A 243,793-nucleotide genomic window follows, 5' to 3' on the forward strand; every position below is an offset into this window, starting at 1 on the left:
CAGCGTACACAGTCACTTTGAGATATTCTTTGCCGTGTAACTGGGTCTGTATCTCCCTGCATTTTTCAGCGGAAGTGCCACGGCGAGGAGGAGATGCAAGCTGCACCTTGCAATAATGTCCGCCCCTCAGTCATCGTCGTCACTTTAATTGTTTGCACAGCAGCCGAGTTTCGAAGGGATCTGGTTTTTATCTGGCCCGACACACATTTACCGTTCTGGTGCCCGGCCATTGTTCGTCCACAAGGACCCCGGCATCGTGAGAATTTCTTAGGATCCCGGGAAGAGGGTTCTGCACTTATATGCAGTTTTTTGCATTCTGCCGGGAGTTCAGGATGTTTGCACCTTTTCACAGTTAGGATAAACGAATGGATTCGTATGGGTGTATCTCTGTGAGAGTGTATCTGGTGTAGGGTAGAAGGTATCTGGTTGCTTAATGACAGGTTGACAGACGCGACCTGCCCCTGGATTCATTAATGCGCCATACGAAAGCAATTTAATATATGCACTTCGCCCCGGATGAACAACAACAACCCCTAATGGAAGGGCAGCGCAACCGAGGGAAACCCTTTAGAAAATTGCTCACAGTCGAGTGTCTCCAAAATGTAAATGCAAATACAACGGGTACAAAAGTATCTCAAGTACTAAGCATTTCACGACTTGAGTACGAGTTGAATTTTATTGCGGCCTTCTCAAGAGCCGCACACAGAAATAAAATGAAAAAGAAGAAAAGAAGCTCAAGTGCCCAAGGAATCGGATTCGGAATCTGAATTGAAAAATGCTGAACAACAAGCAATACAAAAAGGAATTGCTATAAATCAAATAAATCATGGGAAGCTTAGCCATAGAGTGGAGCGTATTTGCACATGCTGGGAATGACTTCGAGACTACTCGAGACCAAGATCCCAGGGAACTCCACTCAGCCAGGTCTCATATCAACTGGCTTTTGAACCCGTTCGAAAGCCGAGCTATAACGCACTCCAATCGAATGCAGCCCACAGCGGATCGCATAAATTCAGAGATCACATCAATATAATTAAATGGAATATTGCGCCACTCAAACGGGGGGATTAACAAACATGTTTCGTTCTTATTTATCTCCAGCCTCGACCACTCAGATTTATGGTCCGCATTTGCGATACCTGCATACTAATTAGTTCGATTACAAATTGTCGTAAAACGTTCGAAAGCATCTCGCAAAATGTTAATTTCGACGTGCGCCTGCTGTTGTTGCCGCTGATACCGCTGCCGAACAGAAAACAACTATACTAACTAACAACACCAGTGTTATCATAACTAAAATGAAATAAGAGAGTTTATCCACATCGAGATTAAACTGTCATATGAAGTTTTATAAGATTGGCCCAATTCAAGAATTGATCATTTTAGTTCAGACGTTTGCCTTTAAAAAACGTTTTTCTTAGCCCTTCCCTCAAAAAACGACACCTAATCGGATTTCCTGCAAAAACATTTGTATGTATTGCAATTCATTTAACATGCTGAACTTCAATCGGACCCAATTTAATTAAAATTTGCTTCATGCGCAAAGCCATTTGTGACTTTCCGCCGAGGATGAAAATCGATAAACATAATTTGAATATTCAAATGAAAGCACACACACTGGTGTCCGTGAGCAACCGCCTTTTATAACCATGAATGAGAGCAATTGTTGAAATTCCCCAGAAGTATTTAGAATACTAGGAAGCCTCGCTCCCATTTGATTCAAAAGAAATGCAAATTTCGCTTTGTGCGTTATTCAATTTGAAGAGAAAAAGGAGGCAGCCAAGAAGCAGCTCTGCATTTAATGAATTATCCAGAAAATGCAAATGCCAAATGGACCGCCGCCGTCTGAGGCTGAAATGGAAGATGACTGCGAGGATTTGCAGGCTGATTCTGGATGCCTGCCAGGCGATACGGGGCTATTGCTGGAGTTGAATGCTGAATACCGAATGTTAAATGTTGAGCGTTGAATACTGGTGCCGACGCTGCCTGCAATTGTTTGTGTTTACCTAAGCGCTGCGCTCCTTTGTGCCCTTTCAGTGTTGCACGTTCAGGTCTGACGGGGCCTTGGCCCGGGATCCAAGCCGACTGGGCCAGCTCTGGGTTTTTGATTTTTCTGGTTCTGGCTGTGGTCCCTGCCTAGACGAGTTCGGGTTCGAGGCCTGCGACTCCAGTCGAATGCTGAGGGGCGAGGGCAGCGCAGCGCACTTAATCATATTCGATACAGATAAGCTTCACTGCCGGTACGTGCATAGAATTTAAGCATACATAATAATCATCGACATGCTCAAGGAGAGGACGTCGGGTTGCGTGGCCGGGGGCAAGGAACTACCCGTCTGAGTTACACTGGGAGAAAGATCGGGGATTCAGATGGGAAGTGCCGTAGACTGCATTGGGTAAATTAAATTAGGTATACAAGTTAATCAGTTTTTTCCACATTGCAGTTGCTGGAATTAATTTTAAATCATTTAATCCGATTCCGTTTGGGAAATTTGGCATAGAGATTAAATGCTAATGGTAAATTAAGAGCCATATTAATATATAAAACATCCTTTTGCGCTCCTTCGAGGCTTCTCCCGCAATACCTCGTACCCCTAACATTTTTCCCAGTGCAAGCTTGGTAAAAACACGAACGCGTAGCTAGAAAAGCCGCATCATCAAGCAAACAATGAGAAGAAAGAAGCCAGAGAGACAGAGACCCGGCAAGTAACTAGGGACAGTTTCGAGAACATGCCCAAAAGACTGGGGATCAGAAACCCCGACCCAGAGCAAACCATTTATAATTTCATACTATTATTATTCTTTACGAAAGACAACCCCTGGCGTCCCCCTCCCGGTCCATCCCTCTAACCAGTTGTTAGGCAGCTTTTAAGTTCAAATTATGTGCCGTATACCGTTGCCATAGTGCGGATAAAAATTTGAACTTGGCTGCCTGAAACGCTGGTCCGACCCCTCGCTGCGGTTAGTTACCCGGCACAAACCATTCGACCATCGAGCTTCCCATCCAGCTGAAGCCGAATCCGAGGCCCAGCCCAATCCGCAAAACCGCAGTCGAAAAGTATCTTTGTATCTGCAAGATTTGCGCCATTTGATCTTTGGCTGGCGGCATGGCATCTCTTGTTTTTACCTCATTTTTGCCTTTGCACAATTTTTTATTTTCATATTTTTTCATGCGCCTGCTGACTTGACTGCGCTGTTGTCTCGGGTTTCCAGCATATGCTGTCCAGTTGCGGCAGATGCCAGGGCAACGCACGGGAGTTTAATCACTGAATGGATGCACCAGGGGAGCGAGATTAAGTGGGGGAATTAAGTAGCAGAGGCTCCAGACTGCGATTAATTCTGGGCCCAGATCAATTAGCCGAACGCTGAGTTTCGTGCGATCCTGATCCTGTGCTTAGGTAGCAGGGAGGCTGCAGTTATCAGTTCCCAAGGTACTTAAATGTTGATTGGATGAGAAAATTCTTTGTTCTCTTTAATAATTATATCAAACCACTCCTTCATAATACACACACTTATTATGACCAACTCGATCTGAGCAAGGATATTTTAATTACTTGTGTTCCAGAAGAGAGTATGGAATATAAGCCCGTAAGAGTAGTTAATAGGCTCTTTTTACTTGTATTTTCATTTATTTAGAGAACAACAACCACCTCTTTATAATAAATGTAATACTGCGACGTCATGACAAAAGTCTCCCATGCGTTTTATGCCTCATTATCGAATTTCAATTACTTGCATATTTTGTCAAAATAAATTGGATACCTAGAAAACGATCACCAAGGCAACAAATCCCTCGTCAAACGAAACAAGTAAGTGTTTAAACGCTGTAGTACCGCCCTCCATTCATTAAAAAAGTGTCAAACAAATAAAAACCTTATGAGTGTGTTGTTCTTAACAAATAATGTTAGAGTTTGCGAGGAAGGCCACTTTAAAAGACGGGTAAACTCTCTTAATCAATAATTTATACATTCCTTGTGCTTAAAGACAGGAGCCAGCCCATTTCCATGAACACAACATACCCCCTTGCTTCACAAGTCCAGGGTATAAAAATTCCGCCGACTTAAACGACGTCCGAAATCCAATTAACTAGAACTATTCATATGGACAACGTAAGTGCAGTCGCTGGAAGATGGACTCAGGGTTCAGATTATGGGACAGCGGACGAGATGCGCAAACAGTAATCCAGCAAGAATCAAAAATATTAAAAACAAAATCAATGAAAGGCGAAATATCAAAAGCGGAATGTAAGGAGCGGAGGGTGACATTGACGAATGGGTCGTGCTGGGGAAGGGGAGGGCGAAGGGTGTTGGGCAAACGCTTAATTGGCATTAAGCACGTTAAGGCGAGCGGGGAATCCCCCACCCTGTGGGGTGGTAAGTGCTGTCAGGGCCAGCCAAGCGTTGGCAATTGTAATTAGGACAACGCCGAACGGGAATTTAAATCCTTGTGACTGAGGCTGAGCTGCTATTCTTTCGGGCGGCCCTGCTGTATCCTGGCTATTTATTTAGGCACGTTGTGTGAGCCCTGGCCCTGAGCCTTGAGCCGTGCGGCAGGAAAGCCTTTAATGCCCTCGGTAAACAACGGAGCGATTTACGCACACAAATGCTGCCCGGAACTCGGCAGTACCACTGCACTGGGCGAAAACCAATCGGTTTTATGTGTGAAAAATATTTTTGTAATCCATTAACACTCTTAAGTAATTTAAGTATAATATTATTTGTTCTATTAGAGCTAGACGTTTTATTTAATAAAACAATTCATTTACATCCTGTGTCCTAAGACCAAACTACTTTTGCTTGCTTTGCTGCCTTTTGCCTTGCACTTTTCCCAGTGCACTGGTCCTTTTTCAAGGAACTGCCCCCGTCACGTTGCATGACAACAAAGTTGCCTGGAGTCTGCCGTTCTTATTATTGCAATTATAATAATTGCGCACACAGCATCGACAGTTGGACAGGGTCCTGCCAGAGTCCTGCCCACACACACTCGCTGTCGCACGTAAATTGCACGCAGGAGCGGGAAAAAGGAAAGGGACTCTGAAAATAAAAACTAATTCACTTCTTGTGCTTCACAGTGCGCTCGTTTCCTGTCCTGTCGTCAGCAGATTTGCATAACTTTTTCCAATTTCAAAGCTCAAGCTGTGGCCAAGGCATGCTATATATTCGTACGTATATCTATATGCAAAGCCGCACCACGGTCCTCATCCTCCGGCCATCTCCGGTTACAGGCGTCGTCATCGTGGCGCTGACGTTGCCCGGCTGCTTCTTATTTACGTCAATTGCTTGCGCATTCGCTTAGCCCTTATTCGGATACACTTAGCCGATTAAGGACACGGTCGTTACGTCCAGAAGGATAAATAATGGTATTCCATCATAATCTGAGCACCATATTGATTCTGATATAGTGCCAGATTAAGTGTCTATTTTATACTATGAAAACAATTGATAACATTGGCTTTAAAGAAGTATCTCTGACTTCAAGTAAGTTGATTAATTAAGGATGCATATATATACTGCTCAATTATGTTTGAATTTATAGAAATACCTTAGTTTTAACGTTTACAGCAAGCCGCTGTGTTTTTCTTAGTGCATGAGGCTACGTGGGTAAAGGATAAGGGGACTGGGGGTGGCAGTTGAAGCCCATCAAGAGGATGGGCCACTGAATGCGAGAGTTTTCCTCCTGCGTGGGCATTAGGTGTCAATTTTCAGCGTGGCAGCGAAGTGCTCGGGAAATCGCTGAAATTTGCCTGGCAGCCAACTCAATGGAAGGAATGAAAAGCGGGGGCTGGGAAGACAGGTTGGCCAAGGAGAAACCACTGAATCCCACTGGGGTCTACTTGGATTACCAATTTGATGGTAACACTTGAAGTTCGGCAGCACGTGAAAATGAAAGTGTACAAGTTAATGGCATTTCTCGCAGCAAATTAGTGTGAGGAAATTTAAGATAGACCTTCTGTTTTATAAAATATTGTGTTTCCAAGTTGATTACATCCAGATGTTATTACTATCTTAATGAGCACTTACAGAAAGATTTCAAAAGAAAATTACTTAGACGTGGATGAGTTTTCCAGATTTTAATTAAATTAAATACTTCTTTTGCTTTGTTTATAGTTTATCATAGTTACAGTTTAACAGGATCACTATACAATCCCCTTATTTTTAATATCCTAAGTACATTATCCCCTACTTTACAAAATACATGAACTGTTTTATCACAAGATTCACAATCAGCTGATTCGATATGAATCGAAGTAAATTTAATTTCGACATCAAAGACTTTTATATCTGCGTCCCAGACTTGAATGCCCTTTGGTGAAGTGTAATTTAAAGTGCGGCCGTCATTACCTAATTTTCCTTCCTATCTCCTTCCAAGGATCATCCCCAGCAACGAGCACTATCCAGACCCCCGGGCCAATCTCCCATTCGTGACCAATCAATAGTTCAATCCCACTCATGAAGAGCCAGCAGAAACTTCATCAGGCAAGTCATAAAATTTAATTAGAAAAGCATTTCTCCAGCGAGAGTGACTCGGAGCAGGAATACAAATACAAAAATCTCCTTTATTGTTTTATGGCTGTGCAAAGAGGAACACAATAAAATGAACGACGGCTGGACCTACGGAGGGATATCCTATAAGTGGGCAGGGTCCTGGAGTTCCAGGGATGTTCGGGGGTCGGGCCGACCCGTCGGGGAACAATTTAGGCGGCAGCAGGTGCGAATGAAAGGGACTGCTGAGGATAAGACGTCGGCGATGTCTTGGAGCGGGAAAATCAATCGTGCAGCGAATCAAAGAAATGTACATGGCCGCCCACCTACATATAGATGTGCACTGCTCAACAAATTGGGAGGGTTTAAAAAATATATTACTACATTACAAAGTGGAGCACAGTATAGTATACTAATTTTAAGATTTAGGTATTTTTACTGACATACTTCCGAAAATAAGTACAACTACTACTAATATTGTAATGCTCTTTGAAATTTTGGCGGCAGCCTTTAATTAGGATTCCAGTAGAGACTCTTTTCCAGCGATTTCTTTTATTTCATATTTCCATAAGAGTCGATAAAAATTCGTTTATATTTTCCTTTCATATCAGGTATTTTGTATTTAGCAGCAAATTCGCGCAACGCTCTGAGATGTGGGCGTGTGCCACCCCCTGCAGAAACGCGTTTATCAAAGTCAGTTCCCGGGGGTGGATTCGCAGCCGAGGATATGGGCGGGTGCCGGGGGCGGGGGCGTGGCAGGTCCTGGCTTCGTTACCGTTAGACTGCGGCTCCTGCTGTCGCTCCTAATGTGATACGCATCAATTTATGAAATTTGAAATATTATGACTGATTTTGCGCGTCTCAAATGCGGCTTTATGTGGGTTCGCATTCGGGTAGGGGTTCGGCCTGGGTCCTAATCTGGCCAACAGGTCAGGATGTGCGGTACACAGGGGTTGCTGCAGACCACTCAGCTTAGGTGGAAATACTCGCAGCATCCTCGGAACATCACTCACATGACTCGCTAAGTAAATTGAAGTAGCTGCGACAATCACAAAGGACCGGCAATGAAGCGAGATTTCTATTTTTATGACAACGCCAAACAAAAGCGGCGATTTAAAGCGAATGTCGGAGATCCGGACGGGAGGGTTGATTGGTTCCATCTCCGAAGCACTAGCCAGGAAAACCAGAACTGTCAGTTTGGCAAACAAAAGATTCCGAACAGAGTTCACAAAAAAGAATGGGTGAGCTGTTTTTTTAATTCGTCTATGTACCAATCATAAATTATTCGCAGGACTCTAAAACAAAATTGAATGAACTACATTTTAAACCCTTATCGGCGCAGGTTTTTGTATATTTCTATGTTATATATTTACGTTATTTAATGGGCTGGTAAGCGAAACAATCATGTTTGGTATTACCTATTTAACATTAAATAAAAAAGAAAAAAAGTTTTAATCAACTTTTGGTACGTCGATAGATTTTGAAAAAGAACGTCAAATAAAATGTACCTTAAAAAATCCCCAATCATTTGCGATTTTTGGGCGTTTAAGTCACCTGACAGACACATATTAAACTGCTCAGAACTTTTTATAAAATGCTCCAATTCTCTAACTGTTTTCCATGATGATGGGTATTGATACACAAAGCAAAATCTCATTTACACTTTTAGGAAGTCTTTAATGGTGGGGATCGACAGGCTTTAGCATTGGGTTCGTTAGAGAGATATTCACACATGCGGATAATAAACTTGTCCTGAACCACAAGCTAAGGAATTTGAATCAAAAATCCTAGCTCGTTTGCTCTTATAGAATCTGAGATGACAGGGTTCACAAGGACAGACAGAAGAAGAAACAGAACATAAAACATATAATCATTTTTTTATTATTTCTCTGATTTTTCCTTTGACATCTTTTCCTTTTCCCACCAAATTTCCGTTCGTTCCCATGGCATATATCACTGTGCGCGGCAGTCCTTGCAGTTAAGAAGCGCACCAGGGGGGTATGCGAAGGAGACTACTAAATATACAATAAACAATCGATTGTTTCGAGTGACACATCTATCGAAAGGTATTGCAAAAACTAAAAGAATTGCATTCCAAGATGAAAATGGTGGTGAAAGTGTAAAAGTCAAAAGTAAAAGTAATTTTTGTCAGTTTGTCAGTTTGTTCCAAAACGTTATTTTAGAGTCCTAAAATTAGTTAGTAATACCACTCCTCGAAAAACTAACTAGTTTGGCGAGACCCATAACCCATAACTTGTTAGCTACTAAAGGTACAGTGTTGGGCTATACGGCGTTAGAAAGGTATTTCAAAATGCTATGTACGCCTTTTAAACACGACCGTTTAAGAATATGATCCAAAGTTCTGAGTGCTTAAAAACGGCTATTACGATATTAAATAAAACGTTAACGTGTATAGCCTTTGATATTCCCTAACTTTTGGCGTACGACACATTCTTGTCAAAATAGCTGTTTCGAAATTATTTACTAACAAAAATGGCCACATTTACCAGTTTAGAGCATCTTATACTGCCTGTGCATTCGCTTTTTTTTTTGTGCGAATCCAAAACTCTATTCGAAGGTTCAGAAAAGAAGACAGCTTAATAGAAGAATCTTTGATTCTACCACTTTTGGAAAAACTAGCTACTTTGTGAACTAGTGAACTACTGCAGATACAGGCTTGTACTAAATGTCGTAAGAAAGGTATACTTTTTTGCGTATGCATACGGTTCCACATAAAATTTTACTAATATTTATTTAAGAAAGTTGAACAAAAACACCGTTGAACGAGCTAAAAATGTATGTATTATTTGTTAAGAAAATTTTTTTTCCGATTTTTCCTATGTTCGATCCGTTTTGTTCCGACTTATATACTACCTGCAAAAGAAAGAAGACTTTTGAAAAAAGCCAGCCCCATAGACTGAGAAACGGACATGGATACATCGACTCGTCGAGTGATGCTGATCAAGAATACACGTACCTTATGGGGTCGGTACCGTCTCCCTCACTGCAACCTTAAAAATAAATAGAACTGTAGAAATGGTATAAATTATTTTGAAAATGCGCGCTTTGCTTAGTGCCCTTGGAATCCAATAGGTGGAGCCTTTTTAATTAGCAAGTACATCCGACGGGCAGCCGATACACACTCCCAGCACTTATCGAATATTTTTGGTATATTTTTTAGCGTGACCGTTCTTCAGCATGACAGTTCGGTATTTTCGTGTACATAATTTACCTTGCTGACTAAGAATTTCGTTATCTAAACAAATTTAATTTAAATTAAGGACCATGCACGGGCGTGTCAAAGTGAGGACCACGGAGGAGGAGCGCGAGCGCAAGAAGAAGGAGCAGGCTCTGAAAGTGCGGGCGTATCGGGCGGCCATGGGGAGGATTCAAAAGAAACGTGAGGCGGGGGAGCTGGACAATGAAATGCTCACCCTGACGGTTCAGATCCTGCAGCGCAATCCGGACGTGAGCACTCTGTGGAACATTCGCCGGGAGTGCGTCCTGGAGAAGCTCTCCAAGCTGAAGGAGGAGGCGGAGATTGAGGCGAAGCAGCCCACACAAGCAGAGCCCCTGGGGGATAAGCCCCCGGAGAAGGATGACAAGGCCCATTCCATATTCACCTGCGAACTGGACCTTACCGAACAGTGCCTGATGGTCAACCCCAAGTCCTACAACGCCTGGCACCACCGCTGCTGGACCCTGGAGCAGGATCCCCGGGCGGACTGGCAGAGGGAGTTGCAATTGTGCAACAAATACCTCAAGTACGACGAGCGCAACTTCCACACCTGGGACTACAGACGCTATGTGACCGCCAAGGCGGCGGTGCCCGCCGCACAGGAACTCGACTTTTGCACCGAGAAAATCAAGGTCAACTTCTCCAACTACTCGAGCTGGCACCATCGAAGCCTGCTGCTCCCGGAGCTCTATCCCAACGAGCAGAGGGATCGGCCCATGAGCGAGGAAAAGCTGCAGCAGGAACTGGAGATGGTGCTGACGGCCGCCTTCACGGATCCCAACGACAGCAGTGCCTGGTTCTACCAGCGTTGGCTGCTGGGCAGTGGTGCTCAACTGGATCAGGTGCCCAGGATAGCTGCTTTTCGGCTGGAGTCTCACGGGGCAGTCCTCGCCATAGATAATCCCTACCCAGATCTGGAACAACTGAAGGCCGAGTTGGTTGGCGGAGGACAGACAGTTAAATTGCAATCTTGGCTGCCAGTAGACCGCACCGGCACCTGCTGGAAGTGTCAGCAGACCTTTGATTACCAAAGAAACTCAACCTACTCCCTTAAGCTTTCCGACCAGGAGGTCAATCTCTCACCCCTGCCTGGCTCCGGAGATGGAGCTTTTTACTTTACGCCACCGCATGCCGCCGCCAGTTGCAGCATGGAACTCTTAAAGGAGCTGCAAACGCAGCTCCAATCCTGCCTAGATCTTTTGGAATATGAACCGGACAGCAAGTGGACTTTACTTACAAGTGCCCTCCTAATGCGTGCCATTGACGTGTCAGCCAACCACGAAAAGAGTTTGGCCCACTTGGCTAAGCTGGAGAAAGTAGACGCAATGCGGGAGGGATACTACAAGGACCTTGCTGCCAGGTGGACCTTGGAGTATGAGCTAGCGAAGTGGCCACAAACTGAAGGATTCCCGAGGAACTTCACGTTGGCGGAGGATGTATTGCTGGCCTCGCTGCCTTATGGACAATACTTTGTCATTGCCGACGAGTTGAATTTGTCCACCAAGCTCAGGGAGCAACTGGGAGACTCGGTGCCCATAACCTTTGTTGACTTAAAGGTGAAAACCGATTTGTAGAGTAGACTAAGTGGGAACTTTTGTTTCCTTTGAACTGGTTTCGATAAACTATTTTCCATTCGGTGCTTTATAGATTGGCTACCCTGGTAGAATTTGTTAGGAACAATTTAATTTAGCATTTATTCATATATATAAAAAAAAAATTTTCTATAACACAGTTTTGTATGTATATAATATCAAATAGTACGATTTATAAATAAAAAGAAGTGTATTATTGAAGCTCATTACGAAATTCTTTAATTCGATTTTAATTCAACTCAAACATGACAAATTTGTTTCTTTAATTTTAATTTAACATTCCTTTTGCCTACAAGAATATGATTTTACGCAACAGCGTTTTAAAAAGCTTTCTGCCGAACTACTCATATGTAGCCTTGCATCTGTTGAAAGCGAGGCTGTCTACCAAAATTGCTGACATCTCGCAGCCATCCATTATCAAATGTTTCGGGTTATAAATGGGAAAACCATCAACACGTCGACATGCAACCACTGGCTACTTTAAGCGCTCCCCGAAGCTGCCACATTGCTGAGGCATTCCTTGACGTTGCAGCCTCGCTGCGATGTTGATGTTGCTGTTGCTGCTGCTGCTGCTGCCACCGCCACCGATGTCGCCATGTTTGTGCAACGAGGCGCTGCGAGATTTGCGGTTTTTTGGCGGCTCTCGTGGTTATATAAATTATGCAAGACCCTCGAGATGGAGATGCTCTGCGACGGGATGGCGAGGAGCTCAATGCGCGTCCACAACATTGGCAGCCACATGTCATTACGTGCCGCAGCTGCACAAAAGCGACTCACTAAAAGAAAATGTTTCGGGAACTGCGCATTGGGAATCATTCATATTCTGTATGCGGAAGGCCAAAATAATGCTCTTCTAGAGCAATGCCATTTTTAGGGAGCATTTTCATTAGATTGAAAGCACATAAACTAGAAGATTATTGAATCACAAATAAATTAAAATATTTCAAACTTCTTAATTCCCCCCTGACTGTAGATTTTTATACCATAATATAATATTATAATACTAACTTAGAAGGATGATGGTAGTTCCTGGTGGATCACAAGAAGAAAGTGGAAAAAAAATGTAAGGATCCGTTTTTTAAGACGACAACATTTTTTGTTTACTAGTGAAATCGGAAGCAACGATCTTAGTTTGATGTGAGTTTTGTTGTATTTTTGTCAGGTGCATTGGGCAGCAGAGGCGGCGGAGTGGGAGGCTTAAGGATATCCAAGACGAGGAGCGTTTGACAGGCGTGTGAAAGGTCGCCAGACGTGCCTGGAGCGGAGCTCCTCGGTGATGTCGTTCCCACTTGGGTGTTAATACACGCCCGCAGGTCCTCGACAGGGGGCGGGACAGGAGGCGCACCTGTCACGTGGCAGGCCACACTGGCACACATGTCGTATGCGCAATGTTTGTGCATGGGAATTTAATGGAGCCCAGTCGGGTGGATATATCCTGCTGCATATCATATTAACATTAGCAGACGCCTTGGCATTCAAATTTCCGCTTCACTCAGCCGACACCACTTCCGATGCCCCGGCCTGCCCCTTGCAGCCCCTGCACCAACACAATCTTAATTATGCCAATGCCATTTCTTGCAAATATTTTGCGTTGACTCTCCGGCTCCGTTCCGGAAAACGTGACGCTGACAAGATGCCGCTCATTAAAATGTTTGGGGCCAATTATTAAGTCAATTGCACGACCCTTGGGCCAGGGGAGTGGCACGTGGGAGGGGCAGCTGCAACTGCATCTTATCTGAACGCACAGCGGCGCAAACTTAATTAATGGGACAAGTCGATGAGAAAGGTCAGGAAGCAAGGCGGCGGAAAAGGAGCGAGCGGATAGATGCACATCAAGATGCAATCTGGGGCTGGCCTAATTTATGGTTTGCGGGTGATTACCGGGTGGATTTTCGGCAGGCATTGCCGCCCTTTTTTGGGGATTCAATCTTTTTAAAGTTTTAACTGCAAAACAAACAAGATAATGTTTTATTTGATACGTAATAAAGCTAATAAAACTATTAAAATGGTCAGGCATTGGTTTTTGCCTTGCTAAAGACCACATTAACGAAGTCGTAAGCTAGATAAGACACTCTCTAAGGGAAAACTACCACACATAGCTGATTTTAATTTTCGAACCCCTGGTCGAAATTTCATTCTAATGGGTTGCAGATTTCACTACACTTCGTGTCCCTTTCTTTTTAGAAAACCTTTTGTTATTTATTGTGTATTTTTTTTATTTAACCAAGCATATGTTTGGTTACCTGTGGGAAAGGTGGATGCAAATTGCAAATTGGTGGATGCAAATTGCTTATGAAGCATTTTTCAAATTCCATTTACCTAGCCCTGGAAATTGCTGCACAGGGACGCAGATATTACTACACTTTAAATAAACCCAAACAACAGAAGATTCCGATCTAAACTGGCAAAAAATAAATAACATATTGATGAGAGAACGAAATCCCTTTAGTTTCAGCCAAAACTGGCGATTTGAGGTCACAGATAGCAAATCAAAATCAGGTTCTAACCAGCATTTGTTACGTATATTACTTTTGCATCTACCAGGGCATACGGGCTTCACGCTCTCGCCCTGAAAGTGACTCGAAACTTGTATTTGTTTACCAAATTTCATTCCTTGCCGTCCGTAACCAGATTTGGCAACTTTGCCACGTATCTTAGAGCGAGTCATGTGAGTCGCCCCAGCACTCATAATTTATGTGCTTTTCCATGGCAACTAGTGGGGTTTCCTCTCCCTGCTTCGCTCCTAAATTATGCTTATATATTGCCTGAATTTCCTGCGCTTTTCCCCGCCGCTCCTGCGACTAGACACACTGAAAATGCCCTTTAGTCCAGACAATGCACACAATACACATGTTTCAATGGTAGACAGTTTTTAGACGTGATAATGCAAGTGGAAAATCAGAAAAATGTATTGTGGCTGCCTCGCAGTCAGGAGCAGCAGACGTCGCAGCGGGGAAAACAAAGCAGCCCGACGTGAGGAAGAGGGTGCCACGAACCCTATAAACACATGTGAAACAATTTGGGTAGAGGAACCGACACAAAATAATCCTTGTTAATATGAAATAATCAAGAAATGTGCAATAAAAACGACCCCTTATCATACAATCGATTTCCCCTAAGATGGGATAAAATATATCAATCCTTGAAAGCAAAGTTTAAAGTTGGCCTAGTGTAGACCCGGGTCCCTGGCCAGGCCATAACCATATGCGAGATGATAACTTTCGTGCTGGCCGCTCTCCTCATCGGGCCGGGTAGGACACCATATAGAAGAGGGCTCGGAATGATTTCTGTCTGCAGCTGTCACACGATGTTGCCTTGAAGGATCTGTCTCGGCCGCCTGCATGCATGAAAAACTCATTACGAGCAGCGGCAGCTGCGGTCACACGAGTTTTCCATCCAATTTTCCCGCCAGCGCTCCCGCCGAGCTCTTGATCCTTAAATAAGTTGCGCAAATTGCCTGCCGTCGCCCAATTGAATACCCGCATCGATTGGGCTTAGACGCCTCCGCCTGCACTTTTATTGCATAACACATAGTTTCACGCTCCTTGCTTACACTTCACTTCACCGCCGAGCAACTTGGCAGGCCAAAGTTCGCTTTAACAAGTGAACAACTTTCAATGGGCAATTAAAAGGGCACACAAACCGGGGACAACAACGGTCGGCTGGAGGCGGTGCTGGGGTGGGCGAAGGCGAGGGGTCGCTCCAGGACGTCACCAGCGAGAAGTCTCCGGAAATGTTAACAAAATGCATAGCAGCACAGATTCTGCTAAAGTTTTGGGTCCGAAAGGCAATTAAAGTTTTGGCACCGACACAACAGAACAACAAGCTGTGCACGGACCAAAATATTTTTGTTTTCCCATTATAGGTAGAGTTAATAGGATTTGGTTGATGGACAATATTTTTGTTAAAAATACGTACCTTCTTCTACCCCAAAATCTAAGAGCTGCTATTTGCTGATGTCAAATGCGTCCATCTGTTCGGTACGAGTATTTGCTACTCATTTATGTACGCATGTTATAGCTTTTAAGTCGAGGCTGGATGGAAATGTTCCCTAAGTTCAAAGTATTATTAATGTAGGACACTTTTTTTCCTGTGTCGAGCACAAGGAGAGGGCCATCGGAGGATGGTAACTCTAAGATCTTTGACTTCTGTTCCGCCGGCTGACGCAGCTCCGGCCATAAACGCTAGCGCGAAAATATGCCAAGATCTGGCGATAGAGGATCGCAATTAAATTTTATTAATGCTCTGGAAACGGCAGCCAACGAAATGCGTGAAACTTCACTAAGCAGGCCTGCGCCCCTAACTCAAATAACTTATTAAAATTTACGCTCCATGCAGCCCGAGCATGGCGTCATCAAAGTCTGAAAGCAGTGTCGTCACCACACAAGCCCACCCAGAAGGGTTTTGCTTCTGTAAATTGCATGTTTATGCACTATAAACATTAATTTACTTGCCATTTAGCTGGACGCGCAGTTAATTGAAAACAACAATATCGGAGGCAGTGCAGCAGAAGCGGCGACAGCACAATGCCCGCCTACCCTTGGCCATAGCAGCGGCAGCAGCCAAAGCAAACAACTTTAAATTATGCAAGGAATAGGAAAATGCAGCGTGCAAAAATTGCAGCCATCATTAAATTTGCGCGGGCGGCGGGGGCTGGAGAAACAGCAAAAAACGAAATGCAAAGGGTTTAAGCAGGGAAGTAATGCCAAATTTAATTGCAATTAATGTGCAGTCGAGCGGAAGTGCCATAGAAACGGGGCAACGCGTCCATTGCTGAACGGGCTGGCACTTCCGGTTGGCGCCATGTTGGGGCGAGCTCCATGTCGGGCGGGAGGGTTAAGGGCCGAGTGGGCTAACCCGATATTCGGGCCACTCGGAAGTGTAAGCTAGAACGCTCTCCTCGTTGCAGCCCCCGGGATTAAAATAATTGGGTTTGACGTGGGGTTCTCGGCACGTGTGTTTATAATCCTTCTTGATATTGACGCTTTTTCAGCTCAACCATGGTACCTATTTAAAAAATAGACTACCCAGATCAGAAGAAGGCGAGTGGATGGGACACTATAGTGCAACAAAGGCTTCATTCTAGCTGCATCTTCGGATAACCAACCACGATTATCGAACAAAGGGGTATGCAAAGTTAACTAGTTGACCGAGAATTTGTACATAGTAATAATTTATTGATTCATTTTTTAGCTTGCTTTATGAGCTACTGGAGTGGAGCTGTTTCAGAGGGATCAGTCATTCGGGGATTGAGCCATTATTCCGTAGAAATAAACAAAAAATGAATTGCTAATGAAGAAGGTCTCACTTTTCTTTTTTCTGTTGCATAATTATTGTCAACAAAGGAGTACTATAACAGCGTTGAAAAAAAATATTAAAAAAGTTCGAAGCACCAGGTGTTTGTGTTTTATTTATGCTTTGTTAAGTTATTAACTCGCTGTTTATGTTATTAAATAGTGTTGCAAAAAACTATGTCTTAATTTAAGCCATCGGCAGTTCTTAAAATATTCAAATATTAAAATTACCAGCCTTCGGTTAGGGAACTCACGGTTCCGGAATACCCAAAAACCGGAATATTCAAATGGGCCTGGGCGGAAACGGATGCCCAAAGTAAGAAATCAAGTTTAAAGCGACCCGCTCCCGTTTCGCAACACCGCTCTGACCGCGCAACATCCAAATGCGGAGGGATCGGCAGTCCATGTAACATGCTACCTGGTTGCGTTTACCTGGCGCCGTACCGAAATTCAATTACTCGTGCGCCATAAACCGATTAACTTATATAAATATTTATATCGCTGAAATGCAGTCGGTCGCCAATGGCTTTATGGGTCGCAGCCCGTCCGTCGAGCGGCGCTGCCGGTGGGCGGGGCGGGGGTGGCCTATCTGTGGGTGTGTCCCTGCATATGCAAACAGTTTTCCGGCGGGGGGCCGGGTCGTTGGTCATTCAGAGAAATGGAGCTGCGGCGGCAATAATTTCATTTGCATTTGCATTTGTTGCCGTTTATGGTCCACTCAAGTGATGTCAGCGACCCCTTGTGCTCCGCCCTGCGGGTCACTCTTCAAGTGTTTAATGATAACACGCTAGGTGTCATCCCCAGGCGAGAGCTCTCGAGGCCAGGACATAACTGAGCGGAGCAGAAGCAGCAGTCGACACAGCTTGGAGGGCATTTCATTACAATGCCGGCTTGTGCGGCTGCAGCCGCAGTTTAGTTCCCCTTGGGAGAACACCATAGAAAGAGAACATAGATAGTATACTCCAAGATCCCTTGAAAATCTAATTCGATATGGAGGTTTTCCGACTACATAAATAAATACAAATATTGTAATTAAATGGAACGGCCAATTTGACCAATAACAATTTTTACTTATAAATGGGAAGCAAAACAAGAAAACGCGTCATTATTTGTTATGGTTCCTAGCCTTTTTGGTAAGTAACCTTACTTCCATGCCGGTAGATTGAACTATTTTTTTGTGAGCAGTTAGAGAGCCAGGTTTTTCACTGTGCAGTTGGAAGGTTGTAGGTGGCAACTGCACCTACTTGTCTGCATAAATAGTTGCTAAACAGCAATGAGCCCGTGTAAGTGGCTGATGACAGGCCCCGAAGCACGCTCATCCCAGGCGCAGCTCACCGATTGGATGGGAGGAATGAGGACAGGGCCAGTCAAGGGTTAATCTCGAGTTAAGTGACGTACTCGACCTCCACTGGTGTCTGATTAATTGAGTTACGCAGAACGGCGAACTGGGCTGACCAAGGGTCTTTGGTTTACTTGGGAGCGGGTCAGAGGTCCAAGACGTAGGATGTGCGCTGTGTGGTGTTAATTAATAGCATGACTTATGGACGCACTTAGGCATTCACTGCATGTCTAGTGGGCATTTGGTTTACACAAGTCTGTTCAACAATTATGACCACTAATCCGTCCAAGGAGGTTTGACTGAGATTGTCATTAAAGTACTGATATTTATAAGGGATTTCTTCGACTGCAGTTCTTCAGTATAACAAGACTCCGTTGTTTGGAAACTTAATACAAATTACAAAAAAATAGTCGTATTAAGATTTTTAGTGGCAACGCTCTTGAGCAGCAATCTTCCTTGACATGAGAAAAGTACTTGCATTTTTTTGCGTTGAAAGGGAATGCCGAAATTTGAATCTCTTAATGCCACATTTTAAAAATTCAATTACATCCTGCAAGTATTCATCGATAAATTATTCAGCGCAAGTCAGGCTGTGCCAGGATAACTCAACCGAGCTTCAGAGCGTCATGAAAATTTCAATTCATCAGCTTTGTGTATTTAACTTCTCCCCACATGCTAAAATTGTGAAAGCATTCAGTTTGGGACCGTTCGTCACATCCACTCATGCCTCGAAGCGGTGGCACCCGAATTCGAAGCTCCAACTTGCGAACTTCGCCTACAGGCCCCAGTCGCGTCCGTATCTCCCCTGCAAGTTCCGCAGGAGCCGCTGCAGCCGCTCCCTGCCCTCGTAAAAGCGTCTCTGCCTGTCCAACTGGAGGGTCACCAGGCGGCGCTGGAGGTGCGCCACCTGCTGCCGGATCCACACGTGACTCGCCTGCAGACGCCGCACCAGCGCCCGCACATCCTCGCCCTGACCCACTTCTTCCGAAGCAGCGCTTCTGTGACCGTGCTCATCCTCATCGAAATCCAGTTCCATATCTATGATGGCGACGGCTGTTGAGTGCGCGTCCATTGTGCAAGGGCAGCAACTTGGGGTAGTGCACAAGGAAGATTAAAAACAGTTCACTAGCAAAAGCATTCTTATAGTACTATCTACCTGTATATGGTTTTGGATAGTTGAAACACATCAAAGATTAGTTAGCGTTTTTGAGTTGAGAGAGGATACTCGCTTATGTCTTTAAGAAGTAAAAACCTAGTTCAAAATGACAGTGTATATGAAATACAATAAAAAAAAGCTTACTAGATCAAAAAAATGATATAAAATAATATCGATAATTATATAGCTGAATCAACTCGTACTTCATCGCATGCTCTCGTATCTTTCGGTGTGCAATATGCTGGTGACAGAAGCAGAAACTCGGAATAATTTATGCGTGTGAGCTGGGAGGCAAACTTCCCCCTAATCGCTTAATTCCGTGCTGTAAAAACTTTGGGCCCAGCTTCCGAAATTCCCGCCCGGAAACCTATATGCGAACGATTTGTTCGGCGAGTGAGTGCAACTTTTTCTAGCTGATTGACTAAAAAATGGAACATTTTCTACGTATTTGCTTAAGACGTTCCATACTTTTTTCCCAGCTAATGCCCTCGATTGGTTGTGAGCAATACCCAGTGATGCGTTGGTAAAATTTGCAAATCGTTTGGCCTAGTGGTAAAGCGGGAAAGGGGAAAGGCGTGCTGCCCCAGCTACTTGAGGTGGCACAGAGCGAAATTGCTTTTCCGCTCTCTGGGTCAGCCGAGCAGAAAAATGTCTGCCCTGCTGGGGCTGCCCGAGCGAAGTTCGATTTGGCACTATCGATTGATTTGGTATTCATTGGCTGCGCTCGCCTGCCACAACTTTAAACGCTACATGTCGCCGCAACTTAGTGCCTCTGTTCCTTTGTTCAAATTGCACAGCACCCGGTCGACCCAGTTGTATTTGGGTTCTTTCTCGGCACAAACGCAGCTGCGGCTGATTCCTGAATTGGAAGCTCACTGCACACGGCGAAAATTGTCGGACTTTAAGGCATGCGGCTTAGAAAAGGGCGTGTTTGAGTCTCTAAAGGTGTCTTCACATGTCTACACAAATATTGATAAGGATTCTGTTAGCTGGGAGGCTCTGTAAAAATTAGCAAACAAAACAAGGGTTCAATAATAATAATATTCTAGCTTAACATAAAAACATGTTTGTATACCAAAAGACGCAAATCTAAAGAAGCTTTCGCAATTGTTTCAATACAAAATGTATATTAAATGTATGTATATTAAATTACCACCACCCCTTCAACCACCAGGGCTATGAAATCGACGGTTTTGGACAGTGTGCTCTGCACGGCAAGGCAATTTGCTGCAACTCCGCCACGACTGCGATGCTAATGATCGAGGCATCTCATCTCGAGACAAGGCCAAAGGCCTTTGTCAAAAGAATGTCAACTGGCGGGCATTCTGGTGGAAGCTGCAGCAGCTTTCACTTTCCCCGCTCGGCTCCCCAGCCGACAAGACAGGCCAACCGAGGCGACATCTAATGCAAGAAAAGGCCTCAGTTGCGGTGTTGTGGCTGCCAGCCGTGCGTATGCGTAATATTCGAGAAATGTCTCGCATTTCCTCCCAACCGAAATGTTCGACAAGCTGTCTATTTGCTCGGCGTGTGTGTGTGTGTGGGGGGGGGGGGGGGGGGGGGGGGGTCCATGTTTGCTTCCTATGTGTGGCTCAGGCACTTGAGGCTATTCCTGGATATTACGCAAGCGACATGTTGCCAGGGCGAGGAAAGCCCAATTTTTAAGTCTTTTAAGTCTGGCTTAGCGGGGATAGCGCAGATGATGATGGCAGAAAAAAATGCGGAGTGGAGCTGCTTTTAATGCTTACCTTCGATCTGTGAGATGGAAGGAAGAGGAGTTTCCCAACAAGTTGACACAAAACGGGGAGTAAAAACAGCGCCTGCTCCGCATCCTGACAGGCTAATTGAAAAACTATGCCACTAAGTGTAAGCCACCACTCCCATTTCCAGCTCTACCTCCCCCAGTATCTCTATCTCTGGCAGTTGATATCTGCTGGCCGGAATTGGCACCTTAATTATTTCAGCGGCACGTCGCCAGCGACTGGCGCTTAAGCAAAGCCTGCCGACAGCTGCAAAGGCGCAGGGCGGACGGGAAAGCTGAAAACGAGTAGAAAGCTGCGATATAAACAACGCTGGCAGCGTGCAACGTCAGTGCAGCAGCAAAAAACTAATGAACAGCAGCTGCCATTGAGAATCTGTGCTGGAGATAAAGTTGCCTAGCAAAGGATTTAGCTGCACAACTGGCGAAAGAAGCGCTTCGAGAAAGACCCGGGACCCCATTAGCACCAGCCGGCTCCTACCACGCCCACTTACTTTCCGCCCCTCCGCGTGGTGTTATCCCAGTGCCACCGAAAGTCAAAAAAAAGAGACTCACTTGCGGCTTTATTCATGGACTCGATTAGTATACATCCACATGCGAGCATTCCCGTTTCCTGGCCGTGGAGGCGCCTTGCCAGTACTTTTGAAAATGCATTGCATCAGGCTGGAACGAATTAAGGTTCTTCATTTTGCCTTTTTGATAAGTTTTATTTCCTCAAAGCGTTTCTGCCGAAAGCGTCAGCTTTGTTGTGGTAATTAAAGCAAGGGACATAAGGGTTTAAAAAGTGCGTATGTATTTATTTTTTAAAAGGGCAATTGATTTTCAGGAACAATATTCGAAAAAAGCTCTGTTGAGTGACCGAAAATAGTGTGTATATGTATACGCATCTAGGTATAACACCTAAGGTTGTGCCAAAGGACTTCACCTTTCAGCGCCTCCTCTTTTACGTATATAAAGTCTAATTCTAATTGCGGCCGGGTGTATTTGGTGTTTTATTTTACTAATGACGTAAATTCAGCAAAAAATATTACTACCTATTTTAAAAATATTAATTAAGTTATTTTCTTATATCCTAACGCTATAAGAGAATAGTTTTAATAATTCAGTTAGTCAAATCAAATCCAGAAAATGTACACTCTAAAGTTTCAACTGTCTTTAAGTTATCTACAGTCATAGATAATACCATTTTTAGTTCTAAGCGATTGAGTGACCTTAAACACATACAGCGGTCGCTAAAAAATCTATTTTAAGAGCGAAATTTCTTGATTACAAGCAGTTTATTTTAGGATGTCTTGCCCGAATATCTCCACGAAAGTACTTCAGTTGATTAAATGAATTGTGTACATTGGGCTTCGTGAAAGTTGAAGGAAACATCGCAAATCCTCTTCCTAATTTGAGTGGGCCCAGCTTGTTGGGCGAATCTTATTTCCAGAACGCACCTGCTTTTGCTTGTCGAGCATTTCACTTTGCTCAAGCAATACACGCTCACTCTTTTCCAATGACTTTGGCAACTTTGACAGGGCAAGAGTAATTAATTTTCGGTAGCCAACTCAAAACGGCAAAGGAAGCTAGAAAAAGTGCGAGCAGGCGACAGAGGCGGCACAATTAACGCCTGCAACTTTAATTGCGTTTTAATGTGCATCAGGCCGCAGAGCGGCTGCCAGTTTGGATGTTGCTCGAGGGGAGGTGGGTGGTTGGGTGGCGGTTGGCTTAGTACGCGGCTCCAATCCGCACGGGGTGGGTGGTTCAACGTGCTCTGTCAACTGCAGGCGGTGGCTCAAAAGCGAAACAGGCATGTAGCCGCGCCTCGGCAGCAAGGCCGTAGTCCTGGCACTGCCACACGCTCAGGCTCACGCTCACAAAGGAGCGGAGACAAACGCACACGTGGATCTGTCCTGCGACTATGGGCTGCGGACTTGGGACTACGGGTGCTCCTGTGTGCGGTTGGGCCGGCGCTGTTCCTGTGCCTGTGCCTGAGTGCCTGCCTCAAAAGCGGCTTAACAAACACACACGGACCCACATGTAGCCACAAAGCAGCGTGCACTCGGAGAATCGCCAGCTGAGAAGCTGATTGCGATCTAAATTATGAAATATGAAAAACTAAAATTACATTTAAAACAGGTAGTTTCCTGTATCTTTGAATGCTTTGAAGAATTAACAAAGTACTACCTGTCATCTCAAAAAGTATAAAATATCCACAGATATGATATATGGTATGATATCGCACACTCTTAAATAACTGGCAAGAGAACAGAAAACCCCTTTTCTGAGTGCAGTGTCAGTGCCTGGAATCCGAGTCCGGACATGGCAGCGGACCCGGTCCCAAAACCGTGCGCCTCCGTCTGGGCCAACTATTTACATGGCACCCATTATGTCCGGACTTGTAGCTGCGTCTTTTGTGTTGTCGCCGGCTTCGCTTCCCTTCCGAACGCTGGCCCTAAGTGACGTGATTTAAATTTGTATGCCCTTTGAAATTTGCGTCGCTCCGCTTATCGCCCGTGGAAGCTAGTATCTCTGCCCCATCTGACTCTCCGTCTCTGCTCCGCTTCTGCGGATCTGCTTCCGGCGTGCTCGGGACAAATCACGTAATGTGGCCTTTGTGGGTCAAGCAGCAGAAGCGTAATGTAGCAGCCCGCTCCGAGAGATACTAGATACTAGATACTTGGACGCGGGGAAGTGTGGAAGTAGTAAATAGACATAAAGATACACGACATGAAAACCACTGTCAGCATGGAGTCAGACGCTGGCGACGTCAAGTGTGGTGCGACTTGCCGACGAGCACAATTCCGGAGCAGATCAAATAAGTCAAGAGCCCCGACCTAAAAATACTGTGCTGTAAGTCGGCTTTGAAAAGGCAAACTATATTTCTCGGTATCCTGCTTTACGATACAATGATTACTTTGTTTGAAAAACAGTCTAAAAACTATTTGTTTGTTGCCAATTGAATGAGTATTTCATAACGATACCATCCGGAGAGCTCAAACCACTGATTTTAAGAAACTGATGAATTCCATGCCAACCAATTTCCTCAATAGTGTACAATATGACTCTACAGGGAACATCACATTACTTATTTTATTTCCCATTATACCGGGTCATAGCTTACATTCGCAGAGAAGACACTGTTCAATAGAAATAATTGCCTGGGTTGTCATTCATTCACCTGGTTATGTTTCTGTGGAAAGCCAGTCACAAAAGCGAGTGATTTTTCTGTGGGGTTGTAACATGTCATGTTGTTAGTTGTGGCTTTTCACAAACTTTGATGTGCATAGCTGCGGTTTGCTTTGCCAACAACCAAGACTGTCAAATACCCCATGAATAACATGTCATTTAGGGTAAATTATGTTATGACGAGCGTAAATTGAACCAAACATCAAAGCACATTTGCTTTAAAACTATAGGATAGGAGCCCCTTCTAAATGTTTAAGAAAATGCCCACCTGTCACTGCGGAAGTTCATATGCTTATAGCTCCTTACCACGGTCAAGGTCTGTTCCCCAAGGAATCCATTAAACGCGCAGTTACTTAAATCGAGTTCCTGTTAAATGATTAATCCCTTCGGTTTCCGGCAGAGCAAACATCGTCATCGCCCTCAAGCAACAGTCGTCACGTCCGCCCGAGGCCCGAGCAAACCAAGCCAACCAGGCAAACCGACCAGACCAACAAACCAGGTGAGGGCAAACACGGACGAGGGCCGCTCGATCTCGAGGGCACTGAGTGGGGCAGCCAGGTGCAAAGTGCAAGGGACGGCTGATTGAGCTGCGAGGACGTCGGGGACGGCGGCCCTTCGCTCGCCCCTTCAAGGACGCGTCTTCGCCGGCGACTCCGAGCTGCAGCGTTTAAAATTGTTCGCCATTATCGGCGGCTGTCAATAAGCGCATTAAAACATTTTTGCAATTCGCGAGCTCGTCGCCGGCTGATGGCGATGACGTGCGGCTGTCAGGCAGCCGGGAAAGCGGAAAACTGCAGGCGCAGAGCTGCTGCACTAACGAGTCCCATTGATTTTCCCGCCGGAAGAGCAGCGGCACGCAAAGAATACGAGGACCTCGCACGGGGCGATGTGCGCACGATGCGTATGAGTAATGGGAAAATTCTTAATGGGCGAAGAAAATTGGTTGGGCATAAACAATGAGATTCCTGCGACCGGAGAGAATGATAATGAGTTCGTTGAGTCCGGACCGGCGGGAGGTGGAGGGAGCGCTGTCGTAGCTGTGCCACACACCAAATATTCTATTACAAATTTTTGAATCCTATCCAATATGCAACGCACACGGCAGAATTTTAAATTCTATAAAGGGAGTTATTAAGAAGCTGAGGAAATTAGAGTCAAACAATTTGAGGGATCTGACGTAAAAGAATTCCAGCGATTACTATAAATTTGATTTGGTCGTCATAATCTTCCTGACAGATCTACAATTGACCGTCTAGTGGAAAATTGTAACTCCTCAGGCCCAGTACATATTTCCACTTTCACAGGGATCTGTTTAGCTAAGATGGTATGGATTAAAACATTACTTCAATAATTTTAGATGGTTTAAAGAATGAAGCTGTCAATCATAATTCATAAATAGGTAACAAAAATTGTCAACAACAATATTTGTTTTTTTTTAATTTTTAATGGAAGCCATAACTCTTTTAGGGCGGTACGAGTTTATAAATGTTTCTTATTTTATCAGTTGTGACAGTAGTTCTGAAAACCCTTTGATTTCGAGCTTTAGTCGCTATAATAGAGTTCTGTCTTGCTATCTCATTCTATTCATGAATCGCAACTTCAAAAAGTTCCTTTCTTGTTAGCATAAATTGGCAGTAAAACTTCAATTTTTTTCTGTACGCTATTTATGATAAGCAGCATTTAATACATTTTTAACACATTCAATATGATATTAATTAACCACGAGACTCCTCCGCCATGCTTTATATTCTCTTTTGTCAGCTGCTTGCTTTTTGGCGTCTCGCCGGAGTCTCATTAATGCGATACTTTCATTACGCAATCAATAAATTATGATTCACATTAATGCCATATCGGAGCACTTATGGCAGCTCCTTGCATTCTCCGCGTCGCTCTCTCCCCTTAATCCTGTTTCCATGCAGTATTTAATCAGTGTTTTCCAGCGAACTCAGCCATTCGGTATGCAATTATAATGATTTCTCTGCCTCCCTTATTTAATTGTTTAATTTTCCTTTAATTTCCGTACATTTCTCTCGTTTTATCGTGCCCCTTGTTGACCCAAAATCACGGATATCGAAGCTATACAGAGGGAAAATTGGGCGTAATTCGAATGAGTCCAGCAGTGGGTCGTCAGGACTCGTTCTCCATAAAAAATAAAAGATAACAGCGCGACTTGCGAACGACCTATCAGGCAAAGTGGACGCCCCTATTAACCCAGGGCCTTTTTCAGTAATTAAGTGAACTGCTAATTGTACACGAAATTGAGAGGTGCCGACCCTCAGTCGCCGACTGGCTTAAAGGCAGGCAGGTGGGCGGGTCAACCGGTTTCCAGGCAAATGTATAGATTTTAAATTTGCGTAATAAGCAGTGGGCAACTTATTAAACAAATACTTTATTTTCGTAAAAAAATTTAAATTTTGAAGACAGACAAAAAGTATTCAACTAAAAGTGGTAGATGGTGCAGATGCAAATGGATCGACACATACACAAATTTAACGCAACAAATAAAATTAATAGAAAATGACATTTCTTTTACCGGCTAATTTAAATTATCCTGTCAAATGCTCGATATTCGCAGTAAGCAGGAGTAGCAGCCTTAAAGTGGACAAAGCAAAACACATCAACACCTGGAAACAAGGTTCGGTTGGAAAAACCGATTTACATTCAAATGAGCTGGAAACTCGTTGGCAACTTTAGTACGCCCCGCGAATAAATAATTTTAAAAAGAGAAAGCTGATTAGGATGCTTTAAAATATGTATAAACACACTAGGCGGACATTTGGCACATATTTAGATAAAACATGGGGGGGGGGGGGGGGGGAAAACAAACATTCTGTTTCAGTTATGCGGCCACAAAGCTGCAATTCAAACAGAAGTACTCTCCCGAATAGTTTTATGTCAGCTACTGGCTCGCAGCTTTTATGCTGCACAGTGTAATATTTTATTTTAAATGCGCTGCTGGTTGTGCCGCCTATTTGTCCCTTACGCCAATATATCATTGGGCCGCCGAAAAAAGACACTGACATAACGACAAATTTGCTCGCTATTTATGCGACTGGCAAATAGCAGGAGCATCGGGCACCGGGTGCCGCGAACCCAGCGGATCCAAAGTAGGTAAACATATTTAACACAGGCGGCCCGTGTTTATAAAAACATATATGCAAATTGTCACGGCTCGCCTTTGGCCCTCTGCGCACTCGCTCGGACAATTCGCGTTATTTATAATGGACAATTCTCGTGTTGTTGTTTATAATTTATTTATGCAAATTTTCAGCTGGACAAGCCACCGCAGTGCAGCTGGAAACCGAGGGGGTGCCGCTGTGTAAATAGTTGTTGCCGGCGAAATCAAAACTAAAGCAATTTTCAAATATAATTAATTGCGATTGACCCGATTTGTAATTTATTTATTTAATCCACGCATATTCAAGGCGAATAAGAAATAAATTAATATTAATTTACACGTGCGCAAACCGCGGCATTAAAATGCCATTTTCGGCGCTTCACTCGCTCTCTAATTGCAGCCTAGAGCCTAGAGCTGGGCAATTAAGCATTGGCTCGACAGGGAGGGATTCCTCCGCAGACTCCAATGGCGTGGATGTAATTAGTTCAAACTATTCGAGTGGGACATTCAAAGAGGAGCATTGGAAGCCCTTTGAACGCCGCCGGCCCATTCGAACAGATTTCCATGAATTCGGGGATTTCATACGCATGCCAACGCCCGAAGTCCTCGGCCACCGGGGCAGTGGAGCGGAGGGGGTTGCCAAAGATAATCAGCTCATTAATATTAAAGCCCTGTAAACCGGGCCATGCAGTGCTTTAAACACGACCAAGCCCCTCGACTTAGTACATATTATACGTTATGGTTTCACCTACTTGCCACACATGTTACATGTAACTGACTGTTCGTTCATCTGCGGTGTGTATGATTTAGCAGCTCGACACTCGCCACTTGGCCACAACTCACTTAGTGCCTGGCCCTGCCACAAATGGCCATAATATTCAAGCTTCGCCAGGCCGGGGCTGGCGGGATGGGCTGCCAGAGGTGGCTCAGGCGAATTTATTGCAGCCCCATCCCGAAGTCGGGCCAGGAAGCTCGGTGTCTGGACTCCAAGGGCTTTTGTGTTGAAACAAACCTGACACAGACCGACCCAATCAGCAGACTTTAAGAGTTGGCCACAATTTCCGCAACATTTGATTGGCACTTGCACTCACAAAAAAAGTCGGGGTTCTACTTTCTGCTCTAAGTCTACAGATAAAGATATGTCTGAGGTTTCCGAATAAGCTGGCATGACATTACACTACAGCATAAGTTCCCTGAAATCAAGACCTATTCTTTTGTTTTAAGGAGCAAGTTAAGAAATAACTTATAACCAATGAATACAAATCATATAGTGGTAATATCTAAACTATTACCAAACTAATAACTAACTATACCAGTGCCGTATGTAAGCCAGTAGAGAAAGGGGTAGGCTGTTTTAAATTCCGCATCGAGCAGCTCACCTTAAATCTGTTTTCCGACCCGTCCTGTGCGGCTGCTGAAAGCAAAGCACCCTCGAAATCAGATACAATCGGCAGCAGACGCAGAAACACAGTCAGAAACAGGAGACCGGCCGAAAAGGGAACGGGTATCGGAAATCTGGCCACCCGCAACACTCTGGAGTGTGTCATAAAATGCCAAAACAAATATAAATTTTCACACAATTCAATTTATATGCCCGCAGCATGGCTCAAGCACCGAGAAAGGATGCCGGATTCGGGATACGGTTTCAAGAGCCGGCTGTATCGACAGCTCCCAAGTAGTCCCGAGCCGTTGGGGGCTCCGCCGCCGCCCTGCTCCTGGCAGCTCCTCCTCCTCTCCAGCCATTGTCTACTCATTTTACCACTTGATTGTGTTTGCACAACATTTCAGCAAGCGCCGCGGCATCGGCATTTTGCACTGCAGCCAGCAAACCCAAAATAAAGCAAAATGGCTTGGAAATTTGAAATGCAAAGGCGTTGCTCGGAGCAAACATTTCACGGCGTCTGCTTGGCATAAAGATCGTTACGAAATGGGTTTAACTTAATGGAAACTTAGTGAAACAAATGGGGACTTTACAGTCACCAAACAAGAATACCTTCCTAGTCTCCAGTAATGGGATTTAAAAATAAATGTCTTTTACAAAGGTCTTTTATATGCTACATATTTAAAGACACTGATATATTTAAATAGGAAAATACCAATATACAATTTTAGGATTTAATAATATTTTGGTACGCACTGTCACCACCATCTCCATTTAAACATATATCTTCGTATATATATCGACGCATGCCTGTCTGGCGAAAAATAAAAACAAAGTTTAATCAGAGCTCGTGCCTGCCACCAAATCAAATAAAATGCACATCAAAACAAAGGCAGCAACAAAATCATAGACCAAAAAGTTTTATCAACTGCCAGGCGACGAGAAGAATCAAAATAAATCGCAGATACTGCTTCAGACTCTCGAGACTTGTTTGCTGGCTGGAAGCCAGTCAGAAAAGATAAATAAATGCAACAGTCACGAAGTCCTATACTTTGAGCTAGCACCGATCAAGGAATAAAAAGCCCCAATTAGCCCAAACTTCGGGCTAGCCGGAGGCACACTTTCTGCCCTTTATGAGAGGTATTTGCGGACCTTTTCACAGAAACGAACTTCGTATAATTGTTTTGGCAAGAATCCTTTGGGGTCAAGAACAGCAGTCGGAATGCGCATCCTTTGTTGTGTCAAGCAATCATCGATACGCATTTTTAAGTAAATACGGAATTTACGCAACTTCCTGTGGGCCCCGGCCTTGCTGCTGATGGTAAACTACGAGCAAAGCCAGGAGTTTTAATTAAATTTGCATACAAAATTTCTGCAGCAGTCTCATCAAAAGTTATGGCAATCGCACGGCTCCAATTGTTTAAATTAAATGGGAACGTACTGCCATTTGGGCGGCTTAACCGTCCAGGTGCGCCAGACGGCTCATACGGCTCGTCATAAAAGGCAATGGCTCAGAACATTGCGTATACGCAGCGTGCAGCGCGTCCTATTTAAACTGCGCTTAATGACGGCCGGTCGTTGAGAAGTGAGTCACTGACTGCGAGTAAGCAGCCGACAATCAAACAGAACATGATCCAGACATACAGTGCATGTATCTTCCGCGGTGAGTGGGGATGCAATTGTAGCTGAGTTCTCCCCTCGATTTACCTCCTCTTGGGGGATTTATTTTTAATGGCTTCTGCTAGTGCCTGGGTTAAGCATCCATTGAGTCATTGTATCTACCTTGTAATATGAAAATCGTTTTGGCAAAACTCCTTGATTGTTGCTGGCATTTGATGCCCTTCCCGCTTCCAGAGAGTCACTACAATGGGGCTTAGCTTTCGGATAGGTCATTAAATTAAAAAACATTTTGCTTAAGAATTTAGAACTGATATTATTCTCTAGAACAATAAATATTTTTTTAAGAATGAGTAATTTAGAAAGCATTTCAATATTTTTAAAATTGATATAACTTAATCAATGGTTCTATTTTGTGCGACGTTTTCATTGAAAAACGTTTGTTTTGGGATCATTACTATTATTTTATAACTTTTTTTTTATAATTTTATAATTATGGTTCATTTACTAATAATAAACTAAATAAATAAAGTAAGATTATTTTCTAATACGGCGAGTAATATTTGTAAGCGAAAGAAACAAAAGATGGGATTTATGTTATGCTGAGGGGGTACAAAATAAAATTAATTAGCTGCAAATGCAAATTATAATATTTGTTTACGTAAGAAATAAACGGTGCTTTATTGACTTTAAGAGACACTTGATTGGCGATACCCCCTGCGAGGGTGCGCGAAATCTCCTTTTGGCTTGATTTCGCCCGCTATTTCCGCTTTTGTTTTGTGATGCCAATAAAACATGCATTTCACTTTCAGCCCAACCGTGGGCAAACAATGGCGGAAGGTGGGAGCCGAGGGGCAGGCAGCCGCATCACAAAAACGTCCTTGCCATCGCAGCGCGAGGATCCTTTGTGCAGCATGCACTCAATTATTTGGTCGTTACTTGTTTCTTATTACCTTTTGCCTGCCGACACTACGAAACATAACAACTGCTGCATGCTGCACGCTGCATCTGGGGAATGAGCGCAGAAGGCTTTGTTTGTTCGGGCCGGCCATACAATTGAGTTGCGGAATGGAGGAATAAATGCGAATTTAATATGCAAAGGAATCGGATGGAGCCAGGCCAAGATTGCTCAAAGGATGTCAGTTGAAGATTACTTGGCAAAACGATTGCGCAATAAATAAAACGAGTATATGGAGCGAAAGGAAGAGATAGGTAATTTTAAAGCCACATAGAGTTAGAAAATCGGAAAAAGCACCCCAAGAAAATCATTTGTCTCTTGCTGCTAATCAAAGTTTATTTGTTTTTTTGCTTTTTTATCACATAGATTTCATAAACACGAGTTACCCGTATGAAGGAAGGATTCAATGCATGTATCAATAAATGCTTACATTTATCTAAAAACCCTTATCTGAGAACTTTTGCACACATGGACTGCAACAATCGTTTCCTTGGTAAATTGCCTTTAGACCTGCATACTTTGAGCCTGTAGAAAACAAACAGGTTTTGTTCAACGGAATGCCAATTTAAATTGAGTTCTGAATAAATTCAACAATATTCGTAATACACACTGAAAGGTACTTTATTCTCCACACAGGCAGTCGCCTAAGCAAAGATTTCTTTTTTAAAAAAACGTACTCTAAAAACGTAGATATTCGTATTATCCTTAATTCCTAGAAAACCTTCCCCAAATATAAAGGGAGGGAAGGAGTATTGACTTTATTCTAATCTAACGTCCCATCACGGAGTTATGATAAAGTCATTTAACGCAAATTACGCAAGGATTATACTTATACTTATGTTAAGTTATGCTTATTTTAACATTTCCAAGAGGAAAGCAATACTTTTTAAACTTAATATTTATATTGCCCTTTTTTTAAGAACCATTCTGTAATTTTATCCAAACCTAAAGACCTTTGTTTTTCCAGAGCCACTTGTATTTTTACTGGTGCTTTGCAAAAACTCACACGTTGATAATAAGAAGTCAGCAAATACTGGTTTTAACTGCCTGTTGAAGCGAAACGGTTAACAGAGTCCCTTAACAGCAAGCTGAGAACAGTGAGGACAACAGGATACTCCCCTGTTCCAGTTTTCACTGTGTCCTTCGTGTCCTTTTTAAGGACAATGGGTGCGCAGGGGAAGTTGGAAGCCCACGGAATCGGAACATCGAGGGATGAAACGGGCGAATCGCGAAGGACATCGCGGAACAGTAGGCGCAACATCGGTAGCATGAAGCGAATTGAAAGGGACCGTCTGGCATAGGCACACTGCTATTCGCGAAGTGCTCCGGATTCAGTTTCAAATTTGCATGGCACAGTGGCGGACGTCGAGCGGTAAAGGGGCGCGCAGTTTGAAATCCCAGAGAGAAAGCATGAGTTTGAATTGCTTCGCGCTGAAGTCGCTGCGAAAGTGAATGCACTTGGCGTCTTCAGACTCAGTTTCGGGTTCCAGCTCTGATTCTGATTCATCGGCGACCGGTCTTTGTTCGCGCGAATGTGTGCCAGCCCGGCTGTGGGCGTGTCCGCCCCCTACTCAGCCCCCTACTCAGCCGCCTTTCCCGCCGCCCGGTGAAGTGAAGTGCCGAAGAGTGGAGTGCAAGAACGCCCCCCGTTTCGCGAAAGTGTTCTGCGAAATCCAGTGAGAGACGGCTGTGAGTGCAATGTGTCCTTTATAAATCAGGGAAAATCACATTTTAAATTGCTGCGCATTAGGACGGATACAGATACAAAGGCAGGGCCGCAAGAAGGCAGCCAGGCAAGATCGAAAGTCAAACGCCGTCAAACGTTGATTGCGTCGTCGTCTATCCACGAAACGTGAAAAATGAAAAGGAACGAAGGCGAACGTGAAGGATTTGACTGATGTGAATGGAGGGAAGGATGTGACCTGGCCGGAGCCTCCGAAAGGTGGCACGTGCTATTGTCTGGCCCCATCTATTTCAATTCGATTATATTGACGAGTATATGATGTAATATATGGAAGAGTAATCTGATTAGAGGCAGGCTTATCCCTGCACTCAGAAGCCGTGCTCCCCCATAGACTTTAAAACTCATTAATGTGCAAAGACGCCAATCCCCTGGTCTTGGTATCATTAGACGGCATAAGGCGGAAAACAAGCAGGGGAAGGCGGGGCTGGTGCTAACAACGACGCTGTCGAATCAGTAGAAGTGTTGAAACAGGTGCCAGACTTGGCCAAGATACTGGATAGCAGTTCTAAAAAAACAAAGAAAACAATGAAAACGAAAAGGATTTCACGCTTGGCAACGCACAGCATTCAGCAGAAGTATCACATATCCCGACAGGGGCAACGTTTATTAATTGAGTGGAATTCGGCAAAAGTAAAGTATCAACAACTGTCAAGTATTTTCTAGGAATTTAGTTATCGCGTGGGCAACGAAAGAGGACACTGAGCTGGCGGGATAAAAACAGATTTACTCCAGATTAAAGAACAACACTGAAGAAGATGGGCCAGTCATAGAGCGCTTGTTCTATTTTTCAATCGAACCTTTACCCAGTGAGGAATCGCACATATTTCTAGACCAATATAAATAGATTGAGTAGTTAAGCTACAGTTGAATAAAGTGTTGGAGTAGTTGGGGTACATCTCATAGCACTTTATTTGTATGGGATGTCTGCATTTATTTATTTGTTTTACAACCAAATTATACATATTTATGGTATATCTTTTTTCAGTTCCAAAAATATTTTTCTTGACTGTATGGTTCAATAGGAGACAGCTTACTCACAGCTACTTAGAAAACCGCTTTATTGAACAGGGTGAAAGAGTTGTGCTAGTGAAAGTCAGGAGGAAATTTAGATAACGAAGCTTATATGAAGCTTATACGAAGAACACACCTTCGGGCAGTCAAATATACATAAATAATTCGGTAAATAAAGGTTCGAGGGGAGGTTAGTTCCATTTGGTTTCAAGACCACCCGTGGCTCACAGTAAGCCCCGTCTGTCCATAAGTGAATTAGGAAAATCTCGGAGGCCACTGGACCGCATTCCTCGCCCGAAAAATAAATATCAATTTGTTGCTTAGCTACCCTAATTACACGTTGGTCCGCATCGGCAGACATCCTTCTAGTCGCCCCATATTATGGAGTGCAATAATGCATTAGGAGCTCCCATTTTTTGCTATTTGGGGACTTCGATTTGCCGGCTCTGCGAGCTCTGAGCCGGATAAATGGGGTTCTGGCATTCATTTGGGAAGCCGACGCAGTTTTGCGGCAAAACGACTATTTGGCCAACAAAAAATAACGAGCCAGCCATTAAAAATTTGCCAGGCTCTGCAGAAGTGGAGGAAGTAGAACTAATGGCGAGTGGCAGGGGAGGGGCGATGGGGCCATGCAATTCATTAATTTATTGACTTATAATCAAGCCAGCCCGAAACTTATGCCCGGAGGCAGAGCCGGATAAATATCCATTTATCACATAAACAGAATGCTAGCAGCAGTGAATCCTTGGTGGTTTTCCGTTCTCCTTTTTCCTCGGACCGAACTTATATTTTCGCCTTTCTAGCCTGGCTGCTGCGGTTGGCTTTGCCAAATAAAGCAAGGAGCAAGTTAAAACATACGTTCTCTGCGGCTGACTCGGTGAAATAGAAACAAAAATCCTGCCCAGGGCGGAAAAAGACAGTCACGTCCGTACTACTACGGCCCCTCCTGCGGGGAAATGTGGTATGCAAATTCAACCGAGAAGACTTCATAAAAGCAATGCAAATAATTAAATAACAGAGAGAGCAAACAGCACGGAGCAGCAGCCTGACATGCTACTTGAGCTGGCGAAACTTGGATTAACCAGCTGCGAGGAAATAAATACGAGATACGAAACGCCAAATCCGAGATCCGCAATCCGAAAGCAAATCCCAAAGCAATCCAAGTTCCGCCCAGGTGCGAACGCCGACAGACGCCCTCGCCCAATAAAATGTCCTGGCGGGAGAAGGAGAAGCAGTGCTGCGCAGGACGAGGGGCCTTCCTGGCCGGGAGCAGTCCGGGCACTGCCGGCATACTGTTGGCGTTTCTGGCAGCTGTCAGCTTTCGTGGCATGCGAGCGCGTAAGTGTAAACTTCTTTTACTTGGCTGATACGGGAATGGGCACCCGCCGTACCCTTCTGCGCGCGGATTTCGCCGCTAATTCGCATGGTGCCGGGCGAAATGCGCTGTGAAGTAGTTAAGCACTAGCTATTTCTTACGTTTATACTAGGTTTCAGTTCTTTTAACACGTTTTTGTTCTTAACAATTTAGAGAATAGAGTACTAGAATTGGCTAAAGATGTGCCTTCTATGTATATATTTAGGGACTAGTATACTAGACAAATAATGTAAGCTATAAAATAATATGTATGGGAGGCACATTTTGAGGTCATTTAGCCAATTTTAGTCCATTTGATTCGGGTGTAACTTAAACTTTACTTAATCAATTACAATTACAATACAACTATAAGCTTACTTTATTTTCCCTACCTATTCAAGTTATGGTCACTTTTTTGCATATTTTACGATAATAATATGTACAAAAGATATACCCACTGTCGAAATATATCTCTGGAAAATAATATAAAAATTCAGTTTCGAATGTCAAATCAATCCGAACTTTGTAATCCGCGCTAGCATGTTTTCCCGATCTGCCCAGCAATCCCGTGATCCCTCGGCATACGAGTCCCGGAAAATCGGTTCCAAGAACGCCCCAGAGACCCTGTGCTTACCATGCGAGTCTGTCCCCTGTCCCCAGTACCCCGTCCGGAGTGCCGAGTCCCGAATTCCGAATCCCTGCACCCCTGTCCAACTTTTGGCTACGTGCTTGCTCCCTCCGTACGGCTTTGTTCGGGGGGTTGAGTTCCATGTTTGGAGCTAAGCTTTGTTTTTGCATGCATAGTTAATTCAATTTCGCACATTTTTGTGCAAGTGTCGAGTGAAGCGTTTGCCAAATTTAATTTACATGATGAGATTTGCTTGGCTGCATTGTCGTTGGCAACTCGTTGGCACGATTTTTATAAGCTTGTCGAGTTAATTTAATCGTGCAGTGCAAATTTTCATTTAGTCGAGAGCACACACGTGCCTCCCTCCACGGCTGTCAGACACCTGTCACCCGAAAGGAAATCCCCTGCTCGCTGCCAGAAACTCATTACGCATACGCAGCGTGTGAAGATTCGACTCCACGGCTGATGTTTGCCTTCGCTTTTCGAGTAGTTTATGAAAATGCCTGGCATATTTTCTAGCCCAGCCTAATTGGAACGCCCGGCCTGATAGCCGTCCTCTGAACCTCGAGTTGATTAAATTTCGTGCGTGCAGGGGTGGGTTCAGGTGGGTGGTGTCTGCTCAACAGGTCGGATGCGTGACGTGATTGTGCCCCTGCGAAATTACCTCCGGTCCGAGCTGTCTGTGCACCTGCTTTCATCGAATTGTCTAATTCATAGTTTGGTGTAAATGCAGGTTTTTCTCAATTTCCGTGCCATTTTCCGAAGGTCGGGGTGGGCAAATTATGAGGGCTTTCCACTTCAAATGAGTGGGCGGCCTCAGACTGATTTCAATATATGGTAAGCCTTTAACGTGCTGGGCACACTTGTTTGGCACAGTGCGTGAGGGCCAGACTGTATTTGGCCCATATTTGCTGCCAAAACTGTGTCTTTTTAAAGGCGCTCAGAGCCCTTGCGGCTGAATAATTGCCAAATAATATTTATCATCTAGTTCTTGCGCTTGTCCCCCTGCTGCCGCCGCATCCAATCAATCTCAGCCGAACTGCTGGCGGTGCCAAGGCAATATCATTAACAACACACGACCCCGTCCGCATCCGCTCTCGTATGTGATATAATTAAATTGGGGAGCAGTCGGAAGAACAATGCCACTGAGCGGGACCAGGACTGAGCAGACACTCAAATAACACTTAAGCCATCAATCAGCGCACTGGCCAAGGTCAAAGAAGGCGCCACGCCCATGTCCATCTGCGTTAATTATGCCCCGGCCATGGACCGCATACCAAGCAGCGGGCCAACTATGTTTTGTATAGGAGATACAAGTATTTACCATAGAAGGCTCCCAAGACAAATGGCGGTCAAATGTCACGTTTAATTTATTTATGGCCGAAACACATAACGCGGAGTGGGCCACGGGAAAAAAGGCACTGGGCGATGGGCGTGGCCGGCACAAGAAGCGGGCTTTAATTAAATAACTGCGCTAAGTGGAGCCAAAGAGTTGGCGTCGCTAATACAGCCATTAGCCGAATTCGCTGAGAGCCCATAAATTTCAGGCACCAACTCAGGAATCACAAAATAATTCCCGAGCTCTGACTCCCCGAATAAGTTCCACTTGCCCAATTCGGAGGCAAGGCGATACTTCAGACTAATAAATAGCTGGCGGCGACAATTAATTAACTGCGGATTGTCCTTCTGTCTAAGTTTTCATATGCAAGCAATATGCTGTGCACAAAAGTTGTCTTTACTGTCGTTTACTGCTTGCTAGAGCAGTAAAAAGATTCGACACATAAAAGTAAAAATAAATTTCGCTTTTTAATTTTCTATTTTTTACTAGTTACTTTTTATAACGCCATTGATAGGCATCAGATATATTAAAGTCAACCCCCTGAATTTGAGGAGTATACCAATAGTACCTTTTCATATTGTGCCTCATTAACAGACTCTAAAGCTGTAATAAAATTACTGCTCGAACCGTTACCCAATTACCATCGTCCTGTAAGACCTCCTGGAGCCCGCTGTGATAGTCGTATACCTTTTCACACCCCCACTTAATTCGCATATTTACCGAGACAATAAACTCGGCTTTGGACAAGTGGTAGCCTACTATATTTGCCCCTAATGGACGCACACGAGGATGTTCTGGCCACGTTTTCGCATTAAGCCGTAATGAGCCCCTGACATCAATAGTAAGCCCGACGTAACCGGCGCGCTTTGAACGCTTTTGTGTATTTGTTTATTCATGTGTGTGAATTATGAGCAATAACAACGGCAGTCCCATCAATGCGAAAGACAACAATCGTCAATCAGGAGGCACGAAGGCACAAGCTGTGAAAAACGCGGAGGAAACGCTTTAAAGCAATCGAAGCCAGTCGAGTGCTAAATGGGCGGGTCCCCTGCCACGCCCGCGCCCACCGTCCATCTGCCACTCCCCACGCACCTCCCGCACTTAAGCCGTGTAATTGCTGTGCGGGGGCAGGCTGCCACAAAAAGTCGAAGGCGGCCCCTGTCGTCAAAGTGAGCGATACGACGCGTCGCCAGTTGGCCCAAACAAAAAGGCAGAAGCACGCTTGTGGCATGTCGGACAAATAGATATAGATATGCGACAATGAAATTCCCTGAGGACGCAGTTCATTAGGCTCCGACGGACTCAAGAACCAAGTTAGCTCAAAATCTGCTTATTTATGGAAAGTAATTTATTTACCAGACAAAAACAAGGTCAACTTGATTAACAAACGTGTATTTACTTTCCTTAAATAACTTGCAGCTTATGACTTTTATTAACAACATAAAAATCCTAATAGTCATGGAAAAATCCACGTGAATCCCGCTTTTAGCATAAATAATATAAATATTTTTGTTGCTGAAAGTTATGGAAAAGCAAAGAAAACATTAGATTTTTAATAATTTTATATTATACATATATATACTTTTTAATATGTTATTTATACGTAATTTACACACGAAACTGCGATATTTGGTAACATTATTTATTCCATCGCGTTGAAAGGATTACCGAAGCCACTGAGCGGAGCCATTTTCCGTGGCATATTTGCGCAATCAGAACGCCGTCATCAATCCATCACAGGCTACCCTCGTCAGAAATCGGCTGCTATTGGGACTTGATGGACCAAGATCGCAGGAGAGTCCATGGGACCGGCCGGAGCTAAAGGGTAACCACAACAAAACGTGCAGCCATTGATAAAATGTGCGACGGCTGCTGATGTAGGTCGGATCCGGAAGGGGCTTCTGGGCTGTAGGTGGGAATGGGAGTGGCAACGGGAGTGGGGAATGCAGGAGCTGGAATTTATGATTCCATTTTTACTTCTCTGCTCGTTCTTGCAAACAGCCCCCGGCCATGGAAGACTCTCATCGGGGAATGCGGGCGGGGAAACTGTGTGGGGAAATGCAAATGGTTGTGGCTTGTGAATTTCTCTCGCAACAATGGGAAACGCTTCACCGTGGCCGGAACCCCTGGGCGGCGTCATTGGCCTGGACCCCCGCTGTCCCACTGCCAACAGTACCTACATGGATCAAAATCAGATGGTAACCTTTTAGGTTATAACATTCCAAACTTAAAAAAATAGTTATTTATTAACAAGACTTAATTTGACACTGAGTGACAAAAAATCCTTTTTTTCTCGCAGTGGACCTCCCTGAGTGCTTGTGACAACCATTTGAACGCTTCGATTATGCATGTTGTGAGCTCGGGGCGGCTTAAGGGTACCGGCTTCTGATATTTGCTGAATGCTGCGAACCAATAAATGACAAGTTATGCCCTCTAATTAATGCGCTTCAGCATGCGACAAGCGTGTGCGGCTTCTGGCCGAATGATTTCGGGCTGGTCTAATGGGCGCTATTTCAGGGTCTTGACCAGCCCCGCCACCCCTGCTTTCGGCTTAATTTCGGCACATAAATGCCCACGGTCCGCACCCCGGAGGCGCCATCGCCGGGGAGGGAGACCTCATATGAATCCAGTTTTTGTGGCCGCATCATGACCGGTCCGGCGTTTCATTTTTCAACTGTCAGACTACCGCAAAGCCAGTGACACTTCGCTCCCCGCCGGAAGATGGTGCAAAAGGGGTTATCTGGCGGCGCCTCGGGCTTAAATACGTACATGGAAATTAAAATGACATTAGGTCAGGCGAGCGTAAAAGCCAGAGGTTCCATTATTTTTTGAGATTTAAGTTTTTGAAAGAAATCGTGACATTTTATCTTAAACGCACACAGACTTCGGGGCTCTAAGGGAACCTTTAAATTGTATAATAAATCAAAGGCGATTAACATCGGAACAAATGAACATAACGTCAGCTTAATGATACCTTCCTAACCTGTAACAAACATTTAGTTAATACACACTAGGTCATGCGACACGAATTGTCGGGAAGGATATAATTTTGGTATCCTGCTTGAAGAGCTTACATTTTCCTCACTTATTTTTTACCGCCACATCTCTGTCATGAATTAATTTTTTCAAAGTCGAAAGACTCCTGTCGCATCGGGTATTTGTTTTTACACAGTGGTGAATTGGCGCAGAGAGGCCACAATAAAAAGTTACACAAAAGATAGTTTATTTAAGGGGTAGTGAGAATTTTGTTCATACCCTTTTAGAGGGTATAATGATTTCAGTCAGAAGATTGCAACGCAGTGAAGGAGACGTTTCCGACCCTATAAAGTATATATATTCTTGATCAGCGTTACAAGACGAGTCGATCTAGCCGTGTCCCTCTGTCCGTCTGTCCGTCCGTTTCTACGCAAACTAGTCTCTCAGTTTTAAAGCTATCGGGCTGAAACTTTCCCAAAAGTCGGACACTATATCTTATAGCTCCCATAGGAACTATCGGGTAAAAAAATTTAAAAAAATTTCCTTTTTTTTTTTTGGACACTTTATACTCTTAGAATTAATTTAGAAACCTGATCTTAGCGCATACGGTTTCGGAAGTTGCCGAAAAATGAAATCGGTCACAAAGAGCGCGAGCGCTCGGAGCACATTATTTAAGAATATAATATAACAACAATTATTTAACAACAGGGGAAAAAATTACAAAAATATAGAAACCGGCGCTTTTTGTTTATTTATGAATATTTTTATGATGGTGATGGGGCGTAGACGTTCAAACGTTCTTCAATAAAAAATTTGGCTTGTGTTTCGGACAATGCCAACTGGAGAACTCGTGGCGTTTTTAATGTCATTTTGAATAAACCCTATTTCTGCACGTAGTCAATCGGTATTAATAAGTAAAATATTCTTTTCAACGTATATATAATAAACCTGTACAAAATATTAAACGTGAAATTACCTGACTATCCCCTTAATTCTTGTCAATACTTAACAACAATTAACAATTAACAATTTATTATGAATCAGAAAAAGTTTGCTTACTATTTGTCCTATCCAATTGAAAACCAATTAGAGTTTTCGGGGAATACCCTAAACATCAAATAAAAAGAACAGTTGTTTTGAACTAGTTCTTTCTCATAAGTTTTGCAACCCTTAAGGGATGCAAAACTAAATCAGGAGCTTATCAAGCGTCTCGTTTTGGATATTGATGTTCGTTCAAGAATTAGATACTGTTTATACATTTGAAAACACATTTTGCTTTTAAGGTAGGCCGTGTATTATCTGCTATAGAAACTGCTATCCAGGAGTTAAATCATTGTTGCTTGGGATACATTTATTAGGTCTTATTGCTTTGAAAAAGTTCGAGAGCCCTGCGCCTCAGGATGAGCGACAAAGCCATTGTGCAGGAGAATCGCCAGAAGGGTGAGGTCAAAACCCAGTTGCACGTACTTCTTTCAAAGCAAGTACTGAGTCAACTGTTCCCCAACACACATGACATGAAAAATCTGCGCTCCCTCACCATCGGGAACATATCCCAAGAAGTTCTGGAGAAGATCTTCACGAACTGTGGGCAGCTGGAGAGTTTAATTCTGTGGGATAGGCTGGGTCCCGGGATCCTTTACGATATACGGAATATAGGACTTTGCAGGATGCTGAAAGTGCTTATGCTGCCACTGGAAATTGCGTCACCTCTGGCCGCCTGCCGCATGGTGAACCTGACCCATCTCACGCTGCAGCGCCAGAATGTCTGTCCGGGAATCGACTGGCTGTGCACTGTGATAGCCATCATCCAGGCCAAGAGGTTCGACCTTCAAGAACTCAGCTTTGACGGGTCATGGCTGGTGGCTCCTCTGGACCTCTTTCGGTTGGATCTCGCCAGTTGTACTGCTCTTACGTACCTTAAACTGAGCAACTGCAATCTGAGCGAGTTGAGTGGTCCGCCACTGCCCTTGACCTGCCAGAAGTTGGGCTTTCGGCGATGCTCTGTGGTCAAGCTGCAGAGCTACATAAGAACCCATGCGCTTTTGCAGAATCTCGAGGTGTTCGACTGCCAGGTGCTATCGGGAGCTCCTCTGCTGCGGCGCATTCTGAGCATGAGGAAGCGCCTGACCGACCACGAACCTCTGCTACTGACCTTTAGCCAGTCCCACAAGCTGCGATCGGAGTACACAAAGTGGACCCAGGAAGATGTGAATGCAATTAGCAGGTGGCTGAAAGTGAAGGAACTGGAGCCCCATCAGGCGGATACTTGGAGCCAGCCACTCGGCACGGTGTCCATGAACTTTTCCCGCTCCATCAACTTTTTTCCCAACCTCTCACTCCCGGAGGATAGTATACTGAACGCGGCTGATATTGTCCAAAGGTTGGATCCCTTGTAAGGATATTGAATGGGAACGGCAGGCTTTGCATGCATTTTTAATCATTAAAGTCAAAAGTTTACCACACTTATTGAAATATGAAATGAATGTAATACAATTTGACTGATTTCATTTTGTTAGCTGTTGAACGGTTATGAAAGCTTTTGATGCCGCTAGCCAAATATATTTTGAGTACCGGCTACATGTAGACTGTACACTTTGTGTTACGTATTGGTATTCGGGTCCGAAAGAGATAGCTCTGGATACGCCAGTCCTATGGAATCTTTAGGTTGTAAGAGAACTTTGTGTCCAAGTATAATATACAAAATATATTACATTTTTACAACCTTGCAGAGGGTATAATGATTTCAGTCAGAAGTTTGCAACGCAGTGTCACTAGACGAGTCGATCTAGCCATGTCCGTCTGTCTGTCCGTTTCTACGCAAACTAGTCTCTCAGTTTTAAAGCTATCGGGCTTGCAGGTAGTATATAAGTCGGAACCAGCCGGAGCGGACAACTATATCTTATAGCTCCCATAGGAACAGTCGTGGAAAAATTAAAAAAAATTATATCTTCGGTGTTTTTTAACATATAACCTTCTCAGCTTGGAGATAGCATTTTTTAATTAGTTCTAAATTTCGAATTAAATATTTTCAAAATCATATAGCTGCCATAGAAACGATCGGAAAATTAGTGGTAAAATAATATGACGAAATTATATCTTCGGTGATTTTTAACATACGAGTATAACCTTGTACGCTTGGAAATAACATTTTTTAATTGGTTTTGAATTTCAAATTAAGTTTTATCAAAATCGGACGACTATAGCTGTCTAGGAACAATCGGAAAATTAGTCGAAAATGTTGAAAAAATTTAATTTTTGGTGTTTTTCAACATATAGCCTTCTAAGCTTGAAAATAACATTTTATAGTTAGTTCTATACTTTTATTAAAATCGGAGGACTTTATCATTTAGCTGTCATAGGAACAATCGGAAAAATGGTGGGAAAATAATATGAAACAAATTATAGCTTTGGGGCTATTTGACATATTACCTTGTAATATTGGGAATATAATTTCTTATATTTTTAAGAATTTCGAACTCAATTTAATAAAAGTCGAACCACTCTGACATACAGATGTAAAAAAATGGTCTTAAAAAAAAATGACATCATTTTTTTTATATATTTTATATTGGAATTTTATTATTTAGTTGTGAATTCTTGCGGAAACACTCCCATAATTTAATGAATACGAATCCAACGTAGGTAACTCCAGTAGACAGATGCCCCCATTCACTTCAAGTGGCAACCACCATATAAACCATATCAAATCTAACTTCGAAGGGCTTTCGCCATAAGAGCCCCATATTTGCTTTAGGATCACCATTTTTCCAGTTGGCTGACTTTTTGTTTATCAGAGGGCACATAAATAACAAAAAGTTGCCAAAAACGGGGAGTAAAGTGAAATTTATGTGTACCGCATGTAATTAATAATAAAAAAATCGCGCAAACGAATTAAATGGTTCTGTGTGTGTTTAACTTGCTTGTTAGCCTGTCCAGAACGGCGCCTAATTAGACCAACTTCCCCGAGCACACATCCCCGCACCCCAGCCCGCCCGTTTTCCCGAACTTTATGCTCGAGCCAACTTAATGGGGTCCGAGCAGTGCTCCGGCTAATCGGGTTAACCAATCCCAAAAGCAATGTTAACCAGTTGTAATTGGGTGTTACCTGGGCGAGGTGGAGGATTGGACGGCTTGGCAGGAGGACAGGTGGAGCACAAAGCAAAGATCGTAAATGGTATTAGCAGAGCTGGGAACGCGACCACAATCTCGTTCAGTGCCGGAGAGGTGCAGGAGAGGTGCCACTCTTCCCCAGGTCCAGTCCTCGTGCTAGCCAATAAGTTTTAATTGGAGTAACTCTTGCAAAATACCAGACTGTTTCAAATGTTTTGCCTCTTGCTCTTTTACGAGTAGGACACTTTTTTGTACCTTCATTATATTTTTTCCTTACGCTTATTGCATTTTATCCTGTTGTATAGTAAAGGTTCTTAGAAATATAATCCAAATTTAAAATAATTAATAAACATGCGAAAGAACGCATACACATATTTATAATTAAATTTGAGAATGGCCATACACTTGGCTGATGGTAAAGTTCAACTTTCGGCGAAATCGTGTTAAACGCCAGACGTAATCCCTGAAACGTTGAGCCCCGCAACATTTGGTTTTAATTCCTGCAGTGTCGCAATGGTTGTTCAGTTTCCAAACGATATAATCCATGCATCATCTCATGGCGGCAGTCCGATTAGACACGAACCCCTGACTGGGCTTGGCCTTTTTCAACTTTGCACTCCAATGAATACGAAATTCGCGCGAAATTCCCTGACAGAACCCACGACAAAGATAAAGTTTCCACCGCCGCCCCACGCCGAAGGTCCCCCACTTGAATTATTATGTTATGGCTGTGCCCTGGGCTGGGCGTTCTACATTCCCAGCTCTGTGCTCTGCGTCCCGAGCCCAAACCCGAATCCGAACCCCAAAAGTTTGCGCCAATCATTGCTCAACCATTTGAGTAGAAATTTTAAATTTATTGCTCTGACAATGCGACAGCAAACAATAACATTAACAAAGTAATAATTCAGGGCCCTAAATGATTTCAATTATTTGCCCAAAATGCGTGACGAGCGCCGCAGCATGGGCTATGGCAGGGCTACGGCAAGAACCCGAAACCGAAATCAGTTTATGTGGTTTACTGGGCAGTTACACTAATTACCGCACAACAAAACGCTGTAGCTCTCATTTACCGGTGTTGTTCTTGCACTTGTTGTACTCTAGTTGTTGTCGGTTTCTGTTTTTATAAACTTTTGTGTGCAAATAGTTTTTAATTACGTAGATATGCTGGCAGCAAGAAAAACAATTGAAAATCTAACGGGGGAATAAAGTTTAAAGCTGTGGGATGCCCAACGTTCGCTCAGTGTGGAACGCACTGGGTAGTGAGCGACTGTCCTTTAAAGGCCAGAATTTTGTTGCAAATAGAGGTCCTTCTTGGCCAGATGTAAGCTCAGAACTTAATACCAAAAAGTTTTGAGGTCAACTTCAAATGTGGATCAGTCTCCGCCACTAAACGCGCTGGCGTGCTGTTCATTTATACGGCGTTTAACTAACTTGACACCATCGTAGGATGTACTCAACTCATAATAAACTTTATTTTTATCACAGAACTTTTTAAAGAATGGATGAATCTCCAAGAATGAAACAATAAGTTTAAAAGCATTTAATGTGAAGAGTGGAAAGCCCAATGGGCGGGCGTATCGACTTGAAAATGCCCTCTAAGCTGTCCTGTATAAAACAAAATAGATATACTACGAAGAATAAAACATATTTCCTGTTCAAATTTAAAAATGTTAAACAATTGTGATAATTTAGGTATCCTAGAGTTCCTCGAACACCTTCCAGGGGTACCCCACTTTAACTGCCCGCAACCGAGTTGGAACCTACGTCGAATCTTATTTATGCGGTGGTCCGTGGCTCGCAACTTTGCAGCAAAATTAAGTTATTTAAAGCCAACAACCTCGGCTACTTAGGCGATGCAACTGCCTGCAGTTGTGCAACTCTGGATGGAAAGTGGAAAACTATTTCAGCGAATTGTTCTCGAGAAGAGCATTTAATAAAATTGTAAACTTGAGTGGAAACGCCGCTGCAGTGCCGTCCTCCGCCCCACAGACTCGCTCACTTTATGGTGGCTCTGCGCGAGCATTTGGCATAATATTATTTACATAATAAATACTTAGTTGTTATTTGTTGTGCTGCGCGTAAATTCGCCGCCCGAGGCGAGACAGCGGAACGGGAAGGCGGCGCCGAAAGTAGGCAATAGGCGGTGGTGGGTGGGTGGTTGAGTGGGGAAGAGGGTCTGGGTGGATGTCCCTGGTCCTGGTCCTCACCGAATGTATAATGTGGGCGGCGTGACTCGGTAATTCCAGGCCCATCTGCGGGGTTTTATGCTCTAATAAAGTTGCAATGTGGCCGCGAGCTCAAAGCTTGATTGGATCGGAATAAGGACGAGAACAGTGTCCAGTTCGCCAGCCCACCCTTAGTTTCACTTGAATTTCCAGTTAGTCTAGCGCGTCAATCACTTAAAAGGGCGGTCCACGAAAATACATAACCAAAAAAATGCCTTCTTCGGTGTATCATATTCTTATCAGATCAGATTAAATTTTTCACACAATTATGCAACATATATTTTAAAGGTTACTTTGCTGCCTTTAGGGATTCCTTTCAATTACCTCTGCTGAGCTGCTGTTTTTTATATTGCTCAAGAGATACTTTCCCAGGTCCAAGAAGAACAACCATCAGTAGACCTCCCACAACCGACAGGGTGTGAAAGAAGTCGTACTTAAGCATGTCCCTAGAGTCTCCATCGTCGAACCACCAGGCGTTTGTCGTCGCATTCCACACGGTGAGAACAAGCGCAAGGCACGATGCAGCCAGTCGGGTGCGAAAACCCATTACAATGCACGCCATCAAGATCAGGCCAAAACAGTTCAAGATAATGGCTGGAATGGCGAAGTACTGCTCGAAGAGGGTAAGGTACATAAGGGCCAGCAGGATTCTTCCGGTGAGCTGCATCAAGTGCTGGGATCGCCGGTTCACAAGGAAAGGCAGACCGGCGCCTGCTCCGTAGATGCGGAAGACCAGCGCCTCCTTGTTTTCCACATGCAGAAGCAGTAAGCCTCCAAGAAGCGAGAAATTGCGGAGCAGCAGTTTCAGCTGCAGAGGCACTTCATATATGTGAACCTTAGGAAAATGGAAAATTACTATATAAATCAGCATCACTGGGAGTCGAGATTAAAAATAAAAATGGTGTACTTGCTTTGTCATGACTGTATTCATAACTATTTGGATATGGGAATCTAGAATACTTATTATTAAAAATCTATGCTCCAATTCAAAACTACCATCCATTGGATCTATTGCCTGAAGTTCGCTTTGACGAATTTAGCCGATTCAAAACTTACCTGGAGCAGCACTAGGCCGGCCAGAAGGGTAACCGCAAAATTAGTGAACAGCTGCATGATGACCAGAGCTGAGCCCACCAGCTGACCCACCAGGCTGAGCAGGACTATCGCCGCCGCAAGGGCGGCTGAGCACTGGTGGTGGTCCTGGAGGAAAGCCAGCTGCTCCACCCACTGGAACCACATGCGCAGGGCGTCCTCGAGGAAGGTGGCCACCAGGCAGAAGCGGGCCACCGAGGGCAGAAGAGGGCGGCAACGCCGGGCGACCTCCTCCCCCAGATCTTCCGCCCTGTGCAGCCATCGGGTCCCCGTCTGGGTCACCAGCATCTCCCGGGGTGCCTGCTCCAAGCCGCAAACTCCACTTACAAGCAAAGTGATTTCTCTCGGCGTCCCAGGCTGACAGTCGTGGCAGTGATAACAAACGGCCAGTGCCACTCTGAGTTATCGTTCCGGTCTGTGTTGAGTCTGTGGCACATCTTGAAAAGATTGCTCTGTTACGAGGCGTCCAAAGTGGTCCTCTTCCGGGATCAGCTGCCGCTCTGGGAATTTCTCATTATAATGCTTGCTCACCTTATTAAGTTACATATTTTCTCAATATTGTAAAACAAAAAGGTTTCCTTATACATCTGTCAAGGTTCTGTAAGGGGCTCACAGCACTGTAGTAAGAAGTTTTAATATGAGACTCCTATAAAAAGCCAGTTCTTACAGTTCTAAAAATAACGTAATTCAGTAATCCTCAAGTTAGTTATCCGTGTTTATCGGAAAAATATCGCTTCTTTGTTAATCGACATAGACAGCCCCAAACAAACATTGTTGGTTTAAGCAACGTTTGTTTTTAAAACGCAGCAAGCCGTTTGAGATTGAAAAACAACTTATTAAACCCTCTTAATATTATATTACAAATACTTGAATTCATTCTATATCATCTTATGTCTTCACAGTAATATCGAAAAAGTCAATCTAACTTATTTTAACTCACTTATGTATGTGTGCCCTTCTTTCAAATAGTTGGTTGGCATTACTGCTATCCGCCTTTTCTGTAAATATCCTCAGCAAATTAGTTTCTAAACTGTACAGAGTTTTTTATAATATTCCCTCATACAATTACCGTCTGATCACCATACCCCAGAGCCCTGGGAATTGCAGCTGGTGTGACAAAATAGAAATTCTCACGAAATTATCCCCACCAATATCAAGATTGTTTGGCGCCCAGAAAAACGCAAATCCAATATTCATAAAACCACCCGAACACTTGACCTGAAATGCGTTGCAAATGCCCTAAGCAAATAAATTTGCATTTTGCATGATGGATTGCAATACGCTGCTGCAAAATGTATAAATTTTCTAAAATATTTCGCAATTTGTCAATTAATGCGCAAAGGCTTTGGCTACTGCGCTTTGTTTTATGGAAGGAGATAAACAAACAGTTTTTAGTTCGTTTAAATGCAAAATGTGTTACCCTTTTTGGTAGTTTCCGATTTATTCTTTTGCAGTGCGTACTTGTTAAACAGACAAATATTTGCAAAAAAATGATTTCAAATTATAAAATAACTAGTTTCGGTTAAAGCTCTTCTACTTTTAAAAGTAGGTAACAAAATCACTTTAATGGTAATCACACATTTAAAAAGCACATCCAAAGCGGACAGGGCATTCCACCCGTCGCATTTCCTCAAAAACTTCTCCAACCCTCAACTGACAGCTGCGCTTCGATTGTTTGTCAGTTTGGCATAAGCCTGAAATAATTATTTGTGCAGCAGAACTTCGATAGGGTCCGCCATCTGATGTGCTGCTCATCATTCTTGACCTATTTTGCAGCGCTGGCAGCCACGGCCACTCCGATGGAGAACGCATCGCTAATTGCCCCGCCGGCGACGGGGTCAACCACAATGGCGGTGGGCTCGGGCCCAGGGTCCTCGGAATCCCCTGTGCTGATGCTGGGCGACGCCCGACTGGAGAGGGAGGAGGACACCACGGCGATGGATTCTTGGAGCGACAGGCCTGACACTGCCACGCTGACAAGGGGGTTTTCGATTCCCACGTATTTGCCGCCCTTTCCGGAGTTCATCCCCGCCGACCTGCCGCACCTGCAGCGGAATGCCTCGTCCCGAGCTGCACATCCCGCGGAGAACGGTCCATCCGGCAGTCCGGCGCCCCCTAACGAGCAATCCCGTCTGCACGCCTACGACAGCGAACAAAAGGCCCAGCAGCTGCGGCGCGAGAAGGAGCTGGCCAAGGAGCGGGAGCTCCTGCCCCGCCGCCTGCTCAGCCTGCCCCCGCTGAACGCGACCGTCCAAGCTGGCCAGCACGCCTATCTTCCCTGCAAGGTGAGTGGAGGGGGCTGATGTGGTCTATGGGCTGATAGGCCAACTGGGGACAATGGGAGCCATCCAGCTGAGTGGCGTAATTGAGAGCGCCGAGTGACGGGCTACATTGGGAAACAGTCCTTCGTCCTTTGAGAAAATGTTTCAAAATAGAAATGGTTGTAACTTCTAAGGGAATGCTATTGGAAACACATTTTCTTATTGGAAATGGTGAGAGAAAAATTAAAAAAATTAATACATCCATATATGTGTTATCTAAAATATTATTTACATGTGTTTGAACTTTACTTTTAGCAGTGATTTTGACTTATCAACATCTATCTTTATTTTTACACTGTAAAAATCAATCTTAGTCACCAATTCTGAAGCAATAAATATAGTAAGCCGGCATCGATTAATTTTAATAAGTACAAATTTAGTTTATTGAATCGAAAGATAAAATAATAAAAACGTTACCTTACCTAATTAAGATATATCACTTAGGATTCTCATACTTTCTCCCGTGTAGCTCAACCAGCACTCCGGTAAACCGCTCTCCTGGATTCGTTTGCGGGATGAACATATCATTGCGGTGGATCACACAACCTTCATCAACGATGCCCGCTTCGCATCGCTGCTCCAGTCGTCCACCTCGACGACAATTGTATCAGGGGCTGCTCCCGCGTCCTCGGTGACCGCCTCGGTTGCCCTGGGCAACAGCTCCGCCCAGGCTGGTGTGGGAGGTCATGAGAGGGCCAACGGCAGCAGCCTTAGCTGGACGCTGCAAATCAAATACGTGAAGCTCGAGGACGCCGGTTGGTACGAGTGCCAGCTGGCAACGGAGCCAAAAATGAGCGCCAAGGTGCAGCTGTTTGTGATAAGTAAGTGAAACTACTGCTAACTGACAAATAGCCCATACTGAAAAAAGGGTTACGGCTCAAAAATATTTTTAGTTTCCTCCAGAAAGTGGACCAAGACATAACGTACTGTTTTTATGGTTTTTGCTTGATATTAGTAGTTGGATTTCCAACTTAGTAACATTATTTCTTTTTAATAATTTGATACGTTTTAATATACGTGTACACTTATGAGTAATAAATACATATGCGCAATGCTATTTGAATGTTGAACTTATAAAAATACGCTTTACTTGGCCTTAGGACAAATTTAAATATTTTTAAAATCAATTAAATGAATCCCTATTCCAGATTTTTATCTTTTCCCTGTTCCAATTTGTTTTACATTTCAGTCCTATAAAACTAACGCAAGAAACGAATCTAAAAAAATCATATTTGTTTTCGGTTCTGAATTATTGAAAAAAAAACACTTTAATATTTGTTTAGGCGCCTAACATTTAGATAAGTCTGCATTTAGACAAGTCTACGCTTCAGTTAAGTAAATTTAGATTTATGTAAAGTGAACTTTCCTAGAGAACACATATAGGCGGGCGTCAAAGTCACATCGTTAAAAGAGATTACTGGGACCGCCGAAGAACCTTTTAAAGGGAAATGATTTCCCAACCGTCGTGTGCTAACACTTTATCCCCACCCACAGCACCCCGAACCGAGCTAATCGGCGATCGGCAGCGCTTTGTGAAGGCCGGCAGCAAGGTGGAGCTGCACTGCATCGTACGAGGCACCCTGGAGGCCCCCAAATACATATTCTGGTACCGTGGCGACCAACAAGTAACTGCCGAAAACGAGGCCAGCGGTGCCCAGAGCGGGTGGTACACGCAGATAGACAGGAATATCTTCGGCAGCACCGAGCACAATCGAAACACCGTGAGCGGATTTGGGCAGCACTAGAGTTCTAAAGAGGATTTCTAATAAATATCGATTTTACAGATTGGCTCGCTGGTCATCCCGCTGGTGCGCAAGGTTCACTCCGGCAACTACACGTGTGAACCGGAGAACAGTGCGGCTGTTTCCATGCAATTGCACGTCCTGAGCGGTAGGTGACTCCACTTTGATACCAGGCTTATTCTAAATATTTTAAAATTTCAAAATTAATTCGGCTTGCAGTAGTGATGTACTAAATGATCAAATTCCATTTCAGGGGAATACTCCGCCTCTGCCATAAAGTCGACAGCTAGCAACCTCCATAGACTGGGCCACGGATACAGTTTGCACCAGTGGCTAATCTTTCTTCTGGTGGCCCTGAACAAAACATGAGTGTTTCTGGGGGAAATCATGGAGATCGCTGGAATTATTATCCGATCGAGAAGTTTCGTCTAAGACATTAGTTTAATTTCTAGGTAAATTGCACTTACACTCAAACGATGACATTGTTTATTCTGCTGACACTTCTTAAAGTCTAAGCCAAACTTTCCGAATATAAATACATTTTTATACAAATTGTAGACTTAACAATGTTTTCCTTTACTCTAGTTAATAGATCTAGTGCTATAAGAAATATCATAAGCATCTAAATCCGAGTAACGGCTATTTATTTGTTATTTGCGTAAATAAAGCCTGAGGCGTCTTATGTAAGATGTAAAAGATTATGTTTGTTTTGAGACTTAAGTGTCTATTCGGGTAATATTTATATTATATATTTATTATTTTATATATATATATTTTCAACGAATATTTATATTCATTCCAATAATATACCCATCCCTACAAATCTTCTATTGTCCAACCTCGGCCTTTGATTAACATTTGATGTGGTTCTCCTAACGCATAGCTACCGAATTAAATATACCGCCTAATGCTCTTACTCTTCCGCAGCCCAGGCTTAGCATCTTAGCCCCAATCCTCACTTATTTAAATAGGATTTGCCCCCGACAATCCCAGCCCTCTGTTAATTTCTTGCCGGAAAATTATCTGTATATTTTAAAATGCAAATACAAGAACCTGTCATAACTCATGAAAAGGTGTGGGAAGAGAAAAGCAGCCACTAAGCCGGCTCGCAAATACTCAAAACCAAAGAAAGAGAATCGAGAAAAACTACCATTGCCTTGGCCATTGTTACGCCTGGGCCATTGTTTTATGGCTTGGCCAACTATAATTTTGTGCGATTTTTCTGATTGCCCGCGCACTTTACGCTGCTCATTTATCAAACCGCCACTGACCGGCGAAGAGCGCCTTAGCAACCGTGGCCAAGATGTGGCGAAAGTTTTATGGCCAAGTTTGAATTCCCCCCAGAAGTTGGCCCACATTTCCATCTTCCATCTCGGCACACCTTGCTCCCTTGCTCCTTGGCCTGCCGCTCGGCCACTCAACAGACAATTTACAGCTGGACAGATGGCGTGCGAAAGGAAGGACCCTGGGTAGGGGAAGGAAGGGCTGCGGAGACTGGGCTAATCACTTTTTGATTTATTCGCCATAGCCGCCGCATCCGGAAACTTTGCTTTGCCCACAGTTCATATTTTTCTTTTCGCTCTGCGGCTGGCCCGCAGTTTTCCTTCAGCTCTCTATTTCCCTGTTGCTTCTGCGGCGTGGCGACCGCCAGCTGGAGGATATTGACAGCCGCAGATCGGGATCTGGATTAGCTTACGCGAGTATTGAAAATTCCGCGACTGGCAATCCGAATGCCCGCAGCCAACTGTCAACAACTCCTTAAAGTTCATTCCGCTCAGTCAACTGATTATGGCCCTATCCCCCGGCAGTGGTGGCTGTATCAAAGAGATTGGCGCATTTTAATAATTCACATGGCAAACTGTTGAAAAATAAATTTGGTCCGCGCACGCGACGCCCGAAGACATTTCCCTCGGAGGCGCTTTAAGAACACCCACGCCCCTATATCGGCAATTCACCTTGCCGGCAGCCGAAGGCCCCTGATTTCGCGCCCTGTCCCGGTGATTCCGCTTAGCAAGCGGTTAAAGTTTGCCGGTTGACTTTTAAATTATATTGTGGGCGGCCGCGGTCGGAATACACCGAAACTTGGCCTGCATCTCGACGTCCTTAAGTAAAATAGTGCTTAGCCTGCACTGGAAGAATTACTTTCAACAAGTAATGATGCTTTTCTAAAGCCGTGGCATTAGCATTTTTACTAAAATAAAATTATCTACACACATACCCAAAGAAAATTTTAATTCATTTTATCTACTTAGGAATGGGATTTCAGGACATCTTTTGTTGCATGCCTTTTGAATATCAAATTTCTATATGTGTAGTCTTCGTCGACGGTCCAATGAAAGTTGTTATAAGCAAAAAGCTTATGGATTAAAAAAAATGGTTTTGATTTGGCTTGGTCTTTTTTTCTGGATATAGAACTTTTTTCATATTTTTGTTTTCTGATTTCATTTAGTTTATGTTGTTTATCATTTATTTTTTGTAAGTGCAGCCCCTGGCAATTGTTGGGATTTTTCATTCAAAGCAGCCGTTGATGTAGTGTAACAAGTTTTCCTTGGATGTTTTCCTAAAGTGGCATATAATTTGCACAAATATTTCAGCAATCAAACGAAAAGCTTAGCTCGAGCCCAGGCCAAACCAACTCGTATGCACTCAGTCTGAGCATAAATCACTAAAGGCATTCTTCTACTTGTTCCGCAATTATGTGCACTGCACAAACTTTGATTTAAATTTTAAAGCCTCTCTCCCTGGCCAAAACTTGCCTTTTGCCAGCCTCATGAAAAATGTATTTAGGTAGGTCAATTCCCGAACCTGTTGATGCCCGGGAACAGCTTTTGAGCAGCCGACTTCTGCGCAGGACCGTTCCCGGCACTCAAAATTTCCCTAGGCGCGACATTTAAAACTGGTCCCAAAAACAGCTGATTTCTGTAAATGGTAAGCAACAACTCTGCCGGAGAAAATTTAACTGGATCAATGATGTTTATTTAACAATTTAAATTTACTTTGAAAAGCCACTTTAGACCACACTGAGTAAACTTCAATTAAAATTAAATTGGTACTCCCAAGTAATTAAAAAGACTCGCCTAGTTTAAATCGAAACACTTTATTTTCATTTTTATATAATTAACTTTTTATTTTTCATAAATATGCACAATTGCGTTGCTGAATTTGTTTGCATTTTGATATAATATATATAATTTTAATAAGTAAACCTAATCGCGCTTAAAGTGAAACTAAACGACAATTGTTGCATCTCTTTTTACAGAAGTTATTCCTACATCGATTGCATATTCTTGTTTCAGTATTTTTCAATATTTATTTTAAAAATATATTCAGTTATTAAAAATAAATCGTGTCTTATAAATAGAATTTAGTTTCGATTTGAAATACTTGGAATGCACAAAAATAATTTGTCGCCTCTGTGGTCGGTTTTTGAATAAATTTTAAGCTATGTATAATAAAGAGCTCATATACATGGCTGTGCATGTACGTTATACCCTTGCAGACGGTATTATATTTAAAGTAAGAGTTTGCTTGGCAGAAACACAATCAAAACGTGCCCCAACCTACATACATCCTCCCTAGTCAGTTTGCATGGTATCAATAATGCTTATTAAACATCATTTAAATCGGACGACTATGTAAAACTGACATGGTTTTAAGTGCAAGGATATATAAACATCGGCATGCCGATCTCATCACTCTTGTTTTTATTTTAAAGCCATTAAGTTCTCGGGAAGTGAAATCCTATTTGATTTAAATTGGTACTTTCTCTATGCATATTCGAATAACAAATTTTATATGCTCTAGGAGATGCCTTTGTTGCATTCAAAACGTGTTTAAAAAGGTTGCGTCGATTAAAAATATATAAGTGAAGTTTTAAATATTTCATTACTCGTTCGTTCGTAGATTGTAAATATACCTTTAATAATTGAATAATTGGACCATTTGTTTTAACGTTGTTGTGGCTTAGAATTCTCTAATGGATACAGTATATATATAAACGTTTTTTGTTCCGCACGGTTCCCAGGTAATTATATCTATGTATATCTAATCTAACTCTGCTCATGTACACTGCTGTTTAACCATACATTTATGTTGTAATCTGACGTAACAAATTGTTTATCGAAGGGATAAGTTAATTTTAAATGTTTACAACGCTTTACAAATGTGGCTCACCTTGCTTTCGTTGCCCTGTCTGGGCTCGTTATAGTTTTGTATATATAAACATAAGTATATATAGACTATAATGATATACACTGACAATTCTCACTAATTTAATTCAGTTGACATTTTGTGTAATTAACTCTGTAACGCGATAACTATGGATTGTTATTGCCTTGCTTAGCAAATTCGTTAGGTTTGTTTGTTTCTATCTTTATCTGGTATATATAACTTGGTCTATATATCTGTGTTTTGTTATGTAGAGCTAACGTAACAACTTGGCCCCAAAATATTGAAGTTTAAGCTTTGTGGTTTCCGGTGTGTATGTACATGGCGTTTAGCAAAGATATCCCCTCCTTAGTGCACCGCATCTATATCTCGCTGGGCCCGCGATATCTTAAGCTTGTCCTTGGGCGTGTTATCCTCCCCCGACTCCAGGGCAAACATCTTCATCTTCTCCTTGAACGAAAGCTTCTCGGGCACCGCATCTCCAGCGCGCTGTTGCTGTTGCTGCTGCTGCTTCTCCGCCAGGCGACGCGTGCGAGGATCTCTGTGTAGAGAAATTGTATTATTTAGTCTATAGTTTGTGGCAAGTGTCTGAGTTGTCATACCTGTAGACCTCTTGCGCTCCAATAACTCCGGGAGTGGATTGCACAGAGGTATTCCAGAGCGCAGCATCGGAGGTGGCAGGCATGGACGGCAGCATGGAGGCATCCAAATTGTGTTGCAGATACTATAAAATTATTTTAATAATTACTTATATTTAGTTCCCACAACAATAAAATATTAAAGTGAATAAACTTATAAAAAAATAAAACAATGAAATATTAAAGTGAATAAACTTACACTCGTATCTTCTCTGATGGTGTCCAAATCCTGATGCTCCATTCCGTAGTTGTCCATGATGTATTGCTGCTGCAGCTGTTGTTGCTGGCTGTTTGCGCCTACAAAGTTGTTCTCCTCGTCATGGAAGCTTACTCGCTTGTTATCCCTCTGCATCAATGGCGGTGGCGGAGGTGGTGCGCCCAATCCTCCCACCATTCCACTTCCAGTAGCCGAAACATAGGCGGCATTTAGTTCCATGGCGCTCAAAGGGGATCCCTGCATGGTGTTGTTGTTTAAGCTGCCACTCAGATTGTTGTTGTTATTGGTTTGGGTGTTCAGGAGAGAAGCCTTCTTAATCTCCACGGCAGCTGCTGCCTGGTTACTAGTCGCAGTTTTAAGTAGACCCATGGAGGAGTTGCCAGTGCTGCTCCGAAGTTTTTGCTGAGACATGATCAAGTAAGAACTATTCCTCTCTGGTGGCGGAGGTGGAGGAACTACGGCATCAAAGGTCTCGTTGTTATTATCCTTGTCAAGCATTGTAAGCTGATTAAGCTCTTTGGCCAAATTTGATATCGGATGCTCCGTGTGCAGATGCCGCTCGTCCGCGAAACTGGCTGACTTTTGAGATTTCGAGGGCGACGAGGGAGCTCCAGTGGGACCCGCACCTCCCTCGGAATACCGATTGTGCTTGAGTATGCTCTTCGGTTGCTGGGTGTTGCTGCTCGGAGGTTGGGTAGTCGGTGCTGGCGGCTGTGGGGCTGGCACTGAGTCCACCGGACTGCCGCTGTCCGTAATCTCTGCCAGCTTGATTTCCGTCTGCCGGTAACTCGTAATGGGTGTCTGTATGGCATTGACCTGGCCGCTGCCAGCCAGTCGGAACAGCTCTTGCACGTTTTCCTTGTCGTACGGCTGCTCCTGATCCTGATCCTCCTGTTCCTGCAGCTCCTGTGCTCTTCGCTCGAAATCTCGCTCCAGAATCAAGGTTTTCAGTTGCTCCTCCTGCATGGGGGATCGGGAGATGATTTGGGAGAGATCTGAGATCTGCTGCTCCCGCCATTGGCGAATGTGTTCGCGTCGCATTTCCAGGTCCTTTTCACGCTCCTCCCTTTCCCAGGGATTGCTCCCGCTGTGAAGACTACGGTTGTTTGCTTGGTTTGACGCCACATAGCTTCCCTTTGGTGGATCCAAAGTGCTGGCAACGTAATTCATCCCCGGAGCAATCTGCTGCGTGGCTTTGAATAGTGGATGTGTAGCGGTAGGCGGCAATGGGGGCTTGTCCTCCGCCAGAAGCTGTTGTCCAAGGTATCGCTGCTGATGCTGCTGTGGTTTGGGTGCCGTACTTGGTGGAGCGTTTTGTTTGTTGGGAGAATGTAAGCTGGCTGAAGGTTTCGGGGGCAGGGCTATAAAGTTGGGAGATTGTTGCTGTTGGTGCTGTTGGTGCTGTTGCAACTGTTGCTGTTGGAGTTCGTAGAGAGTGGCTGGATCATGAAGCTGACTGCGCCTGTACTCCAGGCTGCCGTTCTGATAGCCACCTGCGAATTCGTTGACATTCTGCATGCTTTGGCTGCTGCTCATCAAAGGTGGCTGCTGTTGCTGCTGTTGCTGCTGCTGCAGGGGCAGTTGCTGCTGGGGCTGCTGGTGGTGGTACATGTTGCTGATGTTGGGCATCGACGGAGCCATCATCTGCTGCATGCGCAGAGGGTGCTGGAAGTTCTGCTGGCTCTTGGTGCGATTGTTCAAGGTGAGCTGGTGCTGCTGCTGCTGGCCATTGAGATTGCTACTGCTGAGTGCGAACTGTTGCTGCTGCAGGGAGTGTTGTTGCTGCTGTTGTTGCTGCTGCTGTTGCTGGAGTTGCTGCTGCGCCGTCTGCTGGCTGTGGTAGTAGGCAGAGACGGGCCGAGTTGGCGGCAGGCTAGCGTTGGCCTGCAGATGTGGCTGCTGCTGGTAGGGAGATGGCTGTGGCTGTTGTTGTTGTTGCTGTGGTGGCTGCGGTGCAAGCGGGGAACTGCCATTGTAGGCACTCATGGCGGCATGTGCGGCAATCGGCGGTCTAAAATGAAAGCAATTAATATTACTAGGAGCCAGCGAATCAAGGCTTCGGTTGTTGCTTTTGGTGGGTAACAAGAACTTCATATTTATACCAAATAACTATAACGTTTTCAGTGCTCTAAAAACATTGGTTTACTTTCGTTTCTCCTTTGAAACAAGTGGGGTGTGCTTATTGCAAAGGTGCGTGCCTGTGTACAGCAGCAACATTTAAAACGGAAAGACAGCAGCTAATTACTCACGTACTTGGGACATTTCTACAAGTTCATATTCTTTCTTAATGGGTATAAAGCCATAAAGTAGTTTCTTTAAACGCAATGTCACCCTAAAATTACACACATGAGAGTTAGAAAAAATTTAAGTTTACATACACCTTTCTGTGGTTACACCCACACACTATGCCTGACCTCGACAACACCCTTGGTTTTGTTGTTCATTATTAATGTCACTCGTGGTTCCTTTGAAGTGTGAGATTCCGATGATCAGGATTCTCAATAAGTTTAAACTTAAACATTACTGCGTTTCTGGTTTATTCAAAGCTGGCTCTGGGATTGACAAAAAATTATGAAAAAATTAAAAACATCTCCGATAAATTTTTTTATTTTATTACAATTTGGTGAAATTAATTAGAACGAAGTCTGTTAAAAATTCTTTTGCTCCTTCCTTTTATACATCTCACATCTATTAATTTTAAATCTTTATCGTACCCCAATTCAGAATAAACATTCTAATTTCGGTTATTTTTCGCCGCGTAATGATTTTTCGGACCTAACATATACAGAACAAACCAATCAAAAACACATTAACAACCAAAGTAATTCAAACAATTCCAGCGAGAATGGTTTTAGTGGTAAGCTGAACACAACTGAATTTCAAATGACATTTTAAAGTGGGTATATGTGCAAAATAAATAACAGCACCGGTCGGAGCTCTAGCAGAAGACATTAAAATGGTTTGCAAAACACATTTAAATTATATTATACTACTTTTACCTACCCACATTTTGATATTACGATCAAATACTCCTTTAAAAGACAAAAATTCCCGTAACCCGCATATACGAGTATGTGATCAATAAATTACCTCTCGTTCAGAATCGGCTGGCTTTGATTTTGTGCCCGATAAACGCTGAGATTCTGATAGAAACCCTGCTCGTTGCCGTTGCCGTTTCCATTTGCATTGTTGTGGCTGCCGTTTGGCTGACCCAGCATTCCGGCTCCGGCCCCTCCGACCCCTCCGACTCCTGCCGCTCCCACGATTCCTCCCATGGCCGACGTATTGTTATGCAAACTGTGCGTGCTGCGTGACTTGGAATTGGCCAGGGCTGTGTTGAAAACGACATGCATTCGGGGAAGAGAAAAATGAATTAGTCTCTGGCTTACAAGTCGATTGGATTGTGCTCCGATTCCGGTGGTTGGGGGAGGGATAAGGGATGAGGGGTGTGCTGTTCACTTACATATGGTACCCGATCCCGTGTGGTGATGCAGAGCCGGCACCGACTTGCTGTTGGGCAGGTGTGCGGCTAGGGGATTGATGATGCTACTACTGTTGCTATTGCCTATGGTGTTGTTGTGGCTGTTGTTCAGGTTTTGGCTAAGACTGAGGCTGTGATTCGGATGACCGTTGGCTATCAGTGGACCCAGGGATTTGGTCGACTCGGCGCCGCCCATCCGCGTCAGATCGCGTTCGGACATACGTCGATTACCTGTGGTTTTCCAGTTCCCAGCAACATCATCATCATCAACGTCAGCGATTTGAGTGCATGGTTTGGGATTTAAGAGTTGGTGGTGTAAGTGAGGTTGATTGGTGCGCATGGAGGGGGAGAAAAAAAGACGGATAGACAGTTTGACATTTTAGTAATTTCCTTTCAGTGTGAGAATGCAAAATGTGATTAGTATAATATTAATATATGCAAACAACGTCTAATTACACATCTACAACAAACGAAAAAATTCAAATGGGGAATGAAACTATAAACTTTACACACATGAATAATAGACATGGAGCCATCAAAAAACATTTGCCAATACTCGTTCCATATACACAAATATACATTTAATTCAAAGAAAAACGTGTAAGGTTCAATAATTGAAAAGGTCAACGCCGCTGCAATAAATTAATTATGTAGCATCAAAGTGCATTAAAATCACCCGAAAATTAAATAGTACAAAAGTTCAATAGCACAGGCCTACGAACATTTTGAGCACACCTAACATCCTTTTATTTCGCATTAAGCAAATTCGCCAACAGTACTGGTACTTGAAGTGTTTTTAATAAAATATTACCAAATCACCTCTTTGCGTATATCTTCAATGATGGTCACAAATAAATAATCGCATAAGTCTTCTATATGGTCATTTTTGATATGCTATCTTAACTTAGACCGTAAATAACATTTTTTTACACTTTAATATTTATCATTTTTTTCACAAACAAATGCCATCGCGTCTACTCAACCAAGGAATAAAATTATGTCGGTTCGTGAACCCTATAAAATTTATTAAAATATGTTGAAATGTACTAATATGCGATTACATTAAAAAAATTCAAAGATCAGTTCAAACGCTAAGAAACCTATAATTTGTTCAACAAACTTCTTAAGAAAGAAATGAGGATGCAAAGAAAAAATTTTAAATCTTAAAATCCGGCAGGGAAATACTATACTAAAAAGCCTAATCGACTATAATAACAACCAAGAAAGGAAGATCAACCAACAGCTCAAGTGATGAACTAAACAAATAAGCAAATCTATTTATAACAGGCAAAACCAAAGGCTAATAAGTAAAACAACGAGGAAAACAACATGAACCTCGGTGCAGCTTGGTGGGGTTGTCATCTGTGTGTCGGACACACTGTTGTCGATGCCGGTCTTGTTGAGCTGGGCAATGGCGTTTCCACCACGCCGCCTCCAACAGCACTTGCACCACCCTCATCGTCATCATTATCACCCCCAGTGGAATGGACACGAATTTCGAGCACTTCGCAGTGAGCAGCACAGCAGCTGGTGGAGGATTCGCCGGCCGAAGAGCAGGACTCGACTTCGCTGCAGCTGCAGCTGCAGGAGTGGCAATCATCAGTGGCATCTCCGCAATTCGCACAGCTCTTTGAATTTCGCATATGGCTGGTGCAGCTGCTGCTCCTCCGCTTGGTGTTGCTGCTACTACTAGTGGCCAGGGAGAGCAGCAATTTGGCCGTGGAGGGCGGTGAGGACGGCGCCCGAGGGCGTGGGCGTGTCTGCTTGCGACAGTGATGATGATGATGGTGATGGCGAGGATGTGGGCCTGGCCTAGCCTTAAGTTGCACATGCTTTTGCTGTTTGTTGCGCTTCACTTGCCGCACACTGTGGGCCTGCCGATTGCTGCACATGACACTTTGCCGGCAGCTGGCATATCGGGATAATTCCGCCTTATCGTCCTGGCAACTGTCGTAGCATTTGAAGGTGGCAACTACCTGCTGCTGATGTGGCCGCTGCTTCCCTTGATGTTGCTCTTGCTCGGTGTTCTTGCTGCGACAATGACCGCAGCAGGGCCAATCGCAGCTTGCATTATCGCCGAGCTTTTCCGCTTCATCGTAATCCTTGCCCGCACTGCCGTACAGACTCCACTCCTTCAGCTGCTTGAGGATGAGGCCCTGCTCAGCCTGGGAGAGTTTGGAACATGGCTTGCTGCCGGGATCATCCAGTGCAGAGGTGGAACGGGACTTATTAATGCTGGGCGGGAAGTTCTTATTGGCATTGAAGTAGTCGGCCATCTCGCGGACTTTGCCCTGACCCAGGGGCAACAAAAAGCGGGGACTGAGGTTCACCTGGCTACTTGCTCTTCGGCTGTTTGCTTGCAAGGTGCTGGGAGTGGTTTTGGATTTTAAGGGGGTGCTGGCACAATATCGATTGCTTGTATTTACAGTAGGAGAACGGGTGGAGGAACTTTCGATTTCACACACACTAGGAACTTGGATGCTGACAATTGGGGCACCCGTAGCGACTCCTGACCTTTTGTGCGAGCGCTGGGTGTTGAGTTGCCGGTGACAAGGTGACTGATTCTGCCGGAGCAGCGGCATGCGCTCGATGGATTCGCTGGATGAACGCTGGCTGTTGGACCCGGAACCGCCGGAACTGAAGCCATCCGCGGAGCAATTAGTTGCCCTCTTGCTATTCAACTCCCTGCGAATCTTCTGTATTAGCGGAATCCTTTCCGATTGCTCTGCCATCAGGGATTCCGTGGAGGAGGCACTGGCTGCAAAGTGACTGATCGCATCGTGGGTATGGTACTTTCTGTCGATTCCAGTGGCTCCTGGCTCAGTTTCTACTGTTTGCTCTAGATCAAAACTGACGGTTTTTCGATATCCCGCTACAGGGTTCCTTTTTACGATGGACGAGCAACCGGAAGTGGACATGCATGGTCGATGGGATTGCTGTTTCTCCTCCTCTTCGTCATCTATAAAGGGAATCTCATCTGAGTGGGCCACGGACGCAATCCCCTCTTCGTTCAGCGGCTGGTGAGCATCGCTGTAGGCGGCAAAGTTCCCAAACGATTCCTGCGAGTCCTTGGCCGGCTCATCCTGGTACTCCTCGATAAAGATAGAAGGCGGTGGAGTTCTTCTTAGTGGCCTCATGGGACTAAAGTGGGTAACAGAGGGAGCCATCGGCGGCGGGTGATAGTAGGCACCCTGATCGTTTCCTAAATACAAGCTGCTGGCAGATCGCGCAATGGGTCTCGTGTCCCGGTACCTCGGATCAATGTGCAACTGGTGGCCCAGGGCACACAGTTCTTCCTGCAGACAGGAGGCACTTAGACGTCTCACCGGCGGGGAGGAAGTGCGCATGCAGGCAAAGGATTCACGACGACTGCGATTGAGACTGTCGTCCGAGATCGAATTGCTGTAGTAACGAGCTTGCTGTTGAAACGAGGAGTGGCGACGCTGCTGGCCAGGATTCAGATGATGGAGAAAGTTGCTGGGGGAAGCTTCTAGCGTTTCGAGTGGAGCAGCATGGGGGATGGGTTGGTTACTTGGTTAGCTTACACAACGTGAGTACGGTAGAGTAGAGTAGTGGGTAAGTATCTTGGATGACTGAGTGAGTTGAGTGTTCTTAGCGTCCTACCCAGCACCTGGAGTCGCTCTAATGTGTGTGTTTTGTTTTGAATTGTGTGTCTAATAATGCACTCCCTTGGGAGCTACTCACCACGCTGGATGACCGGGCTGGGCTGCTGCAGTAGCGTGGCCAGCCCATGGTAGATGGCTCCCTGCTTGGCCACCTCCAAACTGACCACCGGACCCGTCCGCACCAGGTAGTCCGCAGCCCTGAGAAGACATTTGGAAATAACCGAAGGTATTCTAGGAAATTTGCTCAATATTCGTACCTCTCTTGGGTGATACCAATCAGACTCTGGCCATCTACGCGAAGCAGCTGATCGCCAGCTTGCAGGCGTCCGTCTGCATCTGCCGCACCGCCAGGAACGACACTCTTGATGTAGATACCCAGCTTCTCCTGGCCAGCTCCCTTGGCTGCCACGATGGACAAGCCCATGCCGTTGCTATTCTTGTGCAGCTTGATCAGCTGCAACTCAGGTTGTGGCAGCTTGTTCGACATGGCACTAGAGCTACGGGCCTGCAATGGATATAAACGATGATTTACAAGGGTCCCAAAACACCAAGTAGTGACCAAGTGACTCACGTTAAATTGGTGCATATAGACGGTCCAAAGGCCAATCGAGGTGGGCTGTGCCGCCAGACGACACATTCCTTGCTGCTGGAGAGGGTTGAGAAAGTCGACCAGACCTGTTGGTATGCCTCGCACAACGTCGCAGCTGAATCCGTCGTCGGGGAGCAGCAGTGCCAAGTGCAGCTCAGGTGACTCTTCCAAGCGCACCTCTCGTCCATCGGCACGGGTCAGCTCGTCGGCCACGGACTCAGCCATCCTAATGGCCGTATCTACCAGGTTGCGCGGCAGCTTCTCCTGCTGCAGCAACGCAGCCATCTGCAGGGAGTTCAAACGGAAGCAGGAGCAAGCCAACTGTTGAATCTCCTCTACGGAAGATTTGGGTGCTTGCAAGAACTGCGCGCACTGGTTAATCTTGGCCAGGTGGCAGTCAGCCGCCAGTTCCAACCCTTGCCGTTCTGCCCACAGCTCCAGTAGCTGCAGTCGTTCCGTCATCACCTTGCCCCAGTCAGCTGTGCACATGTGAGAGTTTGCTACAATCTGGTAAAGGTGAAACAACGAAATTAGTGGATGTGGAAGAATAAATAAACCAGAGGTGCCAACTATATTTCATAAATTTTTTATAATGTTTAGTGGGTATTCAAACGTAGAAAAAAAAACGATTTCCCAATAACAAAATCTTAATTGAACAAGTAAGAGAGTTTAAAGTATAATTATCTAATTTAATTTAATTTTTTAAATTGTTCTTGTGTGTAATCCTTTCTTTTGAACTTCAGTTTTCAGGTCTTGATTGAAGTTAAGACAACATAAATCATAATATTTCATCAACACTAATCAGTTAAAGTTTAATAGCTGGAACGTGTAAGTCGACTTAGGAAACACCGCCACAATGATTTTAATTACTATTTCAATATTTTAGAATAGTGAGAAAGTTATTTTTATGAAGAATATAGGCTGCAAATCGAGAACTAAATAATCCCTCTTATACACAAAACAAAAAGACATTAATTGGCATCTCTGAGTGTTTAAGACCTGGCCGTTTTAGGCCGCTCACCGTATTGAAACATATGACATTGATGTAGTGGAACAGCTGGGAGAACAACTGGATTGTAAGTGCTGCATTAACGCGACATCTCCTAAGCAGAGCCATCGCCGATCCCAAGACGGTCAGCACGAGACCTGCCGCAGAATCGTGGTCGATGTTCTCCGAGAGAAACTGGTTGAGGGTTTGGGAGAGTTCCAGACGGAAGCAGTTGACCAGGTTGCGGAAAGCGGTCTGCACTGCCTCGGCCAAAACCTCTTGAGCCTGAACGCTGAAGGCGCTGATGTGACGGTCGGATTTCAGGAAGTGCAGGAACTCCGAGCTGTTGGCCATCCAAAAAGCAAGGATTCGCGGATCCGTGTACTGCTCCTGGACTACGCTGTAGACCAGATTGGCCACGTGGTGCAGGAACATGGTCAGCTTGTGGGCGCGCTCCGTGGGCTGCAACTCTGGGCGGTAGTGGGTGGACGCTCGATACCTACGGATAAGTTTATTTCACTTTTATCAGTCTGTGTTAAATAGACCTGTAACACCAGTCGCATCTATTGATTTTCACGCTCGTCAAATGTCCCTTTTCCCCCAATTGGATGACCGGTTTCGTGCTCCTGCTGTTTCAGCCTGGCCATTTCCCTTTTGCCATTTCCCCAACATCCCGCTGTCAGAACACATTAATATTAATAGCTCACAAATTGGGTCAGCAGCCAAGATAAATCATCATAATTGATAATGAATTGTTGATACTGGCTGGTGCTTGGGTCGCTCCTGTTGAAGGGGCAAGAGGATGAGGATCTACTGCCCTCTGGAGCATGTCGCTCCACTCTATGTGTGGACATGTGTCAGATGGTATTAGCTGGCCTCGGTCCAGCTGTAATTTGTTCATGTCCGTGGGGTCTTGCTAAGTGAAGCTCTGATTTTGGAATTGAAATATAAATGGATTCATCGAAGGACAGATTGCCTTTGAAATTTGACCCACATGCTGTAAGCCAATGGCGGCGGGGGTCAAGGAGGTAAGGTTATCTTTCACATCTAACTTATGGTTAGATGCTTAAATATATTTAGATTAATTGAAGTAGTCAGTCAACTTTTAATTGATAGATAAGTAAAACAGTATTTAACCGCATCAAATTGATTTACAAACGGATTAATAATGTTATTCAAAGCAATTATCTTGTTATTCTTAGGTTCTGTACGGGTGTTTTAATTAAATAAGGATTTGTAAGATCTAATTCGTAGGGTCAATTTCGGTGGTTAGAAAATTCTATTAAGGGGTTTTTATGTCTTTTAATTGATTGGTTATCATTGTGTTTATCATTGATCGATATTCTTTCCTAATTGGAAAATGTTTGGTTTCCCAACTGCCATGTTGTATTCGGAAGGCTTTCCAGGCGATGTTATTCTAATTAAGTAAGGGGACAACGATACATCCAAACAACAATTAAAGCCAAACAAGCGCAGTCCCAGCCTTTTATCATGCTCCCCCCAATCACATTGGTGCCCCGTAATGAATTACACACCTGGCACACAGATAAAGCGAGTAGACAGGTGCCAGCTTAAAGTGCGGAACGTTCACGTCCAGCTCACTGATAATGTGACGCAGAAAGAGTTCCTGGTGAGTTTCGGGGAACTCCAGGACAGCCGGCAGGATGGGTTCCTGTCCTTGAGCGTCGCCGGAACCACTGCCACCTCCGGCCAAAATGCCAGATCCGGCCATTTTGGGTGACCTACATATCGAAGAGGGTTAATCGATTAGTACACGGTACAACAAAAACAATTCAATTTATAAATACGATAAGCAGCTGTGACATTGCAAATGGAAAGGAAAACAGTTGCATAAGTTTAAAGCGCACACAAAATATTGAACAAAATTAAAAGTTAATCAGACGGTGGATGAATACAATAATGCATTATTTGATTGCTTTATGGTTGTGTATGGAAATTGTGTTGGCTTTCCTGTTTATTCCGAAGGAAGAATTTTGAATAATCTGTAAGTACATGGCATCGAATTCGAGTCTTACCGATCCTGGCTGTTGGAACCACCTGACTTCATGCTGGAAATCGACTTGGTCTCGTTCTCCAGATTACCTTCAAGGCTTTGGCCATCGTAGTTCCCGGGAGTGGCCGCCTGATCCTGCCCAGCCTTGCTGTCCACCACATCCCTTAGCGTGCTGCTCAGGGGGTGATCACTGGAGTTATTGTTGTTGTGATAGGCACTGGATTGGTTCGATTGCTGGTGGTGTTCGTAGTCACTTTTGTGCGTCTACGATGTGTTGATAAAAATTCGCAAAAATAGTAGAAGAGTATAGCATAGCGTTTCGTTTAAATACCCACCGAACTCAGAGCTCCGTCCTCATCGTTCCAGGATCCGGGGGACGTGGGGGACCTGCTGCCAAAGTCCATGAAGTATTTGCATCGTTGGGTCGATTGTTGGTGGGGATTCAGGTGAGAGTGTGTGTTTGTGCAAATTGTTTTGCATTTTTGTTGGTAATTTTTTCGGTTTGGTGAGTGCATGAGATTAATGTTTTACACAAACAATAAAAACAAACAACACGTAACGAAACATAAACGAACAGTACAATAAGGCGTGTAAATAAAACAAAAAACACATGAATATAAGTATATGCGCAGCATACGACTAGAAAAACCCTCGAATAAATTTCCAACATTGCAAATGTCTCACCTAGCGCAAATTAAATTGGCTTAAATATACAACTGCTGGCAGCTAAAGATGGAAATTTTTAGCTCGTGCATTGGCTAGGCCATTCATAAAGAGAATACGTAAGTCTGACCTTCAGTCAGGAAAGTGGGTTCGGCCGTTCAGAATGGCAAATAGAAAAATGTTATTTCTGCTATATTTCGCTGGAATACAACTTCTTTATGTTTTAATTGCCTTCTGTTAATTGCAAACGGAATTTTGTACAAATCGATATAAAACATTTGATTATTAATACATTTTTGACAAAGACTTTGCACAAAAAATATAAGTAAGTATTAAATTAAATCTGTAGAATAGCCTATGACTTAATATACGGCAATGTGTATGCCTATGCTTAATCTATCAGCAAATGAAAAATATTTCTGCAAAATAATCTCTTCAATTAAATTAATTTACTATGACTTATCAAACTCAATCAGTATTAATTGGAAGAAATTGCAAAATAAAAAACTGCACATCACTAGCTGACAAAGCATTTGGCAGATTAAGCGCAGCGTAGCATAAAAGTTGGCGCTAGAATCAGGACCCACTTCAATCTCCCGGATTACTCACCTTTCGTAGAGACACGCCGAGTCCAGTTGGGACTGCGACAGAGCCAGATTGTAGCGTCCGTCCGTGGGAGAGTCCAGGAAGCGGTAAGAGGCCACCCGTCCGAACATCACAACCGATCCGTTCTGGGGAGGGCAATGCGAGCACATATGAGTTAATTAAATTTGCAGGCCGATGTGACGAGGGTTAATGTGCTAGCAGCCATCCAAGTGATGTAATAATTGTAATTAAGTCGGCTATTACTGGAATATTTACAGCGCGAAGGAAGAGTGAAGCACACCGACTGACAGATTCCGGGGCACTGAGTCAGCGATTGGAAAATTTTCGGGGCGTTTTGAAATCGAGGCTGGCAAACAGAGACGCCCCTCTTTGGGGGGAAATTCGAATGGACCTGTGTTAATTTTTTATGTTTTTGTAGCTGCTATCGCTTTCTGCTTGTTTGTGTCCCCCTAATGCTGATTAGCTTGGCGAACTAATCTTCGACACAGACGGCCCAAAGAGAGAACTCGATTTGCATTACTTTTTGTTCAGGTTCATCGAACCGCAGCTAACCCCAATTTGCCAAATTAATTCCAGGGCATAACAAAGCGGAGCTAACAAAGCCAATCAAAGAAAATAAAAAAGAAATATGTTTTCCTTGAGTTAAAAAATTCACGTTCCTCCTTCTGTTTTCCTGGAGCATTCCCAAAAGACTGTTTGAGGTTATTTCCGAGCTGGGAGCTTATCTCCGCTTCGGTATTTGGCAAAAGATAGGGGAAAGCCGAAGTTTTCTCTGTTTATTTGGTTCCAAATTTATCAAGCGGAAAGTCAACAACAACGAAAAGAACGCACTTGCTGTTTTTTTAGGTATTCCCTTTGACTTTTCCGCTAATGCGTGAGAACGCCGAAAGCCAATTTGATTCATTTCCCAGTTGTCGCTCTCGTTTTGTTTCGTTTCCGTTGTATGTCGAAAAGTTGTCAAAACAAAAGATAAATCAGCGGCGACTCTAAGCTTGTGGGATGTGTACACTGTGCACTGTTCACCCTGGCACACTGGTATCTGCGGTTTTATTGCCTTTCCAACTCAAACTCAGACCAGATAGTGAACTTGAAGTGCAAATGACTGGGAATTGAAAAGTCCCATTCGATGCGGCTTGAGTTCGGCAATGTGTGTTTCGAAGTTCTGGCAATCACAGTACAAAGTGTAGATTTCATTTAAAAAAATTTAATTTTATAACTAAGGCTTCTTCATACCTCGCATTTAAAATGATTTCGAATTATTAGTAATTAGTAATGCAAAGCCCTTGTGAAATTCAAGTGTTTTGCCCCTTCCACACTAAAGCATTTGACGCATTTTAAACTTTAAGGAAGGAAGAAATCAATGCCAATGCTCATTTATCTTCAGCTGGTTCCATTCGAAAGTTGTCCCCTAAACGCTCGACTAAGCCGGCACGATTATTGGCTTGAACCTTCTCAGACAGTCGGAGCCCCGAAAGTGCACAAGTGTAAGAAAGCAGTAACAGCCGAATGGAACTCGGCGGCTTTTAAAGCCTTTAAACTTCAAGCGGGTCAAGGTTGGCAAAACTTTTCCTCGCAGCATTGCCTGCTGCCGTCAAATTAAGCATACGCCTCGGGTGACGAGCACGAAAATTCAACTAATTAAAACGAATTACGCGCAATTAGTTAATGGATGGGATATGTAAGAGGTCACCCCTAAAACGGCACAGATCTACTTAGGTTATACAGCTGGTAATAAGGATATTGTGCATTAAAGAAATGTAATTTACAAAAGTTTAAAATCGTTTAAATGTCTGTAATGTATAGACAAAAAACTCTTTAACCCGATCTGGACGTGAAAACTCATATTTAAATTTTAGCCTTTAGCACATTGTCTTGAAATTAAAATATTTAACATTCCTTTACTTATCTAGGATGGGAACTTTTCTAGTCTGTACTCTTGGGCAGACTAACTAATGTTTTGTCCCTTTCATGACTTACATGCAGAATGGTCGGCTGACTGATGTGATGGCCGTTGACGAAGGTCAGGGCATCGGTGTGCAGCGGGGTCACCGTGCACACTCCCTCCAACAGCGAGATGAGGCAGTGCCTCGCCTGGATCGAGGGTCCGAAGAGCTGCAGGCAGTTCGTGTTCGCCGATCCCACCTCCACGGGATCGCTGCCCAACTTGATCCGTCTCCCGCCATCGCCGCTGTGGGTCACCTCCACCAGCACGGGACCCTCGCGGTCGCCGGATATGTGGTTGGCCCCGTTGGACGCCCCCAGGGGCTTTTTCTTTCGTCTCCGGGGCTGTGAGTCCGCTGGTCGTCTCCGCACATGGAACATGATGGAGCCTGCAAGGCACACAAAAAAATAGATCAGTTCGAGCTCGAGCTTAGTCATTGATAAATTTACTTGTGATGTTCATGATTATAAATTGAATGTAAATATTGAATGTAAGTAAATAAACTGAAAAAGATAGGCAAAATGCAACCGCAGCCTTTTAAGCCGCCTTTTGTCTTTTGTGTCTCGCTGGGAAGTGCAGTTTGGGCTGAGTGAGGCAAATTTTTAAATCTCTGCCACTCAAATGGATGATGACGGGCATGACAGTCGTGGCCACATTTATTGGGATACCCAGACTAAGACTGCAGTTTAAAGATAAGTATTAGCCAGTTTAATGTTTGGTTCAAATATACTTCCCAACTAAAAAAGATACTCATATAGGAACAGGTGATGATGATGATAATTACGCTATAATTTTATAACTCCACCTAAGCTCGAGATTCGATCAGAGATTTAATTTTTCAGCTTACTGTAAAAGATCCCTGAGTCAAATGTAGTGCGCAGCTATCCTATGTCCAATATAGCCCCCGTTAGTGTTAAAACCTCCAAACGCTCACTGCAATCTCATCGCATCAGTTCACGTCGGAAATAACAAAGGCAAAACTGAATTTCCGAAAATGAAACCCAATTCGGGCTGCATCATCAATTTCAGACTCGATATTAGATGTTCGCTTTGCGAGCCAGCGAAAAACAATCGCGAGGGAAAATATATATCCAGAGACTTTGACTGTGGCCAGACTGAACCGACTGACTGACTGGCAGACCGGCGGACAGTTCAGTGGCAAGTTCTCGCTGGCTGGTTCTCGATATGAAAATGTATATACTACATTCCGAAACTTTTCATGGACGACAACTGCAACAACCAATGGACGGCATTCACTCCCATGCATTCCGGAATTTAGTACAGTCATGTAGCTGCGTATGTTTGTGAGCTAACGAAGATCTAGTGAGTTATCTGGTTAAAGAACAAAAGAGAATAATTCAAACTACCTTTGGAATAAATGAATCCAGCATAATAAATAGCTAAGAAATATTATTGTCTCACAAAATTCTCTTCATTTCCTCACCTATAATATTTCGTTTATTATTGTGGTCATCTTTTTTAAGAATGCTGTTCAAAAAGCGAAACGGTAATGTTATTTTAGGATCAAGCATTGCCAAGTATCAATTGGTTTACCATCATATGCTTTCCAGGTCTCTCAGCGTACCCCCATCTTTGGGGAAGCTGCTGCTGCCGTTGTTTATTGTACAGAATGCTTAACGAAGCATGCAAAATGTGATGGCAGTTACAGCAGCAGCACCATCCTGCCCCGACTGCGACCTCCCCACTTCTGCCCCTGGTTTTGGGGCAAATTGCAGCAGTTGATGGCAAGATGCAACCCAGACGTGGCATGTGCCAAAGGCATTTGGGCAATGCAGGCTAAATAAGGCATGACATGGGCGTGGCTTGTGCGACTTATTAGGAAGGAAGGGGAGTGGCACAGGCAATGTGGCAACGGGGCGGAAACTCCGGGGAAATCTAGCCATGCTTTCAATTTAAAACTTTTACAACAAGCAAGAGCAAAAAAGGAATTCAAACAACGACTACAAGAACGACAATTGGTAAGGAACGTAAAACCAAATGAATTGTATTGCTTTTGTATAATACCTTCTTTGCGAAACCAAAAGAACCACATCTGTATTTCTGTGTACTTTCCGGCGTTGTTGGTACGGACCTATTATTAATATGTGGCTTACACACATGGCTTAAAGGTCCGGAGCTCGTTTTCGCCTCTTCTGGAGCCGTCTAATAAAACTTTTCCGACAACTTTCTGGGCGCTCACAAAATAATCAACTCAAAAATGTGGGGTGCCACCAAACAGAAGGCAAACAAAAAGGCAGCCGGAGCTTAAGGAAACGAAGCCAAAAACACGAACACGCTTCATATACTTGATCTCGAGAGGCCTTGAATGGGATGACTGAATAATCCCCTTGTTTGGATTGCAACTTGTTTAGAGTTGAGCCGTAGGATAGTTGGGGGCAAAGTCAGCCGATGAACTTGATCGGAGATTATGAAGGGGTTGACTAACACAAACTCAAGATGTCATTTCGCCCTGGAATTCGCCGTTAAGCTGACTTGCCTCGGGGAATTTCTGTCTTCAAAATGTACTTTCCTTATTTTAAACATATTAATAAAATTCACAGTTCATGAAAATTACTCATTTTGTCCAATTAATAATGAATCTCGAAGAATAAAGCTCCTAATAATACTTGTATACTTTTATAAATTCAAGTGTAGCTTACAATGCTAAAACCACATTGTAAGAGGCAACTTTCTTTCCTAACTGCCAACGACAGCTCCCAATAATGGTGTTCACCAGACCAGGTAATTTATGACTAAACCCTGCACGCGCGAAGGTACAATTGTAAATCAATCAGTAAATGGACAAGTTCGACACTGGTAGACAGGTTGCACGACTGGCAGTCGGAGTAGTGCCTCTCATTTGGCATGCATATAGAAAAAGGACTTATAGCCAGCTCTTTTCAGCACACACACAAAAAAGGTGCAGCTTTGAACACGGATTCGTTTCCAAGGTCTATTTTGAGTGAAAAATAAAAATATGCGTTTGTTCTTAAAATCCTAATCTTAACTAAAGTTAACATATTCCTATTCCCATCTCTTTTCCACGAGGGTAAATTAATTAAAATTAAGATATGCCTAGTCCTATCTCTTTCCAATGAATGTAAATTAAGCGAAATGTAAATACTCCTAATCCTATCTCTTTTCAATGCATTCATTTTGTGAAAAATTGAAATAAAATGTAATTACTACTGGCTTAAGTAAACTATTTTCACAAGTGCACTTGCGCCTTTAATACCAGCAAGTGCGGGCAAACAACAATTCGTCCTTGGCAGTTGACATTTGGAAAGCAGCAAAGGGGGCACACTGATAAAGTGCAGTGCCAAACGGATGCCAGAAAAATCATTTTAATTGTTCCTACTTGGTCAACAGCTTGGCCGGAGCAAAGGTAGCAGCCCCACCTCCACCCGGCACCCAGCGCTCAGCACTCACCGCCGCCACCATTGTTGACACAAGAAAACGAGCAAATTGCAAAAGCCATCAAAAAGGGGGGAGGGGGACTGGCCAGTGGGTGGTGGGTGGACGGGTGAATGGTGAGATGGGGAGAGGGGTGGGGGCTGGGGCTGGACCTAGACGAACGAGCCATGAAATTGATTCGGCCAACAACGTGCCGGGATCATGTGTGAAGCCTCCAACTGTCCTTGTGTGAGGCTGTATGGACGTGCATAAGTGCGAATAAATTGTCAACAGAGCACAAAGGATGGAAAGTGTGCTTCCCACATTTTACAGGGCGAAAAACAATGCATGGAAATTGCATAACTAGTCGAGTGACTGGGCCAGGATCCGCACCAGGTGCCCGCCCATTGCCCGTTAGGCAATCCACAAAGCTGTGTATTCCTATGTGCCAGGAAAGGAGGAAACTGGGGCCACGGGCACTGGGCGCATTAATTTTTATTAGCGCAGCTTGTGCTCTAATGGCCAAAGCGATTAGAAGAGAGGAAAGTGGGCTGCGGCCCGTTCGGGTTGGTTAGCATAAATCAGAAAGAAGGTCCTCCCTGGGCTGTATCATACCCTAATCGTATCAAGTGGGGAAAACCTGTTCGACGTGTATAATAGAAATTAAAATTAAATTAAAATATTTGCTGGAAAAGTCTTGGGACTGATAGAGATCTAAGCCCCGTGGTACCTTTCGTAGAGTATTTAATGTGCAGTCCATCCCATTACCCTGCTTTTAATTAGTCGAACAAGCGGCGGAGAACGAAACTTTCGCTTCAAACTTGGCAGCAGAGCATGCCGGAGAGCGAACAGGACACTCCTAAGAATTTAATTAAAAGTGTAATATGGGGAAATATACTTTTTAGAAAAATTAACTTTTGTGCAGAGATGCAGAGGGGAAAACAGTCCCTTGGCTTGGCCTAATTGACTGAGATTGATTTTACCAGCAGCAGCAGCCTGAGCTCTCAAATTAGCAAAATTAGTCTTAAAACGTGGCGGCTTTGACTCTGCAAACCGAAGAAACCGATGGGCCACATCTCCGCCCAGGCCCGTCCTCATAGGGAACTCGGGCCACCGAACCGCACCCCAACCACACCCCCTTTCGCACGAAAGGGTGCGGGAGAAGCTTTTCACGTTGTGCAAATTAAAACAATGAAAATTTAATGAGCCAAGTTTTCCTCTCATGCAAGAAGTTTTCTTGCTCTGACCAGAAACGGACGCACTGAATGGGTGGGCGACAGGGAGCGGTTTAATCCCCGTGTAAGCCTCAACAACTATTACATAAACTCCACTTAACCAACGGTCATTTTGCGACAGATACATAGGAAAACGACGATTCTGTACAGGTTAGTAGAGGATGTTCCTCGCTAAAACAAGGTCGAAATGAGCATTTAAGATCATTTTATTATATTTCAAAAAGGGCCAAACATAGCTTGTCAAGTTATTTCTGTAAGTCACAAAGAATTTGCGAAAGTTCCTATTTCAGTCCTCTAAATATCATTTAAAACATTTATTTATCAAAGGTTTCAATCCCTGTCGGTGGTCAAAGCAAGCTATTTATTTTTCAAGGGGCCCTGAAAAAGCAAATGTAATCGATGCTTAAATTCGAATTATCTGGTGGCTTCTCCTCCCGCATGTCAAGCCACAAGTCTCCTGAAACAATCTCCTTTGGCGTTGGACGCAGTCGCCATTCAAGTCAAGTGGGGCCCAAGGCGGCTATCATTTTTGCTAGACAATTTGGCAACAGAAACAATAAAAATATAATTGCTGCACTCGAGCTGAAGCGCGTGGTCTTTCCAAAGGAAAACCCGTCTCTAAGCGAGGAAAATGAAATACGAGGGGAAAAGTACGAGAATGAAATCACATCGCGCGGGGGGCGGGGGAGCTGGGACCGTGAAAAGCCGGGGGATGGAAATGGAGGTGGAAAGTGAGAGGAGCTGATAGCTTGATTGGATTTTGCAGTTGTGCGTGACAGCGAGAGAGAGTTGTTCTTTAACTCGTTGTAAGCGGTATTCTTTGAAAACTACTACAAGAATTGACAGTTGTTTTAACCCTTTTAAATTAAATTTAAAGTTTTGGTTATGTCATTATGTCATACGAAATATATTCGAAGTCCTTTGTTGAATAGAATGGCGTTCTGTGAACGAATTTGCATTGTATATCCCTTAATTTATTGTCAGTCCTCGGTGTTTCAACAAGGGTACCCCAGAATCGAGTTTTACTTTCATAAGGTTGGAAATGCTTTTTCGGGTTGATTCGTTACGCTGTGTCGGTCGTCGTGTGCAGCCATTGATGACGACAGACAAGCCAGGACACTGTGTCCTTTTGCGCCGTGCAGCGCGTCCTTGTCCTGACCATTGAAATTAGGGCCCACAATGGCCAACACACATCGGACCGCGGGGAGAGAGCGCCCAGCCTTTGTAAATAACTCCTGAAATTTATTGATTTTTGTCTGTTTGTTTTGGCCGGGCTGCTACCTTTGCTCGGGAACTGAGCAACCGCCAGTGGGACCGACATTTCTGCTTTTTCCTTCAGGAATGCATACGCTTTACACTGATGTGAAGGTTTTCTAAAAAATTACATTGTCTTGGCTGGTGAATTAATGGCCGTGCTGGATGCCTCTTAGCCCCTAAAAAGCGCAAAACAAAACGGAAAAGCCAGCTACGTGTGAAAATTCAATTTGCGCGCTTGGAAATGCGGCAACAAAGTATAAATTGAAATCAAAGTGCGACAGACTGCGTAAAAGCGAAATTAAACGAATTGCCATCAAATTGAAAGGACACAACTCGCAGGCACTCGCACACATGGCACAACACGACACTTCGGATTAACCGCAACGAGTCGCGCGGAGGAAAATCGCCCGAAAAAGGCACAGATTAAATTAATTTTCCCCAATAATATTTTTTTAACCAACTAACCGTATGGGCACGGCGGAAGTCAGGACTGGGCAGCAGCTGCCAGGCGCCGGGCGCCACAACAAAGCGTTGACAGCGCGCAAGGATAACTGAGAGCACACTGAGCGAATGAGCAATGCCACCAAGGCGAGTCCTTCGCTGACTAGCGCACTGTCGGACTGGGTGCGTGAATGAATGAATAAGACACGAAAAAATCCAATAGGAACGCAGAGCTTAAGTTGGTCGGCTTTGGGATACCCTGGGTCTTCAGGAAATTCAATTGCACACAAAAACATTCAACACTGAATACGCGCTGATTGGCTGACTCTCTCTTTAAGTACAAAAGTGGTACTACCGATTTTGTTGTTCAGTGTAAGTTCAAGTGCTCTGATCGGGACCTTTCCAGGGGTGATCAGTCAGAAGATAAACCGTATCTTTCGGAACTACTGCTAGTTCCTCGGGGTCGAATACAACCTTGTTCTGCTGGGTACAACTACAAACACACACCCTAAAACGCCCATAAAGCAAGCAGAGTAAATTATGACTGTGTGGGTGAGTGAGTGGTGTGTAAAACAACATTTAGTTTACAATGTTTTCAACGGGTGTGTGCTGTGTGTGTGGGCTTGCGAATGGGTGTGCGAGTGCTTGAGCTCGCTGCACGTTGGTGCTGTGGCTGGTGTGTCTAAGTGCGTTTGCTCTTTGGTCCTTTGCATGACACACCAACAACGGGGCAGTGGCAGCTTTGCACACAGGATACAGCATGAGGAAGGAACTGGCACACACATCCTTCGGATGGCCATGCAGCAGCGGCATGCGGCCAGCCAACCCAACGGATGCTCTGATGCCGCGCTGCTCTGCTGGAGAGCCGGACTGAAAAACCGGACAAGGTCGTGGCTCGCGGTCCGATTCAGTTGGGTGCGATAAGCTGATTTGAATGGCGAGCTCAAGAGCTTTGTGCGGATGCACTGAGTCATCGAAAATGTATTTAAACTTAATTACAATTCAAGAAGAATCCGCTTACCCGGTCAGCACAGACACTGCGTGGAATTTAGTGAGTGGTACGATTGGTCAAAGTACTCGAAACAAAACCCACCTTTCTTAAATAAATTTTATAAAATAAAAGTAACACCAAAACAAAAAACTCTATAGATATGTACTCTAAAAATTAATTGTTTCACCTCTGTTTTACTTACTTATGATTTTTAATGAAAGTTTCTGATATACCATGCTAGAATCCTCAACTAGTCAACGACATTCCACTTTCGAAATACCTATCGAGTTACGAGAGCAGAACAGAAATAATGGGCTTTTAGCGAGTAAACCTCAAACGCCTGTCAATCATTTCCCTCCCATTTCCACTCTTATTTCCATACGCATTACCACACAAAAACCACTCCATCAATCGGGCCCAAACACCATCTCCCTCCCCGCCCTGTCTTATTGAGGCAATCAATATGCCCAACCGACTCACACCGGGAAAACACAAGAGTAAGACAAAGGATATATATGTGCCTGAGAGCACATAAAAACATGAGATATACTTGAAGCTACTTTTCGGCTAACGATTGCTGCACAGTCAACGTCTTTATTGTTGGCCAACTGGCGCTGTCTTGCCTCCACTTTCCCTGCCTGGGTTGGTTTTTGCCTAAATGGATGCTTGGCTGGGAAATGGGTGAACTCCAACTCAGGAGCCGTAAAACCGACGCGGAACTTTAAGCTTGCATTTCAACCAGCGCATTATTTTAATAGTACACAGATCACGAATATTCACCAAACGTTACTTTTACGTATGTCTAGGATTTTAATGGGAAATCTTATTCAAGCCCTAGCATGTTTGCTGTGTTTTCAACAATGCTTTAAAATAAAACACAAAGTTAATAAATAATGCAATGCTCCATGCAGCAAGTTATTAGTCTGCTATATTTAGCTCAAATTCATTTACGAGGCGGCTCCCTATAAAGTAAGGGGGCCTGGTCCAAAAATTCCGAACTCCAGTCGCGAGCGACCGGCGAGCGGGGGTATATCATTGGTGTCAGCAGCAATGTCCTCACTAGACGTTCATCGAACATTTCTGCTCCCCAAGACAAGGAAGGCCGAGTGACGGAATGTCCGCCCAGCCTATGCAGAGTTGGCCAGTACTAGTTGGGAATTATTGGCACACCCAGTGCGCGAAGTCCGCAATGTCACGATCAAACGATCGCGAAAGCGAGTTGCAAGGGTAATCCGGCCAAGTAACAGGTTTTCCTGAGCTTCCTGTTTTTCGCAGATGTGGGTTTAATGGGGTGCAACCCCTATCTCTGCCAGATTTATGGCAGCAATTAGTTGAGGAATTCACGTGCTTCCCATTCAGTTATGACGCTCGGCTGGCGACTATCAAGCTCCGCAGCCGGGCACACTCAAATCATTAATTTCCGTTCTGGCATCGTTTCGGGACCCTAATCCGCTTCGACTCATAAATAAGTAGGCAATTTCCTTTTAGTGGGAGCCTCAGGACCACTGGGGAGGGCCTAAAGTAAAATCACGAGACTGAATAATTCAATTGAGGAACGATATTCCGAATACACATTTATCCTGGCAAGGAGCCAGCGTTCCTCTGTTAAAGTGCTGTGACATGTGTCTCTGGTCCTGACTGCTGCCTTTGTCTCTGGCGCTCGAGAGCCCCGAGAGCTCACTAGCATTTCAGGTCCGCATTGTGACAATTTCGTTTAGTTATCTTTGGGTCTGCCTGGCTGACTAACTGCCAACTTCTGGGGCAGATGGCAGGACAAAAGTAAAAAGTCGGCGGGGCAATTGAGAGGCGGCATCATGTAAATGATGATGATTACTTCTCCGTGCTGTGGATGCCTGTTGGTGATTGATTCTGTTGGGCTGTGTCGAACTATGAGCGAAATTGGAAAAGCCAACAGACTATTCCACATGGAAAAATCTTATAAATTTAAGTTTTCAAACAAGCCAATAACGTATTCTTAAGATATCTGATCTATGTTTATTAGGAAGAGTAATGGTCTACCACCTCCTGCGATCTTTACGAATTGAATTGGTGCACACACAACCAAACATACAATCTATATATGACATAGTTTTTCGCAATTTATTTATTTATTTTTCGATCGTTCCCATGACAGCTATATGATATAGTCGCCCGATTTTGATAAAATTAAATTCGTAATTCAAAACAAATAAAAAAAGTTGTTTCCCAGCTTAAAAGGTTATATGTTACAATATAAGTTTTTTAAAATTTGTTGTTCCGAGAGGAATCCTTGGGAGCTATAATAGATATTTGCCCGATCCGGCTGGATCCAACTGAGAGACTAGTCTGCGTAGAAAAGGACGGACGGACGGACAGACGGACATTCTGATCCAGAATATATATACTTTATGGGGTCGGAAATGTCACCTTTAATTCGTTGCAAACTTCTGACTGAAATAATAATACCCTATGCAAGGGTATAAAAATAACTTTAGATAGAAATTGAGTCTCCACTTTAAAAAGCTCACGAAAAGGGTAGGGAGGCAATAAAACAAAAAGTGAACAAATTGTTAACCCAATTTCGAGTGACGTTTCCCCAATGTCTAAGCGCATTTCAGGCCACCCACTCTTGTGGAAGGGAAAGGACAATACCCAGGGCCGAGATGACCTTCAGGCTTCCAGAATCTGGCGGCGGCGTCCGCCTCTAAAATAAACTGCACTTCGCGGGCTTCGGTCGCAGGGTGCGTGGCGAGAAGTAAAGTCGACAGCTCCCAAGTTCCCAGAAATATTCAGGCAGCAAATTATGCTCTGCATCTTGCAAACTTTATGAGGCAGCTGGAGGGAGGGATCGGACAAAGGGGGAGTGCAGTGGGTGTTCGTGTCAGCGGGCGGGGTACCATTATTTATGAGCAGTCATGGACCAAAGTCTACGAAGGAGCTTTTTGAGCTTCATTAGGTTTGACCTTTTCTAACCGAGATTGCTTTACTACGTCCTTTTCGAAATGATTATTGTTGCTGTCGACATTTTCCTCCTTTTTATTGGAAAAACAAATGTAGCGTTAATTTTGTGCCGCACGAAAAGGAAATGTCATCAAGGCAATCGTCAGAGTGTGGTCGATGCCCTGGTCTGTTCTCCTGAATAATGTATGCATTCGCACGAAAATTTCGACCCATTTGGCTCTAATCGAGCCATTAGATATTCCCAAAATTAATAATCGGTTGGTGGGTATCTCGAACTTGTCATTAGGAAAACGCATTTGGCCTCGCTGTTCCCATTTTCGACTTCCCCTAACTACGTCATTTAACAATCTAGCCCTACAATAATATTCATATACTTTTTGCCAGTCACGACTACAATTCCGAATATAGTTTTTAATATATCATACAGTTAAAGTTATAATAAACAATCACTTTTAATTTTGTGCAAATTTTACGCTAAAACACAAAAAAGGAAGTTTGTGTTCCCTTGAAGAAATAATCAACTTTACGAACCCCATGTGAAATTTTTAAGGATTGTTGCTGACTTCAGTGATATTAAAAAAAAACAATTTTTTCATTTTTTTCAAACCATTTTTTACATCTATATGTATGTTAGAGTAGTCAGATTGAATTGAATTCGAAATTCTTCAAAATATAAAAAATTATATAATAAGATAATATGTCAAAAAGCCCCAAAGCTATAATTTGTTTCATATTATTTTCCCACCAATTTTCCGATCGTTCCTATGACAGCTATATTACATAGTCGTCCGATATTGATTAAATTAAATTCGAAATTCAAAAAAAAATTAAAAAGTTTTATTTCCAAGCGTATTAGGTTATATGTTAGAAAAACACCAAAGCATTATTTTTTTCAAATTCTTTCCCCGATAGTTCCTATGGGAGCTATAAGATATAGTTTTCCGATCCGGCTGGTTCCGTCTTATATACTACCTGCAATAGAAAGCAGACTTTTGGGAAAGTTTCAGCCCGATAGCTTTAAATCTGAGAGACTAGTTTGCGTAGAAACAGACGGACAGACGAACAGACGGACATGGCTAGATCGACTTGTACAGTGATGCTGATCAAGCAAACTTCTGACTGAAAGCACTATAGCCTCTGCAAGGGTAAACAAGCGAGTAATATTTGATTTTACATTTATTTATATTTAAAAAAAATAGAGGCAAGCATAATTCATTCAAGCCAGCAAATTATTTTAAAGTGAATCAGTTTTCTAGATTAGATTATTAATTTTCTTTTTCTAATGTTTAATTTGGGGTGTAATGTTACCTAATGTCAGGGAAAAATCGAAATTCATGTCTAATATATATGTATGTTTTTTTGCTGAGTATTATCCAGTAATTATACATTGATTTGATTCGTTATCCACAGAATAGCCCACCGTCGCTTAAGGTCATACTTAAGTTAGAATAAGATAATGTTGAAAGGGAAAGGGACAAAAAAAACTTGTTAATTTTGTACGGCTCTGAAGCTTTTCAACTATCAAACAGTTTTAAAATTCATTCGGAGTCCTTTAAAGTCTAAGTCATACATGCAGCACAGACTACTTCCCTTTAAGTGTTCATAAAACACTTCAAACGACACTCACCCCATTAGAACATCAGTGTTGTAGCACTCAAGCTTTTAATGCCAAACACAATCAATCTGACAATCAAGTTGAATGCTTCCTGAGAGCCGGAAAATTGCCAGCTCAATTTACACGAAAAAATCCAGAGACCGCAACCGCTTAATAACTCACAAAGACCAAACACGAAAATCGAAAAAGTTGCGACAAAATTTGTACAAAAAAGTTCAAGGATAAACTTTCGGTGACGGACTCCGTAGCATACTTTCCAGGGCACTCTGGGCTACTTGGCTGGCTCACCGCTCATTAACGGCGGGGTAAAATATAAATAAATAGGTGGATCCCCGTGGGAAAATAACTCACGTCTTATGCCCCAATCCATCATTTTGCAGACGGCGCTCTCTCAGCTTATGGTTCTACTATTAATTGGACCGCATATGCACCTCCCTTATCCACAGCAGTTGAAAGTTATTGGGCAAAAATCACTTTGCTACTACACAGCAAATTCAATTGAACGGCTTCTAATTTTGACAATTTTCTGTATGCATGGTGGGCGGTGGGATGAGGGGCGCGACAGCACCCCACGATGGGCGCCCAGCCATCATCCTTCCATCGCTTTATCTTCAGGAAAAACTGTTGCCGCCGCCGCTTTTTGCCGGTGAACTTTTCTCGCCTCGAATTCAACTGCGATGTGTCGCGGGTCTCCCGAAAGCGCCGCGTCGTGCTTTCCCGGACAGCATTACTTCATGACTGAACCTGACACTGGATGTGAACCTAATGCCTCCGCTGTTGCCCCAAACACAATGCGGAAAATACAGAATTCGGGTCTTCGTCGGAAAACTCTGTCGGCCATCGGCATCGGCAGCACGGTTTGAGTGAGTCCAGAACTAGGAACTGAAATACCTCCTTTTCACCAGTATCATGGCAACCATTACAATTGTACCCAAAAATATTGACCTTTTTTTATAAAGCCTACGCATATATATTTCTATCAGTAAGGAAGGGAAATTGGAAAATCGTCTTCTTCAAATTAGCTTTTTTAATATAATTTGAAATTATTGCGTTTTTTTTAAGTGTATGTGCACATGTGTTAGTCCTCGGGAGAAGTGTGACTGTGAAGTGCACGGCGTAGATAATGGACAATGGGATATGTGTTGGTGGGGAATCCCGCCACCGCCTCACCATCCTCCCCCGCCCCACCGCCATTGTCTCCTGTGCCAGCGGTACATCGACATTGCTAAGGACGCTGACAAAGCTCGGAAAAACAAGAATAACATGAATCAACAGCCGAAACGAACCACAACCTAAAACAGTCAAACTTATCTAGGCATAAACTATTTGACTTTAATTATGAGTGCCTCTAGGAGAAGCGTAACTATCGGGAAAAAATACTTCCCATTACATAACTTGAGAGATAATATTTTTCGAGTTCTGACTAATTTTGCAGGTTTTAAACAGATTCCTTATTGGTTTATGTTGTTCGTGAAAATTAGATTCAAAGTTTTCAAGTTTTAACTTCTACAAGTTTAAATTTTATTGCTTTAATTTTTTTTTTTCAATATTACCATTTCATTAAAATTAAAGTGTTGCCTTAATGTACGATTCTCGATGTTTTACTGTGCATTAAGTTTATAAAGAAAGCACATTCGCTCTTCTTATTGGCAAACGTTCAAGTGACCAAGAGTGGAGAATTCGAGGTGGTCGGTTCGTTATTCCTGTTGCTGACCCACCAGGTGGTGGCTGGAAGTGCCGACGATGCGGCCGCAGTGGTATTCCCATTATCCTTGACAGGACGAACGCACGGAAGAGAAATTGACGCTCGCCGGAGACACCAAGGCAAATCGAAATGGGTGGAATGGGTTAAGTCACTCCGCGGGGAACTCCCATCAGACACGCAACGGAACAGTTTGAAGTTTATGTCCTACAACCTCAAAGTGAGCCATAAAACTTGATAAACACCAACACAAAAGGCGCTTGAAAGCCTCTCGAATCATTTCAACTGCTAGGGTTGAATGTTTTGTAATATTGACCATGAATAATGTAATAAAATGAATGCGATGCATAGAGGAAAATAAGTTCAAAGCTCGCATAATTCCAACACACAATAAATTAGTAATTTTTTAATGAACTTAAAACACATTCTTCTTATTTTTAATTATTTATCAAGTTTATGGTAATATAACTTATTTGTATTAGTTCTTACTTGTCACCCACTGTGCAATTGAGATCCAGACAAATAAAACGGAAATTATATCGAAAGCGAAACCCAAAACGACCAAGCCGAAGTATGGTACTAGGGGAAAAGAGAGAGAGAATAAATAAAAACGCTAAGAGAAGTTTGCCCAAGGCGAGCAAACATTCTCTTTCTCTCGCGCTTTTTAAGGGAGAAAACAAACCAATGAAAACGTCTCTGAAATACAGTAAGTTGTTTGTGGAACCTAACCAATAGCTATCACGAGAAGAAAATGTTTGAAGATACAAAATCCACCCCTTTCTTTTGAGAACACTGTCCTTGCTAACGCGGTTGATGGATACGCTAAGGGTTCTGGTCTAGGACGGCGGGCTTACGGTAAAAAAACATTCAAACTTTGAACCTTCTTTTTGTTTTAAATTTCAAATTCACACATTTAGGAAGAAAAAAAATGACAGTGTAACTTTTGCACAGATGAATGCTTATGATGATAAAATCAACTGCTCCTTAATCTGTGTGAAACAAAACTAAAAGTCTTCATAAAGGTTGTTACATATAATTGATGCGCGCCCTACATTCTGCCTGTGAGACTATATAATAATAACATAAACCATCTTTTAACTCCTTATTGGAAAATGGCAACTTACGTAGCTTATCACAAAAATCGTCTTTCATTTTTCCTTATTTTTCTTTTCACTTCAGTTAAATATATATGTATGTATTTATTTAAATTACAAACTATGTGTGGTTTAATACAAACAGCTTCCACTAATAACATGGATTTGGGTTACATTTATTTTAATTTTATGAATTGTAACATTGTAAAATAAATTCATATACAAACAACACCGCCAGTTTAAAAAATTCCGTAGCGACGATAAGAAATGCCAGTCGACACTGAGCCATACTACAGCGCCTTTGAAAATATGAACTAAATAGTAACAGTCAAGTTTTTATTGTAGTTGTTCCTGTCAACCAGTCTGTTTTATGAGTGAGTGAGGGAGCATAGTTATTGATAAAACAAGGCTTGCATTATGTCAAGACCGTTGCGTGAATATTTATGAATGAAGTGGTATCCCCCCACAAGAGTAAATTGATTTTAAATGGTCGAAAATCAGGCAATATAGGAAGCACTTACCTCGCGACGTGGGATGGTTCATGAGTATCGATAGCGGGCATTCGTCGTCATCGAGTATGTATTCTGTTCCGTCGCTGTTGACCTGCATTGGAAAAAAGCAATGTCAGAACAAATTCAAAATAGGGCTTATTAAAGGATAATGATGTAGAACCGTTTAGATATATTCATATAAAGACGCCCAAATAAACATAATTAAGTATAGTTTACGCTAGGTGGCACAGTGTGCTTTAGCAGCCGACTAGGCTGAATTACAAATACACAAATAAACGATTTCGGCATGGGTATTAAGTAGGGCAATCAGTTGATTCGTTCACCTGAACCAGGCAGTAGTGCAGCGGATCGGCCTTCTCCAGTCCGTACTTTGTGAGCATTTCCCGAACGACAGCCTGGGCACAGTCCCGGATAGAAAGCAGCAGCGTCTTGTAGGGCACGTCCTGGCACAGACTCTCGCCGTATATCTTCAAGGTGCCACCGGTATCCGGACCACCATCCCTGGAACGGAACTGTTGCAGCTTCTTCTCGAGCTTCTGCTGCCTTCGCCGACGCATCACGGCCTCCGGGTTTGAGATCGACCGTGTGAACGAGGTTTCTGGCAGTTCCGTGTACAGTTTCCCGGCCACGGCATCGCTGCCATCGCCGCCGCCTCCTCCGGCGTTGCCGTTCAAGAGGGCTGATCCCGAAGACCCGCCGACCCCGTTGCCCAAGCCCAAATGACTGCCGTTGGAGGCGGGCGGGTCGGAGCTCAGCTTCGCCATCTTCTCCTTCTTCTTTTGTTCCTTTTTCTCACGTTTCGAGAGTTTCCTCTTGAAGTTTAGATCGGTCTGCTCGATGGGCTACGCACAGAGGTCATAGAGTTAGAGTTGCATGATTTAGAGTGCAATGAATATGTAAGTACTTACAGTGGTCTTCTGGTCTATGTTCTTGAGCAGGAAGCGACCCTCGCGGTCGTCTATGTGCCAATTGAGCTGCACGAGCAGTGGCTTCTCATCGGCATTCAGTCGACGCTCCTCGCCATTGGCATGCACTTCGTAAAGGGCGTAGTTGGGCACGGATAGCATCCGCATATCGGGACGGAATTTCTCAATGAGTGTGTCTAAGAAAAGTTAAAGAAAATAATTAATATCTAAAAAGCTACGCAGGGTACTTCGATATAGCATGCATTTATTATAGAAAATAATAATAATATATCTACAGTCATATTATACAAACTTTATTCAAAGAACCAGTCAAACGTTACTTATGGAAATAAACAAATGTTTGATACATAATAAAATATCCTCTAGTCCAATCAAAGAATATTGATAATGGCTGATAATATTTTAAATCTCGATTTTTAAGAATTCTAAAAGTTCTTTCAATCTGATTCATGGCTTACCTATGACATCTGTGACGGTGGCATCAGAAGCCACCCGTATACATTTGGTGGCCACTTTCTGGCCAGCATCTTGGAAGTAGAAGCGCATAACGCCATGGAAGAGCAGGTTCTGCGGTTAAAGTTATTAGAATGCAATGTACCTTAAAGATATTGGCAGCAGACTCACCTCGTCTGGCTCGGAGAGCGCAAACAGATCCAAGCGATTGGCATTCCATTGCTGAATCACTGAACGAACTGCCTCGCGATCCAACATCTTCTTATCGTGTGACATACTGTACAGGTTGTATTCGGGGTGGGGGAAGGTCTCGTCTCAGTTCTGGGAATGTTGATCGTGTTGTGACTCCAGTGTGACGTAGTTTGTGTTTCGCCTTGTTGGGCACTGACTATCTGTAAACAATAAAGCATACATTTTTGATAAAATTAGATTCTGGGTTTACAACTTCCATGAAAAGCATCGTAAACGAAGGCAGAATCAGAAGCGAAAAGTAAAAAGTTGGCGCAGATGTGGCAAACATTAAATTTTTGATGCCAAATGTAAACACTCGTTGGTCAGGAGGGGCAGAAAAACTACATACAGGAAGAAATTGTAAATATACCTACAAATCTGATGAGGAAATCGAAATAAAACACGTTGACTGGATGAGCTATAGTGCTTACAAAATAAGTTTTTAGTGCTTATTCTCTACACGTGGAGTATTGTAATATAAAACCAATCAGATTTTTAGGCATATCCATAGGAAAAAGTATATTACTGAAATAATTATTGGTATTTGTTATAAGGAAAAGATATTCACTACTTGAGAAATAAAGAAAAGGTTGTGGGACTTCTTAAAACTTGTTTTTTTTAAAGTCAATTGGTTTTAAAAATATGCTGGGTTAAATTGGTAATAGTAATAAAAATGTTAAGGGGAGTTAACTTGAAATTGGCAAAGGTGTTTGTAAATAAACCTATCTTTCGCATACCTTGATAGTTCAAAGTTAGTACTTTCAGGAGTAAATGATGGAGGCCGGTTGGTGTAACATAGCCGGAGAGTGGGAAACGGAGGGCGCCCTGCCACATGTCATCTGCCACATAAGTATATGAAAATCACCCGGTTCCACTACAAGCCAATTAAAAGTTCCATTACATGATCATATCTAGCCAGACTTTCCCACACCAGCTTTCTGCGCTCAGCGACCCTAAACAAATAACTTCATCAAAGCAGAAAATTTCAGGGCATTTGTACAAATAACTCCAAGACGTTATTTAGGGCGTGTTTTTCTGTTGGTTTGTGACAGGAGGAAGGAAACCCTCAGAGTTCAGCAGCGCTATTTCGAAGAGAAGTGATGTCAAAGAGCGGAACTATGACTGAACTAAACTATTCCAACCCTCCTTTCCTCAGTCAGTTCTTTTAACTCTTTGCTGCTATCTGCTGGCCTTATTTTCCCCGGGTTCTTTTGGTCTGTTCCCTTTTTGTTTTTGTTTTGTCTTATGTAGGCAGTTTAATAACCGTCAGAGGTTCCGCTTGGGGAAACACGTCGTTTGTGCACTGAAACTTGTCGATTTACAGACCATCGCTTTGTAGAGTTTCGAGGTGGAGGGGACTTGGAATGGTAGCCGTTTATGTAAAGCTATTTTCACAATTTCCGCGAGGGCGTGCGTCGTTTCTGGAAGTTGCATATCGAAATGTGTCTTTCTGCAGCTAACCCTAGCTTCTAGAGTTTTCATCGAAGGTGTGGAAGTAGAGAGTCCTCCCTGCATTCAAGCATGACCAGCAAAAGGGTTAAAGTGCTCGGGTATTTTCGTTGTCCGTTTCCAAAATTGCATTTCAATGGTTGCCAAGGCAATATAAGCTTTCATGGTTGATCAGTCAAGTCAGCAAGGGGTGGAAATGCTTTTATAAAGGAGGAGGGGTTTGACGATTCCTTCGAACTAATTATTTATACAGCGAATATAACTATTAATTTGCTCGTCTATTGTGATTTATAAATAATATTGTGTACCTGCACCTCGAAATGCATTGAAAAATGGTTGAGTATCGCATTTCTCTATTAACTGATTTTTTTTAAAGTGCTTACCAACAGCAGATTCAGTTTTTTCATGTGTCTTATCCATCATCCACTTATCCATCTAATTTTTGTTTAACCAAACAAAATAGTAAAAAATACGATTTTTGGATTTTATAATGCTCTGTGCGAGCTCCCACTTGATTACACTTATCTGACTTCTTGATCGTTAAACAACTAAACAATAAACGCATTATCTTGTCACAGGCATGTCAAAGTTCTCAGTAAGATATACGAAACCGTGGACACACGGAACAAACAAATCATTCCTAATGAGAATCTTACCATACGGCTTAGATTTTCCGACCAAAATTGGAGTGGCGATTTCAAACAGGGAAAAGAGACAAACTCTGCGATTTCCAAACAACATTATTAAAAAGACAAAAAGGTGACATTTGATGGTATTTCGTATTTCTTGCTGCTGTTTTCGGAGGGAAAATGCCGCCGAACAGATCGCGAGAAACAAGATAATAAAGCGAATTAAAATAGAGTCGGAAAACGGCAGCAAAATAAAAGTGTCACTGGATGGTTAAAAGACAGACCAACATAGGGAAGGCCAAAAGAGAAGTACCGCAATACTTGGCAAAAAGCAAAACAAAGCCCATCAACAGAAGAGGTGAATGTACGAAGACAACCAAATACAACACCCAGATACATTTACCTTTACAGATGCAGACACAGTAGAGGCAAAAGCATTAGCACTGGCTGTGTCTACAACTTTTCTTAAATATACATTTGAATTTTTTGTTTTTTTTCTGACTAAATTATTAGAAACAAAGCACCAATCAAATCAATTTGAATTTCAACCTTTAATGGTAATTATGTTATACAGAACATTAAATTTATTTATCTTATGAGCCCTGTCTCATTATATGACACAGAGATACCATCAGTTTAGACGCATCTGTGAGTTTTCAGTCCCAGATGCAAAGTTTCTGAGAAGCTCTAGACCTCACGAAGTGGGTCTGGGACATGTACAATTGCTGCTGGCCTAGGCATAACTAAAAGTTTTCCTCTCTGGCTGTTTTTCGTTTTTTATGCAGCTGTCACTCTGGCACCTGCAGCGCGGCAATAGACCCACCTCACACGATCTGCGCCCCCTGCGACACCCCCTCCTGCATCTGGGGTTCATGTTTGCAAAACTTGTTGCCGGTGCAATTTTTGTGCGGCCTGTGTGTGCCTGTGTTTCTTTTTATTTCAATTAATTTCGGGGTCAGTGGGTTTGTAAAACAAGCGGAAACGGCAAGAGGCTGGAAAACACTTTAAATACAGACGTTGTGGGGAAATGGCTAATCCGTAGTTCCCCCAAAGGAAACACCTGAACCGGAATGTGTACGGAGAAAATAAATCAACTGTAAACTGAAATCTCCATCATGCTAGTTTTTCAACAAAAAAATGGTTGGTAAAAATTTAAATAAACTAATATCTTCTGGGATAATTGAAAGTAAAACAATTTGGATTATAATATATTTAAAAGTTTCATAAGTCCCTAAAACCTTTTTTATGTTTTGAACGACGCCAAAAATCAAATTTAAACTATACTTAAGCTTTCCTTCCCGTTCTTTTCTCCGCTTGCTTAACGCCTTAATTGTTGTCAATTACTCAGTCAGTAGGTCTAGTACTACATCGGCAATCAAGAAAAGGAGCCATAACCCTTTAAAAACTAAATATTCAATACATTCATGGGCTAAATAAGTACCTATATAGCATACCAAATCTCACTTTTCTCTGTACATAAACCAATTGCAGTTTGGCTTATACAAGTATAAATTTAAGCCTAAGATATTTGTTTAATAAGTAGTGGTTTTCTTCGAATACTGTTAGTCAGACTATATGACTCATTCTTGTCTTGTTTGTCTTTCGGTCGATTGCGTTTTACTAGCCCTTTTTCGCCGGTCCCTTTGATCTGCCCTTCTGGGGCTTCTTTCTTTTCTGTTTATGGCTTGGTTCGCCTTGTTGCGACTGCGACATTTTTGCCAGACACAAAATAGCAAAACATCAGTACAAGAAGAAGCGCTGTAATCGAGTGCGCGACTATCAGATACCCATTACGTATTCCAATTTTCTAATTGATGTCAGACAACGGGATACGCATTCTTAAATAAGCATCAAAGAACGATAGCTAAAGCTCAGTATTGGAGCAAATGACTTTCATGTTCAGGAATATTTTATGCGCCAATAATCCGGAAAAACTGATTAACATACAAAAACACATTTAATTTAAAATCGACCAAAAATTAAAATTAAATACATTTTTCGCCTCAGTTTTAGTGCTAGAAAACAAATTTGAAATTATATATATTAGTTTTGTCAATATATATATGGCTCAATACACCTCCACAAACGACCATAACGCCTAAATTGTCTGACCCCACATTGTCATATCTCGGGAAGGTGGCGGTTTACAATCTCGCTTTGCTGCTGGTATTTCTGCATATCCTTTCTCTCCGGACAGCTGAGTAACGGGTATCTGATAGCCGAGGCGTTCCTTCTTGTTCGTTTAAAACCACAACCTTAAAGTTTTTGTAGAACTTTTGTTTACATTTACAAACTATTGAAACAAATACATATTTTTGATCACCTAAATATCAATTAGTTAACAGTATTTCGTGAGAAACACTACTCTGGCTTCTGATTTAAAGTTTTTGGAATTCATTAAACTTAACTGTGGCTGGCACTTTGTTTTCAACAAAGATTTTACGGTGACTCCACTAGTGAAAAATATATAAAAACAATTTCCTGAGAGCAAAAGGGAAAACAATAAACCGGCAAACGGCTTCAAAAGCATACCAACGTGGTTATTGACTTTTCCCTTTGTTGCTGTTTCTGTTATTGTTATTATTTGCTTAACGCCTTTTTGCGTTCGGTGCTTGGCTTGTTGACCACCGAACTGAGCAGGAAGCGAGTGATGAGCCCGGAGAAGTTGAGCATATGTGTGGAGCATAAATCGCAATCACATAGGTTGTCATTGTTGTAGCTGAATTTCTCTGCTGCTGGGCCACGCTTAATTGGTTGATGGAATTGGGTTGAACGCAATTTTTAATGAGCTCTGAATTGTTGCTAGACGACATGTGAGCGACCGACCGGCTGACTCAGCGTAGGTGTAACAAAAGACGAAGAAATAGGTCTTGAAGTCGCATGCCAACAGCGGAAGTTCCTAACGAAATTACTGGAACCGATTACTTAATAACGATGAAACATAAGGTTTACCTAAAAACTCATATTATACAAGATTTTTAACTAGACTTTAAAATAAACCAAAAAACCAGTCGGGATTATTAATCGAATCAAAATACATGGTTCACAGACTTGTAACGTGATCGAAATCTTCCGACTTTAGGCAGTACAGGTTTTCCTTTCTTCGATGCTTTCACTTGCTATCAAGTTCCCAAGAACATTTATATTTAAAATCGAACTATTACCATTTGAAAATGCTTAACTAGCTTCTATAAAGGGCCGAGGCAATCAAGATAGACACAGCGATAAGGCAGATCATGATAAGACTCCAAATATTTACAATCAGTCAATAACCTGTTGCCCGATAAGCGAAGTGGGTAACGAGAAAAACCCGTGGGTCGACACAAAACAAACATTTGGACCAATATGGGCAAACTTCATTAATTAACACACAAGAAGAGCGGCGGCCTCAAAAACGCTCTGGCATAAAGGTAAAACGACGACATAATTATCAAACCCAACGGCTAGACCAACAACATCGATATAGGGGAAGGAGGCGACAAATAAGCCAAAACAAGTGAAAGTTGATTAATAGTTTCCGTTTATGGCAAAGCGTTTTCTTTTCCACAATTTTCAGTGATTTTTGTCTCACTTTCCTGCCTTACACATATTGCAAATATTTATTTCTCGTAATTAGCACAATAAGCACGCAATTCAGACTCGAAAAACGAATGAGTAATGCATGCAAATATACAGCTTTTGGAGGGGTAAGGGAGCGTTCTGCTCCGTACTTGTGCATTTTTGCATGTGCGCATAATTAAGCTATTCATTGTTAAATATTCATGAATGCTTGTGTTTATATTTTCTGCGAGGCGTCCCGAGGGTATCGGGAGTATTTTTAGCTCGGCAACATGTAGGTCATGGCTATGCACACCACATACTAGTTTATATAACAGTTTAAAAATTAAATGACTTATCAAAATATATTTTTTTATAAATGACTCACTTCAAAATTCTTTGGACCCAAAAAAAGGAAGGTTATTAAGGTGTCAGAACCAAACCTACTGCTTATCCTTTGTTCAAGAGGGAATTATGAGAATTGAGAATTATAAGTAACATCTAGCCGTGAGAAGTCAACTCAAAATACCCATTCGTGGCCCACTGCATATTTTCACAGACGATTCGGGCACACCCTCCTGCACACAAATTTATGGAAAATTAACTAATTAAGTATGCATGGATCATCGTGTGGGGTGCGGCGCACAGGTAGACTATAGATGATCTGGCATATATATTTATGATATGGTTCATGCCAGTGATTGCAGTTGAAGGAGTTACCATGTATGGAGGATAATTATTAATTATGAGCACGATAATCAATACACTTTATTTCATCAAAACGATTTCAGCAGTAAAATGGGCAAACCATCGGAACTCTTTCAGCTTATAAGAGCCTGAGCACTTATTCGTTCTGTAGTTAGTGGAAAAACAAAGTTTCCATAACTTTTATGTTTTTTTGACCGCAATGGTATTTAAAGATTTCTCCCCATAAACTGCTTACGCAAGTTCCAGCTGAAATGTGCAGTAATATAGATTTTATGATTATTCAAAAAGGTTTGCTCAGGTGAAAACAAAAGCAAACAAAGGAAAAGAGAAATCATCTCCTCCCCGCGTAATTAAAAAGTGTGAAATGTTGCCGAATGGGAGAAAAGTTTTCCGCCGTTGGTCAGGTGTGGCTCGAAGCCATCCGGTTGGCCCGCAATTGGCCACTCTAAGCCACCGCTCATGTAATGGCCATAAGAAACCCCAATGTAAGTGCAACAGCCAGCAAAAACAGTTAAGATGACGCACTCGGGCTGTAAACTGGCCCGAGTGGGGTATATCTGATGTTGCCATTTTGCATGCTGCCGAGTTTGTTGTGACTGCCGGTGCCTAATTAGGCCAGGAAGCAATTAACCGGTTAATGGACCTGACTGCCTGCGCTTTGTTTAATGCATCTGCTGCACACAGTCGCATACAGTGCGCTCCGAAAGTGTAGGTCAGGTATTTCGTATGAATCCACAGTAAATGCTAGGAGCATACATATGAAAGGCAGTTGATTACATACTACTTCTTTTTTATTTATTAAACTAAGGTACCCCCAATCGCCTAAGTTGTAACCTAGCACAGTCAGGGCTTTTCGAAACGCACTGTACAGACCCCTTCCCTTCATAAAATAAGTCAGCTTCGGGTGCATATTTAATGTGGGAAAATTATGCCGGGGCGGAACTTGTTGCTTGCTTTGAAGTGGTTGATGGCCAGCATCTGAGAAGCAACTTAAGTAGCAGAAATTGCGGGCATTTAGTGTGTCTTGTACTTACTTCTAACGGCCAAACTGTTGCTGAGCTATTCACGGACGTATCTCAGGGCGTACTTCTTAGAAATTTGAAACTTTCACTCGACCGAACAACGCCCATAAAAGATAAACACAATGTAGGGGAGAGACAGTCGCAAACTCCAAAAGACAAGGCGTAAGGAGGGGACGATAAAGGCGCGGACAACGGCGACAATCGCCAATTGGCAATATGATTTCAATTAACTTGGAAAACGTCAAGTGTCGTGGAAGGGAAATAAAACGTACAAGCGTCGAAAGTGAAATTGTTTTAAATCTTTCGCAGACTTTCTTGAAAAGTATGCGATATTGGTCTTTGCTGTTGCCATCCACATAAACCGATAAACCATCTTTCGCAAGTTACGCATGTGTTGAATACCGTCTGAGTTTCAATCATCAATCCGGTCCTGTATCTTATTTCCTCCATAAACAACTTCTTATCGATGCAGTTTTAGCTATGAATGTTCAGTTTCAACCAAGTTGCTTGGGAATATTAATTAAATGCCGCGAGTAATTTGCTTGCCATTCGCATGGCAAATGACCAACAGACGCACGACGTCATGTCACTCATAAATGCAGATACATTACGGAAGAAATCGGGAAATGCGGGGTAGGGAAAGATATTCCTAATCACAACCGGTTTAGAGCGTGGAATGCGCATGGACTCGCCCGAAAGGCATGTTGATTCATTAATCGTGCGGCGTTGTCCATTTGTCCATTGCGCAGGCGCAACTGTCAACTGCCAGCGATTGCAACTCACTTATCTGAATTTGGGCAATTAAGGTACAGGCCATTGGAGTTTCTCTCCATCCAAACACTCCCCTTTCTAACTTGTACTCCAACTATTTCTGACCACTTTGACCTTCGATTTGTTAAGTAAAAATTATGTAGCACTCCATTTACCACTCATTTCACTTTTAAAAGCTTTCACTTTCAATTGACCTCTCTGAAATGATTTGTAAACTATTTCTATTTTTGCTATAAGTGTGGAGATCAAAAAGCAGCAGTATAAAGATTTTAACTGTTCGATTGCAAGTACCCACGATTTTGGGGACGCTGAGATTATGCTCCTTTTAAATTTATAAGTATTGCGCTTATGATGATCGCTCCGACCATGATTGCACTGGAGATGTCTAGGTACTGCGATGTTCCACCGGAATGCCCCCACAAAACATCAAAATGAACGTCAACTCTCGACCATTACACAAAATGATGCAAGTCGAGAAAACAACTAGACTGTGCATAAATTGAACATCTGCCAATGGCGTGCCATAAGCCCCCGACAAGATCTAACATACTCGTAATTACGGGCTAGTACACCCGAATTGGCAGTAACAGAGGTAGTAAGGTGTTAAATTTGCAGCTGTTAAAACAGGGCAAAGACAAGGCCGAGAGACGCCGCTGGGTGAAACCCCAAAACAAATAGCTGGCAGTCAGCCGTCTCGACTCAGAGGCTCAAAGAAAATAATTAGTTTCAATGAGGCGGTACTTGAAAAAATCATAGAGAAAGGGACATTTTCGGGCTACTGCAAGATGTTCAGACAGACCTATGTAGACAGTCGGAGACACATTAAGACTCCATTATGCATTCATTTGAGCCGAATGAGACAGTCGGAGAAGTCTGAGTGCCTGAGAAGTCTTCCTCCTCGAGCGCTGAAAGGAATTCGACCATCGGCCAAACAAAAGGCGCTGACAAAAGTGAAACATTACCGAATTCCGCATAATCTCGGGGCTATTACTTTGTCTCGACTTCAGAATACCGCAGAATTTGTAATATGGTATTTTCGAAGATGTGTAGATATCACTGCATACCGCATAATGTTCAATTTCATTGTATAAACGGCACTTTTAATTAGTCTTTGACTGGTTATAAAATATGAGTAAAATGTACGAGTAGAGGACATTGCCAAGTTTTCTATATCTCCCATTAATACTCTTTAACATTTCTTACCCCCTAAAAATGATCCCTAGACCCGAATACTCTGCCGAACTTGTTGCCAAGCGCATTCTGCTGGTATTTCTCGGTGTGTTTACGTCAGGGGTGGAATTGTATTGCATCAACACTCCACATACATACAGCTCACGGCGGTTTGGAGAGCATTCCCATAGAGACAAAGGGGCTAACAGTCCAGACCAGGTAACAAAATCAAGATCATGCAAAGCAGGTAGCTAGCTAAAGGCAACACACGCACACGCTCGGAATTATTAAGCCTCAAAATAAAACACAGAAAAGGATCGAAAGGTACACAGTGAAAAACTTTAGCCAATAAAATATTATGTAAGGATGAAATAATTATTAACTGATTATAATATGGAATTAGGCGAAGCACTATATAAAACCTACTCAACTACTGATACTTTTTCAAATAGGTCAACGGTTTTGAAAAACAAACACTGGCTAAAGGCAATTTAGGTTACAATATGGGATATATCTTTCCTGGTGCTGCTTCCAATGTTTAAACATTGTTTAAATTCTTCTGGTTTTTCTCTGTGTATGCAGCAGGGGAGAGCGTTGTGCACTAGCGCAGAACGTGGTTGGAAAAACAGTTTTCCCTTTTGAGTTATCCCAATTGACAATTCCAGGGCAAGCTCCTGGGTCGGGGTTCATTGAAGCCGCAAGGGAAAGGTAGAAAAGTACAGTCGCCTCGCGGAGGACTGTCCCTTTGTTGAACCTCCATGTACCTACTTCTGGTTGTCGCACTTCTGTCCATCAATTGCAAGGGTCGCCTGTCAATCAGCAGGAGAATGAAACTCCTTGGGCTGGAGAGGAAAAGTCAACGAGTTCTGGGGTGTAGGCAAAATGCGTCTCCTTTGTTTTCCACCCGTGTTCCCATGCCGGGCTATTATGCGATCGGAATGCTTAAGTTGTCGGCTTGTTGGGTTGACGTTCCCCGAGATCCTATTTGCCTCCGATCGGGCCAGAAAAAGCAGACTATCATGGCGTAGACGTCTCCATTAGGCCAACTGTCAGCTGACGAGAAATAGGGAATGTCTGAGGTGGAGATTCAGACAGGAGAACCGCCCGATGAAAGAAATATTTCAGTGACCGCGATTAGAAGAGAGGTGACATCGGAGTGTTCCAATATAGTCTGCCCTTAAAAGAAGTACATCATAAAATATCAAGTGGCACTGAGAAGGTGGCTTCGAAGCTAAAAACATTGAATCAACTAATTATAGATCAGAATATACAAATTTAGTATCTGGTACATCGCAGACATAAACCCAACTAAATCCAAATGGGAAAGATGTTGCCCCCGCATGTCCCGAAGTGCAGTAAACTTTCAGCTCTGTGTTTTCTGGTTGGTTGAGTGGAGTGATGGTCTTGTGTAATTCGAACCGGGTGTAAAATGTGCGGGAAGGCGACCGAGACCCGCAGCTACTGATGGGAAACTTCCACAGGCAATTGCCGGGGCGTTGGTCAGCGGGATATGCGAACTCCCAACTGATCTACAAACTTTCTCACATCAAATGCATTCGAAGTGGGACAGTACTCGTGCTGGCACACACATTAGCAGCCAAGTTTGATCGGCTTACGACATCAACTCACTCGCAAAAACACCCAGAACCCAACAGAAAAAGAGCATGCAGAAACGGCAGCAAAAGCACACAAAACAAAACAAAATCACGGTCAGGCAGCGAAGAAAACCAGTTTCTCGGCTGAAGCCCACTATAAGGCGATACCGAGTGACTGGCGCATTATTCGATTTGCGAAACGGGTTTGCGCACGTTTGAGCTTCAAGGGGCGGAAATTGGCCCACGGCCCAACCGATGGGCGTGGCAGTGACCCGCGCTCGGCCGATCTGCGGACAGTCCCGTCAAATCCCAGTCCTATGCGGATCCGTCCTGACTTTTCCTAGATTTCATATATGAAATATAGTTCGTAGCTTACTCAGACTCACAGACTCTTCTTCGCCATACTGATCTACCCGCAAACTTGAAGCCCATTCTGTTATTAGGGCTAATAGTTATGGTTTCCTATGAACTGTTGGCAGCAAATGCCCACGAGCTTTGTTTATGCATTCCACCCGAAAATAGCCCGAAACAGCTGCGCGGGCAAAAGCTCGGATTTCCAGCTAAAACTCCCCCAAAAAGCAGCGTATAACAAACCACAGTTCGCGCAAATCGAATCCGGCGGGCAGAGCCGCAAAAGTATCGCTGGGGCGCCGAAAGCAAAAGTAAACAAAAGGCGGAGGAGGGCGTGGACCTGGCAAACACAGAGCCAAAGTCCAAAATAAACACTCTGCATTTGAGAACCGAGGAACGCAAAAGAGTCCAATTACGCGCCAAGCTGCGAGTGAGGAATTGCCCAATAGACGCAAATAAAAGATTGGAGGAGCCAACTGCGAGCGCGGATAATGTGGGGACCATGGGGCTGTGGAGGCCTTAGATGCAGCTGTGCCAGAACACCTAGAATGCAGATTAGCCGGGACAGCAACCCGCCTGATGCGGACTTCGAGTGCGCACTTCCCACACGGAGGAAAATCTCTTAGCCACAAAAATTGAGTTTGAACCTTTTGAAGACATATTGCTGATCACCGATTGCTCAATCTTCAATACTTCTGCGTTTCCTTACATCTCTTTGGGCTTTACCTGTCTAAAAACTGTTAGTTAAAATTTCAAATTACCTACAATACTTATTTTTCCTCTACTTTTTCAGGGTTGTCATACCGAATTTTCTACTGAGCAGTCTGGTACCAGGTGGTACAAGTCGTTCGAAAAAAAAACATTTAAACTAATTCTAACTTTTTGAGTGCTGCTAAATAATTTTCACATATGAAATTAGATAAGCGACTTTTTAAGAAGTAATGCATTTTCTTCTCTACACTTGAAGGCCGTACTAAACACTAAGGGTACCAAAAAGTAAAAAACAAAATTCAGCTTTGCTCAACGAATACTGTGTTTTATTTAATGACATTTATTGGTTAACTTTTTGATCCTTTTATACAATACTACAATTAAGATAGTTCCCAGGAAGTTACATATACGAGTATGAAGCTTTTCTTTTGCAAATACTTGTTTATAGCAAATATGCCTCATATTAACGTAGTAAACACAGGATGAGACCATTTAGAGTACAAACAGAATACATTGTACCACGTAAATTTTACATAAATAAAAAAAAGCTGAAAAAAAATGTCAATTATGAGATACTACTTTTTTTCAAAAATTCTTCCCATTTTAGGTGATAATGAGAAATTCAAACATTTTTAGAAAAGACTTTCGGTGGGGAACTATAACCTTAAAAGGTAACAGCTTATAGCTTATCAAGTTAGAGCTTATCTAGTGGTCTAGCTTTTAGCTATTACGTAGTTGTGATAACGTCCTGTTCCCCTATACGGGTCAATTTCATGGTTCCAAAGAATAACTGATACACGCTATCAAGTTTAAAATTATGTCACAATAAATATGTAGAGAACTGTACGCGTTGAAGAACTTTTTTATTTTTTAATTGTAATCACGCTGTTACTGGATTCAAAGAGGTAGAAGTTTCGAGACTGTTACTGGATTCAAAGAGGTATAAGTTTCGAGAGTGAAGAACTAACATTCAATCTTATAAAGCAACAAATGCTAAAAAATATTTTAAACAAGGAATAAAACAATCCGACTATCTATACTTTGCAGGTCGTTCTTGTGGAAGCATTGTATGTCAAAGGCTTTACGATTTTTAGAATAATTTTTCAAAATTTTTAAATAATAAAAGAATGATATTCCCAAGGGTATAAGTTAATATTTAAAAAAACACCGAAGCTATAATTAGTTTCTTATTATCTTCCCACCAATTTTACGATCGTTTCTATTGCAGCTTTATAATATAGTCGTCCGATTTTAATCAAATTAGCCTGGAAATTCAGAACTAATTAAAAAATGTTATTTCCAAGCGTAGGAAGTTATATGTTTAAGATATGACTTAAGAAAAGGTCGGATAGGCGGACATGGCTAGATCGACTCGACTAGTAAAGCTGATCAAAAATATAAATACTTTATGGGTTCGGAAGCGTCTCCTGCGTTGCAAACTACTGACTGAAACCCTCTGCAAAGATATAAAAATTACAAAAGACCGATGGAGATTACCTGAGAGTTGAAGGTCCCATTTTTATTTCGATCAATTAAAGTGTATAGCTATTATTCTTGCAGCCAATAGTGACGAGTGCTCTTTCAAAGTATGAACTTTTAATACAACCAATGGGTTTTCTTCTTAGTTATTGACTGAACAACCAGTAACAGAATTTCCACAGCTTGTAGGGCATTCGGCGGGTCTTTTCCCTGATCTACACCAACCTCAGAAATGCTTTTATTGACGCCCCAATATTTTATTGGCTTCGGTCCGCTGTTTGCATTGAGGCCCATATGCCGGCCCGTAATTAGATTACCTTGCACCTGTTTCGTGGGCCAGTTTCTCTTTCTTTTCACGCAGCATGGGCGATTGTGGATCGCCGTCCTACATTTGATTTCCCCGCACTTGCTTTCGGCGTTGGTGTTTGTTTACCTTATTTGTTCGGCTTTCCGTACTGGCTTGGTGCACTTTCGAGAAGTGGTGTGTTGTTTCGTGGCTTCTTTGCCTTTCTTATCAGAGGATGCCAATGCAATTGCACGGTGTCACTGCTGTGGGGCAATGTTGCTTTGGTTTATCTCCCTTCGGCCCTTTTTGGGCCACAAAAGAGCGATAAGGCGACTGGAATGTGGAGCGTGCCCATTGATAACACTGCAGGTAAGCCTGGTTGCCCGCCAAACCCCACTCATTCGAGCCACGATGGGGAAACAGTCACACTAAGCAGACTCGTGACTCATGCGAAACCGAGAGGTGTGCGGAAAAGGCGAAAATGGAGCTGGGCGAGAACGAAAAACAGAGGAGCGGGCTGGAGCTACAGTGAACCTCGAAAGCGAAGGCACCACTCATAGGAAGCAATGTTAACTTAAAAAAGTAACGATTCCTTTATAGTAGGTAGGATCAAATTATACCAGGTAGGAACCCCCATGATTCTTGTATATATCCTCTCTTTTTACATTCATGGCTAACGGAAAATTCCAATTTCAGATATAACTAGTTCTGGTTCGACCTGCTCCACTGTGCCCAGCTAGCAGGCTTCCCCAATTGTTGTTGCTCTCCGGCGGTGGGCAAGACAACAACAGTACAATGACCGAAAGTTTGCCATGCAAAAACGAGAGAGGGAGTGGGAAAACAGAACTGCGAGCCACAACGAAAAATACGTAGTAGAAAAGCAAGCATGTAAGCTACCACTACTAAAACCTGTTAGTCGCAGCGGAGCACTAAAAATTCCGATCTTCCAGCGGCTCTCTCCAGTGGAGATTTCGCGGCTCGGTTTATCCGCAGGTCGCCTCTCGCTCTCTCCCGTGGAAACAGGTATAACTGTTTGGCGTGAGGGAGCACGAAACTCCAGTGGAGACTTCTCGCCAGCGTTGACGAAGCAAACGATCAAAATGAACACTCTGATAACGTATGAAGGTGAGCAACAAAATAAAAAACCGTCACGGAAAACAACAACAATAGAAATGTCGACGCACCCTTTTCTTTTTCTTGCAGAGAACAAGGGAATGGAGAAGAAGCGCAAAACCACATCCCGCTGGAAGCGTCTCTCCCCGCTGGAAACAGAGGCAGCTTAAAGAGGAGCGGGTGGCGTTCCACCGAGCGCGCGAGTGTGAGTGCGGGAAAACAAAGCAGACGCCGTTGGAATGCGATGTTATTCCTTTTGTTGCTAAGCCGGACATGGCAATTGTTGCTTTTGTACTCAGGGGGTGGCGAAATTCATAAATACAGGGGCTTCGATTTCTATACCTCCTTGTCGCCGGTCTAATCCAATTTATCCAGCTTCGCTTTCCAGGTGGGAAGTGGGAAGCAGAAACAGCTTTCCTCGCCGCTCGCGTATTTCGCACTGCACTGCGGCTGCTAATTTAATTAAGGCAGCAATTAAACATTGGCTAACTTTGTCGATGTGTTGGAGTGTAGTTGCTGTTTAACTTGTTGTTGCACATTTCGCGGCGCGGCGGCTGCGCAGTCGACGTCGGCGCCGAAGAGAGCCAAGTGCGCAGGGAGGCGAGTGCGAATATTGGCTGCGGAGATATCACGGAGTTGGCGAATCAAATAACAAAAGCAGCGATTTCACAGGCTGCGACTTCGGGCGATCGCACAGGAACACGGCACAGCGATCTCCGCACTTGTTGCAATTCGGTTTTCTTGGGAAACGAAACTCGGCGATCGGGAGCTCAAGAAACGCGAGCGACGCGCGCCTTCGACATTTTTCCGCAGTGTGACCAACGGCTGGCCTGCGCAGAATCCAGCCGGTGGGGCCGCCGCACTAGCCTCGGAAAAACCCTAAAAATGCGGCGCGAATGAAATAGCGTGTTCAGCAACCCTGGTGGAGAGCTAGGCTTAAACGTGTGGGGTATTCCCTCTGCTCAAAGCCGTTAGAAATGGCAGTTGCAATTTAAAGCAAACAAAAACTAAATGCAATTGTAAATGCAAGAGATTCTTTTCTTCACTGCTGAGGGAATTGATCAAGATTGAGAGTTCCAATATGTAAGCGTGGTGAAATCCGACTACGGAGTATTCTGGGCCAACCGGTGTCCCTATTAAATTTCAATGGGCCTCGAGTAGCCTAAGCATTTGAGTTCAACTAACAATTTTAGGCGGAGAGTCAAGAAGATTTAGATATATTTTTTACCTTCAATGCAAAGCAGTTTTCACAATGTTAAATGGCATACCAACGATGATGAGATATGCCGCCCGATCTCCGTATCAGTGCGGTTCCAGCGGATTCAGCTTCGACAATTGTTTGAGGTGAACCAAACTGTGGCCTATTGCCTTGATTTCCCCTTGAATTTTCCTATACAACTTGAAATTAGTTCTTCCCTTACACAGGAATAAGAGCCTGACCGAAAAGGGTTTCGTGGAGCCGAGTCGTATCAGCACTGGCACCACCGTAGTGGGCATCATTTTCGACGGGGGCGTGATCATAGGCGCGGATTCCAGGGCCACCAACGCCAACATAATACCCTCGAATAACAGCCGCAAGATTTATGAGCTGCAGCACAACATTTTGTAAGTAAATCAGACTACTACAGTGGCGTTCCTTCAGTGCGATCGTCGAGATTGCGAAACCAGTAACTCCGCAAAATCCTCTTCAGCGCCGGAGGTGCCGGAGTCGCACAGGACACAAGCGCTCTGATGGAGGTGACGCGGGCGCAGCTGGAGCTCCACCGCATGAGCACCGGGTTCCGGAAGGTGCCGGTGCGCTGTGCCAACCAGATGGTGAGGCAGCTGCTCTACCGCTTCAGTGGGAACATGGAGGCCAACGTCATCATCGGGGGCGTGGACCGAACCGGGACCCATCTCTTCTGCACCCGGTTTGATGGCACCACGGACACAGTGCCGTTCACGTCCCTGGGCTCCGGCAATCTGGCGGCTATGTCTATGCTGGAGTCGCGGTGGACGGAGGGCCTGGACGAGCAGTCCGCCCGCGATCTCGCCTGCGATGCCGTGTTTGTCGGCATGGAGAACGACCTGAACTCCGGCGGCAGGGCCTGCCTCTGCATCATTCGGTCCGACTTCTCGGTGCACTGGAACGTGCAGAGCCCCTACCCCAACAAGGTCAGTCCGATGCGAAGCCTCCTTCTGGCGATCAGGCGCGGCTGCACCACCATTCTGTCCACCACCGAGCACCAGGTGGTGCCGTGGGGAGAAACTCCAGCTGGGTGTAAAGCTCCCGCCTCGAGACCAGGAGGTCGCATGGCTCCAGGTCCAGGAGCAACAGGAATGCGCCGTCGTGGGGTCGAAACCCAAGGCCCACTCAAGGCCAAAAGGAGGAAGACGGAGTAGTTATAGTTGTCGAATAAAAGGTCCCTTCAAGCTATACTCGTACTGCGTTTTATCAGGATCCTATGCGAGCCAATCCAGCCAAGTTGATTAAAGTTCGATAACAAGTCGATAAAATATTGATAATGTCGGTTAAAAGTTCATGAATTTGTCATGAATACCGTTCTCGACTATCAGATACCCGATACTCAGTTGTATAAAAGGTGATACCTCGGGAACTTTAAAAGTTACAAAGTTCGTTTAAGAATGTATTAAACAACTTAAAGAGGTGACGATCGCAGATACAATAGTGACGATTTAACCTTTAACAAACAACAGTTCTGATATTAACTTTTGTGATGAAAATGTAATATAGCATTGTTTAATATCAAAGGTTTTTAAAAGGTCAGTGAATTTCAGTGTTAGTTTTTAAATGCGTTGAGGAATGCAGAGTAAGGCAATAACTAGTCAAACCCTGCAAAATTTTTGTTTGATTTCTCATAACATGCGAGCAATGTACTTACAATTTGCTCGTGAGGTATTTATACCCGATATTCTTAGATGAAAGTGTATTATAGAATCGTCTAAAAGTATGTATGTAACAAAATGAGGCGTATCAAACCCTATAAAGTATATATGTATATTCTAGACCTGGATCACAAGCTGAGTCGTTGTGGCCATGTTCGTCTCTCTGTCCGTATGAACACTCAGATCTCGAAAACTATGAAAGCTTTGAGGAGTTCCTGGGGAACCCGTAGAAATTCCTCTTGGCGAACGTTGCAACCGGGTCACAGCACAAGGACTGGAAAGTCATGATCGTGGCCATCATGAACATCCCCGGAACTGTCTTCCGAGTGGTGTACGTACACTTTTTTGGGGGACGTCGAGTGCCTGGACCGTCTGTTCGTCGGCGCACTGGCGGACAAAAAAATTAGTCCCGCAGTGCACGTAGTGTAGTGGAACCATGCGCACTCAAAATGTGAACAGAAGTGGCAATGGAAAAAGCCTATAATTGGACTAAAAAAAACATCGATACTGCCATACATCGATGTTGCCGATGTTTTGACCATCGGTGTCTTTGGTGTCAGCACTTCCACCTCTAATGTAAAATGTTCCCATTGGAAAACGTAAATAAATGATTGAAATAAAGGCCAAACTGGTGCGGGCGGACTCGGCCATCTACGCCACGGGCGAGAGAGTAGAGTGCCTAATCGAGTTCACCCACAAAACATTCGCGGATGAGCACCCCACATCCCAAAACAGAAATGCCAACGAAGCAAGGTGAGCTCGAAAGTTGTTTACTTCTTTAATTGAGCTCGGTTATTTGCTCAGCAGTCAGGAAAACCTGGCCTGGGCTTCAGCGCAGCTGCACTGTTACCGGAAAACCAGCTACTCCACATCCACCAGTGACAAGGCCACGGAACTCACGGAGATGATCGGGCGAACAGCCCTGGATGCGGTGACCCAGGCACCGGGCGAAGTGATTGTGGCCACCAAGCCCAAGATCCTCTTCTGCGACCTCCGCCTCCAACCTGGAGAGACCAAGATGTGTAAGTAAACTATTCCAGATGCTCAAGAATGTGACTGAAGGCCAGCCCATGTATTTGAATGTTGGTCCCTCATACGACCTATTTTATTTTGGCCAAACTCAAGGTTTTGTTGGCTTTAACTTCAAGAAGTCTGAATCTCGACGCTATGCCAACACACAAAAGGAAACATATACCACCTTATTTCCGCAAACCACAAGTCAATATTAACTTAACCGATACCTTTCCGTCTCCTTAGTATTTAAGAGAGCCATGCGAACGTAACAAAACCCGATATTAATCTTTGACAGAGGACTGTCACAACTATCTGAATTAAGGAATTAATTAATTAAGTCATAAATTTATTTGTTTGACTATCGCTCAATTCGAAGTTGTATCAAGGATATTTGTATAAACAAACGTTATTTTTCAGATTTTTTTAATGAGTTCATTCCGCGCGATGGTCCACCAACCTACAGAGGGCACAACATTCGGTACTTCTACAAGATCACCATTGCTACGCAGCGGGTCAAGTCCAAGGTTCAGACTCTGACCGTCCCCATACGGGTGTTGCCCATTCCCATAATTTCCCGTCCGGATGAGCTGCCTGTAACTGTGGAGACCAACGAGGAGCTGGCACCCACTAATCCGTTCCTGGAGAAGCGTGAGATTAGTGAACTGGAAATATCGTGGCACCATCTTAAGGTTGGTTACAACCAAACATGTTATAGTCCCTTTCTTTAGACAAGAACTCTGTTTCTTAATGATACATTGCAATGCAGACCACATATAATTTATTTTAATGGCGACTAATTTGTGTCTTTTAGAACGTGACAGCTCGTCGAGCACCCAAGTTCTATCGCATTTCGAACAAACGTGGATTCGTTGGTCGTTTTTGTTTATTCAAACCAGCCTACAAACTTGGCGAGGACATCGTGGGCAGCCTAGACTTTGGTCCCGGTGTTAGCCCCCGCAAGGTTAGTGAATTAGAGAAGACCTTAGAATGTATAAAAGTCTGAAATTGTAGGGAACAAGAACAATGTAGCTCTAGTTCTTGAATGTCGAAATCATGTCTAAAATACATCGAACTTTATCGCACCCCTCCAGGTACGCTGCGTCCAGTTCTCGGTGAAGCTGCAGCAGCAGGAGCTTTCTATCCGACCGCAGACTGTGCAGAATCATCAGCTCCAATCCCAATTGTCCACGGGGGATGATATATCGTCGATTAAATCCTTTGATATGGCCAGCATAGCTAGCGGAGTAGTTGCTGATAGCCTCCACAAATCGGCCACATCGGGAAGTTCACGGGACAAGGATGTCCCTGAACCAACTGGCAAACTGACTACCATTTCCACCTCTCACCAGGTGTGCTACGCTACACTGCAGACCCAGGTGGTAGTGCCGATTCCGCTGCACGTGACACCCACATTCCGCACCGATCTTGTCGACGTCCGTTGGCGATTGCATTTTGAGTTTGTAACCACCACGTTGATGGACTTTGGCATCCCAAACCCTGAGTTTGGCGAGTTGAAGGCACCATCCGAGTTGCCCGTGGAGACAATGGTGTGGAACCTACCGGTGACCATCTACGCCGCAAACCCTCTCCAGATATATGCTCCCAACCAGACCTTTAACCTACTTATCAAGTGATGCAAAGCATTTTACAGTTGCAATATAAAGTTTGTTTGCCAAAATTTAAGTTCTTCCCGGACGGAAACAGTGGAGTCCATAATAGATGAAATGATTAGTTTTTTAGCGGATGTTAGTAAAATGCACTTTTTAAACTTCATAATTTACTATTAAAACATTTAAACCACTATTTGAAGACCTAATTATCATTTGCTAAACAACTTTCACTAACACAATTTATCCTCCTAAAATATTATAATCGCATAACACTTGATCGCTACCTTTTCAACTGAGCTAATAATTAGCTTGGACCTGCCTATATGCGACTCGCAATCAGTGATTCTAACTCAGATTGTACTTATTTCTAGCGGTCAGAGATCTCCTCTCCCCTCTCTCCCAGTTTTGCAAAAAATACAATTTTCTAAGCAAAATTACCATAACCTGTTTCGCCCTTCCGAAGCTCGATGTATTGATAGTTCTTGAACTTTGAAATCAGCAAATATTGTAAAGGTACACATTAACAACGAGTTTATCGACTGCGTTAGTGAATTTAATAAGTGCTTATATAAGTAATGTTTAAACAGTGCAAAAAACGCAGGCGGCGGTTAAAAGAGAGCCGTTGGTTTCGGTTCGGCCTGAAGTTCACTTATTGGCCAGAATCTCGAACTTAATGCCATGATCGTGTTTCTCCAACTCGCTTATGAGGCTGGTTTTGGAAAAAGCGGCAGCTGGAGCCAGAACTCCGCCGTTGTTGGGCATCTTTTCGGGCTCGCGAAGAATGGTCAACGCCGTGGACAGCAAGGCCACGCAAGTGGCTCCATATCCAGGATTCATACCCGACACACGCACCATTAACGTCTTGGTCGGAGGATCGGTGTACTGGTCTGAACTTTCGGCCAGGCGATCGCCTTTGGGCCAGCCGGTGGCCTTGAAAGTCATCCTGAAATAGGTGCGTTCCATTGACTCCTCACTTGGTCCGGATCGCGATGCCAATCCTCCAGAAAATATGCCAGGGTACTTAAGGAGCAGCGTTCGGCCCAACTGGAACTTGGAAAGCAGACCGAAGATGCTGGCGAATAGGATCACAGCACCAGCAGCTAGCCAGGATGGGAATCCTACGTAGGCCTGCATTTGCACAGGTCTTTTCTTGTCCTGCTCGTAGAGAAAGCGCTGGGACCTCATCACCACCGAGCGATCGGAGCCGGGGAAGGGCAGGCACACTTTATCCACCTCTTTGGCGCGGAAGACCAAGGGCCTTGGTCGGAGGACGGGAAAAAACTTGGGAAGTCTCTGGGGGAAGAGCTGCTGCCGGATGCCGCGAAGCTCGTCCGAGTGGGCTAGCCCATAGACGGCACTTTCCCAGGTTCCGTAGTTTAGGCCAGCACTGCCTCCGCCGCTTCCGCCCTCTTTGATCCCGCTCTCCAGGAAAGTCTCCACGGAGTTCACGACCCCGTCAAAGTTCTTTTCCACAAAGATGACTCCCATGTCGGCAGGAATCGAGTCGAAGCCACAGGCGCTGACCACGTACACGCCCTTCTCCTTGGCGCGCTGGTCGTACTTCAGCTGCATGGTCTCCATGTACTGTGGCTCTCCGCTAACGTCCACATGGTTAGTGCCCGATTCGATACAGGCCTTCACGACCTTCTCGCCGTGGAACCGATAGGGACCCGCTGTGTTCACCACAATCCGGCACTTCTTGGCCATCTCCAGCAGGGAAGCCTCGTTGTTGACGTCCGCGATGAAAATGGGAATCTGCGAGAGGTCCTTTTTGGCTTTAGCGCCCATCTCCTTCAGCACGGCCTCCAGTTTCTCGCGGTTCCTGCCCGCGATTCCCCACCGCAGGCCGCTGAGCACGGTGACTGCCTCGAAAACCGTGTACTTGCCGGTGAAGCCACTGGCCCCAAAGATAATCACATCCAGTCGGTCCGCGGACATTTCACCGGATGTCGTTTCCAAAGACTCGTTATCAGGTAGTATTGCCTTCCGGGGTTAGAAGGGTTTTATGTGCTGTGAACTGTGTAGCGAAAAGCTTGGTCGTCTGTATCGCTGGCTATTAATTCCGTCTGCTGAGCTGTGAGCCGACGTATTTGTTCTATATATATGGAAAACGCAACCGGCCAAAGTCGAAGCTTAAATTAGAGGTGGGAAACACGACGCATCGATATTTAAGCAGTGGAAAACATCGATGTACCACGGCGACCATCAATTGCAACTATTAAATTCAAATGGTGTTATCGCCTAAAGGCTATCATCATCAGGTAACTGAAGATTATTCCTAAAACTGTTAAATTGCTAAAATATTAAAAACTAAAAAAAATGTCCAATAATTGCGCGGTCGAAATGGTTATAGCTTAATTTTCGACCAGCTCTGATTGGTTGTCAAATGTCAATTTTTTGTTATACAGGTGAATGTGAAAAATTCGTAATAAGGTAGTGAACTAAAAATTTATTTTTCTATTTCCCCCAGACATTGCCCGCCTAAAACAATAACTTCGATGTCCGAATACCTGAGGTTTTTATACCTTTAGCTCAAATGGAAGAGTAAAGTAAAGTAAAGAGGACATTTGAAACGTCAGTTTTCGAACACACCTCTTATAGTTTTCGAGATCTCAGCGTTCATACGGACGAACAGGCAGAAATGACTAGATGGACTCGGCTATTGTTCCTGATCTAGAATATGTATATGTATATAGTTTATAGGGTCGGAAACGTTTCCTTATACCTGTAAAATTTTTCGGCAATACTCTATAATAAGGGACTTTCACCCGAAACTTGCAAAAAATATATCTTCGATGGACCGCAGTTTCTTATATGTTTCCATGCAAACAGAACAAACATGGTTCTCTTGTAATTAAATATTAAAGTTTCCAGTTTTCCTATAAAAAGCAAGGGGTGTTTTACTCAAATTTTCAATCAAGATATTTACTTTTTAATGAATTCCTATAAAATGAGTTCCAATAAAACTATTTAAGGTTTTAAATGAATTCCTGTAAGAATAATGGATTTCTTTATTAACTAAAAAAAATTTTTTAAATGTAATTAATATTATTCGAAATTCTTAAAAATACAAAAAAAAAAAGAACATTCCCAATAGTATAATTGGTAGGTAACTAATTAAAAAAAATGTTATTTCCAAGCGTAGGAGGTTATCTGTTAAAAAACACTAAAGATATAATCTTAAAAGTGGTTGTTTTGAATGTTTACCGAAAAACACAAGGTAGTTTCGTCGATTACTATTCCTACGTACTACTAAATTACTATGATATCAGCCAGCTAATAAACAGCTAATTAAAATTCAAAAACTTATTTACAAATTCACTGTATGTTTTTTCAACATTATATAAAATTGAAATGTCTAAATGTGAGCGAGTTCACCATAATAACAAATCCAGTTGCTTGAAATATTAATGTTGCGGGACTGGTTGAATAAAGCTGAGCTTTCGCGGTGAAGCAATTGGAGTTCGTTCTCTGAGGCAGATCAGTAACCCCGGCTTTTAGACTTCCTGTATTACCTGGATAAGTATAAAATGTTGGGATACAAGACGTTCGCAAGTATTCAGCTGCATCAACTGAACTGAATTATGAAGCTGCACTTGCCGATACTGTTTGGACTCCTGGGACTGACCATGGTTCATTGCCAAATTCTCCTCCCGGGGCTTCGACATCGTCAGATTCCCGTGCTTGATAGAGGCCAAATTAGAGTGGTGCAGTATCTGGACGCCGCCTCCACAGTTACACCCGAGGTGGTGAGGGATCAATTCAGTAGACGATTTACTACGCTGGCCAAACCTCTAATAAATGGAGCTGCCCCCCAAACCAGTCTCCCAAACTTGTAATCAACAGTCTATCACTGAAAGTCATCTTGTTATAGCTTTAATAAAAAATAAAGCTTTTAAGATTCATGCGTACCTTTAAACCCGCTTTCACAAATAGGTTTCATTTATTCTACACTGAGGAATAAAACATGGTCAGCTTAAAAATATTTCTTAGCCTAAGAACGAAAAAAAAAAATAAAATAGGTGTTCTTAACTTTAAATAAATGTCGATATGCAACGTGGCCTAGCGCTATTTAAACATATTTTTAGTCAGGTAAAATGTTCTTAAATTACAACAAAAACAATATTTATATATTAAGAAAGTGTATCTTAATTATCGAATTTTTTTGTGTTTCTGGGTTAAAAGCTTTTTTTGGCGAATCCAATTTAAGTTTAAGCTATAACAATACGAGTATAAAAGCTTAACTAAAAATTATGTTTTCTGTTCATAATGCTTAGGAACTCATTAATACTGTCTTACAGTAAATAACTATGGTTTTCATGCTTACATTTACCTTTTATCTGCGGTATAACAGTTATCAAAATACATTTATTTATCGTTGATCAGCCAACTTAATGGTTATAAAACGCATGGAAACAACAAAGGAAAAAATTACATGAAACTTAACAGAAATAAGAAAGTTAACAAATTTTTAACAGACACAGTGCTACATTATTGTCTCAAGGCTCGGGTTCCCCGTACCCAAGATCGCCTAGGTGCCGACGCTTCAGTCTGCTTCTCGTATTTGGGTTTTCCAGGACCCAGCTAGGTGGTTGGTGTGGGCTACTAGACGGTCATTGCAACGGCTAGAGTGCATGCTGACCTGCTCTCGCACCGCGGGGATGTCAAGATCGCAAGCTAGGACCTCGTTCCTTACACACCAAGGCACTCTTTGGGTCTGCATGCATCTGATAGATGATCTTTCGCCTCTCACATCTACCATAAAATTTCGGTCTAAGAGATACGATTTCAGGAGAAGATATTGGGTTGGAGAGTCTTCAGATTAAACAGCAAGCCATCGAGCCAAACGCGGTTAAAAGCTTCTTTGACGTCAAGGAAGACTGCTGAACTGTGCTGCTTGTTTTCTAAAGCTCCAAGGATGTGCTGCGTTGCCAATGTGCTTGCTCTGGGGCTCCGTGGTTCCATGGCTCTACTCCCATCATTCTACTAAGGAATATTTTAGAGAAGGTGGGCAGGAACTTTTTGGGTGGGTAGGATGCAACGAGGTTTTCCGGTTTTCCTGGCTTGTGTATCATCGATATCACATCACACAGTGGTGTGGAAAAATAGAGGATAGGTAACATGGAGTTGAAAGGAGAACTTGAAATAGTATACCTTTCCTAGGTAACGCCCTGGCAATTCTGCTGTCGATCCGGTCGAAACCCGGAGCCTTACTGCGTTGCAGCTTGCGAATTGAAGACAGACTTCTTCCGGACTCATCCTGTGGGATAGGTTCGATTGCCGAGAAGGGGCCATATACGAATGCTATGGTATTATCCACGTCTTCAGGCCTAGCAAGATTTGATGGCTGGAAACACCCTTCCGATTCCATTCCGATTATTGGAATTCGGCGAGAGGGCTGTCGTTTAATATCCCTTCTTGCCCTCCAGAGATTGAAATTGCGGAGCATATCAGCAAAGTATTAGCTCTTGGTTCTAAGCTAAAGTTTGCTCAGATCGTCGTCAGCGTGACGATATTCTCTTTTGTCAGCACGGTCTCTAGAACGCTTATCTGCGACGTAATGTCCTTTTAAGCCTCACCAAATCCAGGACCTCAGGTTTTGAAAGGACATGAGGTGCAGTATATGGGCTATTTGGTCTTTGGCCGCAGGTTAATGATTCAGCAGCATACTTCGCACAAACACTTCAGTTGCATCGTCTACTTCACCAGCCATTAATCGCTTCCTAAGATTGTGGGATATCTGCGTTCTGGGGCAGGAGGCACGTCTAGCGGGAAAGCTTACTAGCTAAAACACTGCACTTGATTATTAATGGGATGTGGTCCGAGCTTAGTTTAACAATTGGCTGTACGGGTAATGTGTAAGCCCTCCGGTAGCGAGAACCTGTGTATGAGATGTGAGTGTAACATCCCCAGAGACGATGATGCGCATTCCAGTCCCCTGCAATTATAAAACTCAGCCCAAGCTCACAAAGAAGCTATTCATAGTGTTCAGCTGTGAGAGGTGCATTTGGAGAACAATATATAGACGCAATGACTATTTCCCCTTGGTCAGTTTGCTTTACAAAAAGCTCATTCTCGACTGACTTGTTGGGCGTCGGCGTTCCACACACCGATGTTGAGTCCAATTTGACCCATGGTTGGGCTGTAAGGGCAGAGCGGAGACCAGCGGCTGCTTGTGCAGATCCTGGCGCTACTTGGGGTAAGAGGTTGGCTATAAGGGACATCATTGACATCATCATCTGAATTATTTTGTCAGACAGTTGTTCTTCAGATCGCAGATACATTTGTTGTCATTTCCATTGCTGATTGTTTTGGAAGGGAGGTTTGTAGAGGTTGTTGGGGAAGAGCGTTACCCTGGGATGGAAGATTTCCTCGACGTCTTACTGTCTGCTGGTAGACACACCACAATTAACACATTTAAGAGGATGAATATCTCGTTCGCAGGTCTCTATGGCCTCTTTCTGACCCCATCTCACACAGATAGGTGTGACCACAGAAAATAGCTGGGTTTGTATGGTTGAAATTCTGGCAATGATGGCTTCGTACGACTTTTATTTGGGTTTATAGAAGTTATCCTTCTCTCAATCCCTCCTTTCCGATTAACTTTCCATTGACCGAAGCGAGGTGTATTATTTGACTACGAACTCCGGTTATAGGCTATTCCGGATGCCACAAGGGTAGACATGTTCGTTATCGGTCAAAGAAAATAACGCCTAGAAAAGTTTTGGTTTTTTCTTTGGAAGCTTCGCCGATGCTGCAGTACATCCTCTGTCTGAACAGACTATTTTAGCGCTAGCGCTACTATCGGGACCCCGAGTGTTTGCAAGTGTAATACTCGATATATCGATACCACCGCGAGTGCTTAGCCCAGCTCTACTAAGTAATAGTCATTGAAATTAAAGTCGCAAAATTAAAACGGTGGGAAGTCGACAAGGGCACGGAGAAGATGTACCAGGAATACCTTAACCAACTGCAGGCCTCCATCGCGCCGATGGGCTCGGAGGAGCTGAAGGAGCTGCTGAACAACGACGACAAGCTGGACGAGAAGGTCGACGAAGTTCTTCAGGTGCTGCGAACTCAGAAGACTAGCGTTTTTGAGGACAACCGGAGTCGAGCGGAACGCAACATCGAGCGAGAGCCTCAAATCATCGAGCTGCGCGGTCGTCTGGCGGAGCTCTCAGAGGAGGGACGCACCCGGTGCTCATCTGTCCAGGAGAAGCTGGCCGAGCTCAAGGAGAAGTCGGGTGGCGTGGGCCCAGAAACGGCGCTGGCTCTGCTGCAGACGGCCGCCTCCGAAAGCGAGGAGCAGACCGAGGAGATGGTCAAGAAATTCAACGACAGCGATCTCGGGGTGGAGCCCTTCCTAGAGGAGTTCCTCGCTTGCAGGCGGACCATGCACCTACGTCGCCTCAAGGCCGAGAAGATGCAGGACCTTATGCGGAAACAACGCCAAGGCCCGCCAACCGCCTCTCACCCAGCCTACGGAAACGTGACCTCCGGTGCATTCTATCCCTCGGCCGGTGGCTCAGCTCCTTACCCCATTATGGGCCCCATGATGCCCATGCCACCGCCGTCAAGACCCTACTGAGATCTCGGCCGTTGTTCAAGCGCACTTACTGCCATGGCGCATCAAGCTGCAGCAGGCGAGTTTCATATATATGTTTAGTGCGATAAGCAAAAGGGTGCTTTCAACAAAGAAATGTGCTTGCATTTTTCAGGCTCGCCTAAGTTTTACTCCTTATACATAAATTCATTTAACTGTCGTTATTTGGTCATTGACATAAAGGACACTTGTTCTGATCAGTTGACCTGTGAAATACATTTACTGAGATCTTTAACTATTTATTTAACGTAAATTCCATACAACGGAAATACCCATGTGTACGGGAAGTGCGTGATTCATCCATCGGTCAGCAACATCAGCAAGGTCTTGCAATCATTTCTTACATTTTATAACGACGCATCTATCAATGGAATATAAGAGTACCTTAAGCTTGCGTAATTTTATTGTACACTCTTTGCGGAAGGCACCCAAATAATTCACAAAACGTATCTTATAGTTAAAAACTGTGTTTATTGTTTAAAATTTCAGAATCCTCACTTTAAGTACATATTGCTTCAGTTTCTTCTTCTGATTACAGTGGGTTAATTGCAAATCAGAGGGAACGTTCTGCCTGTTTTAAAATTAACATTTGAGGTGCTCTACATCTCTGCCTGCACTAAACTATGATATATGTTTATGTATAAATTAAGCGAAAATTAACATTAATATTAGACAGTGAACATTTCTTGTTAAAAATAAACTTTTGGATAAAAATAAAACGGCTTGGAGTGTGCATATTATGGGAGTATGGGGCCAAGGCTAGGCGGCGATTAAAGCGGTTTCTTACTGCATATAGATTGTGATTGTGGGATAACGATTAGTTGGAAGGATTGTGCTTCATGGAGTGTGTGGGAGTTTGTTATGTATATCTATTAACATATTGCCTATATCTCGATTTCGATTCAATTTCAGTGTTGCATTTGTGTTTCCTCTTTGAGAACGGTTAGTCTTTTATAATTCCAACGGCCTCCGGTCCAATGTATATATGTAAATATATACGTTGTATTGTTATATGCAAAATGTTATATATAAAATATGTTCAACTCTTCCGTTTGGCTTGGATCGGTTCGGTTTTCACTTTAAAAGCTTAATGACGTAAGCGCGTATTTAAGGCTACTCAAAAATATATTCCTACAATTGCTAGCCATTCTTGTGGGCAACGCCATCATGACGATCCGAACTCCTTCATCCACTTCTCGTACTTGTCCAGGTCCGCGCGGGACACGCTCTTGTTGCAGCGACCCATGGCCTCTTTGAAGTCATTGTTCGACACGGGCAAGTCCACTTCCTCAGTAGCCAACTGTCGAATTTGCTCTGGTGTAAGGCCGGCGATCTTCCGTCGCATCGACATCATACTGGCTTCCCTGGAAATCCCAAGAAAGTATTTTAGGTAAGAATAGTGTAATATAAAAATATTAATCAGCCCACCTGCACACGTTTGTGATGTCGGCTCCGGAGTATCCCTTTAGCTCGTTGGCTACATAGGTCAGATCGACACTATCATCCACCTTGACCTCGCGCAGGTTGATTTTCAGCAGCGCCTCACGACCTTCGTCCGATGGCAGTGGGATGTAAATGCGCTTCTCCAACCGGCGCCGCAACGCCTCATCGATATCCCAGGGAAAGTTTGTAGCGGCCAGCACCATCACAACCTTGGCCTGTTCCTCCCCTCCACCCACGCCGTCCATTTGGACCAGCAGCTCTGACTTGACGCGTCGCGAGGCCTCGTGCTCCGATTCCGACCCTCTACGCGAGCACAGGGAGTCAATCTCGTCGATGAAGATTGTACTGGGCGCATAGAACCGCGCCATCTCAAACAGCAGTCGCACCATCTTTTCCGACTCTCCGCGGTACTTGGATGTGAGCGTAGCCGAGCTCACGTTGAAGAATGTCGTTCCGCATTCGGTTGCCACCGCCTTGGCGAGCATTGTCTTGCCTGTGCCGGGAGGACCTACCATTAGCACACCCTTCCATGGTCGCCGGATACCCTGGTTATGGAAAAGAGATACAACTTTGATTAATATTTCATTTTAATTTTGTTTGATAACAAAATCTTGATTTGAGACAAAATCTTGTTCTGGACTGTCTTCTTTTAAGCAATAGGGATACAGCTTTCTTGCCTGTGAAATATAAATATACATTCATTTCATGAGCTGCGAACTAATTGAAGGTATTTTGTTATAAGATGATTAACAGAAAATTCACCGATTCTTTTGACTTCAAAGATGACCAACTAGATAACTTTGTTTGTTCGGCCTCGTCACCTTTCGCCCCCGCAAAACGCGGAACCTTTCTGCTGGTAAATAAATGGTCCCGAGCTGGTTTTCGTAAGCAGAACAAATTCGTAGACTCTAAGGAATGAATTTATTAAATTAAACCTGGTCATTTTGGAGAGGTAATAAAAAATATCGAATGTTTTAAAATAATTAAATAAATTAATTTAAAAAAAACCATTTGGATTGCAATTTAACATGAATGCATACAATTTGCACTATTCTTAAGTTTTCTCTCTACTCCATCCATTTAAAGGCGAAAACATTTTAGCTACGTGTTTCTGATCCCAGGAAAGTATTATTTTGTATTTTTATATTTAAAAACTATATAATCTCGGCAGTGATAATACAAACAAGTTTGTGTGACAGTCCCATTATGGATTGATACAAATTTTACCGCGCACATTTGCGGATAAGATAACAAACATAAAAATTAATTCATAATCAACTTAATTTTAACAATGGAAACTTTTTAGGCCCTGCATCCTGTTTAGACAGTGAATTAAAATTAGCACACTTAAAAGTGATAGAGCTATATTTGCATTTTATAGAAGCTCAACAGTTGATCAAATGTACAGGGCCCTGGGCCCAACAAACGCAGCACTGAAACACAGCGCGTTTGTTGACCCAACACCCAACGTAGATAAGCCTTCGGCAAAATGTGATTCAGAGCAAACAAACAGCGGGAGTGACGCACCTTGAAATAGTCCGGCATGAGCATGGGCAGCACGACGGCCTCCTCCAGCAGCCGCTTAGCGTCGTGTAGGTCGGCAATGTCGCTCCAGCGCACTTTAGGGTCCTTTTGAAGAATATCACGTTCTGGCAAGAGACAGAGAGGGGTTTTTATTATCGAGTTAGATCGGTCAAGTTTAACGTGAAACGTTTTACCAGCTGTATTTCTCAAATTCTGTAATAACACAAACTATAACAGCACTTCCGGGCGCTACGTTATCCACAAAAAACGTTTAAATGCTAACAATTTTCATTCATATACAACTTATCTAACCAATTTTAAAATAATTTGAAAGAAAGCACAAGTTTACATATATTACTTTGCAGATATGCCTCTATGCTGCACACATTTTTTTGAAACCATGTCAACCAAGCACGATAAACCTTTAGGCACACACATGCCACTTACCAAGAATGTCGACTAGCTCTGCTTCTATGTGATTGTTTGGCTGGAACTTGCGCTCCTCCTCCTGGGCGGCCTGCTGGTCGCCACTCTCTCCTTCGCCACCGGCTCCCCCACCATTGCTGCCTGCAGTGTTGGAGTCGTCTTCCCTAGCCTCGTTGTTGTTCGACGTGGACAGCTTCCGTCCGCCAGCCCGGCCGTTGGTCATGCGTGCTCCACTGTTCGGTGCTGCGGCGGACGTCGAGTTTCTGGAGTTGCGTGTCGAGGCAGGACCGTTCCGGGCAGTGCTCTGTGGGATTGTGCTGCTGGGGCGGCTGTTCTGAGAGGCCGGAGCAGTGCGGCGGTTGTTCGGTGCGGCGCGTCGGCCCACGGCCTGTGTGGTGGGTGGAGGTTTCGGAGGACCCCACACATCGGGATCCTTCGGCGGGGGCGTCCAAATGTCGGGGTCCGGCTTAAACCACGCGGATGGGTCTTTGCTGCTGGTGCTCTCCGCGCCGAGCTGGTGACGAAGCTTGTGGGCGAATTTGGTGCTCTGCAGGTCCAGCGAGATGTCTTGCAGGGTTCGCTGGATGGCCTTGATCTTGGCGTGCTCCTGGCTTATCTGCTGGTTGATCTGTGAGTTGATAACAAGTTAGTTAAATTTGGGAGTGATAATATAATTTAAGATTATCAACATTTGTGAACTGACTATTGACCATTAACTATCAGATGCCCGATACGCAGCTAAGGGCGTTTCAGGGCGGTAGAGTGGGCGTGGCACCCTGCTGAAACAAACGTGCGCTGGACAAGAAGCTCAAGAATCTTCATGCCAAATCTCAATTTATAGATCTCTGAGATCTCTGTGTTCATACGGATGGACAGATGGACACGGCTAGTGATCCTGATCCGTTATAGGGTCAGAATCGCCGAATTCCAGCTGTTACATACTCAACGACAAATCTAGTGTACATTTTTACTAGGGTATTGGGTATAAAAATATCAATAACCGTCTTGCAAAGCCGTTTTGAAAAAGTCTGACAACTTTTAAATCATGTTAGCATATCTTTTTGCAGGTTAATATCGGGTATCTAATGAGTTGGGACATTTCACTGAAGCGTTCCTTATTATTATGTTAACGGATACTTCAAGTTAGAAAGCTACGAAATAATGACATCTAAGCCAGTTTATCAACAGATTATGTGCTTGCTTTCTTACTTAAGATCTGTGTAAGCATGTCTCACTAGATTTTGGTGATACACAGATGAGCCGAGTAAGTTTTATAATTTGACCACTTGGTTTAAGGTTATACCTACTTATCTCAATCAATTGCTTATACAATTTTTCATCCGGTACCTAATTTTACCATCGTTTCTAAAGAAGCAAGTCGACTATTTATAGCTCTGACCATATGAAAAGACTAAGTGCTATTGTCCCGCTTTCAAAAATGGGAGGGAGGGGTTGTCTGGGAGTGATTCGGAAGGATAGTGGTGCGGATCATCTTACCATGCTCCACTTGCCCTTGCGCAGCGGATCCGCGGTGGCCTTGAGCTGGCGGGCGAGTAGCCCCTGCAGGCCCTCGTAGTAGATGCAGGCCGAGTCGTAGTTACCCGTCAGAGCCATGTCCCGCGCTAATTTGGCATTCTCGCATATTTCTTCGATCGTAGTCTTGGCCATTACGGTCATTCCTACGCAAGTGGTTGTCTTTTGCTTGCCACCTCGCAGTAACTGGCGGTCACAACATCGGAAGATCGGAACAGGTTGTCGTCATTGTGGCCAAAACGAGAGACAGAGATTAGTTCCACTTAAAGCGTTCGAGTGCGTGCGTTTCTCCGTGCGTTTCGGGTGAGTCAGGTGGGAAGGGGAACAATAGAACGGAAGCGACTTCGTCACTCGCTCGCCTTGCAGGCGGAAAAAGGAAAGTGAGCCCAGAGAACGAGGAGTCCCGAGTGGGCAAATGAGGCGAAAATGGCAATAGTGGATGCCAGTGGCAACGACCCAAGTGCGTTGCTAATTATAAATTATAAGGCGCACAGCCGCCAGCAGTCACCAAAATTAAACGCAATGCGCTCCCATTTCCAATTCCGCTTCCAAGGCGGGACGTAGGCCAAGACGCCGATTGGAAAATGTATGAAATTATTTTGAGCCAAATAAGGAGCCCGACCTTGTTGGCTTTGAACAATTCTTTCGACTCGAATCGCCGTATGCAAAAAACACAAAATAAATGAAACAACAACAAATTAACGCTCGCACACACGCACACGGAGCTCAGGTTTCAGCGGCACGCACACACAGGCACAGGGGCGCACAATGGGGCAAATTAATGCGATTTAATTAGACTTCGAGTTAAGTGCAAGCCCCTGGAGACGCAGACTGCACTTCGCATTCGGCACTCGACCACATTTTCGCTTCTTATTTCCAGCTACGTGGGGGCGTCTGCAGCTGCAGCAACAACAACGCTGACGTCTCGCGGCCGCAGCCACAGCAGCAGCAACTGCGCGAATCGCTCGGCGGGCGACTTACGGTTATGGACATTAGTGTACTAGCTTTGTTACGCGGCGTTCCAAGCGCAAAAATAATGCGAAACTTATTTAGTTCAGACTTAAAGGCGCTGCGGTAGCTAAAATAAACTGATGCGCTGCTGTGTTTGTAATACTTGTGATGTGCGTGGGCTGGCGATGGGCGGGACATCGATATATCGGCCCGGCCACTCGGCCACCCTGTTGCGTTTGGGGCGTGCAACAGTCGGCGGCTATCGATATTTTCAGGGCTGCAGAAATGTACAAAATAAACAAGAAATTCAAACTGTTGAAGTTTGGTCAGCTGCTTATCAGCTGTTGCCTACAGACTTCGTTTTCAGCAATTTGTCAACAATGAGTTTTGTGTAAAAGTCTTTGAGCAGTGGGTACACTTTGACGGCCTTTTTTTGTTTGCGATCGCAGGTGTATTTCAAGTATTGATTTAAAAAAGTCGTTTAAAGAGATAGTGGCTCCTGCAAAAACGACTGTTTCTCCCATAAGCGGTACAAGTGTTATAAAGAGACGAACATTTGTGGTTAAAAATCAATTTAAGAGTATGGAAGTTTGGTCATTTTTTCCAATATACAGTTGTTATGAAAGTGACTTTAATAAACAAGAGATGACAAATGAAATCTCTGAGCTGAACTTGAACGAACACTCTTTTTTAACTCAATCCATATTATATCAATAATTAACCACTAAATGCCAAATTACTAAATTACTAAATTACCGAAATTATAAATTAAAATTCATAAATATTTTCCAAACGTATGTCTTATTTTTCAAAAAAATAGATAGGTACACCCCAATGCTTAGGGCAATGGTATGTCGCTTTTAATAGCTAGATTTAACGCCAAGTCCAATGCGACATCTGTACAATCACCAGTCCGGCAACGCTGATCTATAGATAAGGCCAGTACGGCAAGTCATCGGATATCGGTTCTTAACATTTCGGCTTAACGTGCTTAAACACATATTAAATTTAGACACCACGCAAGCGACGGCGCCTGAAATGACAACGCCCACGCGAGCCACCCTTGAGAAGGCTCTGAAGAGCGACCAGAAGCTGCTGAAGGCCGCCACACAGATAGCCAAGGGCAGGTTTCCACCCGCATCTGCGACAGTTCGATCCTTCTCACTGAGATTTTCTTTGTTTTCTCCAGATCTGTCCTCCAAGGCCTATGAAATATCCGCACTGGCCGAGGAGCTGGGCTTCGCCCTGTCCTCGCCAGACACGGAGGAGCGGGTGGCCGGAACCAACCTACTGTCCGCCGTGCTAGTCGCCCTGCCCCAGGACCTCCTCGAGGAGCGCCAGCTGGAGTTCCTCAGCACCTTCTACATGGATCGGCTGCGTGACCACCACAACGTAATGCCGGCCATCATCGACGGCATTGGCGCTCTGGTCCACATGAAAGCTCTGCCACGCGCTCTGGTTCCCCAGATCCTGCGGTCCTTTTTCGAGTACACCACCTGCCAGTCGCAGACGAGGGGCGACCGCACCAAGCTGTTCCACATCTTCCAGTACCTGACGCTCAACTTCAAAGAGGGTGAGCATCGGTTATATCTTGTTTTTCGCTGCCTTGGTTATCTTACCATTATTTGCAATTAATAATTTTATTATTTTGATCAATACTTTATTTTGCACAGAAGCAGAGTCTGTCCTAGAGTATTTCTTCGATCATCATTAAAAATCGAAGCTAGCTTCTTTGTCGGCCAGATAGTTTAACCTTCAGTTATATTCGCTCAATCTAAAGCTAGGGCCTTGAAACGTTCACAGTAGTCTATGTCAAAAATTTTGATGACAAGTTAATACCTCTATACAACTTAATCTTAATAAACTAGCAAGAAATATATTAAAAAAATATTTTTCATGAGTAACTGAGGGTTACCATTTTATAACGGGCTAGCAATCTTGTGCGTGCTTTGAAATCATGTTATATTCATTAAATTTTCTATATATAATATATACATAAATATAATTATTTAGATGTCAGACGATGTCAAACGCAACGCGATAAAAATACATGTTACTTAAATAAATTTAGATTACATTTATCTGTATTAATTTACAGCAAATAATAAAGTTATTTGAGTATAACTGGTAATTTCCAAAAAGTATTTTCAATAGCAAAAAACTCATATAACCTGATTTAATATTTTTTTATTAATTATTTTTTATTTATTTAATACATATATTTTTATAAAATCTATTGTATTTAATGGATTCAAAAGCAAATATTGTTGATGTTTAAAATTTTGGAAGTTATGGTCTAAAAAAATTATGGTTCTTTATAGAGCTCCAGACGATGGCTGGCGATTTTCTCTACGGCCTGATCAATTCTATTGACGGCGAGCGTGACCCCCGCAACCTTGACATAATTTTCACCTTCATGCCCGAATTCTTATCCACGTATCCGTTGCTGCATTTGGCGGAGGAGATGTTCGAGATCTTTGCATGCTACTTTCCAATCGACTTTAATCCCAGCAAGCAGGATCCGGATGCCATAACCCGCGATGAATTGGCTGTGAAGCTGACCAACTGCCTGGTGGCCAACAACGAGTTTGCAGAGGGCACAGTGGTGCTGGCAATAGAAAAGCTGGAGAGTGAGTTGCTGGTAGCCAAATTGGACTCCATAGAATTGCTGGCAAGACAAACATAGACTTTAAAACTAGTATCGATACTAATTTGTATTTTTGGAACAGCACCAAGCTGCCTTGAAATTCCCTCCCTCAGTTTTGGAGCCACATTTCGATCAGATTTGGCAAGCTCTGAAAACAGAGACCTTTCCCGGAAACGACAACGAGGATATCCTAAAGGCCGCGCTTAAGGCTTTGTCTGCACTCCTGGAGAGAGCTTCCCACTTACCCGATATCAGTCATAGCTACCAGAGCTCTATCCTGGGCGTAATCCTGCCGCATCTTAGTGATGTTAATCAACGCCTTTATCATCCCGCCACCGGGATTGCCCTGGTTTGTGTGTCGGGAGACGCCCCCTATGCCGCGGACAAAATCCTTAACAGCTTCCTGCTAAAGTTGCAGGCCACAGACGCAGGATCTGATCTGCGGATCAAGATATATCACATAGTAAGCCAGGTGTATAAACTGTCCGCATTGCGTGATTCTCTTCAGAAACTGGACACTACGATATGTGAATCCCTGCAGGATGATGTGATTGCCTCTTTAAGACTAATCGAACAGGACGATTTCGACGCCAAGCAAGAGGACTTGGAGCTTCAAAAGGCGGCACTTTCTGTGCTTAACGAAAGTGCTACCGTCCTTAGCGAAAAACAAAGGGCTTTAGTCTACAAAGCGCTGGTTCAGCTCATTAGTCATCCGTCCATCGACCTGGACTTCACCACACTCACAGTCAGTCTCGGAGCCCTGCAGCCAGTGGAAGTGCAGTCGAACTTTATTGAAGTCTGCGTGCGAAACTTCGAAATCTTCTCCAACTTTGTCAAGCGGAAGATATACTCCAATCTTTTGCCCCTGCTGCCTCAAATGGCATTTACTCAGCGCATTTTAGATTTGGTTATGACACAGACGTTTAAGGACACAACCGCTGAGCCCGTCCGCTTGCTAGCTCTAGAAGCGTTAAACAAACTGCTACTTCTGGAAGATAAGCGCTTTGTCGTAGATTTGCAGCAGGAGTCCAATCTGTTGCACAAGCTGATTGAGCTGGGCCAACATATGGAGGGTCTGTCACTGCAGTCTCTGGAGCAGATTGCGGGGGCATTAAGTCGTATCACGCAGCAACTCCCCCTGTCAGAACAAAGTGCGATTGTCAGCGAGTACCTTCCTCAACTCAACCTAAATCAGTCTGCGGACTTGTACATTACCAAGGGCTTGCTCGGCTACCTGCATAAGGACCTAACTCTAGATGATCACTTTGAGCGGCTTCTGACCGATTTAACCCAGCTCTCTCTCAACACCGAGAACGAACAGTTGCGCGTGATCGCGCACCACCTGCTTTGCAGCATGGTCAACAAAATGGAGAGCAATCCAGCCAACTTGGGGAAGGTCAAGAAGATCACTGAACAGCTTAAGACGGCTATCAAGAAGGGCGATGTGCGGGCAGTGGAGATTCTGGCCTGGGTGGCGAAAGGGTTAGTGGTCGCAGGGTTCGACGAGGCTGCCGACATTGTTGGAGATGTAAGTACTTTTAAATTAGAACTTCAATGGGCCACTTATGAAAATTATTAATATTTTTACTTTTTTATCAGCTTTCTGATCTGCTAAAGCATCCCACTTTGAGCACTGCCGCAGCCTTAGGATTCGACATCATTGCCGCCGAATACCCGGAACTGGACTTGCCCGTAGTTAAGTTTCTCTACAAGCAGAAGCTCTTCCACACAATCATGGGCAAGATGGGCAGCAAGCTGGCGAACTACTGTGTGCACCACCTGAAAGCTTTCGTTTACGTACTGAAAGCCACGCCGCAGGCAGTAATCAAGCTAAATATAGAGCAGCTGGGCCCGATGCTCTTCAAGAGCCTAGAGGAGCACAACGAGGCGCAGTCGCTGTGCATCGCACTGGGCATATGTGAAAAGTTTGTGGCGCAGCAGGACGCGTACTTCCAGGCGCACTTGGCCCAACTCATACCCAGCTGCCTGGAGCTATCAAAATACAAAGCTCAGCACACTATGGTAAATGATTTTTAGGATTTATAAACCCTGACAAGTCTTGAAACCAATTCTTTACTTTTGGTACAATTTGTTTAAATTAGGATTACCTAAAAGTTTATTTTTCTTCTTACAGCAAGTTCGTATTGCGGCTCTGCAGTTGCTCTACGATATTACCAAGTACCCAACCTTCGTCCTGTTGCCCCACAAAGTGGATGTTACCTTGTCCCTGGCTGCCGCCTTGGATGATCCCAAGAGACTAGTGCGGAACACGGCGGTCAAGGCCAGGAATGCCTGGTACCTGGTCGGAGCACCTAGTGGGAACTAGCCAAGGAAAAACAGCATTCTTGTTAATACATTAAAGCCAATAAGCGAACGCACAAATTCTAGGATCTACATTCATAGTTTTGTTGTTGTTTTTATAAAGGTTTAAGGAAGAATAACAAAGGCGTATGGTATATTCGAAAATACCTGATATAATAATCCGGGCGGACACAATTCGGTTGAAAAGTTTGCCTTTAATTTTAAATTTTTAGAAATCTGTCCATGAAAGAACTAACCATGAATGTAGAACTTATTATTATCAGTAGTTTTAGGATTTATTGTGGGCAAGCCTGACAAGACTCCATAGCGAACATTTAAAACAAGTAAGGAAGCTCAATTAATTTGTTTGTTTATTTAGGTATCTGCTTTAATCGATTAGAGCTGTTTCAAAATTATTTTCCACTGCCACTTGCGAAATGAGAGGCTCTGTTCAGTAGGGGTGCTCGCACTGGGAACGGGCCATGAGAGCGCACTTTTGTGCACGCTGCACTACCTCGGGACACCGACGACGTCTCATAAAGCGGCAGTCTTGGAAAAATCCTTCGTTTCTGGGGAAGCCGTGCGTGAAGTCCTGGAACGTCAATAGTCCTAGTCCCCAGATCTTGCCGCCACGAAACTCCCCCTCGTACTTCATGCCATCAGCGCGCCAGAAGATTCCGTTGCCGTGGAACCAGCCCTGATGGAACTCGCCTTCGTATCTGGCTTGGAAACACTACATAGAATAAAACAATTCTCTTCCACTCGGATGCAAACCAATAATAATAAAAAAAATAGTTCATTCATTCACACCAAATCTTTAGAATTAAGAAAAACAGAATACTGAAATGTTTTCTAAAGGTTTGCATCCGTACTTTTATCAGAACTAACTTTGCGCCATCCGCGAACCAAAGACAACCGACTCCTTGACTGAGACCCTCCTGGAATTGGCCATCGTAGCGAGTGCCGTCGGCAAACTGCAGATGTCCGATGCCGTGCTTCTGGCCCCGCTGGTTCCACTCGCCGATGTAGCGACTGGCATCCTCGTACCGCCATCCTCCCACTTTCACCGCCCCGGCGCTGTACTGGCCTTGGCCCTGTTGGTGGTGTCCGTGCTGACCCTGCTGGTGGTGCTGCTGGTGCTGATTCTCGATGCGGGCCGTGGTTACTCCCACGCTGCTCACTGGGAAATGTGGATGGAAGGAGTTAAGGGTCTGCATCCATTGTCCTGGCTTCGCTTACTGTCATCATCGTAGTCGTCCATGGCCATTGCTCCGCTCACCGACGCCGATGCGCTTCAAGCGTCTACTGCGCTTCGCTCTACACCAGAAACCCACACTTTGTGTGGCTTCCAACGGGGCGACGGCCCTGGTCTAAATCTAATTAGCAAACTGCACTTCTGCACAGTGAGGTTGGCCACACAAATCAATGCCAGATCACCAAAACAGAAAAGTTAGCTGATGAAGCGAATACTTTAACTATTTCTTGGTGTCCAAAGGCAAACAAAAAACTTTTGAAATTAGGAATTCCTTCGTTGTGTGTATTATTAAAAATTATAAATATTTATCTTGTTGACCCACTGTTCCATGACCAACTGTTGCTGAGACGCGACAAAGGCTAACATCGATTGAATCACTGGTTAAATAGCTACTAAGTTTTTGATTCTTGTACATTTTATTGTTATTTCAATTTAAAGCAGAATATGTGTATGCAGACTTTTTCGTGAGATTACAGATGATGATCCGAAATGATTATACTGTATATGCGAAGATCTAAAACTTAACGACCTCCTCATCGCGTCGGTTGAACATTGAAACGGAATTGTACATAAAGTTACCGGCTGACATATTAACCTAGATATAGTCGTATGTATGTATATAAGGTGGACTCAAATTAACTCTAGGCGAGCACAGCTGAAGTGGCCATCTCACTGACGCCGCAGGTGTTGTCGCCGCGATAAACGCGATAGTAGCCCTGTTCTCCCCAGCGTGGACCCCACGAGTTCTTTACGATCCAGTAGGGCAGGGTCTTGTGGAAGTTGGGGTAGTCGGAGACGCCGTAGCCCACAACCAACACACCGTGATCGAGGTTCTTCTTGGAGCACAGGGCCTTCCAGGGATGTGAGACGCCGCCACGATAGAACTGCATAGCGTTCGCGTTAATACCTACACAGAAACATTGGTTAGAGGGGACCTCAGGATGCTCCATTGAAATCGACTTACCAATCGAAATGGGTCCGTTGGCGAGTAGCCATTCCTGCATGGCGGTTTCGTTGCCCTTCGGCAGGTCCACAAAGCCGGATACCTGAACGTGCGAAAGGGTCTTGTTGAAGTGGCACTGGTTTTTCTTGGCCTTGTATGGATACTCAGCTTCGTACTCCAAGCCGCCAATGTCCTTGATGGCTCTGTGGGGATAATGTCGATTAAAAAGAGAAATATCTTCGAACCATTGGCACTTACTTGTAGGCATTGTCCATGAGGCCACCGTTGCAGGCACTGTCCGTAGTATCACAGTCGAGCAGCTCCTGCTCTGAGAACTCCTTTAGTTCGCCGGTTTTCACGGCGTACAGGCCTTCGATGTTGCCGGTCACACTAAAGGCCCAGCACGAACCGCACGATCCCTGGTTCTTCACCTGGGTGACGACATTCTTGGGCCTCCAGTCGAACTCCTTGGGCAGTTCTCCGGGATACGCCGGGACCGCAGCAGCAGATCCACCGGTGGCCTTTGCCTCATCACGCTGCCACAGGCCAGTGCGTTCCTTGTACTCTGAACTGGTCATGTCAGCGAACTCAGTGATCCCGTACTTAGCACTGCCCATTTCGTTGGCGTTCAGCTCCTCGATTGTCTTTAGGTTCTGGCGGAAGATGCGCAGGCGCATCTGGCGTTCGGCGGTGCTCACGTAGCGGCGACCAAATCGCACCTGGAACTTGTGGAACAGGTGATCCACCTTGTCTAGGGAGCGGTGACTGTGCTTCTTATGCGTCTTCTTCTCGGCCCACTCCACGGATCGGCTGTGGCGCGCTTGTACCACAGGCTGGTTGCGGCACTTAAAGGTGATTTCGTGAGCATCCTTCCTCACCCAGGCCTTTGTCCAGATCTCCACTATGCAGCGGTGCTTGGAGTCCGAGCCATCGATTAGATCCGCGTCAATGCGGGTCAAGGTGCCTGAAACCACCTGCCGCGAAGCCGAGTAAACTTTCACGATTCTGAAAGAACAAAAATTATGCTTAATGAATTAAATATTAAAAAATATTTAGGGAACTTGTTTACTATTCACACTCTTGTGTGGTTTTAATAAATAAAGAGCCATATAGACGAATAGGAATATAAAACATTTAATTTTAAGAAGGATATACTCGAGTGATATTTGCTAAGCGTAGAGGGGTCATCCCGTGTTGAGGACGAAAAAAAAACTAATTTTTTCACCTATATAACTTATGTAGAATATACAGTCAAAACCCAGATATGTTGTGTTTGTTTTAATACATTTTTAAGTTCCCAAAAGGCACCATTTCAAACCCCCAAACGAAAAGGCCTGGCAACTTAATTTAATTTGTATACCCTTTCGGAGGGTATAATGATTTTAGTCAGAAGTTTGTAACGCAATGAAGGAGACGTTTCCGACCCCATAAAGTATATATATTCAGCGTCACAAAACGAGTCCATCCGTCCGTCTGTCCGTTTCTAAGCAAAATAATCTCTCAGTTTTAAAACTATCGGGCAGAAACTTTCCCAAATGTCTTCTTCCTATTGCAGGTAGTATATAAATCGGAACCAGCCGGATCGGACAACTATATCTTATAGCTCCCATAGGAACTATCGGTAAAAATAATGGTCTAAAACTAAGAATGAAATCATTTTTTTATATTACTGAAGTCAGCAACAATTTTTAAAAATTTCACATGGTGTTACAAAAGTGGCTTATTTCTTATAACTGTAAGGGTATACAAAATTCGGCTTGCCGAAGTTAACTTCCTTTCTTGTTTCGTTGGTATAAGTCATGTTAAACTAACAGAATAAAAAATGTTATAAACAAAATTATCCCAACACGGGGATAATGTGTGCTCACTTGTATTGGGGACCCTCTCCAGCGATAAGTTTATCAAGGGACTCTTGCAATTGCGCCTTGGCCGCCTCCTCGTCGTAAGGCTTATGCTCACCCACGATGTCATTCAGACTGCGTCTGCTGCGATGGATCTGTAATAAATGTGTATACATGTATTAAAAAAACAATACTTTAAGAATTCTCGTGGACCGGGCAAGCAATAAACAGAAATTTTGCCTTTGTTCCGACCGCTTTTGTACTCTGTCCATGGCTGGCAAAGAAAAAGCAGAGCTATTTCCAACGACACCTGAATGGTAAGTTAATGACCGCTGTCGTAGACGCATCCACATCTTGTGACATTTATCGTTTGACCAAACTTAATAAATTACACTTTTAGAACAAAAAACACAGTGGATAACAAAAGACCTCGCCCGACTTACACTTACCCAACAAAAGATACTTCTTAAAACAATTATCAAGCAGTTGGGTGAATATTTTTGTTCAGGAATAGAAAATTGATTTATTCTTGGTTAGGATCAGTAGCCGAGTCGAACTAGCCTTAACCGTCTGTTTTATTCTTTTAATAAGCCCATTCATCAAAGTTATTACAAAGTTATTATCAAATATGACATTCCGGAATCCACTGATTTGTAGCATGCATATCTTTATCTCCCTCGCACTAAGTATAGTTAGAAACGATAGTCGTTTCTTGTTATATTTATTAGATTCTTTTTTATTGTACAATAATGTCCAATGTTTATATTCAGATATTTCCTATACTATTTGTGAAAGGTGTTGATTAGCTCATTGCCTACAAACCCAGTCAACATAGTCAGCTTAAACACGTTTGGAACTTTAGATTTTGGATTTAGACACCTGTATTGTTTAATTGTAAATTCGCAATAATGTAGTCATGAACTCCAACTATTTTTCGAGAAAAATTTTGCATAAACTGAGTTTGACATATTCGTCTATAATTTTGGTGTATGAAACTATTTTTTGATTGAAATATTTATTCTGTTGTCCATCCTAGTGAAGAATAGGACTCCATTGGTCTCAGTGACAATTGCGAGGGTCAGACCAAAATTTGGACAGGTGGTTTCCCCGGTAAGGCCCTCTACGTTACGGTTTTGAACTCCCAAAACGCGGGCAGCAAAGTTCTCTAAAAGGCGAAAATAACTCAAGACCCCAGCCAAAGCGCGAAACCAGACAGAAGAACGGGAGGTACGGTTCAAGAATCATAGCCCGCATTCAAAGGGCAGAATGTAATCGTCCAGCATGCGCACTCGCCGGAGTTTTCCTTCAGAGTCGACTCCCACCTCGCCACCACTGGCTGCCACCTGCTGCTCGACCTTGACATCCGCGTCCTCCCTCAACTCCACCTGATGACGCTGCACCACCAACATGCCAGCTGCAATGGCCGCCTCCTGGCGCAACCAACCGGACATGATCCAGATACGGCGGATGCAGGTCGTCAGTGCAAATTGCTTCATCGTGAAAAATCTCTGCAAACTCGCATCTATCAGTTAAGATACATTGTTGAAAATATATTACCTTCACCTTAAAAAAAATATATTAAAACGTACTTGATATAGGGGGTTCAGTTCGAGTATACCGCGTGATGTCAACTGGAATTTGGATTTGGACCCAAATGACTGACAACTTTCTTCCAGCCCTACTTGGACCCCCATTTTAGGATTTTCCCAATCGGGGAGCCCCATGACTCTTAGGCTATGAGGATGCTAATTTAATGAAAACTGGCTGCGTTTTAGTGCGGTGTAGAGAAACATCCTAATATTTGTTTCAGACTGCCTACGCATGAATTTGTAGGTTCTAAGCCAGCCTTAACTTACCCTCAAATGTGGTCTTATACTTGTATGTCTGTCTGTGCTTTTGCAAAACCTAACAAAAACATTCGGGGCAAGAGAAAGGCAGACAGAAGTCGAACCAAATCAGGCCTTTGTTTTCCGACTGAGAGTTCGTTAATCTTGTGCTAATTACGCAACACGGAAACACTTATCCATTACAAACAGACACGCAGCTGTCACCGCATCAACCTCCGACCCCAAAAAGAGTGGAGATGCGAGGGGATTTCAGTGGGACTGGCACATAAATAACATACGAATGCAAATGAAACAAGGACATGTCTGAATTTACATTACCGAAATTGACACAACGACACATTCGTACCAGCACACGTGGCTAGAAGAGTTGCGGCAAGGAACACGGAGGCCCGAAGCCATCCTCTTCAGCTGCGGAATAGGACACAGAAACACCGACAGACACACGCGGCCCATAAACCATTCAATGCCGAACACAAAACCAATTAAACCAAACATTTTGGCTGGATATTCGTTTGCCGGCTGGCATCGATGATGGCGATATGTTGATGCCGTTGATGGGAGTTGGTTTCTGGGGATCCGGGCCGCAGCCGCAGCCACTGCCAGGAGCCAAATGTCTGCTCCTGCTGACGCAGCCAGCAAACTGACATGGCGAATGCGAATGGGGACTGCAGGTGGAGTCACACTCAAAACATTTTACGGCCTACAAAGGCTGGAAATAACACAAATGGTGTTGGAAAAAATACTTCATACGCGTGGATAAAATGCGTATTATGATATAAACAACTTCTGTGTGCTTGTTTTAGGCTCATAGCAGTAGTGGATTGTGTTACTATATAAGGTGCTGGTAGAATTCAGCGGCTAAGCTGTGTCTGTGGCTAGGCTTCTCATGAGTTGTGTTATTTTGAAAGCTTACTTATAAGGGCAATTGCTAAAAAAGGCCAAGATCCCTCGTCGAACGAACGAAGTTGTCAGCTCCGAGAGTCTTTAAGTAAGTTGAGAAAATGCGGTGGAACCATTTTTCCAGTGCAGGTCATCTAGATGCGACAACAATACCGAACGGAATGTAATGGCTACGACGTGTGTATAATTAAAAATACGGGAACAGAAAAAGAAGGAGCAGCCGAGCCGGGCTTGGGAGTCCCAGGCCATCCTCTTCGATGTGTGCAGCCTGAGTCCGAACATGAATTCATTAAGCTGCCTGCCGCGCACCCTCTTTTCCAGCCTTAATTCTGCAGGTCGGCCTCTTTCCTATCCAGCTGAACCCAACCCAACCCAACCCGTGCCAGCGCTTTTAGTATCCCCACACCGGAACGGGAACTGTTAATTCAAACGTGTATTTCAATAAGAATTATAACGTAAATGATGTTTCAACGACCCTGGGGCACAGTGGGTGCAGGAACAAAGTGTGTGGCTGCTGTGGGTGGCAAGTGTGGTGGGCGGTGTGTGCAATGGTCCGTGAAATCCATTTGGATATATTGACAGTCAAGTGCTGAGCCTGGCTCTATGCTCTCTGACAGTTGGCGTAAATCAGCAATGCATCTGAATGGTTCTCATTTTCAAAGCACTTAATTAATTTATTCCGCGATGATTTTTCCAGGAGCTTATTAGGCACTCCTGTGGGTGGAAGTAATGTTGGAAGGAGCTTTCCGATTGTTGAATGTGTCCGACCCAGATTGAACCGAGTTATTACCATTGAAAGGTAATTTAGTCCCTCAATTGTGCGCTTTTAAACTCAGGAATTAAAAGGTTTTTTAATTAGAAACTGAGATTCGTCCAGCAATGACTTTCACACCCTTGCAAAGGATAATAAGATCTTAATAAACTTGCAATACCGATGCGAGGTAAACCACATTTGAATTATGCAAGTCTTATATTCACTAAAAGTTTAAAATGAAAGTTAGTAATAGTTGTGGGATGGAAGAATTAGACAATATTTTATTAAAACAAGTAATTAAATTTGTAATATCTGAGAAACAGTGTACTGTTTGGAAATCTCCTATTGCTCACATATTTCCCCAGCCAGAGGAGTCGGATTTAAGTGGCGTAAACGGCGTCTACACAGAAAACGCAATCTTCAAAGTAGCGTTCCAGCCATTAAAATTGCAGATTCTGTCATTGATTATTTAACCCCTTATGCTCTGTGGGTTAAGTCGGGTGGAAAGTGCCCACCCCCCTCGGTAGACAAATCGCCTTCGACCCACTGTGCGTTGCCCACAGAGTCAACCGCTGTAAAAAGTAGAGCACGAGGATAATGAGAACACTTGCCTCGCACTCTGTGTGCTTCTGCTTCTGTCGACACCGTGGGCACTGCACGGCCGTGCCGCAGGAGGGGACTCCCACACCCACCCTACCCACTTAACCCCTCATATATAGCGGCACTTGGGACCCCCAAGACATATAGACAGGCGCAGATGGCCCTCCCCAGGTGCCACGGGTACGGCCAAGATAGGGCCGGGCTAAACAGATTGCGGCCGTAATTTGAGAGCGGAAACTCATTTGATTATTAAGGTGAAATAAGTGTTTCGCGGGGGTGCTAGAACGAGAAACCCCGACGAGCCCACCCCACTACCTTCCTCATCATCGCCATCATCATCGGCACCAGGTGAAAAGGCAAGCTTAAATAAATTCAATTAAATAACATTTTCCTTTTTTATTGTTCGCATTAAGGAGAGTACGTATAAAGTGTATTTATGTGTAAAAGACAGAGACAGTGGGGATGGGGGTGAGTGTATGTGAGTTGGGGATGACAATGAGGATATTCATGGTGATGCTGACGATATGGTAGTAGCCTCCACCTCAGCAGGGTCCTTCTGCTCCCGAGCGGTCTCCTCCTGCTGCCGCTCCTTCTCCTGGCTCTTTTCGAAATTATACGCACCCACCGATAGGAAATCGTCGAGCCAACGCTTCTCATTATCGTTCAGCTCTGTGGCGACCGTGGTGGAGGCTACGCCCTCCTCCTCGGGCCCCTGCTCCCCCGCCACAGTCTTTTTTTCCGCCTCATCAATGCTAATTGCCGGGGCGGCCTCATTAGTGGCTTCAGGTGTTCTAAGCTTGGTGACTGTTATAGAGGCGGTTATGGCGACCGCAGCGTCGGAATCAGTGGGAGCGGGCGCAGCAGGAGAGGGCGCAGCAGCAGGAGCCGCCGGAGCGGTTTTGGTCGCGCTGACCTTCCGCTTCATAGGTCCCAGGTTAGTCAGTATCTGAGACTCCAGATTGGCCATCTCTGCGTCGCTCAGCTCGTTCCTTTGACCGCCATTGAAGATGGTATTACTCACGTATTTCTCGTTGAGCAGCCGAGCCTTCTCCCCTGGATCTCCGGTCACCGAGTTTTCCGCCGAGTCGGTGCAGTTGGAGGTGACCAGCTCTCGATGCTTGTCGCCCCACTGGGTGCGCAGCCAGGGCTTTTCCAGGATGACCAGCCGGCAGACGATGTCCGCCTCCGCGGGCTGCTTCGCCTTCTGGTCCACCGCATTCAGCAGGATCTCGTAACGCACTCCGGCGGTGATCTCCCGGAAGGCGTCGATCACATTAACAAAGTTCATCGACAGGGGCAGGAAGGTCATGGCTATGTTCTGAACCCCAATTAGGTTGGGCGAAAGATACTCCCGCTCGCCGGGATTCAGGACGTGCACCAGCTTGATAGGCGGCTCGCTCACGGCCTGATCCGTAGTCGTTTCTGCAGTTTCTGTGCTCTATTGATTCGGGTTTCGGGATTTTGGCGGATTCGGGGTTTGGGATTGGTGAGTTGTGGGAAAGACGAAACAAAAAGCAAAACACATATGAGGATACACACAAAGAGATTTCTGTTGGAGTTGTGGCAGACATGGGTGATCCAGATGCCGGGTGCGGTGGTTAGCGGGTTTCTGTGGGTGAGTGAGTTATTTTTGAATGGAGCAGCCAAGCCGTGTGGGTGTTGGGTGATTATGCGATACTGCCCCACCAGCCACTGAAAGCCAGTTGACCCACATGGTTAAGCCCACAATGGTTCTTGCCAGTGTCATTATTTTATGTTATCCGGATTATGGTTGAAAACAGACAAACGCAATTAATCCGAACAATGTCGAACACACAGAAAACAAATGTTTTTGTTAGTTTTGTCACTTAAAATTCCAAATGAGTTGTGATGGTTAAGCATTCATTTAGCTTATATAGACATGGATGATCATACATAACTTTTCAATAATCTGAATTTGAGACTTTAGCAATAGCACATAACTTGTAACCTCTATAATATAATTCAACAGAAAAGAAAAAGGAAACTATAACTCAAGTGTGTATTTAGCATTTGTCAAATTTTAAATTAATTAGACTCATGTCATTAATCAGCCTATTAATATCAGTAAATGAAACTGACTGTTTTTAGCATTTGTCAAATTTTAAATTAATTAGACTCATGTCATTAATCAGCCTATTAATATCAGTAAATGAAACTGATTACTCATTCTTACAAGTTTATAATGGCGATAAACGAAATTCAATTTTTAGAAATTTCCCATTAAAGGATTAACAACCCCTGCACAGCGCTTTGAATTAAGTAAGCAAGCATACGTGGGTGTGAGGTGTGAGCCATGACACCAGCGGGCGTGCGCGTAAATCCCCCTAATTTAAAATGCAGCAAGGCATTGCGGCACAGGGGGATTTGGGGTTAATTATAAATGAATGCGTTGCAACGCATAATGTCCGTCCCTCAAAGGCCCAGTTAAGCGTTGGTCTACCCCCTGCCCACCTGCTAGATCGTCCGGACCCAAAGCCTAATGAACTCTGCATAATTGCAACTGCAATTGCGGTCAAACTGCGGCATCGGATCGGGACATCAGATGACCAATCAAGTCAATCACTGGCCGACGCTTGACTGGGCTTTTCAGGCCACAAAAACTAATTAACCGCCGTAACGAATCTGAAACGAAACGATGCGAGCCACGCCGAACCGGTCTGTGGGGCAATGCAGCAAAATCCATCGATAAGTGATGAGACACAAATGCAAAAAGCCGATGACAGACAGTCAGTGGGACAGAGAGATGGATCTACGGACGACCGCAGACAGATTTTGCTGAATAATTTTAAAAATCGGAATCACAAAACGGCAGCCCCGGATTCATCTCGGGCTGCTTCTGGTCGAGCACTTGAAAAAATCGAGTAATATGTACTTCCAAATGCAAGATACATTTCGGTATACCATGCCAGTTAAAGACTTTACACAAATATCATCAAAACTAGATCGGATTTCTTCCAAATGTGGATATTTTAAGGACTCTGCATAAGAAGTGTCAAGTAAACACCCGTGAAGCGTGCACTTTTATCTCAAAAGCACCCACCCCAGTGCTATAATAGAGAATTTCTTAAAGTACAGAAGGGCAATACTACTAAGTTGCACAAGAGCACAAGGTCAGACATCAGATAAGTCTCGAGTGAGTTTCGAAACCCATGTTTTGCGGAGTGTATTACTGCTATTGCTGCTGATGCGTTGCAGTTGACAGGCGACAGCAGCCGCCAGAGGAAGGGGAAAGGGTCATCGGGTAGTTGGGGAACGGAATACTTGGCGTCTTGGTGACGTTTTGGTCGTTCATCCTCATTGCCGCTGACGTCGTGACAAAAAGCCGAAAAATGCATAAAAACTTTTGACAGCGGTTGCGTCACTGCAGGCGACGTTGATGCCCGCCTGATGCTCAAGCTGATTATGTTGAGTGGGTGGCTCGGGGCTTGGAGGACGGAGACGCCGTAGCTTGTTTTTCAATTAAACTTTATGGCATTTTAAACAACATCGCAAGCCATACCAAAACACGATGATGGGTTTTTAAGTTCTTCGCAACGCCCACTTGGTAAGTTCGCTCTGGTTGTCGTCCTGGCAACTCCTTGCAAAAGAGCAACCAATTTATGCAATACTCAGTCGGTCGTAAGCCTGCTGCCTTCTTTAATACACTCGTCTGCACTGAGCGCATCTAGGTATTATTAGTAATTGATGCTGCCACTCACAATTTGCGCTGCTAAGAAGTAGTGTGTTGGAACATCCGAAAATGTTTAGACTCGGTATTTAATATGTTATAATGCTGCCTTCGGTAATTACACAATGAATTTACATCCTACCGAAAAAATCGGTACGTAATGCCTTGGTCTTTTACAGTACTTTGGATCGTTATCCTCTTCTAGGACAGTTAAAGCACTAAACAAATCAATATAACGTGTAATAATTTACCAGACAAGAGGCCCTAAAGTTTCAGTATCTGTTTGTTTATTCAAACGACAAAGGAGTGTGTACTATGTAAAACAAACACAAATAAATTTGAGCAATTCAGTAAACGAATTTAGTACGTTTAAATTATGCAATATTCGTTCGCTTGACAAAAGGTGTTCAACTCAACTCCCTCCACGAACTGCACGTACTTAATGTGTGTATTTTAGCGTACGTATTTTCCGGCACACTTGCCATCAATCAGCCAATTCAATTCCCCGATCTGTGCAAACACAACGCGCCATCAGCATAAGCTCCTGTTGCAGTCAGTGGCTTACTGAACTCGCGTGTAAACACAAAAATCTGGCAGTGTAAATGGTGCCAGGGAAATATTAAGCGCAACGCTTTCGAAAAGTGTTTGGTGTTGCGCATTAAGCCGGGCTCTGATGGCAGTGTTGAAAAACTTTAATTGAATCATCGCAAACATCAACGAGCAAACGTTGCGTCGCAGTCGCTGCAAATTGGCAATTTGGCCTGTGTTGTTTTTAATTAAAGTTTAATTAAAGCGATTGGCCCGCGCGGCGTGCAAATAAATGCACCGCCAACTTCATCATCGCGGCGATATTCTTTCATTGGTGACTTAATTTTTCCACGCAGCCCATTAACATTTTGAAATCCACTTTCGCACGACCGGCTCTGTGAGTCCCAAGCTCCCATCCCCGCCCCTACTCGTCCACCGATGACCCGAGAAACCGGTATAGGATTAAAACTGTCAGTCGGCTAGTTTGCTGAATCCGAATCTGAGTCGGAATCTGAGTATCTGCGTTGTGCAACGCACTTGTGCCCAAGGTGAAGATGCCGCTCTTTTGGGCTTTGATGAAATGCGCACGTTTGGGCGTATTTTAGTGTTAATAAAGACATTAACCTTGGCAGGGGGCTTTCTTTAGACACCTGCTATGCTCTCTGGATCCCATTCAAACTGAATTTTGGGTTAGCACATTTGCATAAGGCTGTGGGAAGATGGAGCTGCGATTTAACAAAATCAAGTTCATTTTCTTGTGCTGGTTCTTGGTAGTTGGTTCATAAAGATGATTTTGTTTGTGTATTTATCTTTGTTCATATATGCTGATATTTATGGGTCCCATTTTATTGATATAGACATGAAGCTTTGGATCCAAATCGACAAAGAGAATGAAGCGGAATTTGTATTGATTTAATCAATATTTCTCAGTTGATAAACATGAGCTGCTCTACGATTTTGATTAAATTTAACCCAAGGCATAAACTACATATGTTAGTTGTTTATGTTCATAAATCATAGTTTTTTGCAAACAAACTAATCTAGAAAATGAAGTAAGCTTTGCACTAGCGTGTAATCTCATTTTCGTTCATCTCAGCCTCGCCTTAAATTGATTAATTCTTCCTCGACATCAGCATGTTGGGGTTTCAATTGTGACTTCACAATGCGGACCACATTGGAGCGTGTATTTTGTGATGATTTGGGGCATTCCATATCTTGCACTAACTAATAACCGCTGCTGAAATTTTAAATTCCGACCACGCTTCACGAAAGCATCTTTGGAATGATATTGGCTTTGTTCGGCGCTATCTGGCACCAGGACACCTGCAGATTCGGTGCCCACCCGTCCGCCCTCCACTGGCATGTTGGCATGGCAACCCAACCCACAGTCAATAGACAGTCCCCTGACCTCCGACCCCCACCGCTCATAGTTTTAAGCTTATGCATTAACCATCGCAATCCGATTCGCCCCTCCCCCACAATGGCCCAGTGTTGGCAGAAGTTGGAGAAATAGCTAGAAAATCCCGCCAGAATAAGACATCAAATAATATACGATAACATTAAAATAATAACATTTATGTTAACAATGAAAACTAACAGGAACAAAGCCAGTTTTTAGAACTGTGATCAGCACTTTTTCGCTTGCAATAGGCAGGATATCTCACTATAGAAGCCTTTGGTATAAGTTCAGTGAAGTAACACAGCATTACTTAGCTGATGTAGCGCAAGCCTGTTTGAGTATTCGTGTTCGAGATTTTGCACTTATATAGCTAGCATAACAACACCCAGGATCCCTGCTTAAATTTCCAATCAGACAATGGAGACACACACGCACACATGCCGCACTCCCTGGCATTTACCCACAGATTGCCCCCCTTCGGCCAAGCTCATTATAAACTTTGCCTTCACAGCTCCCCTGGGTGCTAATTTGCGCCCTCTGCGTCGAGAAGGGGCGGTATTGGGATAGGGACTGGAGGTGGGTGGAAGCGTAGTGGGGTGATTGGGTCTCGTTGTCTTGGGCTGGCCGAACCATTTAGTGGGTCCAATGCCGTAATTTGCTTTGGCATTTCTATTAGGCGGCAAATCATGCTCGAAATTATACAAAGGATGCCCAGACAAATGGCTGGATCGATGGATCCGTCTCCGCCGGGCGGAGTCAGCACTTCCCGGGGCTGATTTGCATAAAGCCAAAAGCCAGAAAGAAGATTCGCTTTGACGACCGCCGACAATTTGCTGGCAGAGACATCGATAGATTCGTCCATCGTTTCTCGGCTTTGTTTTTGCGGCTTGTGAATCATCCGATTTGATTTCCTCAATGACGGCCATAAACCCCTCCGACCACTCCAGGCCACTGACAGAGATTTGTGAGACAATAGTGGCTGATAAGTTGGCAGCAAGTTTTGTGCGAGTCTTGCCGCTGGCTTGGCTGAATGAATATGTATATTATACTCGCACATTATACCCGTGTGCACCCATAAATATTTGTGCGAGTGTGTTTGGCATGTGTGGCTGTATCCGCGCGTATAGTTCCGCAATAATATTCATTTATGCAAATTTTTCCATGCATTCTTTCTAGTCTCTGTGCGTGCGTTTCTGTGCCTTCGTTCCCTTTGTTTTACCCCTTGATAACCCTGTACAGGGGTATATTGCACTCGACGGGTGAAACACTAGCCCGGCTTGGTTTTTGTGTCGAATATTAAGTCAACCGAATTAATGAACTTGTTAATTAAATAGACTGCGTTCATTTATTTCTATCAGTTCCACTAGGGTCACTCCTAGTACCAAGTATTTCAAAACAGCATATAAGCGGCATTAATCTGTCGACCCTGCTAGGTCTCAGCTCTTAGCTCTATTTATTTAAACTTATTTTTACGTCCATTGAGGCATGCGTCAAATTAAAATTCAGCAGTTGAAACGCGACGCGGTAAATAATTCAAGTGCGCGGACGTCTGCGCTCCCACCCATCCACATCGCTGTGGGTTTAACTCGTTGAACCCTTTTTACGTTATATTTAATTATTTGCATACACAAATATTTTTGTTTGCCGGAGTATGATGAATGCTGCGAGGTTTTTTCTGGTTCTCGTTTTTGCCCTGCTGCCTGCCGGCGATTTAATTGATATTGATGACGCTGCTCCAAATGGCATCACCCCGAAGTCCAGCCAGGATTCCTCTGAGGGGTACGGGGCCAACAGGCGGTGCTCTCTCAGTCATTAATCTGGCACATTACTTTGTGGCAACGGGCGGACGAAGGGGGCTTCTGGAGTACCACAAACAGAAAATTTAATTTATTTAAATTGAAATCCGTTCCCCTTCTGAATCACGAAACATTTAATCACAATTTAAAGTCTGTTCAGGTTCTCGCAGCGGTGTGCAAATAAATATCCGAAGATTTCTCGGAATTATTTATTCGAGCTGATATCATCAATTATATCTCGTTGCTGTCAAAATTAGTCGTATTTTTTAGCAGTCGGCTGACTTTGTCAAAGTGTTTAAACATCTAACTATTTTCCCTATGACTACAACCTATGCTTCATTAAACCGAGTAATAGCAAATAAAAATCCACTTTAATTTTTCGATTATATTTAAACAATAACAGACCGACCCATATTATAATAACAAAGAAGACGCATCCCAGTTTTAAAAAGACAAAGGTCTTAAATTTAAATTTTACTTTTAACAACTATTACTATTCTTGTCTGAGATCTAAAAAATATACGTATTTAATTTGGTAATTGTATTATGTTTAATTTTATTCGTAGATTGCATCTACTACGTACAACCTGTATGTATCGTCGTTGTAATAATGAAAGCAAACAGAACACGCTTCTGTCTACTGGCTGACGTTGCTTGACTGTGGCGAAGTCTGTTGTTCGTAAGAAGTTCTCACTGCTTTCTAAATAAATTTGTTTACGAAAACAATTTACTGGAAACCCATGTACTAAGTGGGCAATTGTTCGCAGATTTTTAACACGTTAAACACCGTCTTGTGGAAAAGTGAACACCCTCGCTTTTATTGCCAAAACAATGTATACCAAAGTCTTAAAAGAAGAGTAGGCCTGGGCCGATGTTATTGGGGTTCAACGCTGGCAAGAGGGATGAATCCACCCTCGAAGACTTATTTCTTTCCGGTAACCCCATAACTCCTTTTTTAATAAATTGCCATCAAACGCTTATTGAAAATATACAGTTCGTGCACAAAAAGAAGCAGGTGCCCTGGGGTTAACAGAATTCCGACGGAAGCGGAGAAATTAAATTTTCAAATTGAAATTCCTGGTCCGTTTGTATGAAAGTGCACTTGAAAGGCAGAAATTAAAACGCAATTTCAGCGCACAAAGCCGTTTTAAACGGACTAGTGGGGCCACTTAATAAACCCCGATAAGAAGCTGTTGAAAAACAGCATAGTCTGGGAATCAATGGGTTTCTATCGGTCAAAGCGATAAGCAAACAGCTGACGCGGCGCAAAATAAACAAAGGCCGTAACAGGAGTAGATAAGCGGGACCAGAAATACAGCACTAAACGAAAACTAGTAACAATAGATCGTAATAGATTGGCGGAAGGAAATATTGCACTAACATCCTATACGTTTTCAAAGCATTCACAAATTTCGAGTCACTATAAAATACACATTATTTACTAGACTTAAACGCGGCAATACTTGCCACTCGTTCAATTAAGTTGACAATCGAACCTTAATCACAAAATCATCTATTAGACCTCACAAATTACCTAGCCCGAATTTACGTTGACTATGACATCTTAGTTACGGAGGTTGGACTGTAGGTAGTGTCTATTCTGGCTTCTTTTTTTCTGTGTACCTAAAGCGAGAACAAACAACGGGCCATCGGCCAATATGGCGAGTGTGTGCGAGCATAGGTGAGGGTGTGTGGATGGGCAGGTGTACGTGAGTGTGTGTGGGGTAAAATTGCATAGCTGTAAAATTGCATATTTTCCGCTTAGTGTCAAACCGTTATCCCTGCCCCCAAGCCGAAGCCCCTGTAAAGGGGATTACGTTATTTTGGCCCTCGCAAAAGCGTTTTGATGTGGAAATAGTCGCGTTGCTGAATCATAACAAAACAACACATGCTCACTCACCTCCGCATCGCCCTGTTCCTGTCCCGCTCTCTCCTCCGCGAGCTCCTCGCCAGCTGCTTGGCTCAAAAGCAATACAAGCGCAACTGTTGCTGCAGCCAACAGCCTCATCCTTGTGGGTGTGTGTGGCCGAGCGGGGTATTAAATTGCCCACAAAAAAATTGAAATTTTTGACGTTGCACTAATCACGCGCGGTGGATTGGTAGGGTTAACAATGTTTTTTCCCAATGCCCCACTATATCAAAACGCTTATTCAAATATCCCCAACCGGTCGCGATGACTGTTTGCAAGTTTTTGGTCTTTGTTTTCAGTTTTCTTTTTGGGATGGGAAAAATACATCAGAATATCAATACATCGATATTTTTGAATAAAAATAATTATTTATCGTGATAGTTTTTTCTTGCGATATATCGATACGCGGTAAAATGTTGGATTTCCGCCTATTTTCTCACAGCCATGTTAGAAATCGGTCCATTTTAACACTGCTGTTAATGCCCTGTACTATGGCACATTATCGATATCTTTTTAAAAATAAACGGAATATTTTGGTCAGCTAGAGGTGGATATTTGATACATCGCTTTTAACACCCGTTAGTCGTAGAGTAAAAGTGTATACTAGATTTGTGAGAAAGTATGTAACAGGTAGAAGGCAGTGTTTTCGATTCAACAAGCGGACCATTTGTTCTCTGGGGAATACATTGGACTATTTCTTTCCTGTTGTTTCAAATTTACTCGGGGATGTACTATTTTTTCCGGTATTTCCTTAAGCTGAGTATCGCTGTGATAAAAAGCGTTATCCGACTGTGGCCGCTCGCTTACTCCATTAGCTTGCGCACGGGTTTCATCGATGCGAATTTGGCAGGAAAAGGTTTGACCTTATAAGTATTCATATCATATTCAATTGGCTATATCCAATTTCAGTCAGAAGTTTGCAAAGCATTGAAGGAGTCGTTTCCGACCCCGTAAAGTATATAAATTCTTGATCAGTATCACTAGACGAATCTATAAAACCATTTCCGTCTGTCCGTCCGTTTCTACACGTCTCTCAGTTTTAAAGCTGTCAAGCTGAAACATTCCCTTTATTCTTTCTTTGGTAAGTAGTATATAAGTCCGAACCAGCAAGATCGGAGAACTTTACTTTATGGGTCTCATAGGAATAATCGAAAAAAAAAATTTTAAAAAAATGTTTTTCGTTTTTCTCAACATATGACCTCCTACGCTTGGGAATAACATTTTTAATTACTACTGAATTTCAATTTTATGTTAAAAAAATCGGAGGATTATATAATACAGCTCCCATAGGAACGCTCGAAAAATTGGTGGAAAAATTATATATTATACATATATATACAAACTTGGACTTGCCGAAGCTAACTTCCTTTCTTGTTAAGCATAATTTTTTGGAGATTGATGCTCCTTCAAATGGATTTTTAACAAATGGTTTAATAAAACTAGGACTTGTTACATATACTGGACTTTGGTCATTTCCCTAAAAAAAACATTGCATCACTTAAAAGATGAGATCATCATGGGAAGGCTCCCAGAGTCATAACCGCGCCGAATCAGTTCAACTGTAATTATACCCGATACTCGTAGAGTAAAAGGCTATACTAGATTCGTCGGAAAGTATGTAACAGGTAGAATGAAGCGTTTTGGACCCCATAAAGTATATATATTCTTGATCAGGATCTCTAGCCGAGTCGATCCGCTTGTCCGTCCGTCAGTATGAACGCTGAGATCTCGGAAACTATAAAAGCTAGAATAGCCAGACTTGGCGTGCAGATTCCTGCGCAGCGCAAGTTTCAGCGGGGTGACAAGCCTACTCTAACGCCCACAGTCCGCGTCATCGTAAGCGCCAATCGCTTTGCTGCTTATATATCTCCATTTCCCTTCTGCTCCCTTAAGCTGAGTAACGGGTATCTGATAGTCGAGCGACTCGACTATTGCGTTCTTCCTTGTTTCTTCTAAACACGTATAATTATTGCATTACTATACAAAATACAAAGGTGTTTTTAATCGCTTTACACGATCCGAATGTAATAAATGTAAAAAGTGTATTTGTTTAGTAGATCGTACATTTTCATCACAAAAATTGATATCAGAACATTTGTCGCACTATACTTTTAGCTTGTTATGAGGTGTTTTTGCTTAAGTGTATACACACAACAAAAATTTGATCACTTTGGACGGCAGTCCAAGTAGTGAAGAAGCGCACCAGGAGGGGATGTAAAATTGACCAGTAATAATAAAATTGTATTGGATTTGTCTATATATAACCTACAAGGAAGATACAATATTGATAAGGATCACTAGCATCATCAAATCAACCATGTCTATCCGTCCGTCCGTCTGAACGCTGAGATACTTTTGCCCATTACAATACGACAGTCCGTTTAATATATGTATCTTACGTAATTTGATTATTGACTATCAGATACGCGTTACTCAGCTTGAGGAAACAAAATAAAAATAAGTAAGCAGCAATGAAATATTGTAAAGCGCCACCTACCGGCAAATTTTTTTCTATCATAAAAACTCTAGGCGCTACAGATTTTCGCGGATTGTGTGCGTGGCACCACACGGGAACAAACTTGCGCTGCGTAGGAAGCCCAGGAATCTGCATGCCAAGTTTGACTGTTCTAGTTCTTAAAGTTTACGAGATCTCAGCGTTTATACGGACGGACAGATTACCTGTTACATACTTTCTGATGAATTTAGTATAATATAGTGTAGTATAGCAAAATGGGTACATATTGCTTAATCTTGGAATTACAAAGTCTCCGGAAACACGAACGCAATATACGTAACCGAAAAAAACGACCTGTTGTCACCGATTATATACAAAATCGGTGACAACAGGTCGTTTATTTAAAAATAACCGTCATTGGCGTCATTATTCTATCTGTATATATGCCTTTAAGGATAATAATAATAGTAATTTAATATTTATTTTGATTTGATTGGTAGATCGCTAGGAAGGGCATAAACCATTTCTTATCCCTCGTTTAACCAATCCTTGCGACTGCGCGGACGAAGTGCATTCGAAACCAGGACAGCTAGTCGGTGCGTGACCTGGCGAATGGTGGGCCCAAAACGGAAGTGCACAAAAACAAACAATGAAAGGTTACCGCTGGCAACAACTCCAGGTTGAGCTTGGTATTGATAAAGCGCGTTTGCAACAATTATCTATATTCCAGCAGGACAGACTTCCGCCTCTCGCAGCATGAGCTCGCACTTTCTCAATTCCTGCGTGAAAGTGCCCATCGATCCGTGCAATAACTGTCCTGCTCCGGTCTACAATCGCCCTAAGCTCTGCACCCTTGGTGGAAAAAAGCCTCCGGATACTGCTCCTATTGGAACCCAGGAAGCGGAGACGCCTCCGTGGAACAGCCAGATGGGTGTCAGGACTCTAGCTAAATTCTACGACAGTATACCTGGTGAGTTTGGTTTCGGAACCATAGGTTTCTTTTAGGAAACAGGTTTGCGAAGAAGATATTTGAATGAAATCTGAAACATTGAATTATTATTAATTTTAAAAGATTACTGCGACGTCAAGCACCTGCATCAGGCGGAGTTCTACTCCACACTGGAAAGTCTGCGGAGCACTAGCCGTGAACTGCGATCGCAGCCAGCTGCTGCTGCTGCTCAAGAACGATGTGCTAGTGCTACCAGAAGCTCTTTGGGTCAAGGAAAGTCCAAAAAGCGGTCATCTAAGGGAAAGAAGATTAAAAAGCGTTCCCTGTTGCTGGATCCTCTGCCTCTGCCTCAAATCCTGGTGATCCCTGAGCATAAAGATAGATGCGTCACTCAGTCCGTGATCCATACTCCTAACTCCAGTTGCCTTAGCGAGGAGTACGACAAGTGCCTCAGGGACTTAAGTCGTCTGAAGAGCTTCAAGGAGGACTTCGCCGTGGAGGTGGCAGACTTCAAGAGGTCCCTTAAAAGTTTCGAGGCAGAATTTTGCAGGCCGAAGTCCACCAGCAGCAACGCGACTCAAACGCAGACGCAGGACAAAAGTCAGACCCAAACCCGCTGCCAGCCGACTTCTAATCCTGGCCAGCACGCAGCTGAACGAGCCAAGTGCAGGAGGGAAATGCTTCGTAGGTGTTTTAGTGTCAATGATCTTCAAGGAAGTTCCTCAGTGCCCAATCTGAAGCCTACCAAGCTCGCTCAACCCTCACTAAGCAACTATTTCCCATGCAGTAAGGATAAGGATGAAGAAGTTCCCAAGATACAGATACAATCGCCAACCACCTCCTCCAAGCGAAGTAGTAGTGCCTCCACTACAGGAAGGGGGCGAGGAAGACGAGGAAGGGGAAGGAAATCGAAGCCATTATCCATTTCAAAGGAGGAGAAAACACTTCCACCACCGAGCATCTTTGAGTTCCCGGAACCAATACAGAGGCGAACGCCAAGTGTGTCACCGTTGCATCCAGTTTCGCGTCCAAATCTAGCGGCCACTTTAAGGGCTGAAGTTTCTAGAAAAAAAGTGAAGGAGCTAAAGAACAACTGCACTTTTCATGATCCTCGTCCGCAATTTGATTGGGAGGTCCGAAAGACGCCTGCTTGGAAGTCGCTGTCCTTAAAGTGAGTTCAAGTCCCAAACTACACTAATACTTTTAAAATACTAAAACGCCATCGATGTTTTTTATCTTCAGCGAATCCCACAAGGCCTTGTTATCCATCCGGCTGGCTACCCGGAAGGCAGAGCAGGCTTTTCAAGAGCGTCAGTACGAGCTGCATATGGAGATGATGCGACAGAGGGTCAAATCTGCTCCACTTCTTCTCGAGGGGCCAACATTTTGGGGCCCGGAGGTGGGCAAACTAACCCACTCCTGCCGGAGCGAGGAATTGCGACACTCCTGCGAAGGCAGCCGGCAGCGAAGGAAGAAAAAATCAGAGTGCCCAGTGCAAGATTCGGATGCAAAGCTTCAGCAGCTACGCAAGATCTATGGATCCGAGAAGTCATGTTCGAGACAGTCCCAAAGGAGCAAGCGACCCGGAAGAAGGCCACAGGAGACTCCCAGCCACGACAGCGGCGACGACCTGTGCAGCGTAGACCGAGCTTTCCTCTAGAGAATCACCTAATTTCCAAGCACCTAGTCACAATATATGTAAACTTTTTGGATCTTTTTGGAGATCTAAGCCTGCGGTTTATTTGTCGTCGGCTTCAGAGATTGAAGTGGTTTGAAGTCCGGAATAACCTCGTAACTGACTTTTTGATCATCTGTTAAAGCGGCGTTGCCAGGACGCTGAAGGATAATGACTTGCAGTCCCGCAGACCGAGCAGCAGCCGCTTCTAAAATATGAAACATATAGCAATTGAAAGACATTTATATGGAAAAATCTCTCACCTCCTGGAATATCGGTGAGAAACAGTATCTCTTGGGGTTTCTCTTTCAATAAGTTGGCTATATTATCGTAAGATTGCTGTTCCTGTTTGTGGCCGACATGGGTGTCAAAATGAGCACTGAGGTGGGGCAGCAGGTTCCCGGCTATACTATGCCCAAAGATTAACTTCTGGGCAGCCACGCTGCCGCTGGAGTAGACGGCAATCTTGAGGCCAGCAGAACACCAAGACTTAAAGGCTGCGGGGACATCTTCATACACACTAAACGTATAAAGTATACTTAATTAGTAAGAATATATAATACACTATAATAGTTAACTAAAGGTCGAAAACAGCTATGAAATGATTTCCAATTATGCCATGGCTTGCTTCATCACAATTTGTTTAGACTTTCTTACTATGCAAGAGTGGGCAAGACCAGCCTTTTCTATTGGAACACTCACATTAAAAGGTAAGGAACTCTTAACTAGTTAGAAAAAGATTATAAGCCAAAATACAAATTTGTATGCAGGTTTGAAATGATTAAAAAACTTACTGCCCCTTGAGCTCTCCACTGGCATAACCCTCAGACCAAATTAGGCCCTGAAGCGTTTTCATTGGCGTAACCTTCAGATCTTTATCGATAAGGTACCGCACAAAGCCGCTAATTAATTCCACGTTCGCCTCCGCAGGTGCAGCACTTAATGTGGCCTTGTAATCCGAAAACTGTGGCACTTGCTGCAGATCCTGGACAATCTGCTTGGTAACATCTCCCTCCCAGGATTCCCTTAAGAACTTTTCCACATTCTCTCTGGCGTAGGGAAACAGGACATCGTGCACGAAGCTGATGGACGTGGTGGTGCCCTCGATGTCCACAAGCACCACATTGGCCACGCGTTTACTTGTCGCCATGGCGCTTATCAGTGGGATTAAGTTATCAGGCAGATTTTGTTGTTCTTTCGAAGGGCCCAGTCCAGCATCTGTTGGGGTCTGATAATAGAGATGGCACCTCTGGGGGCGGCTATCGATTGGCAGCGAAACGATCACTGGAATATATATACATAGCTAAAAACAGCTACATTTTTTACATCCTTATAAGACGACCAAATTCAGTGGCTTCGAAAAAATTTGAAAACAACGTAAAATTTAAAACATCTTGAACGCTTGCATGTACATTTTTTTTGCGCCAAATAATTATTTCATTGTTAGTAGCAAATGAATCCATTGATTCCATTCAGGCCATTATAGTGAACATTAAATAGGGATTATTGTGGTCCAAGATGGACGGCACGCTTGGACTCTTTTATGTATTAAAACACCTTTCTCCGTTTTGACAATATTTATTTTTAAGCTACACTTTTGGGCGGTGCAGCAAGTGCTAGGTCTTGCCAAAAAGGACATAAGCTGGATGTTGTTAAAATAAACGAAGCAAGCATGCCATATCTGGCCAACATCCATAGTAAAATAGATGTTATTTTGATTTTTCAGTGATGAGCAGGTGATTTTCGTACAAAATTGATATAGGTTTCACTTTCGTAGCCAGTGTTGTGAAGCTTTTGTTTTTCGTGTTTATTTATAAAAACTACTAAAAAAAACAAACTTAGTTACAGTCATATTCTTATATCCATCTCCCTCGCACTTTTTTAATTTTTTTACATTCGGCTCGTTTTATGAAAATTGTACAGCTCGTATTTAAGCTTATTGAATAGCAAGCTGTTTAACATCATCTTTCATTTTCAGGACCTTCCAATAGAATTTGGATACACACAACAAAAAAATCAATGCAAGGTTTGATACTCTATCCTTTTGCAATGTGCCAATTTTTGTTGATTAATAACTTTAAAACGGGTTTTTTCACTAAAATCTGTACAACAGTTGAGTAATCTCAAGAGCTACGTATACACCTTAAAATTTTATTTGAAATCTTTAGAACCGTTTTTGAAAAATCAGAAAAAAAGGCTAAACAAAAATTTGGATAATTTATAGTATTTCGGAATCTCTTTTTAACGACGTATAGCTCAAGTCTTTAGTTTCAATACATCACAAATTACGGTATACAAAATTTAGCTATTTAAAGCTGTTTTCTCATCAAACAAGCTAGTTTACCGTTTTTAGGTGGGACAAATGTTTTTTATATTGAACTGTTAACACCGTCTAGAATTTTCAGGAATCTAAAATAACGTTTTGGGATAAACTGACAAACCAGTTAAAATTTTCATTTTGAGAGAACCGAAAAATTCTTTTACAGTGAAGGTATTATTCGATGCGTATTTTAAGTGGTAATAAACCTAAGTCTTGGTATGCAATTCTTTTAGTTTTTACAATACCGTTCGATTGATGTATCACTCGAAACAATAGGACGATTATTGCAGATTTTCATTTCTTCGGGTATATATAGTAGTCACACAGCCCTAAATATGCCCACAAAAAATTAGTACATCGAAAAATGTTGGTGTAGCCTTTTTCAATGCAACAGACTAGTAAATCTACAATCAAATCTTTAAAAAGTTACTTTGCTTATGTTGAACCTTACATCTTTATTAGACCCTCGCAGAGGGAATCAAATTTTCAGTCAGAAATCAGTCTCTCAGCTTTGAAGCTATCGGGATGAATCCTTCCCAAAAGCCGTATATAAGTCTGAACGAAGCGGATCGGGCAACAATGGTATGGTTCCCTTGGAATGATCAAAAAATATGGTGTTTTTTGACATATTATCTTCTATACTTTGAAATATCATTTATTTAATGATATTATTAATTTAATTTTTTTTTAATAAAAAAGTAAAACTACGTTGGTTTTTAACAAATTAACTTATACATGGTCGCGTTGCAGAAACCCCCTTTGTCTGAACAGGATATAAAGATTCTAGCGTGACTATCGATACCGATGTATAGCCCGTTACCAGTGCTGTGCAGCGGCGCTATGAATATCGGTATCGCTTGACGCACATCGCTAGGAAATAAAAAGTTTGTGTGTTGTCTTAACAATTTGCATTTTTTATTAAATTTCAAGGATTTCGAGTTGAAAATCGATAATCAGGCGGTAGGCGGGCACCGAGAAGAGTGCAGAGTGAAAAAGCCAACGAAAAACCGTCCCAAGAAAGTAGAGTCGCGAGCAAATCCAACAACAACGCACATACAGCTGCCCGTGTGTTTGTGTGTGTGTGTTGAATGTGCGTTTTTTTTGTTTATTTGGCAATTCGGTGGCCTACGTGATTAAAATAGGCGCAGGCGGACTAACAGTGAAATGTTGGCTAAAACGAGCCGAGTGCCGTAATTCGCATTGATAATTGATAGCCGTAATCTGCGAGTGCGAGTGTGTGAGTGAGGGGCGAAGGTGGGGCTGGACAGAGCAGAGAGAGCAGTCAAGGTTAGAGTCGGTCGTCGCCTTCGGCTCTCTCCCACGAAATGCAATGAGCAGGGGTCGCGGAAAGGTCAGGGAGTCAGCTAGCAATACCGATTCCCAATCCGGATCCAAGTCGGCCATGGACCCGCCGCGCTGCTCCACTTGCGGCACCCAGCAGAACCTGCTGCGATGCGCCAAGTGCAAGGCCGTCTACTACTGTTCCCCCGCCCACCAGCATCTCGATTGGCCCGACCACCGCACCGCGTGCCGCCTCCTGACCCGCCAAAAGGTCAACAGCAGCAGTAACAACAACAAGCAGCAGCAGCAGCAGCGGCAGCAGATCCAGCAACTACAACAGGCGGTGGCATCCGCCAATCTGGAGGGCAGTGGCGCCGGCGCCAACTGCTCCACCGCCCAGATGATGACGCCCGCCCACCAGGCGCAGAGCTGGCCCTCCGAGGTGGACAACCTGCTGAATCTCCTTGGCCAGCCGGGTAGCCAAGAAAAGGCTGCCACTGCGGAAGCGGAAGTCGGTCAAAGGCAGCAGCAGCACCAGCACCACCACAATCATCACCATGGCGAAAAGAGCTCCAGCTATCAAATCGGACTGGCGGATGCCAGCTTCATGGGATCAGGAAGGTAGGTCCTGGGTGAAAGGAAACATGTGTATCTGTGTGTCTAACTGCGTAGATACTGATTTGTTTAATTTGGAAAATAAACATCAAAAATTCCTGAGACGTGCAAAAGATGTTTTCATAAAGATCTTTTTTTTGTTAAAGTCTAAGGCCTAAATTTAAAATTTTGACATTTTTTTTTTGTAACCAAGTAAGATTCTTTAAAATTAATTTCAGACTTTTGTCAAAAGGCTTTCATGGCTCAATTCCATTATTCGTATTCAACCTTTTACTTGTAACAATAGAATCGTAGCACTACTCAACTATGGATTTTTTCTGTTACTAGGTTTAAAATATACATATTAGGACACTTATGAAACATTCCATCATAGGTTACTCTCAAATAAATGGGATCCTGAGATGACGTAGAGACTTGCTTCCAGTTGATTATTGAAGAATATAAAATGAAAATACATAAACGGAGAATACTGGTGGGCTAACACATAATTTGGAAGAGGCGCCACAAAAACGAATACTTGACTCATAACAGAAAGTTCTGGCGAACTGTATCAGCTAATCTCGGCCAGCTTAACCAGATCGAGCAGAGAGCGCAAAGGCTTCTCCTTTCCCTGTGCCTCAACTGCTTCCGATTATACATCCTGCGGGGCCATGTTGTGCGCCCTATATTTTCTACATTTATCCAACACCCGCTTGAATTCCGCCGCGGTTAAATTCTGATTATGGGAGGAACGCGGACTTTCCACGTCCTCGACAGATGTTTCCCAGTGCGGTCTCTTCGGCTGCTGGACATCTGTGGCTATGGCGGCATTCGCGTTGCCGTCGTCTGCATAAATCGTGGCCACTGCTGCTCCGGCTCCTTCAAGCATTGCTAGGACGAGGCATCCCACAAAGGCGCTGTTGGCCATGGCCCGGATGCCATTGCGTGCTGCCAAAATCCCGCCGGTGGCAGCTCCACTGACAATTGAGTTCCAGGAATCCTCCCTCTGGCGATACGAGATCACGAAGCAGTCCACCGTGCTGAAGGTGGCGCCCCAGATGGCAAAGCTGCCGGCGATGGCCGGAGTCCGCAGCCTAACCGACTCAAAGCCGCCGTAAAGGCCACGCCGCAATCCGGCGGGAGCATTACGAAATCCCTTCAGATACTGGAACAACGATCCTCCTATTGTGCCCATGACAAAGGCGCACCCGCAGTCCTCCACAATCCTGATGGGACAAGGCTGGCGATTGTACTCCATGATCTCGGCTCACATCCACGGGCTTGGAGGTCGCTTTAGAGTTTGTGCTTTTCAAAGAATCTTGTTTTTACTCTATTTTAGTCGAAATCGTGTGTGGATGGAGTACACATCATTTCGAGACTGTTGCCTTATGACTTTTCTCTCCGTGCTAACGTGATGCTTTCCATGATCGAAAACCGTCGGTTAGAATATTTTATGAACATTATGCTGAATTTCCTATGCTTAAACTAGTTATGTACCGATCGTACAAAAAAAAGAACCATAACTTGGTAACGTAGCTGAAATCGCAGACATTTAGTTTGAATTTTATTTGGTACTTTTCATTTCAGAAAGTTAAAATATATTTAACTATTTATTTATATTTAAATAAATAAAACTTATAATAAATCGTTCTCTGAAAGGAGAATTTTACTTTCCCGTTACTTCTTCTGTTTATCTTGTTTTGATCAGCAGTGATCTCACCTGATAAATAGTTATTAAATGTGACTGAACCAACACTGCGATTAGAATGCACTTGAAATTGCGTTTGCTTGTTCGTAGAGCCAAATGTACAGACCAAGATTAGGCCCCACATGTGCATTCTCTTCGACGTAGGCCCCGTCCCGCCCCTCAGCGGTCTTCACTCGCATATATGTATCAAGTCACTTACCGATAAGCGGGTACGTGCCCAATCCTGAGGATCGACAAGAAAGAAGGCCAAGCATGAGGCACAGCATGTATTAAGTGAAAAGTTTATGGTTGTTTTGATCTTTAAACTTCTTGGCAACTAAATCACTAATTCAGAATTCTTTGCGCCTCATAGGCACATGAGTATGTGTGTCGAAGGAAAAAATTCGGTTAGGCCCGACCTGTTATCTAAATGAACTATCATTTATTGCTCATCTAACGAAAAATTACATGAAAGGAACCTTTTCCGGAAAGTTATTCTAAAGCTGGCGCAAAGCTTAAATTGTTTGTATTGTTTGTATACCAGTTACTCGTAGTCTGACTGGTGCAAAGACTTTTTAGGATTTAGGATTTTCAGTGAGTGGAAATTTATTTTATTGATCTATTAATTCCAAATGAAATCGCGTTGGCAATTTCTGTTGCTCTCACAATAGAGATATTTAATGTCTTTCATTTTAAGGTTTCTTTTACTTTTACATAATTTAGTTTAAGTCAAAAGTGATGGGCTTTATATTTTTTACCTGTACCACACTTGGGCCGAATGTTCTCCAGGTGGGCGTTTTGGTGACTTAAAGAATTTGCTGGTTAAAAATAGAGTTTTTGGTTCTGATTTTCTCTTCTTTAAGGCTTCAGGTGTGATTTCAGGACTGCGCAACGAATTCGCGTTTGATTATCTCCGTATTGTTCACACTCTGGCGCGAGATGACACCTCCCAAGTCGAGTATTTACCTTTGGCATTACGTGCCCGGCGGTGCAATGCATATGGCGAACGCGACCGTAGCCGATCTGATAGCACCTGCAGTCACACTCGCAGTCGCAGTTTTCCGGACAGAGGTGCTGACTTGTAGTTATTCTGTTGCGCAGTTCGTTGCGTCCGAATCTTTGATACTCGCTTATTTATTTATTTTTGACTTACACCCCGGCATTAACAGATACAACAAACATGCACCGCACACACTGGAACAAATATAGAATTCTTTCGCAATCGTTGGGCATAACTTCCAGTGAATTGGGCTGAGTCATCAGTAAAACTCGGTTAAATAAAATTATGGCTTACAGTCAATACGCATTCCCTACCCCTCTTAGTATCTGTTCTACGTTTGCAATACTTTTCTGTACAAACCCACAAAAGAGGTTAGTTTAATTTACCATTCGTTCATTTGTCATATTCCAAGTGTATTTAAACACTGGTTGTTCCTTTCGCTTAGCCAACCTATTGCAAAACCTTTTGTCAACGAGTGCAGTACACGCCGCCCCTTTTTTGGAGCTTCTTATCGCGCGGATTGGGTGGTCTGTTCAGCAGGGTGGTCCGCGCCGTTTTGCCTACGTGCCGAGGATACGCAAGCAATCGTTTGAATCGCGCTATCGGAATTACCATTTGCTTTGGCTCCGAGATATCAATCTGCCGCGGGATGTGTTGTTCTTTATCAAACACTTAGAAGTCAGGCCAGCGTGATCTCTTTTTCAGTGGTTTGCCAAATCCCGGCATTGTTTATAAATGGGCTAGATTTGCTGGTGTGCCTGCCAGGCAACTCCCCAGGAAAGTAAACAACACGGTTGCGCAAACTCGATAAACAACGACCGCCCAAAACCGCATTCATCCGCCGCCGACTGTCAATGTCACATATTTGATAGGAAGGGTCAATAGCCATTTTCCGGGCGATCCTTGTAGATGGTTGCTGAAGGCTGAAGATGAGAGATTATTGCTTGGTCACCTATTTCTGGAGGCGAGATAGTATGTCTAATTTGAAATTGTAAGCTTCCGAAAAAACTTACAGTTCATTCATTTCCGTTAAGGTACAAAAATTAATTTACAATAAAAATTGACATATGCGTATATTATACATTTCTTCTTACCACATTTGAGATATTTTTGAGTATGAAGTGTAATCTATTAAGTTACATTTTTTCGAGCCATTCTATCCGAGCCGCACTCATGACCTCTGTTAATTCATGAACCTGTGGCAGTACGCAGCGATAGATCTCGAACCTAAAAGAGCCCAAGCGAACTACGTAGGCAGACGCACGTCATCAAGGTCGTCTGCCCGCAGTGCGTGTGCGTCTGCCGCGCCCCTGTACCCGCTGGTTTTCCACCCACCAAAGGGCCGGGGGCTTCGCGTGGTACACATGCCGCAGTCGCCGCGGCCGCACGTAATACATCACAGACGAAGGGCTCCCATCGATCATTACAATGTACACAGCAACATGTTTGCACTGAAAGAAACCAGAGTACCATTTGATGGGTACGATGCGCAGCGAAAGGGAGGGAGGCTATCGTTGATATGTTTGGTCTGTGCGGATTACTAACTAGTAGGTCAATAGTACGGGTAGTAGTAAGTAGTTCTAATCCTATTCTATGGCGTTACACTTCTTTGGGTTAGATGTAAGACAAATATATATATTAAAACTGTAATGATCTTTATTCCATATTCAGAAATAAAATCAATGAAATAGTATAAGGAGGCGAATGTTTTTTTCTGACTTAAACCATTTTAAGCCAACTAGTTTGTTGGTTTTAAGTTAGTCACAAAATGATGGGACTAGCCAAAGATCTCTGTGACAGCGTGGATAGATTTCATTTACCCATGTTGTTTCGCACCACTGTATCTCTGAGTGTGCTCCGCTTGGCTCCGACTTTGAACTGGGCCGTTGACCCAATTCTGTGGGCCGTACATTCGCATTGCTTCCGCGTGTTCCGCCGTTCGCAGCTCATCCTCGGTTTATTTTCAAAGCATTTCAGCAGACATTTGTATCAAACAATTTAGATATCTAATTCTGCCCCCCTCGCTCTCCCTTCGCCGGCGATTGTCTCTTTCTGACTCACTGGGCTATCGCGCTGAGGCCCGTGCGTGTGGCTCCTCGGCGCTGTGTGGGTTCGCTCGCATGTGCGTGTGCCCACTGTGCCTCGGTGTGAGTGCTGGGCTACGTGACGATTGTTGCGCCTGTCTTTTCTGCCTTTTCGTTTGGCTTTGCCTCTCCCCGCTTTTCCGCTGGCGTTTGTTTGTGTTTGCAGGGCTTTTCGGACTCGCTTGAAGGGCAGGCGGAACGAGTGCCTTCCGCCCACTTCCCGGGAACTTGCGAACTTGATCAGGGCCCCTGTTTTTGCACGTCCAGCTCGGTCCGCGCTATCTGCAGCTGCCTTTACGTTGAATTTGCCTTGTTCTCCATTATTTGCTCACACTTACCAAGGTGCTGCATATCGCCCTAAGCGGCTGCTTCTTCTTTGGCCGCTTCCCAGGCCCCAATTTTCTCATACACTCGTAGTATCACGGCCGCCATAAGATAGGGGTGGCACCTTTCGAGAGAGGAAATAGCTACAACTGCCGAAATCCATTTTGGCTGGCATATTACAACATATACTTGATAAGCTAGCTTGAACCTATTTGACCTAATCGAATATTTTTGAATGTTTGTGATTTTCTGTCTTACTAAGGATGAATGTAAGGCTTTTTGTTTTATAAGAAAAGTGACATTTGTTTTGTTACATATTCCAAAAATATCCAAATAGCAGGAAGTAACGTCCTGTTCACAATATGTGGCCTACTTAGGATGGCACTTTGTAAACAAACCATGGTCTTGTGCTTGGGAGCACAAATTTTTTAGGTGAAGAATCGCTGGTGGCTTAAAAAAAAACACTAGTAAAACTAAAACCTAAAAGTAGATCTGGCTGTAAACTAGCTAAAGTGCCTTCACCCGCTCTCAACGCTCTGCGCTCTCTCCGAAACGTGTGGCAACGGTACCGAGCGAGAGCCACTGGCGCTGCTCCCGCATTCGGAAAACGAACGGCGGCGAGTGCGGTTCGTGTCGGCTGCTCCTCGTTTACTTAATTTATTTAACCGAACCCAAGCGGTAAACAAACGTGACTAACGGTGCATAAGTAAAGAAAATCAAAACAAACATCTGTCAGGAAGTTAAAAAAAAACAAAAGATCAAATATAGGCAGCTGGCCACAGTAAATGCAATTATTCACACAGCCCACCAACACGCTTGCAACAGCACGGCGCCCTACACCGATGTTCGGTACAATATAACCGCCGGTGTCTCTCTCTGACGCGCTCGCGCTCTCTCCCTCTAACGATCGGGGCCGCGCTGCATAAAACTCGCAGGCGATTTCAGACTTTCTTCACTTGTGCGTGAATTTCTGGAGAAGTAGCTCAGAACCCTCAGACTCCTGAAAACACACCCAGTAACCAGTTCTGGATAAAAGTACAACCCACCCTTCCAAGTGCCAAAAAACTTGACCAATTATCCAGGATCATAAGGGATCCGGAAGTGCCAAAAAACAACAAAGTTCAAGGAATAATTCTAAAACGCAACGCAAGCTGACTAACCAAGGCAAAATGATAACATCCACGACGACGGATTACAAAAACTTCTTCAAGCACTCGGCACATCCCGCCAATGCTGAGCAGTATTTCCGGGATCTTCTGGACAAGCGGTAATGAGATTAGCGATCTTGATGGGGTCAAGGGTTCTTTAGGGACAACCAAGACTCCGTGCTCTAGCCTTAAAGTAGCTTTCCTCCTTTGTAAGGCTTACCATTAAGATGAATTAGTAAGATGGAATTTGTAACAACTAACCCATTGTGGTATTTATTGTTTCCATCAGAATCTTTGAAGTGAAATAATATAATAGTGAAAATGACTACACGATGACTATAGGGAATTTTCTCCTTAGCCAAAGTGCGCACGAGTTTTATACTTTAAATTATCAGATATCGTGGATTTTTAATGCAAAAAAGCAGGTTAACGGTTTTGGTTTGTGGTCTTCAATGTCGTCTTTCTCGTATCTTAATCTGTCGGCAACCTGTGAATTCGCATTTCTACATTAATATGTTGGCAAAACACAATTCGCTTTTTCGTTGTGGATCAACCATGTCGCACGTTTCAGTTATATTTTTTTGACAATAATTTTGACTTTATGACTTAATAGCTTCTGTGAACTTGTGCGAAAATGTTTCATCTCTGTTTTATTTATTTATTTTTCGCAATGTGTAGCTTTGCTTATCCAGAATTGTGCGATCGTCTGGGCCGAATGGTGGAGTGGGCCAGTTTTGTTCTGATCCGTTCAGTTCTGGGTGGCCTACGTGACTGGGACTCCACCGACATGCATGAAAATATTGGTTTTATGGGCGCATCATAAAAAAGTCGTAAAATTGTATGCAGCGCAGTTCTGGTTGTTCTAACGCCTGTAAAAAAGCTTGAATGCAAAAACACTTTTGTTCTATAAATAGCGAGGAAAAGCGCTGTCTTGATCTATAGAGTGCAGGGGATTCCCCAAGGTGACCTCACCAACATAGGCATCTCTAAATCAATTACAGATTAATGGCCTTGAAAGGTCTCTATACTTCTCGCTCTCCTTGTCTCGACTATTTGAAACGCAATTAAAATTCTATTTCTGATTAAAGTTCTTTGTTTCCCTTCTGCTTTCCCGCAGCGAGCGCCGCTATGAGGATCTGTGCCGGAACATCATCAGCGACATGAACCAGTACGGGCTGTCTGTGGTTGACGACTTCCTGGGCATGGAGACGGGTCTGAAGATCCTCAACGAGGTGCGAAGCATGTACAACGCAGGCGCCTTCCACGATGGCCAGGTGGTGACCAACCAGATGCCCGATGCTCCATCTTTGGCGGCGCGCGGGGACAAGATCCGAGGTGATAAGATCAAGTGGGTCGGTGGCAATGAGCCGGGCTGCAGCAGTGTCTGGTATCTGACTAACCAGGTGAGTTGATTACCAAGATTTCCGCGGGCCAAGTAATGTTTCTTTTGCCTTTTTGACGCAGTAGTTAAGAGTTCAGCCTTTTCAAACGCATATTGAGCCTCATCCGACTGTCCATTTTTTTTTTCTCAAACCTAAGGTTTTGCATATTGTATTAAAATTATGTTTTTTCAAAGGTTCATTAAAACGGTTTAGAAAGGCATTCGAAAGCCACTTCAAATATGCCCAAAGAAGTTACGATGTAAAACAAATATTAAAAGAGAACTAAACATCCTTATTTTCAATCATTTCCAGATTGACTCCGTGGTGTACCGAGTCAACACAATGAAGGACAATGGCATTCTGGGCAACTATCACATCAGGGAGCGCACAAGGGTAAGCGTGCGCCGAGGCCTTACCCTTAAGATTTACTTATCGAATGATTTTTTAGGCCATGGTCGCCTGCTATCCAGGATCGGGAACACATTACGTCATGCATGTGGACAATCCCAAAAAGGATGGTCGAGTAATAACGGCCATTTACTACCTAAACATCAACTGGGATGCGCGAGAAAGTGGCGGAATACTTCGGTAAGGCTACATAACTTACTTGTGCTTGAGACCAAGCTAAATCTAAACTATTAATAGGATCCGACCGACGCCCGGAACATCAGTGGCAGACATTGAGCCGAAGTTCGACCGTCTGATATTCTTCTGGTCGGACATCCGAAATCCCCACGAAGTGCAGCCCGCCCATCGAACCCGCTATGCCATCACCGTCTGGTATTTCGATGCCAAGGAGCGTGAGGAGGCCCTGAATAGAGCCAAACTCGAGAACAGCAAGACGAACAATGTGACTGCTCAAGGCCATACCCAGCAGCCGGAACCAGACTCCACCACCACCCCACCCGCCACACCAGCAGCAGCACCTTCATCCTCATCCAGTCTGCCGGCCAGCATGTCTACGGGAACAGGAGCGTTGAATGCCAATGTGTCGAGTAATTCCTGCGCCGCCAGCAGCGAAATATGCACGTAACCCAAGCTGGCGGCGCAGCTAAAGGGCAACCAAAAAGTGTAAATTATTTGTAACCAAACACACATGTATAAAGCTAGTTAAAATTATTTATAGCTCCGGACGGGCGGCAGCCCAAGCCCGAATTGCGAAAGTGAATCAAAGCTCCTTTAGTCGTTAAGCCTTCTAATTTATTTCTAAGTCGTATCATTAGTTATTCTCGCATTAACCATTAGCTTACTGCCTTGTCAGCGTCCGAGTTGATTGTTTACTAATTATTAGTTTGTTGCATCTTTGTCAGGACCTTTTGCCTAGCTCATTCTTAGTTTTTGGCTGCCAAAGTATTATACCTAAAGAGAAGTTACCAGCTTCAATAACATCGGCAACAGTCACGACGCTCATTGTATCCTATCTCAAAATTTTTACAAGCCAGCGAAACGTATGAAAATGCGGTGGCCGGCTCCCACTCAATCTGTCGACTCTCACGTATCTAGTTAAAAAACTGTTTGATATCGTTTACATCTAATAACAAGCGAAAATTAATTTCTGTCAGCAATCTGTTCTCTTGTTATTTTTAAATCATTTAATATGTGTATTATGGCATATCTACACATTATATGTATATTTTTATATTAAATGAAAGCCTGAGCAAATGAAATCTATGTAATTGCGACTTTATTTTTCTGTGGGACTTAACTAAAACAGGTTATTCAAATGCTGAAGAAGTGCGAACTTATAATTTTACGGCATAGAAAACCTGAAAGATGAACTGCTGGGCCGTACTAGAAATTCTGTATTCTCTCAGGATTCATTTTTTTGGAAGCATTTTATTTTTTCTTAAGTCGAGAAGAAGAAGGAAGCTACGGGTCAAGAAATTTCCTGTACAATTCAACCATAATTCAATTCCCTTGGGCTTTTATGCTTCTAACTCTTAACCTCTAACAACCAAACAAAGAATGGGAAGAGTGTACCAACATATCAAAACAAAATAAAATTGATAATAGAAAATACGTAGGCCACGAAATTTGAAGTCACCTTACTTTTTGAACACATCTCGTAACTTTAGGTTTTGTCAAAAAAAGTACGCCCCCTAGTGAAAAATTAAGCCGATTCGATCTATCTTAGTCCTTTTGTTTCAATGAACACTATGATTTTCGATACAGTAAAAGCAAGGGGTTGGCATAAGGCTACAGAAATGTCCTAGAGGTGTATTTGAATTGCAATTGAAAACTGAATGCGGTGTCTAATAACCGAGGTACTCGACTATAGCGTTTCTTCTCACTTAAGCTAGAGAGTTTACATTTTTCAAGTAGATTTTACGATTCTACAAGCGCCAATAAAGCCCATACTAGTGTCAGCCGGGTGTCTTATCCAATTTTGCGACCATAAATCGCAAAAATTTTTGGCACTTACATGTTCGAAATTTTTTCAAAGCGCAGACTTCCTTCCGCCGAAAAGCCATTAAAATTTGCATTAAAATTTTCCCTGAAAGTATGCTTTGCTTTTGAAGATGACTGAGTGACTGACGTACAAACTCCAAATACATTTTTGCTTTACATTTATGAACAACTAACCCAAGTAAGCGGAATAAAATGTATTAATCGGCGGGGGCATTTTTAATTTATCAGTTAGCATCATAGCGTAGAGGAAGGTCGTAATTATTTTTACTTTAGTTTATTTATAGGTTGGATGGGACGAAAAAACATGTGCGTTCGATATTCGTTTTTCAAATATTTAAGATGTAATAATATTGATGAAAAGGCCAAACTTCTTTACGCCGGTCCTTGTTATAAATTTCTTTTGTGAATGATTTTTATTTAAATGTTGCTGCTCTGTTAAAAAAGTGTCTAACATTAACAACAAAACAGAAAGAGAAACCCTATGAAATTCAATTCATTTGTGCGGAAAACACTAAAGCAGCCAGCGACAACGATAGCGGTACTACTGACCATGTCTGTTTATCTCAGACATACATTTAAAATAACAAAGCGATTGGTAAGTTTATCAGCAATATGATAGGTATTTATCAATAAAATAAATTTCTCTTTTTTCGCAAATAGTTTTGGAATAGAATTTCTATATGTTATTTGACAAGGCTTTCTGGCAATGCGCTTTAACTTACCTATAAGCATTTGCTGCCGAAATTAATATCAGTTTAGCGAATCTGTACATAGGTTTAGAACCCAGAACAAAAGGTATGTTTAACATTGAGTTTGAGTGGGGAGTTACGGCCTAGAGAATTTGATTCGAGAGAGTTTGGAGAATTCAATTCAAGAGAGTTTAAAGAATTCACTTCGGGAGAGTTTAACGGTGTAGACTGTGTGCAGAGGTCGAAAGGTCGAACCTTAAAAACCGCGGACATCCTTGAAGGACTTCTGCTAAGGTGCTCGTGGTCGTACATGGTGGGGGGTCCCTTCTCCAGCAGGTACTCCACAGCTAAGAAATTTGAGCAGCTTTTGTCTGCCACGGCTCCGATGTGTAACCTGTCCAGGCATTTGGTGTCCGCCAAATAATGGATCACCTCGCGAACTCCTTTTTTCCAGGACGACTATAGAAGAGCACATCTAAAAATCAAGGAAGAACGCTATAGTCGAGTCCGTCGACTATCAGATACCCGATACTCAGCTTAAAGGAGCAAAAGGGAAATCAGCAAAGCGATATTTCGGGGCGCCACCTACCGGCTGTTTCAGTAGATGTTATGTGGGCGGCAGTCATATTTGAGAGTTTAATCCGTTTGTGGGCGTTAGAGTGGGCGTGGAACATTTTTAGGACAGTCGTTAGGTATTGATGAGACAAACATTTCAGTTAAAATTTGGTTTCTGTTGAAATAAACTTGCGCTGCGCAGGAAGCCCAGGAATCTGCATGTAAAGTCTGACTGTTCTAGCTCTTATAGTTTCCAAGATCTTAGCGTTCATATGGACAAACGGACATGGCTAGATCGACTCGGCTAGTGATCCTGATATATGTACTTTATGGGGCCGGAAACGCCGGTTAAATACTTTCCGACAAATCTACCCTTTTACTCTAAGAGTTACGGGTATAATGATAAATAAATAAACGGTAGAAATAAATAAAATAATAAATAAAACACGAAATTACTTACACCTAAGAAATAATAAACAAATAAATGGTCGAAATAAATACAATTTTAAGGAAAACAATATTTACGAAACAATTTTAAAAATAATTATTATTTTACTTACCTATAAACATTTGCTGACGAAATTAACATTCTTTCACAAATTTGTACGCAGATGTAGAACGCAATATAAAAAGCTTCGTTAATATTTGAATATACATTTTATTTTTCGGAAAAGTTGTTCATTTTTCTAATGAATTTACATTTACATATAGCATATATTATATATATTCTCTTGTTACTCTGCTCACGTGTTCTGAATTATTGATTTTGCTTTTGTTGGAATGCAATATTATAGGTACGATACAAGTTGCACACATGAAATAAACCGATATCTACATAATGTTCAGAATAACCAAAGAACAACGAATGCATTCAATGCGAACAAACAACCAAGGCAAACGTGCGAACTTTCGATTTATTTTTAACATTTACACTGATCAATATCGTTTGCAAATATGCTTAGTACTTGGCCGCGACCTGAATACAGCTAGCCCATATAATCAAGATACACTTGATTTGCTTTCCAAAAATATATATATGTATGTAGGTAGATATATCTCGTATATACACACGACTTAGGTAATGGCTGCTGCTCGTCGAGTAATCAACTATGTATTTCAATTGCTTGCAATCTGTTGGTAGAAAAATAAACCACCTGCTGCACCCTCTTTTCTCCCTGACTCCCGATCTGTCTATATCCTTTGTAAAACGCTTCCTGCTCGTCCATCCCCATAAATCATCGCTGCGAGGCGTGGACCTTTAGTAGTGGCATGGATAGAGCAGAGCTCTCTTCTAAGTGGAGTTTATACAGTCGTTCGGTTCTACAATCGGCATTCTATAGGGGGACCAGAACTGTAATAAGCGGGAGGTCCTGCTTCAGCTCCCTACAATCGCAAATCTATAACTCTAAGAAGGTGTATATCGTATATCTGGCCCGTCTAGCTGGCGTAAGTGCCTACTTCCTGAATATCTGCGAATTGTGCGAATTACATTTTAATTTTCAGTGCACAACAACTAGAACGCTTGCAAACTACTCAACATGGGTATTGGGCAAAGCACGGGAATGCAGACACTGAGTGGAAAAAGTACTCGCACTAGGTTGGGATAATTCCACACTAATTAAGTGCTCTTAGCGTTGATTACATCTGGGACTTATGCATGCCTGAATTACACAAATACTAAGCACTTATTGAACTCACAACAAAATCTTAGGGGCGCAGAGCTATCGGCCTCAATATAATCATGCATTTATATTGAGGGCCTAAACAATTTTCTGCTGCAACAACAATATGAGCGGCATGTTATTCAGTTTTCGCTTGGTTTATGCACCAGTCTACAATTTAATTGACAGAAGTTACAATATAAAATTATCTTCATAATTTCGCCTCGCCCTCTTTTTTGTTTTCGTGTTCGTTTTATTTCTGTTCAACGCACAACAAAATATCTACAATTCAACATGGTTTTAAACACTAGGAAAACGAATATTTCTTGATTTTCATATAATCCTTTAGCTTTTAGCTCGTGTGTGAGTTTGGTTGCGTGTTGAGACATAATTGACTGGTTGTCAACAAACAAATGTTCGGTATACATATCAATATTTAATTATATTATGCTCCACTCAGAACGCGGTGCTCAACTAGGAGCTGTCGCCTGGTGTGTGGTATATCTGTTAGTAAACGCATTTTGGTCTCAAGTTAGTTAAATGAAGTTCGCATAGAGTAGAAGTGATTTTTAAGCTAATCGATCTCTCGGGTATTGGTTATGATAGCTTTGCTCAGTAAACAAACCTTTCCAATGTTTGGTTTGGATTCTCCCTAAAGTCCTAAAAAGAAAGTCTTCCGTTTTCACAATACAACAGGAATTTCAACTTGATTCTCATTTGGGTTCAATGCGCGCTGAGTGGGAGATGATATACTATCCATAATCGTCTGTCAAGATCGTTTAAATAACATCTAAAAACACCTTCACTATCGTGAGTCTCCATAGTTCACCATTTACTTAATTTTTCATATGTATATTTCCATTTATCAGGGCTGGGGTGCGTGCAAATTTTCAGCTAAATTACTCTAAATTGTGGCATGCTAAGAGGACTCTCTGGATTGGGATTATCTTTACAATTTATGTTTTTCAATTTCACATTTTATTTTGTTGTCTTGTGTGCGTTGCTGGTGAGTTCTTTCCTCTTTCAAGACGGTAAAAACTCTACTTCCGATGAAATGAAATGCTTTATATACGTTACTTTTCGTTAGATTCAAACTCTGTTCAGTGTAAAATATCAGCAATTTGGTTTCGTTTGTTCTCTCAAATTATCTTCCATCGTCTGGTGTGTGTTTTGAATATTTAGAATATGTTTCTGACACGGCTGCAAGCCGTTTTATTTGGGGAGTTTACAATACAATTGATTGGGAGCTGGGTTTAGGTTGGTTGGGTCTTGTTTTCGGGCGCAAATACACTACAAAAATTACACTTACGTTTCTACCATTGTACATTTATATATTAGCGTATGTGTATACATATATGTATATAATTTATTCATTTATAATTATACTGAAATTGTATCTCAAAAGGGATATAAAGCCATTTAAGTTTGTTGGTTTGATTTCCTCAAAACCTCTTCCGCCAGCAGCGCTCCGTCTGCCTCTGCTGCAGAAGTAAATGTGTATATGTACGGGGTATGACCGATATCTGCGGAAAACTTACAACTACAAAACAAGTCTTGCCTGCCGGGACCTTACAAAAGTACAGCACACCTACGACAGATCTTCAAACGATAGACTGGGATCCCAACTGGGTCTGGGCATGGATGAAGAAAAACCTCTGTTTTGGCCAGTTGGTTGTATAATATTGTGTATTTCATTCTGGTGTTGTTTCTGTTTTTGTTTTAGTATAATTGCATAAAAGTCAACATCATTAGCATTAAAATAATCGTAATTAAATATATGTTTATCGTGTAAAACTAAAAAATAAAACGCTCGCTTTCAGCTCTTCTCGGATCCATCTCTATATGTATATAAAAGTCAAATCGTTAAGAGTTATCTGCGCTTTTAGTTTTACTTGCAATCAGCACTTTGCACTAAAAATTATATCGACATTCTTTTTATTTTTCTCAACTTCTCAGCTCGCTTTTTCACAGTGCTCTCAATAAAGTAACTCAAACAATCGAAATTAAATTCAAACTGAAATCAATCAAGACAACTAGGCACGATAAATGATTAAAACTTGCAATTAGCTATACGTTACTTCTCACAATTTGGTGATTATAGTTTTCGATAATAAGAACTTAGTTTAGATGTGTGTTTATGTAGCCGTATGTGGGTGTATGCGTGTGCTGTATAATCCATGGAGATGTGAGATGCCCTCAAATGCTATCCTCAATTGTTTTCGCTTCAATTTCTGTGTCGTTTGTCTGCCTTTTCGGGTTTCTCATGTTCTGTTTTTGTTTAAGTCTAACACATAATTTAGTTGCTTTTGTTTAATGGTATATAATATAAAAACTAAATAATTAATACGTTCCAACGCATAGCTACTCGCATTGCTTCCGAGAACAGAACTTTTCACAAGCATTTCCTTCAGATCAGATCAGTGTTCGTATCCTCCCCTCGTGTGGTGTCGGTGTATGCAAGTGTTTCGGCTGTGGGGCTGTGTGGGCCCTTCCGGAGGATTTTAGACGCACATCAGCTTTTGACATCTTTCTCAGGTTGTTGGTTTTAGTACAAGTACATATAGTTAATTAAATGATGGGTGGGCACGAGACTCTCGCTCCCATCCCTAAATATGTTTGTTGTTGACAACAGAAATTCACTTAAACAAATGCCCAGCATTCGAGTGTTTTGATAACAAAGTCTTCTTGTGGCGCCAGAGGCTCGTTGCCGTATGTGCTGCACTGCTGCGATCGTCCCTGGTTCAGGTCTCCGTCCAGCCACAAGCCAAAGCGACCGCTGAAATTGAAATAAGCCTTAGCAATTGCCCTTGGTTTCAAGACTCTTGCACTTACTCTCCAGCGCCAATCGAAAGGCTCTCCATGTTGCCCTTGATGAAGTACATATTCTCGCCGGTCCAGTGGAACACCTTGAAGCTGGGGTTAAACTTGTAGAGCAGGGACTCGCCGGTGCCGTAAAAGTGATCCGACACGTGAAGCGAGCAGGATGTCAGGGCACCAAATACCTACAGAAAGAACCAGAATAGTTTATTATTTTTTAATTCAATCAATTTGCGGTAGTGTTTTGGATAAAGTTATAACACTGCGTTTGGCAAATTGGCTTTAATTGCCAGGTTTGTAACAATTTTTAATTACTGGTATCATTACTGCACTTAGCTTGAACTTAAGATGCCTTTAATTGACACATTAAACAGGTGTTAACGAAGAATCTGCCTAATTAGCATTTCAGACTACGCAATCAAAAACAAAATTATTATTAGGTATTAAGCACGAAGTGGCGGCCAATCAGTCACTTTGCTTATTGCAGCGCAGCTTTATATCGAGCATGTAGTGGGGAGTTCACTAGCCTCGTAAAAGTGATGGTTGTATACTTGTCTTTACTTTACTCTACTACTCGTTGCAAGTTTTAACTTATACCCTTCAAAATTTAAACACATCCTTTCTCACTTTCCCTTAGGCCAGTGCACTGGCCTCTTGATGTTGAATATTTAAGATCAGATTGTGGAGCAAATTATGATAACATTGAACTCACATTGTGCTCAGTATCCTCGATGACAATCAGGACTGGACTCTCCAGACGCGCCATTTTGCGGTACAGGGAGTTGAGTGCGAAACCATGTTGCGATGTGCTGAAGATCAGGGACCAGGAGTATCCCTCGGCTCTGGCCGGCAGATGTGAGCAGAGCTTCTCGCTGAAATCGGAAACGGTGATTAGTTAGGATTCCAGCAAGGCGTTGCGTACGCGTTCCCCTCCAGAGCAGCTCAACGAAAAAGTCGGTACAGAACTCCGTGCGCTCGGGTGAAGGCCTCGCACTGAGACAACTTACCGGTGCTCCTCTGTGAGGATTTCTGTCTTGCCAATCAGGTCTGGGATGGGGAAGTCCAGGTCGAAGGAACCGGTGGCAAAGAGCGAGGTCTTGCGATATTCATCTGTGCTCATTGACAGCACCTGGAGAACGATTGGTGGGAGAAGGCAGATATTAGCACAATGGGCAATAGCACAATGGACGACTACTAAACATAATCTAATCGATAAGTCAAAAGTGTGAATATCGGTTTCAAATCAAACTAAAACGACATATCCAAAAGATACTTAAATTAGGTTCTGCTGTTTGGTTTTTGGTTTCGGGTTTTAGCTTTAAGTTCGGTGCTTTGCATGGGCTGTGGGATTTTCATTTGGGAGTATATCATTTGGTGTGCAGTGCTAGTTTACTGTGTCTGCTTTGTGGACGTATCTTGTCTTTGTTTCAATTTCAACTACAAATTAAAAGGACTCGCTTGGCATCGGCACTAGCCGAGTGAACGAAAGTGATACGAAAACACTTAGACGGCGCAACGATGCTTATATTACAATGCTGATATATGCTTGGTGATAGACAATGGATTAACAGATCTTCCAAGAACTTCTTCCCCGAGTAAACACAAAAGACTGGGCAAAACCACAGACACATTTCAAACCCCATATGCCTGTAAAAATCCCCGCATTTACACAACTGTAATCGATTTATTGAAGTTACTTGGTTCTACGATGAAACTACTACACTGTGGCCAAGGAGATTGTCTCGCCTCAATTTGGTTGACTTCTAGGGATTTTGACATCTCGATGCGCAAATTTTCGTCTGGCTAGTACAACTATTGTCGGGCTGGGAGAAGTGTGGACGCGGATTGGGAGTGGGTTGGACTTTCAGGGAGGTGGGCGTGGCTCTGTTCGGGTGCGATTTGAGATTCGGGACTCGGGATCAGTAGCTGTTGAAGGCACGGCTGTAGTGCTTGGCGGAAACACTTCCCAGGCGCTGCACGGCCGACTCCTTCCTGTATCCCGGTGGCATCCCGATGTCGTTGTGCTCCACGGGGGCTTCGGTGGCCACCGGCTTCTTGGGGCCCCGCTTTTCGCCCAGCACACTCCTGCCGCGTGCCTTGCTATCCGCTTCCAGGCGAGAGTCACTCCGCGATGTCATCTTGAGCAGCGAGTGACTGGGCGACGGCCAGTTGGACGGCTTGGAGGCACTCGGCTCGTCCCTGGCGTCGTCCTCATCTTCATCATGCAGCCGCTCCGCGGCAGCAGACTCCCGATGTCCGCCGAAAAACCGGGGCGCGGCCTGTCGGTCCACGCCCTGCCTGGCGATGCCACGCCTCCTGCGCGTGTCCCGAGGCTCCGACATGGCCCGCGGACGCTGATTGAGCTGCGGCGTCGGATTCACCGACTCCACAACCTGCTTCTGATTCCCCCTCGCCGACCTGCGGAAGCCGGCGTACTTCTGGTTGATCACCTGCTGGGAGGCGCTTATCTGGACCGAATTGTCGGTCCCATCGTAGTGGAGCTCATCCAAACGTGGCTGCCCAGCCTTGCGGCGACTCCTGCCTCCTCCGAGGAAGGCCTGTTTGAGGAACTCGCGCTCCGCCTTGGGCTGCTCGTACCAGGAGTCCGGCTCGGCGGCGTTCGCCGCGGATTTCTTGAGACCCCTGGCCACCGTGATATCCGGTCGCACTGCCCGAACCAGGGACACGTCCATCAGCAGATCCTCCGGCTTCTCCTCGACGGCTGCCTTGGGGCGGTGCCAGCTGGTCTGCGGACGCAGCTCGCTACGCTGCTCCGAGATCCTATCCTTGGCATTGGGGGTGTGCATCTCAAACCGGGGTCCGGAACTGAACTGCGTCAGCGGTGGAGGAGCCTTTGTGAGAGCCTCGCGGTTGCGGGTGGTGTGGCCCATGACCATCTGGCGGCGACGTGGCCTCATCTGGCGATCCTCCTGCCCTTCGGACTGGGCACCCGACGCACTGTTGCTGCCGCTCACGCTTCCGCCGCTGGCGGACGGGTTGGAGAGGTTCTTGAGGGGCCGCGGATGCTTCCAGCCCTGCATAGGATCAACGGGTTGGTTCCGCGGCCTTTGGGTCATCTGCTCGCGGAAGTCGCGCACCGCCTGGCGACCCGGATCGCAGTTGAGCATGTCGCGCGTCTCGGCGTCCACCACCATCAGTTCCTCCTGGATGGACTGGCTGATGTCCCTGGCCGCCTGCGAGGCCATGCCCTTGCCGAATCCCGAAGCCTGTTTGTAGCGCCGCTGGGTGGCAGACAACGACGCCTTGGTCTGGGGCGGCAGGTCCTCCTGGTCCGAGTACTCCTCCTCGTCCTCCTCCTGCTCCTGGTGCTGCGAGCGGCCGTGCAGGTTGCTCGAGGAGGAGAAGAGCCGCGTCTTGCCGTAGATCTTGTAGGGCGCCACCTTCGAGGGCCCCAGACTGTGGGCCATGCCCTGCATCTGGTTGACCAGAGTCTTCTTCACCCCCACGATCTTGCGCACCCGGCTGCGCTCGAAGTTGTCGGGCTGCGCCTGGGCGGGCCTGGACCACTGGTTCAGCTGGCCCATGCTCTGCACCACAAACGGCCTGCCGCAGGTGTGGTAGAAGCAGCGCATCTGCAGGCTCGCGCCCCGCTGGGCCAGCTTGCCCAGGCTGCACTGGTGGCTACTCATTCTGGCTACCTACTCACGGACAATTTTAGCAAAGCCTCCGAAGACGAAGAACGCTTCCCCACGGTCTACGGGTGGAACTCACTTCACGGATACGAGTGCCGACCAACGAAAAGAAGCGAACGACGAAACACGGAATAAAACCCGGCTGGGCTAGAAAAATACGAATTTTACTTTGGGGAGCTCTGTACTCCTAGGGAACGAAATAAAACAAAGACTGGCGACGAAATGAAACTGATCAACGGCCCGCCGGGTGAAACCCGATGAAGGCAAACGCAACGCCTGCTTCCCTGGCCGCTTTCAAGACCTATTTGGCAAATAAGCCCCTCAGCTAACCGAGTTGTCAAATTAATTCTGAAGACAAGGCACTCATTTTTGAAGGCTATTAGAATTATCAAAAAAATTCTACAAAGAGTACAACAAAATTATGGGAGAACTTATGTTAACAACGGAATAGAACCATCTAGATCATCCCGATCTTACTGAAAAACTGCGCTGATGACGTCTTTTGTGAGGGTGGTGGAACTTTCCCAACTTTTCGTGCAATCCCATGACGGACAACCGTTCGCCTGAGGCTTCTTCGAGGAACTAACCACTATCACCCCCAAACTGGGTATTTGAGTCAGCCTAGTCTAATTTCAGTGCAATCTAATCTGAAGAAATCTCTGTTTCTGATCGGCCAAAGCTGTTTATGTCACCACCGATTGATAGCAGCAAGGCTTCACCCTCATGCGAAATTCGGTCTGGCGCTCTGACTAACTTTTCGGACTTTGTTTTGCATAGGCAATAGACTGTATTTGCTATTGTCGCAGGGTGTGACAATTTCGACATGACAGCGTGTGAACGTCAATGGTTGTGCTAATTGTCTGCGCCGCGTCCAAGTACGAATTACCAGAACAAACTCCCTAATTCAGGTGCTTTGGTATCAGCTTGGCCTGTGGAGGAGCCAGTTTGCAGACAGCACCCGCACAGCGGCGACATCCACACCTGCGCTCTATTCAGACGTGAGATCATTCGCATCACCGAAGCCATCTTGAATCAAGGCAACTCTCGACCGACTCTCCGGCTTCAGTGGCCGTGCTTCAACCATTAGCAGGTCTAAGGCCAAAACAAACCCACTCGCAAAATACTACAGCGATTATATCACGAAAGTAATTTGGAAAATGTGCAGCTAGCAGGTTGGACTCGGCGTCGCAGTAGGGGGCTTGATTAAATCTCGATCTCGCCGGTGATTGATTAGCTTTCGGCCACACACTCGAGTTGAAGAACCCCGAGTGGCGTCGAGTGGCGACACACTAGACTTCCAGCCAATTAGGAAGGAACTCCCGAGCAACCCCACTAGACAGCTGTGCGACGACCTCGCCGGCAATTAGTCTGATATGAGATCTGCGATAGTCAGATAGTCGCCGGAGCCGAGCTGCTGGGGAGGTCGCCGAGAGATCCGAGTGGGAGTGTGTGTTTCAGCGGCCAATTTGGGTCAGCGAAACAGATCGGAAGCCCATTTTGATCGCCAGACACCGCCAATTTCGTGTTGGTGCCGTTTTGCGACGCCCAGTGGGACAAAAGAGTCCGGTAAGTGAGGCGTGACTGCGATTTGCAGGGGCCACCACAATTAGGTAGCAGAACGCAATTTCGCAGCACAAAAACGAGTATACAGCGATTTTTAACGCACTTCAACGAGGGTCAGGTCCGAGTCGCAGATCGGAGCGGGGTGCTCAACCGGCAGAGCCAAAGTCAAACGTCAATGACAGCCTGGCTGGCTTATACACATATGAATACCGCATATAGGCTTTATTATATTTGCCGAGCACTCCAAACACGAGCTCAGCTCAGCCCGAGGTGCGCCTAACTGTCGAGCGTAAACAGCCGAATAAACCTTTGAAGTTATTGAAAACCGTATTGGACAGCTGGGAAATCACATGAGTCATGTGTTCGTGCCGCACTAATGATGCTTTTACCTCGCGGTCGAGTCCATGGCTGACAATCAATTCGCACATCTTCATGTAGATTTTGTCACTTTCGGCTCGATTCAGTTCAACCAGCCCGAGCTTCTCGAGATCACAGGTGGCGTATGCGCAATATCAAGTATCCGCCACTTGGGCACGTGCTCGGCACAGTTGATCGAAGCGGAATCCTTATCGTCCGTTGCCCCGGAGAATGCGGCTGGGTTGTGTGGCCGAGATGCTGCGGCGATTACTCCCCGACTTTACCGTCTTAACCACTTGACCGACTTTGGCGAAGCGTGTTTGAAAGCCAACTGCCAGCGGGTTCGGGCCAACCGTTTTTATTGGCCGCCAGCGAAATATATTTATTTTCCGCTCGCTCAAATTAACTCAGCCCAAGTCGTGAGTTGCTCGGCGAAAGAGAGTAGCGAATGTATCTACGGAGAGGGCTTATATCGAGTTTCTGGCTTGGGAGATCGGGCCAGGGGAATACAATAAAATGTATTCAAAATAATGGATGGTAACAAATGGCTCACGCCGAGTTCTCTCGTTTAATCTCTCAACTGAAACAATACCGCGTAGCGGTTTCATATTAGTTTGTCTGAAAAGTGTGTTGAAAATATAAAAAAACTGTATAGGGACTTTCCAAAACTAATTTGGGAAGAACCCAAAAACCACAATTTTTTAACTCTATTCAAAGAAATTTGGTGAATTGCGAAACCCCTATCTTCACATCAAATTTAGAACTATTCCTTTGTTTTTCGCTTTTCATCAGAACCTAGTTTACGATCAGGTTTTTATAATTGCCTAGCTAGTGACAAGATTTGTTATTACTACTGCGATTTGTGTCACTTTGTTGCTGGGGAGACTGTGATTGCCTTACCGACATTGGCCTGATAAGTGCGCTAGCCTAGTGGTCGCGCTCCACGAGCATAAATTAAACCTCTGGAGACTGTTATCTCTACGATGTTGGCCAGAAATCATCACAAACCACTTTGCCTGCATCTGAAAATCGGTAGCACTGCGGATAAGATCTATATGGTCGCCATATACAAGCAATTAGTGTTTACGACCTCTTGTTCTGCCAAGAGTCGCGAAAACAATCGCACAGGGAGGAAAATAATTCCCAGGGGAGTTCACCCTGCACTGTAGTCACGACAAGGTTGAGTTTCAGTTGGCCGGAGGTATTTGCACAACAAGATTTGCAATTTGTTTTCGTTTTCTGGGCGATGCAGATAAGATAGCTCACCCCACCACCGGCTATCTATTTTTAATAATTTGGAGCTCATTATAATTGAGTGGCAGCGGCTTTGGAACTGATTTCCAGCGAATCTCGCGGGGCCATCGTTTCTTGTGAAGGCAAGACTTGATATTAGACTGTCCTTGTGCTGGGACGATGGTCTTTAAGTGTCTTGTGGCTGTTTTGCCATGGTATGAACGCATTACTTTGACCATTTCAAGAACCGAAAACGTAAGGAAACTTAACTTAGTCCAAAGTTTTTGGTTAGCTAATGAACCATTTAAGGAACTGCACACTTATGAGAACACGTACTTCGACTTGGGGAACGGCGGCGAACATGTTCCGCAACGGTTGTGCAGCAACTGGTTTCTCCGGGCCCAAAAAGTCAAAAGTGCCATGGCAGACAGTCAAAGGCGAAGAACCGGCCCCAAACAAAAAGAAGCCAAAGGCAGTGGCCAAAGAGAAGAGGAGCCAGCGGAGAGAGCTCACCGGGCAAACGGGTATTGAGACCTGATAGCCGCGAAAGGGGGCGAAGCAAAGGGGCTAAAACAAAGAACAGCGGACGCGGCAAAGTGGTAGTGGGTATGCAAAAGTAGGTATGCTGGCTGGGAATTCTCGGGTGCATGGCAGGGGCTGAGGGCTGAGGGCTGGGATGGGTGGTAATTGAGGTGTGCGAGAGGCCTGGCTTGGGGAAGGTGCGAATGATCGGAATATCTCAGCATACGAGACTTCATAACAATCCACTTCACAGCAACGATCAAGGGTTTGAAAACCTAGCTTATTAGTACCAAAACACGATTACCCCTCTGGCAGTTCGTATTATTTCTAATACTTCCTTATTGGGGCTCCTTATGACTGCCCATAAAAACAATGTTTTGCTTCGCTCCAAAGAAGATTGTAAGGCAGTTCAGCTGGGAAGACGTGCAAACTAGCGTTTTCTCCACTTTGGCCAACAAGTTTCCCAGAACTCGGTGTGCAACGCAAACTTGCACGGGAACTATTATTAGAGCGTGGAGGCTAAAACATACTTATGTGCATATGTGAGTGCCGGGCAAAAGCGTATCTACTCCCTAAGGAAACCTAAAACCCTGATAACCCAATTATAGCGAGCTGTTTCTTTTTCCTGGTCTTACTGCACAGCTATCGCTTCGTTTACTCCAACCTTCTGCTCTCCGTGCCAAAGCGACTTATCAGCACTTGTTATTTTCTACTTCCCTCCACTTGTTTTGCCGAAATGCATTAAAACAGCGAGGCGAAGCAGTGGTGCGCAATTTGTCACTTTGCAGTTCGTCTGGTTTTGCATCTCGGTTTTCTCCCTGCTAGTTGTTTACACCTCCAAGCAAACATTAGGTTGGCTTCACAGAATAGGCCGGGTTAGTTATCATGTGTTGTGAGGTCACACCGTCGGCCCAAACAGGCCAGTATTTGCCAGAGATAAGCGGAGACTGGGGAATCATCCGACTTAGAAGGGTGCCAAGTGATTGCCTCCACGGCGAGGTTCCTCCGGAGAGATCATTGACCCGGGGCAAACGCCAAAGTTCGAGACGCCGAACCCCGGCCCCATTTGCGTCTAATTATGATGCCATAATAGTGGCAAAGCAGTTCAAGCAATTAACTCGGCGCTCACTCGGGCCCTAAGTGGTTTGTAATAGGAGAAACGTGTGCGATAATAGCGCCTATAGTAGTGTAACCCCTATATTCTTGACACTAATTGTTCCGCACTGGGCTACAAAGTAATTAAGCTTAAGGGTATTAAGTTGTATTCTAAATAAACCCTACAGCAAATATAAAACTGCATTTAAAACCCTCAAAAACCCAGAGCTTAGAACACATTTCTTAGCAAGAACCCATTCTACACCCATCTGCATATTCTAGTTACTGGTGTTTGACTAACTTCTCCTAAATTAGTTCGTTCTGCTGGGTCGTCAACCCATAGTATTTATTAATAGGTTTTTAGACGAGTCCCATACATGGACTCACCGTTTCGTGCATCTCGCCACTCTCGTCGAGCAGTGCCTCCAGACTTTGGTCGTCCTTGGTGGGCGACAGGGGCGGCGTGGGCGCGCGGTTCTTGGCCGCCAGGAGGGAGCGGGGCAGCAGGTGGCGCCCGTAGTGCAGGTAGAGGTAGCGACCCCACCGGCGGCCGGCCAGCCCGCACACGGCCAGGAGGGCGAAAATGGAAATGGCGAACCACATGTTGCTGAGGGCCAACAGTGGTGGGCGAAGGAACAGCGGTGGCAACAGCTGAAAAAGCTCTTGCTCGCGGGTGGCACACTTTTCGGGCTAGCACTGTGCGGTAGCTTTGGCGCTCGCGCTCCACATATCGCCTCGCTCTCTCTCCCTCTCTCTTTCGCTTTTCTGAATGGTCTTGTGACCCACGAGATTTGCCTTCAGCTTTTTCCCCGTTTGTTTGCGTTTCTGTTGTCGCCACCGCTTTTATCACGCTCCACGCCTTCCCCGCTCCGTTTTTCCAATATTGCCTTTCAGCCTTTCTTCGTTACACGTTGATACTTGGCTTCCTAGCAAGAGCACCCAAACTGTTTACTTTTCACCGGGATTTCCACAGATGTTTCTTCGTTTATTTAGTGTTCTAATATTTCACAATAAAAGCTCCTTTTCGGGGCGGCTCAGTGTGTTTTCAAACAAGTTGCTCGACCGACTGAAACTTATCGGACTCTCTTTGGACCCCAGAAAAAACAGGTCTCTGCTAACTCGCTACCTCTGTACATTTCCGTTAACAGCTCTGTTGGGCGCGAAGTTAACATCAACAGTGTTGCGGCCCATGCTGCTGCAACATGTGTCCGGGAGCACTCCAACTGGAAGTTGCGTATACGTAATTTGTATTTTTGTGCGATAATTTATTGGCGACTGCAAATTGCCAAGCTAGAAATGCGGCATGAGCTGTCTTTGCTTCTTTTTCAGGCCCTCCCGTGGCACGTGAGTGTATGTTTTATTCCTCTTTGCTTTGCTTTGTTATTCTTCGGAATTTCATACTGTGACCGCTGCATCTGCGCTTGGCCAAGGTTTCCCTAATTTTTCGGTTAAATGCGTCTTCTTACCAACAGGCTTCGCGTAAATAATTTAAGCTCTGTGACTATTTCGACAGCAGTTTTAAATTAAGATGGTACAGGCAGATCCCTAGCTTCACTTTCTGAAGTTTGACTGTGGTAAGCGCCTTACAGAAACCGGAGGAAGAAGGGCCAAGCGGCCGAGACGGCGACCATTACTAAACGGATTTGTGGGCGTGTTAAAAGCGGCAATCGCATCAGCAGGTCAGTTAAACACAAACATGAAAACAACATGAGCCGCATTCTAATTAGCTACGCAGCAAACCGGTTAAAGTATGTTTTTCAAACCGCGTAAACAAGCCCCTCAAACCTCGGAGTTGGGTACTTAAGAGTGTACTGAAACCGGAATCGCCGTTCCGAACATTGCTCTACTTTGGAATGCATTTGGTTTTTAAAGAGACCAATCGACGCGAACCGGTTAAAAACGGATAAGTCTTCGAATTGCCCTTGCTTTGGAGTCCACAGATGGTTTCGATCACATGATCGTATCAAAGATTGAGCTTGCATCACCCACAAACGGCTGATTTATGGCTTATGATCTCGAAGCTGGGTCGAGATACTCGTAATTAAGTTCCAACCGGTTGATATGGGAATCTAGTTGAAAGACTTTTAGAATGAGCCGAGGGACTTGTTATATGGTGGCAGCTGTGAGGTCTTCGTTGAATTCAACTAGGATATATTTTTGATCACAAAATAAATTTCATATTTTATTCATCTGAGATTGTGTATTTTTGGCACTCCGCGCTCCCCAAATGTTGTTAACAAGTTGGTTGACCTCTTTTGCGGCGCTTCCAATTCAATTTTTGTAATACACTGAAATTGACTGAAGGCAATTACTTTTTGGCGACCCCAATGATGAAACAATCACGTGTCTGCGGGTATCTGTGCATCGCAGCCGTAGATGTGTGCGATTTGATTTGTTTGTTTATGTGGGCCGATGTGTGGCCATTTGTCAAATGTTCGCTGGCACGGGCACAGGTAACGCCCTCTCGATTCGCCAGGTAGCGGGTTTTGTATCACAAAAAACATGTTCATAGTGGGGCAACAACTGCAGTTAGATGCTGGTAACTCGATATCCCGACTCACGGGACCAGAAACGGCAACTCGAAAGTCTGTGGAAGCCTTCACTCAGCACTGCAGTTCCTCTGCATAATCTACACTTAAAGTGGGAGGAGCAAGAGGTCAACAAAATAAATATATCAGATTATGAAATCTAGTCTGATCCACAGAGTAACTAAGTTTCTGAATTTTTAATAATTTTATCTAAAACTGAAAACAAACTTTAGAATAGATAGCTCTGAAATCGCGCGACATTCCTAGCGTTTAAAGTTCAAACTAGTTTTTGCCATCAGCATCTTTCAGAACCCCTCTTTTCTCCCGATTCTTAAAGTATAAGCTAGTTTTGACACCTATTTTCCGCCGTTTCTTAACCTGAGTTAGCCACTCCTCGGAGAAATTAAATACTATACGGACGGTTTGATGGCAGTCAGCCATTCGAAACAAAGGCAGATACAAACAAAGCTTATACGGCTACCTGGCTCTTCACAACTGGCTGATTTCTTCCCCCAAACAGAACCAATTGTCGCATTGAATTTCGTTTTCGAGCAAACACAAAAGTGTTCACATATTTCGTGAGTCTATTTTTGCACGAAGAGTCCTATTGAAATTTGGGGCCAGGCTGGGCAATGCGTTTAAAATTAAATTTAATTGCAGTCACAGAGATAATCACAAAGAGGTGCCTCCCGACCCCCAAAACAATGCCGAAAGGTGAAAGAAATGTCAAACGTGCCTCATATAAGATATAATAGCCGCATTCAGAGCTGGCTTGTAATGCAAATTTAAATGAAACCGAAAATATTAGTGTTTTAGACCGGCCGGACGGGTCTCGAGATTAGGAAACTGGGAATCTCTAGCCGACCATAAAATGCCGTAAAATATGTGACTATGCAGATGAGAAGAGTGTCCGGCCCAGAGCAAAAATAGTTCCAGGGTACCTGCGCGCCGTTCCTGCCCGCGAGCTTCCACCGAAATTTCTCCGAAAACGAAATTCATCGAAATGGTGGCCCCCGCAATCGTAACACTCGAATTGATTGAGAGCCGGAGATAAGAGCTCCGAGAGCGCCTGATAACCGGGTTATGGGTGCTCGAGTGGAGTTGAGGAACTCCATCTGTTTCCAGTTCCACATAAGTTTGAGGGGTTGTCGGGGAAAAGAAACCGTGGTGTAACACGGATGGTTCAAACTTAGCGCTTACGGAACCAACAGTGGAATTTTTCCGCCTTATTTGGGTTTGTTTTTGTGACTGGCTGGCGAAGAAATCCGCTCGGCATAAGTTTATGCAAACGACTGCTTGGCGACCCGCAATTTGCCGGGCAATTTGAACAATTTCACTAACGATTCACATTTAATTCTCAGACAAATTACGGGCACTCAAGGACCGCCCAGATCATCTGGTACGCAGTACAGAGGGCTAGCACCCATTTACATTCCACCTTCGTGGCAGAGGCATTTACACGATCATCGTCGGCGGGGCTGGACATTTTCGGACGGGTCCGACCTCAGGGGCGGCAATTGGGACTTTTTCGATCAGCACGGCCACCGTTTATGGCCGAGGCATTGAATACTTTTGGCTTGCGGCTGGGACGCGCGCGGGTTACAAATCTGACTGCGTTTTGAAACAGATTTCCTTCGTTTTCGATTCGATTTCGATTTCGCTTTGGGTTTCGCTATTTTTATTTTCCGCAGACTTTCACCCCGGCAGAAATGTCTCGCGGCTGGCAGAAGACTAATATTTTGTGGCTTTCGAGGCTCGTTGACTCATAAATATTTACCCTTTTCTTGATGTATTTGGCTATTTTCGAGATTTTCATGGTTTTGGCGCTCATTTTGGCAGCGTTTTCGCCGGCGGCCCCAGAAGAATCGCAGAATCGTGGAGAACCGCAGACCGAGAGAGCGTGGCGCTTTCTTCGCACTCTTGCCTCCTCTGATTTTCTGTTTTTCTGACTTTCTGTTTTTCTCCGTATCTAATTTTGGACACGCTGCGCTGCGCGGAAAAACCCGAAAGACACAGAAGTCGCTTCCCAGGGCAGGTGATCGAATATTGCTCTGTTTTCGGGACGGCTAGAGTCACATTTTCGGAAGACAGCTCCTTTCACCCGGATCACACGCGGCCGCCAGTGGGCTCTCGAGTCTCGAATGTTCAGAATGGGACGCGACGCGACTGTGCGGCTTGGAAGTGTTGCGAAAACTAAAAGCCAGCGATCGCTGGCTCAGTCGACACAGTCGCAGCCGCAGTCGCAGCGGGCGTCGCAGCAGCGGCAGCAACAAATGAAACAACATCGGCACAACAACGCGGGCAGTAAAAACAATAACAATATCACCAGCAACAAAACGTGGCTCAGCTGCCCGGGCATCGCGTCGCTGCCTGCCTGCTGATATGGCTCAGCTGCGGGGTGTAGTCTATATAGGGGCCCAAAGGGACGCGACTGTGGGCGGGACGGCGATCTTGCATTAGCAGCACTGATCAATTGGGCATTTGGAAGGGGTCCAGAGCCAAAGGCGGCGCTCCTCGCTTCTCTGAGAGCTCTCTCGCTTGCCATAATAAGTAAAAGCAAATATACTTTTAATTAGACCCTTTCTGCCGATTCGCAAGGATCAAGGTGTCCTGTGTACGCAGAAGGAAAACCAACCATAGGACTGAGATAATCTATAAAACACTTTCAGATCACATGAAGTCCAAATAAGACGTTTCTTCGCCATAACAAATGGATGTGCTAAAGAATTTGTGGCTTTGCGGATCATGAGAGGCCTGGCTAGGAAACTGAAACTTATTTACAGCAGCCGCTGAGACCTACTGAAATATCTGTTCTATGCGCCCAAACCATGGATATTCTCCAAAACGTATAGAGCTTGGCTAAAAAAATGTTCATAGATGCGTAGCATAACAAAAATACTGCACGTAGAACACATCCTAATCGGTGCACCTGCTGAGAAGCCACTCTTGTTTTAACTTCGTTACGCAACGGCTCGAGCCTCTCTTGGGGGAGAGCCGCGCCCGCTTTCCCCGTCGCCGTAATTGCTTTTCAGGTGTTTGCCTGCGCCTTGCTTTACAGCTATGCAAACATATTAACTGTCATGCTAATCAATCGATTGTACACTGGCAGGTGTATTTACGGCCCGGCGAGCCATTTGTTTGCCTTGTCCGCTATTAAACGAAGCATTTTAGCGGCTTACTAAATGTGTGCGCACACTCGTTTGCATGCATTCCTGGAAAGGCAATCAAATCCGTTGCACACACTTATCCGAATGCACCTGGCAAAGACTTAACAACTTGGCGGAAAATTCTAGATGGGATTGCAGCCACAACGTAGGTTCGGACAGAGCAGTCTGTGAAGTAATCAAGATCGTGAGCGGGTTAAAGATCCTTTTTGTGTAACTCGTAGTTTTATTTTTAAATCTAATAAAACGCGGATCTAAGCAAAGGCCACTTTGTAAACAAACGGGTTATCAGCGACTTCACTCCAGCGCAGCTCATTATCACAAGAACCCTTCAATGCAAAAATATGTGGAGACTGTTTAGTGACGTCCATTAAGTGAAAGTTGATAAATGTGGTTGAAATCGCCCATACCTACTATGTTGCTTCAATTCTATATTATCAATATTCAATAACAATAACTTAAGATGTTTAATCATACGATTAACTGGGTAATTTGAATACTGGTTGGAGAATCTTGGATCCATTGATATTTACGGTTATTACTCAATTAATTATTCTTTCCATATGATCGCTTTGAATAAATACTCTTGTAAGTGCTCGATAGAAAACTATAGCCCATTACGATGAGATATTGAGATAGCTATTGCTACCGACAGAAGGAAGCACATATGATCCCAAACAAATGTTAACAAGATCATCGAGAACACCGCCGCAGATTCAATGCCGCACCCATAAGTTTTGTGAGTAAGTACTAAAGACCTCTTACCGTTCTCCTTCTCCGCCCGCCCCGAAGGCGCTTTACTGCAGCATTAAACAAGTGTTTTAATATCACTGCAACAATAAAGTGCGCAACTTAATTCAAAGTGCATTTGCAGTGTAGCGGGGGCCTTTGATGACGCGAGGGATGGAGAGGAAGGGCTGGCAAGTGATATGCAAATTGAGAAGATGATTCGGAGGGGATGAAGATGAAGATGCGAGGAGGCCTTTGAGCAATCCAATTCCAACTGTCCTCCCGGCTCGTTCGTAAAATTCATTGAAGCCAATTGATCGCGCCAGTACAACACCCGGCCTACAAACATATGGACAGCCTGGCGAACACAGATATATGGTTGTTTATAGTACACAGGCAGAGGCGTTCGGCAATTCGAGGCACAGTTGGTGTGGCTGGCGTCAGCGGCCCCTGGGAGGGGGCGTGGCCGGGGACCACCGCTTAGAAATTTGCACTCCCAAACACACGGCAGTCCGATCCTCCTCCGCTAATTGAGCGTTTAAGTAAGGCGCTCCGCTTGCCTTTATTTCCCCCCTGTGTTATTCTGCTATTTTTATTCGCCCGAACCGGATTTAGCATCGAAAAATAGACGGTGATGAGACCCCACCAATCAACTAACCAAGCAAAAACTGAAACCGGCTAAATGACAATCGCTGTGGAGCGCCTCAAATACTCATTTAATTTAGATTCAATTAGAATGTAGTTAAATGTAGTTGGCTGAAAGCCGTAGCTTCGGCTGATGCGACGTGTGTTTGAACAGGATTCAGTTGAATCGACTTCTGATTGAAGCATCTGCCGACCACGTCCAGTGCACGATTTATGGCAGGCACGCGCCCATCTGGGCATAAGTAGTCTGCAATATATACTAGCTCAACCGGTTCAGGGCAAAAACAGGAAAGTCATCTGTATTGTGCTTCATTCATGAAGTTATGCGAATCGATTTCAAATGTTTGCGGTTCGCAAATCAACCGATTGACGCAGATTTTGTTGGTTCTTCATGCTGCACGGTATGCTAACGTTCACAATCGCTGCTGAAGTATTCTCCATCTGCCCTTAATTAACTAGATGATTTTAATTCAAAATAAACAAGAATATATGTCAAAAATAACAATGTACATTCTGTTTTTAAGACAACCGCAATCCTGGTTTATTTTCGCCGCGCTCATCCATCATCTCAAGATAAGCTCAAGTATTACGCAATCGCCTGGCATTATCTGAATTGTTTTCACTTTGAGTTCACCCAGACCAAACACAAAGAGATCTCCGCATCCACCGATGATGGGTGCCAGAGCTGTCATTCCTTGATGATGTTTTGTTACTTCGATAGCTTGGGGCCACGCTGGCTCAGCGGAAGTTTTCTAAAGCAAGTCCGCGACGGAAGCGATCGTTGGCTGCCATAGGAGTTCCATTTGTGGAGCGATAACCCCTTGAGCGCCAAGATCTATTGATAGCTCCGTGCCGGGTGCCTTCTGCTTTTAACGATTGTAGATGTTTTGATGCGACGCTAATGAGGAAACAATTTGCTGATGCACTGCTACACTGCCAGCAGATAAGGTGGGGAAATCGACCATTCCGGCGATAAGGAGAACCTCAAATCGGGCTTGGAACAGTGCCTGCGCAAACTTCGGCCCCAGCTGGAGTTACTCATCGATCGGGATCCCAGAATTGGAGGAGGCACGCTTACGGGAATGCGAAAACGTGACGGCAAACATTGCGCAAACAAACACACGAAAGGCGCTAATTGTTGTAAAATGCTGATGAATTAAAATGTGTCTGCACATTAGCAGGTTCCCTTTAAAGTTAAGTATGGCGAAATAGAGCCCGTCGAAAGCCACCCAATTAGCATATCAATTTGGAGTTCTGTCTTGATACACGAAGAACGCGGTTAGCTCGAGGCGCAGAATTGAGGGGCTGGCTCTAGAGCACTCCCAGGTGATCGCTGTGGTCGCACACATTACGCATGTAAATGGGTTGGGTTGTCAGTTGGGCTGGGTTGCGTAATAAGGCCGTGTTTCTTAATGATAAAGCCTCGAAATGATTGGCTGTGGTTGCTTTGAACCCGGGTGACTGAAGTCGCAAAAGCGCCGGAAAAACTAAGTTTCTTGAACTAAGCCAGAGGCATGGGTGGCAAACGTGTTTTTTGCAGCGAATAGCTAACTCAAAAATGAACTTGTCATGTATAATCAAAGTTTACAATGGCAGTCAACAAATGGGCTATCGGAAGTGAGATGTTTGTCATGGAAATTGGTTCTGAAAGGTATGTAAACTCGTTCTAAGAATACGCAAATAGAATGGCACTTCCTTTTTGGGAGCTTTGTCTTGAAATATGTTTTGTTAAATGTGCTTTATATACTTTGTATTTATAGTTTATAAACGAATGAGATACTTGTTAACGAATTTTTTTATTTTTTATACAGCTTCATGAACTGAGACATCGAATTTGGTTGGTCCTTCACCTCCGCATTTGGTTGTCCTTTACTTAAGTTAAGTTACTTGATTTGATCAATGCAATGAAAATGTTTGAATTTAAGATGTTCACTGAAAATGGGAAAAGTAAAACCTTGCCAATCCAAACAGAGAGTAAATTTTGAATGCTCGCTTGATAAGGAGATGAGCCAATGCTGTAGATACAGGGACTCGAATGTGCAAGAAATCAATGATAAGTGGATAGGGGTGCCGATAATACTCGAGGAACAAGTGCTGTACAGGTGCCAAACATTTTATTGTGGAAAGTTTAATTTTCGATTTCTGGTGGGTTGGAGTAACACAACTAATAAAATGTGCAACAGTGCTTAGATTTGTAAAACTACAGAAACAAATTAAGGACCAGCGAGCACAAACTATTAAAAATCAACAACAACAAAGAACTAAATATAATTGCAAAAATTCAAAATTTTCAGTTTTTGGTTTTTTTGTTTAAGTTTGGTGCGGACAACACAGTTAGGTTTAGGTGAAGAATTCTTATAAAAGGGATTTGGTCCTAACCTCGCCGCCCAACATTTCCAAGTCATGCGATGCGGCATGCGAAGCCGTTTTAATGATCTTGTAGGTCTTGGCGAACGGCGCCTTTATAAGCTGTCGTAGTCGCAGGAGATTAATATCATATGGTACAGTATTAAATTGGGCGAATTGACGGACACATTTTATGGCGGTAGTTTGTAGTTTTAGTTTTGGTTCGATTATATTCGATATTATTTCGATTGGAAAATAAACGCAAATCAAATTGTAAGACACGAAAGGAAGAAAACAGGAAAAGAACAAGAAAACGCATGTACAATACACGTGGGGAAAAAGTAAACAAGATTTACGATTATATAAGTACGTATAGAAAATTTGGCGAAAAATTTCATTAATTAGTAATTGTTAAATCGATTTCTGAGGCATAACCTAAAGAAGCAAATGTAATATTCGATTTGGTTCAGAATTCAAAAATATCGTGGAAGAGCTCGAGAGAATCGTTGAAAAATACAGAACAAGTCGAGGAGAAAACTCAGAGCAAAGAGTTAAACAATATGGAAAGATAGATAAAGAGACAGTCGCGCGTGGGGAGCCCCGAGGCGTCAGAGGACGGATTCGACTCACCTCCCAGGACTCGCGTGTCAAGTCGCTTATCTCCTCGCCATCCTGGCTGCCGCCGCCAATGCCGGCCTTGGTGGTGCCGCTCTTGGTCCACTCGGTGTCCTCCTGGATCAACTCGAAGCCACGCGCCTTGATCTGCTCTTCGTCCAGCTCACCGTACAGGTGTTTCACCCAGGTGTTTATGAAGCGATAGAGCTCATCAACGCTGAAATTTAAATAGAATTCAGTTAACGATTCACTTGATGAGGATCATTTATTTGTTGAAAAATCTTACGCACTTATTCAAGACTCTTGGAAATAAGGTTGTACTTTAAAATGCAAAAAACTAGGAAATTGCTATCGATCAGATTCCAGCGGTACTGCTGACTATTTACTATGCTAACGCCCTTTTAGCTTAGTTTTAGAGAGATTCTCAACATTTGGATACGTATTGATCAATAAAATCTATTTCAATTTACACTTTTACAAAATCTTCAAAAATGTCGGCACAGGTTGTAGAGCTATGGTTGTTTGTGGGCGTTAGAAAGAGTTTCCGAGATCTCGGGAGACACAGGGAAAGAATGGCCATGGCTAGATCGACTTGGCTACTTTAAGGGGTCGAAAACGCTGCCTGGTTTCTACGAGTTACTAATATTAGTTTCCGTGAATTTGATTTAATTTTATTTGTACACAATAGCTTTGTTTTTAACTCGAAAGTAAGCGGTTCTGCGCCTGCTCGTGCATAATTTCTTCACGGTAATTTAGTACCTGTCAAAACGGCAACGTTATAGTGGCCTGCTTACTCACCGATTCTTTGGCACACTGAACCAGTACTCAGCGCGCAACTTGTTCTTGCCGTAGGACATGACAGAGGTTGGCAGCGGAATGGCCTTGCCGATGGGCTTGCCCATGCGCAGGCGCAGATACAATGGTGGGTCAAGGCAGGCTCGGGCCGGGCGTGGGATGAGTTCTGCGGAAAATACAGTGTTAGTTGGACTCTCCTCCATACAAATATCTGTCCACCATGATCTTACTGTCCACACTGATAAAGAGTTCCGGCTTGTCGTCCATAGATACCATGGAGCGGTAGTCCAGCTTGGGCGCCTGCTTGGCCTCCTTCAGCTTGGTGCTGGACGAAGTGCCCTCCGACGAGTGAGGACGTATAAAGGTACCGATTGAGGAACGTCTGGGGAGGCACAAAAAAAAGAATTAGCGTGATCCTAAGCCAGGTCGAGGAGAACGATTTGTCAACGATGATCGGAATTTACACTCGGAACTCAAAAATGAAGCTGATGAAACACTCGAAACCAAAGAGGGGTGAATGTGCTCGGTGGATCGAGGTATTCTTGCGATTCAACACTACAACATCAACATCACTAGCAACAACAAGAGCAACAACAACGGCAACGAATGGTGGAACACATCAAGAAAGTGGTGACAGCTGATCCAAGATCCGTCCTTACCCATAGGTCATGTGACCCTCGGAATGAGTCGAGTGCGGAGTCAATGGCGGCACAGGTGAGCCACCAGAGTCCTCGGACGGTGTTTTCGAAAATAGATTCCCGCCCAGCTCTGACACCAGAGTGATGGGCGAGCTATATGCAAGTGTGTGTACATAGTTTGAAATCGGGTGTTTTGTGTCGTGTTGTGTTGTGCAGTGTGGTGTGGTCGAGGAGTGTTCAGGTATGAGCGGGAAAAGTGGAGTATGTATGTTTAGCAAAGCAGCCGATCCGCACAAAACGAAGGTAAGCATTTTGATTTTTCGGTTTTGTTCAGTTTTCGAAACGAAATAAACAAAATTTGTTTTACCAATTATAGTCATAGATCGCTAAATGAGAGTGCATTGCGTTCGGATGGACTCACCTTGAGAATACTTTCGAAAATACACTCTGATTGGAGTCACCCGTGTTGGGCGCCGAATCTGCGTCTCCGGACTTGTTCAGGCTTCCGCTGCCCACGCCTCCGGGCTGGACCGCTCCGCCCTCCCCGGTCAAACCCTCCACCCAGGTCAGGGGATACGAGAGACGTTTCAGCATCTGCAGAGGGAGCGAAATAAATTAATAGGCGTTAATTTTTCACGATCTGTTATTTTTTGATAAAAATGTAAATTTGGTTAATTTGCAACACACTACCTTGTTTTTCTTGTCCGCCTGTTTGTCGGTGGCCGCCAGAGCAGCCGCCTGGGCCTGAGCCTGCTGAGCGGCCTCGTCGTCCACGCTGAAGCTGACGCTGGAGGTCTTCTTGCGGGCTCCTGTGCCGGCATCCAGGCTCTGGCCCAGGATGGTGCTGCGAGGCGGAGACTCGCTGAAGTGCGTCGGCACAATGGTTTTCGGTGGTACCCAGTCGGAGCTGAGGACAATGTCCGCGTCGCTGTAGACGGCTTTCTTTGGTATCGGCTGTACGTTGGGAACGGGCTCGCGGATGTCGATGCCCGAGTCGTAGCACGACTGCTTGGACAGCTGCTCCAGGTGCTCCAGGTCGATGCCGGAGGGGGGCAGGGGGGCCACGGCGGAGGCTGGAGCGGCGGCGGCGGCAGCGGCTCCCAGAGGCTGGCTGGGCGGTACGCCGCTCACCGAGCTATTTGCCGAATGAGGATCCTGGACCCGGGCACCGCTGTCCACGGTAATGTTGGACTCGTTGTCGGCCTCGTCTTCCGAGGATCTTCGGGAATTAGACAAACAATATCTGAGTAATATTCGGGGGCGAGGCACACACAGGTTTTTGTACAAGAGGCAAGTTTGTGGGTTTGATGTGATTGGAGTTTGGTGAAAAGCGGTTTGATAACACAAATTGCATTTATGGGTGAAGGTTTGGCGGGGCGTGGTTCGAAATATGAAAGTAAAAACACAAGAATACAAACAGAAAGTTATTAAGGCAATTAAAAACTCTCTTTGGCAAGCCAAAGTCTTATCATAACCTAGTTATATTCAAAGTTAATTACTGTATGGAAGCTACTTGAGATAGTTCTTTATTAAAAGCTGATAGCGATATTCAAAAAGAAACTGCGCAGTGAATTGGCAAATTAATCAATTTTTTTTTGTAATCATAGGAAACCATAAACAGATTTAAACCGCTTGCATATCAATTATCGAGTTTTTTTTATTTGTGGTATATGAAATAAAGCGACAATTAATTCCGCATTTGAGCTTCGTAAATTTGTTATGGTAATTAGATTTATCTTCAAACAATGTTATTTTTTTCTTTTGTACAAATAAAAAGGTCAACAATTAAAAGTTCTAATAATTTAAAAGTTTTTAGAATATTAAGGCAGACAACCAGAAAATTTTCCATTATGTGATGTAAGAAAAAAATGTCCAAATATGGTTTAACAAACAGAATTGCTAGGAGAACGTGTGAAGTAAAAAGCGTGTATCAGCTGGGCAAACACTAACCGGTCTTTGCTCGGAATGGCCCAGTGGTGATCCAACAAACTCTTGCGGCGCTCTTCGAGGGTGGAGCGAGTGCTGGAGAGGCCCAGGCCGGTCTTCTTGTCTTCATCGTCTTGAGCGTCAGTCTTAGCGCTATCTTTGGCTTCCGTTGATGAGTCCTAAAGCAAACTCGATCACATAAGTTTGGATAGGGGATAAATATGTTTTAAGTGTTTTACCTCCACTCGTTCGCGGTCGAAGGCTTTGGGAAAGGCGTCGCCGTCACGTCCAGTGCTGGAGCAAAGCGACTCCTGGTCGTCGGTAATCTCCAACGATCCGATTTCAGCTATAGTTGGATAGAGCCATTATAATTTTACGTGCGGGGAACTCCTTCATATTACTCACCATCCAAACGCTCTTTGCCGTCCTCGCCCAGCAGCGGCTGCTGCTCCGACAACTCCTTGGAGTCCTCCTCGACTAATACTGGTTTGGGATAATATATCTCCGGCTTCTCGGCGTCGCCCGACCCGGAGTTAAGACCTTGACCTGCTCCTCCGGCCACCCGCATGTGCGCAATGTCGTGGAAGATGGCGGCGTTGACCACCAGCTCCATGGGCGCGATGACGCCATAGCTCTCCGGGCCGTGCTCGATGACCAGGGGATCGCTGACATTGGGATCGAACATGACGGCGTTGGGCGTGACCAGAAGGACGCCACCCACCACGCCCTGTCCGTCCGTGATGTGGCGCACATTGATCTTTAGGAAGCGCTGGGTGATCACCGGATCGTCGCTCTTGTTGGCCTCCTCCTCGGCCTGCTGCTGGCTACTGCCGCCCACGCGTTCGATGTGTCCGGGCTTGGGGGATCCGGGGCGCAGGCCCTCGAGTATGTCTGCAAGGAACGGCATTTAATTAACACACTGACTTGGGGTGCGAGAAGTACAATATATTGGTCTGCAAAAAACGGCGTTTAATTAATATAATATATTGGGGGCGAGTGGTTTTCGGGGGGTTTCGGAAGGCTTTTGCTGGGCTGTGATTTTTATCAACTACACCCGTGGCCGGCGATAAGATAGTGAAAGCAAAATTGATATATGGGATAGTTTAAACTAAATCTGCGCCTTGTGACCTCCTTTGTTGTTCTAAGTGTTACGACAGGTGATGGGACCGGCATTTTTACGACTTTCCTAGGTGGGGTGAAAAGCGTAAAAGATAATGGCAGGGCGCAGCGCATTTTAAGTAGCTGGTAAGATGGGATTTATTTAAAAACTATAAAATAAAAATAATAAAAGCGCTATTTTTTGAAAATATTTTGGGCAGATGGTTTTTAAATTCGTGGCAAAACATTGGTCACCGACCTGATAAGGCCATGCATTTTATATACAAAAGTTTTCCCATAATATTCATACAGCTCTTCCGGTTCTAACTAGTTAAGATAGACGTTTAGTACGGCACACAGTAATAACAATTTTGAAGTAAATGGTTCCTAGCTACCCCTCGCCAGCGACGAGATGCGAATTCCGGGGATAAGGCCGTGAAAACGTGACCCGTGGGTAGCCGTCTGTTTCCGGAAAACCTGGATCGCCCAAGGCCAGTAGTTTGTCAGCCGCAATTAGCACTTGCTCACAGGTCGTTGCGACAGTGGCAAGAAAAACAAACAATAACCTCCATTGCGCCAGAAGACGGCGGTGTGCATGCTGCAGATTTGAGTTCGTCCCGCAGACCACTTCTAGACCATCCACGTTCAGCCCAAACGATCGGTTAGCTTCACAAACTCAAGCTGATATCGGGAATTCGAGGTCTTAAAACAACACGTTCTATTATTGAAAAACATTGGCCACCAGTGTGACCAGACGGGAAAACGGCTTTGACCCCGAACAACATCGAATTTCCTAATGGCAAACAGAATCTGTTAACAGAATGTTAACATGAGCTAACAGGGCGAAATATACTAGCTCACAAATCTAAGTTAAGGGGATTCCTGACACTGTTTTGGATGAGGGCGGCAGTTTGTAAACTAATTTACGCGTGAATCCCCGAATTATCCAGTACTAGTAAGTTACTAAAAACCATCAAACATAAGTTTTTGAAACTACATGATGCAAAGAAAATAAAAATAGAGTGTATGGTTGAATGAGAAAACGATGGCTGGGCAGTTGCAATCTAACTAGTTGTCAAAGGGGTGCACCTGGCTCTTCTGATTGGTTCTTCGACCCGGTGGCGTGCGGAGCGCGTGCAACTAAAAACCTCAAGCGGCGAAGATGGCAAATGCTTCACTATCGTCGCACCAATTGCACCATTTCCACGCAGCTTACCTTTCTCGCGGCTCTCGTCGCCGGACAACTTGCGCTCGACCGGACTCGACTTGCCGGACAGGCTGCCGTCCAAGTCGTGGGTGGAGCTGCTGGAGACGTCGTCCTTGTCCTTGGACTTCTTGTCGGGCACCAGCAGCTGCTGGCCCGGGTAGATGAAGGAGCTGTTCAGCCGGTTCAGGTGGGTCAGCTCCGAGGGCGTAGTGTCGAATCGGGCGGCCACGGAGGTCAGGGTGTCGCGATTGCCCACGGTGTAGGAAATGGTGGGTATGGTGGGCAATGAAGACTTTTGCCCTGCGAAACGAAAAGAAATGATAATTAATAACATTCGGCGAAGCGGGGTCGCTTGCTTGGTTACTCGACGGATGGGTTCGGGTAGGAATGGGGGGGCGCTGCTGGAAGACCTCGAACAAATCGCCATCGGGTCGCAGGTGCGAGTAAACAACGCCTGTGGGCGGCACCTGCTGCCGGTAGAGGTAGATAACCGCGAACTCGTTCATCGGCGCACGCCAGTATATCTCAATCGCCTCGAGCATTTTGCACCGAGCTTACGAGAATTCGTCTTCCAAAATGCTGGCTCATCTCTTCTGTCAAGCTGACACCACAAAATCTGCGCTGTTAGCTTCGGCGCGCTTTTTCAAACCCCAACATTGGCAACCGAACAACGCGACTGGCTAAGGAACACCACAGCCTCAAGCCGAACAACACTGTTATCGAGCCAACTACGAGTTTGATACGGAAAGCACGATAAGAATTGGTTTGCAGGTAGCCCCCTTTCGCCGGCCAATATTCAGCGTTGACTCATAACCCAGCGACTTGTTTACCTATGCGATCGATGGTACGAAAATTTGACAAACGATGTTTCCATTTAACCCTTGAGTTATGACTGCGCGTTAATAGGAAAGCACTAATTAAAAATTTGGTTAGAGTAAAAATTAAAGCCTGATAATCCATCCTCAAAGAAAACTAAATGAATCAATCCTTCCTATTTATTCTTAAAATGATCCAGAAATACTTTGAACTTATTTTTTACTAAATAAAGCAACTTGTATAATTTTCTAAAAAATGTTTTAGCTGCACAGCATGAATATTTTTTGGTTCGATGCTTTATTTCATAAACTCAAAGTTGTCATTGTAAGAAATTAATAATAAGAGGTTTCCAAAAAATATAATACATACAAAGAAAAACTAATTAAATGGCAGTTTCCGATACTTTACATTTTGATACGATATACTTTTACATTTCCAACAACATGTTGCGCAAAATTTACTTTGCAACACCCTTTTGATTTATCTACATCTTACAAAAAACAGAACCAGCATTTACATAACATTTTACTCTGTACCACCGCGCCACCTAGTGGTCACGTTGTCTACACAGCCTGAAAGGAGCAAAGTCCGGTAGGTGGAGCTATAGGACGAGTAAAATTCGCGCACGACCCCTTGGAAACTGGAATCGGAGAACCCAGGTCCTCGTCTAACTTCTACTAGAAAATTAGCCTTTGATTAACTTTATATTAGTTTGAAACATATGTACTATTCATGTGTTTTGTCTATAAATTTGGTAATCGACTCTTAGCAAAAGACTTCGACTAGACAGATATTAAGACAGACTGTTTGTGCCCCATCCCAAGTTGGTTAGTGGACCGTCGCGATACTCACTTGATAGTTTGTCCACGCTCTCGAAGCGCTGCTCCACCTTCGAGCGGAGGGAGTCCAGGTCGAACGGAGCCGCCAGGCCGTGGTCCACGCTGCGCGATTTGCTCCTGGAAAAGTCACAAGGTGGTTGTAAATCGACTGCTGGTGGAATATTTGGGCTTGCGGCGATCGGAGCGCAATCTGCTGCGATCTTATCACTTACAAATTTCCAGCTCGAATTGTGACCATAACTGGGCAATAACAATTTATTTATTGCCCGTTGCCTTTTTGTTCAACCTTTTAGTTGTGTGTTTTGCTATCGTTTTGTAGAGATTATCTTGACAATCGGCGGTGTCCAAATAAGGCAGAGCAACGCATTCTAAGTGTTTTTCTGAACGCTTCGATTTGTTCGTTCGAGCTAGCCTTTAATTCACGACTCTAGTTTGACTTGTCCTCAAGATGCTTCGCGATTAACGTAATTATTGAAAAACATTCAATGAAACATCCGACTCAGATTTAAAGTGTGTTTTGAGTAACCGTGCCCTCTAAGAAGGCCTGGACCCGCCACTCTATCCCGGCTACCTAGTGCTGATTGTCAACCGAATATTTTCCCACCGCGTCGACCCGTATAACCCGAGCAAGAGCCATGGAGGAATACAGCCGCGAGCCGTGCCCCTTTCGCATCATCGAGGATTGCGGCGGGGCCTTCGCCATGGGCGCCCTGGGCGGAGGAGTTTTCCAGGCGATCAGGGGCTACCGCAACGCCCCCGCCGGCCTGAAGCACCGACTGAACGGCGGACTCGCGGCGGCGCGGGCCCGCTCCGGCCTGGTGGGCGGCAACTTCGCGGTGTGGGGCGCTACCTTCAGCGCAATCGACTGCACCCTGGTCTACTACAGGGGGAAGGAGGACCCGTGGAACGCCATAATGAGCGGGGCGGCCACTGGAGGCATTCTGGCCGCTCGCACTGGTGAGTTCTTGAACCCTCTCAGGTGGTTTACGGTTTGGTGGTGGCATTACCGCAATTCCAGTCTGTTTTTCCCTAGATGTTGTTAGATCTTGCTAAATCAAGCCTTCCTTGTATCGCCCCTTCCCCAGGACTGACCTCCATGCTCAGCAGTGCCGTGGTGGGCGGGGTTCTCCTGGCGCTGATCTCGGCGGACTCCTACCGCCCGGTGTCACCCGTGGAGCGGCAGGGGATATACAGGCGGCAGCAGGGCTTCGCTCGCTTTGGGGCGGACTACGCAGAAGTAAGTGGGGTCGCCGCCAGAAGAACGCCTTATCCAACTTGCCCTCTTCGTTCCAGGCCGATCCGTCGTCTCTGTAGAACTCATCGCTGCGTCATCGCATAGACGGGGCTATCCATCCGCGATCCGTGGATCGCCGACTGCATACCAATTTGATACGAGCTTACTTGATTGCTCCACCACAACGCCTCCCAATCCGCGACTGGCGGCACTCCGATTTCAATTCAAATTCAATTGTCGTACTTCGCAAGTTTTAGAATCATAAATATATTTTCCTTTTCGTTCCTTGTTTGCTTCGGCATTTTAATAGTATAGGCACAGTCGAAGCGATCCGAAGGGCCGTGGCGTTTTGGGAGGCGCGTGTGCTTCCTAGCTCCATACTGCGATTCCGTATTCATTCGGGGCTGCCTCCCGAGCCCCTGGAATCCGGATAGAAGCTATCTTCAGGCGGCGAGCAAGAATTATTTACTACCGACTTGATATACGATCCAAGCTGGCTACTTTTGTGCGGCTCCCAAATAGATAAATATATTTGCCTATTTTATTTGCAGTTTTTGTATGTTGTTAAGACTCGTGACTACTCCTTCTTGTTTGATAATTTAACGCACTTTGTGATGCACATTTCATTGAAGGATTGCAGTCAACCATTCTTTACGAGCCACTCAATTTGATATTTTAACTTAATCTAGGAATGACTCGAGGCTCGTGTTTTCCTGCCGTCTTGTGTGTATGTGACATTTTCCCTACCATTGCGGCCTCTTTGATTGGCAAAACTAATTTCCGCCACGATTTCGGGAGGGAAAACGAGTTTTCCTCTGCCAAGATAGTTGTATCGCAGCAGTGAGTGACAACTGCTTGCCCGGACCGACTGAGGGGGCCATTCGTGAATATAAATACATTGAGGCTTCTTTCTGCCGATCAAGGGGCCCCGTCCCCTGAAAATAATAAAAATTTGTTTGCGCGTGTCTTTTCGCTGGGCTGCCAATTAGTGGGCAAACGGCGATAACCATAATTGAATATCAATGATAAAGTATAAATATGTGAGCGGGCGAAATAATTGTGCGGCCGAAGTTTTCAGCTGGCGCATGCAAAGCGCTTTTGTCGGGGATAAACAACGAAGGCAAATACTAAATGATTATTTAACGCATTTGTCGCCCACCGATGTTTGTTTTCCCCTGTTTAATTCCTACCCATATTTGCCGCCACTTGCCAGGGAGAATTTTCCATGGAAAGTCTGGGCTCTGAGCAGCTGAAAAAACCTTCCGCAGCCAAACAAGGGAGCCGCTCCGCCCCCAGGATAGGCCTCTCCGAGTGAAAACCCTGCAAAAACAGCGTCTGGGCGAAACAACTGTGTTTGATTTTAGTTGGCTCCGTTCGGTATTTGGGTTTTAAATTTAAATTATCGAGTTCAGACAGCGACCCAGCCATGGAATCCCATTTGCACAGTTGGCTCGCGCGTTAATATGGAAAAGCATTTTGCCTCTGTTCGGCAAGTAAACACGGGTAATTGTAAATGACATAAATATTATTCTCGGAGGCTGAATTTATTTTTCGCATTCTTCTATTTGGCTGGCGGGGAGGTCGGCCAGCAAGGCGGGCCAAAACTGGCTATCAGCTACTCGAAGATATCTGCGGATCGCATCCGAAATGGCCTGAGGCCGCCTTCACAGAAGCCAGTTGGACCCACAAATAACCAATAAACTATGTATCTGGGGGATCTCCCGTATGTCCCACAACGGGGAAGACTAATAAAATTACTCTAAATTGCAGGAATGCGACAGAGGGCCACAGTAAGGCCAGTGAAGCCCCAGTCATTCGGGCTCGACCACTGGGGGCACACAGGGATCTTATCGCTGCTGAGCAGTGTTTGCCCTCGGTGGTTTGGCCCTGGGCTGCGATCGGTGGCGTGAGCCCCAAAAACAGTAGCCGTTTACTGGCACAGTACCACGGGCCAAGAGTCAACAACCCGCGCGGGCGGTCCATTTCTTTCCGTGGATCACCCCGATCGCAGACAGTCCACGTTGAACTCAGCGAGTGACTCAGTCTTACTACGTAATCGTTTACTGGCGATTACTGCAGTTGCGAAATTGATAATAAAGCGCTGTCCCTATGCTGATCTCTTCCTGGGCCACGTGACGGTGGCACCTGAGCCCAGCTAACCTGTTCGGAAAATGCCCTATCTCACACCCTTCAAAGCGCGGATTGTATCTGTCGACACCAATTAAACACCAGCCACTTACACTTATGCGCGACTTATAATTTATCAAAAATCGCTAATAAGACGACAGCGCACATTAAGATTATCTACAAATAATCTGAGAGCGAGTGTAATTGCGCGCTCGCCTTATAAATTATCAATATTTGCTGCCTGCCGTTTTGGTTTAGTTTAGCTCAACTTATTTGCCGCCCGCAGAGCAATTTACTGGGGCACTCGAGGGCCTGATCGAAGGTTCATAAATCACAAACTGGCTGCGGAGTTGTGGTCACAATTCGCTGAAAGTCGGGAACACGGTTATTCCTTAGTTCTAGGGGTGCAAGAGTTATCATAAATGAGCATGCAGGTGAGTAAGTACAGGCGGGCCGTGCAACATTCAACAGCGACACACAGCGTCAGGTGAGTATGTCATGCAGGTGCGGCAAAGCCTTCTACATGCGGTGTACTGGATGTGGCTCTGGCTCATTTGCCTTTGTGTGGAGGGGTGGTGGGTGTGGGGTGTGGGTGCTTCTGCAGGTGGATTCGTTAGTTGCACTTACCTGCGCACGGGAATCGCCAAGTTGTCAACGCTGCGTGACAAACTGGAAACATCTTGACTAGCCCTACGTGACCTGGCGCGTTCGCAAATCATAAGGAGCGCAGCGGGGCAGGCGGACAAACCAATTAAATGAGCAAATGGTGCCAAAACAAATACAGGAGGTCCAAGGAAATAAACGAAATAAACGGAGAAAATAATATGGTAAATAAAATGTATAATTACGAAACGGTGAGTTCACTCTGCACACGGCAGAATATCTCGCCTGAATCGCGCGAGTTTAACAAGCGCCAGTTGCGGAATGCACACGTAGCAGGGCACTCCTCCCGTCTAATGGCTCACCATGTGGATCGCCACATCTCCACAAGGGCAAATGTCTGTGGGAGCACGTGGTTCTCCTGACTTTGAGCTAATTGCCTAGGAATCGTCACGTCCACGAAGGAGGCGAACCGGTGAGGTCGTGGAGGTAAATGGGTCTGACTTGGGTACACTATTACACTTTTGATCATTTCCACCTTCTAGCCCTCTATTTGGCGTTATTTATTCTCGCGCAGTTGCACCCTGTAGAATCTTCAGCACTTCTCAGAAGAGTGATTTTCAAGAATTACCATTTATTTGCAATCAGCTGACACTATCAGCACTATCAGTGTGCTCTTGTGTTTTACGCACTCGAGATCTCGTGAAAACCAACGTCCGACTCGAGCTGCACAAGTACTCCAGCTTGTCGAGGGGAAACGTTTGAAGACCGATATGATACGAGTGCAACAAAAATCCCGCAGTTCGCGACTGTTTCAGTAAAGATTGCTAGAGCTCAAGGTTTCGCATGTACGCAAATCTAGACGCCCGAAAAGTCCCTGATACAGCCCATGATCGAAACGTTTGCCAAGACAGTTTATCTAAATTTGGGCAATTATAAAAAGTCGTTGAATCTCTGAGTTCGTATTTAATAGGTGTCGAAGAAATTTATGGGATCTCTTTGTGAATTGGGTCAATGAACATATATAAGAGTACATAAAGCAGGGTACAAGCCATTCAGCAGACCATTAATGAATCAAACATCTTGCATGTGAACTTTTAAGGAGGCTTAAAACAGCAACCGGGGCATTTATTTAACGAAAGTGATTGGCGCTTTCCTCTTCTTCGCCTCACAAACCTGTTGGGCCTACTTAACATTGACCCACAGCGCCAGAAGGCGAACTCAACGCGCAAACAAAGGGGATTCGGGTGAAGCGTGGGGAATAGGAGTACGTGCTCAAGATCATGTCTGGAGTGCTCGATTATAATGGTCTCCGGGCTTGCTCGCCGGAAGTCAGACCCAACCTCAAGCGATTTAATTTAATAGCAGTTAGTTGGTGAGTTTTATATGGACCTTAGCACATACTATATCTACCCTCATCTAATAATGATCTCACGCACCTGGCAAACAATTTTTGGGAAATCGGCTGACAAAAACGTATGGGATCTAATCGAAAGTTCTAAGAACCATCATAAAGATAGAAATTATGGGGGACGTACACTGGTTACCAGGCAGTTTTCGGCTTATTATTTCTTAACAGAATGCTAAGGGTTCGACCTGCTTCCAAAGAAATATATACACAACTGAAATATAAGTCAGCTTACCAATAGTATTGTGATGTTATTAAGACGTTCTGCATCTTGAACTCAGCTTATATGTCTTCGCTTCTCACTTAGTTTATTGCCTGCTCACACTAAAGTAGAAACAGTGTTAGCCCCAATTTAAATGCAATTTCCGCGGCGCACCTACACACAACTTAAGGGCTGGGGTGATTAAGGGAAATTGATGAATGCCCTGGGAAAGTATCGGATACCGATTAACTAGTCGATCAATCATGGCCGAAGCAGTTGGCAGATGAGCGAGAGAAAAGGCGGAATGTGGCTAGAGCAAACAAAAGATAAATTCACTTGGCACTGTTGACTTTTAATGATTCAATTTGGCTGTCAGCGCGTAGGTGCTGGAAAATATTGATGACAAAATTAATTAGCTTGTGGATTAATTAGGAGCCGTCGAGCGGGGAAAGCGCCATAAACTGCGCCCAAAGTCGGCCTTATCAGCCGGAGACTCGGTCCCGGCCAACCGAATATACGAGCCAGCAGAGCAGGTGGCAACTGCAGCGGCTGTCTAGTAAATACCGTCACGTGCTGTGCGGTCAGCGCATCAGTTCCGATACAATTCCACTCCGCCTGCGGCCCGACTCTTGAAAGGCATGTTTAAATACGCCCGGGGTCTCGCTTGCCCCCACCTCGTAATTAGAATTTTATGCCGCATTGTTATCTCTGTTTGCCCGGCTTTCTGCTGCTCTGGAAAACAAAGCGGGCTAAATGCTGTTTGTATTTGCTCGTCCGCTGCTACCAACTTAGCGACGAAGAAAGGTTAATTGGATTTTTGGACACATTGTGCCTCTGCCTGAGCTATTTTCGCATCACAAAATGTGTCGTGTTCGAGGGCAAGTCGCACGTGACGATTGCGTAACGATTCAGGTAACTGGCAACTGACCTACTCGAGCCCTCACACGATATGATCCCCGATCAGTGGTTGCTTAAATTTCAAGCGATCACTCTGGAACCCCGGTCAAGGTCACTGCCTCACTGGGCTCTGGTAGTTAATCCTCCTCCGCAAGCCCACAGAAAACACAATTTGGGTTAAGGTTGGCCTTCACCCGCAGCCAGGGAAAGAAAGTCGGCGGCCTTATCTCGCTGGCGGTATTTGGATATGAAGAGTGTTTGCAAATATTTAAATTAGCCGGCGGCGTTCTTAGTCATGCGCAGACGAGGAAACATTCGTCGCGCGTTTATATTGCTCGCCAGCGTTTTTGGACCGGCCTTAATTGAAACAATTAATTGAATATAAATGCATTTCGTATTTTGTATTTTGTAATGCCTCGCGGGTGTGATTGTGGTCAGTTGCCTTTAATTCCTCGGCGCCGGCGGCGCCATTTGATACTTTCCAGGGAGCATTATTTTATTCCCCTGATGGGTATTCGCCCAAAATCTAGTTTGGCTGCGTCGCGTTTGCCAGGCATTTAGCACGGGGTCTATAATTTCTGTGGGCAATCTGCGAGACCTGTCAGCCGCCTTCATTAGCGGCTGATTGAGCCATTTCAAATGGAGAGCGGGCAACACCTGGCCCCAGCTGTGGCAGCCGGACAGACGAGCCCCTTGATGGACACATGAAAAACAGAACCAAACCCCAAAGGCGTTTGTATTTTTCCCTCTGACTGACTAACTGACCTTCACTTTGTAAATTCCACAGGCCGCATAAAAACAAAGAGTCAAAGCAAAGAAAGGCAGAGGCGAGATTCAATAAACCAGTTTGGTCAAAACTCAAAATATTTACACAAACTGACGCGGCCACACTGCGCTGCGAGACTGTTATCTCCCATTTAAATTGAAACTGGCTTTACGTAAATTAAGATAAGAACCCCTTATCACTGGGGAAAACAGGCAGTCCTAAGCATTGAACAAAGCGAGGGCCTAATTGAACGAATGCAAAACTCGGTTCCGAATCGAAGCAATTTTCATCAATGAACAAGGGCCGAGCTGGGAACTCTCTTCGATGGAGCTCGGGGCGCTCGAAGAAATTGCAGTTAATTGGTTTCAAAGAGTTTCGATTAATGTAATGGATATTTGATGCCATAAAGCCTAATTGCCTTGCACATCTCGCAACAAATAAGTAAGCAATTGTGTTGTAAATAAATTATGAACTGCAATTAACCCAACACACTCTCTCGAAGGCACTGAGAATCCAGTTTAGCACTCTGCCACTTTGCATTTGCATAAAATTGCGATTTTTCGGGTGCGCTCCAGCCGCGGATTCGAGGAGAGATCGGTTCAAATGACTCGCTGCGCGACAGTTCCATTTCCAACTGACGGACGCTCAGCGAATCATCCCATGGGTCTGTCATGGTTAATGGCATGGAGCTGGATGTTATCGTTCTGGATACGAATTCGCTGTGCCAGTGCGAGTGCGGGTGCTCTGCTCCCCCTTGTTCTGGCATTAGCATGTATTTATCAAATCAGCAGCCAGCCAGCGCAATAAAGGCCTCTGCCTCTGTGGACTTTGTGCGCACACGCACGTAATCACTCGACCCAAGCGATCCCAGACCCCCCTTCAATTTCCACTGAGAGTGGAACCCAAGTTGGGGTGGAAACGCAAGTACGTTGTCACATCCCTGACATCACATCGTTGGAACAATGATTTTGTGTTGATCCGGAAAGCTCCTATGTTCCTACAAATGCTAAGATAATTGAGCCTATTTGATAATATTATTGTACTACCTGTTCTTGTGACTCTTGAGTGCAAACAGATCTGCAAATATCCGAATAGATCTGACCTAACTCCAGTAACTATTCGGCTTTCAAGTTGATACTGCGACACTTACGCAAATACTATTAGGTTGCGTCTTCCAGTGCTGTTATCATATGTTTAGTTTGGATAAATATTTGAGCAACTAATTTAAAATGCGCGCTAAGTGGTTGGGCAAACGAAACGTGAGAAGGGAATTTCTTTTTACAATAGGAAATAAAGATGCTTGGTACAGGTGAGCAAGGGATATATGGAGAAAGGGAGCCAAAGATCTCAATCAAAGTGAACTGCACACTTAGAATGTGTTGCAGCTAATTTAAATAAGGGTCGTGGCCAACGATGAGATAATCCCTTCCCCACCTACCAAGCAGCTCAGCTTTCTTTGATCAGTCATTACGTCTTCTCAGTCATAAAATCCTTAACTGGGCAGTAATCTTTTCAATTTAATTATCACATCTATCTCATTTCCAGCAAATTAGCATGGACGTCTAGTAACCCGAGCGGCTTCTTTCCGATCAATCATCCATCACACTCGATAATTACTAAAATCCCACCTGACTACGAGCTGTCCGGCCCTCTTCTAGATGTATTACCTAGTTGCCATATTAATTACCATTCAAGAATTTCTCTACTCTGGAGCTGGGTAATTAATTTTGCAATGATCACCGGTGAATATGGAAGCAAACGAGCCCGTAGGATTACATCACACATATTAGAGGTGGCTTGGAGCCAAACAGAACCAATAGCACCCAAATGACACGGGGAAACGACAAAATCGATTTCGGACAACCGCTCACATACATGAATGTGCCTATATAGTATATACTTGTGGCCGGGCGGGGCAGGTCTAAAATGAATTACGACTCAATTCGCTTTATATTGGGCGGCTATAAAGAGATATATGTTGATACCGAAATGTCAGGCCAGCCGAACCCGATTGGGGTCCCATGGAACTCTTTGGTCAGTCCCCATAAATCGTCCGATTATACGCAATATAATAAAGTATACCTTCGAGCCATTGCGCTCGCCAAGTACCTGTCACAACTCTTGTTACCTTTTTCGATTCGCCGCTGTTTTTGTATTCAGTATTTAGTTTTGTTTGTGCAGAACCCTCGACGCCGTCGAAGGGGTTTCGAGTTTGGAGGGCGGGGAGAGCAGCGAGCATTGTACCGAGCTTCCAAAGGGTTCCCGTGTTCTCGGGCCTGTTGTTTTTTGTGCTAATTTGATAAGCTGAAGTGGGTTCCAGCTGGACAGAGAATTGTTTGCTTCTCTGAATCTGATATTGAGACACTTTCGAGTGCCGAATCGACAGCTGCTGACTACCACTAAGAGTTTGACCTGGTACTCCATGACTCAAACTCTTCGAACCTCATATCTGGGGTGCTTTACTTCGGGAAATGAATCAATATCAAAGACATTAGTAATGGTACCATTATTAGCATTGATTGATTTTCCCCCTCTGACTCACCAGAGGATGAAATGCATATATGACAAGGTGTAAATATTTAAAATTGGGGCTCTTTGAGGAGCAGTATCTATGATTTAGTTTTTCTGACTTTTGGTTTTTTGCATTGGCTGAGATGGAAAACCAATTAGCTGTGACAACTTAATAGTTTCAAAAGGGGCTGGTGAATTGTTTTGGACAGGCCCTAACTCACACCTAACGCCTTCTAAACTTCTAAAGATACATAACAACCTCATAAACTAGTAACAATATTATAAGTATTTGGGAACTATCCCTCCGAAAACAACTATGCAGTCGATTTGATAGTATTGCATTATTTTAAGAACCCGCAATTGCCGGGGTACGCCACAAAGATAGCGTCGGAACCCCTATATCTGACGATTTACGGCATTTGCACACAAGCATATAAGCTGACCAAATATTTGCCAAACTGTTGTGATATTTAACTAACTACTGTGTGGGCATTATCCAGGCACGGACTTGGAATCGCTTAGTGTAAGTCTGAGTACCTTATGGGATGTTGTTGGACTGACTGACTGAATGATGGAATTCGTACTGTATCAACACCACGCTGAAACAGAAGCCAAATTGGAATCTCAAAGCTGAAGTGGGGAGACACAGAGCCTCCAAGCTGAGCAAATATTCACGTGACGAGTTTCTGCCTTGTGACTGGAGGCTGCTTGGATTCGTTTGGGCCAGGCCTTAATTAACAATTTCAAGTGCCAAGCTCGCGGGGCTCAGCGCTTGGATGCTTGATGGGAAAAAATCCACGAAAGTACCAAAAGCAAGTCAATCGATTGGCCTGTTTCAGGCAACAAGTTTCAAGCAACAAAGCTTCCGTTTTGGCATGGCTCACAAAAGAATTTGTGCTTTCAAGTGGATTATAGTGACCGAAATACTTTCGAAGTGGGGGAATTAGAAGCATTTTTTTATACAAGGATTATTTTATTTTACGTAATTCAACGAGGATTATTACCCTTATATTTTGAACACTAACTGAGTTTTTTAGCTTTACCGAAACCCCTATATTTTAGGCTGCATATCGATCAGATCCACATCGCGTGTAATAAAAACGTGCTGCCATGGCAGTTAAAACCGAGCTACTTCTACATATGGGTTCGTTGTGGACTCGTGGGCCGGAGGCGACCGATGCAGCAGAAATGGTCAATTACGGTTATTGCCTTTGTTTACATTCCGCCGGACAATTCGCCATATTTGTGGGCTCCATTAATTCTCTGTACAAGTTTAATTGACATTGGAAATTGTAAAATGCCGCGTTTATTATTCCCAGGCAGGTTACGTAAACCAGAAGAGAGGGTTCATTCAAAAGATACAAGCCCGGCAAAGATAGATGTTCTGCAACTGTGCATTTGCACGCCTAAAGTTCTCCCTCGAGGGATAAATCATTTCTGACCTTCACTTTCCATGCCTTTGATGCAAGGGCCAGTCTTGCGTTACTTGCTCATCAATATATTCACCCAGAAGGTTTGTTGTTTACACGTCCTTTCAGGCAATAACTTCCATTGTTTCTCGTTTTAATTAAAGAAAATGAAACAACAAAACAATCGCAAATAATCGAAAATAATTAAAATGCGAGGCAAGGCAACAACACAGTCCCAAATCGAAATCGAGACATGAGCAAAGTGTGACAAGAGAGGGCGAACAATACAAACTGCTGGGTAATTAAAAGTGAGATATGACGAGAACAAACAAAAATTTGTGTTTCCGTGGAAGCACAAATCACACGACAGATATCGGCACCGATGTGCAATATTCATGAGCCGACGCCCGTGTTTCAAGAGCTGCACGGTCCGATCATCAGCTGATGTTGGGCACTCGCTCTTCGCCTTTCGTCAGGGGGCTCCGGCTCTAATTGCCCCCGCTGGGGGCCAAGACTTGAGCGGGATTTAAAGGTAATGATCATGCTCAGCATAATGGGGCTTATTCCGCCCCGTCTGATAGACAGCCGGCTAATGGAGGCGAGGCGGGTCCGAAGGCTGAAGCCGAATCCGAAACCGAGAAAGCGATCCAAAGCCCCCGTTGGGCGACTGAGGCAATGGCAATGACTTGGCCCGGTCGGCGGGTCGGGGTCAGTGAATGAACCCCTGAGCCAGGCGAAGGTCTCCAGAAGTCTGTCTTAGCAAGGGGAAAAGGAGTAGGTGTGAGGAACCATTATCTTAACTGAGACAGCAATCCACCCACATATGACGATCCACTCATGCGATCTCCAAGGTGGCAAAGCAAAGCACAAAATCGAACTATTTCAAGTTGTGGTACTTTCAGATTATAAATCTTCATTGGAATGTCAAATCTTTATAAGTTTCTAACGGTTTCCATTATAATATTGCAATATTAAAACTAACCATACAGTATTTCCCCATTTAAATCCGTTGATCCCTTAACAGTGCCTAGTTTGATCTGAGTTTGGTCCTGCTAAAAGCAATGAGAACCCGTAACCCCAAAAAATCGAGTAATCTTTAAATAGAACCCTCGACGGTGATGAATGACTTTCGGCGAGTGCGTGAGTCGTCATGCCTAATTGGCAATCGAGGGTTTCGCCTGCTAATAATCCAGCTGCGCGGAGGTTCTCCTCTGAGGAAGTGCCTCCCGACGCACCGCATAAATTAGGCGGGAGCCTGGGAGTCAGCTGGATCCCAGGCCCAAGGAGACCGGAAACGTATCTGAAAGTGTGTGTCTGATGTCTGAGTGTGGGAGTGTTTCATGCCGGCAATTAATCACATGTTCGACGGGTGTTAGTTCAGCATTCGCAGCGGGAGGAGGTTGGGTGGGTTCTGGAGCACAAAGGTCTCTTACGCAATCGATGCATTTTAGTCACTTGGCAAGGCGCTTGTTAAACACGCAGACGGTTAGAGTTAAGCGGAGAGGGCGAACCTGTTCTTGAAGTTGTCGGGCACGAATATGTTCCACCAGGAGTGGCGCTTCTCGCGCGGGAAGTACTCCCCGTGGCTGGGGTCGACGATGTCGTCCTCGTCCTCGTTGCCGTTGCCATGGCCGCTCCCATTGGCAAAGCTGCCGGAGGCCTCGGCCAGGCTGTCGTTGGTCAGGTCGCTCTGCGACTCGCTGCACATCAGTCCCGAGTCCAGGCTCCTCTGGTTGATGTACTCCATCTTCTTGCGGCGGTGGCGGTCCAACTTGGTCTGCAGCGAGCTGCGCCTGCGCCTCTGGCGGTCGTTCTGGGGGCCCTCGTAGGAGGTGTTTAGTCCCTGGAGCACTGGCCTCGACTGGCTGCCGTCCTCGAAGAAGGTCTGTTTGCCCGGGTCGTTGGGCGAACTGGCCCGGATGTTCTCCTCGGAGCTGTACACGATTTCCGGGCTGTTGGGTGTGCCGGAGCCATCGGACTTCTCGCTGCGCACAGCGGATTCATATGAGTCTTTGGTGGAGTTCTGCAAGGTGAAAGAGAAATGGGTTAGTACTTTCACAACAGCAAAGGGGCATTTTTAAATCTTGTAATCTACATTCAAATGGAACCCTAATATCTGACAAGCCAATTTAAACTCTTAAAAACTCTCATTATACCCGTTACTCGTCGAGTTTCAAAGCTATCGGGCTGAAACATTCCCTCTTTTTTCTATTGCAGGTAGAATATAAGTCGGAACCAGCCTGATCGGACCACTATATCTTATAGCTCCCATGTGAATGATCGGGAAAAAATTATAACTTTGGTGTTTTTTTACATATAATTTAATTTATAATTTAATTTTATAAAAGTCGGCCTATATCATAAAGCTGTCATAGCAACGATCGAAAAAAAGTTTGGAAACTAATATGAAACAAATGAAAGCTTCGGTGTTTTTTGGCATATTATTTTGTAATATTGGAAATATCACTTTTTTATATTGTAAGGAATTTCGAATTAAATTCAATAAAAATCGGACGACTCTAACATATGGCTGTCAAGGAAACGGTCAGCGAAATAATGAAATCATTTTTTCTTAAAATATCCCTGAAGCTAGCAACAATGCTCAAAAATTGGACATGGTGTTACTAACGCTTATTATTTATTTTAACTACAAGGATAAACAAAGTTTAGCTTGCCGAAGTTACCTTCCTTTCTTGTTTTGACTTGCCGAAAGTCCTAACAACTTATGCTGCTTTCTCCCCCTATCATTATGTTTCAACTTGTACGCTGTAGATACAGGAAGAGACCACTAAGAGTCCACTCCGGATCAACACTCACCTTACTACTATCCCGCCGCAGGAAGGATACGGCTATGGAGCTGCGGCGCTTCTGGCTCTTGTCCGACTTGCTGGAGAACAGTCCGAGGGCCAGGGAGCTGCGCCGGGGCGGCTTCTGTGGGGGCAGTGGGGCGGTGACGCTCAGACTGCCCTCCGTGTCCCCCGAGCCGGAGTCGCCGTCGTGCTCGTCGATGTTGACCAGGGACGGAATGGAGGCGCTGGCCCAGTCCTTCCGCAAGCGGTACTTGCCGCTGTCGATGATGCTCATGGTGCCGATCGGTGCTCGACTCGATGGGAGGATGAGCTCTTCTCGGGCGGTTAAGCTGACGGCGGGTTACGGGTTGCCGCTTACTGGTTACTGCTACCGTTAACTGTTGGCCGTTAGGCGCTGCAAGTACTCCAACCGATTAATCACCGTCGAAAACATGGCTAAGGGGTTTGTTTTGGCTGTTAATTGCCGCGCTCCAATTACTACCAAGCGTTGCCCTCTCTCTCTCTCATTTGACTCTCCGTCTCTCTTTACTTCTCTGCGGTTGCGAAACTTTTACTTTCGGTGAACTCTATTGAACCGGCATTAGCGCGGTAATTAGCAGGCCGTTGTCGGTCGAGCGGAACGCGTCGTCGTAACTCCGGCAAAACGAGCACAGTAAAACCAGCCTGCACCGCAACACTCGTTCGCCGAAGTGCATTGGGCAAACGGGTGGCACTCAGCACTTTGTATTCTTTATAAACTACCTTTATGTTATTGGAATTTGTTACTTCAATAAAATATTCGCAATAAGAAAGATCTGTGGATCAATATAAGCCCAATTAAAAGCATTACACCTTGTGCGAACGACTGTGTCAATACAAAACAGAACCTTGGTGGAACGCACAATTCACTGACTCTTGAGTTCAAAATATGGGAATGTAGCATAACAGTACAAATATTTTTCGAACACCCATAAATACTTTTAGTTGCCTTTTGTAAAGTCATTAATAAACCTTATCTGCCTAAGCCCCCTGAAATGTACTCAAACAATTGCACCCAACGAGCCGAGCTCAGTCCTCTCACTTTTAAGCTGCTTGCCTATTCCGCAACAGTGTACGTACTTACAGCGCGGAGGTAGCACCAAACCAAGCAGTTAATAATGCAAATTAACTCTGGAACTTCATGACATCATGGCGAGTAACAATGGGCAACAACCTACGACAACAAGCCCCAGCCTATACAGCATGGGTTATTACAAAACCAGCACAAAAATTCAATGACGACGACGAGCGCTCCGATGATGATGATAGTGCCGGCGATGACTGACTAGAACGGCTGGGCCGGGGACTGTTGGCCTGGGGATGGGGCCAAGATACGCCACTTGGCTGTGAAATCGAAAGTGCCTAAAGTTTAGCTCGGCTTGACTTACAACTGTCGCTATCACACGACTCTCGACGGAACAATGGCTGGCAGACGGCAATTTAGGGGCGGCAGCCCCCGCATATGTTTCTGTAAGCTGACAGACTCTACAATTTAACGCCAGATCAAGTCGTGTGAGGCTGTTTATACTTCCAATTCTCACCCGGCCCGGGAAAATGGCAGTTAATGCTTCGGGGGAGCCGGGGGAGCTAATTGAAATGGGTCATTAGACCCCACGCGACGAATTACGCGGCTGTAAATCGTGCTGGTTCTGCCAACCACGTTCTAATGGGTTATAATTTCAAGAGATGATCCCAATAAGGTATAATATCAGTGGGAAAGATGATATAGTTTAGTATCGATGGATTATTTTGCGACTTTAGGGTATCTTTGAGGATCCACAACTAACATAGTGAGCCAATGAGATGCAGTCAAGTATCCTATGCTACGAACCCTTTTTACTTTCCAGGATGGGGGTCTGCAGTGCCCCGATCCCGGAAGATTAGATCACTGAAGTGGGCCCGTGCACGGCACTCGCTTGCAAGTGTCCCTGGCATTATCTCTGGAGGAGCTGTTGGCAGGCTTTCCGCGGTGTTTGTGCGCAAACACTCGACGGGGCCGCAAATGCCGCCTTATCGGGCCGAATATATAGGAAGAGAGCAATTTGAATATACGGGTAGCTGGCGATGGAAAAAAGCCAACCTTGTTCGCTCGATAAGTGAGCAGAGCGGGAACTCGAAACTGACCACAACCGGTCGAGCTCAAGGCGCTTACACCGTAAGTCCAACTCGACCAGACTCGCCTCGAGTCAAGTGCAGGTTCCGCTGGATTGGAATGGACTGGAGTTCACGCTTGGCGGCCGGGCACGTAGATAATTCACGGGTCTAGGTCTTGGACTTGGTCTGGATCGCGGTCGCGGCTTGGGTGTACGACGGGGTCTAGGTCTAGGCCTTCGCCTCCACTGGCCGCGAAGGTGGGATCCACTCCGTAATTTATGGCCCAAACCAATAATCCATTGAGGAGTCTACTATTTATGTGGTTGTCGCCTGGTCAATTGTGCAATGCGCGCATAAATAAATAGATACTCAGAGCTGCAGCCAAAGTCCGTATTCAAAGTCTTAGTGTGTCAATGTCATGGCGAGTCAAGCGAATAAACTGGTCGCGGGCTGTGGATCCCTTAATAAATTTTGATTTGACTTTAAAGGGGGCAAACAAAAAGCAAGTTATTAGGAGGATATTAAATTAAATTTGCTTGAAATATGACTTTTTATAGAACTTGCAGTATACTATATTTGAGCTCAAGTTGATCTACTTTCGTAGAGAAGAGTTTCAAACCCAAAGGAAGCGAGATTGCTTAGATGCTTTATGAGGATCGTCCGCGGTATTTCATTTAATTGTTCTGTTATTGAGTTTTCTGGAAAACCGAGTGCAATCTCTGTGAAACAAAATTTTCCATGGAAACCCCAGAGGAACGGAAAACTACAGCACGTGATAAGCGGAGTTGCGGCTGATAAGGCGCACGAGAGCGCGGACTTATAAATACCTCTTTGGGTATCGGATCGGCGCTCCGTATTCAGATGGAAATGCCGCAGACAAGAGCCCCTGAAACACTCCATGACGAGGCCAACTGTCGCATGGCTGAGGCTGCAGCTGCAATTTGCAGTGCATGGCAAGGTCCAGTGAAAATGTTGATAAACTTTGATGTGCTCAAGTGTGAAAATTTTCCATAGTCTATGTTTATACGCAGTGGTAAATAAAACGAGCTCCGAGAATAGATTGTAGCATCACAGGAAGTTAAAGAGGCAAGGCATGGGAAATACGCCTGCCTCAAAGCGAAACTTTGGCCAGCCATACGAGTAGGTAAAACTGTCGCCCGGCATTGATTTATGGCCCACTCGATGCGGCTAATCTGGGGGATTTGGCTTTGTTATTGGGAAATCCTAAGAATAATAACCGTGATAACACCGGATTGATTATATTGCCCAAACTGGATTGGTCTTCGCTAGCGCTTCGGTGACGGAAGAATAACTACAAAAAATAAAATGTTGGGACCAAATGAGAAACATTTTATTAACATTCTAAATATTTATCCTTATTATGCGCAGAATGTTTCTGACTGTTCCTTTTGTTATGTCAAAAAACGTAGACTAACTGTAGAGGATTGTAAAACCATTAGAATTGACGGTTATTGATATTCACACTCAATTCGGGTAAAGTAGGGGTCTCATATTTTACGATCCCCAGAATAATAACCTTGAGGCCCATGCATCACGATTGCGCTGCAGACACGTAAAAGTGCACTTTCGATTTCTACAGAAACCGACCGGCAGCAAATGTATCTCGCAGATACATACGTTGGCTGGTAGGTTCAGACACGTTATGGGGCCAGCTGAAATGAAATGCGAACGAAGAGGAGGCAACATGCAACTGAAACAGAAACAGCAGTGAAACAAGAGCAACACGATATAAATAAACCACTCAGACGGCGCAACAATGGGCACTGCGAGATACAAATGTATCTACACACGACGACTGGCGGGTACATCGCGTGTGCATGGCACGTAAGCGATATGTCCGACGTTGTGTTGAAGCAATTTGCTACATAAATGCCGCAAACATCTCCTCGGGGTGGGAAAGCGTTTGCCCAGATGAAAGGAAAACCGGGCCGAAATGAGAATTTTGAAATGTGCATTCCAATTCGACTTGCAGTTTCGCGGGGGCTCGGACAATTATAATCTGCTGAGCAGCGGCCAATTGGTTATTAGGCAAACCGGTTGGCCGAATACCTCGCCAATAATCGTCTTAAATTCATAAATTTAGGTATCATGTGCGACAGCGGGCGAACTCGAACTCCAATTCCGATTCGAAGCCACTTGACGGGCACCCTCAGTAGTGCTAGGGCTGTCAGCTGTCGCGAATTCGAGCTCATAAATCACAAGTTCGGAATAATTAATTCCCTTTCTTGCGCTCTTTTTCGAAATGAAAACAAAACTGGTCGCCGGGAGTCGTTGAACTGCCGAGTGTGACATGTGTATCTACGTGTGCTGCCCAGATACAAATGTATCTGCAAGTGCTACCGTTTTAGCGGGCGTTGTCATTAGCCGAAATGTCAAGTGGTCGGCCGTCTCGATCGGCGCCAGCTTTAGTTTACACCTGTATCTGCAAGATACGAGTGGGCCTCCGTTCTGTTTGCCCAACCACTCGAATTTCCTTTTGGGAATCGCCATAGGCAATTGCATCAGCATCGCAGGCCAGCTTATTTGAGCCCAGTTTCACATGACAAGACGGCCCGCGGCTTTATAAATAGACTCCGCTCGCATTGCCCGTACGTGTTTGCTCGCCGGCGAATTCCTGCCTGTCCATTCAATCATTAACTAACCTGTTTACACCTGGCCTGGTATGCACACCTAATGCAGGGCGTTGGGTGGGGCCCACCATCACACCACCGTGGTGCGTGGGAGTGTTCTCCGTTTCGTTTCTGGGCTTCTATAAACGCGAGCCGGCAAAATGGGTTGGGTCATGGGTACGGACTTGGAGCGGGTGTCCGATGGTCGCCAAGAGACTGGCGAACTTTGTCGCTATTCCTTCATATTTATTTATTTCTTCAGTTCATTAAAGACACTCCTTTTAAGGCACTCCGTCGCGAAAGTCAATTCTTGTGAACAGCACAAGAATGCTAGCAATACCTTTGGCACTGACTTCCTAGAGGTTGAGTGTGTATTTTAAATACCATAACAAAATATGCTCCTTTGTAAAATGGTATTCTTTGCACAATAATTTTATTACATTGTGGTGTTAAATTGATCACTTCATGGGTTTAAAAAAGAATACCAATTCTTGAAGAAAGTAGAAGGTTTTTTGTCAAAAAAGAATTATTAAAAGAGCCTTTTTAACTGGTTTATTCGACACACAAAATCATTTTCCTCGAATGTATCTTTTCACTACCTTTCCCAAGTATCTTCCAAATAACGCAACGCACTCCTCGAATATTGCCGCTCAGATAAGCATTCCCAGAACTACAGAACTCATTTTCAAGTAACAGATACCCCGCTCCGAGAAGTAATTCAATATACGCACAATAAACACCCATGGAAAATAAAGCTGTTTGCAAACAAACACGATGCCCGTTCGATGACACAAGAATATAATCTTTTGGAATGTTTAGAACGAAATCGAGGCACTTGGCTAAACAGAACACGTAAGCCGTATAAAATATATAAATTCCAGAGGGGCCCACGTAATAACCAACTTTGTATAGTTGAGACCGACTCAAACTTCACGTTTTTTCCACAAAGTATCAAGCAGGTATCACACACATCCGCTGATAATCTAGTGCTATACAAATAGTGAACAAAAGTTTCTGGCAGGCTTTTGAAAATATATTTTGATTCTTTGTATGATTGCGATCACACCTGCAGCCCGCTGTTTAGTCTACAAGCACTAATAAGCCAGCGGACAAATTACGTATAAATCCGCCTCAGAATCGAAGCCATGACACTCAAAGCCACCGACTGACAAGCAAGCTTCGTACATACACCTCTGGGGGTTTGGGTTTGGGCACTTGCAACCGGAGAGCGGGCATTGCCGGGCGATATGGCGACATGGAATGACATAATCCGCAGCCGTGACACTTGAGCCGATTTGTGTGTGAACCGCAGAAAGAGTGCTGACATGCTCTTGGCATCCGAGTCCGGCTCTTTCCCGGTATCTGTATCCGTACCTGTATCTGTGTCTTTTGTGCTCCCGGCCGGTCAGCAGTTAAAGTGTTCTGACGAGTGTGGTTTTCTCGAGACTCGGTAATTATTGCCGCACTGGAAACAAAACAAAGTATCGCACCATGGCGGAAGTCGCGCCGCCTTTGTTGGGAAACCAGTTCGGGCTCGGAATTCACTACTCGCTCAATCAAGCCCAATCAATCGTCAACTTTGTGTTCCGCAAAATGTGAACAGCTAGAGAACAGCGGTATGCGTAAACACATTACAAGTGCTCCGAGCCGAGCCAAAGACGGAACCGAATCACATGGGTGGGCCTCACGCCCCGATAGACCCCAGAATGGGAGGACTATAAAAATAAAGCACCCTGCCCGCGGCAATCAATATGCAAATCCAAATCGGATTTAATAACGCAACACCCGATGATTTGAATGGGTTATGAGTGCACTTGTTTGATTAATGACCGAGAGTCCGATAGGTGTGTGGGGGCGACACACAGGAAGTGGAAGTGGGATTTGGGAACACCAAGGAACACCTTCTGATTAACGTATTCAACGCGGATCTAGATGTTCGACAGCTGTCCAGAAAACTAATGATTATTCATTATTGATATGGAAATGTATTCAATATTCATGATTATGATCTGGCTAATTGACTAGCACTCTCTGTAACGTACACCTTAAATATTAATATGGAAATGTATTTAGCATTCATGCTGATGATCTCTGTGGGCAAGATCCATAAACGTCTCTTTTGAAATGAAAAAGTAGTACGTTTTATTTATTTATTTCCCAAAAATGTGTTTATTTCACTGCCCAATTCCTAAGGCGTATTTTATTTAATTGGACTTATCTTCCCAGCCCTAAAGCATATATAGAATTTATTGAGCATATTGCCGGAAAAGTTTCTTGGCAGCTGCTTTCGAAAACTTGGCACACTTTGGCACACTGAAACCGTAAATGTGTAATAAACATTTTATGGACACTCTCCTCCGAAACTTAAGTCTTGGCGTTTATTAAATCATCGATTGTCGGCAGTAAATCAAAAACTGCTGTTCGCAGAATGGAGAGTACTTTGTGTCTCGAATAACTTAATGATGGACGGACGTCTCAAGTGCCTTTGTTTGAATCTCGCACAGGTAGGGGTGAGTATTTATAAATATCTATAGATTTATATTTATTTGTGCAATTATGACACTTTTTCACGCCGACCTGAGCAAACAAACATCAGTAAGCCTCTTTGTCTGCGCCAAGTAGAATTCGCCGAAGTCAGGTACAGCGAGCAGCGGCAAACAAAAGCCCATAAATAATCACATGAAAAGACAACATGACAAAAGGCACCTCATAAAAAATATATGTATAAGTTTAATTATTGAGCGGGCCAGATTAACATTTTCTGTCCTGTGACAAGCCTCCTTTTGGCCACAATAATAACAACGGCTAAGTGACTCAGAGACTTCCTCGTTTTGCGTAGAATGGGCATGGAACTGTCACTTAAAATCAATAAATGAGAAACCAGATGCGGCTATGCGTAGATGCTCGGGGCGAATTTGCATTTCCGTGTTGGGACCTAAAGTTATTAAGTCAGTTTACTGGCACTTCGGTTTCCATTTTCCCCTTTTTTTCTTATTTTAATTTTGCAATTTTCTCTTCACCGCTTCCTGGCAGTTTCAATTGATTGCACGGGCAACCGCACAACCCCCATTTTTTGCTTAAAACTACTTAGCTCAGCTCGACCAACTAAATTGGCATAGAATCTGTGCCTACTTAGTTTCACTATCTAGAAGCCATCACGTGGCCCGAAATTTATGCACACCTCGCGGACCCCGTGACAAATGGCTTTGTCAATAAATATTGTGTCAACGCTTTGTGCGGCGATTTGCTGGGGTGCGTCAAAACAGAAACTGAAGAGTTGATCCGCATTAATTATGCTATCAGGTGTTGATGGAGCGTATCACACTAAAAACATTAATTTTGCGGCGCAATATAATGTAATAAAGTATTTATTTTCGAAAGCCTCGCGATCTGACTGGGATTGAAACGCATTGGATTTATTTCTTGAACGCCTGGCATTCGGCGTGTCAATGTTTGGGCTTAACTAATTATAATTCTAATTATACTTTGTTTTTGCCTGCTCGTTTTACGCATTTTTGGTGCTATTTATAAAGCGTACACAAGCGCACAACCGAGGAGACCTGAGCCATCGATTATCTCAAGTGGCTGAGAGAAAACTCTTTCCACTTTTCTCGCGGTGGAAATCAGAGAGGCTGCTGCAGTCGCCAGACAGTCTGCAAGATTTTGGGAACTGGTTTGGATCTACGAAGATTTAGTTTTATCTCCTCTGTTTCCCGTTTGAAATATGCCTTAAACAAAACCCATCCAAAACTGTAATATCACAATTTTAAACGGGAAGATTTCATTTGGAGGGGTGAATTCGGTTTATACAGTTACTGTAATTCCTTCTTGATGGCTGATTGGTTTGGAAAAGTTGGACTGCGGTTTTCTCGGGGTTTTCTCCTCACTTCGAGCTTGGCTACTTTTGCGGGCCAGGCAAAGGCAAATGAGCTTTTGGGAGGGGAAAGGCAACTGTGGCCGTCCGTGTGTGTGCGATCATTACTTTTTTATCTACCGTTGCCTTTTAATTCTCCACACAATGGCATGGAAGGGCCGCGGACAAAATCAGAAAATCCAAAAAGTCGGAGAAACTGACGACTTGAACTTTTTCGTTGCCATAAGCAGTTAGTGCTGCTTCTTCCCCGCCGTCGGTGGCTCTGTCATTGTTGTTGTTTTATTGTGCTGATGACCTTAAATTAGGCGTAGGTCTTTGGTTTTTTTGTCGTATTCGTCATTGCTGGCCAAGTTTTTCGTTGGTTTCATTTGTGCTGGTCAGCTGTTTTTGTGTTTCTTGGCTGCTTCAGTCATTGTAATAAGCAATAACAAAAAGACGTTACATGAATGTCATGACCTGCGGGCGGAAAATGCAGGGAGTACACTGCGGATAGTTTGCTGGACTTTCCACCCGAAAGTGGAAGCCGAAGAGCTGAGAACAAAGAAGTGGTAGTAGTAGTGCTCAGGGGAATGGCGCCGATCGAAGCGGTAAACCAAAGCCAAGCGACTAAATAAAATCCGTTCGCTGCACAAAGAATCTGGGAAAAACCGCAAGCCGCGCCTAAAACAGTCGCAAAGCAGAGTGGCGAAGAGAGAGAGGGAGAGAGCGACGGCCCTAAGCTTGTCAGAAGTGCAAGCGCAGCCATAACTGTTGCCACACGCTGGAAATATTACCTTCTTTTAATCTTGAGTCTTTTTCGAAGTCTGGCACAATTGGTTTTCCTCCGGCTGGTTAGTCACATTTCTCATTCGCATTGATTTCACAGTATTGGCACTTGGCTTGGTTTAAAACAGCACTCGCGTACAATTACTAGCTCTTGGATTTTTTATGTATTCTGTGGGCATTTTGGTATCAAATTAATAAAATTTAATTACTTTCCTGCACTCACATGGCAGAGGGACTCTCTGATTAATAACAAAATTAGCAACAGCATTAGTCACACAAAAAAGTATGTTTAAATTTATTTTTAATATAAAATATAAAACAAAGTTATGACGGAGAGAATTTATTTCAAGTAGAGTGGTTGCGTTGAAAATCTTTCGGAATAGATGAAATCTCCTTAATTATAATTAATAATTACAGCTGCATTTTGATTGTCCCTTTGATTTTTTAAGCACTTTAGTCTCTTGCGACATGGGAATTCTTTAACAAGCAACTCAAGTTATTTCTGCAGCTGAACAACGGACGCTGATGGCCGAGACGCAACGGAAAATGGGAAAATGAGTGCAGAGAAGTAATTTTCAGACTGCAATTTTCGGCACACACAACTCATATTTTAAAAATAATTTTTACAATTTTATCGTCGATGCTCCACATGTGTATATCTTATTGTTGAGCACAGGCTCTGAGCGCGCGCGCGAATTTATTTGTGTTTCGTTTTCGTTTGGCGCGGACTCTCAGTTGTGTTTCTACTTCAGCGGGTTTTCTGGGTTTTGGGAGCGAATCTGCCTTGCGTTGCGATCGTTGCAAATGGAAAACTTAAACTGATCGAATCGAACGAAATTTCTACGTTTCTGTCTCAGAAGGTGGAGAGCCGAAAACCGAACGACCGATCCGGCCGATCGCTGCCGACGCACGGTGGGCCCACTTGAGCATTTCGCTGTAAAATCATAGCCTGCAACCAAATACAGTACGGTGGGAACGATGATGCGTGGATTGTGGCCTACTTAAATTGTGGCTTAGTTAAATGAAATAAATGTATAACGATTTTATTCTTTGTTCACCAGGATAAAAATCCTTTTTATCAATCGTTTAAAATCAAACTCCGAAGAAATTAGATAGCGAGACGTTACCTTTTTAAATTGTAGGTTATTGGTAATCTTTAATATTTTATGAGGGCTGCAAGAGAATATTTTGCTCATCGCACCCACTGTGCGACGTCGACATTATGTTTTCGATCGCAGCGCAGTCGCAGCTGCGTCTTGCCTCTCTCACTTGCTCTCTTCTCTCTCTCCCGCGACCACATGTGCTGCAATAAACCCGTTTTTTGTGCAGGCCAAAAACCTGCTTGAGGCTCTCGGCTTATTTCCGTTTTTTTTCCAAGTGTGCGTTTGCTTGGCGATGTTTAGATACATGTTGCCAGCGAAAACCTCTTAAAGCTCGATGTGCGAACCTAACACCCTTCCGGGGAGAACTCCGACTTCGGTGAGATGTTTGCACAGTTTTTGCAAAGATACTCTATCTTTTTTAAAGTTCAAGCGAACGAGTCATAAAATTGGTAATGCATTATAATAAAGTTTTTAAGTTATCAAATTCCATTCGGGGGGAAGCTCAGATTGCATTTTTAATAAATACGTTTCGGCTTCTAGTTGATTTATGAGCCACTTGAAAGATACGTATGTATCTGCAAAGAAGTGTAGAAAATCATCGGTGAGCTGGTGAGTTTGTTGTTTCTTCTAATGCTGGTGCGCATGTGCAATGAACTTGTTTTGAATTGCAATTGCGATACACTTATTGTTGCTATTATTTTGGAGGTTAGTCAGCTGCGGCGACTTTGTAATTTCATTTAAATTACTCATACGGCATGTGACGCCGCTGCAATTATTTGAGTTCGCTTGAAGCTTCTCGGTGGCAAATGCATTTCCTCAACTTTAATGTAGGTCATTGTTGAGGGGGTGAAAGTGCTGCAATTACCTGGCCAGCACCTCCCCACCTGCGTTTCCACCCGACTAGGAAATTGCCGCCAAGGCTGAGGCATTTGCCCAGAGAATTCACATTCCCCCTAAGGTGAACTGCCTTTCAGCGCTGGAGAAAGAGAGGAAAACAGAATTTCCAATTCAACCTTGGGAATTTCTTTAATTTTGCTGGTGACGGCTGCCTTTTTCTTCTTTCGTTGGCTCATTTAAGACGCATGACTGGGCTCAAATTGCAAATTATGCAAATTTCAAAATGCGCGACTCGACGAAATCGGAAAAAGTGCAACATCATTTGGCTGCTAGTCGATCCCCGCCCCCTCTGTCTGCGCACTTACAGTTTTTCAGACTCGGACGATTATAATTTCCAGCCTTCAATATTATTACCCAATCATAAATTGTCTGCACTCAAATGTAAATGTTTTCGAATGCGCCTTGGGGCCTATAAAAAACGCAAGCGCATGTGTATCCAAAGCTATGACTAAATCTATGTCTATGGCTATGGACATGGCTGTGGCTTTGGCTATGGGCATGGTTAGTCAGGGTCCCCAATCGTACAAGTCCCAGGTGAGGTGAAAAACATGAATCGCTGCTTAATATAATTATTCAATCATGTTAAAGTCCTTGTTCAAACCCCTTTTTCTCACCAAAGTTTATTTATTTAAGTACAACTACAAAAGAGCTTATCGACCTCAACATTAAAAACTAAGGGTTGATCAACCTCTTGAAAAAATGTTGGGCTTACACCTCACTTACTACCTCAGTGCTTCCGACTGGCAGTCAACTTCAAATGCTAATTAGCCCCAGGGCCATAAAGAATCGACACTATAATGTTTTTATTTTGCGATTGGCCAAAATAAAGACACGCCTGTAATTAGCGTTGAAGCTATTGAAATACAATAAACGAGCTAATGCCATTCACTCCGTAGTTCTTAGGAAGACTGATTGCAAATTTTATAGCATGCGGTTTAAATTACCTTGTAAAAATTCAATTGCTTCTTGTATTGGGCTCTTCATTTTTTGTATCTAAACGTTTGAAAGGCTAAATAAATACATACACTTACATAAATAATGTAAGCATGTCGGATTTATAAATCCACTGAACTGGCGTTTCCTTTACTCATGCTCTTGTTTTCCGTCTCGGGGCTATGTTGCCCCAAAGCATTTCCATAATAAACAAATTCATCGCCGACTCTCATCGGGCTGTTAAATTCCCTTTTAAGCAGCTTCATTTAAATACCAAATGACATTTTCACTGCAGCTTAAAAATTTTGCCATCCAACTGTCAGGGTTCCCAGACCGCCGTGCTGAGCTGTTGAATATGCAAAGCCCGGGGAGAGCAAAAGACTTACTTTTTAATTTTTGTTTCGTTTTTCTTGGGGCTTGTTGTTGCTCCCCGGAAAATGACGGAAGGTACTTCCAACCGAGTATCTGGCCAGCTCTGATTCGACGGCTTTTTGTTGCAGCTGCTAAAAATAGTAGCGTCGCCGCACACAGCTAGGTTGCAAGTTGTTTGGCTTGCCAAATGGCCGGAGCACATGCTGGTTTGGCGTGGTCCAATAATGAAAAGTCGGCGGCAGAGCGAGGAAAACGCTGGCAAACCGGCTTGACAGGAAAATGCGAATTTCGTTTAAATGAGGAAAAATTCAAACGATTTCGTCGTCGCCGCCAGGCAGTTGAAAAAATGCATTTTTGGGTCCAGCAGCCGCCGCCCCTGTACTTCATCACCCCACCCACTAACCCCAAAAGGCGGTGGAAGTCCCGGCTAGACGGCGAATGCGGTTCGTTTATCCGCTGAGTGGCCGTTGTTGTTTTTGCCCTGTTTACTTTTCATTTTCCCGATTAATTGAGGCAGGGAATAAAAATCAAATTTATATGGATGCACTAACGGCCATTCCGCTGCTGCGAATGATTTTTTTATTTGTTTACTGTTGTTGATTTGAGCTTTACTTTTTCGACTCGCTTTTTTCAATCAATCCGTCGCTTTGGGCGCGCCACTCGGTTCATATAAATAAATGTGCCTTAAATTTGCAAAGCAATTGCAGAACGTGCCTGAATTCGCCTGGATTCTTGAATGCTCTGTATTAGAAGTGAAAACAAAACAATTAAGTAGTAGACACATAATGGCATTTAAATGGCCACGGGTTGCTTTGAATATTTTGATTTTTTTAGTGGAGAGTATGGGTTTTGAATGCAACCGCCGTTTTATTTATTTTTAATTGTTACCATTTTGTATAAATCATTTTAGTTGTTTGCGTTTTGTAAGCGTCAGCTTGCAAGTTTTTAAACCAATTTTAGTTTGTTGTTTGAATCATATTTGGATATAGCTTCTTAAAATAAAAATATTTTTAAATATTGATTTACGGTATTTCTTCTGGACAACTTCTTCGTAAAGAGTATTTCAAACATATATTCGAAAATCGAATTTGAATGTGCAGTTATTGAATATGCTGCTGTCAGCAGGCTCGTTACTCAAAGAGAATTGCACTCCATTTTGTATTCATTTTTCAATAACAAAACTAGAGTTTTATTAATGAATTTGTTATACTCAAAGAGACTGTCAAAGGCTGCTGTCGGAGACATAAATTCTAGGCTCAACCCGATACTGATTTTCGGTTGCGAAAGGAAGTGACAAGCCCATTGACATTTGCCATTTGGGGCTCGTGGGGGAAAGGACTGGGGATCGTGCCAAAACATTTGTCATACAACAATTAAATATTCATCCATTATTGTCCGGTTTGCGGGAAATTCAATTTCAACTCCAATTATGCAGTCAATCAATTTGTATTGCACATAAACTTTGCTCGCCGAAACCCAAACAAAAAACCCAAACTGCTTTTCCCCCTGGGAACCTATGGCTTATAATTTATTTACAAGGCAAATACAAATCGTAGGAAAGGTTGTTTTTGCGTTATCAATATTTTTCGTATTTTTCCAAAGCTTTTGGCAACACATGTACGGCAATTGGGGTCAATGTCAGGTGTAATACTCTTCCTTGGTTTTTCAACCCAGCCATTATTTGTGTTTGTATCGCAGGTATTTTGACAGGGCAAAGACAAAGGTAAACATTTCACTTTATAATAAAATACAGATATTTTATTTATGAGCCGAATCGCAACATCCATTAGCCGAGCAGGGAGCGCAATCGAATTTTTATAAATGGCCCATCATATAATCACAAGACTTAAAAGGTGATGTATCACCTCAAAGGTGTCCGAAATTGGCTAAACATCAGTGGACTCATTTAAATCTATCAGGCATTTAATGGAAGATGCCTCTCTGTTTAAGTTTTCTTTTTCATGCGACAAGCGAGCCGTTTAAATGGCTTTTAAAACCAACTTTCAAATTGTTATAGCCAAAAATAAAATAGGAAGAGGATATCTATAATCATCTTATAAAAAATCATCGTCAAGCACACTGCAGTAAAAAACAATGCTTCAATAAAGCACTTATCAATATTTGCATTCTTGTATATTCAAACAAAGAACCTTTCAATATTAATTGATCCTTTACCCCATTCCTATCGTTTACTTTTGATAATAAAATTTCCGTTGACAGAATTTAGCGTTCTGGAAAATTCGTGTGACGTACGTGATGCAAGTCAAGTCAACTCTGCACCCCCCGAGTCTCGTTAACTTTCCATTACCGACTGGCAGTTCAAATATTTATATGTGTGCAAACACTGACAGCGAAGAATCGTCGAGCCACCTAGCTAACTATCTCTTCGATTTCGGAAAGGTCAGCGTAGCACAAAAGATTTTATGAGCTGAGGGTCTCTAGTTCGAAAATTTCCTGCGCATTTACAACGGGGATTTCGCGGAGGGTGGGAGGCTCGGTGGCCTTATCGGCGGTTTTCTTTGCCTTTGAAGCCACCCTGAAGCAAATGCGGCAAATATCAGGTAGCCGCGGAGATAAGCGGCCGCGGATTTATAATTAAATAAAAGCGAAAGACGGCGTAGGAGGGAGATTAAAATTGAAAACTCGAGCGGGCGACGAAAAGTCTTGTGACAAACAACAGCCGATAAGTTTTCCCTGATCCGAGCGAAAGCGTGGAATGTTTTCGACTTGAGGTCGCCTGTCAATAAATCATTCTGTCCACAAGCTAATTGAGCTGTTTAGCCATATTCGGGTGCCCTGATCCGGGGCTCTCGTGTCAGTCCCCCGGGTCGACAGCTGCCCATATCCTTGCTGTGTTTTGCTGCCTTGCCGAGCCTAATTCCACATGTTTAGGCCAATTTCAAAAGCAATAAATTTGTAAGGCAAATCATAATGCTGAGTTCGATTAGCAAGGACAACTACACAGGTCCGAGACAAGCGATAGCAGCTCGAACATTGTTCGCGTAATGTGCTCGGCTGAGCAATAATGACAGATAATTATATTGATATATATGAGCAATCTCGTAGATTGAATGCCAAATTGATTGGCGGGCGGTCCACGCAGCATTGAAGTGGACATTGGAAAGGGTGTGAAATCGATTAAACACGTGTCTCTACATGAGCTAAAGAACACAATGCATGGGGGCCACTGGGAGGTCCGGAAAGGCATTCCTTCGCATGGATCAATAAAAATAAAAATAAACAACCAAATAATCAACATCATTCTGAGAAAGCAGTTTTAACTAAAGACAAGTCTTAATTACAATTGTAAAAAGGTTCCAAGACTGCGCCTGAGTGAAGAAATTGAAAAGCTCTTAAAAATGGTTTGACTGTTTTGCCGCTTGGACGAATAAGACAAATCGCTTTGCGAAAATCACTCTGGAGCAATAAATAATTCCACTGAACTTAGCAGCGCATTAAAGCCCCTAAAAGCAATGAGAAAATTTTCTTGCTTTATTAAAAATGAATGCGTACAATTTGGCTAAGTGCATTTGCCTCCATTTGGCGCGCACTTACATTAATACGTACGTTCTGCATGTTTGTGTGGATATCTTCTGCTTAGATAACAGAATTTAATTCGTCGCAATTTATGAAAAAGTACGAAAATTGTTTGTTTACAAAGTGTCAGGCAAAATGTCGGCACCAACAATGCCAGCAGGCACTCTTACATACGTACAAATGGGTATGGTATCTGAGCGCCATATATATGCAGACTGTCAGAACTTCCCGAGCAATTGTGGTGCTTCTTGAGACCCGAAAGCCAGACAAGTCTTCAGGCCGTTGCATTTATTAATAACACAGTTCTGCGGAAAGCGAAAGCAGCCAAACTGAAATTGCGAAACAGAAATGAGCTTTATTTGTTCCTCTGTGCGCTACGATACTCATAGTATTGGATATAGTAAGTTGATAGCTATAATTAGCGATCTGTGTTAATTAGGAAAACCAAAATTCTTCTTCGATCGTAAACAAGCCAGTGAAAGCACCTTACAGTGGTTATTGCTGGCTGTATATTAGGGCTGTCATAGAGGGATCATCGCCTATTTGAGGAGATTATAATGCCACGAGCGTCACGCAGCGGGCAACTCAAAGCCATGTGATGAGTTTGATTTACCAGGCGATAGCTAAAGCCAAATCAGAGCCGGAATGAAGTAGTAAGAAAGCAGGTGGTTAAACTAAAAGTAAGGAAGCATGTGAACGAATATTCACCTATTATACCCTTTTAAACCCATTCATCTTCTTATCCCCCAGCAGCCCTTACTCAATGCAATTAACAAGCTGGCAATTAATTGTAGTAATAAGTGCATTATAAAAAGCTTCGTGCTTTTCGTGCACATTGCTCATACGCCGCGTGGGACGGGCGGTAGTTAGGCGACTTGGCTTCTGTTTGGCTTGACTATTACTCTTTTTTATTAAGCGTCATTTCATAATCGTTATGCAAAGCGCAAGCACAATAACCGTTGGCCAAAGTATGGCAACGCCCCCGTCAAACCTGATGTGGGGATGAGGAGCGGGCTGAGGAGCAGGATGGGGCAGGAGCAGTCAGCTGCCAGCGACAGGCCACGACATCAATGACAACAACAGCGATGGCATAACACTAATGAAAATTTGTGAGCGGGCGGAGCAGGATGTTAGGGGTGGGGAAGTGGGATGGAGGGGAGCAGCGGACAACATTGACGCTGCATTTTATCCCTGGCCGAAGACAAGACCACAGCAACAGCACCAAACACGGTCGTGCTGGAAGCGCTCGTCGGATGAGTGCGCTTTTGGCAGGCACTGTGGTGAGGGACACACATTTCGGGGGTTGTCCAAAATAGCCTTCAAGGTCGAACGTGTGAAAATGAGCCCCATTTATTAAAGCCTTCTGGGGAGAAATCATTTGTTCTCCAAAACTTTTGTTTTCTCAAAGCCTAAAGAGTATTATTATAATCGTGCTTGAGTTTTTCGAGGTACTTTAGAGATAAATAGAAGACCCACCATTATGCATTCACTATATCATTCACAACCTTTTTATAGATGCATTATTTATAGTTTTAACTGAATAAAATAATCGAAAATAATTCGTTGTTGTTTGTCTTGATGACTTTTCATTTGGATTAATATTATTAGTAAAATCAATATCTTCGCACATTGAATGTCTTTTGTTATATGTACTTATCAGCTCGCTCTTGGCACCACTGTGCAATCGATGCAAATTATGGCCAAAAACAATGTCAGGCGCCAACAACACGAGCGATACAAACGAGCGTGTTGCCGTTGTCATTCGGTGTTGCTGGTGGGCTGTGGTTGTTGCTGATGCTGCACAGTGTTGCTGGCGCTGACAGGCGCAGCGAACGTTGCAGCTCGTCACAGCTGCAAGTGAAAGTCAAACATGAAACGCTTTCAGTCTCCGGCACACACATTTGCACTTGGCCAGGAGCGCACACATGAGCACACAATTTGCCAGCCATTTAGCGGATAGGGGTGGTGGGGGAGAGATTCTCTTGTGCATCGTTTCAGGGTCAACTGCTATTTACAGTCAATGTCAGCGCGAGTTACACTCGAAAATGTTTTGATTCTCTCTACAATTTAACCAACTCCAATAAGGTCAAAGTAAATTTTGACTCCCTCAGGGCTGGTTACTCGTTCCACGTTAATCTACGAATAGTATTGGAACTCTTGGACTCAAAACATGCAACCCTTGAAGTGGTAAAGTCAAATATTTATATTTCCAACCGCCTGACGGGTTTTTAGAAGCTGAATGTTTGGTGTTTCAGATCACAGCATATCACTTAATGTTCGTACATAAGCAACTCATTGCGGCTACCCCAACCGTTTTCAAGTGCATCATGCCATACTTCTCATGAATTTACCATTGAACGCGAAAACCACTGGCATAATGAAAAGATATAGGCTGTAGAGTAGTCAAATCTGCTAAGAGTGTCCACGAACTGGTGTGCCTTTTGTGGGCTGGCGAGGGATCTAGCACCCGCCAGTCAGTCAACAGTTTTAGGGGAAACGCCCACCATCCATTACCATCATCATTTTGGCCATTATCGTTATTATCAGCCACCAACGCTGCGCCGCGGGATGTGACCGGCATTTTCGTGGGTCTTAATGCCCACATAAGATTGTTCACACATCCGAAGCTCAGCTGCACCGCCCCCAACTTCGATCGGCCGACCTGATCTTGGGGGCCCGTCGAAAGTATTTGCTCGGGCAAACAAACAGTGCGATTGTCTCGCTTCTTTATGGTTTTATTGTCACTGTTCTCTTTTCCCACTTTGGTTTTGTGGCGAAACAAAAGCCACAAGCTCCTGAAATTTCAATTAGCATTTGACTGAATTGATCGCGTGTGGGCGCTTGCGAATTGAAGACAGAATCGAATTTCGATCTGAGATGCGAACTTGAAGACCAGGTCAAGGTTGATCAGCTTCGTGTTTCAAGTCACCTTCAAGTGGCAAAGCTACTTACAAAGAACTTCTTAGGGGAGGTTTTTCTAAGCTTTAGTGTCAAAGAGGAGTCGTGACTAGGCAATAATGGGTCTGGGACTTTAATCAGATGTTTCCAAACAAGGTACAAATTTTTATAAATCTAGTCTAGAAGGAATTATTTTAAATTAAGAAAAAGAATTTCTCAAATTCCCCATTTCCAAACTGGAAACTAGATCTAAAACTATGCTCAGACTCCTATCGCCATTTCATGAGGCACTCTTATTCCCCATAATCCTCGTTCAAAACTTCGCAATAAATACTGAGCACTTAACTGCCTGCCAAGTGTCTGAGTTTAAGTTTCTGAACGAACCGACTCAAAAACCAACCAGTGAGAACGCCGCAGAAGGAGTGTGTCGGCCATGGGATACCTCGCACTTCGTGGTTCATACTTTCTGGGGTGATCAGAAATACATAGGCAAACGTTGCAGTACATCTGGTGTAAGGGTGTACCTCTGCAACCGCGGGTACGATAGGTGGACAAACGATTACTCAAAAAGGCTTTACCTGACGCAAACCAGAAGGAGATCGGCGAGAGGATCCGCAGAGTCAGCAGGTAAACAAAGGAAACAAGGCCAGCAAAAGGGTTTCAAGGTTATAAATTACCAGCTTAAAGTGCTTTAAGGAACTGCACAGATCCAGTCAGAGATGCAGCTGTCCGCGCAAAGAACAAGTTTCGGGAGTGCCGCAGCAGATACAAGATACAAGATACTCGTGCAGCACACCAGAGCGTATAGGATACTGTGTGTATGTTGTGGGTGGGGAAGTGTGGAGAAGTGCAGGTATGCTGACGAAACTTTGAAGGTCAAATTGCTTGAGCGACGGCGACGGCGACGGCGATAACTACTCTGGGGTCTATAGAACAGTGCTGTATAATGAAAGTGACACAAGCGAGCTGGTGGCGAACATGAAGTGAAAGTTCTAGAACAATAAATATTACGCATACGCCGGGTGGAAATAACTCAGCTCGAAGTGAACTTTTCCTTTTACTTGGCCGACGGAAAAATGGCCAGCCCTCTCCCTTTGCCGACCCGCCAAATGAAATGTCCAAAAGTTGTCTAAATTGTTGTTGTTGGGCAAAACTTTTGAACTGACTTTATAACAACTTTTCGGTGGAACGGAAGTATAGTTGGGCAAAGGGGTCCCTGTCGGGAAAGCATTTATGATGACCTCAAGGCCCGTTGCACGTGCTTCAATTGTTTTGCAAATAAATTGCAAGTTTCTTTTGTTCTTCGTCTTGAGTTATGGAAATATTTTGGGAAATCATTGCTGGTAACCTAGAAAGTTTATGAAGCTATTGAAGCACTTTAAGCCATGGCATCACGGTATATGGTTTGGGAGGACGTGCTTGATACCGTGGAAGAAGGTGATAAACGATTTAAGGACCCTTGGGTAACTATTTTGGGAACTCATTGGTATCGTAATAATAACAATCCATTTTAAAGATGTATACTGAAGTATGTTGTTTTGAAGGTATTTATAAATAAGGCACCTGTGTTGTATGCGGAAAAACAAGATGATAAATTATTCTAAGTGCAGACTGCATATAATTGTGTTAATTTGCGTTTCCTGTTTGTGAATTAGCTTTTCCACGTGCTGTCACCTTTCCCTGCTTTTCCCACCTCAACTGGTTCGCTTATGTCACCCTTCGAGTCCGTCATATGGCAACCTCCTCTCGTTTTCTCGCTTTCTCCGCCGTTTCCCTTACACTTATACTTATTTTTATTTTAATCATGCAATGTTTGAGCCCCTTTAGGTGAGTGTTTGCGCGTGAGTTCCCTTTGGCAAGACGACGGAGGATTGGGAAATTAAGATGTCAAATTTAATTGATTTATGACCTGTGACTCACAGTGTCCGTTTAATTGCTTTGTTTTTACTTTTGTTACAGATTTGTTGTAGGACTGTAATTCCGCGTCAGAGTTAATGTGTCCAGCTTTCGCTTTCAAATACATATTTCCCCAAGTTCCAATCACCAACAAATAAAAACCCGGAATAAGCCGAAGGAGTGAATAAAATAAGCATGGATTTTTATTCTTTGTTTCCTTAACTATTTTCCCTTGGCAATGGTTTCTGGTTTTGAATAGATCTCCCTTTGAAAGTGCATATTATGCTGACATAATAACTTCTGGATACTTGAAACATTCAACCTCAGCACTTACCAAATGTTTACCTGAACATAGCCTAAATTTGGGTCAAGTTCAGTTTTTACTTTGTATTTTTATAAAATAGGCCTCCTGCCAGAGGCCTTTGTTAGTTGCTTACTTACAACAGTGTGCATTTAAAATCGTGTGGGTACTAACTAAATCGAATCCAAGTCTAGAAAGAAAAGCTTTAACATACGGTGGAGAGTGGACTACTGGAAAATAAGGCTACGGAAAAGAAATTCAAACGATTTCAAGTTCGGTGTGGGGGTAAGAAAAGAGTGGGAATAGATTTCGAACAAAGGTGGTGGAAGAAGCTTCGAAAGGAGGAGCGTGGCGGAACTTACTGCCAGGAGAAGCTGCCAGTGATGCCGTCCTTGAGTCGGTCCCGCAGGGACCTCTGGCGGCTGGGTCCCGATCCCGTGAGGGGCGGCAGGTGGGCGTTCTCGCCGTCCTCCAGCACGGTGGCTATGTTCGAGGCGGACGTGGAGATCGGCGCGCCGGCGTGCTCCATGATCGGCGGCTGGTGGTGCTGGTGGTGATAGTGCTGGTGGTTCGACTGCTGGTGGTGTGGCGATCCCGGGCCCGATCCGGATCCAGAAGTCGGTGCCCCTGCCGAAGGATCTCTGCTGTTCAGAGTCCGCCGGAACGAGCCGTGGCGAGGCGAGTTTTCGCGCGACATTGCGGAGCGATTTCGAATTCGATTCGAATTCGATTTTAAGCGGTTTGGTTTGGCGGTTAGTTATCGATAGAAATTTCGCATAAAACAATTAGAAGCATAAAACAATTAGTTCAATTGGAGCCAATTTTTCCTTTCTTTTCTTTTCTCTTGCTTTTTGGTTTTGGTTTAGATGAAGAAAACGAGCGAGCGAGTTGAACTTGCTTTGAATTTTGGTTTTAGTTTAACGTTATTGCTTAGGTGGTGAGCTTATCGAGATTTAAATTGCACATAGAGCCAAAAAGTATTAACGTGTGTAAAAGTTGGCTATTCGGGGGTAAGGCATGTACCAAAGAAAATATAAAAAGAGTAGAGTTGAAAAACTGCATAGAAAAACGATTCTCATACGACGTACACGTTGCATTTGATCGAAATAAATATGGTTTGGCATACGCGACACTTAGAGGCAAACATTAGTTGGAACTGCTGTTTTGGGCATGGAAACAGTGCTCGGGTATTTATAAGCATTATGTATTTCAGTGTGTGTGGTGGTATTAAGCTTTATTGAAACGAAAAGTAAGTAGTATGAAAAGGGTTAAAAGAGTAAGAACTGTACACATTGAAGGTATAAGAAATATTGTTGAAATAAAAAACTTAGTTTGAACAAGTACTTAAATGTTAAGCGGGTCAAAGGAGTAATATATAGCGGAGTGTAATAGTATTCGAGCTATTTTATAAGGCCGAATAAGAGTCATAAGCGATCACAAGCAGCATGCCTTCTATACTAAGTGATAGTATATAACGTAAGGGAATCAGGAAGATAGCATTGTTGAAGAACGTGGAAAAGTCTGACAAGTACAGATAGGAGGTGGAATATGTTTCAACTTTTGGAGGAGGAAAAACGCACATTTCCGTTCGTGTGTCGTCGACTTCGGCGGGATTCAGGACTCTGGACACGGACTGTGTGAGTGTTGTCGGTGTCGGGGGATCCAATGGCTTGGGGAATCAGGAACTGGAATCTGGTCTGTGCTTGTTCGGGAAGGTAGAGTCTGTATTTACATATGTCTGGCTAGTTGGGTCGACTGGACTTGGACTCGGAGTAGCTGCGGTCGGGTTAGCTATAGGTGGCATAGCAGATACTGGGCATAGCGTGTTCAGCCGATGCAGAAGCTGCGTTTACTGCGCATTCGAAGGCACACAAACAGTAAGAGCGGATGTTCATTACTTTCATTACGGGTTGGAACGATCAAACAGTACATTTAGGTAGACACTTATATGGGGGCAAGGCAATCTATGTTGTTTTGATAGTGGTGTTTAGTATTCAGTATGCGGTATTTGCAGTTGTTCTCTTCTCGTGTTTGCCTAATATGTTTTATTCAGTGTTGTGGCTTTGCCGCTAAAAGTTGCGCAAATATTGGCGGCTTATCTATGAGGCTAGAGGCGGCCGATTACAGGTAGGTAGTACTGGATATGGGCTAGTTGTGTGTCTGCTGATGGGCATTGTTGCTTAATTAGCTTTAGCTATTCATAATTTAATTAGCAATATGCACATTCGTTCTATTTGATATTTGGTATTTGTTCAGTGTGTTTCTGTGTATTCTTGTTCGTATTTGCTGGGTGCTGCCTTTGTTTTTGTTTCGAGTACTGGGTCTTTGTGGAGTGTTCGAGTCGATTCGGATTATTTGTGTGCGCTATATGGTCGTATTAGTAGCATTATCATTATATTTATATTTTTCATAAGTGGATTAGATATTGGGTATCTGATGGGCAACGAACCTGCAAAGAAAAGAATGAAAACGAATTATTGAAGGTTTTATCGCGTATACCTTTAACCAGAGACAAAATACACAGCAGCATCGTGTTTAATTTGTAACAAAGAGTTCTTTAGGGTAAGTATCGCACTGGCTATCGTTTTGGCCACATGTTGCGAAAAAATTTACAAATAGTTAGTTTTTGTTAGTTTATGTATTCAAAAGGGGGGACAATTTCTCGTTCACAGTGTTGCAAAGCTCCGAAATTATAATACCTTCGACAACGGTATGATACCGAGAAATGTCAAACTTATAAAAAACATTCCAACTCATTTTGTTGTGAGTGTCCTTGCTGGTAAGTATTTTATAAAGTTACCACCTAAGAACTTTTTAAAATCTATCTATGTATCTATCTCTCTTACTGTTTAAGTTTTCCACTATCTCAAAAATAAAATAAAACATACTTTTACCAAGTTTTTATTGTCTACATAAACATTAAACTTTTTGACTAACAAGTACCATTTCCAGCACTTTGTCTTGATTGCAAATCGGTTGCGTACAAACAGAAAACAGCGAAAATGCATATAAAATAAAATCAAATGTCCCGCAAGGACAGCCATCCGATACAAAAATACCACCGGTTTTCAGAGGGCAGCAAAAATGTGTTCATAAATGTTCTCTTGTCGATTGGCAGAAATGCATTTACCCCATCAAATTCTGCAAAAAACGAACTCAATGCCGAAATGGGCATGTTAAAAAACCCGCTTGCACCGCTTGCGTAACGATGATTTCCCCCACTTTTCGTTTGAATTGTAACAGGATATGCAGTAAAGGGCAGAGAACAAGCCCCGAAAATCCTCTAAGCCACGTGGCCATAGACCCAATGTCAAATTGCATTAGAGTGCGTCGGCTCTGAAATATGCAGAAGCCGCCAAATGAATTATGCATGAGGGTGGGTGCGGGGGAAGAGCCAAGGAGCTTTCTTGCCACATTATGCATTGGAAAATGCTAAACGGATTCCAAATCGCAGCGATGCCGCTGATGCGAAGGGTCAAAACAGTTTGACATTTAAAATTTCGTTTCGCAAGTCACCAAAGAATAGTTCACAAAGATCTAAGGTTAGAGGTATTTAATAAGCGATGTTATTGATTTGATGTCTTCCCTCGCAATTGTTTCTGTTTCGAAGATAAGGCGGTACCTAACAAGTTTACAAACTATACAAACATATTTTTATTTTACCGCTTAGGGGCACGTAAACCAATCAAAATATAAAGAATGATACAAAAATAAGCATTTTAAAAAATATATTAAGTATTTAAAGAACTTAAAATGATATGATAAAGAAATGTTTTTTAAAGTAAAGAGTTGTAGATTATTTTTTAAACTCGTTGTCCGAAGTGCATTAATAAATCCTTATCGACCAGCTTCAGTTCTGTGCATAAAGTAATTCACTAATACCACAGACTGGAAAAGTCACACAGTGTCACGGCTCTGCGCCCATTTAATAATGAATGTGTTGCCGGACCGATGGCGCTTTTTGGTTTGATGTCCCTTGGCTGTAATTACGCCAGCACAACGTCAGTGCCTACGCTCCAGATAGGGCTTTGGCTCAAACGCAGCCACATGGCCAGGAGCCGAGCTCAACTGAACCGAAGAGGACTGAACAGCAGCACTCCTGCAGAAAGACACTGCATCTGTCTGCACTCGCACACTCGCTTATTATGATTATTACGAGTAGTTTCTCTCTTCTGGCCGGCATTCAAGCCAAGTCTGTTGCTTTGCCCTTCGACGAAATGGCCACCCCTGCCACCCTCCTTCCCTGTCGGCCCTGAATTGTTGCATTCAGTTGGATGCCGCTGGAAAAGTGAGGGAGGTAGTGCCATAAAATGAGCATCAGGACACATTTAATAATCGCACTGAATCTTGTTCCATTGGCACTGCGGTAGGAATTTTTTATTTATTTTATGAAAACAGCAACAGCAGCTTTAAACAAGTGTATTCTATCAACAAATTCTACAGTTTTAATCTTCACGCTTTATTTTAAATTTCTCTTACGAATTAAGTTTTGGAATAGTATAGGTTGATGCGATTTATTGTGGACTTCTTCTTTTTAAGGCAGGTTCTCCAATTTCACAGTTCTCCATTTCCCAAGTATTTCCTCCTCATGTATACTTCTATGGGTTCCTACGTCCTACGTGCAGGTATGTGTCCGTGAGCAGAACGGAAACACCCACAAATCCGTATACCCGGCAGGACAAGCACACTTCTCAATAGGTGAGTGGGTGTGGAATGAGTAATGACTGCCTTCAGCCAGAGCAGTTGAGCAGTTGAGCATTTCGGCATTGGCAACGCGTTCCAATGTCCTTACACAGACAGTCGCTCGCTCATTCTGAAGGCTATGCACTTAGGCGAGGTCATAAATATGCGACGCAGGGGGAGAGCAGCGAGGGAGGGCAGGACGAAAGGGAGAGTGCTAAAATGTTATGTAAAGTGTGTTGGCCAGCTTTAAGCAATAGGCTTTAAGTGAGGACGGTACAAACTTTGACACACTAGCACTGAAAACAATAAAGGCAAAGCGAAAAGTGAAAATGACATGATAATTAGCCAATTGATATGCTATACTATAGCGTTCAATGGCAAAAAGTGTTGAAAATGGAATATTGTCCGATATATCAAAAAGAATTTCGATGTATCGCAACGTTGAAGAATCGATTTATACATAAACCTTCCTTTCTTGTAAGTATCGATACAGTATCGATAAATCGATTTTTCTGCAATATTGGTTCTGAAATATACCTAAATATTTGGTCCATTTCGAAAATATATTTTTTAAAAAATAAGTGTGTTGTTTGCAGTGCGGCCACAGAAAGGACATTTGCATAGTGAACCGCGTGCAGCTTCCGCGAACGCATCCGTTGGCGCCCGACTGGCTTCCTCTTCCGCTGTTTCGGTGCCTCGGCATTCATTCATAATTGCAGGATGCATTTTGTTTTAGTTCTTTTAGCACCGCCCAACGGGCCCTCCCTGGCTGGGCAAACATCAAGGATATCCTTGAGTTGGCACTGAAAAAATATTTGCACTCGCCCAGTTCCTTTGTTCCTCGGCGAGCCCTGCCACTTGTCGCCCTTTCACGAATTCCCGACGCACAAATGCTCCACTCCTTCTGGCCCTAATTGAGCTCGCGGGCAGGAAGAGGGCGGGCCCTTAATTTAGTTACTCTTGGCGCAGTGTGTGCGAGGGTCCAGCAAATGCAAATTGCATTCACATATTTTAAACGCCCTGCGGGCCACCAGGGCGCATACGTAATGGAATTGACAGCGCGGAAAATCGGAAACTCTAGTGCTCTGCTGCATAGACTGAACTCGGCTAGCAGGGCTCCGGCTGCCCGCAAATGTAATTTATGCCTGTAATGGGTCCTGCCTCCGCCATGTGGCTTTTGTGTCCCCTCGCAAGGAAAATGGCAAGGGGTAAGTGACACATGGATGGCCACGAAGCAGTTTATGCTCTGAGATTGGCTCGATTGAGCCCCGAATCGATGTGGATTTCGAATAAGTTTTAGTGTTTACCCTGCACTCTCTCTTGGTTATATCATTTCCATACAGCATATCGGGGGCACTAGCCATTCAAGAACTTTAATTACACAATGAATAGAAAAGCAGTAAGCCCTATATGAACTAGAAAATGATTCGAATGGAACAATTAGGCGAATTATTTTGTATATCTGGGGCCTAATGAGTCAACAAAAACCTTCTCATCGCCATGCAGCAATCCCTTTTAAGAATAGGGGTATTTAGTATTTTGCTTTTCAGGAGTTTAAATACTCAAATGCTAGGGACTGTCATATAGTTTTCTCAACTGCTCGATCTCTGTCTTGTCCACTTGTTATATAGCCGGAAAACACATCGGCCAACATGAGTTTGCATACTGCAGAGTTCAATTTTTAAGGCTTCCAGCTAGACTGTTTTCTTCCAAAAAGCCTCTTTGGGTGGTTGGTCGGCGGGTACCGAAAAGTGACAGAAATTACTTCAACTCGATTACTTCAATGTTTTGGTTGCGGTTCTCACGACAAAATCAATTGACCAGCGGCAGGGGGAAAACACGGCCCACATGCAGCGCAATTATGTTGTCACTCGGCGTGAAACAAGAAGACGATATTAATCAAAACACTTACCAGATAACTAGGTCAACAATAGGATGTTCATGTTCGGGGGATTACCCCAACGTTGCGGAATTTAAGAGCTTAGCGAATTATTACCCATTGCCGCAGGACCCTTGAGCTACCTGGCTGGGGGACTTAAAGGACCACAATGCAAACAAAGTGTTGCAGGATAATGGAGCCTCCTTGGCCACTTCAGTGGCACTAGTGCCAGCCTTGCCACAAGCCGAACAAAGAAATAAAGTAACGACATTGACAGACTTGGCTAATGTTGACATGACTCTCTCCGGATCCCTCGAGCCTCACAATTCGCATTTGCATTCGCATTTCCATCTGCATCTTTGGGTTTGTCAACCATTCCCCGAGTCTGCCATTGCAATTTGCACAGGAGAGGGAGGGGCCTTGTTTGGGCCGTGCACAAATGGATTAAGCAATAACAAAAGCGCATTACAAGTGGATTTAATTGCAGGCTTAGTGTGCAGCTCTGCTCAGCAAATTACTTATACGCAGTGTTTGCCCTGCGGTTATGTGTCTACCTGTGGGCGAGTGTGTGCCAGGCAGTGCGCAGGCTAGTCAGTTAGTTAGTCTTGCATGGCCAGCTCGGGAATTATCCATGGTATCGGGGTATGAGCAACGGCCACAACATTTCAAGGTGAGAGAGCCGAGGCAAACAGCTTAGTCCTTAATTAAGGGGAATATAAGGGAAATACGCGGAGAGTGAACTGACCAGGTTGAAAGGTACGTACGCGCGTTAGACCCCGAACGCCCGTTGAGTCGCCCATTTATCAACGTTTTAATTAACATACGCGGCAGGCACTAAAAATAAATTTCAGCTGGAACGTTAAATATTACGACGGGGTGCCTCAAAAATGGGGTGGAACAAGAATGGAGTGCCAAATGACAGCTAAAGGTGCGATCTGCGAATAGGTTCAACCACGGGTCATCGCATTACCCTGTGACCCTGAGTCGAATGCAAAGGAAGTGATGCACAGAAAATAATTTCAGCTATGAAATTTCGAACGGTGCAAGTAAAAAATATAAATCTTAAGCAATAATTGCTCAAGCTATTTGTTAACAATTTATGATTTTACAGAAAGATTCCAATATGAGTAAATCTGAAGGACATATCCCTTGTTGTTCACATCGAAAATAACAATAACACTTCCCAATTATGAATTTAGTAGTTTTTTCCGCCTTTTAATAAAATTTTCATTAGGCTGTGCGTAGTTCGTAATCACAATCAGAAGTGAAAGTCTTGCGGGCTCTGCGGTTCCTGATGTTTTTTACCCGAAAACTTTGAGACAGTTTTGGAACTCAGCAGAGCTTATGACCAAATGGCACGCGAGTGGAATCCTCAAAAGAAGCCAAGGAACATGAGCCTCGCATAGGAACACACACAAACCATCATCCAGTAGCGCTTCCGCCTTGAAAAAAGTTTAGCTTCCTCTCCTTTTTTACTGAATGAAAATGGCGAAGCCAGCGAAAAGCTGTATTCGCTCCCACGCTTTCCATATCCCCTCTCGCTCTCGCCCTGTCCAGCCGTCTCGCTCCCGCCTGCTGGGAAAATATGAAAAATGCTGGAAAAACAAAACCTTGCCAAGGACAAAGCACGCGACACGGCCAGAAAACAGCTGAGCTGCTGTTGTTGTTGCTTGGGCTCTCCTGCTCGCTCTTTCAAACAGCACCTCCCCTGCCACTCTTTGTACTAAAATTAAATGTAAGGCCCTGCGCATGTTGTTAACTTAACAGGGTTTTCCCTAGGCTGTTAACAGCCCTGGTTTTCCCGCTGGCGTTGCTGCTTACCTGCCCATTTCCCCGGCATTGATTATCGGCTTTTGCCGAAGTACTTGTTTAGTAATTCTCTATAGCGAATTAGGATTCATATTTTAAGTTAAGCTTTATCCATAATCGTGAGGGTGAAGCCGATCTGGGTAATATAACTTTAGCTTGACATGTATTTTGAAAAATTCATCGAAAATACCTTGCAGACGGTACAATAATTTAGGCCAGAAGATTGTAACCCAGGGAAATAGACCAATACGTTAGCATCACTAGACTAGTTGCTATATGTATAGTAGAAATGTATGAACATTGGTATTAGGGATTCAGATCGTATGAGCGTTAAAAGCGTTTGTTTGTTGCTGTTTTTGTTTCGTAAAGTTTAATTTAAAGTTTATAAAAATCGTTTAATAGATAGAAGTACAACACGCATCCGGTAGGTGCCACCTCAAAAGGTTAGCTATGGAATTTTATTTTAAAATACTCTATATACATATATTCTTGATAAGGATCACAAGCCAAGTCGATCTAGCCATGTCCATCTGAACGCTGAGATCCCCGAAACTATAGGAGCTAGAATTTCGGGATTTGGCACTGTTTCAACGGGGTGCAACAACCAACGCCTACATACGACATACACACAAGAAACGGTGTATCGCCCACATTTATTAACCACCTTTATACATTCCAAAAATGATTAATATAGGGCGATTCATTTAAAAGGTAGATCTAAATATATTTAATATTACGCAAAGTCAATTGAGCTTGCACACGTCATGCAGCAAATCAGCCGCTTTCACTAATACGCCACCATCCGCTAGGGGGGCCACTACCTGGTGCTTTATAGGCAGAAAAGCGCTAGCATTTTCCTGGAACATATCTGCATCCCTTTCGCACTCCTTTTAGCTGAGTAACGGGTATCTAATAGTCGATGAAAACGTCTTAAGCGGTTTCTCTTGTTTCAATGTGCTTTGCTGAGTTTTATTATATTTATTTTAGTGTTCTTTTCAAGGAAACAAAGTTACGCATTATAAAAACGTATAAGAGGAAGCAAAGCATATAAAGGAGTTCTGAAATCGTCGCGGCAGGAGCACAATTTCACTGCACACGATGTCAACAAACTTTTTATTAGCTTTGACGTTTTGTCTAAATTTAATGGGCGCTCGTGTCAGACCTTTCCACTCATACAATGCAAAGGCTAATTTGCCATAGTATATAGTACACATCTGCTGGTGATTTTATGAGCGCTTGAACAACTTTTGGGTCTTTTCAAGTCGGAAAAGCCTCAAGCAAATCAAATGTAGTCAGAAGGGTTTCCCTCTACAGTTTGGGAAAACTATAGTGGGTCATAAAAATAAAATATTTATGATGTGGAAAACTTGTACGCCAATGCTGCATTAAAATAGAAAGGAATTACATATAAAGATCAATGCTTGCAGCTAAAGTAAAACAAGGAAGAACCCTAAAGCCCAGTGCCTCGACTGATACCCGTTTCTCAGCTAAAGAGAGATATACAAGCAGCAAAGCGAGATTGTAAGGCACCACCCACCTACGATGGTTAAGCGGACAAACTGATTTAGGCGCTATAGGCGTTAAAAAGGGTGTGGCATACAAGAAGATTAAAAATCTATATCCAAAATCCCCAATACTTGATAGTTTCCGAGATATAAGAGTTCAAAATTACGATTGTGGCCGATAGATTGAGGTATTGACGAGAACAATGCATTTCAGTTAGAGTGAGCATGTCGTGTTTGATAACTTAGCTAAGGAATCTAGATCTAAAATTTGAATTCTTTATCTTTGGTAGATCCCGAGATATCAGCTCTAATTAACCATTTTTTGAAGTTATTATGAGGTTTGTAGGCTTAATGGTTACTCTAGTGAGCTTGTAACATCTCTAGTATGTGCAAATCTGTTTTGGCGTTGAATAAAGCTTCCAATATTATTTAATGTGCAAGTGAAAACCAGAAATAAACACGAAGCCCTATACTGCAATTTGAATGCTGCCGTGACTACCAGCATTACTTTATATACATCAATTCATTTGAAAAGCAACCTAATGCAAGGCGAAAAGGAAAAGATATCTGAATGGACCTCAACTGCGACGCTAAAGAAACGTACAAATGTAATGGAATACATTTTCAATCACTTTCCGGCAAGGTTTTTAAAGCAATTAAATCAGTAGCCAAGCTTTTGGTGGAGGAATTAAGTTTCTATGTTTAATTCGAACGACTATGCTTAGCGATATGATGTAGGAAAATTAAAGTTATTGAAAAGTATTTATTTATTGCAAGCTCTTTAAAGTACAAAGTACACGTTCCACAAGGTATAACCCTGCACTTTTTCGATAACGCTCAAATAATATTCCTCATTCCGGGTGGAAGGAATTTTAATTGAACCAAATCAAAAATAAACAGTTTTTTTAAGATTTAAAAAACATTTAGTACTTTTAAATTCTTTACTCTGAGTTCTTTTTTTCGAACTTCCACTTAAATTCTTTTAGATCGCCATAATTATAAAGTTCCGTTTTTTCAAAGTATCACAAGGTAAAATTCGATGGCGATGCCGCAACTGACAGTCGAGCAAAAGCCCCTCCACAGCCCCCATCATGCCGGTCTAAATGATGATGGCTGACCAGAGAATGGCTAAAATTCTTCAAGCTGAAGTCCTGCAGCAGTGGAACAACTACAAGAACAATGGCAGACCGAAAGCCAAAAGCAATAAACAGGAAAACAAATGAAACGGCGTCAACGCAGGCAGCGAAAATGTGTCCTGGAAATGACGGCGATTTTGTCTTCGTCGTGGGTGGTTGCTTTGTCGACTCACAAAAAGCACGCTTAGACGCAGAAACAATATAAGTGTGTACGTAATAACAATGGGAGCCAACAAAGTGTGCAGCTGGAAAAAACGAGCCAGAAGAAAAGGCACACGGTAAATACACAACAAAGTAGTTTCTCATACATTTTGAGCTAAATGTCCTATGAAACTGTAACGGTAAATTGATAGGGTAAAGATGTATACTAGATCCGTCGGAAAGTAAGTAGCACGTTGAAGAAGGCGTATTCGAACCTATAAAGAATATATATTCGTAATCAGTACCATTATCCGAGTCAATCCAACAATTTCCGTCTGTTTAAAATACATCTGTTTAAAAATACATTTTAAACAAATTTTTATTTTTCCTATAAGTAATCATATAAGACTCTTTTTAACTAATTTCTGTTGCATAGTTATCTGGGCCTTATTGTCATCGGGAAGCGTTTGCTGTTCGTAGCCAAAACTTTGGTTGGTCTTTGGGATCAGTTTTAAGATAACCGCTGAAAACTTTTTACGATTTCTTAAGATACGAGATTTAAAATCTCTTTATGTTAAATAAGGTAGTCCCGCTTCCAGCTTTGTAGTTCTAACATTTGTTACATATCCTCCGCTTAGTGATTCATTTCTTACGATCGTTTCATCTAGTAAATTCTTTATTCTTCGGGTCTACGAAGAAGTCGCTTTCCGCCTACTCTTGATCCGATTCGGCGCAGTGATAACTCAAGGCAAACTATTTTCACAAGACATATCATCCATATCCCTCACCTTTAGCTACTTTCTGGTAGTGACTGATGGTAATCGTTTGAAATGTCCGCTCCCAAATACCACACAAATTTATCCCGTCTGAGAAACCTTTAGAGCCTTCAGCAAATCAATCAAACTCTTTTGGGATACAATTTCGCTCTCAACAAAGAGATATTCAATCCGGGGACTCGACAAGATGATATTGGCCATTTCAGGTCACAAAGGTGGCCAGAAAAAAGAGCGAGAACGGGCGATAAGGAGATACCGAGAAAAAGTGGGAGTGGCGGGCCGCTGACTGGCGAACAGCGCCGCAAAAAGTGAAAAAACGAGCAACTGCGTGGGCGCCTGCACAAAGGAAAGGGCGATAAAACGAAAAGAAATTAACAAAGTTGGGCACAAAACAAAACGCAAAACGCCAAGTGTGCGGTTATTAAATTTTGCAAGCAATTGACTTGACCAGAAGAAAACGGGAGGTGGCGATGGGCGAGTGGGCGAGTGGGCGATTGGGCGCCGATAATCGATAAATGTTGTGGAAAATGTAGCGCTGGGAAATTGCTACACATGTTGCAGCTGATGGGGCGAAATAAACTAATATTGAACAGACGTTGCGATTCAGGTTTCAATGCCAGGCGAATGGTAGAGGTCAGGCTCCGAAACAAATGGCCCAAAAAGACAGTCATGAACGTGGACGTTAAAAGGAAGGAATACATTATAATACACGCATTGGTATATTTAAGAGCAAGTTTACTTAAGCATGTTTTGGAGCCCTTAAAATCTCTTGGTACTCCATACAACTTCTTTCAAAAACTAATTATAATTAGTAAGTAATTAGTTAAGTAATTAATTATCGAACAAATTTCGAAGATTTTCGATCCACTTACATTGCTTTGACTGGTTGTTTCTGCTGTTTAGCTGTTTTCTAAGTGGTTCTTCCTGCAACACCGCTTCGAACGCGTTATGTTTTGGAAGGTAGTAACTTTCTCGTAATTGACACCGAGACAGCTCTGTCAATTGATCACAATTGACGATCACAGAAACGATAGATCGAAATCGGGGTGTAACTTTTCTACAATTTTTAGCTGCTTTTTACTTTTTCCGCTGCTGTTGCTGTTAGTCGCACACACACTCATGGGTACTCTCTCACGCACACGCACACATCCACCGAGATTTATGTAACACACAGCTGAGGGACCGAAAAAACGTTGCGAACTGGCCAAAAATACAAAACCGTTTCTCTGGGACTGGCGTTTTCAGGCTTCGAGGGCTGCCATTTTAGGTGTTGGGGGGAACCACGGGTTTTTGTTCTTTTTAGTTCTGTTTTGATTTATATTGGCTGGACTCTTTGAATCAATCGGCAAGGGATTCTGGTTGCCCAAAGTTGCACGCTCAACTGTCCACGATGTACTGTGCTAACGGTTTTTACGTCGCTTCAGCCAACAGGGCCGAAATACATGGCCAAGAGAGAGACCGAAGGAATGACAACTACTCTCTCCTTGTCTCCGGCTCTCTCTTGGCCGTCACTTTTTTAGCACGGTGCCGTTAACAGAGCTTGCGCCTCCCAAAAACTGTTTCCATTGAAAACGCTGGACTCCAAAAATTTGTCTTTGGATTTTTGTTTGCCATTTTATAATTTAGTTTAAGCATTATTCCCATGGCTTAGACCAAAGTAATAAAATTTAAAGTTATTTTTTATATTTTTGGTTATACTGTTATGTTATTTTCTAAAGTGAAGTAGGATTTCTATTACATTTTAAATTATTTTTATTTAAATTATTAAATTTATAAAATAAAATATAATTTTGTATAAATAAAAATTGCATAGTTAGGATAGTAAACCTGTTCTCAAAGCTTGAAGCATGTCCCACTCACAGCGTCTGTTAAAATGTATTGCCTGCTGTTAGGGGCGCGTGTCGTGCCTAAAAGGCCCGCTGTAAACTTCAAAACTTACGAACTATTGTTGTTGCTATCAAACTTTCACTATCACGATTCTATAGGTATGCACCATTAATTTGAGGCTCTCCCTTTTGGTGCGACTCGGTGAACTTGCGCAGCGCGCAGGCGTAGAGAGATGGGTTTCTGTTCTTGGTTATGGCGGACGGCAGGCCTTTCTGGGCACTTGGGGGCTTGTTTTCGGTTTTCAATGTTAAGTGCGTAGGAGACGCCACGAGTGAGAGTGATAGTGGTGGGGCAGGGGAACACGGAGCGGACCAG

The 243,793-nt window shown here is 43.9% G+C and overlaps 23 protein-coding genes, 2 long non-coding RNA genes and 1 other non-coding gene across 75 annotated transcripts; 12 read left to right on the forward strand and 14 right to left on the reverse strand.

Annotated features, from left to right (window-relative positions):
* Positions 1 to 9,697: 9,697 nt before the first annotated feature.
* Positions 9,698 to 11,515, forward strand: LOC108032938 (geranylgeranyl transferase type-2 subunit alpha). Its single transcript, XM_017107010.3, has one exon. It carries the CDS (start codon positions 9,765 to 9,767, stop codon positions 11,289 to 11,291), a length of 1,527 nt encoding a protein of 508 aa, XP_016962499.1. The 5' UTR covers positions 9,698 to 9,764; the 3' UTR covers positions 11,292 to 11,515.
* A 6,120-nt stretch (positions 11,516 to 17,635) lies between these two features.
* LOC108032869 (uncharacterized) lies at positions 17,636 to 19,237 on the reverse strand. 2 transcript variants are annotated; one of them, XR_007764549.1, is made up of 3 exons: positions 19,099 to 19,237; positions 18,553 to 19,030; positions 17,636 to 18,492 (listed from the first exon to the last, which is right to left on the reverse strand). XR_007764549.1 is itself a non-coding variant. In XM_017106869.3 (2 exons), the coding sequence occupies exon 2, from the start codon at positions 19,012 to 19,014 to the stop codon at positions 18,718 to 18,720; it is 297 nt and encodes a 98-aa protein (XP_016962358.1). In that variant the 5' UTR covers positions 19,015 to 19,030; positions 19,099 to 19,237; the 3' UTR covers positions 17,636 to 18,717. The 2 variants fall into 2 exon arrangements, 1 of the variants encoding a protein (XP_016962358.1); XM_017106869.3 differs by having other exon boundaries at positions 17,636 to 19,030.
* Positions 19,238 to 32,454: 13,217 nt separating this feature from the next.
* On the forward strand, positions 32,455 to 52,309 carry LOC108032900 (uncharacterized). Of its 3 annotated transcripts, XM_050889243.1 has the most exons (7): positions 32,455 to 33,473; positions 34,658 to 35,192; positions 49,355 to 49,863; positions 50,369 to 50,720; positions 51,394 to 51,620; positions 51,684 to 51,789; positions 51,895 to 52,309. In XM_050889243.1, exons 2-7 carry the CDS (start codon positions 35,063 to 35,065, stop codon positions 52,008 to 52,010), a joined length of 1,440 nt encoding a protein of 479 aa, XP_050745200.1. In that variant the 5' UTR covers positions 32,455 to 33,473; positions 34,658 to 35,062; the 3' UTR covers positions 52,011 to 52,309. The 3 variants fall into 3 exon arrangements, with proteins under 3 accessions (XP_050745200.1, XP_050745201.1, XP_016962431.1); XM_050889244.1 differs by lacking the exons at positions 32,455 to 33,473; positions 34,658 to 35,192 and adding an exon at positions 49,046 to 49,123; XM_017106942.3 differs by lacking the exons at positions 32,455 to 33,473; positions 34,658 to 35,192 and having other exon boundaries at positions 49,167 to 49,863.
* On the forward strand, positions 41,331 to 42,727 carry LOC108032898 (uncharacterized). Its single transcript, XM_017106940.3, has 2 exons — positions 41,331 to 41,434; positions 41,510 to 42,727. Exon 2 carries the CDS (start codon positions 41,552 to 41,554, stop codon positions 42,545 to 42,547), a length of 996 nt encoding a protein of 331 aa, XP_016962429.1. The 5' UTR covers positions 41,331 to 41,434; positions 41,510 to 41,551; the 3' UTR covers positions 42,548 to 42,727.
* On the reverse strand, positions 46,736 to 48,026 carry LOC108032854 (surfeit locus protein 4 homolog). Its single transcript, XM_017106855.3, has 2 exons — positions 47,543 to 48,026; positions 46,736 to 47,321 (listed from the first exon to the last, which is right to left on the reverse strand). Exons 1-2 carry the CDS (start codon positions 47,864 to 47,866, stop codon positions 46,803 to 46,805), a joined length of 843 nt encoding a protein of 280 aa, XP_016962344.3. The 5' UTR covers positions 47,867 to 48,026; the 3' UTR covers positions 46,736 to 46,802.
* Positions 52,310 to 54,737: 2,428 nt separating the features above from the next.
* On the reverse strand, positions 54,738 to 103,003 carry LOC108032896 (afadin). Of its 8 annotated transcripts, none has more exons than XM_017106935.3 (20): positions 102,526 to 103,003; positions 87,303 to 87,523; positions 87,137 to 87,245; positions 86,661 to 86,854; positions 86,076 to 86,594; positions 85,762 to 85,843; positions 70,608 to 70,960; positions 68,634 to 68,755; positions 67,697 to 67,748; positions 67,384 to 67,625; positions 66,883 to 67,089; positions 65,381 to 65,846; positions 64,342 to 64,866; positions 64,028 to 64,275; positions 63,850 to 63,968; positions 60,127 to 60,375; positions 59,754 to 59,994; positions 56,646 to 58,674; positions 56,411 to 56,532; positions 54,738 to 56,349 (listed from the first exon to the last, which is right to left on the reverse strand). In XM_017106935.3, exons 2-20 carry the CDS (start codon positions 87,405 to 87,407, stop codon positions 56,157 to 56,159), a joined length of 6,177 nt encoding a protein of 2,058 aa, XP_016962424.3. In that variant the 5' UTR covers positions 87,408 to 87,523; positions 102,526 to 103,003; the 3' UTR covers positions 54,738 to 56,156. The 8 variants fall into 8 exon arrangements, with proteins under 8 accessions (XP_016962424.3, XP_016962423.3, XP_016962425.3 ...); XM_017106934.3 differs by having other exon boundaries at positions 67,697 to 67,751; XM_017106936.3 differs by lacking the exon at positions 60,127 to 60,375 and having other exon boundaries at positions 67,697 to 67,751.
* Positions 78,870 to 78,992, reverse strand: LOC122817828 (U4atac minor spliceosomal RNA). The gene has a single exon (XR_006367399.1). It is a non-coding gene; the product is annotated as a U4atac minor spliceosomal RNA (small nuclear RNA).
* Positions 103,004 to 103,330: 327 nt separating the features above from the next.
* Positions 103,331 to 104,601, forward strand: LOC108032874 (uncharacterized). The gene is made up of 3 exons (XM_017106875.3): positions 103,331 to 103,527; positions 103,609 to 103,788; positions 103,875 to 104,601. The coding sequence occupies exons 1-3, from the start codon at positions 103,436 to 103,438 to the stop codon at positions 104,563 to 104,565; spliced, it is 963 nt and encodes a 320-aa protein (XP_016962364.1). The 5' UTR covers positions 103,331 to 103,435; the 3' UTR covers positions 104,566 to 104,601.
* Positions 104,602 to 105,623: 1,022 nt separating this feature from the next.
* LOC108032924 (RAB6A-GEF complex partner protein 2) lies at positions 105,624 to 107,886 on the forward strand. 2 transcript variants are annotated; one of them, XM_017106992.2, is made up of 5 exons: positions 105,624 to 105,822; positions 105,874 to 106,091; positions 106,501 to 106,772; positions 106,895 to 107,044; positions 107,175 to 107,886. In XM_017106992.2, the coding sequence occupies exons 1-5, from the start codon at positions 105,677 to 105,679 to the stop codon at positions 107,715 to 107,717; spliced, it is 1,329 nt and encodes a 442-aa protein (XP_016962481.1). In that variant the 5' UTR covers positions 105,624 to 105,676; the 3' UTR covers positions 107,718 to 107,886. The 2 variants fall into 2 exon arrangements, with proteins under 2 accessions (XP_016962481.1, XP_016962482.1); XM_017106993.3 differs by having other exon boundaries at positions 105,625 to 105,822; positions 105,877 to 106,091.
* A 338-nt stretch (positions 107,887 to 108,224) lies between these two features.
* Positions 108,225 to 109,837, reverse strand: LOC108032925 (saccharopine dehydrogenase-like oxidoreductase). Its single transcript, XM_017106994.3, has one exon. The coding sequence runs from the start codon at positions 109,629 to 109,631 to the stop codon at positions 108,339 to 108,341; it is 1,293 nt and encodes a 430-aa protein (XP_016962483.1). The 5' UTR covers positions 109,632 to 109,837; the 3' UTR covers positions 108,225 to 108,338.
* A 1,393-nt stretch (positions 109,838 to 111,230) lies between these two features.
* Positions 111,231 to 111,839, forward strand: LOC108032883 (uncharacterized). Its single transcript, XM_050889245.1, has one exon. The coding sequence runs from the start codon at positions 111,278 to 111,280 to the stop codon at positions 111,530 to 111,532; it is 255 nt and encodes an 84-aa protein (XP_050745202.1). The 5' UTR covers positions 111,231 to 111,277; the 3' UTR covers positions 111,533 to 111,839.
* A 2,701-nt stretch (positions 111,840 to 114,540) lies between these two features.
* On the forward strand, positions 114,541 to 116,015 carry LOC108032893 (vacuolar protein sorting-associated protein 37C). The gene is made up of 2 exons (XM_017106929.3): positions 114,541 to 115,336; positions 115,786 to 116,015. Exon 1 carries the CDS (start codon positions 114,640 to 114,642, stop codon positions 115,279 to 115,281), a length of 642 nt encoding a protein of 213 aa, XP_016962418.1. The 5' UTR covers positions 114,541 to 114,639; the 3' UTR covers positions 115,282 to 115,336; positions 115,786 to 116,015.
* LOC108032892 (katanin p60 ATPase-containing subunit A-like 1) lies at positions 115,748 to 121,356 on the reverse strand. Of its 2 annotated transcripts, XM_017106928.3 has the most exons (6): positions 121,204 to 121,356; positions 120,187 to 120,408; positions 118,711 to 119,317; positions 118,267 to 118,388; positions 116,725 to 117,284; positions 115,748 to 116,660 (listed from the first exon to the last, which is right to left on the reverse strand). In XM_017106928.3, the coding sequence occupies exons 1-6, from the start codon at positions 121,213 to 121,215 to the stop codon at positions 116,462 to 116,464; spliced, it is 1,722 nt and encodes a 573-aa protein (XP_016962417.1). In that variant the 5' UTR covers positions 121,216 to 121,356; the 3' UTR covers positions 115,748 to 116,461. The 2 variants fall into 2 exon arrangements, with proteins under 2 accessions (XP_016962417.1, XP_050745198.1); XM_050889241.1 differs by lacking the exons at positions 115,748 to 116,660; positions 116,725 to 117,284 and adding an exon at positions 117,335 to 117,647.
* A 744-nt stretch (positions 121,357 to 122,100) lies between these two features.
* LOC108032889 (MMS19 nucleotide excision repair protein) lies at positions 122,101 to 126,222 on the forward strand. The gene is made up of 6 exons (XM_017106924.3): positions 122,101 to 122,296; positions 122,363 to 122,746; positions 123,495 to 123,844; positions 123,903 to 125,348; positions 125,420 to 125,842; positions 125,955 to 126,222. Exons 1-6 carry the CDS (start codon positions 122,212 to 122,214, stop codon positions 126,144 to 126,146), a joined length of 2,880 nt encoding a protein of 959 aa, XP_016962413.1. The 5' UTR covers positions 122,101 to 122,211; the 3' UTR covers positions 126,147 to 126,222.
* A 252-nt stretch (positions 126,223 to 126,474) lies between these two features.
* On the reverse strand, positions 126,475 to 127,489 carry LOC108032894 (MORN repeat-containing protein 4 homolog). Its single transcript, XM_017106930.3, has 3 exons — positions 127,361 to 127,489; positions 127,010 to 127,301; positions 126,475 to 126,840 (listed from the first exon to the last, which is right to left on the reverse strand). Exons 1-3 carry the CDS (start codon positions 127,386 to 127,388, stop codon positions 126,573 to 126,575), a joined length of 588 nt encoding a protein of 195 aa, XP_016962419.1. The 5' UTR covers positions 127,389 to 127,489; the 3' UTR covers positions 126,475 to 126,572.
* A 280-nt stretch (positions 127,490 to 127,769) lies between these two features.
* On the reverse strand, positions 127,770 to 143,882 carry LOC108032890 (putative cysteine proteinase CG12163). 2 transcript variants are annotated; one of them, XM_017106925.3, is made up of 6 exons: positions 143,573 to 143,882; positions 135,283 to 135,699; positions 130,188 to 130,315; positions 128,578 to 129,324; positions 128,341 to 128,522; positions 127,770 to 128,283 (listed from the first exon to the last, which is right to left on the reverse strand). In XM_017106925.3, the coding sequence occupies exons 1-6, from the start codon at positions 143,678 to 143,680 to the stop codon at positions 128,018 to 128,020; spliced, it is 1,848 nt and encodes a 615-aa protein (XP_016962414.1). In that variant the 5' UTR covers positions 143,681 to 143,882; the 3' UTR covers positions 127,770 to 128,017. The 2 variants fall into 2 exon arrangements, with proteins under 2 accessions (XP_016962414.1, XP_016962416.1); XM_017106927.3 differs by lacking the exon at positions 135,283 to 135,699 and having other exon boundaries at positions 143,573 to 143,880.
* Positions 131,018 to 131,866, reverse strand: LOC108032895 (uncharacterized). Of its 3 annotated transcripts, none has more exons than XM_017106933.3 (2): positions 131,750 to 131,866; positions 131,018 to 131,682 (listed from the first exon to the last, which is right to left on the reverse strand). In XM_017106933.3, the coding sequence occupies exon 2, from the start codon at positions 131,654 to 131,656 to the stop codon at positions 131,402 to 131,404; it is 255 nt and encodes an 84-aa protein (XP_016962422.1). In that variant the 5' UTR covers positions 131,657 to 131,682; positions 131,750 to 131,866; the 3' UTR covers positions 131,018 to 131,401. The 3 variants fall into 3 exon arrangements, with proteins under 3 accessions (XP_016962422.1, XP_016962421.1, XP_016962420.3); XM_017106932.3 differs by having other exon boundaries at positions 131,018 to 131,668; positions 131,724 to 131,866; XM_017106931.3 differs by having other exon boundaries at positions 131,018 to 131,668; positions 131,750 to 131,794.
* A 438-nt stretch (positions 143,883 to 144,320) lies between the features above and the next one.
* On the forward strand, positions 144,321 to 148,719 carry LOC108032876 (uncharacterized). Of its 4 annotated transcripts, none has more exons than XM_017106877.3 (5): positions 144,321 to 144,437; positions 146,537 to 146,715; positions 146,770 to 147,006; positions 147,109 to 148,156; positions 148,228 to 148,719. In XM_017106877.3, the coding sequence occupies exons 2-5, from the start codon at positions 146,649 to 146,651 to the stop codon at positions 148,643 to 148,645; spliced, it is 1,770 nt and encodes a 589-aa protein (XP_016962366.2). In that variant the 5' UTR covers positions 144,321 to 144,437; positions 146,537 to 146,648; the 3' UTR covers positions 148,646 to 148,719. The 4 variants fall into 4 exon arrangements, with proteins under 4 accessions (XP_016962366.2, XP_043947087.1, XP_050745196.1 ...); XM_044091152.2 differs by lacking the exon at positions 144,321 to 144,437 and adding an exon at positions 145,463 to 146,042; XM_050889239.1 differs by lacking the exon at positions 144,321 to 144,437 and adding an exon at positions 145,463 to 146,042 and having other exon boundaries at positions 146,537 to 146,692; positions 146,767 to 147,006.
* On the reverse strand, positions 148,685 to 149,905 carry LOC108032867 (enolase-phosphatase E1). Its single transcript, XM_017106868.3, has 3 exons — positions 149,455 to 149,905; positions 148,924 to 149,180; positions 148,685 to 148,868 (listed from the first exon to the last, which is right to left on the reverse strand). The coding sequence occupies exons 1-3, from the start codon at positions 149,808 to 149,810 to the stop codon at positions 148,711 to 148,713; spliced, it is 771 nt and encodes a 256-aa protein (XP_016962357.1). The 5' UTR covers positions 149,811 to 149,905; the 3' UTR covers positions 148,685 to 148,710.
* A 1,931-nt stretch (positions 149,906 to 151,836) lies between these two features.
* Positions 151,837 to 162,151, forward strand: LOC108032907 (egl nine homolog 1). 2 transcript variants are annotated; one of them, XM_017106967.3, is made up of 5 exons: positions 151,837 to 152,882; positions 160,216 to 160,501; positions 160,793 to 160,873; positions 160,929 to 161,068; positions 161,126 to 162,151. In XM_017106967.3, exons 1-5 carry the CDS (start codon positions 152,311 to 152,313, stop codon positions 161,511 to 161,513), a joined length of 1,467 nt encoding a protein of 488 aa, XP_016962456.1. In that variant the 5' UTR covers positions 151,837 to 152,310; the 3' UTR covers positions 161,514 to 162,151. The 2 variants fall into 2 exon arrangements, with proteins under 2 accessions (XP_016962456.1, XP_016962457.1); XM_017106968.3 differs by lacking the exon at positions 151,837 to 152,882 and adding an exon at positions 158,544 to 159,217.
* LOC108032908 (probable mitochondrial import inner membrane translocase subunit Tim17 4) lies at positions 152,915 to 154,428 on the reverse strand. The gene has a single exon (XM_017106969.3). It carries the CDS (start codon positions 154,111 to 154,113, stop codon positions 153,508 to 153,510), a length of 606 nt encoding a protein of 201 aa, XP_016962458.1. The 5' UTR covers positions 154,114 to 154,428; the 3' UTR covers positions 152,915 to 153,507.
* Positions 155,124 to 158,421, reverse strand: LOC127011593 (uncharacterized). The gene is made up of 3 exons (XR_007764702.1): positions 157,363 to 158,421; positions 156,637 to 156,993; positions 155,124 to 156,465 (listed from the first exon to the last, which is right to left on the reverse strand). It is a non-coding gene; the product is annotated as an uncharacterized LOC127011593 (long non-coding RNA).
* Positions 162,152 to 167,462: 5,311 nt separating the features above from the next.
* On the reverse strand, positions 167,463 to 242,971 carry LOC108032877 (TLD domain-containing protein 2). 27 transcript variants are annotated; one of them, XM_017106880.3, is made up of 21 exons: positions 218,353 to 218,545; positions 217,734 to 217,894; positions 208,352 to 208,738; positions 207,046 to 207,557; positions 198,369 to 198,440; positions 194,394 to 194,497; positions 192,735 to 193,025; positions 190,826 to 191,311; positions 190,660 to 190,766; positions 190,445 to 190,599; positions 189,185 to 189,713; positions 188,916 to 189,088; positions 188,516 to 188,647; positions 188,087 to 188,238; positions 187,860 to 188,022; positions 187,077 to 187,278; positions 186,480 to 186,569; positions 169,619 to 169,740; positions 169,324 to 169,483; positions 168,627 to 168,796; positions 167,463 to 168,570 (listed from the first exon to the last, which is right to left on the reverse strand). In XM_017106880.3, the coding sequence occupies exons 3-21, from the start codon at positions 208,616 to 208,618 to the stop codon at positions 168,435 to 168,437; spliced, it is 4,023 nt and encodes a 1,340-aa protein (XP_016962369.3). In that variant the 5' UTR covers positions 208,619 to 208,738; positions 217,734 to 217,894; positions 218,353 to 218,545; the 3' UTR covers positions 167,463 to 168,434. The 27 variants fall into 27 exon arrangements, with proteins under 27 accessions (XP_016962369.3, XP_050745184.1, XP_016962373.3 ...); XM_050889227.1 differs by lacking the exon at positions 188,516 to 188,647; XM_017106884.3 differs by lacking the exon at positions 188,516 to 188,647 and having other exon boundaries at positions 189,185 to 189,737.
* LOC108032881 (uncharacterized) lies at positions 170,276 to 172,696 on the reverse strand. The gene has a single exon (XM_017106904.3). It carries the CDS (start codon positions 172,259 to 172,261, stop codon positions 170,531 to 170,533), a length of 1,731 nt encoding a protein of 576 aa, XP_016962393.1. The 5' UTR covers positions 172,262 to 172,696; the 3' UTR covers positions 170,276 to 170,530.
* LOC108032882 (probable mitochondrial import inner membrane translocase subunit Tim17 1) lies at positions 194,594 to 195,905 on the forward strand. 3 transcript variants are annotated; one of them, XM_017106905.3, is made up of 3 exons: positions 194,616 to 195,337; positions 195,466 to 195,617; positions 195,674 to 195,905. In XM_017106905.3, exons 1-3 carry the CDS (start codon positions 195,016 to 195,018, stop codon positions 195,692 to 195,694), a joined length of 495 nt encoding a protein of 164 aa, XP_016962394.1. In that variant the 5' UTR covers positions 194,616 to 195,015; the 3' UTR covers positions 195,695 to 195,905. The 3 variants fall into 3 exon arrangements, with proteins under 3 accessions (XP_016962395.1, XP_016962396.1, XP_016962394.1); XM_017106906.2 differs by lacking the exon at positions 195,674 to 195,905 and having other exon boundaries at positions 194,594 to 195,337; positions 195,399 to 195,483; XM_017106907.2 differs by lacking the exon at positions 195,674 to 195,905 and having other exon boundaries at positions 194,596 to 195,337; positions 195,414 to 195,555.
* Positions 224,356 to 226,148, forward strand: LOC127011594 (uncharacterized). Of its 3 annotated transcripts, none has more exons than XR_007764705.1 (3): positions 224,356 to 224,967; positions 225,044 to 225,247; positions 225,318 to 226,148. It is a non-coding gene; the product is annotated as an uncharacterized LOC127011594 (long non-coding RNA). The 3 variants fall into 3 exon arrangements; XR_007764704.1 differs by having other exon boundaries at positions 224,358 to 224,967; positions 225,040 to 225,247; positions 225,321 to 226,148; XR_007764703.1 differs by having other exon boundaries at positions 224,361 to 224,967; positions 225,040 to 225,247; positions 225,318 to 225,713.
* Positions 242,972 to 243,793: the final 822 nt, after the last annotated feature.

Source organism: Drosophila biarmipes, chromosome 3R (genome assembly GCF_025231255.1).
Source record: "Drosophila biarmipes strain raj3 chromosome 3R, RU_DBia_V1.1, whole genome shotgun sequence".
In the NCBI taxonomy this organism is placed as follows: Eukaryota; Metazoa; Arthropoda; class Insecta; order Diptera; family Drosophilidae; genus Drosophila; species Drosophila biarmipes.

What these genes read in the sequence shown, in the direction of transcription:
- LOC108032908 (XM_017106969.3), bottom strand. Translation starts at nt 154,113, where the DNA reads ATGGAGTACAATCGCCAGCCTTGTCCCATCAGGATTGTGGAGGACTGC.
- LOC108032925 (XM_017106994.3), bottom strand. Translation starts at nt 109,631, where the DNA reads ATGTCCGCGGACCGACTGGATGTGATTATCTTTGGGGCCAGTGGCTTC.
- LOC108032882 (XM_017106905.3), top strand. Translation starts at nt 195,016, where the DNA reads ATGGAGGAATACAGCCGCGAGCCGTGCCCCTTTCGCATCATCGAGGAT. An exon ending in CATTCTGGCCGCTCGCACTG is followed by an intron (nt 195,338 to 195,465) that starts GTGAGTTCTTGA and finishes CCCCTTCCCCAG; the next exon opens with GACTGACCTCCATGCTCAGC. An exon ending in TTGGGGCGGACTACGCAGAA is followed by an intron (nt 195,618 to 195,673) that starts GTAAGTGGGGTC and finishes TCTTCGTTCCAG; the next exon opens with GCCGATCCGTCGTCTCTGTA.
- LOC108032898 (XM_017106940.3), top strand. Translation starts at nt 41,552, where the DNA reads ATGAGCGACAAAGCCATTGTGCAGGAGAATCGCCAGAAGGGTGAGGTC.
- LOC108032893 (XM_017106929.3), top strand. Translation starts at nt 114,640, where the DNA reads ATGTACCAGGAATACCTTAACCAACTGCAGGCCTCCATCGCGCCGATG.
- LOC108032854 (XM_017106855.3), bottom strand. Translation starts at nt 47,866, where the DNA reads ATGCTGGTGACCCAGACGGGGACCCGATGGCTGCACAGGGCGGAAGAT. An exon ending in CCGGCCTAGTGCTGCTCCAG is followed by an intron (nt 47,322 to 47,542) that starts GTAAGTTTTGAA and finishes CATTTTCCTAAG; the next exon opens with GTTCACATATATGAAGTGCC.
- LOC108032900 (XM_050889243.1), top strand. Translation starts at nt 35,063, where the DNA reads ATGTCCTGGCGGGAGAAGGAGAAGCAGTGCTGCGCAGGACGAGGGGCC. An exon ending in ACGCCTATCTTCCCTGCAAG is followed by an intron (nt 49,864 to 50,368) that starts GTGAGTGGAGGG and finishes TCTCCCGTGTAG; the next exon opens with CTCAACCAGCACTCCGGTAA. An exon ending in GGTGCAGCTGTTTGTGATAA is followed by an intron (nt 50,721 to 51,393) that starts GTAAGTGAAACT and finishes CCCCACCCACAG; the next exon opens with CACCCCGAACCGAGCTAATC.
- LOC108032889 (XM_017106924.3), top strand. Translation starts at nt 122,212, where the DNA reads ATGACAACGCCCACGCGAGCCACCCTTGAGAAGGCTCTGAAGAGCGAC. An exon ending in GACGCTCAACTTCAAAGAGG is followed by an intron (nt 122,747 to 123,494) that starts GTGAGCATCGGT and finishes GGTTCTTTATAG; the next exon opens with AGCTCCAGACGATGGCTGGC. An exon ending in ACAAAGCTCAGCACACTATG is followed by an intron (nt 125,843 to 125,954) that starts GTAAATGATTTT and finishes TTCTTCTTACAG; the next exon opens with CAAGTTCGTATTGCGGCTCT.
- LOC108032924 (XM_017106992.2), top strand. Translation starts at nt 105,677, where the DNA reads ATGATTGAAATAAAGGCCAAACTGGTGCGGGCGGACTCGGCCATCTAC. An exon ending in AGAAATGCCAACGAAGCAAG is followed by an intron (nt 105,823 to 105,873) that starts GTGAGCTCGAAA and finishes TTATTTGCTCAG; the next exon opens with CAGTCAGGAAAACCTGGCCT. An exon ending in ACCTGGAGAGACCAAGATGT is followed by an intron (nt 106,092 to 106,500) that starts GTAAGTAAACTA and finishes GTTATTTTTCAG; the next exon opens with ATTTTTTTAATGAGTTCATT.
- LOC108032890 (XM_017106925.3), bottom strand. Translation starts at nt 143,680, where the DNA reads ATGAGGCTGTTGGCTGCAGCAACAGTTGCGCTTGTATTGCTTTTGAGC. An exon ending in CTCATGGACAATGCCTACAA is followed by an intron (nt 128,523 to 128,577) that starts GTAAGTGCCAAT and finishes TTATCCCCACAG; the next exon opens with AGCCATCAAGGACATTGGCG. An exon ending in CAACGGACCCATTTCGATTG is followed by an intron (nt 128,284 to 128,340) that starts GTAAGTCGATTT and finishes GTTTCTGTGTAG; the next exon opens with GTATTAACGCGAACGCTATG.
- LOC108032881 (XM_017106904.3), bottom strand. Translation starts at nt 172,261, where the DNA reads ATGAGTAGCCACCAGTGCAGCCTGGGCAAGCTGGCCCAGCGGGGCGCG.
- LOC108032883 (XM_050889245.1), top strand. Translation starts at nt 111,278, where the DNA reads ATGAAGCTGCACTTGCCGATACTGTTTGGACTCCTGGGACTGACCATG.
- LOC108032869 (XM_017106869.3), bottom strand. Translation starts at nt 19,014, where the DNA reads ATGGACGCGCACTCAACAGCCGTCGCCATCATAGATATGGAACTGGAT.
- LOC108032874 (XM_017106875.3), top strand. Translation starts at nt 103,436, where the DNA reads ATGTTAAATGGCATACCAACGATGATGAGATATGCCGCCCGATCTCCG. An exon ending in AGCTTCGACAATTGTTTGAG is followed by an intron (nt 103,528 to 103,608) that starts GTGAACCAAACT and finishes TCCCTTACACAG; the next exon opens with GAATAAGAGCCTGACCGAAA. An exon ending in GAGCTGCAGCACAACATTTT is followed by an intron (nt 103,789 to 103,874) that starts GTAAGTAAATCA and finishes AATCCTCTTCAG; the next exon opens with CGCCGGAGGTGCCGGAGTCG.
- LOC108032892 (XM_017106928.3), bottom strand. An exon ending in AGAGCTAGTCGACATTCTTG is followed by an intron (nt 118,389 to 118,710) that starts GTAAGTGGCATG and finishes GTCTCTTGCCAG; the next exon opens with AACGTGATATTCTTCAAAAG. An exon ending in TCATGCCGGACTATTTCAAG is followed by an intron (nt 117,285 to 118,266) that starts GTGCGTCACTCC and finishes TTCCATAACCAG; the next exon opens with GGTATCCGGCGACCATGGAA.
- LOC108032876 (XM_017106877.3), top strand. Translation starts at nt 146,649, where the DNA reads ATGGTGGGCCCAAAACGGAAGTGCACAAAAACAAACAATGAAAGGTTA. An exon ending in ACCGCTGGCAACAACTCCAG is followed by an intron (nt 146,716 to 146,769) that starts GTTGAGCTTGGT and finishes ATATTCCAGCAG; the next exon opens with GACAGACTTCCGCCTCTCGC. An exon ending in TGGAAGTCGCTGTCCTTAAA is followed by an intron (nt 148,157 to 148,227) that starts GTGAGTTCAAGT and finishes TTTTATCTTCAG; the next exon opens with CGAATCCCACAAGGCCTTGT.
- LOC108032867 (XM_017106868.3), bottom strand. Translation starts at nt 149,810, where the DNA reads ATGGCGACAAGTAAACGCGTGGCCAATGTGGTGCTTGTGGACATCGAG. An exon ending in AGTGGAGAGCTCAAGGGGCA is followed by an intron (nt 149,181 to 149,454) that starts GTAAGTTTTTTA and finishes TTATACGTTTAG; the next exon opens with TGTGTATGAAGATGTCCCCG. An exon ending in TCTCACCGATATTCCAGGAG is followed by an intron (nt 148,869 to 148,923) that starts GTGAGAGATTTT and finishes TTCATATTTTAG; the next exon opens with AAGCGGCTGCTGCTCGGTCT.
- LOC108032896 (XM_017106934.3), bottom strand. Translation starts at nt 87,407, where the DNA reads ATGTCACACGATAAGAAGATGTTGGATCGCGAGGCAGTTCGTTCAGTG. An exon ending in TCGGCGTGTCTCTACGAAAG is followed by an intron (nt 67,752 to 68,633) that starts GTGAGTAATCCG and finishes GGACTTTGGCAG; the next exon opens with CAGGTCCCCCACGTCCCCCG. An exon ending in CAGCCGATTCTGAACGAGAG is followed by an intron (nt 58,675 to 59,753) that starts GTAATTTATTGA and finishes CTTTCATTTTAG; the next exon opens with ACCGCCGATTGCCGCACATG.
- LOC108032907 (XM_017106967.3), top strand. Translation starts at nt 152,311, where the DNA reads ATGAGCAGGGGTCGCGGAAAGGTCAGGGAGTCAGCTAGCAATACCGAT. An exon ending in TCTGGTATCTGACTAACCAG is followed by an intron (nt 160,502 to 160,792) that starts GTGAGTTGATTA and finishes AATCATTTCCAG; the next exon opens with ATTGACTCCGTGGTGTACCG. An exon ending in ACATCAGGGAGCGCACAAGG is followed by an intron (nt 160,874 to 160,928) that starts GTAAGCGTGCGC and finishes ATGATTTTTTAG; the next exon opens with GCCATGGTCGCCTGCTATCC.
- LOC108032895 (XM_017106933.3), bottom strand. Translation starts at nt 131,656, where the DNA reads ATGAAGCAATTTGCACTGACGACCTGCATCCGCCGTATCTGGATCATG.
- LOC108032938 (XM_017107010.3), top strand. Translation starts at nt 9,765, where the DNA reads ATGCACGGGCGTGTCAAAGTGAGGACCACGGAGGAGGAGCGCGAGCGC.
- LOC108032894 (XM_017106930.3), bottom strand. Translation starts at nt 127,388, where the DNA reads ATGGCCATGGACGACTACGATGATGACA. An exon ending in GGACGACTACGATGATGACA is followed by an intron (nt 127,302 to 127,360) that starts GTAAGCGAAGCC and finishes CACATTTCCCAG; the next exon opens with TGAGCAGCGTGGGAGTAACC. An exon ending in TGGTTCGCGGATGGCGCAAA is followed by an intron (nt 126,841 to 127,009) that starts GTTAGTTCTGAT and finishes TTTCCAAGCCAG; the next exon opens with ATACGAAGGCGAGTTCCATC.
- LOC108032877 (XM_017106880.3), bottom strand. Translation starts at nt 208,618, where the DNA reads ATGAGCATCATCGACAGCGGCAAGTACCGCTTGCGGAAGGACTGGGCC. An exon ending in TGCGGCGGGATAGTAGTAAG is followed by an intron (nt 207,558 to 208,351) that starts GTGAGTGTTGAT and finishes TTCACCTTGCAG; the next exon opens with AACTCCACCAAAGACTCATA. An exon ending in TCGACCGCGAACGAGTGGAG is followed by an intron (nt 190,600 to 190,659) that starts GTAAAACACTTA and finishes AGTTTGCTTTAG; the next exon opens with GACTCATCAACGGAAGCCAA.